The sequence below is a fragment of the Gallinula chloropus genome (genome assembly GCF_964237585.1).
Source record: "Gallinula chloropus genome assembly, chromosome: 3".
NCBI classification, from domain to species: domain Eukaryota; kingdom Metazoa; phylum Chordata; class Aves; order Gruiformes; family Rallidae; genus Gallinula; species Gallinula chloropus.
The window spans coordinates 7266934-7531512 of NC_140087.1; the positions used below are offsets into that span (position 1 = coordinate 7266934).

Sequence of the window (264579 nt, forward strand, 5' to 3'; positions counted from 1 at the left end):
AAAACAAACCCAGTTTGACAGGTGTTGGGTTTGTTGCTTGTTGGCTGTTTGAGTTTTTTTCCCCTATTCCTGATTAATCACCATGGCTTGAACCCAAAACCAGTTTCAGCCTTTCTACCTGTTTCTAACACAAGTAGCAAGTCGGAGAGGCTCAGCTCACATGCTACCTCAACTTCAAGCATGAAAGAACCGCTACTGAAAATGCAGCTGGGAAAGGTGGGTTTAGCACAGTACTTTTAAATGCTCCTCTGCCTTCTCTTGTGCACGTTATGCTTCAAGTAGTTTTACCTCTTCTACCCTCCCAGTAAGAACTACAGTGATGCCCTATCTTCAGTTATCACAGGAAAGGAGATGAATCACCACAACTGTAACATACACCGTTTACAGCTGCTGGTATGACAGCAGGTAAAATACAGGTGGAGAAGGAGACCCGTTCCTCTTAAACAGGCGTTTCTGCAATCCTTTCCATCCCCCAGGTGAAAAAGAAGCTTAAGAAATTCTCCTTAAATAAAAGCTATGTACAAATTGCACACATTGCAAACGGAGCACTGAGATCAGTTACAGAAAATAAGATGTACAGTCTTCTCTGATAACATCTCTCTTGCTATAAACAGTGATAAACAGCATATGCTTTCTTCAGATGTCAGAACCCAGCAAGACTGCAATATTATGTACACAGGGCTTGTTTGCCTTCTGCCTCCCGCAGCAGAGTCCCTCCAAACTCTGTTTGCGCTTCAGAAAGCTGTGCAGCGACTTTCCCGCGCGCACCGCGTCTCTCCTGCTCGGCAGATCACAAGAGAGCTGTCATTGCTGTCTGGCTTATGGGTTTCAGGCAGTCCCTGGGCGTTGAGTAACCCTCGCTCCCGAGGGCGTTGGGCTGAGGCTTCTGGTAGTCCGTGCTGTAGCTCACGGAGGTCAGAACACCGTTCGCTTTGGGCTTGTCATAGTTTATGACACTCTGGGGTGTCTGATAGTCCCCGTTCCTGGCATCGGCCTTACATGAGCTAGAGAAGCTGCCGGAAGCAAGGGAGTGTTTCTGAGTTGAGAGGACGGGTACGTTGTAGCCATTTTCAGAGGGGAAATTGTTTTCTCTTGCTACGTGCCGCTCTATGATGGGGGTGGCGTATTCGGGCTCTTGGCTGGTCAGGGGCAGAGCGTATTCGTGCCGGTTAGCTCTGTGCGGGCAGTGGTAGTGATTTTCGAACTCCAAACTTCCCCTTCTTCCCTCATTTTCGGTGTCCATGGGTCGAAAAGTAGATCCTTTCCGTGTTACCGTCCCGGTCCCGATCATGAGGGGCTGCTGATAATCTAAAAGGAAGCACCAACTGCTCAATAAGGCACGAATGGATTATTTTATGTATTCAATACTTACACGTTGGTAAGTACCTTATGGGGAAAAAGGACTCTGTTATTGTATCAAACATGCAGTTATCAGGGATGTAAGGAAAACTTTCCCCAACCTGGTCCTGTAACCCCCTTCAGCAAGCAAGCATCAGAGAATATGGCAGAAGCTCTTCCATGGAGGAGCTCCAATCTGCCACCCCTTTCCCTACTGCCTCCCTCCCTTCTTCTCCCCCCCCGCCCAAAGAAATGAACATATTTTCTGGAGTGCACTCAAAAGACCTAAAAAAAACCCCAAAAAAACCCACCAAAAAAAAAAAAAAAAAGAGACAAGTCAACAAAATATTAGCAAGAAACTGGACAAGGGACACTGCATGAAGATCCACAAATGAGGAGGTCTCCAAAACAAGCGTTCTGCTTTTGGAATAATTACAACTCCCAGAGAATTCCTACTGTGCCTGACCAAGTGCTGGCTGTATTTAAACAGCATCTCGCAGAAGCTGACTGACAAGGAGGATGAAGTTAGGCAGAATGGCAGCCAAGAGAGTCAAGGGAAGTGTGAAATGCGCTAAGCCAGCTCAGCACTGCTGCAGGCGCGCAAGGGGGGACGAGCTGTGGGAGGAGAAGCGGGACCAGGGCTGCCAGAGGAACTGGGCAATCACTCCAGTTCTGGGGATAGAGAATAGGCGGGGATAGAGCTGGGTATCAGCAGATGTCCTGAGCAGGAGCAAGAGAGATGGAGGTAACGCAGCCTCAAGCAGCGCGTCTTTGCACCCCTAGTCAGGGAGGCAGCCAGGCTGCCGCGTAAGGAGGAGATCCGGACCCAAAGGGGTTTTCAAGGAATCCAGTAACACCATCATGAGAGAATTCGGTGTTCTAACGTTCTCGCTTCAGTGCTGGTGACAATCTCTTCCGGATGCATATGGTGGCCTGAACAGCTCTAGTAAATGACACTGCTAGAGCAGCGTGTTTTGACGCAGGCGTGAAGAAGTTAGCTCGGTTTCTGTTCTGGCACCGTGGTTCATCTGACATGAGCGTCGGATTGGATCCCATATGTCCTGTGAATCCTTTTGGCAGTTCCTGGCTACGTCCCAAACTTCAGCATGTAGGATGGAAGATGTTATGATATTTCACTAAGTAAGCGGTGCCGCTCTCCGCGGCGTCACTGCCGCCATCCCCAGCGTTCTCCCTTGCTCAGGACGAAGCATCTCGACTCGCTCCTGGCTGCCTTTGGGAAGCGGGAAGTAGCCAGGGATTTGGAAGGGGGGAGGGTGGTGGGGATTTTCATGTGGCGTGTTAACTTCTACGCACATCGCCTGCCCGCTGCGACTGAATCATTAAGGGGCACATTTCTGGGCTGGTTTGTTATTTACAAGGGGACTGCAGGTGAAACACTAAAGCTGAGGAGCTGCCTGGCCAGACTGAGGGTCTGAGACTTCCCACACACACATGGCAGGAGGGGAGGACAGAGAGAGCAGAGGCTCCTCAGAGATGGCTGGGCGAGGCAGGTCACCCTGGTTTGTGAGCACCCTTCATTCGCTCCCTTTCCTTCATGAAATAAAGCTGCTTTAGAGATCTCCATGTGTGTATACTGAAAGTTTCTGTGAAGGGCTGGAACCATCTTTGAAAGTTATCCAGGGTAGCACCATATGGAATTACAGTAACCATCCATTTGGTTTTTAGATTTATTTCTCTGCCAAACTCACTGGAGAAATTCTAAGGAATTTCTATGGTCTGGAGGCTGAAAACAGCAAGCCAATCTTTCTGGAAGACTGCTGCTCACTGATCCCATGAAATGGCTGGTCTCACTTGCCTCTCCACACAGACTAAACTAAGCGAGGATAAGATGTGCTAAGAGGATGAATTCAAAACCCCCATCCCTTTGGGATGCAAATAGCGCTGGTGTGGAGATTTGCTCTATCCAAACAGTGACCTGGAGCCAAGGTAGCACAGGAGAGAAGCTCTGTGGTTGGGTTTTTTTTTCCTTCTCTCATCTAACCACTTCCACTTCAGGGAGCCTCATCTCCAAAATAGTTCAGGCACCAGGAAAGCTGCATAGGGATCTCAGCACAACTTCCAGCAGGGCATGAAATCCCACTGCAAACCAACCAAGTCATTTTTCTATTGGCTTAGCAGCAAGGGGCATTATATTTTGCTCTCATTTCCAGAGACATTTGTCTTTAAATAGAAACACAAATATTAGTCAGCAGAGCCAAACTATCCTATCTGCTCCTGGGCCCCCAGCTCACTTGAGAGCTGGAGTGTGTAGTGCTCTGCAGTGCCCAGGACCTGCTCTGCAGGGGGAAGCAGTTTGTTACCTGCCATGTCGCTGGTGACCAGGTCTAGTTTCTGTGGCGTCTCCTTCTCGTTGTTGTAGCTGATGGTAAATTCAGTTGACTGATGTCTGGTGAAGGGCTGCTTGATTTGCTTCCAACAACCTGTGATGAATAAAAATAGAAGGCTGATCAGCAAGTTAAATGATTATAATCAGGAGGCTTATCGACAGGTTTCATTTTTGGTGTACTCATTGCAGTCAGTATATATCACAGTGGTTAAAAACCAAGAGCAAAGCAGGCATTTTGTAGATAAAGCCCCCTAAATTTGGAGGGTGGGAGGGAAAAAGTAAACCATCAGCTGGGATTTCCAAGTGAAAAATGAAACTTTACAGGGGATTTTCTTGTGGCAAGAAAGGCTCAAACTCTGCAGGTACCTGCACTGATGCCTTCACAAAGCCCATCACTAAAACACCAGCTTTGAGACAGCTGCATGTTTTGCCACTGCTGACGTGGCAAAAAGCAATGCTTGCCATTTCTTCTTTTTTCAGCAGACCAGCATGGCTTCCACTACCTTCATATCTGAGCACATGTCAATTAATTCATTCCCACAGTATCCCCCTGAGACAGAAAGGAGAAAATCCACCGTGTCAAGCAGTTGCCTGGAGCCTGTGGCAGGAGGTCTGTGGAGAGGGAGGCTCGGCTCCCAGCTTTCTAAATCCCAAGCCTGGTTCACAAGGGCTTAGGAGCCTGATGTGTGGAGCGCACGTGCTACAAATGAAGTGACTGGGTAAGAGGCTATCTCCAGTTTCTTGGGATTTGTCCTCATTAGCAAGTGAGAAGGGATTGTGATACGACCTTGAAAAATCATATTAGCAAATATGATGTTAAGTACAAATTAATTTTCTAATGAGGGCGAGCTGCTGTGGGTAACAGCGTTCCTCTCACTGACGTCAGCACCTGCTGAGGGATGAAATTTTGGAGCTGAACGACTGCAAGGCACTTGTCAAGAGATATGGATTGCTTAGTGCTTCTTCCTATTTTTTATGGAAAGCCGAGATTTGGAAGGATATTATTCTACAGAGATGGCTAAGCCCCAACTTCCAAGCTGGTGGGAGCTCTAGAAAGCATTATTGAGCAAGACAGATTGTCACTTCACTGGGGTTTTGCAGGCATCTCCTGAAGCACAGTCCTGAAACCGATCCCCTATTCAGATTTTACACATCAAGCACAATTCAGTATTGTTAGGCTTTATGAATACAGTCCTAAACAGGGAATGCAGTGAGATGGAAATTTTGAAGCCATAAAATATTATTAGCCCTTGCTCTATTGGAGAAAGGCAGTCCCCTCTGCTGGGGGGTGGGGGCAAGAAAGAAAAAAGAGGAAAGCAGCAATTTTCTGCAAAATAGGTATTTTGGAGGAGGGAAGAGAAGGGAGGGCACCTGGGAGCACTCTTACATGCTAATTTATGCGCTTTGTATAATAGATCTTTTGCTAATTGCCTTTCTGTCATAGAAACCAAATTATATTGTTTCTCAGGGCACAGTGCTAGGATGACACAAGTGGGACTATCGTTTGCTGTTTCCCTTGTACAAAGTAGTGAATTTGAACAAGGAATTATGGATGCTGTTTCGTAAGTATTTCATACTCAGCTGTATAAAACCCCCTCCCCCTGGCTCAATGGACAGGGCAGGACAATGCACCTGACTCTCCACTTACCTGATTTCTGAGCACTGGATAATCCATAAGAAAGTCCTTTAGCTTCTCGCCTGCAAGGAGAGCAAAGTATTTATAAACATCTGCACTCACAGCATTTCAGCTTTATGCCTTAGCTCCAGCAGAAAGAACCTTTGTGTTTAGCAGGTGGGACAATGCTTCACTTTGAGTTCCCCAGGGCCCAGTGCTGCTAGAACATAAGGCATGAAATGCAGGGTTTCATCTTTTGGTTCTTCCCCATCTACATGCAAGTCGTGAGCTCTGGTGTTCAAATTGCTAACGTCTGTCACTCATTGGTTTGATGTTTCTGTATGTGTTACTCCAGGGTATGTTTTGGGCCTGTTCTTCTGAATTTTTTTGGCTAGTTTATGGATTTACTGGGAAGCCAGGGCAGAGCTGGGTACCGTAAGTGATGAAGCAACATCACCAGGGCATTTGCTTATGTTTCCAAACCCCCATCTGGTGACAGAAGCATTTCCCAGCTATACAGGCAAGTGTGGGTTCACATGGATGGAAAACTAGCCGGAACCATGGTTAGCCATGCTTCTTCCAGTCCTCTGATGTGTGAAATAAAGCAGCTTAGCTTTCGCTGCACGCCAGCGTATGGCTGCACCTCCTTAGAGCCGGGGTCTGCTTTCAGCCCACCAAGTTAAGTGCTCTAACTTAAGGGATTGGGAAGCAGAAACCCAACAGGAAGGAAATAAAATAAAAATGATCCATAGATACCTCAAATCTTCCTCCCTTTGCTGAATTATTCCTTAGCTTTGGTGTGGAAACTATTCTGTCTTTGATTGGTTCAACACCATAGTATTTGTAGGTATATGTAAGGCTGAAGAGAACAGCTGATTGCACTGGGCCCTAAATCGGGGTGTGTACTTCTGACCTGCTTTACCTTTGTAGGGGGGGGGGGGGATGTACACTAAAGAGATACAGCTTGCAGAGGCATGACATGAGTTCTACTTGGAAAGAAGGCTGCCCAAGAGGATTGATCTCCAGCTCCCAGGAAAGAGAGCGTGCACGTGGGCGTGCTAGCAAAGGCAGCCACAAATGCCTCTGTGACACCAGCCGGTATCTTACTTGCGTAAGGCTGCGTAGATACAGATTCCAGAGAACAGGAGCAGACACAGCACGATGAGGGCGGGGACAATGATCACCGTAAGCTTTAAGCCTGCATGAGAGGAGGGGGAAAAGAGAACAAGAAGTTAACAAAGCAAAGGACTCTGGAGCCGTTAATTTTTACTACAGAGAACACAGCAAAAGGTAGAAGATCTTACAGAAACACTCCTTGCAAGGGGGCAGGAATCTATAAAAATTACAAACCCAGACGAGCAGTGCTCTGGAGTATGTGCACCTATGTGGAGCAGTGTTGAGACGAGGGAGATACGTACACTTTCTCAAGGCTGACACCTAGTATCTATTCACATGCTCACAAAGAACAGTTCTTTCTTACCACAGGCCAGGTAACTTGTAAAGAGCTGCTTGCAGCAGCCGTGCTGTCAGTTGTTCAGGAAACTGCCACATGAGCAGTGGGTTTACGGGCTGAGGTGCCTGGCTCACCTGGAATTGGTTGCAGTCAAAACGGCTCAAAAATTTCCAGGAGTGGAGAGGAGGAAAAACCCGTTTAGCCCCTGGCAAATTCTAGCACAACCCGGGTTAGAGCAGGGATTTGAAAATTACCAGCAGGGTGGCTCCTGTGTGAGGAGTGAGCCACTCACTGTTCTTACAGACACCAACCAGGCTGTGAGAATAAGGTAGTATATGCGTGTCCATGGGGTATTTCCAATTCAGCAGATGAAACCTCAGTAGATTTCGTTCTCAGTGAGCATGGATACAATTTACCCAGACCCCTGCGCAGATGAACTGAGCTTGCTTTTGGCAAAAGCAATGCAGTTTCAGAGGAGCTTTTTTTCTTACAACCTTTTTTTTTTCTTTTCCTTTTACAGAGGCATGCCTACAACTGTCAGCTACCTAATGGGCAGCAGTGTTTGGTGTCCTGGTAACTCCTGCCTGGCTATGGGTCCACCAAACAGGCAGCATAAGCAACAAATTTTGTTTGCTTGCTTTTTAAGACCTAAGAAATTTGCCTCACAGTGTTACAGGGTGAAGACTGTATATTCAGGGAGAAATATGAGAATTAAGGTATCCTGAGACCCCCCATGAACAAAAGCATTATTTAAAAAAAAGTGTTTAATTACCCAAGCATGCCCTACTGTATGTTATTTTGACCTGAAGATGTGCTCTGGGAGGAGGAGTCATGTTTGCACAGAGAGAAGAACTATAAAATACAGGAAGAGGGTGAGGAAGAGCCCCTCCAAAAAAAATTGCAGATTTGCTCAGCATAGCCCCTTGTGCTGTATATGGTCAGTGTAGTGAGCAAGTGCTCAGTATAGTCTCTTGAGCCACCTACCAAAGCATGGCAAATAAACCGATGTGACAGGGAAACCAAAACCTGATGTTGCACACATCAAGGAAACTTAAAGCTTTCCATCTCTTTCTGAGCCTCAAGACAAAAATCACTCCTGCTCCTCCCTCTTCTCTCTGTCATTGACCTTTAGTAAAGGCTGGAGGGAAAATTAAAGTTCTCATTTGTCAGAAAGTCTAAAGTACGCTCAGGCTGGGCTGAAGACATGATGGTCCCACAGGAAATGCAGTGCTAGGTAGCGTTACCCAAGTTAGTTTCTTCTGACGGGATAGGCTCCGTAACGGTCCTGTCTTCTTTCCCAAGGGAGGTTTCTGTGCTCTGACTTGGCTTCTGCCACATGGAGTGTGTGAATGAACTATTAGCTGTGAAAGAGAAGAGGGCGTCAGTGACACTGTGGTAGCACAGGGGGCTTTGGAGGCACCGTGCCAGGGGAGCACTGCTTACCCCATACCTTGCATTACTCGGCAACCCATCAGCTCGAGCTTCAGTGCTATTCTTTGGTTCCAAGTTTGAGGTATAATTCGCACATAACGAGCCACTATGGGAGGGATGAAGTTATTTCGTACCACGTCACCAGGGTTGGAGTTGCCCTGGAATACCTGCAACGAAACATTAAGCACGTTGTCCGCTCTGGTTTAAAAGTCTCTCTCTTCCAAATGTTCCTGACATCCAGCTTCAAAGGTTTTCATTATCCTAAAACTAACATATTGATAATCTGTGATCCAGCCACAAGATTTTTAGAACTGAGATTTCTGGAAGGGAATAATCTTTTTAGTTCTGACAGATAATCACATTTTCTGTTAGCTCAGAGAAGAAAGATTATCGCTCCCTCAATTCTGTGTAATTTCTAGTTAATGTATGCTGGCATAATGCTATCATTTTTTATTTAGTAGCACTGCAGCACCCTTACTTGGGCAACAGGGGATAAAAATGTAAAAGGAGAAAAACTGAAGCATTTCTAGACATTTCAGTAAAATGGTTTTCTGTATCAAGCTTGAAGAGTGACTATTAACTGGTCGGTTGTGTGTCCTTTCCCTGCACTCACAGAGTATTTCCCAGAATCTGCTCAGCCCATGTGCAGAATGGTAGTCCTTGCAAAATTAGTTCTTGGAGATGCTGCAGGACAACCTAGGAATATCTAAAAGCCTGAGGAGATAGGAAAGTCAACTCAGCGTATCTTAGATAAAATGCCAGGCCACATGAGATGGGTTTTGTTGTGCACCTTAGCTGAAAGATCATGTATAGTATTTTCATAAGACTATTTGTATATAGCAAACCATTGTGGAAAACTGCAAAGCTTCAGATTTTAAATAGCCAACCTTCACAGGTCGGCCACTGCTACCTTTGTCACTTTTTGGACCAACACACCCTCAGTTTAACATATAAAAACTATTAAACTGGTTAACCTCATGCTGGGAAATTTCTTGCCCTACAAGTTAAAAAAACCCAGAGCTACTAGGAAACCTCTCTACAGCTTTGCCAGGTTTTTGAAAACTGCTGTCAGGACTAAGGACTGGGTAGAGCTTTATACTGAGGCAAGCCAAGCTCCCTCAGAAGGGAGGAGTGACTGCTGTGAGGGCAGGGAGGGGGGCTTTGGGGGGCTTTCTCTTTGTTTGAAAGGATACATGAGGTTTTCAGGGGGGAAACATTATCAGGCAAACCTGTGCAGCACATCCTTTGTCTGCAGGAACTAGTTGTGCTGCTTTTACCTGTTTGTTGCTAAAGTCGCTGTCAGTGAAAACAGTTGGTGAAAGCTGTTGTGTTATTTTGGTGTGAGAGCAGGTTGACAGGTTATTGACAGGCTATTGACAGGTTATTTTGGTGTAAGAGCATTTGTTTTACACTCAGAGCATTTAGTTTACATCAGTTCCTAACAGAAGGGAGGCTGTGCCCACAGGCTGGTGTCAGAAGGGTCCCATCAGTGAGGGTCAGGGAGGGGTGCAGTTCTGGGGAGGGAGGGAAGAGGGATGTGTCCCTGGGAGGGTGGTGTGTGTGTGTTGGCCATCCCAGTGCATCTGATGCTGGATCTCAGCTTTGTTGGTGCCATATTGACCAACATTTCTGCCCCAGCATTCCTAGCACAGGCAAGCGCTGAGCTCACTCGCCCCAAGCAGCCCGTTGTACAGCTGTAACTACACCATGTATTGTTTTAAAAGAAAGCTTCACACATACACATGCCTCCCCACACGTGTCTCACAACTTCAGCAAGCCCTGGGTAGCTTCCTTGTTTCAACAAGCTCTCTACCTACTCCACGGCTGTAAATTACACCGGTGAAGACAACCCAAGCCTAGACAAGTCTGAAGCTCCTCATCTGTCTTGACAATGGAAGCCTGTCCTTCGATGTCAACACAGTGTGCACATTACTGCTTCATGTTCTCCTACTCCCCCCCCACTTTCCCTTACCTTTTCTTCATTGCTCAGAATGCCTTTGTAAGTTCTCCATTTCGAGTTGTTGTTTTTGTAGTTCAGTGTAAATGTCTTTACGTAGAAGTTGGAATTCGGCATCCCGGATCCGGATCCGGTGGTCTTAATCCCTTTCAACAAAATGCAAAATAGGTTTTCCTTTGTTAGGTGCCTCTTTTAAAGGGAGTGTTTACAAATGCAGAATACAAATACAGAAGCCTACACAATTTGGAGAACTTTGCCTTTGATGTCTTAATTTGTTTTCCAAACTGTGTTGGAATTGAGTTTGGAAGTTGGATGAAGAATGGAAACGAATTCAAAATTGTCAAATTTTAACAGAGCCCAAATTAATGGCACCAAAAGCAGTAATTGCTTCTTGATATTATGGTCCACACCAGCAGTCTTTACATCTTTAGCAACTCTAATTTACATTTTTACAACTAAACCAGGAGTTGGAAAACAGGAATTTCTTTCACCTGGGACATTATTTCAAAGGCTGTGACTTTAATGTTTCATACTGATTCCAGAACTGCATCATTAATAGATCCTAAGAAATCATTTATCATCTGTCCAGCCTCTACTGGTCCCTGTGTAAGCACATTTACAAATTAGGCACGCATGATGGTTTGTTTTCAAACCTAGATCCCTAAAGGAAGACCAGTCTTGTAAATAGCCCTGACTTTTTAAAATAGGAAAATAATATTCCTCAATGCAGAACATTTTATTATATTTCATGAAAGAAATTCTGCATCAGTGCATTGTTAGCTTTTCAGCTGCTTGCAGTTTCTCCTCCAGCTGAAACCCCAGCTTCTGTTAACCAGACAGAAACGTACCTGTTATTCTCTTCTTCTCTCCCAGGTCTATCTCCAGCCATTCACGATTGCTGCTGTGGTTAGAGGCCCAAGCCAATCCTGGGACTTGAAGCCAAGCTTTATCAGGAGACCACTGGAACAGTTGCCCAAATTCATTGGTCTCCTCCCAGTAGGAAGATGCAGTAACCTGGCTCTTGGAGAGGAATCCCTCTTCCAGACTGAGAGATTTGTTGCAGCCTAGGAGTCCCCACACAGACAGACAGGAGTTATTTTGCATTTTCACAGCGTATTTTTATATTAGGCTAGCAACATATGAAGACCACCCACAACAGCAAAGTCAGATGTTGCTTAATCTAGTGCTAGCCTGATGCTATCCATTAGCTGTGGTGTTTGCCAGTCAATTTGCAGTGGGTGATCCAGCACCAGAGGGCTGCAGTCCTTCTCCTTTACCAACAGAAATCCCACGTGTATGACACCTTCTGACTACAGCTGCTAATTTTGGCGTTTGGTTTGTTGAGGGTTTTTTTTTAATCTCTGCAGTTTTGTCTCATTCCTGTGAAGACTCCTTATGTTTTTAAATTTTCCTTCTCAAACATAATATTTATGTTTTGAGGCTGGCATTAACTAATTTTGCTGTACAAAACATTTCTCAGATGAAGGCACTGTGCTGAAAGGAACACTTTACGGTAAATATACTTCATGATTCTCACCTGCAATTAGGGCTAGGGTAGTTATTCATTAGAGAAACTCCTTGATACCGCTGCCAAGAGGTGATATCATGAAGATAATGGCTGCAGGTAAGTATTACAAACTCCACCAAAGAACCCACAAAAATTTCTGCACATCAAGGTTCTTCAGAGCAAACAGGGCCAGTGGAATAAGGTTTCAATGAAGTTAAAAATAATTCCCTGGCATTTTCAAAGGCCTATACATGCTCTACGGTTCTCAGTGGAATAGTGAATGATTTTATCTCAGATGACTGAAATATAATCCAAAAGAACGAGCGTGAACGTTCCCCCCCCCCCCCCCCCCCCCACACACACACACTTTGGTATGTTTGATGCAAATGAGCAGCTTGACAGATTAAAGACGCTTTTTTGCATCTCAGAGAGTCATAAACAAAACCTCGTTCCAGACCAGCGCCACGTAAATATATTTTCATTCCTTCTCTGTTTTCGTTCCCTTCTTGAGGAACGAAGATGGAATTTATAGGTGGCTGAAGAAAAACTGCTTTCATTTGCCGCCGCCTAAAGTACATAAAAATGGGGTTATCTGATTGCCATTTGTCATACGCTGGCACCAGAAGTGTAATGGCAGAATACTAGCTCTGTTCCTTGTCTACATGCATGTGACCTATTCCTATTCCCTGGGTTTTTTCCTGGCTCTCTTCACATCTCTTCAACATTTTATTCAACTTGCCAATTTATATTTTTTTTTAAAAACAAAAATCTCTGTCCTAAAATCCCTTTTCCTAGACACAGCCTGACATTCTCTTCGTTGCTTTTCAAAACTTTCGCAGAAAAACACTTAAATAAAAAGGTGAAATTTGAATAGCTAAAAATAAAGCCGTTAGTCTTACCGTTTGAAGTAAATATAAACCGCTTATCTGACAGCGAACCACTGCAAGGGAAGAAAAAGGTAATTCAGCCTTTCAGGAGGTGGTCACAGGAACGCCGAGGTACAGTGTCAGAATCCCTGTTTATCTGGCAAAATATCTCTGGGCAGATAGGCACTTACTGTGCTGGCTGGTTGCCAATCCTGGTAAGAGCACACTTGGGCATCTTTCACTTTTTTTGAGCATTTATGCTGCTTCAAAGCGACTCCATATCCCCCCATCAGCCTGGTACTCTTGCTGTGTGCTTCTGCTTTTCTCCTCTGCACAGACCCTGCAGGAAAACTTTCCCCTCCTGCTCCTCAGCCCAGTGACATGAGAGAGTTGGAAGAGCCAGGAATGGGAAAGCTGATGGAGCCCGGGCCTAGCAGCGGTACACTGCTCCAGCACCCAGCTTGGGTCTCTCCTCACCTACAGTAGCTTAAATTAAAGCAGCTTCTTAGACTGAAATCAGTCTAAGTCTACATCTAGGAAGTACCATGAGAGTTATACTGGGCTAAACCACATCAGCTCTGGCCCTACCTCCTTGGACTACAGACGCATCACCGCCAGACTGAAGAAGAACTTCAGTTCCTTGTTTTAATCTCAGTGGGAACTGCTCCTGTTGTAACCACAACCAATAGTTCCCATCAGGACTGGTTCTTTTTGCTCCATTGACAAGGACCAATGTATGGCTCCCCTTTTTTCCCTCCTCCTGGCGTGGCCTGCTTTGCTCCAGGCGAAAAAGCCTTTTATTGAGCCACTCCACACTAGACTGCAGAACAAGATAACATCACCACTGCAAGGGAAAGCTGTGCTTTCCTTGGTGTCCCATGAAGTCCCTTTCCAATTTCCAATGAGATGCCCCTGAGGTGTTTTGTTTGGGATTTTGTTTCCAAAAGTGACGACTGTGACTGGATGCCTGATAAAAAGAAAAGCCTGGGGTTGGGCGTGAAATTAGTTTGGATTTCTTGAAAGTCTGACCCCTTCATCGTCGCTCCGATGAGCTGCATGCATCACTTGCCCCTTTTGAAAAGCCTTGGCCAGCGTGACTGAGCAGTAAAACAACTTCTGCACTTAAGCATTGAGACAGGTCCCTTTCAGGCTGCCCTTTGTTGTTGGCCAGGAAAATTTCCCCGGAGGTACCGTCTGTGGGCTAGCGGCGGTGGGCACGGCTATATGTTTTGAGAGCACTGCAATCTGGGAATAGGAAAGTGGTCCCCTGTCAAGGTCAATAAAAACGCTGCCTCTTTTTGTCACTGAGGGAAAACTAATGACTAGAGGCAAACGAAGCCCTTTGGAGATGACTGAGAGCACTTGGGAGGGAGCTGATTTATTTGGGCATGTAGGCGGTTGAGTAGCTAGAAGGAGAAATTCAAGCCCTCCCTCCCACATCTTTCCCCCAGGCAATCCTCAGGGGCAATCAGATGTGCTCTGCTCGCTTCAAACCAGTTCGACATTACAGCCAAAACCATTTTTGCTTTCTTAGCAAATGCAAAGCAATCTATTTCAAGAGAGAGGAAAATAAACACCTATGGCGATCAGCGAAACCTACCCAAAACAAAAATCACAACACTTTGTAATAATAATAAAAAAAGAAGTCATCCCAGATCCCTTTCAAATAGAGGGCTGCAATTTTAACAAAGAAAGGGAGGAGGTTAGCATTTCTAAGGTCTATAAAGCCATGAAATCAAGCTGAAATATTTCTGCTATAATTCTGCAAGTCACCGAAGAGGACAAACTAATTCAGTAAGTGGTAATTCATCAGTTTCCTAATGTGACAGGTGGCATTTGTCACACAAATTTCACTTTGTCCTTTAAGGGATGGTATCACCCCATACTCCTCATTTTCCTGACAACCTTCAGGATCCTGCCTCGCCAGCAGTACTGGTGGCAGAACTGCATGGGAGACCTTCTCTGGTAGCTCTGCAAAACAAGGGTGCTGTTTCCCATGACTCCATAATGGATTTCTGTTAGAATCAGATACTTTTCTTCTTTTTTTCCCCCCCCTCTTCCCAGAGTCAGTCTCAAGCAAGCTTTTAATAAGCAGTGGAGGTTAACCCCGAACCTCATCTTTCACAGCCCACAAGCACACAGTCTCCTGCATTTTCTGAGATAAATGATTTTGCCTGCGTGGACTTACAGCCACAGGCCAGCTCACGTGACAAAGTTAAACCCCCGTAATCGTGTGCTGGGATATCAGGGCTGCCCAATAAATCCAGCCACTTGCTCCTCATTCTAGCCTGTGTGGGTATAATATAGCGGGGTCAGCGCATGGATCATGAGAACTGAAAACCTCACAGATGATGGAGCTTAACGAGCACCCTGAAAAATGGAGTCAGGGAGGCCAAGGTCAGCTCTTGCGTGCTGGTGAGCGAGCGAGCCCGAACTCCGCTGTCACATTACAGCACAGATATTTACCAGCTCGATGCACTCCAGCAGCGACTTTAGATGAGGTCAGTTTCAGCTCAAGTCACTAAACAATTTAAATCTTTAATACCAAAAATCCACTACAAATGAGATTTTAAAAACTTGAGCAAGCTTTTATTTAAGAGTGTCTAAAGAGCTCTTAAGGCACTGCTGTCCAAGCACCGATTTTTTCCTGTCGGCACTGGCTGCTCCTCAGGAGTTTCTTGTGCAGTATAGGTATCCTGAGGAGAGGGGAGCCATGCAGCTTTGCAAATGCATCTTATGAAAGCATTTTTCAAGCATGAAATGCACTGGTTCGTTTTCTTAGTAAATAGGCCCAGTGTTTCTGAGAGCACTTTTTCATGCTTTGAAATGAAAGGATTTCCCTGCATCCTCCAGTTTCCCTCTCCTGGGATAATGGGCTCACAACAGCAGTTCATCTGCTCCCAGGACTGTCCCAGCTGCCAGGAGCAGCAGAAGCATCCTGGGAAGCGCCGTGCTCTCACTCACGTTCTTTCTCACAGCCTGTGCCATCTAGTTTGCCAGCATCCAACTCTGCATGAGCCCATTTAGCTCCCTGTAGAAAGCTATCTCCTGGGGCAATGTGTTCCCTTTGAGATGTGCTTCTGTCTGATGCCTGTGAAGGAGAGCTAAGGGGGCTGCACTACTCCTTAGGGTGCTTTCTCAGAGGCCTTGCACTAAATGGGCTAAATCCAAGCCCTGGAGGCTGGCTTCAGCCTGCAAGCCCACACTTCAGCTCTCCTGCAAGTGAATGGGAGTGTTCCCACTTGTAATAGAGACAAGTTTGCATCTCTGGGAGAACTTCTATTACTCACGTGAAATGTATAGGCTACTCTGTGCACAGCAACATTAAAAAGATGCTTGGCATTTAAGGTGATGGGTTAATTACAGATGCAGCTTCCCTCCAGCACATGTACAAGTGTTGTCTTACATGCATCATTCATTGCCCACTAACTCTTGTACTGTGAAAAAATTACAAATGGGAATCCCAGCTGCCTTTCACTGTAACAAGTTATGCACTGCTGCCTGAGTTACTCCTTCTGGGATCCTCCAGGATCACAAACATCCCAACATATGTAAACGTCTCTGTAACATCTCTAGATAAGGCACAAAATATTTAATTTAGAGTTTCTGTAAGCTGCCATGTGTGATGGAAAGAACCCATGCTGTTTGTTTTATGGAAAGGCTTGGTGCCTGCATTGAGATCTCAGTCCTCCTTTGCCTGAGACAAGTTTATGTTAATTTTCTTTGGCAATTAACTTTCAAGAGAAGTAGAAAATATTTAGGTTCTACATGCCTTCAGCTAGTGGTCTATAAGCTACTCAGCCTTGTATACCCCAGTGCCATTATATACAAAGAATTGCAACCTGTGCTGAAGTTTAAGCACAGCAGCAGACTAAATGAATGTTTTGGGGTTGGTTTTTTGGGGTTTTTTTTATGAAAGAAACTGTGATTGCAAAATTGTTGTGAGGGTGTGGAGAAATAATGGGGAAAACAGGAAAAAAGTGTATTAAAAAAAAGATGTATTTCCTTAGCTCTCATAAGCTATGGAACTGAGGATATTTCCCTTCCAACAAAAACAACAACAACAAAAAAGCCTCATGTAAAATCCAGATAACGTCTGAAAATTAAAAAATATAAACTAAGAGGAATGACAGAGGCAGTTGCTGGAAGGGCTTACTGTGCTGGATGGAGATTAGAGGATTTATTTCTACTTCAACAACAGTACAATTAAAAGTCAGAAGATAAGTGGTAAATATAACACCCTTGCTATAAATATTCTAAAAGAGAAAAACTCCAAACATGTCAGAAGCACAATGTTTAAGAAGTTGCTCATTAAATCCCCTATGGCTCAGCAGCACTTTTTATTTATTCATTCTTCCTAAATTTTTTTTTGTTTAAACTTTAACATGAATTTAGCATGATTTATTAGCACATCGATTAAAGGTGTTTGTTGCAGAACATTGTACTTTCATGTATCTGCTAACAAAGCAATTTGGAAGGAATAGAAGGGAAAAAAATAAGGAAATACCACCCTATGTAGTATAAAGGGTTCTGAAACTTGAAACATTTTCCTACATCCAATGCTAACATTTTAATATTGCCCAATTTTAATAACAATTTTAATAATTTTAATAACAGACCCAAAGCCCCAAACCCTTTTTCCCTACAACTAACATCTTTCCCTCCCCAAAAGAGTATCCCCACCTGCTTCTGCTGACCTGGGCAGTGCACCATGCCCCAGGGGGGCTTCCCCACCAGCAGTACTCACTCATGGGAAGCGATGCCATTGGCGACGACACCCTCGTAGCGGCTGATGCCCTTCTGCTGGGTGACGCTGATCTGCCCGCCCAGCTCGTCCGCGATAACGCCCGCGTGTATCGCCGACTTGCACAGCAGCGAGGTCTGAAAGGCAGAAGCCAAAGCTCAGAGGATCAATCTGACAAACTGTTAATGCTTTCGCTTCCCAGCCAGCAGCACACAAGTGTTACAGCTCAGAAAATCCTGCAAAGGCTTAAGGGGAATCAGAGGCAGGGAGGGTGGGGAGAAAGAACAGTAATCTTTGGGGAAAAAAAATATACATCTCTTTCCAAAAGTTACTAAGGGTTTTTTACTTCTTTTTTTTTTAATGAATGAAAAAGCAGATAATCCACTTCTGAGAAGGAGTTGTAAGAGTTTAACCTAGTAAATGTTGTGGCACTTCTCAGCAAAACTGAGTCAAAGGGGAGGCAACTCTTCTTCGCCAAGAGAAAACGGTAGTTCCTCGATGGCCATGCCTGAAGGCAGACCTGTGTATTCCTGCACCTTGGGATTGGAGTCATGGCATACATTAGGAAATCTGTCCATGCATTTCCCTGATGCTGATGGGTTTTAAGTGTAGCTGGTATCTCAGTGTCACTGGGCTAGGGCAGGGCAGAGAAGGGCTGGCAGAAAGGTTCAAAGGAGATATTCCTTTGAATGTCTCCAGGAGCTGCTGGCAGAGATTGGTCACATTCACAGCCTGAGCTAGGCTACTGGAACAGCTGGGGTGCTGGCTGTCCCCCCCGGGGAGGGCTGGAGATACACAAGCATCAGGGCTCCAGGGGAGCCCTGTAGGTTCTTCCCATTAGAAAAGCTGAATCCCCCCCTAGCCATGGAGGGAAAATTTCTTTCAGAAATTCCTCAGGGAAGATAAGATCTGCATTAGGTCATTCCATTTGCTGCTTTTCTTGCCTAGTCACCCGAATGAAGGGAGGGCAGGCATAACTCCAGCTAATGAGAATGTAACCTGGCAGTTGTTTCTTCAGCTCTGCCACTTTCCAGGCTGGAGCAGCATGCAAGTGCTCCAATAACTGGATGGACAGGTTAAACATGAGCACTGACTTTTTGGAAACTCAGAAACTGCTACAAAATGATCAAAGGGCTGGAGCACCTCTCCTGTGAAGATAGGCTGAGAGAGTTGGGCTTGTTCAGCCTGGAGAAGGCTCCAGGAGGACCTTACAGAGGCCTTCCAGCACCTGAAAGGGGCCTATAAGAAACCTGGGGAAGAACTGTTCACAAGGGCATGTAACAGTAGGACAAGGGATAACGGTTTTAAAATAGAAAAGGGGAGATTTAGGTTGGATATTAGGAAAAAGTTCTTCAATATGAGGGTGGTGGATCACTGGAACAGGTTACCCAGAGACATGGTGAAATTTCCATCCCTGGAGATACTCAAGGTCAGGCTTGATGGGGCTCTGAGCCACCTGATCCAGTGAAGATGTCCCTGCTTACTACAGGGGGGTTGGATTAGATGACCTCTAAAGGTCCCTTCCAACATTACACATTCTATGCTTCTGTGGTTTGTGGTAGGGTGGGATTTTACTTTAGTGGTGTGATTAAACTTACACCGAGAGAGAAGTAAAGATTTCACAGGCATGTTGGGAGGAGAGTCCAGGGTGAGGGACACAGAGCAGGCAGAGCACTGTGTGATACGAACTGTGGATAAAAGCAACCACTCAGGTGACTTCTTTGCTTTAAAGAACCAGCAAAGCAGCTGGTTCTTTGGTTGGTAGCTATCAGTGGGATGTGATTAGGTAGTATGTAGTATTTGTTTCATATCAGGACAGATTGCTGGGATATTGCAGGCATAATCTTAAAGAAAACCCATATATTGCTGAAATATATTTTTTCATCTGCAAGAGAGAACTTTAGAAAAGAAATGTACATAGACCCCGAACAAGGAAAAGCTGAAGTCACAGGAACAGCCAGTATGTGGATGAGCACTGCCTCCAGAGAGGGACAAAGCCCACACAGGGATTTTCCCAGAAAGCCAGAGACCACAAAGTCAGTCGGTAGACTTGCTAATCAGTGGACTTTGTTCTCACACAATTGATTGGTCTGTTTGAAAAGTGTCTCTCTGCTTACATACCGATAACACACTCATGTACTGACAATAAAAGGTATATATGACACAGCTGGGAAGAACCCCTGATGAAAGTCAAGCAGCAAATGTTGAAACCAAATTGTGCTCTGCTTCTTTCTTCTGTCTTTATAAATTTCCCCTCATTACCCTGTGTACTTACATCTCTGTATCCTTCTCCAATATTCCCAGAAATGTCACCAGCTATGTCTCTGCAGCCAGCAGGACAGTATCTGCTGTAGTGAGAGGAGAAGAAGGCTTGTTTAAAACATGAACCGTAGTGACACTACACAGAAACAAACTTGTACAAAAAAAACCTTCTCAAACCCATAAATATTTTAGCACCAAGTTCTGGCTGATGGCCTAGGAAGTAAATAAACAGGCCCTTGGGTTCATGAGTGGACTGTGCCCAGCAGCACACAAAGGACCAGAAATGCAGTTTTGGAAGGGCATTTCCATTTAATTCCCTTGTTCTAGAAATGCTCCCACACGAGTTTTCAGCACAGCCCAGATAAGAATCCTCACTTGCACATCCAGACAGCAGCCAGAAGAGCACAATTTATTACCATTTCAAATCCTATCACAAGGTTCAAGGAACCAAGAAATTATAGCTTGTCCTCAGATAATCTTGTATCAGCTAGGGCACGATCTGCTCTCAGAAGCAGCACTGGAATTTGAGGCTACTTTGAATTTCAAAGTGGAAACTTTTTACATACACCATGTATATGTATTCCCAAATGTAACTCTATTCCCTCGCCTTTCCGGGCTGCAGATTTCTATTCTGCACTAGTGTTTCTCACAGCTGGGTCTTAGACTAGTACACCAGCTCAAAAAATGTCACTTCCTCAGAAAACCCAGACCATACCTGCCTTATACAAATGATGTTTTCTAACAATTGGACTTGAGGACAGCTGCAGCAAAGCAAAACACAACACAGAGAGCTGCAAACCCTTCTTACCTGTATTCAGCCTTTGTGTAGTGGTTTGCTCGTTCCAAACATGTTATTAGATCTGTGAAAAGTTTACAAAGGTCACAAAAAGTTTACAAATGCCAATCTCCATTGCAGGATGTAGAAATATACAGACAAGTATTTGGCTACGTGTTAAACTAGTTTTAAAGGTTTCTCTGTGTAATACTTAAACAATTGTATTAGATAAATAGAAAGCAACAGCTGTGGTTTTCCCTGATTCTTTTCATCTCCCTCTTCTTCAGGAGATAGGACAAGGGGAAATGGCATGAAGCTGTGCCAGGGCAGGGTTAGATTGGACATTAGAAAAAAAATTGTTTACTGAAAGAGTTGTCAGGGCCCTGAACAGGCTGCCCAGGGAGGGGGTTGAGTCACCTTCCCCAGATGTGTTCAAAAAAAGGGTTGATGAGGTACTTAGGGATATGGTTTAGCATAGGATGGGAATGGTTGGACTTCATGATCTTCAAAGGTCTCTTCCAACCTTGTGATTCTGTGATTCTATGATTCTACTCTTGTATTTTACACCTTCCCCAGAATATTAAATGTAGGATTCAAACCTTAATCTCGCCTTCCATTCATGCTATCACTGTGTGGTAGATGCTGGAGCCCAGAATAGAGTGGAGCTTGAAGGAGAAAGTACTAATTTTCTCTTTCACTGGGCCCATATTGTGAATCACCCAGGTAGGATTTCAGCAGCTATTATACCTGGTGAATATCACAGTGCTTCTTTGCACACATGCTATTAAAAATATCATGGTTCGTGCTAATCCAGAAATCTTCAGGACCAAACATTTGGGCTGAAGTCTGTGTGTAGAGAAGATACTGAAACAGGGGGGCTATGCCACTAACCCTTTAGTAACAGTGCTTTGGGATTTCACCTTACCTGGATGATCACTACTGGCATAGGACAACAGAAAGCCTCGTCCCGACACGTGGGATCCACTCTCAAAGTGAATAGTCGCTTCGTTGCTGTCCAGAATGATTTCTTTGGGGACGGGCATCGCGTTACCGCAGTACGGCCCTGCAGAGAGGACAGAGCAGATCTCAAAAGGTCAGGTGGCATAATCAGACTGGTCTATTCACGTGATTAGTAAAAGTTTCCTAACACAGTCATTCTCCTTCAGTAGCAATCCAAATGTTGAGAAAAGGGTTTTGGCTTCAGTCCTTTATGGGTACAAGCTCCAAAGCTGCCCTGTCAAGGAGTGGCCAGGATCCAGTTGTCTCTCCATGGTAGCAATTCCAGTATCCAGCTCTCTCATCACACAAGCCCTAAGAGAATGATTAATGCCCTTCAGCCTTTGAAGTACAGCATGCTTACAACCAGCAGTAACTCATTAGAGAAAAGAACAGAACATTCGAAGGCAATCCAAGGGATCTACACAGGGTCCCCTAGATAAACTCTCCAGACACCTACAGCTCACGCTGCTGTAGCACAGCAGCTATTCAGGAGAGATTAAGATCACAAACAGGGTACTTGGTTTTCAAGGACCTGTGTGCCCCAAGCCAAATAATTATAGTACAAGGCAGTACCACTTTAATCACAAAATATCTTAATTCATTGTCCTTTTAAACACACCATTGAAGTATACAGTTCAAATCTCTAGAGTTGTGAACAAAGATGAGAGGGACAGAAAGGGGAAGATTAAGGGAGTGGGACGGGGAGACAAGAGCCTCGTGCTGATATTGAATTAGATAGGGGGTTTATAGCTACCAACTGCAGTATCTTGGAATGGGCTTTGGGACACTCTTTGGGACACTCCTTCCTTGTGACAGCAGGCGTGCCCGAGACTCTTAATCATCACATTTGCTTCTTCAGATGTCAATTCCCAAGGGGAGCTTTCTTTTGAGCTTGACAGTCTTTGCTCTTGCCTTCTGTCACCACTCTTGGGTGCATACACTAGTCCCTGGCTGCCCCCAGGCACAGAGGTTACAGAAAATCCAAAGCAGTTTGGGTACACTTCTGTGAATTTAGGAGGATGCTTACACTATAAACTGCTAAGAAGAGGTTTTTGTAAAATGACAAACAGGTTTGGTGGTTGGATTTTTTTTCTCTCAAGAGAAAAAACAAACAAGAACTTTTACAAGCCCTCAGCCCATCTGTTCTAGTGAATGACAAGCTTTTGGATCCTAAAGCAAGTCCTTGGGAGGAAAAAGCATCACTGATTTTTCTTAGACAACCTAATTTTCTTGGTGGCGGCTACTTCAGGGTGACTTGAAACTGACTTCTGCAATACAAGAAATTACAATCATGGCACAAATTTGATGAGTGGTACCCTTCCTAACAGGCTCCTAAGAGCCCCTGCATTTTGTTTGATACTCTTGGGGGAGGGGGGGCGGAAAGGGGGGGAATCTTTCCCAAGCACTTCACTGGCCTCATAGCAACTATAAGATCAGCCTGTAGATCAGCTGATGGGAGCCAGTGGTGACCAGGTGGCAGCAGGATGAGATGAACAAAAGGAGGAACTCTTGCTTTTTGGTTTATAAAAATCATAGGGCAAAGCAAGGCAGGAGGAGAAAAAAAGTGACGAGTGTGACATTTCCCTGGAGTACTCATGTGTTGAAAATGACTCACGACTTAGTCAGAGAAAACAAAGTCTATAAAAAGGGTTAAACAAATTGCTTAGGAAATGAACTTATCAAAAAGACAGCATCTGACACTGTGTCATACCAGACAACTGCACGAGTGATTTATTTGAGAAGGTCTTTTGTGTCAGATTGCAGTGGGAGAAGTAAAGTGCTAACTTAGATTTATTCTTCCCCCCCCGCCCCCCCAGAGAGAAAGGGGAAAAAAAGACAGGGAGGCATCGCATTCCTTCAAAATAAAACACCTGAGAAAGCTTCAGTCCTTTTCTTCTCTCAAGGACTGTCTCTACATATTTTCTCACAAGTGCTCCTTGGCTTTCTCCCTCGCAGCGATCGGCTGCGACCAATCCACGCTGTAGGTACGACTCCGACGGCTGATTCACTCAACCACACACCGGCTGGATCAGGGCTATGTGCCTCCTCCAAGCAGCAAGTCTAGGGATGTTCCAGGTAGTCACACAAACAAATCACACGTGTCACAAGCAAAAACAAGGTGAGGAGTGGAGAGGAGAGAGCTAACAGCTCACTGCCATGCTATCTAATACAGAAATGGACACTGGGAGGTAGGGTTTAGGAAAAGGTATGAGCATTATCTCATCCCTCTATAAATGTTCTTAGAGAAACCCATCAGATACAGATTTGGATTAGAGGGTCTTTTCTACCTGAAAGAACTAGAGACCCGTGTGGTCTGTTTTTAGGAAAAGGTGCTATTCTGCTCTTTCCAGTGCTCATTGTGTAAAATGACTAGTGCAAACACCTTTCTGATTTGATTTACCCAATAGCATTATTTTAGGGTTAGCAGCACCTCTTTCCGTTTTTTGCCAAGTTTTTAACCTTAAATTCCACCCCCCCCAATCAATTTATTTTGCGTTGATGGTCTTCCAAGAAATACCCCAGGGGGAAAACTAGTAGTGCTTAGAAAATAAATCCTGATTCAGGGTCAGGGCATTTCTTTGGGTTCAGTTTTGACCAACAAGAGAATTTTATCGTTTCACTTGCAAATTTTCTTAAGAAAATTCTCTTTGGTTTTAAGCACATGTACTCTTCCCTATGCACTTCCATACAGCAGTCCTCTGTTTACTTTAGTGTCACAAAGCCAGAAGGGAACAAGTCTCCCAGGCTCCCTGCATTTCAGCTTGTGGTATGCCTAAATTAGATACACTTTAAAAGTAACACCCAGTAGGATTTGCTCTCCACTGGCTTACCTGTGAGATTTTATAGACATTGGATTAAAACCAGTCAGCATCTGTAGACATTAGACTTCATCTGAAAACTATATTTACTAGTCAACATTTTCCACTTGCAATTGAGGTGACAAAAAACCTACTTTATCATCTACTTTTAAAACTCAAGACATGCTCCTTAAGTTCTCTGTCTACTCCCCCTAGGATTTACTGATTTCCCCAGGCTGCCTATATGAGTACTGCACAATCATAATGGAGAGGAGGGATGATGGAGAAAGCCTTGGTTTGTGTCTGGTATGGAGATGAGAAACTTGTTTATAGGGCCCTGTTAACTTTTACTGCAGCATTTGGACTTGACTCTGGATAAATATTTAATTCCTAAACTTGAGCCTCAGCCAAAAGTTTTTTAAGATCCCTTTTGAAAACTGCCAGATCCCGTTATCAGTTTTTCATCTTCTAATGCTAGTTGTGAGGTGGGTTGTTTTACATATTTGGCTTGAAAAACAAGTCATGAACGTCGATCTCTCACTCCCTGGTTCCTGTTAAAGTGACTCGGCTGGAGCTCTGCTGGGGTAAGTAGGCAGGATTATTTGGTTTGTTTACTAAGAACAAAGAAAAGAGTTTGATTTAATAAACAGTTGTGTTACGTGTCATGAAAATGGGTAGGTGCTCTCCATGTTTCAGTATAACTACATCTAGATGCCAGGGACTTTTCTTCTTTCTGTGTCTCATTACCAAACTGACCCAACTGTGGCTTCATCTGTTTGCTCCAGATTCTTTATATATATATATAAAATGTATTTTTAAATTCTGCAGGAGAGCTATTACTGGCCTAGGGATTTTGACTGTACCTAATTTAATATTCTCTATAATTAAATTCACATTTAATGCCTTTCATTCAGAACTCCTGGTCTGATTTAAGTGGCTTAAATGAAATACTTTTATTTTGGAATCACCGTCTCCAAGAAGCATTAACATCCTGCACGATACATGGCAAATTGTCTCGTGGATATCCTTTGGCTGGCTCATCTGGGGACTGAAAATATTATTTTATGTGTTGTTTGTTTTTTAAATGTTAGTGGTAGTCTACTGCCTTTGTCTTTTTCATAATAGTGTTGTTTTGCAAATCTGATGATCTTTACAGCATTGTCTGGTTTTACGATGTCTAGTTTACTTCTCCTGTCAATGAGGTTCTGGCATATTTCCTGAAATGGCTTTGTTGAATTATGTTCTTTTATTTTTTTCCTACTTCCCTTAAGCAGCACTGTGCCTAGAAGACACTTCTCTCAGACCAACTGGCAATGCCTCGTGCCATTTGTTTCTGTACTTTTTGGTACTTTCTGCCTCTTCTGTAAGGCTTTTGCTGCCTTTTAAAAGCAGTTCTTTCCCTCTTTAGCTATTGCATGTCTGGTTCATTCTGCTCATTCTGCTTTCAAATTACTCAGTTCAGTTTGAAGTCTTGAGTCTGATATTTGCAGAGGTCTTTAAGAAACTCAGTTTAGATATCAACTGAAAACATCCCCTCCGCAACAGGGAATCTTCTCCCCTTTTTCTGCCTTTACTGGCAGAGTAAGGCACAGCTGGTGAACAAAGCATAGCAATGATCCCATGGTTCTGCCTCTCCAGAACTGTAGTTTTCTAGAGAGTTTGTTTGGGAAAACAACATTTTGAATGGCAATACTTATGCTCAGTAGCCTTTTTTCAAAAAAAAACCCAAAACACCACCAGAAAACAAAAATCACCAAACCAATTTGCAAGTACCTCAGTAGCTGGGGAAGGACAGGGGATGTGATGAACATGGATTATGCTTGCTTCACTGCAGAGCTAAAAACTCAGCCAGAGCCCAAGTCTTTCACGAGCAGCTCTCAAAAGCAGCAAGGATCTGTTGTATGAAAACATCTGCATTCTTGAAATTCATCCTCATCCCACGTTCACAGAAACGCTCCACTTTCATAAGCAAAATGTGAAGCAGGAGAGGAGAGCGGAGGAGAGGGAGAGGAGAGAGGAGACCTCTTCTTTGCTCCAGCCCTACCATGCCCATGTGCAGGGATGCCCAGCATCACCCTGTAAGGACACGCTGGGAGATGGAAGGTGCTGCTCTAATGCCCTTCTTTGCAGGACATGGGGAAGGTGATTGTCTAATACTCAGCAGATACGAGTTGACAGGGTAGTCACATGTGTTAGTTAGGATGAGACAGCTGGTTATTCTACACTTAACTCTGTGCAACACCCTCTGACCTCAGGCTGAGTGGTAAGCACTTCACGTTTTAGGAAGAACAAATGGAACTTTCAGTTAGTGTTTCCAAAGGGCTGCCAAAGAGTGTGATAAAGGAAAGAAAAAGGCATCCAAGTGGAGTCAGGCTGGAGAAGTTATCACAATTTGAAAAGGGAGGGTCTATGCCACCTGCACGGGCTGTAGGTCTGTCTGCTTGACCTCAGGTGAGATTCCCCTGCTTCTAGTGTGTCTGTGGTTTTGGCCAAACCCAAAGACAGAAGCACAGCAACAGTTAGGAACTGTTAGTAAAGAGCTGTAACTGTTCAACAAAAACCACAGAAAAATACACAATACACTTTAGGCAGCTGAGAACAGAAAAAAAAAGAAAGCCTTCATTTGATAAAATATAAGCAGACATTCCTTGTCAGCTTTCCAAAGCTGAAACCTCAGGATACTGCAACCACTCAGGCGAAACCCAACTGTTAGAAGAATTCTGACTGCTAAGAAACAGCTCAACCTGCTCTACAGTGAGAACTTGCCTGGGCATTTCACTGGATTTCCTGAAATACCAGAAACAATACTGTAATAACAAGTTTCCTTTGAGGGGTGAAAAAGAATCCTGGACACACCCTTTATTCAAGCAAGATACTTATTAACAACACACGGTAAGGAAAGACTGGTTTGATGAATCCCCTCAAGTCATGATGACAAGGTAGGAGGCATCCTAAGGTGCTCTGCTCTCCTGCACACCCGCGCACACGTACATGTGCGCTCACACACACACACGCACACTCTCTGCAGCCATCAATAAATGCTCACGCATCAAGGAGGGCCACAAGGATGATTAGAGGGCTGGAGCACCTGCCCTACAAAGAGAGGCTGAGGGAACTGGGTTTGTTCAGCCTGGAGAAGAGAAGGCTGCGGGGGGACCTCATTGCAGCCTTCCAGTCCCTGAAGGGAGCTTATAAGCAGGAGGGGATTCAACTTTTTAAAAGAGCAGATAATGGCAGGACAAGGGGGAATGGACTAAAGCTAAAGGAGGGAAGGTTTAGATTAGGTATTAGGGGGAAGTTTTTTACAGAAAGAGTGGTGAGGTGCTGGAACAGGCTGCCCAGAGAAGTAGTAGATTCCCCGTCCCTGGAGGTGTTCAAGGCCAGGTTGGATGGGGCCCTGGGCAACCTTGTGTAGATCCAGGCCTGGAGGTTGGTGTCCCTGCCTGTGGCAGGGGGGTTGGAGCTTTATGATCCTTGGGGTCCCTTCCAACCCAGGCCATTCTATGATTCTATGATTCTGTGATCAATAAAAGCTCAATTTGTCTAACGACCCTGGGCAACTTGGTGCAGGGAGGAGAAAGCATTTTTGGCAGTTTCTCTATTTCATTGTAGTTACTGGCTGTGAATTATGCAAGAACAAGTTAACTGCACTAACTCTCCAAATTATTACTAGTCACTCAGCAGATCTGACATCCACCCCAGAGGAACGCATCAACCTCCTACTGACTGCAAGTGAATGGAGAAGTAAGTAGGCACTTATCTCTTCTTCAATCTATCTCTCCAGTCAAGGCTGATGATCATCTCACAAAATTAAAGGGAAAAATACTAAGCCATTAGTTGGGGAAGGAGGGGGGTAGAAAGCAAGATAGGAAAAAAAAAAAGGTCAAAAGAGGTACAGAAATCTGATAAAGGCATGAAAAGAAGATGACTGAAAGCAACTCCTGTTGAACTTTTAAAACAGTTGCCTTACACTGTCATAGGCACTGCAAGTTGTTCTGGAGAACTACAGGGACCACATGGTTAATCTTGTTTTCACATATCCCTTTAACTAATTAAAAAATCAGAAGCTCTTATTCAGAGCTCAGTATTTTTAATATACTCAGATAATGCAATTAACTCAAGAAGCAAGGAGAAAAGCATTTCAGTAAAGATTGCACCTTGTCTACACTGATATCATGCTTCATATTAAAGCTTATCCTAGATTCCTTTTAGGGGGACATCCCCCCCCCCCCATATTTTCCTCCAGTGCAAAGCAATGCCTTTTAAAACAGCACATGATCTTCTATTTATTTCTCCTGGAGAAAACACATGCAAAGCTGTGCAAATATTTAAAGGTTTGTCAAACAAAGGTGACTCAGTTTCACCCAAACTGGTGTTAGACTCCTTTTGTAGACTGATGATTAACATTTTCACATTGATGTCTGGATACAAAGTTAACAGTTTGAAAGAACAGTTGCTACAGGTTCTTTCCTCCAGTGAGCACTGAAGAAAATAGTGTGCAGAGTAATAACCCAGACACACCGTGTTCATCCACTTTATGTCTCTGGTTGTAATCATTAAGATTAATTACCATCTTTTGATGGCAATATTGGAGAAGTCCAAATTAAATGGTCCGTCAAAGCTGAGAAGTATTGAAGGTGAGAAGAACTCTAATGTTACACTGGTGTCCCAATTGAGCAGAGAGCCTTTAGTAGATGGGCATACACAACACCACATGCTTTTCTAGGAAGGAAATAGATTCATGGTACAACTCTATTGGTCTACAAAGTTTGAGGAATGCCCTGAACTTAAATAAAACGTATGTGTAAATGATCTAATCTGTAGCCACTGGCTTACAAAAGCTAACAAAAATCAATTAATCCATTTCTTTTGTACATAACAGCTCCCCCTTAGTGCATGGAACATAAACACCACAGACACGAGTTGAGTTACTCTTTGCTGTATCGCATGAATTCCAGCAGAAAGTTCTAATGATGAATGAATCACAGTTAAATGTAAAGACAACACGTGGGAGAAATCTGAAAGGGAAACAATACTTTGTCATCTGAAGACCTGTTTACTACACTAATGTTATATTTATGCACATAACCTAGTGTTTTGCCCCTGACCAGTTAGTTCCCTGAGCTTCAGATACACTCCTCCACAGATGTTTGCATGCATACTGACATTCACGCTGTTGTTTTTTGTAGAGTTGGAGAGATCAGCATGGTATTTAAAACATATTTCCCTTTGGACCTTATTGTCTTTTAATTGCAAACCTCTTAAATGAAGAGGAAAGGCTGCTTGGCTAATTTGAAACATGAGTAATATTCACACTGCCAGCTTTCATGCTTAGCTGCTTATATTTTTCTTGTTAAACCCAGGTCAAATACAGAAAACATGCAAAGATTAGTTTTTAATCACTCAGATGTTTTCAATACCTGTAAAATCTTTTCAACTCTCTGTCATCCTAGGAAAGAATTTTGATAGCAAAGGTCAGTACCTTCTTGGCCAAAGGAAGATGTTGACCTGCCTGCAGATGCTCATGAAGAGGGGAGGGTTGTGAAGAAGAGATCTGGGCTCAGAACAGCTACCTAAGAGGATACTTAACAGACTGGATGGGCATAGTAATGTTGACTCACAGCCCTTCTCCTTGTGTAAATGCACATTAAAACCCAGAGCTATAGCAAAAATACTGAAACAACTGACTTAGAGAAGCTCTAATCTCACCTATGAATTCCTGTGTCTTTGAAAACACAAACAATATCATGAATGTATGCCTACAGCAGTATTTCTACACTGTTGTTGTGCAAAGATTTACCTGAATGTAGAGCTTAGACTCTGTAGGGTTGCCAGTGGGAAAGCCTACAGCAAGCTGTAGACCACAAAAGCCATTAGAGGTGGCAGGTATGCCTAAGCCATAAAACCTGTTTAATCAGATATGAACAAAATCTGCTAATTGTGCAGTTCGTTACTGAGAATGCAAATAATAGTCCCCATCCAGCAGACGTTACCAATCAGGTCTGAGAATGGGCGTGGGAATACTTTAAAGAAATTCATTTCATGGATTTGATTGCATAACACACGAGCATTCTGTGTTTACAGGCTGAGTAAGCGCAGGACTGAACTGTGTGAAGATGTCTTCAGGCTGATGTGTAAGGAGACAGAATTTCAATCGACATCCAAGCTTTATTTTTCACTTCAGAAAACAATATATTGATTTAACCTTGTTTCCTAGAAAAGCCTTTGATCGGAAATGTCAAGATAGCATCAATAAAAATTATTCAAAGGTAAGATAACACAATACTAAACATCTATCTCTTCCTGCCAAGTACAGACTGCTTCAGGTGAACACAAGCCATAACTTACAGTTCTGAAATGACTTAAAACAACATAAAAAATCCCAGCACACACAAACAGAAATGATCTTTGTGCCTCAGATCAACCTCTACGCAAGGCTTAGACATCAACACGTCACTGCCCACTCCTGGTGAAAGCTGTTTCAAAATGTACCTCCTGCCTGAGAACAATAATTATCTTTACCTTCATTTGTGAGCAAGGCTTTAATACCTTACTTGATCTTACTTTACCTGATGAGTGATAGGCCTATCATGCTCATGAATGAAAGGCTTCATCCTTCCTTATGAGTCCTCAACCTAGGACAACCATGCACTTCACTGAGCCAAGCAATGAGCTGGCTGACCTGGAAAACCAGCACAGGCTCTGTGTGGCTCAACTCCCATTGGATCTATCCTGCTTGTTAAGTCCAGTACAGCACATTCAGCCTCAGCTACAGCCCACTCCCAGATAGCAAAATTGCATGATCTGTATGAATTCATGAGTTTACTCCTGCACTGTGGAACTTCTTGCAGCCCTAAATTTAAACTGGACTTCTGAAAAAGGGAGCTGAACATCAGTTTGACCCTTCTAGAAAGAGCAGATCAAAAGTTTCAGCAGCAACTGGTTGGGAAACTGAAGAAGGCCTTGGGTTCTCCCTGGGGAGCATCCTGTTGTCATGATTGTTTTAAGTGCACAGCTATAGCATATTACTCACTTATCTTCCCGTGCAATCTTACAGGAGTGCAGCATGAGTGCACCCATTTAATATCTGCAAGAATTAAAGCCTAAACACGAGCAAAGGTTTCATCAGTGACTAATAGCTAGCAATAATAAAGGTTATCTCCTCCCTGAGTCCTGAACTGCCCAGGAAATAAAGACATGCAGGATCACTGACTCCAAGATCTGGTTCGTGAGTTAGCTATTCCTCTACCCAAGACGGGACAGGGCTGATATAGATCCACATACTTGCTGTACCAAAGCTGTGACAGCACAGCTCTACCAGTGTAAGGGCAAGGCCCTTGGGGTCGATGTTCCAGAGCCAGCCACAAGCCCCTGCTGCCCTGTCAGACCCTTCACAGTGCAGCATGGCAGCACCCCCAGCCTTGGCAGGGGGGGGGGTGTGAGGGGCAATGGCCTCCCACACTGAGCACAGCACACTTTAATTTGAAAAGAAGGAAAGGACACAGGCTAACATTTCTCACATTCTCACACTTTTACCAGCTGATGGCACGGACCACTGGCTTTATCTTGTACATACCATGTAATGTTGAAGAGCTCTGGATGGTAAGGTAGCTGGATTCGCATTTGTGTGATTCGATATCCAGGTCTCCAATTTTTAAGATCAGACGTTTTCCCGGAGGCACTTGGATTTTTTTTTCACAAAGAGTGTAGTTTGGGTATGTCCCAGGATAGTTTCTGGATGCCAGGGTCCCACTGTCTTGATACATCACCGAGTGCCCACATCCATCCCCTGCAGTAGGAGAAGAAATGAGGAAGATAAACAAAACTTATTCGTTAATAAAATCATGTAAGAAAATACTGGCCACATAATCACGTCTCGTGTGCTTCTACTCCACCTCAGTTATGCTGTTGTTGGAACATAGGTAACTAAAATAAATACCAACATATTTCTCTTGTGAAACAGTAGCAAGGATGGTTGGAAACACTCATGAACTAAGATGTATTTGACAGTTGTGTACAAACAGTGTCTCAGTTTTACAGCCAAACACTACTGAAACCCTGAGGATGAGATTCCACATGTAAAAGGTAAGATTCTTCCTTTTAAAAAGCTTTCTGCCAATTATCATTCCACATTTTCTTTCCACAGGAAGAGCCTTCAGAGAGAGAGTAGCAGAATCATATACGAAAGCACAGACATGGTTTAATTACTTACTACCACAGACCTGACTCCTGGTGCTTTCCTGTTGGTTTTCTTGTGCCATGTGCACAATACAAAAAGCAGAGGGGATGAGGCAAAGACAAGAGGGGTTTCCAAAGTGGGATGCACAGGCTACTTCACGGTGGCATGCCCTGAGATGTAAGTGCTGCCGCCACCTCCTTGCTCACAGGCTGAGCATAGGCACCCGCCAAGTGCTTTTTCTTTGTGGTGCTGCCTAGAAGTCAGCCCTGCTTTGGAGCCTTTCCTTGATGGAAAGACATCTGAGGAGCAGCTGCAGCAGAACATATGACAACAGGAAAAGGCACATGGAAATACGTGGGGGGTGTGGGGACTGACATGGAAAACAGGAAGCATCCATGGGGGGAAGGATGCAGGTATCAGATAAGAGACCTTGACTACTAGAGGAAGCAATTTTTAGTGAACTGCTTAAAAGTATACTAGTGAACTAAAGTTTACCTATTAAAGTTTAAACCATTTCATTCTTTTGAATCTTCCAAATATTGGAAGCTATTGCAATAGTGGACTTAGTGTCACATGTAGGTGTTTATAACAGGCAGTCCTTGGTTTCAAGTCAAGTAAGGCATAGGCACTCTTTACATAGAAGTCTTGTATACTGCTACCATTTATCACTGCAAAACTGAAGCAAGCCCTAGAAGTGCTCATAAAATAAAGAATCCTGCAGAGCTGGGAATTCACAATGTTCATTTTAACTACCCAAAATTTTACTTTTGGGGATATTTTGGTTAATTACTTTCTGAATTTCCTTCTACAATCACTGAGAGGGAAAACCTTCAGATTTCATAAGAAAAACTTAAAGGTGAACAACTAGAAATAAAAGTGTTGATAAAGAAACGTGCCATACCTGAGGCTGTAGGGAAAGTGGCATGCTGTGCAAAGATAAACTCCAAGCTATCAAACTTTGACTCGCTACTATATAATTACACTGCCATTTCATTCAACTCACTCAACTGCTTTTTCACAAGCAACAGCGTTTATTTTGAAGCTTTATCATTATTACTAGCTTTGTTGCCTGCTATTTAATTTTGTTGCAGGTGCATGCTTAGAATAGAGGTGAATAGGAGACACAGACCCAAAAATCATATCACCATAAAACATACTAAAGATGGTTTTTCAGCTCTTCTTGTTCACATGCTTTAAAAAACATCTGTTGTTCCAGTTAGTTATCCAAGCTCTATTGATTTCAGAATGCATAGGAGTACACCCAAGATGAAAGGCAAACTGGCCTCCTGAGCAAATCATCTTTTTAATGGAAACTTTCTGCAGCAGGGATAAAAATATAGGGAGCAATAAAGTACATGAGCTGTCAATTTTCTGAACCCAGAGAGGGGTCCACAGAGGTCAAGGCAGCATAAAAACAGATCACTTCCATCAGGACACAGCACAACCTTGCTGCTTGTGTAGCTACCTACTTTTATAGTAAAAAAACCTGTCTGCAGCCTTCAATTTAAATTGTGTGTTTCCAACCTTAAGCATTTACTTTATCTAGGCTAGATGAAAATTAAGTAACTACAATCTGCAGCTTGGTTTACAACTCATCCTTATTGAGAAAGAAAAGGGAAAACAAAGGGAAAAGGTTAAACAACCACAATAAAACATCATGGGGATGAATTCCTTCAAATGAAGAGCCTAGTGTTCACCTCACCTTTTGGCCTGTGTCACCTCAGTACAATCCCAAGGATGTTTTTGTGGTACAAAACTCTCCTCAAAAAGCTGAAAAGACATCACTGTCATGGTAAGACCCAGACAACTGTCGACGCTGCGGGATGATACACCAAGAGCAGAGGAACAAGATGCTAGTGAGGCCCCTCTGCCTGTTGCCTTGGATGTGCTGCAGAACACCCAAAGTTTTGCAGACATGAGCCAGGAGGTCCTGAGGTAAAAGGAACCAACAGGGAAACACTGGTGAAATACCTCCAAGGAATTCCAGCCACTCCAGCTTCAGCAAGGCCCAGCTGAAATGCCTCTAAGTAAACCCACATAGCATGGGGAATAAACAAGAGGAGTTGGAGACATGCACATGCCTGCAGGGCTGTGATATTACTGGCATGACAGACAATGGATGGTTCCTATGACTGGGTTAGAAGGATACAGGGTCTAGGAAGGACAGGCAGAGGAGATAAAGAGGGGGTGTCACCTTCTATGTCAGTGACCAGCTGGAGTGGATGGACAGTAGGATTGAATGCACCTTCAGGTTTGCTGTCAACACCAAGCTGTGTGGTATGATTCACACACAGGAGGAAATGGACCTTGACAGTCTGGAGAGGTTGGCCTACATAAACCTCATGAAAGTCAACAAGGCCAAGTACAAAGTCCTTCACATGGGTCAGGGCAATCCCATGCACAACTACAGGCTAGGTGGAGAATGGACTGAGAGCAGCCCTAAGGAGGAGGACTTGGAGGTATTGGTGGATGTAAAGCTCAACATGACCTGGCAATGTGTTTGCAGCTCAAAATGCAACCCAGAATATGGTGGGCTTCAACAGAAGTATGACCAGCAGGTCAAGGGAGGTGATTTTGCCCCTCTATTCCAGTGAGATCTCATCTAGAGTCCTGCATCCAGCTCTGGGGTCCTGTGCTGGTTTTGGCTGGGATAGTTAATTTTCTTCATAGTAGCCAGAAGGGTCTATGGTCTAGATTTATGTTGAAAACTGTGTTGACAATATACATATGCTTAGTGGTTACACAGAGCCAAGGCATTTTCTATTTCTCATACCACCCCACCAGCAAGTAGATAGGGGGTATACAAAGAGCTGGGAGGGGACACAGCCAGGACAACTGAACCTAGCTGACCACAAGGATATTCCACACCATACAACACCATGTTCAGCATACAAAGCTGCAGAAAGAAGGAAGGGAGGGGAAACATTCAATATGAGTGATATGTCCTAGGGAGCCTGCTTTGGCAGGGGGTTGGACCCGATGATCTCTTGAGGTCCCTCCCAATCCCTACAATTCTATGATTCTATGATGGCATTTGTCTTCCCATGTAACCGTTAAATGCAGGAGTGAGCCCTGCTTTCCTGGGGATGACTGAACACCTGCCTGCCCATGTGGAGTACTGATTGAATTCTTGGTTTTACCTATTAAATGGTCTTTATATCAATCCAGAAGTTTTCTCACTTTCACTTTTCTAATTCTCTTTCCCATCCCACCAGGGAAGGAGAGAGCAAGCTGCTGTGTGGTTCTTAGCTGCTGGCTGGAGCAAAGACACAACAGGTCCCCAAAATAAGAAGGATGTGGACCTGTTGGACAGACTCCAGAGGAGGGCCACAAAGATGTTGAGAGGGCTGGAGCATCTCTCCTATGAGAGAGTTGGGCTTGTTCAGTCTGGAGAAGAGAAGGCTCTGGTGAGACCTTGTAGCAGCCTTACAGTACCTAAAGGGGCTACAGGAAAGCTAAAGAAGGGGTGTGTGTCAGAAAGTACAGTGATAGGATGAGGGCTACAGTCTTAAGCTGAAGGAGGGTAGATCTAGATGAGATATTGGAAAGAAATTCTAGACCATGAGGATGGTGAAGCCCTAGCACAGGCTGCCCAAAGAAACTGTGGCTGCCCCCTCCCTGGCAGTGTTCAAGGCCAGGTTGGATGGGGTTTTGGGCCAGCTGGTCTAGTGGAGGGTGACTCTGCCCGTGGCAGAAGCTTTGGAATAAGGTGATGTTCAAGGTTCCTTCCAATGCAAACCATTCTATGGTTCTATTCTATATAGGTGTTTACCAGAAACCTCAGCTTGGCATCTTCTTCCACTGTTGAGGTTAGGTGAGGTTTGAAAAATCTGCCTTTGAATCAGCATTGAAACCTATTAGCACCAGGACACCTTTTGAGCTAAGAAAGCATAGATGCTCTTTCATGACTTCACTGGTGGAATATGGTCATTCAAACACTCCAACTGATGAGGGGCAAGCACAGCGTCATCCTGCCTCAAAGGCAAAGGTCATCACAAAAGCTTGTTCATCACTAGAGCTGAAGCAATGTCCAAAAAGTCAGACTGAGTCCTAGTAACTATTGCTTCTTACAGAGAAGCCTGGCTGGAGCTCTAAGTTTTGAAATTCTCAGCAAGATTACCCAAGCAAAGAAAAATCTTATACTGAAACCTGCTGGCATACATATGTACCCTAGGGTCTGAAGGTATAAAGGAAAGGCAAAGTAAAACTCAGGACCTAATAATTCATTCAGAGAGAAATTTAATGATTAAATATAGTAAAAAAATTACAAATATAACCCCACTATATAACAAAGGCTCAGAAGTGGAGGTATATTCTAAGGAATTCAGAGTGCGTGCCTGTTAACATTTTCAAGTTAAAAACATACAAACAATGCTACCATTGGTTTTGTCCTTATCATTATTTTGCACATGAAATTTTGATTTCCAGTAGAAATGTATTGGCCAAACCTCAAATACATTAAGCTTAAAGCACAGCTGCTTCTCTTTATGAAAACTGGAATTTAAATACCTGATATCACACTCTTTTCTATAGGCACAGTGCTTCTGGCTGCCAGCACGTGTATTCGACCCCTCAGTTCAATGCTGGACTTCTTGCTAACACTACACTTCCACTCAGCATTGCTTCTGAGAACTGCTTTCTATCACCCCATTTGGCAAGAAGCTGATAGTGCCTTGCCTCTGGCATCCAGGTTTCATCACTTCTCACTGGACGGGAGTAAAGCAAAAGGTCTGAGCACAAGGTATTAAGCAGCCAGAAAGTCTAAACATGCTTAGACTTAATAAAATCTCTCTACTCAGCACCAGGAGTTACTAGAAGCACGTCAAACATGCTTTGTAAACCCAGTTCCCATGGGCATTTGAATCAAGATCAAGATCGTGGTCTCTGAATCACAGGTGCCCGCCTGTTGGCCTGTGCTCAGGTTGTACCAAAGATCGCAGAGCACAGGAATTAAGGCTCCCTACCACAGCTAAAAATAGTCTCCTGTGGCAGACGATGGAAATAACTCCCCAAGAAGTGAGAACCAGGACCAGCACCTTCTGCCACAGCAGCAGGCCACAACTCGCACCTTGCCCTCTCTCACACAGTGCTCACTGAGAACACCACATATGTGTGAAACCAAACCTGGGACCCCTCTGGAGGACACCAGTGCATGTCCCTCTGGAGAGGGCAAGAGGGGGTACCATTTCCCATCCTCAGACATGTGGGTGACAGAGGTGAAAGAGTATCTATCTCCAGTCAGCCGCATCTAGGCTGGGTCACACACATGGGCTATGGAAGGCCCCCCTCCAGGATCTAACCCACGTAGAAAGGATGCAGGTGATGAAATTGATGTCCTTGAAAAAGCTGCAGCCCCACATTGTGAGCTGCCCTGGACACAGCCCTTGACAGATACTGTGGTTTCAGCAAAACAGAGAGTCAGATACCTCTGCAAACAATTCTGGTTCTTTGAAGTACCCTCCTGCCACCCCAAAACCCCCTGGCTGGGCTGACTCCCACCTCTTCCCAAAGCCAGTGCATGAGCTGAGTCCATGCCTCACCACCCATGCTTTTCCACCCCTTGTTCACAGGCACAACTGGATGTGCACAGCACCTTCATCTAAGCACCCAGCATAGCACCCTCTGACTTTGGGAAGAGGCTACGTTTTTTCAAAGAACTGCTATAAAAAGTTTCCATGTGCTGCACCTTTCACTAAACATGCTTATGCCGCCAACTATAAACCAGTTACACCACGTGATATCAAAGTGTGTTTTCAGGAGCATCGCTACAATATCCTGGCAGCAAACAGCTGCCTTCTTCATCCTTCTGGTTCACCCTCAACTAAACAATTAATAACAGACTTGGACTCACTCCAGAGCTAAATATGTGTTATACCTGGGCGAACACAGCCAGCGGCTCCCTGTCCTCTCCCACCCACCGCACGAGGCCCGCTGGAGACCAACACTCCCCTCTCAGCCTCTCTGGCTAAGGACTCCCACTACTTGCCATGCCTCAGCTGCCAATCTGTTCCCACCTGGATGAAGACCTGCCCAGTAACCCTGTTTCCCTCTCTGCTTCCTCTTTCTGTGCCTTTCGATGCCCACCTTCACGGTGATGCTTGGGACAAGGTGTGCTCCCCCCACACACCCCAACCCAGAGGTCAGAGAGCAATGGCAGCGGGGAGCTGCCTGTCTGTACTTTTTCCTTCCCACTCCTCTTTCCCTTGAGAAAACAGAAAACTGAGGTTTTAGGCATACATTTTGGATTCGGCCAAAAATCAGTGTTTTCTGAAGAGCCACACCTGCCAACAGACACAGCCAAAGCAAAACAAACACCCTTGAGTTGAGGGTACGGCTTTGCAAACTCGTTGACAAGATTGCCCATGAGGGGAGAAGAGATTTGTCTCATCTTCCACACTGCTTTCCCTGAAGAAATAATTCCAGCTTATTAAAAGATACGGTAATAACTGAGTCAAGGAGTTCTGTGCCTGTGTTTGAAAGAAGATATGGGCTATGCATAAGAACAGATAAGTATCTAAAAAAGAATTCAACTCTTTCCAGTCAAACCAGCACCCTCCCTGTTCATGTGGGATAGGAGAAAAGACCAAAGGAAAAACAAGGATTTTTGCCAGATGCCATCCAAATCCACTGACATGGTCTGGCCACACTTGTTTTCATACAGCTTCTCTGACCTTCATCACCCATACATGCTGCAAACATTTGCTGCTTTCTGAGGTGGTGGAGTAAAACCCAGAGTTAAGCACTTCATCTCTAACCTCTCCACTGACAAATCTGGGTCAAGAGCATCAGTTCCTTACTGAACCATTAAAATGGACCTAATCAGGACCTAAACTGGTCACTTCTCCAGAGCACGATGAAGATGTCAGACCTCCGTGCCGGCAACGAGCTCAAGCAGGTAACAAAAATGAAGGGCAACATCACACCTGAAGCATCAGTGGGCAGGCAAGTGCCCCCAGTCCTCCACCTGCCTCCCCCACAGCACCAGGACTCAGAGTCACAGGAATCATGGGGGGTGACCATGCATTCAGGGATTTCACAAAACATGCACTTTCAGGGGCTGATGGCATTTACACCAGCAGAGCAGCTGGCTGAGCCTTGTGTGTAAAGCAGTATATAAATCCACAGCAGGTTGTTTGGGTTTGGTTGGGGTTGGGGTTTTTTTTCCACAGAAATCCAGCTTTACATTCTTCACGATGTTTTGTGAACACTGCAAAGACTATTTCCAAATAATGAAAGAAACCACTGAAAATTAAGGCAAGTCTAAATTCATCTGGAAAAACAGTGACTGCAATCTTCCATGGCCTTTAAATTATTGTTAATATCTTTTCAAGGGAAGAAGTCCCCTACTTAGCAGTATGCCCTACTACAAAAGGAAAAATAAATTATTTGAGTAAACTTTTTCTTTGAGTTGCATTTTATTTTGACTCCATTAGGTTCCCAGGAAACATTTTAACCCCTGTGCTGCAGCAGTTCTCAGGACACACGTTTTACTGCCCTGGCTAACCAAGCTGCGGCTGGGAGGAGGGCTGAGAGCAGGAAAGGAAGGTAGAGCAGCAGAAGAAACAAAGGGACATTGTGGAGTGCTGATTTCGTTGCCCAAATTATTTACTTACCAACTTCAAAGGGATGCAAAAGGAGGTCAAACAAACCACAGCGTGCTTTTCCCCTCCTCTTCACAGACATTATTTAGTGTAATGTCCCTCTTAAAGTAGGAATGAGAAAGCAACAAATGATCTCCAATTGGTTCTGGTGGTTCCATAAATCACGCGTTCCCACCCCGCACCCAGCTGAGATTGCCCCTCAGCTGTTTGGGCTGCAGCCCGAGGGGGAGGAGGGGGCTGGCTTTCCTCTGGCTGTCCCCCTGCAGCCAGCCCCGGGGGATGCTCTGCCTCAAACACTTGAGATGTTATTTCGGTAGCCGGCTGGATTGCCAGTGTCAAGTATAGAAGAAGTTTCCTGACAACCATTCTATGTGCCTTATCCAGCAAAGTAGCTTATAACTGCACTATCATTTTCCAAAGTTAAAGAGTTTTTTAAGTACTGCCAGCACAGCCATAAACCAGGGAAATCTTTCCAGCTGTGCTGACCCTACATGGGAGTGATATTGCTGGATCATCACAAACAACCTGGGCAGCTTTTATTACCCCAGAAACCTCTCATCTTTGCAGAAGTTTGCAAAGACAAAAACCTATGAAGACCCAAGATGGTATTTATTTAGCTGCTAAAACATCAAAAGAAAACAGAAACCTCCCCACTGAAGGCAGAGCTGGACAAGGAATACAGCAAACCCTACTTAAAATAGTGCAAACACGAACCAGAAACTCACACATTGACACTCTTCCAGCTTCACTATATCTGTAAAGACTTGATTAATGTTGCTGCTTTATCAAATAGCTTTCTGGAGAGGAACCATCTCATCTGCATGTACATCCTAGGCACTTGTGTCCAGATGAAGCCTAACACCACCTGGCTACATTTATGCATGAGACCACAGACACAGGCTGATTCAGATTAGATTCAGATTACCGTAGAAATCTCAGTGCCAAAAGGAGAGAATGGCAGCTACAGCCTGGTAGTCCTTTTCTTATGCATTATTCATGAGGACACAGGATTAAGGAGCCGCTGTGTTCTGTAAAGAACAAGATCCTGCCACACGTAAGGGACAAAGTTTACACAAAAATGTAAATAGCATCATACGGTTTTCTTGCTTTGCTTCTATTAAATATGCAAATAGTAGAAAACTAGGTTTGCCTTTGCTTTTCAGGATCACTATCTTGTTCCATCACAATCTGTGAAAGACAGACAGTACCAGAGTACATGTCAAAAATAAGTATGCTTTAGTCACTGCTTCCAGGACTTCAGCAGTATACCCAAATGTAGTCCTCCAGAGAAGCCAGTTTCAGTACTGGAATTTGCTTTTCAGCACTCTAAATACAGCACTCTCGAGCTTGTGGGTGTGAGAAAACTTCTATGCCTTTTTAACTGCTGCAACAAAAGAGATTTGTAGGATTAAATTTATTTATTTATTCCCCACATAACTGCATTTAATATTTGTCAATGCTTTTCTTTTATGGAGGCGGCGTAGATCTGTGATTGACCATCTCTGTACTTTATTAGCCTGGATGTTTTTGGAAACAGAAACAAGAATAAAACTACACATTTATGCAGATTTCAGAGGAATCTTAAGCATGGGGTATTTTTGCAAAAAGGAAAGTTAATTTGTTATTTTCTAACAAATAGCTGCCTACTTGAAGATGCACATCCACATTACACACCTCAAGCACAGAGGTACAGAGAAGTTTGTTGCCAAAGTGCTTGCAACTGCACGCTCAGAAGGAACCCTGAAGAACCCTAGATAAATGGGAAGCCATGCATGCTCCTCCACCAGCCACCCACACAGAGTAACTCGGGACCCTGGCAAAGCCTCAGTGCCACGAAGACTGTGGGGAACAAGTAACCCACAGCCAGGAGTTTCTTCCCCGTTCATCTGCCCGCAGCATCCCACGGATATGGCAGGGCCAGAGCAGGAGATGGAGCGCCATCCCATACGGAGCTCCCCTGGGCTGGGGGGGACATCGTACCATTAAGCCACAGCCTTTGAATCTGCTGATTCGGAGCAAATATGCAGTCGGATTTTTATTAAGGACTTTCCAGGCAAAGTAGGAAATGCTAATCTTAACTGAGAGACATATCATATATATGCAAATTGTTTGCTCTACTTTCTCCATCTGTTTTTTTCCCAGGTTTCTCTCTTCGCTGTGCTTTACTGGAGATTAGCTTACAGTATATAGCACCGAATTTGGACTATGTGGGAAACATATGCTACAAGCTCAGGGCCAGACTCGAATATTGGGTTGCACAGGAATAGGAATATTCACAGCAGTGCGAAGGACTGACAAACCCACAGGGACAGGAAATTCAGAGACACCAGGGTAAGGAGAGGCTGAAGCAGAGCTGTTCCACTTCCAGCAGCAGGTGGGAAGGCAAGATTTCAAAACAGCTTTAATTTGGGTAAGAGGAAATGGCTGAACATGATAGAATGAAACCAGCATCCTCCTTTTTTAAATATGTAATTCCCTTGTTACGTGATACAAGCCAGGCAAGACTGACAGTTATCGATGATTAAGAGGGGGGGGGGTGGATGTCTTTTTTTTTCTTGAAATCAAACCTGTCCCAGCTTACTTGAAAAATCACACATTCAGCTCTTTTGCCTCTACGCCTAGATGGAACATGTGATTTGTTAGCAAGAAAGGACAAGAGAAAGGACGCTACTTTTCTCAAAGAAAATTATGCAAACCTCCCCCCCCCCCCTTTATCCCCAAGGTATAAATTAACAAATATCTCAAGAGAAAATTAATTGGTTTGTGGTGGAAACAATAATTGCTATTTATTAGGAAGATGCAATTTTCTGTTTAGCCTTGAGACTCAGCCTAACTTCTAGAAAACTAGCCACTTCCTTAGTGGTTACTGCGATCTAACAAGTGGTTCCTTACAACCGCAGTAGAAATGGAAGCAAAAACTACCTACAGTCAAAAAGCTACACCAGGCTTCTGACCTGGAGCAGTGAAGAGAAGAAATGCTTTTTCCCCCCCCCAGTATTCTCACATGATCAGTCTGCCAGATACTCAAAGTGTTAACCAGAAGAGCATTTCAGAGCCTCTGTATACCAGGACATTTTGCGATCTCTCTGGTTCATTGAGGCCACCTATAGTTGCTGTGAAATATATTTAAAAATTAAGGAAAAAAAAGGAGGGGGGAGGAGGCAGATTATTAGTTAAGTACCGTTGCATTTGTTGTGGCGCTGCATATGATCCACAGGGTCATTTCTGTGTCTTGTGACATGTTAATATGAGCGTGCATAAAAAGTATTTTCAAATGGATATGGAAAATAGTACAGAAGAGAATGTTTTATGCTACCCTGTGTACACCACTTATACTGAAACACTGTAATTTCATTTTATTTGGAGTAGTATCAAGCACTTGTGTTCTCAAGGTTTGAAACAGGCTATAGCAGAAAGATCTGAACAGTTTTTCACTCATCTCAGGAGTGAATACCTCAGCGTAACTGTGTGATTTATTTCGATACAGTATTGCTTTCCACCACAGGCTGGATCTAATCTAATAGAAAACATAACAGATTTTAGCACTTTCTGAAAATCAGCACCTCAGATAGCTGTTTTAAGGACCACAGGTTTACCTATGTTTCTTCTGTCTCTGATGAACTACTAATAGATCAGCAAGTATGTTTGACAGCATTAACAAGCACTCATTGCAAGTGGCACAGCACCTCACATTACAGCTTATCTATTGAAATTCTGTTTTAAAACCCTCAGCTCTGTGCCTTCCAGGCATCTCAACTTCAATTTCCCTGTGCCATGCTGACACATGAAACATGGGATAACACAACCCTCTTGGCTTTGAGAGCAAGCTGAGGCAACAGGGAGGGCGGCAGCTTTGGTGTTGGCCGTGGGCCTTGTTGTCAAAGCCTCCCAGTAGAGGGGGACACGCAGGATCCTTGAATTTATTTTGCAGGTTAAACTCTATTTGTTCATACCTGGAGGACAAAACGGATTTCTTCTGTTAGGAGTTCATTTTACAAATGAAACGTGGCTGACTATTAAGCCAAAACAACCTACCAACACAAAACTGCTGCGGCACCAGAGCAGAGGCCTCTCATCTCCATTCTGCACGGTTACCGCAGCTGCAACAACAAGGCCCCAGCACGTACCAAAGCCATTCTGTGTGGATGGGTGAAGAAACCCACCTACGTTTCCAGTGTTTTGAGGCCTCTCCCTGCTACACCATGAAGAAAAGTTTTGTTTGATTTCTGACGGGACACACAGGCCTTTGTACAGCATGAGGGATTGCATCCAGAACTCCCCCATGTGTTTTTGTAATTGGAAATAAAACAAATAAACAAAATTTTTATTCAGTAGACACGAACATCTGGAAGATGACATCAACATGACTTCAACTTTAATGTCAAAGTGTTAGACTGAAATCCAATACTGTTGAACAATTTGTAGTGGAAGCGCCAGCAACTTGAACATCACAGATTAAAACTGTGATGGAAACAAGGTTTCTGCAGCAGCTGAGGGAAGGAACAACGTTTTAGAGCTTTACCAAATGCCTGATGAACATTACTGTAATCACAGTAGCAAAAAAAGCCTAAACGTGTAATACTAAACATTAAAATGAAGATCTTAGTCTTGCAGGAAGCCCTGGATCAGTGTTTCTAGCCTTGCCCTGCTCTGCCTTCCCCGTTTTCCTGTCCCTCTTCATGATGCTTCCAAATAGCTTTACTGAAGCTTTTTGAAGATGGGCAAAGAGATCATGGACTGACTGCACACACTCGTCCTTCCCTCTGCCTTGCAGAGGAGCAGCACAGAGCTGCCGGGAGGCAGTGGTCCCGTCCCATCAGGGAAGCTGAAATAATGAGTAAGAATGCACTGGTGCTGGGAATCCTGCTCAGGGAGGAAGACAAAGTCCCACCACCACCAAACTAAATCTTCACATCTTGGAAGGAAACTTCTGAGAGGCAGAACCTGTCAAAAGAGACGACAGGGAGAAATGGAACGAAAGACCAAAGTGTTTCCTCCCTGTAACACTCTCAGCTCCCAGGCTTAATTATACAGGATCAACAGTCCTAACCATAACTACTGGCAACCTCTCTATGAGCAAGCATCCAGCCAACCTCAAAAATGTGGCTTTAGCACTCACATAATTTTTTACAGACAAAATTCAGTTTAATTAGATTGTCCATAATTTATTCTGAAAGCAAAAATTAAGATATCTGTATACCCTTAAAACTAGTCAAACCACTATCCTTTTTTATTTAAACATCACTAGTAGATTGTCCCAGTTTGAAGTTGCCTACTCCCAGTTGTAAAGCTAATTAAACCTTTTGGGGAAGTTGTGTGCTCATTCTTATGCATTGCTATTAACATTTTTTATTGCAGATAGCTGGGATCCAATGCTGTTCCACTGAATCCAGTCAGAAGGATTTTATTTTGATTTTGTCTGGCTTGTTTTATTCTTAGCAGATGGTGCAAACCCATGTGTTGATGAGTACATGCCACAGGAGAGTATCTGATAAGATACAGCCGGCCCTAAACTACAGCGATGTCTATGCTGAGGACTTCAGTGCCTGCCACCACCCAGGACCACGCTTCTTGGCATGGTGTGTTAGCTCAGACTGGCTTTCAAGCCTATACAGTTTCTGGTACCTAACATGGCTTCAAGAAGGTGCCTTAGGCATCTCTATATCATGGCATAAGCACCCTCAAAGTCAGTGTTTTTCAAAGTCATTTTTACTGTGCCACACACATAGCTCAAGTGGACTGAAAGTGCCACAGTTTTGATAAATATAAATTAATGTATTTTTACATATGCAAATCAGCAAGTAATTTGTGTAAAACATGATTCAGTGGCCATGCACGTTATGTGGGTGTGCAGCTAAGAACTTTCCGGAGGCATCTTTTTCTCCCTTCTTTGTCGGGCAGACTCCCAGCGGCCTCCCTGTCCCTGGTTTTGTTTGAAATACGTCCCCTGATAACCTAAAGAGAAGTATGTGTAAAGGGCTTGGAGCTATTTATAGCCAAGTCTGTGCAACCGAAAACATTGCAGTTTCCATGCAGAGGGTACACGCATCGCTTATGAACTGCAACCGGAAAACTGTTGCCTCCCTCTTTAGAGATTCTAGTCAGCATTCACCAGGCAAGATAGAGGGAGCCAAGGAAGGAAGCAGACATAAGGACAAAATGCAAACAAACTGAAAATTTACCAATCACTTATATTCAGAAACCGGAGAGGGGGGAGGGGGAAATGAGAAAGACTCATCTCTATCCGCACTTCAAACTGCTGGAAATGGGCAAAGTGCATTAGAACAATCCCACCAATATTCCCTAGGGGTTTTGTAGAAGCCCCCAAGAACAGGCATTGTCTCTCACAATTACTGCATACACCGCTGTCACATTAAACAACAGTCTTGCCTCAAAGTGTTTAAAAGTCTACTGACCATCAATTCTTCCAACCCACCATTGGGAAGAATTGCCAACAGACACAGGAACGCTGCAAGAAGAGTTCACGTTCAGGTGCTGACCTGCAAATCCCACATGAACTTGTCTTCCATTGCCATTCTTTGTTTGAAGTGAAAATAAATGAGCTGCAGCAAAAGCAGCACCTTAAATCTTGTTCTTAATAGAGTAAAAATCACCATTCCTCTTAAGCCTTCCTATAAGCAACCAATGCTCAGGGCAGTTTTAAGTAAGGCTGGCCAGAAACATTAAGTAGAGGACAACTCAAAACTCTGAGATGAAAGATTCAGCTTCAGCTCTGATTTCTGCTGCCCACAGTTACACAGTTCAAGTTCTTGCTCAATTAGACCAGAAGAAAAGACCTTTGCTCTTCACCATTCTCTGTAACCCCTTTGGGTTTGCCTCCCTTCTGTATTCAAACTGCTGTAAGGAGCTACCTACTGGTGCAGTCATGGCTGCGTGAGGCTGGCATGTGGGGAACAAGTTATATTTTGCAGTGGTCAGGCAAAGAGCTGGCAACTGAAACCACAAGAGAAGTTAAGATCAGTGTACAACAGAATAAAAAAGGGAAGAGAAAGCCTTGTATTATAAATCCCAAAGCTATTTATTACTCATACGCAGTCATAGATGTGATATTTGTTCCCAGGTGAGACCTACTAAGCTCATAAATATGTTTTAATTAAAATCAGTTCCCTAAGCGCTCAGTCTTTCCTATCATCATTCTACGAACAACAAAATTTCACGTTTCACAGATGCCTTCAGACAGCACACACATTTAGCTTATTCTCAACAGTGGAAAAAGAGTCAACACCTGGGCTCGGCACAGTCATCCTCAGATACAAGACATGTGATGAAGTAACCAAGCCACACTGGAAAAAAGGCCTTGACTGAATTTTGAACTTTAGCAAGAGAACAGAAGCTGTAACAGCAGCTTCATCGTATTTCTGCAGCATACCCCAGGAAAAACTGGAGGAAGGTGAGCTGGTGATGCATGGGGAAGGAAAGAAAGAAAGAAAGAAGAGCAGGTTGCACAGCACATGAATAGCCAGGAAAATGTACCATTTTATTTTTTAAAATGAGTATTTTTAAATCAATATATTTCTTTGAACCAGCTGGTGGGAGACACCAGTGGTGACAAGATAGAGAATTAACTGAAACTGGAGCCTGGATCACTCCGGCACTTCCCGTGCTCCACTACAACTTTCAAACCAAGGCAAGAAACTCTTGTAACAGGAAGTTGGTACCCACTTACCCTTATCTCCTTCCTTGCTGGTGCAACTTTAGAACACTTAGCCCCTAATTTATAGGGTAATGTCGATAAACAAACAAACAGAATAACTGCCCCCTGAAGAGAAAGGAAAGACAGGGGTCAGAATCCCTTCTGCTCTCCAGCCACCGAACAGACTCTCCTGTAAGTTTCAATTTGGTCCAGAAAGAACCAGGCTAAATATTTCTTGTGTTTCCATGCTGTTTGATAGTAGAAACATTTCTAACGTGAATGCAACATAAGCAATTTTATCAATTCATTTGGGTATGCAGACAAGGAGTAGGATTAATACATACACACTGCTCAGTGCAACTCTGTGTACCAACCCCCCCCCCACCGAAATCCCAGCAAACTGACTATTTCCAATTGACTCTCCAAATTGCTTTCTTCTTAATGCCAACATGTGCGAGACAAATGTCAGTGAAAGAGGAAACAAACAAACAAAAAATCCCAAACACTGATGAAAAGAGGGGACCGAGGGAGGGTTTTTTTTTTTCCTTTGCTACATATGTGTTTCCTGGAGCATATCAAGTCAGAGTCTCAAAACAGGGAAACATATTGGGGGCAGAACAGCAAAGCTGGCATGAAGCTGGCAAGTGGAAAAGCAACAAAACCCTTTACCAAGATCTCCCTTCTGTGGGGATCCACATTAGAAATTTCTGGTAATAGGGAGCTATGGGGAACAAAAAAAAAAAAACCCAAACCAACAGGTATAAGTTAGCCAAAGCACTTTGTACCACTGCCGGCACGCAACGCTACCGTAACTGCACCGGCTTCCCAAGCTTCCAGCCAAGTTGGGACATTAGTATGGGGACTATTAGTTTATCTGAATGTGTTGTCAAGGTCATGATGACGCTTAATGTCCGGCGTTAACTATTTTACCAGTCTGAACTCTTCCTAAAGGGAGCGCATCAGGCCACACAATGCCCCCAGCCAAAAGGTTCCAACTTCTCGCTGGGAGTGAGCTGCGCTGGTAATTCACACAGGAAGCCCAACCGGCATCAAGACACAGGTTAAAGAGAAGGGCACCTGGGCCCCCATTTTAGCAAGCTGCAGTACCACTAAAGGGCTTGCGAGATCCCCTGGAGATCCCCACAGAACTTTGTCCCGGCACCAGCAAGGGCACTCCTCTCCCGGCGAGGCGAGCAGCCCTGCCTGTGCCCAGCTGCGGGACAGTGGCCGCCGGCCCCGGCCGGAGCAGGGGGAGCGCTGCTCGTGGCCGAGCGCCGGCCGCCGCGCCCGGGGCTCCCGCCCGGGCTGACAAGGCGCAGCCGGAGCCGGGCCCCCGGTGGCAGCGGGAACCGCCGGAGCCACTCCCGGCCTCCTGCCTGCAACTTGCCGGAGACTTTTCCTCACTTATTTGACTTTTTTTTTTTAAAAAAAAAAGCCCTAATTAACGAAGATTAAGGAAGCCGTAGTATACATTTACCGTAAGGCCGGTTACCACGTTAATCTCGCAGCTACTCAGACACGGGGATAAACCCGGCGAGGATTAACCAGGACAACTATATACAGCCCCGAGAGCAGCTCAGGCTGCGCTACCGCGGAGCGGCGAGGCGCGGACGGCGGAGACACTTCCCCACACACACACAACACACCCCCCACCCCGTACCGCCCGTCCCCAGCTCGGGGTGGACACCATCCCCCCCCTCCAGGGACCGTACATGCGGCACCCCCTCCCCGCCCGCCTTCCCGGACTCACCCAGCTTCTCCGCCCGCAGCCAGAGCGGGGCCGAGGCTCCGAGCAGCAGCGAGAGCAGTAACGAGGGGGCGGCCGGCGCCCCTCCAGCCGGGCCCATGGCTCCGGCTCTCGGCGGGGCGGCCAAGGCACAACTTCCCCACTTCCCTCCTGCTCCTTTCTCTTCCTCTCCTCTTCTTCCTCCTCCTCCTCCTCGCCGGGGCGGCTCGGATGCCAGCCCGCCCTGCCTCTGAGAGGGGCGGCCGCCCCGCGACATCCTTGCCCCCGCAGGTGTTTCTGCGGAGGCGGAGAAGGGGCCGTGCGGGGCTGCCTCTGGCCCAGCCGATAGCCGGCTGCAGCGCTGCCGCCTCCCGCCTCCCCAGCCCGGGGCTGGGGGTGGAGAAAGGAAGCGGGAGAAAGGGAAGCGCCACTATTCCCATTGGGCTGCAGCGCGGGGTATCTCCTCCTCCTGCCGTGGACCGAGGGGCCGGCTCGGCGCCCCGCCGCCCCCTCCTCTTCCCCCCTCCCCTCCCCTCCGCTCCCCTGGTGCTGCTTCTCCCACCCGCCGCGGCTCTGGGGGTGCTGCACGGGGGCTGAGGGGCTCCTCCACGGTTGGGGGGGCTTCCCTTTGCCCTGCGGGCGGGGAGGGTTACCCCAAACCCGCGCAGCCCCTGGGGAGCATCGCCTGCGAGCCCCCGAAGTTGTCAGGCCACATATATGCATAAATATTTACACACGCCTATATACATACGTGTTTTAAAGCAAACAGGATTATTTTGCCGTTTGCAGGCTAATTCCCAGGCGGCGCTGCCGCTGCCACGGGAAGGGGCGCGGTGGGTGATCGGGGGCCCTCCGGGGTGCCTGCGTGGGGGGCGGACACGAGTGGGGCCGGTGGGTTTTCAAGGGGGCAAACGGGAGTGTCCGGCCCCTGGAGCAGAGCTGGGTTCGTGCTGGGGCTTCCCACCCCAAGTAACCTGCTCCTGGGATGATACCTGCGTCTGTTCGCTATGTATGAGGTTTTGTGCACTGAAGTTCTATGCTGATTAATTATGGATTTATTTTTTTTTTTAGAGGATGCTGTGGGCAGCTCTCTGTGGGAGCTCTGGAGAAGACCTGTGGCACAGGTTGGGACACAGGTGCAGGGGAAGGAAATGGCTGTGGTGCCAGCAGCCGCAGGAGGCTCACACATTAAACAGACCACAGTGGTTGGCCTTTTAAAAGCGTGCTGGAGAATCCAATGTAGCCTCTCTGGCTCTGTACAGCCTTTTTGGGGATGGGTTGCTATGAGGTGGGTAGGTTTACACTGCTGGCAGGTCAGAAATTACTGCCCTGCTGTGCTAAACTGAAGTACTTAATTAACTTGTGTGTCCGAGAGACAACTGCTAATTGTTAGGCTTTATACTATTTTAGAAAAAGTCAAGTTTAGCAAACTTTTATTCTAGTTAAGCACTTGTTTTGTAAATATCAGTGTCTGCTTCTTGACTTTTCAGACACCATATGTGATCAGACATGACCAAACATGTACCTGCTACATTGCATTCTTGGTATAAGTATTTGACAGGGGGTTTTAGTAGTTGAGACGTAACCCTTCTTTGCAAAGGAGAGCTTGAAATCTAGACTAAAATGTTAGCCATGGTGTAAGGCAAAGAGTTCATTACCACAGCAGTTCAGCAGTCAGACTAACCCTTGCTGGAGCTCATCAGTGAACACCAGCATCCTTCTGGATGGCGGAGGTTGTGGTGGGTCACTCGTTTCAATAATCAGAAGGCTGAGAGGCTTTAAAAGAGGAGCATATCCTCTTTAAAAGGACAAAGGGGCGAGAAAGTCAAACTCTGACACGGCCTCAAGACTGGATTTAAAAAGAATGCAGAATTGGTAAAAACGTGGTCGGAGACCGTAGGTTTGTCCAATGCCAAATATCGGTTCAAAACCTACAAATGAGACTCGGCAGAAATGAAGACGTGAGGAAGATAAATAGGACAACACTGATGTTGCAAAACGTGTATCACTCGTGAAAGGGTGGTAGTTACTGAAAAACAAGGTAGCAGCATAATGGCATACATTGTTTTGCATCGGTGTCAGAGTACAATCCAAACCCGTCAGTCACACCTGGGTTGTTTCTGGGAATTACGCTGTGTTCTATCAGCTGAGTTCTAGAAGATACCCTTTAATCACAGCTGTATTTGTTAAGGGTCATGAGAAATACTGGTAGAAAACCCCTGCTAGTCGATCCCAAGTAACTTCATGGGGGCAGTGCTGTAATAGATTCAATCTGGGGATCTTGGGCAAGCTACTATGCAAACACCTCTGCCATGGTGCTTGCAGATAACTGTTCCTAGTGCTGAGGTCTCAGCAGAACTTGGGTAGCTGGGAGCTATTTGTACAGGCAAGTTAGCGGCCTTGGGAAACCAAAATGGCCTGCTGCACACCTTCTGGAGGCATAAGGAGGAGGAAGATGGGTTGGCAGACACCGGAAAAGGAAGCTCTTTCCTTCTCGGTGTTGGAGGCTTGGCAGTGCCCTCTGGGACAGATAGCTAGAGAATCATTTCCTCACAGTTATTTTTTATTCCAATGATACCTAGTGCAATGATAAGTCACACCCTTGAGACTAGGGCTGTAAAGTATCTGGGAGTGGCATTTGTTTTCCTTTTGTGATTGGGGAAGGAGTTAACTGCACAGGAAGGTTGTCTTTTCAATCTTCTCACCACCCTGGGCTCTGCTGAGCGAGCTGCTTGTCCAAGGCCACGTGTTTCCTGTTGTAAATGTCTGTAAAGCTCACGTGAAAACCTGATCTCTTGCAGAAGGTGTTGGAAGCACAGGTTTCCTATTGACTTCAGTAGGATAATGAATAACGCAAACAGTGAAGTAGCTTCTCTATTATTTATTTTGCTATTAAATTCACATTACTTTATCCTGCCTTCTCCCCAACGCTTTTCAATATGCTGTAGGCAAGGAACTTTACTGTCAGCTTCCAAGATTAAATAACCATCAAGATGAATGAAGTATTCTATAGCTCTCAAAGCTGTTTTTCAAGGACTTGTGTAACCCCTGTCACATGCTTACATTGGTTTGTGTGTACTTTTCCAAATTTCCCATTGTAAGGCGGGAGAATTAAAACCAGCTTTTAAATAAATACAGTTTTAAAGGAGAGGGCTTTGAGTCAAGGCAAAAGATTATTTCAGAAAGAAGCCATACATCAAGCCTGATGAATAACTTGTGGGGATGTTGCACAATGGGAGCTTTGCAACATGAAAACTCTCTACCAGGCCACTTCTGACAGCTTAGTGCAGCTGACTTTGGTCACTTACTCTGACTTAATTTGGAAGAGATAGGATTCACCCAAGGAAGGTTATTTATCAGCATCAGCATGTGCCCCTGCTTTACAGTCAGTTTTCCAAGCATACCAGTTAGGAATATTTTATGTGTTTAATTCTAATGGTATTAACTGAATTAGACATAACTCATCTGGTGTTCATTATATGAATACTTCTACTGTGCAGCCACCTGCAAATGAGAAATGGTGGTTTTTTTCCATGGATATCTGACCTCAGGATCAACAGTGAGATGGGACTTTGAGACAAAATCAGGTCAAAACACTTTAGAAGATGGTCTGTCAGTATGGTGGGGACAGACCCAGGTTTCATTTATACACTTCTATAGTCTATAGCTTCATGGATTTACCTTCTCACCACTACTTGTTTTATACAGTTACATACATGTATATAACACTCTGAAAGAACTTCTTCTAAGCAACACTTGTCTAATGAGTCCTTGCAAGCGTTATGTGATGTTAAGCTGGTAGTTTGTCTGAGGGAAGGGGCAGAGGAGGCAAAACACACTGAAGAGTTCACCTAAATTTATCTTGCAAGCTTGAGACTGTATACATACTTTCATTCAAAAACATCTTGTTTAGTACATTTGTTCTAGAAGAAAAGAAAAAAAAAAAAGGAAGCCCAAATCTAATTACAAAGAGGTGTTTTAAGTTTCATCTTACTGGAGCAGCCTTGCTTTTGTGTGGCTAACAGGAAAGTTCCTGTTCTTCAGAGTTGTATGCACTTTCTTTGCTGACTGTGTAGAAGTGGGAGGAATCACACAATGAAGTGGAGAGGACCCAAGGTCACAGATCACAAAGCACAAGAACAATTTTAGACGTTGAGAGGTATGTTAATCTCATCATTTAGCAGAAGGATAGCTTGCAGATCAAGAGGTCTTTGAACAGTCTTTATAAGTGGGCCAGGTTTTGCATTTTTGTTGGTGCAAAGCAAATAGTATAATGGATTTACAGGATAAAGCTGAGAGCAAACCACTCTGGTTGCTGATCTCTGGGCATCCAGGTACTGCATTCTACCAGAAGTGTATGTGGTCGTTGTATAAAAGAAAATCAGAAAATGAAACATACAAAGTAACTGCCTGAGATGTGTCCAGATTCAACATTTGTATATGGTATGTGAGAAGCCCTCCTTGTTAAAAATGGCCAGGCCTCAGCAAAGTCAGTGCTGTTTCAAGGCTGTGGCATGGCTTAGAAAGTCTAGCTAGCTCCTGGAGACACACCTGAATTATTCTGTATATTTAGAGTGTTTAATGGACCCATACTGTGCTGGGTTTGTATCATTGGAAGGCCAAGGCAGTGTCCACGAGGAAGCAAAGACATTTCAGCCTGTACAACACCACTCTGTATTAAGGTCTGCATGCCATTAAACCATCTGGTTGATGGGCTGAGCCCTGGGACTCCTCTGGGCTTCTGGGTTCAGCTCACTGCTGCTGCAAAAAAGGTCAACTCTGTTTGTAGCAGACTGTGGGACTGGGCTGTCCTTGTCAGAGCCAGCCTTGGTTCTGGCAAGGCTCACTTTAGCCACCTCCATGCTTGCTCCCTTTCTGGCTGTGAAATCACACAGGAGTGAAGGAGCTGGTAAAACAACATTTCCACCTTTTGAGTAGTTCTGAGTTACTCAGACCAAATGCTTCATCACTTTAAGGTAAAACATGAGGCAAAAATCAAACAGAAAAAAACCCCAAAACTTCAGACAAGAGAAACAGTTCAACTTGCACTGGCACAGGTTGCTGCCCACACCCAGGTGGATGAGTTGGAACTGTAACACTGGCATTATGCAATCACACTGGTAGCAACACCCCCCACCCCCCAGAAGGGAAAGACCATAAATACTCTTAGGCCTTAAGAACATGGAAGAAGAAATTGTGGGCCATAAATTTGGGTAATAATCTCTGGGAAAGATAAATCAAACTGCAGCAGGCTCCAAGACTTTTATTTTCAGCAGCAGAGAGCGACAGGTCTTCTCTGTGCAGAGCAGCAGCAGGGCCCTCACCAGCCTGGCAGGGGATGTGGTGGGATAATTGGATGCTAAAGAGGATGCAAAGCCTCCTTCAACTACAACAGCAGCAGTTGGGTGTAACTCTAATGAGAGACATATAGGGGATGAATGTGCACTTTTCATCACTTTAATTACTGTAACCTATCCAATCATGTCACCTATTATGATGTAATTATGAGATCAAGCTGAAGACTAATCATTTGTCCCACTGCCACATATTTTGCAGTTTCTCGCAGCTGCTTGGTAGTCTTAGGTCATAATTTGCCTTACTTTCAAGTGAACTGAAATAAAGTTGCTAATCATCTGGATTTTGAAGACAATCAACCAGACATGCCATGCTGCCATCTTAAATTCTGTCAAGAAATATGGGGCAGAATGTTCCTTTTCATTTAAACATATTGTTTTAGGGTTGTCTTGAAAAATATTGTGATCTAAAGATTCATGACACTCTTTGTCAAAACAGAGCCTACTATTTTGTAACTGACTACTTGGCAGCATCCTCGATCAATTTGTCAGTGACAAAGCTCTCATTGCTTTTTATAGGTGTTTTACAGAATTTTCCTGCTTCTGTAAGATATTAGCTCTCATGCCTTTTAAAGATAACAACTTCCCCCCCCCCCCCTTAATGCATAGTTAGCAATTTTTAACTTATAGCATTTTTTTAAAGTTATTTTTTCAGCAAGTGTTCACAGCTGAATATGTATGGCCTGTAATTTTTTTTTTCTTGATAAACAAGTAGTCTTAATCATTTACTCATGTTTATGAGGCTGCATCCAAGTAGGAGCTAAGAAATTACTTGTGCAAAATATGAAGCAATCCCGTGGTCACTTCCAGGAATAACCAATTACGCTGGAATCACATGCCTTTTTAACAAAGACAGCAATCACTCTAGTTGCAGTCTCCCCCCAAAAAAACCAACCCAAAACACAAAAAACAACCAAACCAGTGTGGAGTAACGGGAAGTGATTGCAAGTATGCAGAGTTTACCCGTTTCTAATTCAGTGAGTGTGGCACTTACTCCCGTGTATATTAGAGGGGGCTGTTTATGTACTATTTAATTGATCTCTGTACCCCTGGCTAAACGAGTAAGCTTAGAGAGCTGAAAGCAAATACAAATGTGAGCTGAGCCACTGTTTGATTTAACAGAAATCACACAGTTTACACCAGATCTAACCCTTCTGCCTCATTTCAAGTGTTCATGCCACACTGCAGTTCTCTTGCAGGGTGCGATACGAATTGGGCCAGAAAGCCTCAGGGATTGAAGGGTAAGTCCAGAGACAGCCTTCTTTCCCTTCAGTTGATTTCTTTGAAGAGAGAGGGATGGGAATCATGCTTATTAATTTAGTAATTAGCGATGTAGGGGACTGTGCTCCCTCCCCATGCTCTTTTTGGGCTCTGTAGAAGCCTGGACTCCTCAGGAGCTTCGTAGAAGAAGTAAGGTCAGTTATGCATAGTGGAAGCATGGGCCATAAATCTGCAATAATCATTATGTGCAGAGAAAAAGCTTCTTGTGCAACTTCTCCACATAGCACTGGGGCATTACACCAATGAATTACAAGGTCAAATTCTTGCAATTCATAACTGTCACAGCTGTGGATTACAAATGTATATATAGTTTGAGGGTTCACTGTCAATTGCTTTTAAGGTCAGGCTGCTTATTAAATGTAAAAAACTGATCAGATGTCATCTGTCTCTATAAAGATCTTTGTGCCTTTTTTTTTAATAACTGGGGGGAGGGGAAAGGGCTTGAGAGTGAATATTTTCTCATGTTTAATTACAGTACTCACTGTATTATTGTGCCTATGGATGTAATAAAAAAATTCAGAGCCTACCATAAGTTCCATGTCAAAGATAAGTGGATAACAGGGTAAAATGCAGCAGGTTTGCAAACACTCAAATCAGTTTTAAACATTCATTCCTCAAAACATAATAATTGATCAGTAGTTGAAAATTTTTATCACTCTAAGTGAGGTTAACGCAGACAGTATAATTTCTTAAAAATTCCTTCCCAAAATAAGAACTTTTGACTCCTTCTGTCAAGTTCCTTTCATTAAAGACACTGTATTCTTAGTTATGCTCAACATGCACACTCAGGGTTGTTCTTGGACCCAGGGTTCACAAATGGTCCTAAAAGCCTTTATCAAAATGTTATAGATAGATAGATAGATAGATAGATAGATAGATAGATAGATAGATAGATAGATAGATGAGAACTAGGTAGGTCTGCCTCCTAGACTTAAATTCACCTATATTTTAATTGTTTCCCCTATATCCAGTATGGCATTAGTCTACCAAAATCAGATGTGATTCACCCTGTCTCTCAAGCATGATGGTGGTTTTGGTTCAGGGTGGCTACATGGATTCAGCCCAGAAATTTACTTCCTGGTAGCTGCACACCTGGGCAGGCCAGGGCCAGGCTTTCACCAGCTGAGCAGCTCTTGCTACCTGAGCATGTGGAGTTCCTGCTTTCAAGGCTCTGCAGTAGATGTATTTTCTTACTTGTTTCATACCCATTTTTCTACATCAGTTTAAAAGGTTCAAATGAACCCAACTGGCTTAGTCTGAAGACATTCCTCCCAGTGGCAGAACAGTGCTGAGCAGCTGGGAACAAGAAAACCTTCAGCTGACATGACTGACCCTGGCATAAGAATACCTGTGTGGCCAAAGTCCCTGCAACAGTACCCACTAGCCAGCCACAGTTCTGGTACCCAGCTTCACAGAGGTGCCATGGGGCAGCTCAACTTGGTGCAGCACAAAAGCATGCAGGTTGCACACCCAGAATCCCAAGTAGTGAGCGTGCTGCTGGTGTGGCCAGCCACAGCTAAGGCTGTGCTGATGGCTGCTCAAACCACTGCAAAACCAACTCTGGTAATAATTACCTGGGACAGTCCTGCAGTGGAAACACATACCTCTTGTCTATAGAGAGGACCCAAGTCCCTGCAGCTTCTTTCTCACACATCATCCTGATTATCCAGGAATTATGAGGTCTCATCTACCTTTTCAGGGTTTTTTTTAGGCTCAGACTTCTGCTGTCCACATTTGACTACTGTATTTATGCTTTTTTAGCTATTTGACCTACTGTTTCAAAGAAGATGAGTATGCTATATTAATCAATCATCAGCATTCATGTTAGCCCTATTGAACTGTCTTCTGACTGACTTTGTAACTTTTCCCTAGAAGGGAGAGGAATCAAATGGATCTTGATTCATTCTTATGACATTACCCAGTCCCACTCCCACCAATAGCTTTCTTAACTAGGGATCTAGAGAGTTCATGAGACTATGGACCACATCACTGGCAAGGTCATGAGTGGCTGCTCAGTTTGCCAGCTCAATCTCTTCTAAACAAGCAGGAGCAGGGAGTCTGTCTGCTCTCCAGCCTCAGTTACAGATCACAGCCAGAACACATCCCACATTGGTTTCATCTGGTTGCAGAGGTTATGGCAGACCATGATCCTTCACTTACTTCCTCACCTCTTAAAACCAGTACTTTTTCCTCATGTTCCTTGTTCTGTGTTAGTGCCCCAGGGATTGTTGTTGTTGTTTTAATCTGTGGAATTAGGTGAATGTAATAAAACAGCAAACACTGAAACAAGATACAGCAAACTGCCATGGTAGAGACGCCACAGTGAGAAAACAATGATAACATTTACAGACAGATGTTCTACCAAGTGAAGGCTAGCTTGTACACAAGAGAAAAGAGCTCTTCTGTTTTACTGGTCTTGGAGAGATACACAGATAGATGAATTCTCATATGGACTGTCTTTATCTAAAAACTACGTGCAAAGTGGTAGTAAGCTATTTTGGTTGGCATACAGGCATTAATGTGTATGTGCCCAGGCTCTCTTTCTGGACCTGGAAACTCTTCTAAAGGCAGCATTACTACTTAGCAGTTCTGCTTGGGCAGAGTCTTTGCCTTCAGTTTAAGTCTTGGGCCTAATCTAAAGCCCCTTGAAGTAACCAGCAAGAGCCTGTGCTGATAGCAGCACAGAGTGCTCCTTGGGGCCCTTATTTTCCAGGTTCTGATGGATCTTGCTGTAGCATTTCAAGATATTGCTGTATCCATAGCTCTCTGCTCAACTTGTGCAGCTTGTAGAGCAGCAGAAGAGGGTGTGTACTCACACCTCAGCTTTTCAGCATCCCACCAATACACTGGACTGTGAACAGGAATGTCTGCAGAGGTTGAAGGATATGGTCTCTTGTGCAGCCTCTGCCCTGCATTACTGCTAAAGGGCACATTAGGCCTTTTCACAGGGTAGGCTTTCTCTGGTGTGTGATTTAGTCCACATCTCAAACATTGCTGGAAAAGAAAAAGAATGTGGAAGCATCTTTTTGAAAACAGTTATTACAGTATTAGTTGTTTTAAAACAAGTAATTCTGTTACATCTGCTTTGATCTAGACATTTTCTCTTTCTAGTATATGCCTTTCTTTTTTGAGCTCCACCGACTCCTTTCAGCATTAGAGGGGTGTGTGTGTGCTTGTGCTGCTGCATATAAGTAATACTGAAAAAATAACATACTTCTCATAGGCCAATTTATATCATTAATCTTGGGACCATAAACATATGAACCAGTATGACATCTCTTGTTTAATGTTCTCCCTCTCTTACCCTGCTTTACCTTGAGGTAGTACTTGTCATTACAGCTTAAGCATGTAATTGTTTTGCAAATCTTTTGGGAGTCCAGATGTGCTCACAATTAAAGGCCAACTCTTATTATTTGTATTATCATAATGCAGAGAGAGGTCACTGCTCTATTGTGCAAGATCACATTAGAACACATCCAGAGCAGCAGACCCTTTCCCCAGGCTTCTCTCTATTAAGGGACAATAATGTAGCCTCAGACCCAAATTTAGTTAACAATGGCAGCTATTAAGAGTTCAACCAGCCAGGACAGAGTCCCTTGGCCTTACTTCCCCTCTTGCAGGTGCTCACCTGAAGTTATGTAGAGTCAATTCAACTTGCTGAGCCAGCAGAACATTTCCTTGGCAACAGGGTGAATGGCTTTCTGTCCTGTCGGGGACCTGAATTAGCTCAGTAGAGAATCAAAACCACACCAGAGCTGGTGCAAGGGGGAATGACCACACCGGTATGGGAGCAGGCAGGAGGAACTGAGGTCTGGAGACATGGTGTGAGGGAAAGTGAGTGCAAAATGTCAGAGCTGCTCTCTTTCACAGAGCAGAAAATCCTCCCTTCCATTAGTGCTCAGGTGTAGCTCTGCATGTCTGCCCCTTCCTTGCTCTGGCTTCTGCCTGACTTCTCAGCCAAGAAAACTTCCTCAGGAAAGAAACTTCCCTCAGCTGCCAGGAAGTTTCCTCAGCCACAGAAAAGGAAAAGCTGGTTCAACACCCAAACAACCACTTTGCTGTAGGTCTGACAGCATGTCAGTGCCAGGGGTGAGGCGGGGGTGGGGGTGGGGGCAGTGCTCACAGTGGGGTCTGAGGAGGTTCAGCCCCAGCCAAGCACCCACAGATGGGATCAGGGCAGGTCACTGGGACAGCCCTGGGAAGGGGAATAACAGCAGCAGTGCTCGGGACAGAACATGCACACAGAGATAGCACAGAGCACACACTGGCCCAACAGCCGGCTGGACCTTTCAGCACACTCAGCCTGTCCTGCTTGACCCCTTGTTGGGGGTGTGACACCCTCGGGCAGCTCAGCTCTCCTGTGTTGGCTCCTTGGGAATATTAACTTTGGCCACACACAACCCAGCACAGGGCAGATGCCACTTAGGCTGTTTTAAAACATCATAATTAATTTAAAATCAATACACCTAAATGCAGGTAACTGCTGTTGCAGTCAATGTTGCAGTCAGACTTGGTTCAGTGGCCTAAACAGAGGCACCTTCTGCCTTTTAAGATACTTGTATGATCCCACTGCCTCCCAGCTGCTGGCCCAGGAGGTCTCCATTGCCCTGAGGTCTTCATGGCCCTGGCTGTCCCTGCCCAGCCCAAGGGGCTCACTCCCTGGCCGTGGCCCAGGATCTCATGTCATACCCCCAGGACCATCAGTCCCTACCACGGTGATGCCACTGCAGGGCCAGTCTCCAGGTCCCACAGCCCTGCGCTGCCTGCCTGAGCCGTGGGCCCCTGTCCCAGCTTGCTCTTGGCCAGTCTTCATAATCTAGTGAGGTACCAGATGCTCGGCACTGGGGCTGCCCTGGTGACCCCTGTTGTCCTGCTCATGGCTGAGGGTGGGACAGGCCCTGCTCCTGGCCCCTTCACAGGGAGGCCCTGGCTGTGGTTCCCAGACACTGCCAGCCCTGGGTGAACCTCTGGGAAACCCTAAAACAGCAGGTGCTGTTTAGGCAGCAGGACCAAGACCCAGGCATCCCCAAAGCCAGGGAGTGGGTGCACCATCATGGGCTCAGCACTGGCCACCTCTTGGCAAGGCTTAATCTGAATTTGGGGGCTGTGGAGGTGCACTCAGGCTTTCCTCTCTGCCCAGAGGGGTGACAAGTGCCTCCTGAGGAAAGGCCATGTCTTAAACTATGGTGGTCGTTGGTACTCCAAAAGAGTTTTAAACTCTTAGAGGATAAAGTCTTAAGAGCTGACAGGGCTGCCTGTGGTGTTGGCACATGTTAGCGAGTTGAGACAAAATGTTGGCTTTCCCACAGCACTTACCTTTGCACCTGTCAGTGCAGGTGGAGATGACATGCTGGGTTACCATCCCCAGGATTTCTCATGTGGGAAGTCTCAGCTAACCATGGTCTTCCCAGAGGACATTTCCCTGTCCCTCAAACAACAAGGGGTCAGACCTATCTCCTGCTTTTTGCAATAAGTCTGTGTTTGCTTGTTGGAAGCTCAAAAACATTTTAAAGAACTAGTTTAACTTTATTTTTTTTCTTATATGAGTGGCTCTGCTCTTGCTTACATGGAGAAGGGGAAATACTTATTCCTCTGGACCCATGGCAGAGCCTGTACCCAGGGGCACTGCTCAGCCAAGGACAGGAGGATGGGATTTTTTGGGGGAGATGGACTAAAGCTCAAGACATTTACCTAAAAATTAGTAAGCAGTGCATCTGAACAGCACACCAGCACACACTGTCACAAGCAGGCGATTGAAATGGTCACATCCAGTCCCTGGTAACTCCTGCCCCACATGGTGGACACCGTTGCTTCTCTGGCAGTCACAGAGAAGGCAGTCACAGATGGGCTGCTTTCTGGATTCTTGGGTGAGCAATTTCTTTTTGTGAAACTACTGGGCGATTAGATGTTCAGGTATTTTGGAATACCATGGAAACCAGGAGGTGTTAGAGGTAAAGCCTTTTATGGGAGATGTTTATGCAGGCTGAGCATCCGACTGTTCTGAAGATCTCTACAAAGATCATGTAATCTACACTACTGCTCCTGCTCCTTTTGTCTTTTTCTCATAATCTTGGCTTTATATCTTCTTATACGCTGATCTACATGCTCAGAGCGATAAGTCACTCCCTCTGCAGTATGCAATCTTCTTTCCTTCTGTTCCCCTCTAAAAACCTTTGCAAATCTTTTCCATGCAGCCCTCTTCAGACATGCTGCATCCATTTTCTGCTTACACTGTTGCCCTGGCTGCTAGCTGTGCATGTTCAATCTATTTTTCTTCCCATTTCAGACTGCACGTTTGAGTAGGAACAATCAGAAGGTACCTAATAGATAATACAGTTGAACGGATCACTAAAGGGCTTCTCAAATGCCTTACCAACCTACCCTACTTAAAGTAATGCAAAATGCAGTGCAAGCTTTATGTACTTAACAACGAGGGTTTTATTGTCACTTTGTGCTCTCTGTCTCTCTCTCCTGATGTCATATAGGATGATTACACAGTTTAGTAAGCCCTGATATAGTATTTTTTTTTCTTTTTCTTTTTTTAGATTTGAATTTTTCAGCAGCCTATTTATAGATCCTCATTACCCTTTAGCATTCCTTGTGTTTTCTATCCTGGCCGAGCTTTCACATCTCCCGCTATTGTTAATCTCTGCAGCTCAAACTTCCCAGTCTGAAATCCATCATTGTACATCGTTTAATGAGACATTTCGCCAGTCATCATTACTGCAGATCAATAGAAACAAATCCCTGTCTCCTGACTGGTTTAGCTAAATATCTCACGCATGACTGTCTTTCCAATTTGATCCAGTTTAACAGTCTGCTTCTTCCCCCCCTCCTCTCCCTCCTCCCCAGCCCCACTTCTCTAATCTGCAGAGATAGATATAAATCTTGAGCCAGACTCCAGGGGGGTCTCTCCTCTTCGGCCTTCCCTCTGTTCAGCAAAGCACTCCCTGACCCACTGCCTGCCACTGCCAGGCAAACAGCTGCCTTAGCTGTTGCACTGACAAATAAAAGTGGAGGGAGGCAGGGGCAGTGGTGGGGAAGCTTTTGGCCCTCAGGGTCCTTTTTCCCCCCTCACTTTACTGAGAAATTCAAAAGCTAATGAGGCCCCATTGCTAGAGGGAAAACGAGAATAATCTGTGATGTTTGGAAAAGAGTGAAAATCCTCACCACTAGTGAGTGTTTCACATCAGCATGTCTTTTCAAGGCTACCCCCACAAGACAAAAGGGTTAGAAACTGATCAGTAAAAGCTGCGTTTTTCCTTTTCACAGGCTTGCTGCAGGATTTAGTTTCTCCTTTCTCACCTCTCCCAACTTCCCCACCCACCCCCTGCTGAGATAGGACTCATGAATGATGTCTAACTTCAAGGAACTTTTAGTGCTATGAAACTGGACGCAAGCAGCTCAGATTAGACATAGGTGCCTTTGGGCACCCCCTTCTTGCCTCCTCAGGCACCCCCTTTTCTGCTTTTGAGGTTCTTCCACGTGCTGCTGTGTGCTGTGGTTTTGGGTGCATGGTCAAGCATTTAATTTGATGAGGTTTTACGTGCCTGACCTGCACGTGGGAGCAGATTAATATACGTGGCTGGAGTGGGTATTACCTTGAGCTGCTGGGCTTATGCTTTTGCTGGAGGTTGCTGCTGCTGGAGTAGGGATGATGGTGTGGCTCCTGGACTGGGCCAGAGAGGAGCTGTGCTGAAATTTGACAGCTTTTGCTCTGGAGTATGAAAATAACCTGATGTTGGCATCAGTTTATGTTAATGTGTTGGGCTGTAACTTTTGGCAGCCCAGGAGATGCTTTCCAACTGATCCCTCTGGCTGTTGGCATAAGACTCTGTGTCTATGCACTGGGGTGTAAGGTGGGGGAGGCTGCCAACCTACCTTGAGACAGGCACCTCAGTCTTCTGCTGTACATGTGTGCACAGGAGCCCTAAAACTCTTTGCCTTACATCATTAGTCTGCTTACACAATTACCATTCATGTGTACATGTCCCCAAACATGTGCATGCTCACATGTGGGAAAGATTTGTCTTTAATCATCATGTGTCCAGATCTGGGGCCTGCAATACAAGAAAGATGTAGAACTATTGGAGAGGGTTCAGAGGAGGGTCACAAAGATGATTAGAGGGCTGGAGCACCTCCCCTGTGAGGAGAGGCTGGGGGAGCTGGGCTTGTTCAGCCTGGAGAAGAGAAGGCTGTGGGGGGACCTGATTGCCTGTCAATGCCTGAAGGGGAATCAACTTTTTAAAAGGGTAGACAATGGCAGGACATGGGGAAATGAATTAAAACTAAAGGAAGGAAGGTTTAAATTGGATGTTAGGGGGAACTTCTTTACAGAGACAGTGTTAAGGTGCTAGAACAGGCTGCTTAGAGGTGGTGGATGCCTCGTCCCTTGAGGTGTTCAAGGCCAGGTTGGATGGGGCCCTGGGCAACCTTGTGTAGATTCAGGCCTGGAGGTTGGTGGCCCTGCCTGTGGCAGGGGGTTGGAACTCTGATCCTTGGGGTCCCTTCCAACCCATGCCATTCTATGATTCTATGATTTTATGATTCTATGATAGCTCCAGGTACAAAGATGATGTTAGCTGCCTTGCTGGCAGTACTAATCTGCATTTTTCTCCTCAAGATATAACAGCTGTATTCATTACTACCAGGATTGCTCATTTGCTTGTATATATTTCTATTGCTCTTGAAGGAGTTTAAAAGATGACTTCTCATTTTGTGAGGTGCTTTGATACATAGTGCTGTTCAGGCAGGGAAATCATAGGAGAGGCCACTTTTTTTATGTTCCTCACTGCAGTCCTATTTTTCTCCCCATTCACATTCTTCTCCCTTTTAGATCCTCAAATTTTCTCTTCCTGTGCTGGTTTTTGGGATGAAGGAAATGATATTCTGAAGGTAGATCAGTAAGGTAAAGGACCAAGTTTAGTAATGAGCTCTCACAGAGTTTGGATCCCTACTTCTGTGCCAGGATGCAGCTCGACAGAAGAGATGCCCTTAAGAATGACACATGCCAAACCATTTAGGGATTTCACAAACCCTCCTTCTAAAACTTTGGTTCTAAAGCCCATAAATACTCTCTTCCCGAAGAATCCGTAAAACTTAGGTGAAAAATCCAAAGGTTGGGGTGACTGCCAGTGTTTGTTCAGCCGACGTGTCTGAAGGGGCGTAGACAGGAGGCGGTTCAGCGCTGCTCCCGCTGAAGGTCCTGGTTTGTGGGATGCTGCAGTGACACCTGGTGGAAAACACTGTTGGAAGTCTAAGAAACAGTTCACAGAATCACAGAATCACAAGGTTGGAAGAGACCTTCGAAGATCATCGAGTCCAACCATTCCCATCCTATGCTAAACCATATCCCTAAGTACCTCATGTGCCCTTTTTTTAAACACACCCAGGGAAGGTGACTCAACCCCCTCCCTGGGCAGCCTGTTCCAGCCCCTGACAACTCTTTCAGTAACAAATTGTTTTCTAATATCCAATCTGTCCCTGCCCTGGCACAGCTTCATGCCATTGCCCCTTGTCCTATCTCCTGTCCCCTGGCTGAAGAGACCATCGCCCACCTCTCTACAACCTCCCTTCAGGCAGTTGTAGGTGGTGGTAAGGTAGTTCTGCCTCGTTGTCCTGGTTCTGGCCAGGCCAGAGCTCCTTTCCCCACTGGCGAGCCGAGTTATCCCGGGCTGTTTTCCACCCCACGTGACGTCACACCCCCCCCCCCCTCCTAAAAGGGGCTGGTCGGGAGGGGCGGTTCATGCAGCTACGGGGCTGTCCCAGCGTGGCCGGTGGTTGCAGTGCTCGGTGTTACCGCATCACCGGGCCGGTAAGTGCCCGTGTCATCACGGCGTGTGCGCCCTGCCCCGGGTCTGTGGCTGTTCCCCCTCGCGGTGCTCGTCAGTGCCTGTCCCGACATCCCCACCCGTGTGTCAGGGGGGTGCTCAGCCGCTGCCTGGGGCTCAGCCATGGACTTGTAAAGTGAGTTGTTCTTTTAATAATGTATGTAACGTTATCATTCTGTGAACGATCTGCATAGTAGTAGTGGTCAGACACCGTTTGTGTAAGGGATGCGTGCACTGGGTGTGTATGACTGCAAATTCTCACGAGATCAGCATTGTTAATTACAAATCTTTCCATCTATAAAGAACAACCCCATGCAACACTACAGACCTGGGGGAGGTTGGCTGGAGAGCTGTCAGGAAGAGAAGGACCTGGGGGTGTTGGTTGACTGCAGGCTGAATATGAGCCAGCAGTGTGCCCGGGCAGCCAAGAAGGCCAATGGCATCTTGGCTTGTATCAAAACCAGTGTGGCCAGTAGGTCTGGGGAGGTGATTGTGCCCCTGTACTCGGCATTGGTGAGGCCACACCTTGAGTACTGTGTGCAGTTCTGGGCTCCCCACCATAACAAGGACATTGAGGTCCTCGAGCGAGTGCAGAGAAGGGCAACCAGGCTGGGGAAGGGGCTGGAGGGCAAATCATATGAGGAGCGGCTGAGGGAGCTGGGGATGTTTAGCCTGGAGAAGAGGAGGCTGAGGGGAGACCTTATCACCACCTACAACTACCTGAAAGGAGGTTATAGAGAGGTGGGCGATGGTCTCTTCAGCCAGGTGACAGGAGATAGGACAAGGGGCAATGGCATGAAGCTGTGCCAGGGCAGGGTTAGATTGGATATTAGAAAAAAAATTGTTCCTGAAAGAGTTGTCAGGGCCTGGAACAGGCTGCCCAGGGAGGGGTTTGAGTCACCTTCCTTGGATGTGTTCAAAAAAAGGGTAGATGAGGTACTTAGGGATATGGTTTATCTTAGGATGGGAATGGTTGGACTCGATGATCTTTAAAGGTCTCTTCCAACCTTGTTATTCTGTGATTCTGTGAAAGGGTTAGCTACATGTGACTGATAGTAGCCAAATTTCATTGCCCTAAGAGCCAAATGCCAACATTTTTATGTGGCTGGTGACTTTTTCAAGTTTTCAGATGCACTTTGATAACATTCCTCACCTGTCTCTTCGACTAGGTCCCTCCTTCTCCCCTCCCACCTCTCCTCCCTAAACACCCCAAACAAGACCCAAGACACACCCTAACAATAAATTGCTCCTAAAAACAATGAAAAAACCCACCCCAAAAGTGTTGAATAATTAAGTGCAATTGCTTTTTAAAAAATTTTGCATTTAGGCACATTGGTTTATACATTCCTAATGCTGAATGACCACATAGATCAACTGTTAAGAGTTGTCCCTGGCTGGTTTAGGTCCACATCAGCACTAATAACTAATAACTGATCCAGGATCAGTTAAGGAGTCAGCAAAACCTGGGAGCCATTCCTCATCAGTGTTTCAGTTGTGGTCACCCTCTCCTGGAGTGTGAGCGATTTCTGAAGTGTGGATCTGAGTTATCCTATGACACCTGCTAGGGTATGTGTGTGGGTACATTTAATTTAGTGCTATAGACCTCGAGAAACCAAATCCTGAAGGTCCTAAAACTCCTAAAGATCAACATAAAGCACAAAGTGCTCTCTGCCTCAGGAAGAAACTGCAGCCTACAGCTGCCTGTCACCGGATTCCTCTTCAGTTCTGCTGCTCATGTGAGCTCTGACAAAGCTTCTTCAGCTGAGATGAGCTGGATTAACAAAGAGCTACTATTTAAGCAGTCAGGCTAAACTGGCTTATTTTGGCTGGAGCTAAGGAGTTCCCTCTTGAGCAGCTTTGCTGGTGGGCTGGAGACAGGGCAGCATCCTTCTGGAGTGGAGAAGTGACAAGTAAACAGTAACTCCCCCTCACCTGTATAGCTAAAAGCCCTTAGCTAACTAAGACAAGTCTTACTCTCATCTAGGTGTGCCTTTGAGTAGTGATGAGGAGGCTGAGACAATGCACAAGGAAACCCTCAAATGCTACCCAGAACAAGTGGAAGAAAAGGAAGGAGCCTACTCCACAAAACCTTTCCTTCATCTGGCCACCTTTGAGATGTGCTTGGTGATAATCACTAGCTCTCCTCCACCCACCTTATCCTTTGCTCCTGTCTCATGTTTTTGCTCCTTTCACCTACCACACAAGGGCACAGCACCACAGGGGGCTGTGCTGCAGCCTGAATCAGAGAATACAGCATCAGATTAATGCTAGCCAATTCATTTTTGTTGTTGCTGGGTAAGTGTTAGTCAGGTTCTCAGCCTGGTTTATCACATGACTGCAGGAATGCTTCCTTGGCAAGTGAGTGGGGCTGGGAAGGTGTGGTGGGGAAGCGGGTCCCCTCTCCAAGCAGCAGTGACAGGATGCATCAGCTTAAACTGATCATCAAAATGCTATGCTATTTATAAAATAGAACATTTTATTTAAAATTCATAATACACATGCACATAAATGACATAGCCTTTGTTCATGTATGTGTATATGTGCATAAGCTGGATCAATTTCCTACTACAGTTCACAGAGTGAATCTGTGGAACAACAGTGATGTGCCATGGACCGGGAGCTGGATGTTTCTGAAGCTTGAATTCCCACTGACCTCTTTACTGTGAGTCTCCAACTTCATGCAGGAGTCTTCACTTCTCTTAAAATCAGATACATGATTTATTCATCAGCTTAAAATTCCTTCCATGCTATGGGCACAAACTTAATAGTATAATTGCGCCCACTCATGTAGAGAACCCCTAGAAGGTTGGCTCTGGTTAGTTTGTGTCTACGTTGCATCAGAAGGCAGTCAGAGTTCTGGTTTGAGTGGCATTTTGGTGTGGAAACAGAACACTCAGAAAGAGTCATTAAAATAGAGACTTAATTAACGTTTTTACACTGACTGATACAAACTGTAATGTTCTAGTAAGCTTATTCACCCTCACAAACAGGTTTTCACAATTGTATCCCCTTGAAAATATTTAGAATCAGCTTAATTGTAGGGGAAATGAAGATTAGGCCAGTTTTCTCTCACACTTTCCCTGTTTTCCTGTTGCTTGGAGAACGGGATTAAAAGCATTGCGCTTAGTTTCCTCTTTACGTTAATGATATTTATGTAAGGAGATACGCTGACTCTCATTGGTCAACTCTTTTGTTTCGGTGGTTTAATAAGAAACTATGAAATAGAGGTTGTGCAATTCCAAGACAAGTGCTCCAGGAAGCTGAAAACCTGCTGAAGGGACCGAGTGTAAACAGGGATTTAAGAATATCTAATAAACCGAGATGCTGGGATTTCACACGTCACGTCACCGCCACCTGGACTAAAAGGAGTTCATGTGGCCAAGTCCAGGAAAGAACCAGCCTGACAGATGAGATCGTTCAAGTTATGAGGAACGCTTGCCTGTGGGATCTCCCACTAAACAGACTTGCTGCTTTTTACTGCCTGTGGATTTCTGCAGCGTACTGTACTTTCTCCAAAAACTGTCACGACTTATGTACAAGTAACCCGGTAAGTTTTGGGAAACTGGACTTAATCTTTTGCTAGAGCCGTAAGACTTTCCTCTTGCTTACCAGCTTCTTTTTCAAAGACTTAAGAAGAACGTGTCTGAGCAAAAGCAGAATTGGAGAACTGATGTTTAACACTTGAATTTGTGGAACCTGGTAAGGGAGGAATCCCGTTAAATAGATTGTGTGGGTTTTCGGTTTATGATTTTGTTTTATATGCTTGTGTTCTAGCAGCTGCTCAGGTTACTGTAAATGCTAAACACCCTGGGAGGTGGAGGAGAGAAACCTTTGGTCTTCCAGTTTATTCACTTATCAGTTTCTGTCTTCTCTGTGACCTTTATGATATAAACCTACGAACAGTCTAAATTCACAAGAAGTTGGGAATCTGTGGCTTGTACAGTTATCCTGAACTAGTTTCAGCTTCTTTGTTAACTCATCTAAGCTTTAAATTGGGGATATTTCTGCTTTCTTAGTGTTCCTTTGAGTAGTTGAGTGGAATTTATTATTTTTCCTTCTACTGATGCACGGTAAAGATAAGCAGAACCTCACAAATCCAAATGATGATTCTGCATGAGGCTTTCAGGAGTTACCTCTGTTTCTATTTGCCTAAAATGCTGATGTTGTTTAGAAGACCATGTACCTTTGCTCTGTAAAAGGGACATTTTGTGCCTTGGGGCTGACTAACTGTGGAAACCCACAGCAGAGGACCATGACCTGCTCCATTTTATTTCATACATTTGTCTGACAGTTCCTTTAAAACTATTCCTAACTCTTGCACCAGTGAAAGAGTTAATTGCCTTCCCTGTTGGAAGCCTATCATGCAATGATAACTTTAATGGGGATCCTTTGACTTAAACTTAAATCAATTCAGAATAAGAAATAAGTTGCTATTCCTCTCAGCTTTGAAAGACAGGAAAATCGCACTCATGTTCAGCAACTGTGATGTATAAGGGATTCAGATGAGAAAAATATCATCTTGCAGTCTGAGATCTGTATATCTTATTTTTTGCCTTCAGCCCTACTTACTCTGTTCACATTTGCTTTGTGACACCTTTGATTCTCACTATAGTCACGGTGTGACCAGTCTGCTGAAAATGTCTTCCTGAGAGTTGTTTTGTTAAGGGTGCTCTTACCTGTCTGCAGGACAGAACTTAAGACCTTACATTCAGCTTCTCCAAGGATGTTAGATCAGTCCTCAAATCATTCAAACTTCACAGGTGATGACTAGCTTTATACACTTCAAATGATGTGAAAAAAACAGGCACCTTGGCTGGAGAGCACTTTTGGCAGGAGAGGAAGGGCAGTCACCATATGGCTGCATAAAACCCCATCAAAAGGAGGCCAGACAAAAGGCATTTAGCCTGGAGGGGAAGGTCTTTCCACTCCCAAGAGGTCAAACCCACTTGGCTTTGACATTTATACCCAATGTATTTGTGAAGCATTTGCTATTGACTCGATGAACCAGAGTCAGGTGGCAAGAGCCTGATTCATACCTGAGATAATTTAATTAACACCAACTGATTCTGCCATTGTCCTTGTCAATTCATTTCAAATGAGAAGATGCTGTTTTGTCACCAATAAATTTATTAAAGTGGGGAAATGTTAGTAAAAAAAATCTGTTTAGCAAGAAACTAATTTTTAAATATATTTAAATCAAAGAATTTTGGGGAAACATTTTGCCTCTTTGTCGAAATGTATGTATTTCTCTTATAGGAAGGAGAACCTGGAATTACTAACCTTTGCAATGTTAGTGACATCACTGGAGCGGTGAGTAATGATTTACTTTGTTAATTACTGACGGTTTATGTTCCTGCTACTTGAATAAAATGAGTACAATGATCATATTGTCAAAGACATTACATAAATGTACACAGCTGACTGTCTGGCATAAGTCAGTAGGTTGCGTGCTCAGATTTGGCTCAAATTATTAAAGGTACATCTGCCTTTTTTCTATAAAGAAAATGTGTGAAGTGTGTGGATCTCTGCAGGGAGGCATGTTCACATTTGTGATCTACAGAGTTTGTAATTGCTCAGTTTTGAGAAAATGGGTCAAAACTAGGTTTCTAGACATTAGGAAAAATTTTAGACATTAGGAAAAAATTCTTCACTGGAAGGGTTGTTGGGCAAAGGAACAGGCTGCCCAGAGAGGTGGTTGAGTTGCCAACCCAGGATGTATTTGGAAGATGGGTAGATGAGGTGCTCAGGGACATGGTTTAGTAGAGGACAGGTATGGTTGGACTTGATCTCAGATGCCTTTTCCAACCTAGCAATTCTGTGATTCTCTCTGAAAGACAGATCGTTAAGATTCTTTTATTCAGCTACCTTTGTACAGTTAAAGAACTTATTTTTTATCTCAGTGATTTGATGGGAGAAAACCTAAAATGACAGTTGTTGAACTGTAGGACTTCAAATGGTTTTGTCTATCATGGGGGGCGGATGCTCTTTAGTTTAACGTGAGCTTTCCATACCAGCATCCTTGTGAATACTTTAACTGATGCTTACCTAGTTCAGACTACAAATGCAATTCAAGCTGGCAGTTGTACATGTTCTTGGAAGAGCGATGGAGGATTCAGTCATCAATATTTTCCACAGGGAGTAGTGGGAATCTGCCCCTCAGCACCTGGTATCTAGTGAAGCTGGATCATTTATGATGACCATAAAAGGCTGTGTTGTCTGAGTTGCCTATTTTGATTACCGTGTATCTTTGCTCAGTGTTATCAAGTTATACTTTTTTTATGAGGCTTTGCAATGCTTGCTGTCAGAGTATCTTGCTTCCAAAGTAATTCTCTTCCATCTCCCTTTAAAGAAGAAAATGCCCATTACTTAGTGGATGGGACAGGATCAGTAAGTGAGGTCCATTATCAAGTACAAACCACACAACATTTATTACATCTTTGAGAACTTGTGGTTTCCCTCCATACACAGGAGCGTGTAAAAGTCTTTACTAGAGCTGAACAAGTGGTTGAACATCCACTGATTTGCACAAACCAATCTCAAAGAATGACTTGGTTTTCTCTCCTGCTCTATATTTGATTTTACATTGAGAAGGGCACCGAGTACTTATAATCTTTGGTATATTTAATATTTTTCCCTACAGAGTTTAAGTGCTGTAAATGCCTATTTTATTGCTAAGGATCAAGGCCATGAAGGAGCTAAGTGACTTGGTCATGCAGAATGTTTTAATGCAGCTGGAAATTGAACTATTGCCCTCATCCTTAGTGCTGGAGTATGTCTTCTTTTAAAAAAATGCCCTTTCAAAATCCTTTTTAAAGCCACCATCTGTCTTTACAGTGCATACAGGGGTGTCAGTTTTGGAATGCAACAGTGCAAACCGATTGCCCACTGAAATGTGTGAGTATTGCCTAAGATCTATAGAACTTGTCTCCAGTCCATGAAGTACCTGATCCAATAGCAGATGTGAAAAACAAACCAGAGCACTGTTTCTATGAAAAGATGTAATGTCCATATTTTCTTTTGGTACATTTATAAATTGTATTTTGGGAAGTTAATAATTCTTGCTGTGGGAGTTAGCTGTAATACCCAAAATTAGCATTGGTCTGGGACAACTGCCATGATAATTTTTAAACTGCTCTTTTTCTGGACCTCTTGTACACCTGAAGCTCACTTATCCTTGGAATCATTTTAATGTTGACTTTCTGGTTTTTCAAGTGTGGGTTTTCCTTCTTTCCTTATTTGTCAGTGATAAGGCTTTTGTAGTGTGCTTTCACTGTAAGAAACTTCTAACTAATTGATATTATCTGTTTGAAATACTCTGTGATTATATTTATGCTAATCCCACACTTTATTAATTTTCTTCTTGGCAGAACAAGACATACACCAGAGCATGTGAGGTAAGTTAAAGGCTATCAGAGCAATAAAAAAACCCCCCAATCATTATTTCAGTGATTACTGTGTCTATATAGTGCTAAGAAATACAATGTAGATACACAAACCTATCAATCCAGGTCTAATTGCTTTGTGGTCCCTAAAGTTGAAGAATGAATTAAGTATCTGAATCCTTTCATTCCAGCATTCCATGGTGGCTAAGGACATGTTTGCATTAAAAACTGCTGTGTAAAGTAAAATACTACTTTAAAGAAAGCAGACTAATCACACTAGTATGGAACAGAGGGCAGGCCTATTTAAACTATGTTCTAGGCTTTCACAGGAGTCTTGTGCTATCTAGTTTTTCATTGATGATGAACCAGCCAGAAGGCTTATTAAGGTAGATATGACACCAACTTGACAAGATGTGGAAACAAGGAGTGGAACTGTTGAAACCTCAGCATGAAGGCTGGGCAAACACACTTCAAGCAGGCAGTAGTGGAGTTAGAGGACACAAACCCAGCAGCAAGGTGAAATTTTGATTGAAAGGGATGTTTTTTTTAAAATCTATGAAATTGTGTTCATGAAAAAGGTTTACAAATATGCTAAATGAAGATTTTTGGAGTGTAGGAGCAGTGCAAGTAGTAAGCAACTTAATTTTGTAGAAACACAGTAGTGGTGTGGGGGTTTTTGTTGTGTTTTTGGTTTTTTGCCTGTCTGGCCACACAATATGCCAGTTAAATTAACTAACTCTGTAAGAGCTCTTGTGGGATTATTTTTCCACTGGATCAGCTGGCTGACTTGACTCCCCACATGGTCAGGTGAGCACCAGGTCACTGCCTGCAGAGGATCAGGTCATTGCAGTCTGCAGGGGAAAAGAGGGGAGTAAGAGTGTGACTTTTCCTTTGGCCTTGGCTCAGCTCTGTCCTGTCACTACACCTTGGGACTGAAATCTTTTTATTCCTGTTGGATAGGATACTACTACTTCCCTAGGAACAGGGGAATGTTGCTGAATTCAGTGGGAATACTCACAAGAAAGTGTTGGGGAATCTGGCTCATACCGGGGCAATTCTGACTGGTGGAAAAGATACGACACTTTCTTGTTTTCAGACAGAGCAGGTAGTCAATTTCTCTTAAAATTTTAAGTCTAGGAGCTATGGTAACCTCTCACCTCAAGCAAAAATTGGATTTATGCTTTGGACAAAATCAGAAGAAGAAAAAACACAACAAAACCCAAATGGTCAGAAATGTCTGTGTTAAATGATGCAGAAGGACCTATGACATCTGGGGACACCATCCCCTACAAACTGAACAAATCTTGGTTGTAAATGAAAGCTCCAGTATACAGTTGATTACTGAAGTCTGCTAGTACTTGGATCTTTGATAGTAGTCATGAGAATTCACTTGGAAATACTTTATTTCTCTCAATATGACAACATTGGAAGAAACTTTTTAAGTGCTTGCACTTGGCACTGAATGTCTAGATGGGAATGAATGAATAAAGGGATATACTGCTAAGCAAGTTTCTAAGTCTGTCTCAGCTGCAACTGTGTTTGAAATAACATGCCTTATCAGTTTCTGTAGGGTGCTGGAAGTCAATATCCTAGAATTATATATAATTATACATATATTATATAGGAAGAGCAATTAAAAAAAATTCTCAATTTAACATAATGAATTGCTTCTGAATGATCTAAAGGTTAATTATCTCTTGAAAGTTGACTGCTTGTATGAAGTAAACTTCAAGATTTTATAAGGCCAAATGAACGTGCAGAATAAAATGATCCCAGATGAAATGCCTGTCTAGAAAAGTCCAAACCATTGCTTCTCAAAAGTTTTGGCTTTCCAGGAGATGCAGTTTTACAAGTAATTTTTAAGCTACTGACATCCACCTAGAAAATGTTATTACCTCTTAAGGTGTACATATTAAGCAGGGTAACACTACATGTTCTCTACCTAAAGTGAAAATTAGGAGTCTCCTGTTCTTAGGATGCAAGTGTGGAGAACTCACCGTCCTGGGATATTTGTTATGTTTGCAGCTGCAGACAAGACTGTATCAGGAGTAACTACTATCAAGGAAGTGTGAATTGGATATTGCTGCTCTGACAAATGACTGATTTCAAGTATTTTGAAAATTGACCAGAACTACATTTTTCAGAGTGTCCCTCTTTCATAGGAAAGGCATGAAGCAGGAAAGGGTGAAATCCAACATGTGCATATGTCATTAACAGGTTAAAAAAGATTATTTCCATACTCCATGCTTGTCACTGTCCAACTTTAATGTAGCCCACTATTTGTGCTTTCCACAAAGGAACAGGGTAAGGAGAAAACCCCTAATTCAGTGCCCAGTGAACTGATGGAAAGGGTCTCAGGAAGCTTGTTGGAGTGAGTTTGTGGTACTATTTTTTGGAATGAATGTAGATTGCCACAGGGTTTGTACGTATCTAAAATGTGTCTGCATAATTCTAGGAGGAAGTTTGCCTTTAAACAAAACTAACCAGTGAGTTCTCTACCCTACACAGACAATTTCCTGTAAATTTGGCTGTAGCTGTGCAGAGGATGCATATAGAACTGAAGTACAGAGTAAGTCTGAATAGTCCCGTGTCTGATTCACAAACTGGGAAATTCAGTTTTAAGATTATAGTCTTGTTCTGCTCTCTGGTTTTCTTTGAAAAAATAGGGATGTCTGGAGTGTTTTTCTTAATCAGAAAATTACCACTCCTCTTTTCTTTTTTTCTTTCTTTGAACAAATACAATGAAGTTAAGTCTGTCTTGCTGTAAGATTCTTTTTCCCTCCCTTTCATGGAAATGAGACATTTTTTAATCCAATCTCAACTGTTTAAGATGATACTTTGTCAAGACCTGTCTGCTATCTTCAAATCAGTGCCAAAAGCTTCTGCAACTTACATGGGAACAACTGGGCAAACACAGTGCTACTGAAACAGGCTTCTTGAAAGTCTCTTCATAAATGCCCCATACCTTCTCTAGGCTTCTATTCTGCAAAATTTTACTAAGTACCTGTAACTAAAAGTGTATTTACCCAAGTGCAGAGTTGTGGTCATATGTGCTCACTTTGGTCTTGGCCCAGTTCAGGCTTATTTATCAAACTGTTTAAAATGTCATGTGATTTATCCAGCAACGCTTCCAATATACTCTTTTCTGTGGTTTTATTGGCTTCACAGCTTTCAGGTGTGTGGGGTAGTAGCCTTTTACCTTTAAACCTCAGAGATTGCCATGAAAGGTTTTTTTTCTTACTATTCTCTTTTATTTTCCCCTCAGACTACTTGAACAAGCCTACAGCACCATTTGCATCTACCATTGGAACCTTCAGTGTCACGTTAGGGTGGAAGCCAGCTAACATCTCTGGAGTGAAATATATTATCCAATGGAAGTTCGATCAGATCCCTGGAGACTGGAGGTACACAGAGGTAAAGAAGGACAATTGCTTTTACTTCGCAAAGAAATACGTTCTTGGTTTAATTTATAATCCAATCTTGTTTCACTGGAGAAAAAGAGGGTAATTTATTAATAGAGTGCAGTCACATCAAAAACCACAGGAGGAAAGAAAGTAACAACTAGATATTGAAACAGAAGTGGCTGTAATTTACTGCTGAATTAAATGATTTCTTTATCTTTTTATAGCAGTCGGCTAAAATTGGTAAAATATTTTGGGATTCTTTGTGAACTTGCAGGTCACTAGTTGGGCTTGTCATTTCTGCTCTTTGCTTTATTTTAGAAAAGCATTGGGTAATATGTTAGGCACACAAAAGAGGTTTGCAAAATCATGAGAAGCTGAGGAGTGGAAAATTATTCTCTTTTCTCTGTCTTAGGAACTAGGGACCTTGATGGAAACTAGCAGGTTGAAAATCAGCAAACGAAGGTATTTTCTTGCAGGGTGTGTAGTGTAAATGTTCAGCTGCTTCCTGGCATGTATGTAAACTACTAAACACTTAAAACTACTAAACACTTAAACTACTAAACACTTAAACTTCTAAATATTTACTAAACTAGGTTAAAAAAGTGACTGGACAAGCTAAAGAGAGAAAAAATTTGGTTGTACTAAAAAACCTGACACTGTTCCATGTCAAGCCGTGCTTATAAAACAAGATGGATTAGTTAAAAGAAATATCACTGTAGGTTTTAGGGTTTCAAAAACATTTCCCTAGAGATATTTTTTGTTCTTGCCAAAGACACAATACTTGGCTAGGTAGACCTTTGTTCTGACTCCATACAGTTATTCTCACATGAGGTTGTTTTGCGTCAGCTGTACGCTCATTATCTTGCCATCGTGTCTATTGAATCAATTTACAGAGCATGACAAGTTGGTGCCACAAATCAAAGGTAAGATAATTTGCTAAGCAGGAAGTTCTTATGAATTAATCATTGGTGAAATAATGGGAAACAATTACTTCGGACTGTAAATATTTTAGGGTAACTAGGAGCCTTTGGATCTTAAACCTGTGGTGTATTTATCACTAGTTTAAAATCTATTTCCTGTAATACATCATTATTTCAGGTGGTTTCGCCTTATTCTTAAAATTTATTATTATATTGTATCCCTCCTTCCATCTATCCACTCATTGTTTAGATATGGTAGTGTGCTCTGAAGGAAAGAAAAGAGAAAAAGCTCTGAAGGGACAGAAAATCAAAGACTGCTGAAAATAACTCCTAGAATTTCCTCTTATTTAAACTTAGGATGCTGCACTTCTGTATCCTGAAATATATATGTTGTATGAGACCTCTTTCATCCTGATAACACACTACATAGTAACTGCAGATGGAGGATGTTAAAAAAAAGATTGTGTCTGTGCATTTATCTAGGTAGTGTCTGAAAATTCATATACAGTCCAAGATCTTCAAGCCTTCACAGAGTATGTGTTTCGAGTGGACTGGATCATTACATCTCAACTGCAGCTCTGTTCTCCATCAAGTCCGAGTTACCGGACCCGTGCTTTTGGAGGTAAAGAATCCCACTATTAATTGCATCTTTCAGGACCATAGCAGGAACATTTAGGTTTCCTTGTTGTTTCTTTCACAGAAAACATCAATGCTTAATCTTCAGAATGATGTGCATGTTGTCTGCTGAGTAGCTGCTGAAGGCTGAACTGAAACACTACAGGCTCTTTTTATTTGAACTAGAAGGTTTAGGGCTGCTTCCTGCTTTTAGTTTTAAAACGTACAGAAAAGTCCACAGTTTAAAGTGTGAGTGCACATTGGATACTTCTGTGCATAATTATGGCTGTTAACTTTTTGACTGAATTACATATTTTTCTGGACACTGGAAAAAAGTTAACCATTGCTGAAATTTTATGCTGTCCCTAATTGTATTTAGTAATATAATGAATTAACAGGTATGAAACTTAAAAAGGTACCTAGAAAAAGAAAAACAATTAATGTCTTAAATGCCACCCCAGAGCCAGTTATTTCTGTTTCTTGCAGCTCCTGTGACAGCTCCTGTCATTAAAGATATTCAGAGTTCAAGTCCAAACACTGTTGAAGTTACTTGGTCTCCACCACTTTTCCCCAGTGGATTGATTGTTGGATATAACTTGCTCCTGGCCTGTGAGAATCACAAACTGTCAAGAGCCTCAACAGGCCATAGCTTTCAGTTCTACTCCACCTTGCCAAACACCACTTACAGGTACGAAAAGAGAAGATAACTGACATGGCCAAGTGTCCTGTAGCACTTCTTGCCTAGATAGTGCAGGGTATGACTAAGTACCACTTCTGCACAATAATGCTGTTTACTTAAGCTCTTGCCAAAAGCAAGGATACCTTCCTTGAGATAACACAGTTATTCCTGATGAGTTGGCTGCTTGTGTGGAAGTCAGATGGGGAGGAAGGAAAAGCAATTTGATATAAGGCCAGCAGGCTACATTTTCTTAGCTGTCTCTTTTTTTCTTTAAGCTTGTGTGGCATGTTTTCAGTATATTCAGGGAAATGATAAAGCAGTCTTCTCTAGTCTTTTAAGCATCTAGAAAAATTCCTTCTTTTTTAAATTAAACATGAAGGCCTGCATTCTTTTGGCCCTGGCAAATACAGATCTCCCTTTGAAATGAAAGCGAGTTGTTCTTAGTCTGAAACCCCATTTTAAATTTCAATTTCGAAGATCCTGTTGTTGTCCCACCTTTGGGAAATTCATGTTCTGGGTGGGTTTATTTTTATTATAAATTTTCCCAGAGCGTTATATATTTAAACGGGCATTTTCCAAAAGTCAACTCTGCCCTACTTAATTAAATATATCTCAGGCAATCTTTCAAAAGCAACCTGCAAACCAAAACCTGTCTCTTTGGTTTACCATAGGTTCAGTATTGTGGCGGTTAATGAGTTTGGTGTTGGACCCCCTGCCGAAGCCAACATCACAACCCCAGAAGCCAAAGGTACAAGAGTAGCTGAGTCCTTATCACTGTCTGCTCCTGGGAACAAAGTCACGTTCGCTGGGCTGCTGTGTACCTGGTAGAAGAGAATAATATTTAGACTGTAAATAGTGTGTAACAAGGAGTTGTGCACTGAGGAGTCGATAGCATATCTGTAGCTGTAGACTTTAATGGGCTATGCAGCATGGTAATAAGCTGAGGTGCTGCTGGTGGGCCCAAACAAATTTGGCCTGAGTTGTGTGTGCTACAATCCAGGCTTCAGTCCAAAGTGTTGACTGAGAGGACATAATTTCATTTTTTAGATGAGATGGTAATAGCTGACAAAGAAAGATATTTATTCTAATAATATTAATTACTCTTTTGTCTGAACAGCCTCAGTTTTCTCATGCAAAATATGTGAAATCATATAAATTTTATTGTTCTTTTATGGTTGTATTTTTTTATATTAACTACTTAATAATGAAAGTAGTGATACACTATAATTATCACCAAAAGAACTGCAAAAAATATTGATAGCCAGAGAAAAGTACATGTTGAGATAGAGCACAAGTGAGAATAAAATCAATGTTGCCAAAAGGTATCCTTTAGTAAAGAAAACAAAAAACACTCTGCCCCTCCTGAAGAAATCCAGTTGTCAAACACCTGGAAACTTCAACTTTAGCAAACACTTTATGTCTGTCTCTGAAATCACCAGTCTTCTGCTATTGGTTGGAGAAATTGAGCTTATAGCTTCTCTTGTGCCTATTAAAAGATGATGGGGTTTTGTTTGTTTGGTTTTGTTTTTTCCTCTTCCCTTCCCTGTAATAGCTCAGTCATGCTGATATATCCTTACCTGGAGCCTCTCAGAGGTTTACTCTAGGGTTGAATGACCCTGGGCCATAAACATTCGTGCCCTTTGTGAAATGTGTTCATTAAGTCAAGCTAATTTACCAACCAGTTAATTTAAGGTAGAAACCAAACAAAAAATCCTACCCGCTAAAGCCCCACCTTCTGGGGGTGTGGAACCATCCCCCCTCCCCTTACTAATCACCCCATAAAGCTTCAGTAGGTTCCCATGAATGCCCTTGGCACACTCTTTCTCCCTGTGCTAACATGAGCAGGAGCAACCCTCCCTCATGTGTCCCATTCAGAAGTGGTGTTACTGCATCAGGCACTGGGCTGTTCAGACAGAGAAGGGTCAGGAAAAGAATCTTATCTGGACTGCAAGAAAAGTCCCTGGAAAAGAGATAAGGAAGTGATATTATTAGCTACTTGCAATCTGGTCTGGAAAGATCATTAATGAAATGACTTGTGTGTCATGTGAGAAATGCATACAGCTCGGTCTGTGCAGATTATCTGTGAATGAATTAAGGTAGCATTTGATCACAGTCTTATGATACCCCTATGAGGAAATGATAGCTGACAGCAGACAGCTGTTCAAACTAGAGAGAAGGGAGAAAGAAAGGGAAAGATTGGAAACTGAAATCAGCCAAATTCAGCCTCAAAATAATGCACCACTTTTTAAAATGAGAGTGGCTACCTTGTGAATCAGTATAGCAGGGGATGGGCAGGATTTTCAGGGATCTGAGATTCACAAGCAGGACTAGCTGTCCTTCCCAGATGGAAGGTATGGATTTGCTGCAAAGGTTTTGATGTAACTTATCTGGGTCTGTATAAGCATAAAGTCAGCATATGTGACCAGAGCACTCATTCTTGACTTTAAAATCTGTGAGTTTATTTAAAAATTACCCACCATATCTTAAATTAAATGAACTTTGAAGGATATGAAAATGGTATAATGTTATCTTTACCTGTGAAAACGACTTGAAAAAAATCACTGGTCAGCATGATGAAATACATGAGATAAACACATTTGCTTTGCTCTTCCCCACTGCAATGGAACAATATTCTAGTTTGACTGAATAGACCCAGGTGGGTTAAATATTGCACTTCTGTTGGATCTTGGAGCAGCAGGAATGTCTTAGAGCCTTCGTTTCCTTAGAAGTCTCCTGGGCCTCATTTGCTCCAGCTTGCTTTCCCTCACTAGGGACTCACTACTGTTACAGGAAACGGTGGTGTGAAATTCATGTGGCACGTTCTCACCCCAGGCAAGCATCCAGAAGGCATTGTAATGAATAACTGCCCACTTTTAACCTTCAGAGAATTTAAGTTTTAGTCAGTCATTGCTACTGTAAAAATATATATGTACACTTACATATGTGCCTGCATGTGAACAGGCATGGATATTAATGATGTATCTGAGTTAGAAACTTTCTTCTCTGTGCTCCAGTCATCTATCTTAATTCTGCATTTCTCCCTTTATTAGTTAAGGAAAAAGAAACATGGCTCTTCCTGTCCAGAAACCAGTCTTTAAGGAAGAGAGACACCAAACATGTCCTCGAAGCAGCCCAGTGTCTGCAAAATGGTATTATACACCATAACATTACAGGTAAAGTCAGATCGTGCCCTCTCCTTTTCTCTCCAGTACACCTGAGACTTCTGTATTCACCAAGGACAGAATACACCTCACTGAGCCTAGGACAGTATCTTCCCTCCCTTTACAGGCAATGGGGACAAATAAGAACTTTCAGGACACTATTTGACTATTGGAAATGACAGGTGTTGGGACAAGATTAATTGTTCTTTCCAATACAACCTTTTCATCACTAAATTTAGGCGGCTACTTGACAGCTGGATTTTACAAAGTAGGTATCTAAACTGAGTAAGATGAAGCCAAAGCAGATGTTTACCTATGGTTAATGACTATTTTTCTCAACATGAGTATGGGGAGGTGAAGTAGTTCAAACTTAAACAATACAAAGTATTGACAAATACTGGCTGAAGAGTATGCTGATGTGTTAGCTAGTCTGGGGCACAGAGCTCTGTAGTGAGGCATTCACTAGCCTAAGTCCTCAGACTTAGGAAGGGTGCTTTGTGAGGGGGTGAAAATTGCTCCTGTTTGCCCTGGAGAGAGGCAATCGGTGTCAGTTGGTTTGCATGTTAGGTATCCTCTTTTTGTCTCATTACCTTTCTGAAGGGCAATTGTCTATAATAATGTCACATAAGAAAAGGAAAAGTTTCCTTATTATCTGACAGAAAGCTAGAAATGCAGAAACCAGTTAACTTTCCTCCAGTGATGGTGGGTTGCAGATCGAAAAATACTTCAAGGCAAGTCGAAAAAGTAACTGAAACTTATTTCTTGTATTATCTGTGTGCACATATCTTTCTATTTTTAGGAATTTCTGTGAATGTTTATCAGCAAGTTGTCTATTTTTCTGAGGGGAATTCCATCTGGGTGAAAGGAGCTGCGAATATGTCCAGTGTATCTGACATAACACTCTTTTATGCTGGCCAAGGGAATATTACATCCATCTCAGTAGACTGGCTTTACCAGAGGATATACTTTGTCATGGATGGAAAGGTAGTGCTCTAGGGCTTAATTAATTTCTTATTTCTTTTGAACCATTACTATGATTTATTTTACATGATAAAATCTGATTTATATAGAGATATGCATGCACAAAATATAATTATAGAAAGAATATTTATACTTCAATAATATTAAAATTCCAGAGATTTAAAAAAGGAAGAAAGGCTTAAATATCAGGGCGTATTTAAAACAAACAAGCTGTATGGAACTCTGGATTCTTGTCTCATTTTTCTCCTTAGGACATAACAAGCTTTGGTTTTAACTGTTTCATTTTTGAGATTGACTTCACGCCCACCTCATACCCAATATAAGCAATTTTTTTCTGTTACTTGGTTCTCTATCAAGCCTGTTCAGTTCCTATTCTGCCACAGGAAGGTGGTCAGATATCTAGTTAGTGATTATAGCACCCTTCACAATTGGCAAAAGATGTTCACAAGGGAAAGTGTTTCATACTAGTGATGACAGCTCCAATTACAACTGCTTCAACTTGAAGTAAAAATGTAGATGGCAACTCTGTACTTCATTCCCTGCTTATACAACATCAGTAACACTAATGGTCAAAACTTTGCATGTACCTTTGTAATCCTCTAATGCACAAAGCACTAGAAAGTTGCCCTAAATGATTACTGGGGAACTTTTATTATTTATTTGCAAGCCTCTTGCCATGTTTTATTTTTTGGCTTCCTGCTCAGGGAGAAGAGAGCAGGAAAAGCAGTAGTGAGCAAAAGATACAGATGAGCTGTAGCTGAGCACATTGATAGCAGGGATTTCTGAATCCTCTGCATGCTAGAGGAGTCCCAAGGTATTGCTCCCAGGATAAGAAAAGTGTTTCCTTCCCTCTTTTCCCTTCCCTCCCAGATAATTTTCAAAGCACAGTTTGCCTATACCCCCCCAAAGCGGGCTTTTCTCTCCAGCTCTGAGGTAGGAAGAGAAGGATGACTGGCAGCTCTTTCACAGGAAGCTGTCATGGATGCACTTGTACTTGCTACACTGAGCAAGTGTTATACTCGGGTGACTGACAACTCAGGAACCTGGAAGAACCTAGGACTGTGAGAGAGGTGTTTCATTGTCTGATTCCCCTGAAGGAATCCGGGGTCAGCTTGTTTGCTCATTAGCCAATGCCCTCTAAATGCATCACCAGTTTTTCTTCTCATTCCCCAGATACATGTCTGTCATTTAGAGAACTGCACAGCAGCTGAAGACATCACTCCTCTTTATGTGACATCCCCTAGAAAGGTTGTAGCCGATCCCTACAACGGGTAAGCGTCCTCCTTTGGGTACTTGGTGTCAAAGGTGCTATAAGGCTCCTCTCTCATTTTCTTCGCTTCATTAGTCATCTAGGTTCCTGTTTCAAACTCTTTCCTTACCAAAACAAGTGCAACTTGCAACAAATAATGAGCTACAAAACCATTGGAACAAGAGTGATGACATGGAGTGTTGTTTTCTGCATTTTCTTCCCTAGGGTATTAGCAGAGGAGATAAAATATTTCCAAAGCAGAAATTTGGTTTTCAGACATTCATTGTTTCTATGAATAGGAAGCTCTTTGCATTTTAAATGTCCATGCTTAACACTTGAGGTATTATGAAAGAATATTCTCCAGTAATCTGCCAGCCAGATCCCCAGAAGGTAAAAAGTGATGTGCTTAATTCTCCCAGGATGTATATTAATAGCACCGAAAGCATCTTCCTACTGTCTCCCTAAAGACAGGCACATCTCTGAGCCGTTGAAATATTTGTGACTCATCTACAGAGTTCTTGCACTGTAGTTATTTGGGTCTATTTTGCTTCATGGCCAGCTATATTTTCTGTCTCCTGGAGGATGGCATATACAGAGCAGACCTTCCACTCTTCCCTGGCACTGCCTCCACTGCTTCACCAGTAGTGAAATCCAGCTCTCTGAGAGACTTCACGATCAACTTCCCATCTAAGAGACTTGTTTTCTTCAACAAGACAGAAAAGGCCTTTGTGTCAGGTTTTCTTGATGGCTCAGAGTTTCTCACACTGCGATCACACGTGCCATTTAATGACATGGAGAGCTTTGTTTATGAGGATAACACGTTTACTGTCACAGATGGCCAAGCAGTTTTCCGTGAGGAGGTCTCTCCGGTCGGGAGTTCTAGCTTCAATGAGTGTGTTGTGGATTGCAGTTTGGCATATCCAGAGTCCTTTGGCTTTGGAAACTTGCTTTTCTATGGGGCATCAACTCAGCCTTTTCCTTTACCAACTTCTCCTCGATTTGTCTTGGCACTATTTGGATTGGACCAAGCAGTGATCAGCTGGACACCCCCCGAACAAGCTATTGGAACCAGTAAGTGTGGTTGCTTCATCCTGAAAGTCCAGTCCTTTTCTTTCTAGAGAAATAACTTCCTGGTTTCTCTTTTCCTGATGCTGGGCATTGGTGACTTGAATAGTTGATCCTGCTGCAAGATGTGGAATTAAGTCAGGTTGAAAAATTGAACCCAAGATTTGCCAGTAAAATAGCTAATTTGTCTGAGTAAATTAATACAAGTTTATATTGGTAATTCATTTGTCATCTGCAAGGAATTTTAAGCAAGACTCAATTTTGAGTATGATATAGAGTAGCAGTAAAATTGGCTGCTGATCTCACAGAGAGATATAGTGGCTTTTTGATCAGTGACTGTGGCCTCATCTCTAGCCTCTATGTATGTGTCTTTGAACAACAGAAAATTACCTGGTTGGGGAAATTTTTGGTTCTTTCACCTTCATTCTTTCTGGGGGATTGAACTGCTATTCTTGGCTGGTTCCAGACCCAGAAAGTATGAAGTTTTAGTTTCTGTCTTTCCTAATTCCCTTGATACTGGCAATTTTTAAATGGGTCTCCACCACAGAGTTTTCTCAAAAAATGTGTATCTTCTGTTACAGCCATATACTCCCTAATGATTGTTTGCATCTCACAGGTCTATCTGCTTGGCAGAACTGGACCTATGATGTCAAAGTGTCATCTCAGCATCCATCTGAGGAGGAATGGGTTGTCTCAAACGTTAGTGACACTAGGTTTACAATGAAAGAGCTGGCCAGCTTCACAGCATATGAAGTGTCAGTCAGAGCTGTGTCTCCTGCTGGTGAAGGACCATGGTCAGAGTCATTTAGAGGCACAACTTTAGAAGAAGGTGAGAATTGCTTTACAACCTAGGAAAAAAGGAAAACAAGTTATTCATACAGCTTTTCACTTGGTGATGCCCAGGCATTGGGTCTTTGGACTGCAAAATGAGTGGCACAAAAAGGATTGTCTTAGAAACATTAAAGAATGCAGAATAAGGAAATTTGCTTGTAGTTAAAGTAGGAAGATTCTCAACTTCAGTGATGGTATTATATATTATGCATTTATTTTTACTACTTATACACATTTTTCTAATGCAAATACACTATCAAACACATTACTTGCTCCACTATCAAATAAAAAGGTTTGAGAGGTGTTATTCCTTTCCTGTGCCCTGTACATCACTTTCTGTGGTGTTTGAGCGGTGCCTTTGGTGTTAATGACAGTTTATGTGAAAGTGCAGGCTCACTGAAAGCTGAAGTTCCTTGGTTTGAGCATAGATAGTGGGGGAAATGGATGTGTGCACAAGGTCTGAGATTGACCTACATTTGAGGGGGAAATAGGTTTCAGTTTAAGGTACTGCACTAGCACTTGAGATTAGGGGTGACATTTGCTTGATTTCAGTGTAAGGCCAGGTCCAAACCTATGGTAGTTTTTAGGCATCTAATAGCCTTCCAAATTGCCTTATTATTCTGGATCTCAATGTGCCCTGAATCTCTGAGTTTCTCAGGTTATGGTATTTTCCCACCTCTCTTCTTTGCCAACTATTCCTTAGAGCAAGGGCAGTTTTAACTGTGCTTCTGTAACTTCCTGGAAACAGGAACTGCTGCTATTGAAATACAAATATTATACATCAACTGGTTGTTCATGTCCACTACTGCAGTTTCATTTCTTTATCAGCTGAAGAAGAACCATATGTGTTGGCAGTGGGAACTGAAGGGCTCTGGAAGCAGCGGCTGGATAGCTATGGGCCAGGAGAGCTCCTCTATCCTAATATAAGAAATATTTCAGGTAAATACTAAATAAGTTGCATGCTGTGGCTACAGACTTATTGGAATTTATTAGCTCTCCATACATTTCATCAACTGAAGGAGAAGAGCTTTATTGCAGCAGTCTAGACTTGAATGCAGTGCAGCCCAGTGAAACAGTTTCACTGAGCCAAGCCTCTGGGGTCATCCTCTTTTTTCTACTTTGTGGATCAAATTAATCCTTAGGCAAACCCTCCTGATGACACCACAATTACAACAGAGCTAAAATCAACTCTCTGAACTAAATAGTTCTGCCTCCCATTATTTATAATAACCTGAGGTATAGATGTGCTATATTTGTACATTATATTCCTACATGGAAATATCTATCTTTGTGTAAACTGAGCTTAACTGTTCATTTGTATTTATTTAGAAAAAAAAACAACCCTTAATTGTCTGGCTACTTTTTGTTCTTTATTTACATGTTTGTGAAATGCTTAATGCCTTCCCTTTTTTTCTTCAAGACCTGGACTGGTATAATGGCACTCTTTATTGGATTAATCCCACGGGGGAAGTTCAGACCTGGCCATTGAACAAAAGAGAGGGTACCTCTGAGAATACTTCTGTGTCCAACATCAGAAATGCAAGGGTGTTGGCCTTCGATTGGTTGGGTCAATGCTTGTACTGGGTTGGCAAAGCAAATACGGTAGGTATAGTTGCACTTAAAAGGAAAAGAACTGTTAAAGTCAATAAGAAAGACTGTTAAATAGTATTTGGGAAGATTGTCCTTACATCTTTCAACTTGAGATGCATTTGGACCTTTGTTACTATAGTGTAGAACAAGGAGACCTTTCTTCCCTTGAGTGATTTTGCAGTTATACAGAAGTTTGGGGTAAAATGTTCACTAATATTGACTAATATGGGATGCTGAACTCCAGGTGCAAAACAGGCAAACAAAACATGCTATCAACAGTTTCGTTGGATTCAACATCGTTAAAAATAAGTGAAGCTGGTGAAAATGGAGGCTGCCAAGTCTCAGTTAAGAAGTAGATAGACTTTATTTTAATCCTTGTATATGCAGCAAATCTGACATTATTTGTTTACACAGAGGTTTTCAAGATTGGCCTCTGTACTGTGATATTTTGCAAATCACTTGCAGATAAAAAAATAATTACAATTGCACTTTGTACACTCTCATATCAGGAACATTGACATGTGAATTATTTAAAAGGTATCTGACTTCAAAATTGCAGTGCTAATTTATGCAGTGCTGTCAAATTATGCCTTTCATTTCTTGTAAGTGCAAAGTCAGAAGCTGTTTTAAAAACTGGAGCTAGAAGGCCAGATTTCACACTGCCTTGCACCCTCATTTACACTTGTGAATAGTGAATATGAAGTGGGTGAGAAACTCTGTCAGACAGAAGGCTGCCAAAACTGGTAAAGCAAAGGGGAAGAGACATTTCAGCTTTTTCTTTTGTTGCTTTCTGGCAAACATTAATAATTTTGCTTTATTCTTCATCCTTGTACTTTGAATGCAAAAGGTCTCAGCTTTGAAAGCCTAAGGCTTGCATAAGCTTCTGCTAAACAGCTGTGGAAAAGTCACTTGTATCTCAATTGATCATGACTGATGGTTTCCGTGTGATGCTAAAAGCAATTCTTTTGTCCCTAGATCTACAGAAAATCACTGCTGGGAGGCCATATGGATGTGGTGGCTCCTGTTGTGTTCCTAGTGAGGGATCTAGTAGTGGATTCTGTAAATGGCTATTTGTACTGGGCCACAACCTACTCGGTAGAGAGCTCAAGACTGAATGGAGAGGAGCATCTTCTGTTACAAGAGCAGCCACAGTTTTCTGGTAAACAGGTGACTATTAAAAAAGAATTAATTGGGGATGTGTTGTAGTGGCTAATCTCATGAATATACTCAGTGTTTATTGCTGTCACTATCACCATGCTATCATCAGAAAAATAACATTCCTCTCTTGCTGTATGATTTTGAGAACATGGTAAGAATTAGATCATTAAAAGGTATCTTTTTAAACTGAAACTCTGGCCTGTAATTCTAAAGTCAAACCCTTGCAACAAGATGTGACACTGAAGATGTGTTTATAATTGTAATGCTGCTCCTTCTCAGATGTGAAAGGTACTTGCTTTTTCCAAATGGCTTCAGTCTAGTGGTCAGTTCTGGCTTTCCCATCAAAATATGGAGCCAGAGCTCCATAGCATCCTGCTGTCTCTGTGATGTTCCCCACCTCACAGGGCTGGTTTTAGGGCTAGACACTTGCCAGCAACACCTGCAGAGATGTTGCTGCAGAGACAGCCTTTGCCTGTGCTGATGAAAGACAGGGACAGGTAATTGGTGCCATTCCTGTGCTTGCCTCCTCCTCTCCCTCCTGCCCCCTTCCTTTCCCTCCTCTCTCCTATCTTCACCTCCTCATGTGGCTGGGACAAAAGTAATGGATGACCAGATTCCCTGGCAAGAAAACCCCTTATTGCCATAATGGGGAACAGAGGTCTGTGGTTCTGCAGACTCAGAGAAGCACACAAGGTTTAGGAATCATTGAACTTTGCCCAGACTGTCCCCTGAGCAAGTCAGGCTGAGGGACAGCCCATCCATTGCAATGATTTTGCTCTACAGAGTCTCTCTCAAATAAAAGCTGAATGCTCCCTGCTTCACATCACAGCCTGTGTGAGGATTTACCCTGTGTCCAAAAGTGAAGTGCTGGAGCGAGGTATAGGTTGACTGCCATGGAGGAGGTTATCTTACATATATTATTGCTGCAGCAGTTTTCTTTAAAACACAACTCTTGCTGAAGAAGTCTGTTAAAATATTTTAGTCTGTTTTGTGCTTCCATTTTACCTGAAGACAGGTTCTTTAGTAAAGATCTTTTCTAATCTGAGAGATCTATGTCTCTTGGTTAGCTTTATACCATTCCCCAGAATATTTCAATTTCCTTTCCCAAAGGAAAAGCCTAGTGTTTCTCTGATAATAATAATAAAAAAAACCCCAAAAATCTAACCAGGCCTGGCTTAGTCTCTGAGAGATAATTAACATTCAGAAAGGCCAGATAATTTCACAGGTCCCTGTTACATTCATGAGGGCTTGGGGATGAAGGGAAAGCTGATTTTGGTGTGGTACCTGCTATACTTTTAAATCTAACTACAGAAGAACTGAAAAACTTGTGTCACATGTAGCAAGAAAGGCCTGTGCTGCAAAGGGTCACTGTATTTTCCACACCTCTCCATGGAAGCTGGCTGGTATGGATTGTCTTCATGGGAAGATATATGCTGTCCAAGCTCAGTGGCACACTTAACACTTATCTCAGATCTTCTAGGTGATGTGTTGCAAAGGATTGACAATTTGCAGTTTATTCTAAGGGGTAAATATCACCTTCCTTGCTCTTCTCTTTCAATTCGCTACCTGTTTCTCTGGAATGCCTCATGCTCACCGTAGATTTCTTGTTCTTGTTTTCAAGAACCTTGGCAGCAATAAGACTGCTTGTCTGCTTCTGTCACTTTTTTTTCTACACCTTTCTCTATGTCAGTGATACCAGCCTTCAACCATCCACTTATTCACACCTCCTACAAACAAACATCTCCTTTCCTGCTTCTGTGCTGTCCCTAATCTCTGCACTGATTTCCTGAACCGAGCCTCCTGCTGTGATGTGTGCAGGAAAATAGCCAAGTAAAAATGATTGAGGAGTGACCAGTTATAGCTGACAGGTGTTTGTTTATTAAAATAAACCCCAAAATGAACCCATCAGGAATAAAAGGACAGTACAGCATTCTTTAATGGTGGAATTATCAATCTGGTCACTATTATCCCATATAAAGATACAAATATATGTTTGCAGTGCTAGTAATACATATATCTTCATTGCAAAATGAAGCTTTTATCCTGAAAATATTGCCTCAATATTAAAACACTGATGTAATAGTTACTTGCTGTTATCCAGCAGAGCATGTTCTCTACCTAACCAGTTCTTACTGGTATTTACAAGCTGTTTTTCTAACAAAGAATCGCTGTTCAGCTGATCACTACAGGACCTTCAGCAGTATATACCTGTATCTCCTTTTTAGCTTGAAATCCCAGGTGGTAAGAATAGAAGAGACTTCTGTGGAGATGGCAGGTTTCCTGAACAAGCATGAAGGCAGAGCATTGAAAATCTAATTTCTTTGGGAGGAACTAGATTCTTTAATGACAATGATTTTATCTTCCAATCAGTTGTTTAGTTTAGCTGGTGTGTATTGGCTTAATTTGATTGATTTGGGCAGCTCCGCTCTGATTTAATCCAGTTTAGGATCTGAAACAGAATTTCCACAGTGTTTAGTAAGCTGCTTACCCTGTACTGGGACAAAAGTAGTTTGTAGGGAAGCAGCAAAGTGTGTTGCATGCAGGAGGAGCCAGCTCCCTCTAGGTGTGACCTCCTAATATTTCTAGTTGAGGGGTATTTCAAGTATTTATGTTGCCTCTTATGATGTGGAGTTACACTGCACAATCACAACTACATGTTGTGTCTGGAGACTAATACCTCTTTTGAAATGGGACAAGTTTGTCTGTTTTTGAAGCATAACAAAAGGGAAGAGTTAAATTATTGCCTAACCCCTGACTGTGAATAATACAAGTATTTCTTTGCCTTTTATTAATGGGGATACAAGGATCAGGAGAAAGAGGATGGGTATGTCTATGGGGCAGTGCAAGAATTGCAGAAAAAAACTAGGGCAAGGAAAGAAGATCCAAGTGTTTAAAAAAGCACAGTAGATTCAGGAAGCTACAATTTGGCGTTGAGGGAGGGAGAATAGGTAAATGGGATAAAATATAACATGCTTGATTAAATATGCACTTGGGCATATACATACTGTAAGATATTTTTAGCAGGAAAACCTACAGGAGCAATCATTCAAACCTTGATTTTCTGACACACAATGTCAACAGAAATATGTCAAGAATGTGATTACATAAGGCCCAACAGACAACTAAGTGATATGGCATTTGCTTTCCTGTCATCATCTTCTGCAGTTTATTAATGAAGAGTTAAAAAAACCAAAAAGGCTGCTCCACTTACATCCATAATGGAAATTTAAGCTCCTAAAAGAATAGCTTCAACTAGTGTTTAGATAAGAAGTTTGAGAGCTGCTGGAAAACATGTTCAGAGAGGCCTCTAGCAACTTGTAAGCTGTGCTAATGACACAACTTCAAATGAACTTGATAACATTTAGCAGACTAATTTGTGAAAGCAAATTCTTTGTTGCTCACAGAACAGATTATTAGATGTCTGATTTCTATTATTTTTGCATATGGTATCGAATCTGTTGTTTACTGCAAAAGGAAGAAAGCTCTATTTTTAATATTAGATCCTATTTAAAATAAACAAAAGATCTTGCACCTAGTTTAGATGAAGTACTGAAGTAATGAACAGGAAGCTTAATTCCTTGTCTGACTTTAATAATAAATGATTTACCAAAATGTAAATAATTATATTTCATATTTAACCAAATACCTAAATAAAAAATTGCATGTATTTTCCATAACTAATGTAACACATTATGCATAAAATCCAAGCTATCCACTATTACCATCCTATCTGAAGTAATTGGATACTCCAGGGATGAACACTGTGGCAGATGCTCATAAAATGCTATCTAGAAAATCATCAGCTGCTATAAATAGGTGTCCACCAAGGACCTGATTATTATCTAGTATTACTTATTATGTTAAAATAAGCGTTCATAGCAATAATGCAATTTTTGCCAATGTGCTCCTCCTGGTGCTGTCTAGACAAACAGCTATACCTAAGGGCTTCTACCTCAGAAGTGAAGACATGTTCAAACTGACATTTGGACTGTTTTTTTTCCCTTAGGTGGCTGGTTTAACTTTGGATCTAACCTATGGTTTTCTTTACTGGCTTGTGCAAGATAGTCTATGTCTCAACCTATACAGAGCTTCTCTTTGCAATGATGGGTGAGTAAATGTGTAACAGAGGTAGGAAAGCCTGCATTTTCTAGTTTTTCTGATACTCCTTAAAAACAAATTTTCTGCAATGCTGGCCACATTAGTTACTAATTTAACAATAAACAAATGAACAGTTAATAGTCACACCTAGCTGCTATCAAACTCGACGCTGACATTATTGTTGACACTGTTTTACAGTGAGAGAAACACAGTATAGATGCTCAACTGAACTGAGGTCATGCTCATCAATTTTTAGACTTAGCTTTAGGAAGTAATCACTGTTTATTATCTACTTTATCTTGGCATTTACAACAGCTGACACTTTTCAAGTGCCTAGAGCTGTGACTTGCGCATCTCGCGTGGAGCTTCGGACTTGAGCTGGCACCACTTTCTCACCTGAGCAATCAGCACTCAGCAAGCTTTCCTCTTGATCATCTTGAGCATGAAATGGCTTCATTATTCCTGAAAGGCAAAATTAAAAAAAAAAAACAAACCATCAAACCAAGCCCATGTTTGTGGGTCAACTCAAATATATACTAAGACCTTGAGAAAAATGATAATTTGTTCTGTAAGTGCCAAGTATGTCATGAGTAGTAGCTCATAAAACTACATTTTTTTCTCCTTTTCTTATGGAGAGTGGCTTATTTTTTCTTTATTTTTTTTCTTAGCATTAGATTAGATGTCTTAAACTTAATTGAATAATATCTGTATTTACATGTGCCCATAATGTTGCAGGCTGGCTTTATGTGGAATCAGTTGATTTTTCTGACTGATTTTATACTTGCTATGACTAATGGTAAACATTCAAAGAATCAAAATATGTTGATTAGTTTTAACTGTAACATGCAGCTCCATTGTGAACCAATTGGCAGCCATAAATCATTGTCCCTGGCATGCCAGAATAGAGAGATTAGAAGTAATCCATCCTAATGGACCTGATGGCGTGTCAAAGCTTTTCCAAATTTGTTTTGGATAGCATGTGTCTAAGCTGAAAGACATTTCTGAGATGGCAAAATGATGCCTCTTACAACATATTTAATCTGTTACCCAGAAGATAAATTTGGACCACAAATGGCTTGTAAGTTTTGACACAGAAGTAACAAGACACATTAAATCACCAGTGATGCCAGTGGAGGGAAATGCTAATAACATTTAATAAATAATGGAAGGTTATGAAGGAAACTAACAGGGTCAAATTTATCTGGGGGCCTGCTCTGATGAAGTGGAATGAATCTCACGCTGTGAAGTAGACTCCACTGTTACAGTGGAATTACTGACAGAAGGTGGGCTGATTTTTCAAATCCCTACATCAGAATATTAAGCCATTTTATAATTGTTTTCTAATGAAATAAAGGGAATGAAGGCTTTGTTTTGCAGGTGCTGCCACAGCGTGCCATCCTGAGAAGTGTTCTGCTGTAGAGGACTTAAAGAAAACTTTTTTTGGAACTGTTTTCCTGCCTCTTACCTGAGTATTAAGAATTTGAATGATGAAAAAGTTATCAGTGTGTCAAAGATTGCATAAATCTTACTGTCTCTACATGTGTGTTTTCAGTTTGCTCATTTCCTACATGTCTTAACAGTTGTGGTAATGCCATCATCACAGAATTTGCAGCATGGAGTACTTCAGAAATATCTGAGAGTGCACTGGAATACTACAGTGGTCGTCTCTTCTGGCTTAATAGTCTTCAGTACATTACAGTGCAGGAAGTCAACCAGAGCCTTAGTGTTCCCTTCTCCCAGCCAGCGACCTTTGCAGCCTTTACCCTTGTTCACACCTCGCTTAAACCTTTGCCAGGTACATTATTTTCTTTATCTAAACCCCTCAGTAAAGGTATTCACTGTCAGGCTGTAATTCTTCATTCTTGGAATTCTTTAGTCATTTGACAAAAGATCAGAACAGCAACTTACTTATAAAAATATACCAGACTGTACCTGGGTAATGGGCGACTATAAAGGCTGATGGGTAAGGCTAAAAAGAATACATGTTGGTGTTGTTCAGTGTTGACAGTTTACAGTTTACACTTTAATGTTTGAAGTCTACCAATTCCTCATATTCTTTAAATTATTATTATTTCTTCCTCTTGTTACGGATAGGAAATTTTTCATCCCCACCAAAAGTGGTTCCAGATTCAGTGCCTAAGTCTTCCTTCAGGATTAAAGGAAATTCTTCAAGTTTTCACATCACTTGGAGCCCCACCACAAATGTGGAATGGGGAACTGTCTTTTACTGTGTGGGATCAGAAGTTCTGCAAGTAAGGATAATCATGTCATGCATTCCTTCCTTATTATCTACGTGCATTACTGCATCTATTTGCCAGTGTATCTATTTTTAAACAGAAATACAGTTTGTTTCTTCTCCAGCATTTACAAAAGCGGTCAAGTAACCAAAGTGAACTGTAAATATAAAGCAAGCTGTCCTGTTTCTCCATCACTGAGGCCAGCATGGCAGGAACATGGGCTTTGCAATAGCTCTGGGCTACTGGGGTGTGAAGTGCGGGTGAGGAGCTTGTGGTGCTCAAAGTGTGAGAAAGCCTTTCACAGTAACTCAGAGACAGAAGTGTCCTCCGAGCTGCCAATGGGACAGCCTTTGCCTGAATGTGAAATCTAGCCTTCCTGTGCACTTAATTTTAGCACATTTGGCAAGCTGTTCTCTAAATTGAAAGGGCAGATTGCTAGCAGATTGCTATGCATTGCTACAGTGCTACAGGAGTTGGTGAAACAAGGAAGAGCAGCTCTGTCTTGAATTAGTTGACCAGCCTGGTGAGGGGGTGTTTGGAAAACTGAAGGGCTTTCTGAGAAGGTGGGGGGTAGGGTTGGGGAGGGGTATATATTGTTTTGCTTTGTTTTATTCTCTTTTATTTCATTCACAGACTTTGGAGAGTGAAGGGTGCCTCTATCCCCATAACCTGACAGTGCCATTCTACCAAGTTGATTGGCTGGAACCATTTGCACTCTTTGATTTTACTGTCACCCCATACACATACTGGGGCAAGGCAGCACCAACATCTGTTTTCCTTCAAGCCCCTGAAGGAGGTACCAGAATTTTAAATCCCATTCCTCACCTGTAGTAGGTACTGGGATCAGGTCTGTGTCAGCAAGTGAACCACTGGAGATGAATAAGCAGCTTTCAGGGCTAGTCTGCTATAGGCAGAGTTGCAAGGACATGTTCTTGAGTATCTTTGGCAGTTATCTACACACATATAAATGCACACAGCTGCAGCAACAGAATTTGGAACAGAAAGTGCATGACAGCATATTCACCACGTGCTTATGACTATAAGCAAGAAAGAGAAATCAAGATACATTACAGTGATCATCAAAGGCTGCATCTTACATATTAACCACTTATGAAATTTTTAATAAAGGTTGCACTTTTTACTTTTAGCTCCAGTGTTTATTTTTGAATGCATGCAGGTCAAAATTAAGTCAGCTAAAATATAGTGCTGAGTGATGGGAGCACTGAGAAAACTTCTGAACTGCAGTAGAATTTGAAGTGGCTGGGAGGTGGATACAGTATGTTCTATAATGTGAGGATTCTTGCAGCTCCGTTGTTACCTACAGGACTTAGCTAAATAGATGTGTTCCAGGCTGAGTGTGGAGTGCATTTGTCTCTGTTCTTATAGTCCTTTTTTTTTTCTGCTAAGCAAGTTAAAATTGGATGCCTGCACACCAGTGAAAACCAGAAAGGAATTACCATGAAGTTTTAGATATTGTTCCCTCATTAATTGCTATCTGTCTGTGTTAAGCACTGGGGATGTAAAGCTCAGCCTAGAAACTGAAAGAGTGAATTATGAAATAGAATTTGTGTTTTAATAGGAGTACTTACTGTGTGTTTTATCTTCTTTTCGTTTAACACAGTTCCTTCAGCCCCTACAAACCCCAGAATATACGTGTCACAACACAACCTATCTAAAAGTGATGAGAAAGTCCTTGTGGAGTTCAGGTGGGACAGACCCGAAAGGCACAACGGAGTATTAACGCAGTTCAGGGTTTACTATCAGTTGGTGAGTCAGAATGGCAGTGCCAACCCTTCCACGGAGTGGAATGCAAGCAACATCAAACCCACCCAGACGGTCTTTTCTCTCATGGATGTGCCTCCTAGCCTCAGAGTGAGGTTTCAGGTATGAAAAACTACAGCCCATCTCTCATGCTAGATGGTAGATGTTATCAGTGCAGCCTGACATGTTTGCTTAGGAGATGATATTTGGCTTGGGGCAAGAAGTCGTGGTTTCTGCTTGTGGAACTGCTGATTCACTGACTCACCTTTGGAGACCTGGATTAATCTTTCTACATGTTGTATTGTTCCCTAACTAAGGTGCAAAACCATGCTGCAGTATTATATAGGTTTGGTAAGGCACAGAAGGAACTTTGCTAGAGGTGTCCCAAAGCCACTGCTACAAGCTGCAAGTTCAACACTGATTTGACTGAGCTGGTGGAGGGTGTCCTGTTAAGACAGACACAGAAAAAAGAATCATAGAATCATTAAGGTTGGAAAAGACCTCCAAGATAATCTAGTCCAACCATCCCCTTACCTCCTATGTTACTTACTAAATCATTTACCTAAATAACTCATCCAGCCTTTCCTTAAACATGCAAGGGATGGTGACTTCACCACCTCCCTGGGCAACCTGTTACAATCCCTAACCACTCTTTCTGAGAAGAAAATTCCCCCAATTTCTAACCTGAACCTCCCTTGGCACAGCTTGCAGCCATTCCCTCTTGTCATATTGCTACTTATCTGTGAGAAGAGGCTGACCCCCAGCTCACCACAACCTCCGTTCAGGTAATTGTAGAGAGCAATAAAGTCTCCTCTGAGCCTCCTCCAGGCTAAACAGTCCCAGTTCTCTCATCCACTCCTCATAAGATTTGTGTTCCAGACCCCTCACCAGCTTCATTGCACTTCTCTGGACGTGTTTCAGGGCCTCAATGTCTTGTAGTGAGGGGCCCAAAACTGAACACAGTATTTGAGGTAGGGCTTCACCAGAGCTGAGTACAGGGGTAAGATCACCTCTCTGGTCCCACTAGCTACACTATTCCTGATACAAGCCAGGATGCTGTTGGCCTTCTTGGCCATGCTGGCTCATGTTCAGGCGAGTGTCAACCAACACCCCAGATCCTTTTCCTCTGTGCTGCTTTTCAGCAACCCTGCCCCGAATCTGTACTGTTGCCTGGGGTTGTTACGACCTCTACCTATCGATTCAACCTGTCCAGGTCTCTCTGCAGGGCCTTCCTACCCTCTGGCAAATCAACACTTCACCTCAGCTTGGTATCATCTGCAAACTTACTGAGGGTGCCCTCAATTCCCTCATCCAAATCATCGGTAAAGATATTAAAGAGGATGGGCCCCAATACCAACCCCTGGGGAACACCACTTGTGACTGATCGCCAGTTGGATTTAATTCCATTCACCACCACTCTCTGGGTCTGGCCATCCAGCCAGTCTTTAGCCCAGCAAAGAGTGTGTGCCTGTCCAAGCCATGGGCTGTCAGCTTCCACTGCTGGAGGAGTGCAAGGACTCACATGGCTTTCATAAAAAGAGACTTCCATGTTAAAAGTTGTCAAGAGCTCATGTTTTCATTCTGATAAAAGGTTTGAAACATACAGAACACATGCTTGAAAGACAAGTCAAAACCATGAGAGCATGTAAAAAACCAGGTACTGAAGGGGGAGAACACCATAGTGATAGCAACACCAACCAACACTAGGAACTGCTTCAGTCTGTGGGAGAAGACAAGATTGTCTGGTGTCCTTTGAGCTCTAATCAATAGATGCAGCATGAATTGTCACTCTCTAGGCCACTGCTTAAAATTCTTTTTGTAGACATGTTCCAATCATGAATGTTGCCTTTGAACTGACCAGCACAGCCTTAGGAGTGGACACACATATATTCCTAGCTCATTCTGCTTTTGTCACCCTAACTTTACATGCTCTTGAACCCAGCAATTTATCTTGCTATTTAACATACGTAACCATCTCCTGTCTCACAGGTGCAAGCCTTCACTTCTGTGGGCCCAGGACCTCTGTCTGATATAGTAGAGAGGAATTCATCAGGTATGGATGACTTAGATGCTATCTCAAGGTTTGTGTGTGAAATCAACAGCACAGGAATTCTGTAATCTGATAAACAGCCTCTGATACTTTGTGTGACATTTGCAAACACTACAGAGGAAATAGTTACAGCTTCAGGCACAAAATGATTAACACATTTCTTATCATTAAATAAAATTTTAGGAATTTCAAGTCTTTCCTCAAAGCTATGCTAAATTAACTTGTCCAAGCAACCCCAGGGTAATATAGGGCAGAGGGTTTTGATCTGTAACCTGCATAGTGCTAGATATCATAGCATGTTTCTGTTTGGTCTGTGGAACCAGGAGAGTTAGGGATCACAGGCTATTTTAGCTGGACTGCTAAAAGTAATTAAGCAAACAAATCAGCTTTTACAAGGCTTAAGTTTGTTAGGCAAGCATCCACAATGCCATTGAAAAAATCAGGAGTTTGCATGTGATGACAAGAAAGCATCTCATTATTTTATATATTTCCTGTGACATACACCCAACTGTAGTTTGTGCAGGGCCATGATTTATTTTTATCTTGTACTTGTTTTCTTTATGAATGACTGCTATTGTCTAGAATGGGTTTTGTAAATTCTGCTGTGCTTTTTTCCTTCCAGATCTTTTCCCTGTCCCAACTCTTTTAACTGTTTCTGCCAACAAGTTGTTTTTTACTGACATAGACAATAATTGCACCATATGGGAACTTTCAGCAAAGACAAATGTAAAGGACATCTGTTATACTGCTAATGATGACAAAGTGTACTATATTGCAGAAGATTCTCTTTTTCTTCTGAATATGCAGAGTGCTTCAAAGTTTCAGGTATTTACTTTGTTCATTCCCTTTCTGAAGAGACTCTAGGAAAATATGTGTCCATTATTGTCATTATTTTGGATCTAATTATCACAGAATCACAGAATTGTAGGGGTTGGAAGGGACCTCCAGAGATCATCAAGTCCAACCCCCCTGCCAAAGCAGGTTCCCTAGGATAGGTTGCACAGGTAGGCATCCAGATGGGTCTTGAATATGTCCAGAGAAGGAGACTCCACAACCACTCTGGGCAGCCTATTCCAGTGCTGAAAAAGCAGCATGATGAATAAAGCACATTTAATGGCAAAATACAGTGGGGAAACCAGAACTGGGAAGACACAATTTTCTTAATGACTGTCAGTTTGTATGAGATGTAATATGAAAGTGATTAGATTGATAATTTTCATTTCTAGCAGTACAAAAAAATATGCTTCATGTAATAATATTTGGACTTAATTTTTTTTTGTCATCAATAGCTGTTAGAATAGGCCAGAGTATGTCATTGGTAAAATGTTTCTATTATTAAGCATATATGATTTTACTGCTAGATACTTCAACAGATATTTAATTTTGAATTCACACTATTGCATAAAAGACATTTATTGTTTGTATAAAATGTCATTTAATTTACTTTGATTTAATTCTAATTTCAAGAATATGGGAGCACCATGGAAGCAACAACTGGTATTTGTGAAACAATAGTTTTTATTTGTATAAAAATATTGAGTCTTTGTTCCACAATATCCCTTTTTATTTCCACTTCTCCTTGCCAAGTAGAGACTATTTCGGAAACAAATCTAATTGCATACTATCTCAGCATCATGGGGAAAACACTGGTCTCAAGCAGTTTTAGTACTGTTTTTATATGTTTTTTCTTCAGTTTTTCGAAGATGAATGTCTTTACAATGCCACAGCCATAACAGTTGACTGGATTGCAAGACGTCTCTTTGTTGCCCTGAAAACACCACAGAATGGAACTCAAATATTTGTTATTGATCTTGAGCTCAAGATAAAATCTCTACAAGCCTTGAATGTACAGTTGGGTAACAGTAATTCAACTGTATCCTCCTTGTTGTCATATCCTTTCTTAAGGTAAGATATATATTACTAATAACCTTTAAAATCATCTTTTAAACAGGATTTTCATGAAATCATCAACTGCCAAGGACCAAAAAGGACTTTTTTTTTCAGTATATGAGGCTTTTGCATTGTGTAAATATCAGAAATTTCTGCATGTAGTTCTACTGTTGTACTGCTAGTTGTGCTTGGACATAGCTAATCTCAAAAAAAATACACCTGCTTTTGAGTAGAGATTTCAAATTCTATTTAGAACTGAGAGGTTCTTAATTTTAAGTGATGCAAATGAAAGTCAGCACCAGATAATTTTTTTTTAATGGTAATTGTTTTGTCTAGAATAGTCAATTACTGTGACCTTCCACTTGAAAATACCCTTTAAACACCTGCAATCGCTCTGCTAGCATGTTGCTGTAGTTACCTTATTTTAAATGTTTGGGAGGTTTGTGACTGCAGTCGTGTACTGGACTGTGTTTGGGGCATATCACTTAGATTGAGGTTTTCCTACTGTAAGCAATGTGCTTTATTTGACAGCCGCTTGTACTGGGTGGAAGAGCTTGATTGTGGCAGCCGCATGTTTTATTACGATATCCAGAATAACACCGTGCACCACGTTTTGGGATACCTCTCAGTAGAGGGACACATGAGGAACTACTGCACCTGTCACGTGGCAGAAGCAGAGCTGGGAAGAGCTATGAGTATAGATGTGTCTGACTCCAAGAATCCTCAGCTGCTCTTTGTCAGAGGAGGAGTTGAAATATGGGCCTCGGATGTGGACGGTTGCCACTGCTGGAGAATCATCAAAATACCAAATTTTCAAGGTCTGAATGCTGTTATTTTTCTAGGTATTTGTGACTCTCAAACAATGTGTTCAGTTCAGCAAATTAGCATATTTCTTTATAAAGTTTCTTTATAAAATTTCTTATATTTCTTTATAAAATTGACTCCTCTATAGGCAAGATGGACAGAATGTGTGTTCTGTGCTTCCAGTCGTGAGCCCTGTTGATACAAACAAGGAGGAAGAGCAGTGTGAGGATATTTACTGATGCAAGCATGTGTTCTAGTAAAATGTAAATCAAATGGAGATGCTACAGCCTCAAATGCTACTTGTCTATAGATTTCACTCATAATACTAAGGCATTATTTTGCTAGGGTTTCATATTAGAGACACCTATTACAGTTTACCTCAATGAAAACACACACCACCATCTTATGTTATTGCTGAAAGTGTCATTGCAGATTTCAATATGTGGGGAGGGTCCTTCATGCAGGTAGAGTCTTGTAAGGCAACTTCTCTGTGTTGCTCTTGTGATGACAACAGTTAGTCTTGGTTTCTCAGTTTTCAGTTTGATTCTGGAATCTAGTTATAGACTACTCTTGCTTTTGTGCTTTATTTCTGGTGTTTGTTAATTGAATTTCAGTCCTCAAAATTATAGATAATAAAAAAGTCTTCAAATCTACACTTGTAAACTGAAATAATAAAGTGTCTCAGATTCATGAGACCTATTGGGAAATCTCAGAAATCTGGTTTCCAGGGGAGGTCTTTGAAGAAATGGTATAACTGGGATACTCACCCTTATTGACCCACTGTGAATACAAGCACCCATCTGCTCTTGTAAAACTGTAAGCTCAGAGTTTATTCTGAAGCTTAACTATACAGTGTTTTTCTACAGGTATGAACATTGGCAGCCTGACAGTAGATAAGAAATTTATATACTGGACCACTGAATCAAAGGAACATACTGAAATTTGGCTAATGAATAAAGAAACCACAGGACACTTTCTGCAGAAGAGAGCAAACCATGAGCTAAAAATCTTAGCCTACAGCTCTGCAGCACAACTGTATCCAGGTAGAAGGAATTTGAGTTGTTTTATAAATGTAATAATTTAAAAACATGAGTTGCAGATCGTCCTATGTGTATTTATGTAAAGTATGTTCTAATGGATTCACCTTCTAGAGGGAAACAATTCACTATGCACACTATTGAAAGGAAGAATATAAGGACTGGCCTTGTGTTGGAGTCACATGGAAAGTCATGATGATGAATATTGCCCATGTTTGCAAGGCATAGGATATTAACACCAAACCCTATTTTCAAAATTAGGTCAAAACCTGGAAAATTGCAAAAGGTGGTGGGCATTAAAGGATGTACAAAGAGAAAACTTGTTCACAAAGTATTGTAGCAAGAGTTTGATAATGATCCCTGTTGTGATACAGATTTCTGGTGTTGTTCACAAGTCTGGTCTTTCAAAGACAAAGAAATAAGAACAGTGCTTATTAAAATGATTTATAAAGAAGTACCTGAGAGGTAATTCCAGATTGCATTATACTAGACCTGGGCTTCACTTAGAACTCCCACTACTTTAAACAAACCAATATAGAATGATAATGAAACAAATAAAAATTACTTTTAATAGAAAGTTAGGATTCATGGTGCCCACAGGGATTGTCTTTTTTAAGTGCAGAGGTTTAGAACAGCTATGAATGTGATGAATATCACATTCTTCAACTTCAGTTTTGCATAAAAACCTGACAAATATACAGGAGAGTATTTCAGCAGGATGGACTATTTTGGAATAAAAGAATTTCACACAGTTTTGTGCAGCCAGTAAGTTACTCCTGCCTGCAGCTACTCTTACCAATGCTCAGGCTATTCTTACCAGCAGTTTGGGCAAGTTTGTTCCCATGAGATCTGCGTGGGCTTGGCATTGGTGCAGGAGCCTGGTTTTGCCCTGGTACAGAATGTACCAATCCATATCCCCAGGGATAGGGTTTCCTGCAAAAGCCCATGCTTAGCTGGTGCAGAAAGAGAAGAACTGAATTTCAGTCCAAAGGGATTATTTCTACTCAGAGATCTTATTTGCATTGACTGCTGCAAGTATATTTGGAGCAATACATATCCTTGGCATTTGCAGGTGAACCAATGCACAGAATTATCCATAGAAGTTTAAGATAAAAGTAAATGAACATGCTAAAGTAAGGGGGAAAAATTACTCTCCTTCTCCCTACTGAAAGCAAAAGTTGTGTATGTAAAAAAGTGATGTTTGCAAAGACCAACTAGTTTGACTGACATGCTTTTTATTGCTTTAGTGATGCGAGCAAGGAGTACTGCTAGAGTTTCCTTTCATTCTAACCTATTTAATTGCCATCCAGAGATGTGATGTCAGTTGATCATTTAACACATCAGAAGTACTCAATGAAAATTATTGTCCTGTCACAGATTCTGTGAGAGAATGATTTCTCTTCAGGGTTAGGAGGAAGGGGACTGAATATGTAGTGAAGGATTTTCTTGTCAAGGTAAACACATTTCTATGGAACTGCCTGACAGAAACTTTAACTCTGGAAATGACTCAATTCTTCATTCCATCTGGGACTTTTCCCATGGGAATTTTACTGCTCTAAGTAACTATAAAATTGACAAAGGTTTAACCTTACACTTTTCTGTTGAACAGACGTTTTTATTCTCCTTCTCTTCTATGCACGAACCTGACTTTGGTAGGAATGGTGGGGTTGCTCATTTAGGGAGAAAAGATCTCAACAATAAGGTCAGTTGTTCTGGCCTAAGGACAAACATTTGGCCTTGTACCACCTTCCCCATGCACATGCCTTAATATTTTCCTTCTTGGCAGTAAGTCCATTTAATTTTTAGTTATTTTTTTTAACACCAGGTGATGAGTTTTCTTTTGTTACTTTTTGTTTGCTGTCAGAGAAGTTTTCTGTTGTTGTCTCCCTATTGGCCCCTTTTCTCCTTCAAAAATTTGTCTCCTCTTTCCCTGTTGTTACTATGATCTTTACGCATGAAAAGCTGTTTAGAAGGAAAGAGAGATAACATTTAATTGCTAGAGAAAGGTACTCTGTTCTGCATATCTGTCTTTCCTGTGACAAGCACGTTTGGGCTCATCAGTGTGTACTGCCCTTGACAGCACAGCAACTATGATCTGGATTTCCAAGGTATTTAGGTACTTAAAGAACATAAATTCTTTAATAAAACTGTATCTCATCAAAGTTAAATGAGACTTTCCTTTGATGAACACTATATTTTGTCCATGTGAGTAACCAAATAAAGTATATTCAGGTGAGATTTTTTTATTCTTGTTATATTTGTGAAAACAGAGCAAATACTTTGTGGTCATGTTTTCTCATAGGAATGGTGGTAGAATCCCATGCAAGTCTGGATTGGTCCAGCAATGTGTTTTTGTTTTTTTATCGTCTTTCCTAGATAAAAGATGCCTGATTCTGTTGCCAGACACTGAGAAACCGACTATCCTTGAGACGACAAACACCAGTTTTACGTTAAGCTTGCCATCTGTCACACCACAGCAGCTATGCCCTGGCATATCACTGCCTATGCTGACTTATCTGGTATTTCTCCGACAAATGACTAACAACAGCAGGAACTCAAGCTACCCCTTGTCTGCTCTACAGAACAAGACATTGGTATGGCTATTTTGGGACAAAAACGCACATGATACCACATGCAAACAGGGATTGTGAGATCACTTCTGGGAATTTTGTAAAGCAGTCTCTAACTTTCTGTCAGGGAGTTTTTCCACTTCTACATCCCAGGCAGTAACTGCCCTTTCTCTGTGGTATTCATTAAACTGTAGATTCCCCAGCTTTCCTTTGTGCAAGTACTCCACTTTTTAACCTGCCTTTGCTAAAATCCTGTTGAGATGGGTCTGCAGTTTCTACTTGTGAGAGCAGTTATGGGTGATAACAGTCTGTTTAAATAACTCTAGAGATAGTCCAGCACCCATATGGCTGACCTTTATGTTGTTTGTGGTAGTTGTGTTGTCTTAGTAATTTTTGTGGTTACTTTTTTGTTTTGCTTTGCCATTACCAATTTAAGTACCAGTTGCTGAACAATGTGCTATTGTAGCCACGCTGATTGCATCTCAGCTTGGTTTTTGGTATGTGTTTTGTGTAGTGATCTATTACCCAAACTATCATTTTAAACACTGAAATGTATTGGAACACAAACCCCATGCTGATTATTTTTCAGCATCCATTTCATTGACAGCTGAGCAGTGTGATATACAACACTCTTTCCTAAGAAGACATTTTTATTGTTTGATTTCAAATTGCAGGAATTTCAGGGTCGTATAGCCATCATAGACAACTTACAGCCATTTTCAAGTTATGGCATACAAGTTGCAGTGAGAAACTACTATTCAGATACGGAGGTGCTGCCGGCGGGAACAGAGACGATTGGCACAACACTGTATGGAGGTTTGTTTCACATTTTATTCTGATTTTGAGCAGAATTCTCATCTCACTCAAAGGAAGGTGTGTGTGGCTTTGGGTTGCAAGTCAGAAAGCAGAAGAATTTTCTGCTTAAAATGTAACCTGTGTAGATCTCCACAAGGTCTTGACTTTGAGACTCAGTGAATCTGTAAGATTCCTAAGACATGTATTCTTTAATGCTTGTGCTCCTTGGCTTCCTGAGGAAAGGTAAGCAATGCTTTATAGTGGCTTAACAGTTGCAGTTTCTGTCTTGGGCCACATTTTTAATAAGTTGTATTTGAATGTATATGTGGTTATGTATGTTTAAGTATGTGTGCTATGTATTCATCCAGCATTAAGGTTTTTCCCCTTGGCTTGACATTGTTCTCCTAATTAGTGTTTCTTAGGAAAATGCAGATTTAATTTATTGTGAACCAGGCTGAATATACAACTCATCATCTTTTACTTCTCTTGGTCTGAGTGCTAATAGCACATTTTCATCTGGTTTCCAGAATTCTGTTGTGCCCTTCTCACCACCTTTCACACTAGAAGAAGAAAGCTAAATATTCGCTCTGTTGTTTAGGGCAGAGAGTGGACTGGTCAGGGACTACCTAAAAATAAATATATACATCAGTAAATTTATCTAAGTGTTGCAGAAGGAAGCTAAGAACCTTCAGTGGAAGTAAATAGGTGAACGAGGTACAAGTGGAGGCAAGAGGCTAAGATGTGATGTGAAGGCAGTTGAATGTAATTGTGTGTGACCTGGTGATGCAATGGAAGAGGACAGGGACAAGAGTTTGTAGCAGAGGAAGAGAGCAGGTAGCTGCAGCCTGAAACAGGACAACAGGCACACATCTCACCTTCTGGAAATGCAGGAAGCATTCACAAATTGACAAGCCAAAGCTACATTTGGGGAAAACCTGCACATAGTGCTGTCCTTAAGAGAAAAGATGCAGGGCAAGTGAAAGGTGTATTTTATTTTAACAGTTTTCTCTTGAGCACAAAGTTGTTTTTGAAAAAAGGAAAGAGAAACTAAAGAAAAAAGAAAAGAAAGTGTGGTCATGACCATTTAAAGTTTAGATAGCTTGTTATTTGAGCTGGTTCTTTTTTATTTGATAGCTCAGGCTGTACTTCTGTAGCATGTCTAGTTTATAAAGCCAGTTTTCACCTCACGTAATGCATATATGAGCTATGATACCTGATGATGTACCTGATGATGACATGGTACCTGATGATGTACCTCAAGAAACGTGTCTAGGTTAACACCTCCTCCACTTCCTGCTTTCCCATTCTGTTGCTATACTCCAAAGTACTGCCCATGTCTTCAGCGCTCACTTAGAAAACTCACTGGTGTAAAACACACTTGTTTTATTTAAGGCACATTTCCCAGAACAAAAAATGGGGACTTCTGTAACCATTCTGCCTGTCTTACACTGTGAGGGATCTGTAACTCCACTCAGCACACACTGATTTTCCAGCTGATCACAGCAAGTTATGGTTTTGCCTGATCAGTGGTATATTTCTAGCTGCATCTTCTCCTCTTGCATTCATCCTCCACCCTTTACCTTTATAGTTCTCCTCTCTACCCTGTTGTGAAGTTTCCATTGCAGAACACTGATCTGGTAATCTCTTAGTTCCCTGACTAAACAGAAACCAGCAATGCTGGGTTTGTTTGTGGGTTCAGACCTCTGTTTGATTCCAAAACTACTGACTGCTCATCTTGTCTTACTTGATGAAACCTGAGGCATGTCTCTGAGAGGCACCATGAGTGCCAGCATGTCTTCAATCTGTCAAAATGGTCCAGAAGCTTTCCTCAAATGCCACCAGGGAAACTTAGATTCATATGCAGTCCTTATTCTTTGAGAATACTTGTAGTCTGAGCTAGATGCCTCATGTGGTTGAAAAGACCATAATTAGGTCAGGAAGATGCTTCTGCTCACTCCCTGCTTCACTATGCCTGTTTGCAGCTGTGGGGCATCTACCACCCCAGTTCCCCTGTAGTTCTTGTCATCTCCCAGAAAGAAAAGTATCATTCAAAGCAGCATGCTGTGCCTTTGCATGTGTTGTCTTGCATCACAACCCAGTCCAACAGAAGCACCTTGCTCAGCACTTCTCATTTTGCATGTGTATGTATGTGTACACGTGCACACTTGCATTTGTCCTCATGAGGATTTGCCTTTACACTGCTCTTCAGATAATTTTCTCACTGCTGGAGTGCTGCTCTGGGACTCACTTAATGAAAACATGTACAACTCTAATGAGTGCTGGCTATTCCCTGCAGTACCCACAGCTCTTGCTTGCTCTTCTGCTGCGTAAGCTCACTTACCCGCGTACTGTGGGGCTGGCAGCAGCTGACATACAGATGTGCAGACTGTGCAGCTATGGGGATATTATGGTGACATGCTTCTAGGACTGTCTACACCACAGCAGTAGTACTAAGGGTTCCCCTTCTCTTTGCATCTGCTTGGCTTCTGGATGCTTCAGAAGGTGCTGAAGCAACTGGAATTGAAATACTCTGAACCACCACTGTGTTTTTCTTACTTGTGCCAATATCTCTTTCCCTTACTGATCAACTGTGCCTAAGGAAACATTTTGTCCAGAATAGCTGGCAACAAGTACATGCCAGGGGCCTGATAACCTTTTTCTCTTGGGAATGCATTCTGTGGTTTCTTTAAAAGCTCATCCATTGAACAAGTAACCCCTCTTTGTGCCACTGTTGCCCACAGGAAAGCACCTGTGAGCTGCCAGGGGGTCTTCTTATGCACATTTTCCTCTTTGTTGGTTTTTTTTGTCCTGGGAGCAATCACATTTTTCCCCTTAAGAAAACCTCAGTTTAAGATGAACCTCTTTTCATTTTTCAAATGTAAGTGGAACAGAGGTGCAAGCACACTGCCAGTCTTCTTTTGGGATCCAGAATAACTATACTTTGGAAGTTCTCTTGCAACCATGTTATTTTTCTCTTAACAGTCAGGTCTTTTAGCATCAAACAAACAGGCTCTCATCCTTTGTGGATCTCTGAATATTGTGAGTATATTCCAAAGGAGTCTATTGCAAACAAATAAGGAAAGCTGGTCTATGAGCAGTAGATTTCAATGCTTTGTATGGGAATTCATATCTGTACTGTAAAATTGGCAGGACACACTGATTGAATAAGATTGACTACTATTGGGATGCAGCAAGAATTCACACTGTTGCTTCTTTGCCTGGTAAACTGAGCCATCCTCCAGCAAAGTACACCCTTTCAGTGGTGAAACATAAAGGTGGCATATGAAATAGGAGACTGGGTTGCTCCACTGAAATGGCATTTTTCAGTCTCAAGTTAAAATGAAACATGAAACTCACTCAGAACGGGCTTCTCTAGTTCAGGCAAACTAAAGTGATGGGATCAAAATAGAGTCCTGGACAAAAAAACCCCAAACAACCCAGCAAACCAACCACCAAAGAAACCCAAACATTTTTTGTACATGTTTGTATTGACATTCAGAGCTTTTCACAATTTGTTGAAAAATATCCAACCAGCTGTAAACAGAATGTATATGTGTCCTGGCACTTACCTTCTCAATTTCATGAATGTAGCTGCTAGTTTACATTGTAATCAGATGCTGCTAGAGCCTCTTGAAGTGTGCCCACTATTTCGCACCTCTGAAGCTGTGTGAATTCCCTCTGCCTTTCCCTCAATTCTGTAATGAAATGAAAGAAGCTTGGGTTAATCTGTACTTTCCAGAAGGCAGTAAAATACAGGGAATGAGAAAGGAAGACAGCTTGGAAAAATTATTGCATCGCTTTTGCCACAGAGTGTCACTCTTACTCCACATAGATTTTAGCTAGTGAAATGAGAAACCTGCCACCTTCTGCACATTTTATTTGAATAGTCTGCAGTCTTGCTACTAGGGCATAAATTAAAGCATAGGTACCCATCATTCTGATATGCTGGGAACATAAATAGTGTAATGACTTGTTAACTTTTTACCTATCTGAACAATTTGACAGGAAAAAATGCAATGCAGAGCTGGGGCATGCCATATACCATCTCAAAGTCTGTGATCTTAAATCTTCAAAGGAAGGGTTGTTTTTTTCCAGAACAATTAGTGAGTAACTGGTTGGCATGGACATAAGGCCAGCAACTGATTTCCTTGCTTACACAGCTCAGCCAGGCCACGTATTTCTGAACAAAATTGTAAAGGATAACAAACAATGCTTGATTTTGGGTTTTCTTTCTTCAGACTTCCCTGTTCAATAAAAGCCTTTTCAATTGGAAGAGTGAATGTGTGCTTTATTTAGTGCATATCCAAGTAAGGATATTAAACTCACATTTGAGACCTTGGTTAGGAAACTAGGAGAAAGCAGGAATTCAGTGATATGACTATAAATGTAGAGGTATAGGACAGCAGATTTTTTGGGGAGTTTTGGGGTATTTTTTTAGGTTGGTGGGGTTTTGGGGGAGGGGGTGGTAGGAAAACCAAGGAGATACTAAAATGCCCCTCAAAATACTTCGAACATTTCTGCAGCTGACTGACTGCAAGAAATGGAGTTTTGCATGTGCAGAGTGTCAGTCCTGTAAATGGATCATATTCATGTGCTTATAACCTTTTTTTCCTTTCCTTGGTGACATTTCTTGGCTTCTCTAGAAAATAAAACCACCACCATCTAGTGAGATCTGTACCTAAAAGAAGAATATTTTTTTCTTCCTTTCTGTTTCAGTACCAGAGGCAGTGGATTCCATCAAGACAGTGGTTTTGTCTGACACCACCATCAACGTAGCTTGGAGTGAACCTCTAAAGCCAAATGGACCACTAGAGTCCATTCGCTACCAGATCTCTGTCAATTTACAGCCTCCTGTCCCAGCAACACCCCTGAGAAAAAGTGAATTTCCAAATGGGACACTTGTCTGGTCTGTCAGTGGGCTCCAATCTGGAACGAACAATTTTTTTAAGGTATAATTTATTTAAGGTACAATTTATTTAAGGTATAATTACAAACAAATTGCTTTCTGCTGCAATCCTGCTGTATTGCCCAGATGCCTGATGCACTATCCTAAGAGAGGGGCAAATGGCAGGGGTCATCTGTACTTACAGGAGGATGCCTGGAACTGTGACCTGCTTGTGAAGGACTAGGTGAAATGCAATAAACAGGGCTGGGAGAGTGAAAATGGGTCGTGCCTAAAAGAGAAATGTTGTTCTCAGGAAAGTAACATATCTGAAATTTTCTTAAAGGTGAAAGCTCTCTATATTATACCAAAAGCAAAGTCAGCCATTTTGCCAGTTGCTGCTTTTCCTTTAATAAGTAACCTTTCATTTAGTAAAAAAAAATATAGTTTTTTCCTTTTCCAATAAACCAAGAGTGTTTGATATATCCATAGAGATACAGGTGATGAATCAAAGTATATTGGGAAATATGCAAGCAAAGTTCACAACAAGAACAGTATATCAATGTTAATACTTTAACAAATGCAGAGGACTAATAATGACTTAAAAATTCAAATAGGGGCCTGGCTATTGGGGTTTCTCTGAAGAAATTTTCTATACACAAGAATAGTGAAAAATAGTTGCAAACCCCCTGATTTCGGATTTCACTGAGATATGATGCTGACAGTGGAATAGAAGAAGTAGTTTCTTCTACTGCCCAGGCAAGTCATAGACAGAGGAAGATCTAGATTTTTCACCTGCCATAGTGAAACAGGAAATTCATAGAAATAGGACATATAATAATAATAATAATAGGCCAGCCCCTGGACAGCTAGCAGAAACAGTGGGACTGGATATCCATCAGCTACTGCAGTTCATGAGGTCTCCCACGACAGCATTACATGAAAACTTTGGTGGCTTGCATAGTTGTTCTGGGCTATGAATGGTGAGAATTGAGGGGTAGATGCATCAGGCCCCTGCCACCCCTGCTGTCAGACTCAGAGAGCATGGTGTTTTGGACAGCCAGGGCAAGGGGAGCACCATCCTGCAGTAACATCAGTGTTACCTGCCTGAGCACATGTGTCAGTGCTGTAGGAACAAGTAGAAAAGGGTAACTTAACAAGGAGACAAAATCAAGAAGGTGGAGTAACCAAAGAAGTTCAAAGTAGCAAGGGCTAAAAAGGCAGTTGGGAAGGCTCTGTTAGTATGCTGAATGAGACAAAAGGTTGCAGCATCTAGTATTTTTTTTGTCTAGGTTTTAGGAACAGGAGACCATCAACTAGATATTTAACAGAGCTATGTGAAGCCAATGGTAGCATAGCAGATCAGGAGAAGGAAAGATTACATAGGTTATACATATTTAAGTCAAGAACATCTGAATACAACTTAATCTACATGGTTAAAAATAATGTATGAATCTTCATGATTAACTTTTGGAAGAGAGCAAGTCCCATAGAACTAGCAAAAAAAGGTCACAGCTTCAAAAAGATTTTAGATCACACTGTATAACTTCAGTGCCTGAAGTGATTTCAAAGACATCCAGTTTTACTAGGACTGCATTAGGGCATATATAGGTATTATTAGGACCATATTAGGACAAACCAGTAAATGCTCAGTATACAAGCACCTGGAGGAATAAAAATGTTCAGTGTGGATTCATAAGAATGAAACATACTGCATCTCCCTGTACAGGTGAAGAGTTAAAAGGAAAACAGTAAATGATGTATCTGGACAGCAGGGTCACCAGAGTGACATTTTCAAAAGCAACCAAGTAAAGATGTTCTCTGCTGAATGCACACTGGGTGCATCACAAATACAGTTAGAGAGTGACTTTCACAGTTCAGTCATGGGCAGGGAGAACCTGGGCTGATACCTGCAGGGGACCTCTCCTGGTCTTAACTTTTGTGCTTTTGTTAAATGGGGAATTGTGTTTTTACCCCAGCCAGCAGCTAAGCACCACACAAGCCACTGCCCCCCCCCCCCCCACAGCTGGATGGGGAAGAGAATCAGAAAAGTGAAAGTGAGAAAACTCATGGGCTGAAATAACACCAGCTTAAAAGGTAAAGCAAAAGTCATGCACACAAGCAAAGCAAGACAAGGGATTCATTCACCAATCCCCACGGGCAGACAGGTGTTCAGCCATCCCTAGGAAAGCAGGACTCCAGCACACGAGGGTTACTTGGAGAGGCATCATTCCAAACAGCTCCCCCTTCCTTCTTCTTCCCCCAGCTTTATAGGCTGAGCATGATGTCATATGGTGTGGGATATTCCTTTGGTCAACTGTCCCCTCCCAACTCCTTGTGTACCTCCAGCTTCCTCACTGGTGGGGTGAGCAGCAGAAAAGGCCTTGGCTCTGTGTAAGCACAGCTCAGCAGTAAGAAAAAGACCTCCACACCAACACTGTTTTCAGCAGAAATCCAGCCCATAACCCCTTACTGCCTGCTAGAAAGGAAATTAATTTTACCTCAACCAAAACCAGCAGAGGAACAAATACCTACAGACATGCCTGTATACCTGTCTGTCTGTATGTAAGTATGCATACTCAAATATAGGTCACATTGGATTGTGGTTTAGTGGAAGGAAATCTATGAAGACACCTCCTCACCTTGTATTTTTGTGATTCTAAAACACTGCCTAGCATGGGTTGTGACATCTGCGTGCCTGTCTAAGGGTGTGTGGCATCTAAGAAAGGTCTAGAAAGAGAAGCATCTTGATAGAAAGACGAAGCAAGAAACTAAGACAAGTCTCTGAAGAAGGGGACTCTCGGCTATGAACTTCCAGACTGAATTGTAATGCTGCAGCTGTGGGACTTAAAATCTTTCTACACCTATATCTATATCACCTGTGTAGTGTCTTGTTTGAAAAGACTCAAGAGTTGTTGTTCTAAGCCACCTTTCCAACTGGTCTGCTACTATGCAGTTTATTTGTTTCTTTACCAGGTTCTTGCTTTTCACCCCAATGAGAACTGGTTTTCTGCAAGTGTCCCTGTTACTGCAAAAACTTTTGAGACTCCACCTGCACCTGTCAACATAGTTCCCAGAAATACCAGTTTCCAGCTAGAATGGAGAGCTCCCCCGTATGTCAATGAAACCAGCTTCTGGTTTGAGCTGTACAAGGTAAAAATACTCCTTATTTTTTTTTCTGATCACAGCAAAGTTGACCCACTCTGTCTTGGTGAGCAGGGCAGGGTGGCAGGATGTATATGAGGAGTCTCAGTGGATAATTTGGGCATGGTGACGTCAGCCTTAGCGGCTGAGAAGGGGCAGGATGGAGGCAGTGTTTGCCAGGAACAAGGGGGAGTGCAGCTGTAGCATTTAATACTCCATAGTGCCAAAGGACATCCTGGATGACCCCACCAGAATTCCTCCCATCTCCTGTTTCAGTAGACTCCCCTCCCTCTTTTCTCACTGCCCTCCCCCAACCTGGCTTGTAGCTACAAATCCCATGTCAGCTCTGCACAAGAAAGAGAAGAAAAGGGTTTTCAGCATTAAATATCAGCTACAAACTGGTGTCTGAATTTAATATGATAGAGGTTAGGAGAAAATGCTAGAGAGGAAAACAGGGATGGTGGTGCAGTCTGTGGAAGTCAGCACTGCAGTGACAGCAGCATGAATGGAAGTTTCAGCTTTTAATATCTGGAGCACTGAACACATGTGCTAAACTGGCTATCCTTGATATTGTTAATCAGATTCATTAGGGCAACACCAACATTTCCCTTCCCTAAAACCAATGTCATAGAACAATTTCACTAAACCTCCTCCTTCCACTTGCATCACGGCAAACTGAGCTCAGGGGCACGTTTACAGTTCCCAGAAATACAAGCTGCACAGAGATAAGCAAGGGGAAGGCTCCTTTTGGCTGTGCAAAGGGGTCACTTAATCTGTTGTCCTTTGTGGCTGCCAAGACTTGTAGGCCTCCTGAAAACAAAGAAAAAGACTAGGTTTTTTTTGTCCTTGGTGTCTAAGAGGACAAAGTGCTGTGACTGAAACAGCACGTGCATAATCTCCCCCTAAGATATGAAAAAGTGGTAGTTAATCCACCCAGCAATAGCAGTTTGACACACTTTAAGCAGAGAAGAAAGTTGACCACGATGATGTTTTATTTTTCTAGTGGCAAATCAAAGGTGACTGGTTTTCTCCTGCAAGCACTACGTGCACCTTGGGTCTTGTTTACACGTGCAATCTCACAGGAACTCTTCCTTCAACCAGCTACTTTGTAAGAGCCACAGTAGTTTACGTTACAGGAGTGAAAAGCACTTCCTCTTCAACAAGCTTTAAAACTACAGGTAAGCGCTTCATGAAGTGCAACAAGATTTTAAAGACTGTTTTCAGGATGTGACTATTCAAACACCAAACCTTGTCAAGTTTGGCAGGCAGTTTTCTTATACTAGGAGCCAATAGTTTGAAAAATAAAGAGCACAATACTGATTCTGCAGAAGTAATAGGGGGAAATAAATGAAGTTCACTTCCATGTGGAGCAGAGGAAAAGAGTGAGGGAGACTAAAATGAGATGCCTATATGTATGTGAACTCCTAAGTTCTGGTGAAAGGCTGGATGTGAATGAAAACGTTAAAATTTGTCCATTGTAAAAAGAAGGCCAAAGATTGGCTGCGGAGGGACCTCATTACAGCCTACCAGTACCTGAAGGGAGCTTATAAACAGGAGGGGATTCAACTTTTTAAAAGGATAGACAATGGCAGGACAAGGGGGAATGGATTAAAACTAAAGGAAGGAAAGTTTAAATTGGATGTTAGGGGGAAGTTTTTTACAGAGAGAGTGGTGAGGTGCTGGAACAGGCTGCCTAGAGGTAGTGGATGCCCCGTCCCTGGAGGTGTTCAAGGCCAGGTTGGATGGGGCCCTTGGCAGCCTTGTGTAGATCCAGGCCTGTTGTTGGTGGCCCTGCCTGTGGCAGAGGGGTTGGAGCTCTATGATCCTTGGGGTCCCTTCCAACCCATGCCATTCTATGATTCTATGATTCTATGATTCATTCTTTGTGAGGATTATTGATGTAGATCCTCCATTCTTTCATGTGCCTAAACTTTCATGTGCACATCTAAATTTTTCTCTGTGCCTGTCAGCTCTTTGTTTTGCTATAAACACATCCTAAGGGTTCTTTTTCTTTCCCAATTTGGCCTAAGCTGGTGTTCCCAGTAAGCCAGGAGTTCCAAAAAGAGCAGAAGACACTAAAAACTCTGTGCAGTGGGAAAAGGCTGATGACAATGGAAGCAACCTGACCTATTACATCTTAGAAAGCAGGTAAGCTATGTGTGCAGGTATTCTGCTGGGTGGGAGCAGCCCAGAACGAATCCAGGTGTACAGAGACTTTCAGTTTGGCTCTGATGCTTTCTTGGGTAAATTAAGTAGTCAACATTTCCATAAATTTCTGGAAAATTTAAAAGAAAATATACACTAACCACATTTCCAGACCAACACTGAATTAGTGGTATATATTTAGGTATATGTTTGTGAATTAAATGAATTGGAGATATTTTAAAATCACAAATTATAAAGCATATAGCATGTATTTTGGGCTAAAATGTATATAGAAGTATCTCACTGTTCAGAGGTCTCATGAAAAGATGTTATAAAGTCACAAGAAAAAATCCTAAGGAATTCCCACTGACAAGGGTGACTAGGAAATTTTTCAAGTGCTCTGAGCTATACATATATGCATCTATAGAGCACTAATTCACACTTATTCCTGCACTGACATTGGAAAGGCTGCACAGACAGGTCAGAGTATATTGCTGTGGGCAGTGGCTTTGAAGCTTCTCATTTTCTGACCATGGTCCTGGAGGGGTCTTGTTTAAGGCAGTTAGTGCAAAGTTTATTTAATGCATTATTTAAAAATCAAAAGGGTCCATCTTCTGAGATATTCCCATGACATTGTTTGAAATGAGGATCGATTGAAGAAAGCAATTTTAAAAATTAAGCTATTATTTCTTTTTCCTGGGTTAACTCTGTGCTTAGGAAAGCTGAGGACTGAGAGCGCTGTGGAGCTGTGCATACTTTACCTATATAAGTTTTCACCCAGACATATTTTCCTGGTGCTGTAAGCTTCCTCCATACAGTTCTGTGAGCATACAGCAGCACTGACCTGCATGCTATGAGACCACAATAATTTTGATATGCCAAGGGCCAGTTTGTGCCTGGCTTGCTACGAATTGGTAAAGCAAGATCAGTGCCTTGACCTCTGTCGGGGCTGTGCATTGACCACTCTGTTCTCCAGGCTCTAGCTTCATATTCATATCTGAAATCATAATGCATCATTGAAGTGGTTGGGTTTTTTAATTAAATTATTTTTCTCCTGCAGTTTGGAATGTGCACATGCTGATGTTTCTGACTGAACTTCTCTTTGAGCCTCATGGTCTTTTTAGACCAGGTAGAAAAATGTTAGGTTGGTTGCATTGCATTCTAGAAAATATTTGCATAGCCTTTTGAAACAACCCCTGTTTTTCATACAGCTCTGGTAGGGATGTGTAGGCACCAAGGATATGAACATACTGTTTTCCTATGTCTTCTGGGTTTAGAAGTGTTTGACCTTTTTCTACATTAAAATATGTTGGGAGAATGATTGACATTCGTAAAGGTCATTTCATGTGAAATATTATGGTCTTGTGTGACATGAAATGATATTTCACATATGGCCTTTCAAGTTTAAATACATGGTCTTCTTTTGGTTGGTGAATAATCAGCTCTGAATTTATTGTGAGCAATCAATCTCAGTCCAATGGGGAAAGGAAGCAATGTAGCCAGCAGTCAGCAGATACTACGGGAAACTGACTAGCTAAAGAATTGTGCCTTCACTGCCAATGACTTGTTTCCTGTTTAGCTTGTGAAACCTGATGCACAAGAGCCACTGAATTACTCTGGGCCCAGCAAAGAAAAACCTCTTAACAGGGCACAAAAATAAATGTGGGTTGGTTTATTGATTATTTTCCCTAAAAGCTAAATAAGATTTTGAAGTCTTGGCTGTGAGGTGTATGCTGAAATAGGTGAAAGAGTGCTGGAACTTCTTATGTCTAAATGATCTAGCATTTCCTTTCCAATGCCAAGCTAAAGATGTGTGATTCCCAGCATTGCTGAAATGGCACAGTAGCCATATCCCTGCAACTGGAGGGATGTTGAGAAGGCCATGGAACTGAGGTGACGAGCAGAGGGGGAAACACTAAGTTGCCCTCACTGTGTTAATGATGTACCTGTGTTATTTTGCTGTGCCCGATGCAGGAAGCAGTCTGAGAAGACCAGCAGAGTGCAGCCTCTGTGGGAGGTGGTTTACAACGGCTCCTGTGCCAGTATTTGCACATGGACGGCCAAGAACTTAGAAGGAACTTTCCAGTTCAGAGCAGCAGCTGCAAACGTGCTGGGACTTGGTGAATACAGTGACACCAGCAAGGATATAATTCTGGGTGAAGGTATGTCCCACTCTGTTAATAGATACTTTTTTAAAAAAATTCACAATAGTCAGACTAATTTATGAAGAGGGACCTATTTTAATAGTGATGTTGCTGCACAGGTAAAGTAATGAGGTTATAATGGTGACATTTATGTGGTGATCCCAACTGCTCTTCCAGGCTGTTTTGCAGGAAACAGTGGGCTTCTGTTGGTTTATACCTGTTTGTCTCTGTGGCATTGCAGTCTGCATTATGATATGGTTCTTGAAATGAAGACAAGCTCCCACACTGGGTAAGGGTGTGAGGATTACTTCTAGTCTCCAGCCAGCATGTCAGACCTATGCTCTGTGGGTGTTTTTGAAAATCCCACCTTGAGTGGTCAAACAGTTCTGCATCTTCTCTTTCCCTACACACAGTAGATCAACACAAAAATGGCCCAGAGGTGGGGCAGAGGGTTAGTCTGACCAAATGTAGGCACCTACATGCAGCCTACAAGAGAGTTTTGTGCAACAGAAGACATGTACCCCAGGCAGCTTCAGGGTTGTATCAGGTTTGCTCAGCTCCATGGGTTCGATATAATTTGTGTACAGTCATTAACCAACTTTCCCCTTCTATTTAACAGATGATATAATCTCCCCAGACACCATCATTGTCACTGCTGCTGTGATTGGAGTTGTTCTGGGCTTGACTGTGATTGTGCTATTTTGCTTTGGTATGTGGCTGAGTTTTTGGCATATCCTTGGGATGTCAGGCCTCAGTAAAAGGCTGTTCAGATGGTGAGAGATGATTGGCCTCCAGATTTAGGGAAATGCTGAACAATCCACAGGGTGGGAGCTGGTAGAAATTTGTATATTCTCATCCTTTGAGGCCCTAGGGTGGGGCTGGTTATGTTTTTGGTATCAAAGACAGGATACTATTCACTCCATTCTTGGGCACGTCTTGCTGTTGTTTTCCTGCAGGGAGAGCACAGGCATGCAGAAGAAACTCTGATGTTCCTGTGTATCCTCATAAAAACTTGTACCTTATAATTCTCAAACTGGGTACTGCATTTGTTCACCCAAAGAGTCCCATTTCTTTCCTCTTCAGCTTTGCTGCTGAAAAAAAGGATGTAGAGATTGCCCTGAGGTGGTCCTGCACTCTCACCCCTCATCCTCTCCCTGTGACACAGCAGAGCCCTTCTGTCTTGGGTCTTGCCACATGCAGAAGTGGATGCTTGGCTGATTTCTCAGCACAAGGAGGAGCTGTCTGTATTTTGTGGGGAAAAAGTGGTGGCCAGATACAAACACCTTGCTTACACGAGCTGCTGCAGGGTCATGTTGAATAGAATAGAGTTAAAAACCTCTGTGGCCTTTCAGCTTGCTCACACACTGGTATGCTCTCAGAGTGAAATATCTGAGGGTCTGCTTTTCTGTTTCAGTATGGCAGCAAAGACAGAAGTCCAGAAAACAAGCCTCCCCTGGGCAGACAGTGTTTATCAAGGAAGATAAAGAACTAGCTCAACTCAGGGGGACAGCTGAGACAGTGGGACTAGCCAACGCCTGTTACGCTGTAAGGTATGTCCTTAATTTCAGGACAAACACATCTAAGAAGGCTTCCCTGGACTCCTTTTTGTTAGTGCACTCATCCCTGACACCTCAAGGTGGGATTGAGGGCTGCACCTGCGCTGCAGGGCATGCGGGCTCTGAAGCACACCCTGTTGGCTCTCTGGCATGCACCCTGGCCTGAATTGCTGCTAGCCCACCCAGCACGCTCACGCTGGCAAGAAATGCAAGCACACAGGGAAGGAAGAAGACCTTTGGTGTTTACCAAAACATCCAGGCTTCCCTTGAGCTCCCCTTAAATGTACCTAAATGGGACAAATAGTACCAGATTCATTAGAGGTGGAGTTTTACTAACATTTCAAACATTCTGAGGTATGAACAAGTGACTAGTACTGCTGTTTTGTAGCACCCTTCCTTCCCGGGCAGAGATCGACTCGTTGCCAGCTTTCCCTCGGGACAAACTGAACTTACACAGGTTGTTAGGAAGCGGAGCATTCGGAGAGGTATATGAAGGGACTGCAGTGGATATCCTGGCAGATGGAAGTGGAAAATCCAAAGTAGCAGTCAAGGTAATTGCAGCTGTGTATTTCTCTGGCAGCGGAATGGGATGGGCAGAGAGACTTGGCTCAGAGGTTTATACCACAGAAACAGGTGTTCACAGATTTGGGTATTTCCTGGCAGTACTTCTTGCAAGCCTCTTAAAGCTGAGCCTCTCTCCTTGTAGTGATTTCTGGAAAACAATGTGTGTTTAAGACTATGTCTATGTCTCATTGCTGTACTTGCTCTATGTGATAATGGTGGTTGTGACCTAAGTGTTGTTATACTTTTGCTTTCTGTTGAACAGACTTTGAAGAAAGGTGCAACAGACCATGAGAAGAGTGAATTCTTGAAGGAGGCACACTTAATGAGGTAGGGACAGCTTTGCCACTGGGCACCCTTCAATGCCACCTTCATGTGAGGTTGGTGGCCTTCAAGAGAAATGAAAGGAAACCTTTCCTCTAAACAAATTACTGAGACATTTTAGGGTTTTTTCCTGTTTCTATTAAAACAATTAAATCATTACTGGTGAATGTTATGAAAATAAAACTATAAAACTGATTAGCCAAATTTAAGATTTACAGACTGCAAGTTCAGTATGCTCATATCATGGATTCATTGGGGTTTAGACCGATGTATTTCACTATCACAGAATCACACACAGAATCACAGAATGTTAGGGATTGGAAAGGACCTCAAAAGATCATCTAGTCCAACCCCTCTGCCAGAGCAGGAGCACCTAGATTAGGTCACACAGGATTGTATCCAGGCGGGTTTTGAATGTTGGCAGAGGAGACTCCAGAACCTCTCTGGGCAGCCTGTTCCAGTGCTCCATCACCCTCACAGTGAAACAGTTTTTCCTTATATTCACATGGAACTTCCTGTGCTCCAGCTTGCACCCGTTGTCCCTTGTACTGTATCATGGGACATCAGTGAGAAGAACCTGGCTCCGTCCTCCTGACACTCACCCTTTACATATTTATAGACATTAATGAGGTCAGCCCTCAGCATCCTCTTCTCCAAACTAAAGAGGCCCAGCTCCCTCAGCCTTTCCTCATAAGGAAGATGTTCCATTCCCTTAATCATCTTGTTGGCCCTGCACTGGACTCCGTCCAGTAGTTCCCTGTCCTCCTTGAACTGAGGGTCCTAGAACTGGACACAGTATTCCAGACACAGTCTCACCAGGGCAGAGTAGGGGAGGAGGAGAACCTCTCTTGACCTACTAACCACACCCCTTCTAGTACATCTTAGGATGCCATTGATATTCTTGGCCACAAGGGCATATTGCTGGCTCATGGTCATGCTGCTGTCTCCCAGTCCCTTTCCCCTGTGCTGCTCTCCAACAGATCTGTCCCCAACCTAGTACCTGAGGTTGTTCTTCCCCAGATGCAAGACTCCACACTTGCCTTGATGCATTTCATTAAATTTCTCCCCACCCAACTCTCCAGCCTGTCCAGATCTCATTGGATGGCAGCACAGCCTTCTGCTGTGTCAGCCACTCCTCCCAATTTTGTGTCATCAGCAAACTTGCTGATAGTGCACTCAGTTCTCTCATCAGGGTTGTTGATGAATATATTGAGTAGTACTGGTCCCAGTACTGACTGATAGACTCTGTCCCATTGACCACAAAACTCTCTGGCTTCTTTTCTTCAACCAGTTCACAATCCACCTCACTACTCGCTCCTCCAGATCACACTTCCTGGGTTTCTTTGCTCCCATAAAACTAAATTAGTTGTTAAAGGCAATAGGGTAACAAAATCCGTTTGTTTTGCCAAAATAAGCATATCAAAACAAGCTGATGCTCTGAAGCTTCAATTTACTGTAGAAAATATATTTTTTTAAATGTCCATATTTACCACTAGAGGCTGCCACATACCTCTTGTATTGAGGTAGCCTTCAAAAAATAATGCGTGTCACTAGTGCAAGAATTGCACACAGGAAAGTCTGTATGGACTCGATGATCTCTGGAGGTCCCTTCCAACCCCTGCAGTTCTGTGAATACAGTTCTGTAAATCTGGTTTTCCATAGTCTCCACAGAAACAAGTGGAAGTTCAGCTGAAGTTTTCAGCTGGTAACATAAAACTGAGAGGGTGGCTCAGCTTTCAGGTGCACTTCTGCATTTCTCTGATCTTTCTCTCATGAGCACAGAATTGGAAGCATCTTTTGAAAAATTAAGGGGCTTATAACCTCTACAGAAAACATAGTGCTATTAAAATTCAAATTTGATTTTTACAGCATTCTCTGTTGTGCTTACATTTATTTTTTTCTTAAATCTTGCATTTTTGCCTAACCTTTTCAACTGTACATTTAATGAGGTAAGAGGCTTGTGAAAACCAAAATGGAACCACATCATTTAAGTGTAAATTAATGACAACAGTTAAGTGTTGTGTGTAAACTTCCTACATTCTATCTCGTCTACCTAGCTGTCACACACCCAGTTAAGGTCTCTTTTCTTTGTAGTATGGAAATTATATGCATTCATAGTTAAAGTCTCTGGAACTCTCCAACTCTGCTTTCCTCTTGCAGCTAATAAACCAAAACCAGAAATCCTGAACAAATATATAATTGGAAATGGTTGCATTTAAATGCAAACGCTGATGTAGACACATATGTACACCAATATAATGAGATATAGAAACAAAGAGAATATAACAGTTTAAATATTACATATTCCCAGTAGTCATTAAGCAATAATAGAAAAGGTATATTTTATGTGCTTTAAATCTTTCATTTTTAAAATGTGAAAAAAGAATGATTTAGTACCCTTGTAGAGGGCTTAATGATTTTTCCTCACATTCATCTGTAAGGTCTCATAAATGAAACCAAGAGCAGAAAGGAAAAAGAAGAGAATGTGATTGTTTACAGGCCCTGCTGTTAGATATTTAAATGCAACTTCTGTTTTGCTTGCCTCTTTGGATGTTCATTAAAACTTAGAATGTAATGTTACACATACTGTCTGAGTTGAGCAAGGACTGCTTGTTTCTTCCATTACTGCTATGCAATTATGGGGAAATTGAGTTGCCTGTGTTTCAAAAAGTCGTTTGATACTGGCTATTGGTGAGTTGTTTGTGTGTAAATATATGCAGCAAATTCTTGGGTGCATCCCATCACTTGGGAAGTAAGGAATGACAGCTCAGTGGAGAAAGGGCTGTGTGAGCTGTAAGGAAAGCGCCAGGTGCTCCTTCCCCTCTTTTTGTTCTTGAGAGTGACAAAGTTTGATTGAGAGGTATGTGCTAGGGGCCGGGGGGTGGGAACTGTCAAATTCAAAATCAAGCTTTTTGCTAGAGTCTTTGCCCACACCTAAGATTATGTGAGTTGAAAGAGGTTAGAAGGAAAATGTCCCTCTCTTTCAATTGTTTGTTTACACTGGGGCATTTGACAGCATTTTGGACACCATCAGTTTCCCCAATAGAGTCAAGTTTCCCTTGACTACTGGCACAAGTCCTTTCACACAGCAGTGTGAAGGGAAAACCATTTTCTAACACAAGAAATGTGATTGTGAAAACACAGGCTCTGACAGAGGCAATAAATACTCTTCATTCTTTGAAAAGTGCTCCATCTGAGAGTGCTGAGTGCTCTGTGGTAATCCCTATCTTTTTGGACACAGGCCGGCAATGGCTAGCATATCTGAAAGTGCTCCTCACATATTATGTTTTCCTGAAAATGTAAGAAACACTTTTCCTCTGAATTGTGAAAATAATTGGTTGCAGCTCGTGCTTTTGTCTTTGTGCTTTTCTCTGAATCAGCAGTTCCACTGTCAATATCACAGGAAAAGTAGTCTATTAAAGTAATATTGAGACCTTTAATGAACAGGAGACAATTCATGTTATTCCTAGATGAGATTGCTGTTTGACTACCTTTATTTGCTTCCTGGAAATATGATGAAGTGTGCTTTTAATACACATGCAAGCATTAGAAAACCTGTCAAAGTACAGTGTCAGCCTGTGCTTTGAAAGGATGTCCCTGAACTCTCCCCATGGCTGAGGAAATCCAGGCATTGTGAATTACTAAATCATGTTGTTGGTAGAGGCAGGATTGTAAAGACCAAACTGCTCATTCATCACTTGCAGCTATATGCACTTTATTAGCTATCAACCAGCTGGATTTCTCATATGTAATCTTACAGTTGTTTCCCTCTCTTTAGTAAATTTGATCACCCCCACATTCTGAAGTTACTTGGTGTGTGCCTGTTAAATGAACCTCAGTACCTTATACTGGAGCTGATGGAAGGAGGGGATCTACTTAGCTATTTACGAGGAGCCAGAAAGCAAAAGGTAAGGTAAATACCATGAGACTTGATTTTTAACCTGTAGCTGCCCACAGTTTCTCAATTATTCCCTTTCTTAAAGGCCATGCTGGTGCTGGGTGTTTGTCTAGCTGCAAGGCTTCTCTCTAATGCCCTGGGAACTCAATGTTGAGTGCTGACTGCCTTCAGAACTGCCGTGAAGATTGGATGTCATTAGACAACTGACCAAAACTGAGTTTTCAGTCATGAGATGACTGTTGAGCTTCCCTCTATGAATACCATGAAAAGTGATCACAGATATTGGTGGTCATGTATCTGGGCTATTAGACCTCATAGGTTTGGTGTGTTTTTTTTAAATTGGATTTGAATAGCAGCAGTATCCTGAATATGATAGGCATAGTTCAGGCATATAGCAAGATACTGCCCCTGTGCCTGTCTCCTTAAATTTTTCAGAAGAGAATTATATATTATAGTGATTAAAAGAGCAGCAAGCAAACCTGATCTGATAGTGTGTGGAAATTTTCAGGGTCCTGTTTCATCCACTGAAGTGAAGAAAAAGTTCTGAAGGTCCCAGGATCTTCTTAGCTTCAAATGAAGGAATAGGATGTGTCCCCCTGCCCTGCAGTGCAGCGTTTGGGCAGTTTACCCTGCAGGCAATTGGCATTTGCCAGATTGACATGCAGAGGTTCTGCACATGTGCTTTGTATGTTTTGGAAAACAATCCTTATGCATTTCAAATGAGGAAACAATAGCATCTTTGCACAGGGTGGTTGTCATTTGGAGTTTGTAAAGCTGGAAGACATAGGTAACTTCTGTCTTTGTTTCTTGTAGCTCCAGAGTCCCCTACTGACACTGACTGACATCTTGGACATATGTTTGGATATTTGCAAAGGCTGTGTCTACTTAGAGAAAATGCATTTCATACACAGGTACAGAACTTATTTCCTGAGTCTACCAAGGTTTACCCACAATATAGGGACTATTTATTTTACATGGGAAAAAATGCCTAGAAAGATGTCACAATATAACAGGAAGGCAAAAGCACGGGAGTGAAAATCAACATTCTGCCTTTTTGCTAAAAATCACCTACAGTTGTCTTACAAAATGGTGAGGTACTCTTAACATCTGAGTCCAGGACCCACTGTAGCCTAGGCAAGAATCACATCCAGTGCAACAAAGTGAAGGGCAACTGGGAAAATCCATTTACTCTCTTCATCTGCCTAATGGGTAGCTACAGAGGACACAGAGCCAGACATTGCTCAGAGGTGCACAGGGAAAAGATGAGAAGGAGCAGGTACAAGTTACAGCAAGGGAAATTAGATAATATCTTTCATAGCATGTAGGATTAGTCACTGGAACAGGCTGTCAAGAGGGACTGTGTCAGTTCCAGTCCTGAAGATATGCAAAACTTAACTGGATGAGGTCCTAAGCCTCTCCAATCTGACCTTGAGGTTCACACTGTTCTGAAGAGACTGTCGACCCAGCTGACCTGAGTTATTCTGCAACACTAACTCCATCCTCTTGTTCCTGCCTTACAAACCAGAGACCTGGCTGCTCGCAACTGCCTTGTGTCTGAGAAGGACTATGAGAGCTCCTCCCGCGTAGTAAAGATTGGGGATTTTGGACTTGCCAGAGATATCTACAGAAATGATTATTACAGGAAAAGAGGAGAAGGCCTACTGCCTGTCAGATGGATGGCTCCTGAAAGCCTCATTGATGGTGTCTTTACAAGTCGCTCTGATATCTGGTAAGTTATAGCAGCCATACAGCTGTGGGAATGATGATATTAAATCCCACAGCAAGAAAATATTGGTTTACAGGTAGAATGATAAGATTGCATGTTACCATCTCTAATAATTATTAGGCCAAGGCAGATTTCCTCCTAAGTGATATTTTAATGAGCTAATGAAAAGTTTGGCACTACGACAGCACCTGCATGGATATATTTCTCAATGCTGTGAGCACTAGCTTTGAATTCTGGCTGAAAAGAACTAGTGTCATTCAAACAACTTTGTGCTAGGTCCACAATGTGTTTTTTGCTTGATTGGACAGTGAATTGACTGCCTGCATGCTCCTACATATTGTTTTCTATTAGGTTAACTGGCATTTCCTTCCTACAGTCAAATACTTTCCCCTTATCTATTCACTCTCTTCTGGTGACTTTATTAATTTGGAAGCCTGAATTTCTCAGCGTCATCAAGGGAAGGTCATAGTACTTTGCTGTGGAGATTTACTTAACATGCTTATTTGGATGAGTTTGTTTATGGTGAGGAGGCAGAGACCCACTGTCAAGAGGCACAAAAATACACAAACCAAACCCCAAGGTTCACACAAGTTTAGATTTGGTAGCCATAGGTACTTACAGAGGACAAAAGTCCACCAGTCTTGGAAAAGTCCTCAGCCCCTGTATCCTATCCATTGGACTGTCACTTACATTTATCTAAGCAAGTAGTTTCAGTTCTCTGTGCCCAACCAACTGAGGTGCTGATTGGTTTGTGAGTGGTACTTAGGAGAACTTGTCTCTCTCCATTTCCACTCCACAGATTTCTAAACACTTAAGTGAAGACATGCTCAGCCAGAGAGTGTTGCCCAGGGAAGCTCAGGGCACTCAACGTTTTCTGAGCTGCATCTCAGTGAGTCTGGGAAAGCTTCAGCTCTACACATTTATTTTAGCTGTTCCAGAGACTTGCTTAAGGATGCATAAATTGTTTCACAAAAAAATTCAAATTTCTTCCTCCTATTTTTTTCTAGCTGGGTCTTATTCTTAGTTTATAAACTTTTTAACTGTTGATAGGGAGATTGTTCATGATGACCAAAGTAATTAATCTATTTTGGTGTTTTTTCTTAGGGCTTTTGGAGTCTTAGTGTGGGAAACCTTGACTTTGGGTCAACAGCCATATCCAGGTTTCTCCAATACAGAAGTTTTACACCACGTACGATCAGGAGGAAGGCTGGAATCTCCAAACAATTGCCCTGATGACCTGTAAGTTAATTCTGTTTAAATGTTGTTGATAATATTTATAAGAAGTAAGGGGCTTATTACCAGCTGGTCATGATTTTGAACATTACTTATGCCCATGCAGAGTTCAAAATCTCTATTTTTTTTCCAGATAAAACAGCTAGAACTTGTAACAACCTGCTACTAATTCATCCAGAAGTGCAGCCTGTGAGTAAGAACTCAAGTGCTGAAGTTGAATGGCAGATATTGACCTTTTAAACAGGATTTGGAAGAAAATACAGAGTCAGTCTTGGGCATGAATCTGGTAGTAATGTGATAACAGGCCAAGAGTGCCTGCTGGTATTGGTCAAATGTTAAGATGGCTTTAGGAAAGAATTTACCAGTCCCTGTACACTGTGTGCCTGCGATAGCAGATATAACTGGCTTTCCCAATGGTAGGTGCAGGAATTAGGCTAATATTAGAACATATGTGGAAACTAAACTGTGCTCTCTTTGCAGATATAAGTCGTAATGAAAGCAGGTAAGAAAATCTGAAGCAGTGCAGGGAAAGGGGAGTCTGCACTTCTGGTTAGTCTTTAGCTGAGCTGAATAAACAAAGCTTTCAGTTTCCAATTGTCTCTGGAGCACAAACTTCAGGTTTAATTGCAATATTCTTGCAATTAAAAGAATAACATGTATACATATAGTAGATCCAACCTGCACCTACCGGAGGTATATAAGACCCAGTGATCACTTAGCATTGTCTAATTTCATGTCTCAATTCCCTTATCATCCACCCTGCAGAAGCAGTCCCAGCAATGCACTTGGCAGCTGGTCCTGCAAATGCAAGAGAGGTTACTTCAAGCACACAGGTCTTACTGCTGGGGCTGAGGGAATGGCTGGAGAATAGTTCTGTGATTGGCAAGCCCAGATCTCTGCGATAGGTCTCATATCAATTACCATGCTCTGAGTTCCAGAGAGGGTGATTATTTATTATTATGCAGATATAGCTGAAACACCGTACTACCAATAATAAAAAGGAAAGAAGCTTTTGGACTGGAGAACTGAAGAGATTAGGGTTTTGTTTTAAGAACAGGGTGAATACTGGAAGTCACAGCACAAATGAGAGCCCAGGCCAACTTCAGTTTCAGGACTTTCTCCAGAAAATGTTTTCCTCAAAAAATTCCTGGCAGCTATCTTGTGAATAATAAAGCATAGGAGGCCATGTATATTCATGTGCTAGTTTGATGTTGAAACTGACACAAAAGCTCATAAATTGCCTTTAAATCTAGTGCCCAGATCTTCAGAAGAATCAAGAAAACTCTGCTTGAAGTAATTTTTAGATCCCAGATCTTAAATTTAGCATAGCAGGTAGGGCTTAAATGCTGTTCTGCCTGTTGCAACTTGTAGGATCAGGGCCTTATAGCAGTAGCTAGTTTTTGAAAGCCAAGGGGCTGAATGAGCCCTTAGACTCTTGGACCATCTTTTATCTCATTTGGTGAACACTCAGCACCTGCATGAAGCTTCTGTCAGTAGCCTAAACAGCTTTTTGCTACTTTGGTAGGTCATTAATGGCCTGCTGGGATTCTTGACATTCCTTGTTCCCTCCCCGTGGTTTTGAACCTGCATCAGGACATCAGCAGTCAGTAATTGTCTCCTCAGCACTTTGGCTTGCTCATTGTCATTTGACAAAACAAACCATCGCTGATAGGAAGAGAGTTCAAAGGCCAAACTACTTCAACTGAGAAGTGTTTAGTAATCTGTGGTAGGTTTACACTGCAAGGGCAAGTAAGGCTGACATAGAAACCTTGGGGTGTAAAAGCACTAAGGAAGTGGGATTGAGGTTTTTTTCAGCAGGGGGGAGAAATTCTCCCCCTCCCTTCCACAAGATGTTACTCTGGGGAGGAACCCTTTGCTTTCCCCCAGAGAAGTGTGGATAGGTAAAGCCTGGTAATGAATTGTAAAAGGGGTTTCTGCATGATATATGAGCTGCTTTTACTGAAATATGGATTAGATGTATGTACAGCACTACTTTTGCAGCTGGAGATTCACCTCTGGCACAGCCACACAGTAGTCAGGCTTACATGTAAGAAAGGGTACACCAAGGTCTGGACTGAACTGAGGTAATTGAACATAGATCCTCAAAGGATGTGGATTACAGACTGGAGAATCTATACAAGCACAGTGCCGCTTCCTGGCTTGAAGCTGTGGCTTTACCAAATGCTTACTCCCATGCACAACTGAATTTCATGAGGAAATTTTAGTTTGGTAATGAAAAGCTTTTGCTGTTTGGATCTGGGAGTGCCCTCCTGGATGGATTTGGAGGGTGGGAGCAAATAAGGGCTTGCTCAGAATCACAGAATTGTAGGGGTTGGAAGGGACCTCGAGAGCTCATCGGGTCCAAGCCCCCTGCCAAAGCAGCTCCCCAGCTCATATTGCACAGGGCGGCATCCAGACGGGGCTGGAATCTCTCCAGAGATGGAGACTCCACCACGTCCCTGAGCAGCCTGTCCCAGGGCTCCCTCACCCTCACTGTGAAAATGTTCTTCCGTGTGTTGGTGCGGAACTTCCTGTGCTCCAACTTGCAGCCATTGCCCCTTGTCCTGTCTCCACAGACCATTGAAAAGGGGCTGGCTAATTCCCCCTGCATTCCATGTTTAAGATAGTTATAGACATTAATTAGATCCCCCCTTAGTCTTCTTTTCTACCGGCTGAACAGTGCCAGCTCACTCAGCCTCTCCTCGTAGGGTAGATGCTCCAGGCCCTTAATCATCTTCGTAGCCCTTCTCTGGACTCTCTCCAGGAGATCCCTGTCCTTTTTATACCAGGGAGCCCAGAACTGGACACAATAGTCCAGGTGGGGCTTCAGATATAAGCGAGGGCTCTAAGAAAATCCCCACATCAATTACATTTTCTGTCTTGTGAATGAAAGTTGGTAATGTCCTGTAGCTTCTGTGCACTAAAGTGCATTTCAAGAATTTTTCACTTTCAGCCTCCTAAATCAGATATTAATTATTAACTCTTTGGTTTTCTAGGCTCTTGAATTCTTATTTGCCTCATATATGCAGCTCTATTGGACACATGGTTACCAGCTGTCCCACCCAGATAAAACACAGTTGTGAAGTGTAGGTGTGTAGGTGTACATCTAAGTGTACAGGCTAGTTCTTAAACCTAACATAAACCTCTAGCAGATGTTGTGTTTGGATCTGTTGTTTTTCACTTGTTCCTGAAAGGCTTTCCCCATGGATTAGGGAGTGCTCTGAGTCTCTTCCTCATACTGAAGCGATGCACTATTTCCTAGCCCATGCCTGGCTCCCAAAATATACAGGAATGTGCTCAAGCTGTCATTCATGTACATCTTGGCATATTAAGCTGACTTTCACCCTCTTGACTGCTCTCATGCTGATGCATTTTTGGGCTAGTGAAAGTTTATGCCACGTGACTTAAAACTTCGGATGTCACAACGTGCCTTGCAAGCTCAGTATCACGCCACAAATAGCTGTCCCTGCAAACCTTGCAGATATATTCTGAGACAGAATGAAAGGTTTTGTAATTAGGAACCTAAAGCCCATCTGAAATAAAAACTTTTTGAACAATGTCAGTTCTATTTGGTATTAATATTTTAAGTCAAGCAGCAAATTATTTAATTTAGGAAATAAGAATATGGAGTATAATTAAAATGAGAAAATTTCAGTTCTGAATGTTTGGACAGCAATGAATATCCCTACTTAATGAATGGCTTTATGGAGTAGATTGTCCAGTAAAAATTAGTTATTTAGAAAGAAAGATATTAGTTATAGGAACAAAAAAATACTCAGAATCCACATTTGTCATGTTCTTGTTTCATAAATGAAAAGAGGGTAGATCTATATTATAAGGAAGAGATTTCTTACAATGAGAGCTATGAGGCCCTGTCACAGGCTGCCCAAGGAAGCTGTGGCTGCCCCCTCCCTGGCAGTGTTCAAGGTCAGGTTGGATGGGGCTTTGGGCAGCCTGGTCTAGTGGAGGGTGTCCCTGCCCATGGTCCTTTCCAACTCAAACCATTCTATGAGTCTATGACTTACATATCATTGCTTGTTTCTCTCTCTCTCTGTTGGCCTATGATTGTCTGTTTCTTGCTTTCTGTTAGAGAAGTGGCTTAGTCAGCTCTTTTACTTCATTCTTTACTACACCTTGCACAAGGGTCTGCTCATGAGAACCCAAGTGATAACCTGATGGAGCACACAGCATCTGAACTCATGTTTTTTCTTGGATATCCTACCAACTAACATAACCAGGAAGAAGATTGTTTGACTTCCAGCATTCAAGGCTGCATTTCAAATTCAATATGGCAGACACTTTTTTCAAAGCAGAAGGAAGATCAGCGTTTCACCCTACTTTGAGTTCTATTCAGTATATTTCTGGTGTCATGTATCTAACACACCTGAAAGTAAGCACATGAAGTGATTCAGTGTGTTAGGATGTCACTGCTACTTTTTAGATTCTTAAAATGGATTATCAAGATTTCTTAAGATCCCTATGAGAAAACAGAATCATTCTGTTCAGGTTTACAACCACACCATACAGGTCAATGAAAAGTGGTTCTGAGACAAGTTTTCTACTCACATTTCTCATCCAATGCCAATATTTTAATGAAAAATAAAATTGTAAAATCAGAAGCCAAGAGAATTCTCCCACCTGTCACCAAGAGTTTTGAAAAATACTCAATTATGGTGAAGGACAGCAGTCTTCTTTTTAAGATGGATAAGCAAGGATCTGAGCAAGCCAATTCATTTCACATAACTCAGTAAGGCCTGGTATCACATAGCAGCAGGTCTGGGAGGCTGTTTGTCAGAGGAGGATTTGAACTTAGGGCTTAGAGGTGAATACTCCACATTCCAGTAGCAGCTTCCTGAACCAGCCTTTCACTGGCTGCTCAAACACTGCTCGCTGGTTTTTAGACTCTAAGACCTCTCTCCACTCCCAACACTTATCATGTCCAGGTGTTGACTGTGTTGTGGTTTTCAGCCTGGCTCCTGCTGGCTTTTGTAGGATTTGTTTTTCTGTGGCATGTTGTCCTGTTCTCCCCTTGAGTAAGCCATATAAATCAGCCCTATCCTTTAGGCAAACAGGAGGGCCCATTTTCCACAGAATGGTACGAGTAGTGTTGTGCAAGGTGGACTAGGGTCCCTGCATCCAGAGGAAACTCATACCTTTTTTGCCTTTAATGGGAAAACTTACTCCTGTTTGTTTTGGTCTGGAGGCAGAAGTCTAAATTAACTCTCTCTGTGCTGGATGGTTTGCCTTGAACTTCCCCTAAATTCGAGGTAGCATGAGTTGAAGGAGGGTTAAACAAGCTGGAAGCATAAGGCCCATTGGATTAATTTCTGGTTTGAGGAATCCTTTTATTTTTTTCTTTTTTCTGAATTGCTTCCTTGTCTGCTTTCTTAGAAAATACTAGTGACTTATTCAATGAGACTAGATATTGATGGCAAATGTACTTTTCAGTTGGTTTGTATTTTCTTTGGTTTTTTGTTGGTTTGGGGTTTTTTTTAACGTTATAGCTGCTCCCAATCTCAAAAATACCCATCTTTGAAAAGTTAAGAGCATTCATAGTATTTCTACCAACTGATGTTTGATTTCCTTCTCCTTCCCTCAGCAGCAGATGATAATCTTTGTACAACATAAAGTTTTCAAAAGTTGAAAATCTAGGCCAAATTTGCTTCCCACATAATTTAAAAGTAAGTGTTGAAATGAACAGTTCTATTATCTTTAATGTTTGCATTTTATTTATTTCTTTTCCAGATGCAATTTAATGACAAGATGCTGGGCTCAAGAACCTCACAACAGGCCTACTTTCTCTCAGGTTCAGGATAAACTGCAAGAGATAAGACACTCTCCACTGTCCTTCATCCACTACCTTGAAGACGAAGAGACAGCAACTGGAGTCATCAACCAGGCTTTTGAAGGTGAGTGGACTAGCACTTGCTGTCCCCATGGCCTCTTCTCCATAAACAACGTGGGATTTGGCAGTTCTTTTCATTGTATTTGTCACTGCCTTAAATTCTCTGTCTGTAAATTTGGAACAGCAAAGATTTACTGCTCTCATAATGAACTTGTAAAGATTCGTTAGGTGCCATTAGGTACAATACATTAGGTAAAGCATATATAAAGTTACCAAGCAAAAAGACTCCTATGAGGTTGTAAATGAGCCTGCCTCACAGGGACATCCAGCTTGCATCTAAATTTTTGATACTTCCTGAGTCTGTTCCACTAAAGTAAACGCTCACATTCCTTGTACAGCTAGGAGAGCTTTAGAAGGCTTCTGGGTGGAAATCTGTTCCAGTTTCAAAAGCATCTACTCCCTTTCCATCAGCTACACATGGTGGTTAAGCACTTACTTTAGGAGTACTGATTCAATAGTTGCCTGAAAGAGAGGCATAAATTAGGTACCTAAGTAATGCAGCTTGAACTGTGACAGGTCCAGCCAGGAGTCACATCATGCCTGTGCTCTGCACTCTGTGAACGAATAAAACTAGGTGATGTTAGGGAAGATACACTTAAGACATGAGACACAACAAAGCCATGTTATATAAAAACATTATCGAGGTTGTGAAGACAGGAATTAAAAAAGAAAAAAAGATCCTAAATTTGAAGTTGTCTCTGCAACTGTGGTTCTAATCATCTAAATACGGAAACATCTGGCAGGGCCAGAACAAGAAGCAAACATGAGAAACATTAAGCATACAAGCAAAACCTTGTATCATTTTATAGATCTCATTGTCTGGTTCACTGTGATTTACAATTGGAGAACCATTGACATGTTCAAAAGCTTGAGGCTGTCTATTCCATATATTAGATTGTCTGCTTATGCCTATGGTTATAGAACTGGCAGTTATTATTGCAAAGATTTTTAAAATTACAGTCACGATGCAGCGCTTATTGTTAAAACTTGAGTTACAAACAATTACTCCTATTGAAACAAACACACAGACAGACAGACAGACAGACAAAACTAAGACCAGAGGACCAAAACTCCCAGTCTGCGCTTCAGGTTTGAGTATCTCTTCAATTCCTTCCAGGCACAGTTCATATTTCAGATTGATACCTATGAGGTCTACACCCCATGTCTTCTCAGCTGTCCCTTTTTCCTACTGGAGCAGTCCTGTAATCAAAAGAGAAGAGACCTGTTAGAATGTGCATATGCTCAGCAGTGAATTGGTTAGAAATCTGGTGTAATCCACATTTTAGGATATAATTTTCCTTCAATATTCTTGGCAGTGCATTGTTGGCAATGGCAGGGGAGTGCTTGCATCCTTGGGGAAGTTGGTTGAAGGTATATTGTACTCCCTCCCAAGTGAACACAGACTGATGTTTATCCTCCTCTCAAAGAGGAAACATAACCTTAAAACCCAGAGTGGACATCCCTCATGTTTAGCTTGGTTTTGGCTGACTGGTTCAGCAGTGTCAGGATCAGAGGCTGTGGGTGGCACTGTGTTGTCCCATTCCCTGTGGGCCACTGCCAGCTGTCCCCAACTGTCTAGTGTGTATACTGACCACACCGGGTTCTTACAGGGTGACTGGGCTCTGGTTGAAGTATCACAGGTCTTCAAGTCTTTGATCACCTCTGTGATCTATGATTCTATGATTCTATGATCTCCTCCTTAGCAGCAGATGCTAAGGGATATTGATTAACATTTGTTATTCTGGAAGGAGGTGACTTAACAGCTGTCTCAAGTACGGGAACCTCACACAGCTCCACACTGTTCCGTTAGGTAGTTTCCAGACTTGGTTTGCTAGGACATCAAATCCTAGTGTATTAATTAGGTCATGGACCAATGACATTTATCTTAGACATTCGGTTTTCCCCTGGAAGCCAAACACACATTACTAATTGGTCTGGTTTCAGGGACAAGAGTTACTCCTATTACATTCATTTTCTCCTGGGTAGGGGTCAGTCCTAACCTTTTGGCTAGGTTGTTTTTAATTTTGTTTTTATTTTTCTTTGGTGATAAAACTTATTTGAGCTCCTGTATCAATTATGAAATTTACAGGTCTGTGCCTGGCACCAGCAGTTAACATAACATGTGGGTTGGTGTGCTGGTCAGGCCATTCTAAAGTGGATATTATGCAAGTGGGTCAGCCTGAAATTCCCCCCATGCTTCCTAGTTTAAATCCATCAAATCCTTCCTCAAGCCTGAGTAAAGACTGGCACTCACAGAACATTTACCCTCCTGTGTTTTGGTGGTATCAGGAAATTCCCATAGCCTTGCTAATTGGCCGCTTCACCAAGTTTATCAGTGTGGGAATAATCTCTGTGGATTGCCCATTTAGGGCTGGGCGGGGTATCCCTAGTGCTAATGCCTTTCCCCACAGATCTGCCCAGGATTGGTTTGTCCAGGGGAGTGGGGATTCTTCTTGAAAAACCCAGCGCTGGGAATTTGAACTCTCCTCTAACCATCCCATCTTTCTGCCATAAATAACGATTTCTTGTAATAGTTCCCCCCATGTTAAAACAGGCTGTTGCTGCTGGTTGGGGTGGCGAGTATTATGATCAATTGCTTGCACAATCTTTTCCTTTAGGCTTTGCACATAGATTTTCAAGGCGTCAGGGAGACCCCCTAATCAGTGGTTTAAGGTGGACTGGGTCTACTGGAGTGGCAAGGGGAATGCCCTGCCTCCAGTGCTCATACATGGCTTGAATACACACAGCCTTTTGCACTGATTCAGCCAGCCCAAGTAATTCAGTGGAAGCAGCAGTTTTTTGCCTAATCCTGTCCCTGGGGTGAGGGATGAGATCAGTGCATCTCAAGAAGATTGTACAACTGATCTATCCCTGACTGCCTTAGGGGCGGCCATCCTATACAACTCAAAGGGGCAATATCCTGAGAGGGCCACACCTTAGTATCCAAACATCCCCTATTCACTCTCAGGAGGTCACACCATAGTTACACAGCTTACGTTACAAAACTCAAAGGGGCAATATCATACACAAACCACACTGGTCACAAAACGGGCAAAGACCCTTTCCTGCCCCTGATCGGGAGACCCAAAAGCTCTCGAAAGGTTCTCCTCCCATACACCACTGATTTTTCACTTTTCAAGTCTCCACAAGCCACCTGCTCAAGCTGGCCCGAACCTAAAACCCCATCCCAATCAGACCGGTCTTCCTCACATTAATCACACTAAAAATTGCTTCCAAATTGCACCATAACCTCCTGCTTACATACAAAACATGCAAACAGCAGTTTACACACACACAAAAAGATCCTTAGATCCATATACAGAGCACCAGAAAACAACAACTGGTTCAAAACTCATTTCACTTACACAGTTTAAATTTTCCATTCGCTTTGTCCATCTCCAGCCGCTCTCCTCATGGAGACACGGACCCGTGGATCAGGACTCAGCACTCACTTTGCAGTCACACTGCGTCCTGTTCACTCAAAACTCTCACTCAAACCACTCATACAACACATGGTACCGGCCACAAAAACTTATGGCATGCACAAAGTGTAACAATGGTTATGTAAATCCCACTGTAGTAAGCAGGGCGATTCAGTGCAGACAGAGCTTTGGCAATGGCTCCCAGAGCCAGCCTGTTTTGCTTGGCACACTCTCTCCCTGAGCCTTACCCTTTTCCCCACCAGCTGTCCTGGTCCCTCTTGTGGCATCCCCCCATTCTTCCCTTTCCATTGGCTCTGCCCAGCTGTTGTTGCCACTGACCTGCTGCTGGATCTGCACTGGGGTGGGAAAGCAAAGCAACAGTTTTCATGCTTCCATTCAAAGTTTTCACACTCCTCCTTAACTTCTCCTCAGGCTCATTTGGTGATTTTCCTATAGGAAATGCCCATCAGGAGACAGTATTGCTTGAATTTTATTCATCTACATATCAGGCTTTCATTTAAATGTGTTTTAAAAGACTAAACACTTGATGAGCTCTTTATAAAGCACATACTTATCTCCCTGTATATTCATAGTTCACCTGTGGGTTACCTCCCTCTTTCCCCAAGTACTCTTTGTAAGCCCATTCAAATCACAGAATCACAGAACAGGTTTGGGTTGGAAGGGACCTTAAAGACCATCTAGTTCCAACCTCCTTGCTGTGGGCAGGGACACTGTAACAAATGTTATGCTGAGTACTTGACTGAAGGCCTAGAGTCCTGGCAGTGTCTTCATGTTGCTGGACAGTCTGATCAGGGACACATGCATGTCAGTTTTCTGTAGCTCTCCAGCCTTAAATTAATTCAGCACTTTTCCTGCCTGTGCTGTAAATCTTGTGTAGCAAAGTTCAGTGATACATGGGCTCAAGAAAGGTGACTGATGAAAGCAAGAATTATAGAATCAACTGGGTTGGAAGAGACCCTTTTGATCATCGACTCCAACCACAGCCTAACCCTGCCTAGTCCATCTCTAGATCATGTCCTTAAGGACTTCATCTACATGCCTTTTAAATACCTCCAGGGATGGTGACTCCACCACCTCTCTGGGCAGCCTATTCCAATTCTTCCTGATATCTACCCTAAATCTCCTCTGGTGCAATTTCAAGCTATTCCTTATCATCCTATCACTTGTCACTAGAGAGAAGAGACCAACCCCAACATCTCTGCAACTACCTTGCAGGTAGCTGTAGAGAGCGATAAGGTCTCCCCTCAGACTCCTTTTGTCAAGACTAAAAAGCTCCAGCTCCCTCAGCCATTCCTCACAGGACTTGTGCTCCAGACCCTTCACCAGCTTCATCACCCTCCTCTGGATGCACTCAAGCATCTCAACATCCTTCCTGTAGTGAGGGGCCCAAAACTGAACACAGTATTCAAGATACAGCCTCATCAGAGCTGAGTTCAGTGGAACAAATCACTTTCCTAGTCCTGCTGGTTACACTCTTCCTGATACAGGCCAGTATGCTGTTGGCCTTCTTGGGCACCTGGACACACCAGCTGCTCATGTTCAGCCAGCTGTTTACTGACACCCTCAGGTCCTGCTTCTCCAGGGAGCTCTCCAGCCAGGGTTCTAGTTGAGCTTCTAGACTGTGTGATCCATTACGACCCTCTCATGCACAGTTTGGGGTTATGGAATATGTCTCAGTGTGTGATTCATAAAACACTGTATAATAAGTAAGCTTTTTTAAAAAATTGCATTCATTTTTAGCTGGGACTAAGTGAAGTACCTCTTATGTTTGTAGTAATAGTAGAAAGATGCCAGCCAAAACAAATAATCCAAAAGACTGTTCCATGATGGATTGTCCTGGACAACATTTTCCAAAAATGTTGTTGGCCTTTGTGTGTAATGAAACTCCTGCCATCAGCCTCCTGCCAAGAAATCCTTGCTCTCACCAGGAGATTTGGTTCCAAAAGAAAGAGCCAAATGTCAAGCAAAGTGAAGTGACAAGCCTCAAAATAACCATGCTACTTTGTAGCCCTACATGGAATCATACATCTTCCAAATTCTGTTTAGCCTTACCTAGTTGTAGGTCACCACACCTTTAGCAGGTCCATATGTGCTATTGGTCCTATTTCACAGGTGGGAAAATGTTAGATTTTCTCAACAGGATGAATGCTGGTGCAGTATGACTCCCAGATTGCAAGTGTGGGGGAACTAATGCAGTGTGTTCGTGGTCTGGACAGCTCACTAACAGGATCGTGTGGGGACAGTAAAAGGGACGTCCACTTTGTTATTGCAAGGGTCACCCTTCTAAAGGGAGGCATCAAGTAGCCATAAATATGCCTGAGCAATACCAGCAGCTCCTGGCACTGCTGTTTTGGAAAGGAGGGAAGCAAACCCAGGGCTGGGAATGGGGTTCACCAACTTAGAGTTTTGCCTCATTGCTCTTAACAGGCTTTCCCAGGACATTGATCACAGGCATTAAATAGCATTCACAACCTTTTTTTTGAGCGAGAGAAGCACTATCCAGCTGGAGGACTACGACACCAGTGGGTTTTGAATCCAATGGAAATTGTTTGAGCAGAGGCCCCACCACCAGAATTCCCATTCTAGGCTGTTCTTTGCCCAGTTTCGAGAAGTACAAAGGAAATGTCCTGAATCAGCATGCTAACAGGATGGCCCTGCATTGCTGTAAAAATAACTAGTCCATCTATTTTCAGACAGAACTTTTTACATTTGCACATACAAGACAGCACTATATTTTTCAGGTCTCTTTAAGGGTGGAAACACCTGTTTGTGTTGGCAAACATCTTTGCCGACATCAGACAACTGGGCATTAAGCAGCTGGAGCAGCTCCTTGCCTTTATGACCCAGGAGGACTATTCTTATCAGGGCTGCTCTCCACAATCCCTTTTGAACCCATAAGGAAAAAAAATGTCTAGTTGCTCAGAAGCTGTGTTGGGCCACCACGCTCCTACCGCTGGAAGTGACTTCTCTGGCAAGAGGACATGCAGGGCAGTTGGAGGGACTAAAGACTAAAAGGAAGCATGTTTGGCCCCCCAAAACATTGTCTTGAAATCCCTAAGCTGGAAATTGTGGGAAGTATGACCCACAGATCACAAGTGTGGGTGAATGGATGCAGAATGTTCACGATCATGAAAAATATGGGAATTAAAAACCAGTTAGAATTTTGCAACGTTTCATTTTTTCACCTTTCTTTCCAAAGGTAGTCACTTAGTGTATGTAATGTTTTCAGCAATTAAGGTACTTGCTAAAAATCTAACATCTTCCTTTTTTCTTTTTTTTCTTTTTTAAAAAAATCTCTTTGCAAAACTTTGCACTGAGAAGATTTAAAATCTGGAATCATCTACTTCACCATTAATTACACGTTGGTCCTCTCTGCTGGCCAAGAAGTACTGCTTTGCCATTCCCCATCATTGGTTTATTTTCCTAAAACCAGCTGCCTTCTAAAAACTATTTTGTACCCCTCCCTGAATGTAAAGTAATCACTTGGACAAACGGAAGCTGCTTTAAAGCAGATGTGGTGATAAGAGACATTTTAAAAACCCTGTATCTGGTCTCCTTTGTATTTTTCTGAAATTCAGTAATCCTCCTCCCCACTTAGCTTAGTGAGTGGCTGACCCAAAGCCAGCAGAGGTCAGAGAAAAGGCTTCTTCCAAAACAGTGAGGGGTTACAACACTGCAGGGAAAGGGGGACTTGGAGGCATGATCATTTCTTATTTGTCCCCTAGACAAGTGCTGTTGATTCCAGAGAGCACACATGAGCCATATGATACTGCAAGGAAAGTCATGCTAATACTTAGCCTTGCTGTGAGGGGAAAAAAATCAGATGGCATGATGTTATAAGAGGTGACATTTGTGTAGTATGGGTGTATAGATAGAAGCAACTAAAACTTAGACACTGCGTTTACGCTGTGTAGGTTGTTTGACAGTAACCAGAGAGGTGTAGAAATGTTCAGGGGTTGTTACTGAGTCAAGGTAGGGATGTGAAATGAGCATGTCCACAAATCAACTCATTCCTCCTTTCCCTTGCCAGTGGCTGTAGAGGCAGCCTAGGCAAGGAGCTTCAGCTGGACATGTAAAGATCTGGGAGACTAAAACTTAGTAAAATGAATCTTCTTTGTGACCCAGAGAATGGGGGTGCTTTCCAATTTAAATAGCCTTGTCAGTTGCAGAAAATGCAGAGCTGGCCTTTTTTTGTGTTCTTATATTATAAATGATAACAAACAAGATAATAAACAGGTTTATACCTGCATTACTCAAGACACCTTCTTGCACACAGGGGATTCAGCCCACGGGTCTCTGAAAAATCTATTTAAGAAAGGCAGTCAGTCAGTCAGTGCTTCGAGCAGTGTAGTGCAGTGGAAATGCACAATGAACAAAATTCTCACTTTTAGCACCTTTGGTGTCTGACAGAGTAGCAAAGCTTGGTGAGTCACCCTCAAACCATGCAAGATCATATGCTTCATTAGACAGGAAACACAGATATATCTCCACTGACATATAATACAGAGTGGAGTATTAAAACGGATATATATTGGTTCTATTTATATTCTTACTGGCAATGTGCAGACACTGAAACACAGCACCTCCAGTTCCAGGTGGCCAGCAGGTATCAGGAAAATACTCCTTTACACAGGAACTACCTCCTAGAGCTGACCAACATAGCTGAGGTGGAAAAGTCAGGGTTCAATAGCCACTTCTTTTGCCCTTGACAAAGGTATGCCATCAAGTGCTTCTTTTGAATGTGTTCACTGCAGGGTACATCTTTCAACCATGCCAGTAAGTCAGCCACGTTTACTGCCATGTATAATTGTGTGGCAGGGACAAAGAGCAGAGTATGCATGAGAAAAGCAAGAGGATATTAATGGGGAAAAGCAATTAATGGGAACCTGCTGCACTTCTAAATACTTTACCATATTGAAGGTGCTAGGCATCATATGGGATTATGTTACCCAGAATTAGTCATGTCTCAGGCTGGCTGCTTAGCTGGTGTAAATCAGCGGCATCCCACTGGTTTCCATGGAGCTTTGTTAATTTGTGCTAGCTGAGGATCTGGCCCTGAAATAGCTGTAACAGAAGATCAGCACCTTGAGACCAGTTTGTTCTGTCTCTACCAATCAGCTTTTCTCATTACATTTGTTTTTTCTTATGATACGTTGTCACCTTCTGAACTTAAACACCATAAAAACATCTGCTTATCAAGACATCACAAAAATTTGCACCCTTCCAGGCAGGACTTCAAAACATGTTGTGAGCCCACACAGCCTACTGTGTAGGCAAGGAGAAAACACTCCGTGATAGCAAGACAGGATATGTGACCCAGCTCGGCACTGGGGCTGCCCTGTGGCAGGAAGCCCTGACTGAGATGCTGAGATTGGGAAGCGGAAAGCACAGATTTTATCAAGTTAGGACCAGTCTCCTCAGAGGAGGCTAAGCAAGCAAACTCCATCCCTCCTGGAGAGGAGCATTGTAATTAATTTACCTGCAGTTTGGCTCCCATGTTGTGCTTTAAGCACATCACTACTAGGAAACGTGTCCAGCAAGAAGGTCAAAGTTACAAGCACTTAGGACCTGAGACAGGTATCTGTACAAACAGGGTGCTGAGCTTTGAAAATGCCAGGTACTCATTGGAAGGAGTCTACTTGAGAGAATAGAGAGCTCAGTGGGAACCTGCAGAGAACTTCTCAGCCTCTACAAAGCCCTGGGGTGCCAGACCTAGGCTGTATCATGCCCTGAAGTAGGTTGTTTAAAGTGAGCATGGGTAACTCTACACTATGGCGCAGTCCACAGTGTGGACAACCCCTCAGGATTTAAGCGTTTGGAGCTGACTGCCCAGCACGGCTTCAAATTCCATGAAGGTGTTCCTTGGACGCCTCCTCTCGGGGTGTTTTGTTGGCTCAGCCAGGCTTGGCTTGTGAAATCTGAGGGGATCACATCACATGGTTTATCCTGCATTTACTCACGTATAACCCAGCATGACTATACATCAATCAACTAATTTTAGCAATGTTAAAACTGAAAAGAAAAGAATGATATCTCACTAATATACTGACCTGTCTCCCCACTCCTGCTTCTATCTTCCTTCAAATTCTCAACATTTTTCAGAAGGGACTTCCACAGATTTCTTAGACTCTTTTGCATTGGCTTATGGCTTCCAACAGTGTTGGTGATGCTTCTAGCCCTCACATTTCTGGGCGAATTTCACAACATATAACAATTTTTTTCCTCAGTTGCTCAATTTCAGTATCTTCCATCTCCATCCATCATATAGCTAAGGGAGCAAAAATTGTTTGCTTGCTTTGCTGACTACCATTAGGGGCAAGCATCATACTACATAACTTGACATCTTTGCATAGATTATTTGGCTTGTACAGCAGAATGGTGCTAAGCTTTCATAGGTGACAAACACTGCACCAAGAGGTGACACAGCAGTAAAGGCAAGGGCACTTGTAGTGAAAAATCTCATTGGGAAAGTAGTGATGTAGTTTGTGTCATGTCATAGAGGAAAGGTTATGGACATTCTATTCTTCCTCCATCTTTGGATAGGATAAGAATATTCTGCAAAAGTAGTCTTTCTTTCTTATTTTGTTCCTAAAGTTCAAAAAGTAAAACCAAGGCAAGGTGGTTTGTTGTTTGGGGTGGGGGTTTTTTTTAGCTTTTTCTCTATAATGAGAAATACAGTGCTGCATAGGCGGGAAAGGGATTATAATATTTTATATATTCTGTAGTTCTTCAGACCTGTTGGGGAAAGAATTAGTAATGTATCTATATATCTGGTAAAAATATCTCGGTGACCTCATACGCACATTTGTGTAAACATCACCTCATCAGTTCCAGATACTTATACAGGAAACAAATCTGAATGCTCCTCTAGTGTTCTATACTTAGGCAGGTCAGCCGGCATATGTCTGGTCTGTAAATACCCAGTTTTACTTGGGTCCTTATTTTAAGGTTTCTCTCTTAAGAGTTTGCTGCCAACACGCCCTCAGCGTTTGCCACCGCGCCTTTTTCCAAAGCAACTTGGCCCTGGGGGTTCCCATTAAAAGCTTTATTAAACAAAAACCAAAACCAAAGAAGAGCTGGGCTGGTTGGCGAAGCCTTAATCAGGATAGAATTACTAAATATTGCCATAATAGTCCTGAACTGACAAAGTGAGGATCAAATTATTTCTCATAGCCATCAGTCACCGTGGTATGTGACCGCAGTTTGCTCCATGCCCCACTCCCCATCTTGCTAACAGGCTTCTAAAATCAAAGTTATCCTTCAGACTTTACCCTGATAATCTCTCCTAACGGACTTCTAGCATGCGGAACAGTCCTCTGACTGTAGCTTGGGGAACGGAGCCACTAGAGTGACATCATAAAACACACGCTGCCCTGCAGTGCGACGGCGCAATGCTTGCGATTCTTTTCAGCAGATAAGCCCCAACGTCACGTGCTTAATTTTCCAGTTGTGAAGTAAAATGAGGAGGGGGTGTGTAATAAAAGAAGGCACGTGTTACAGAAATAAATGAAGAAAGCCACCCACCCCAGCAACAATTACAACTTGAGCCTTTAGTTAATGTTTTTTATACTGTCCGTGGATCCCCTGCGATGGATTTCAGTGCCAGATTAGGGGAAAACTAGAAAGATTTTAGAAATGGAAAAAAAACCCACACTGGATTGCCAAATTCAAGCTTCTAGGGAAACAGAATATTGCCAGTCCTCTAGAGAGACAGTATGTCGTTACCTAGGCGGTAAAAAACTGCCTATGTTATAGGACTCCTTAGCAGTGTTATCAGCAGGGTTACACAAAGGTACAGATTAAAATCACTCTGCCTGTATGTTTGCTGCCATTACTACCAGAAGCAGCAAGTCCTATATCCATAACTGTAGTACTGCCTGCACAGGTATGAATAGTGATGACCAGCCTTCTGAAGGTGAGTTGCTTAAAGCTCTAATCCACACAAGCAATAGCAGAAAATGAATCTGAATCATCAGTCGCTCTTTATGCGGTCACTAGACCGATGTTCTCCAACAGCTGTCTGATTTTGTTTGCTTTCTACTACTATTACACCTGTATCACTGGGCTGTTGTCTTTCCCTTTTTCTTTTTTTTGTGTTTTTCAATGCAGATAGTGAAGTTCCACATGCAGATTCAGACAGTATTCTTTCAGCCACGCTAATGGAAACAAGGAATCAAGAGGGCTTAAATTATTTGGTATTAGTCAAAGAAGGCAGCGAAGATCAAGGAAGCAACAATTCTGATGAGTTTTGTTAGAGTCTGATTCTTGCTGCTTGAAAGAAAGAGGGGAAGAAGAGAAAAAACTCTACCAAAGATGACATAAGCCAAGGAAAATATTCTGCAACTTTTCATACTTACAGAGACATCTTAAAAAAACCCAGCAACTCTCCAAAGCACTACTACTTTGCTACTACTGCTTTGCTACTACTGCTTTTTTAACTACCAGAAGATATCATAAGCTACCGAATGGTGTGCAGCAGTATAAGACAATAATTACACATCTTTTGATTTTCTACATGTTACAGTTCGTGTGTTTCACAGGAGATAAAGGAATAAAACATGCAGTCAGACAGCAAGTGATTTTACTGTGGTGTTGATAAAATTTATGCAATCACATAAGCCTCTGACACGGGCAGTCCTTCCAGAAAAGGAGTACTGGTGTGCTGTTTCAAAGAGGGGACCAACTCCCTCATGGAAAGAAAATTAAGTTGAGATCTAGCTTCACTCTGCACAAACAATATTTTACAAATTGGAACGTAAATTCTTACTGTATTTTTATGAACACCAAGTCAGAAAGCACTTGAAGAAGGGTGGCTGGGCTGTCCACTGCTGGGGATGGTCTATTTCACTATTTAATTTAAACAAATGATTGCTATAATTTTGAATGTGAAGCTGCACAGTGATTGATCTGCGAGTCTAGACAGTCCTGTTGTGTTACATTTCTTTTCCCTTCCCTTTTTAGAATTCATTACCCCCCCCCCCCCCCTTATTTTCTACCAAACTGGGTGCAGTGAGATACTTTTCCTTGATGTGTTTGGAGATCAAGTCAAAGTATACAACAAAATGCTGCATAAATCATTACTGAATAAAAGATGGCAATAAGCTATTCAGAACATTTCATCAGGAACAGTAGTTTGCAAATTGTACAGAGGTGTTCACTGACAGCTGTCAGGAAGCTAGAAACATGCTCTCATTTTATGCAAATATTTCATAATAGGGGACACTGAAAATAAAGAGGCTCTCTGATATCAGAATGTATACGTTTTTAAGATGCAACCACTGAAATCAGGCTTTAAAAGGTTCTTGAATGGAGATCCAACACAGATGAACAAGAAATTTGGATTCTGGATGCTTTACTCAAGCAAAACAGGATTTGAGTGCTTTTGAATTAGGATTCAAATGACAAAGCCCATTTAAACAGTTTATAATGATATATTTATTTTTTCATCCACAAATTGGTGTAAAAGCCAGACTTGCTAATAATGATTGCAGCACTTTGTTGTGCTCAGCAGACCATAAGTGATGGATAAATATATCAATACTGTATAATGTTTCCTTCCTCTTCAAGTGCTGCCTGATTGATTATACAGCCATTCCTTCCGTTTCAATAACTTAAACATGAGTAACATTTACTAACCAGTAGCATGTGCTGTTCAAACACCAGGAAGATCCCACACCTGGATGACTTCACGTGTGTGTGTAATTCCATGTAAGTGGACTGCCCAGTCAGCGAGCTAAAAGCAAAGGTTTTGAAAACCAACAGGACTTTGTAAAATACCTTTTTCCTTAGCAGGAGAAGCTTTCAATCCTGACAAAATTTTGTCCATGCAACACCTTTCACAAGCCTCATGACTGCATCTGGCACGCTATAACCCAGGTCGATTCAGTTTCATGTAGGTGCAGCTTTGAAAAGAATCATGCAAGAGCCTCTCCAACATGTGTGAAGCAGGTTAGTGAGCAAGGTGAGTGTTAATGCCTGACAGCAGTCAGAACTATCACCCCTGAGGTCCTGAAGGAGTCACGGACACCCAAAGAGGCACAGAAAGAACAGAGGGGAAGGCGAGACTTGCTTTGTCCACACTTTGTAAGTGGTGCAAGACAAGACTAATTTTAATGGAGGATTTATCACAGCATGATGCAGCTATTCCAGTGAGTAAAGCTGAATTTGATGTGTGCAAACTTACCTCACATGCACCCAGCCACGATGCTTCTTGCAAAGAGTTTCTTAAACCCTCACATTTCCATTTCACCTTCTCTATCTCATTGATGTCACGCTCTCTTCATTCAAGCTCTTTGTGGTGATCCACATTTTACTCATCAACTTTTATTTACTACCAGAAAACATCTCTCCCCTTCAAGCATCCAGCCCCTAATGACAGTTTTTGTAGCTACTTTTGGAGGCAGTAGGGCTTGCATACACATAAAAGGTGATGACAATGAAAGACCGTTTGAAGACATTATCTCATGGGCAGGGAAATGGGCAATACCTGGCCTGTGTTTGTCTGTAACAGTTGGTATCTCCTCCTGTGGCATATCACGGGAAAGAGTCAAGAGTGCCTCCAGTTCAAATGTCTTGACTTTCAAGGTTACAAGTGTTTAAATAAGTGTAAATGGGTTTAAAGGTGATAATGCTATTTAAATGAAATAGTTGTTTACGAAAGAAAAGAATCCTGATGTATTAGAAAGGTTAAATGTGAGATAAGGGTTCAAGTTGAAGTGGGTGTGCTCACATTTGTGTGCTGTACTGCTGAGAGACTCATCCCCAAGTGTGAAGTCAGTAACATGCATGTTTACCTTCCTCATTTCAGGTGTGCAGTGACAATGAGTCTAGGGTGTGATAACTCTTTAGTAAGCGAACAGAGGAGAAAGTGAGTAGCAAGAGGAATTATTTCTGGATTGCCTTGTAAACAAGAGGAAGCCACTTAAATCCAAGGAGAAACCTTTCTTGGAAAGATTCCCTCTGCAAGAGTGGGAGTAACCAGAAAGTGTATGCATAAATGTATGGGGGGTTCCTGCCAGCATTTCCAAAAGTTTCTTATCAACAGCATCATTCTCAGGCTACTATCAAGCAGATGGCCCCAGTCTTCACCTGCTGCAAATCAGGTTAAATATGTTAAGCTACACTGATGCACAGCAGTGGAGAAACTGCTTCCACGTCTTTATCTTCTCAAGATTTGGCCTGAGGCAGGTAGACCTATGCCCAGGAAGTTCCTGAACAAAAGATGGATAATCTCCCTACGCCTCCTCCTCTCTGTTTTATTACTGAATAAGACATACAGGGTGGAATATCTCTGTTCAGTTTGAGTCATTTGCCTGGTTGTGTCCCCTCACAACCCCTTTTGCAGCCCCAGTCTATTCACTGGGGTTTAGCAGAGTGAGAACCAAAGACCTTGATGCTGTGCAAGCATGTTTCAGCAGTAACCCAAATATTAATGTGTCAGCAGTACTGTTTTGGTCACAAATCTAAACCAGAGCACAAGACAAGCTGTTATGAAGGAAATAAACTCCAACCCAGTACAGCTTCTAAACTGCCAGAGGAGAGGAGACGTTTGCCCCTGGGGATGTGTGGGATCAGGGGATGCCCTAGGTGAGTTTCTGGGTTGGAGATGGTTACTGCCTCAGGCTCTTCCTGTTCCTTGATGCCAGCAAAGACGCTTGGCGAGATCACTGAGCAACAATGGTGATCATGCTTCAGGATCTGATACCACAGACAACCCACTAGTGCCGGGCTCTCAAATGGCAATGACTGAACTCTGAGCCGTGCTTGGAGAGACATGGACATACTATGTGGCTTTACTTGGCTTATTTAATCTCTCAGCTGCAGACTTGACATCCATATGAAGAGATGAAAAATATTTACTGCTACCTATGTATAGTATTTACTACAACATAACACAAATGCTCTGGTGATTAATTAAAGTTTGTAAATTATTTTGTAAATGTGAAGGGCCAGGGCAGATGTTACTTATTTACTAAGGCAGCATTTTCTGTGGCATCAATTGCAGCTCTGCTATCTTCAGTCCCCTTGGTCTACAACAGGCAGTAACACCAGACCATCAGTGCATTTCTCTTTCTCAGGGCTGCTTGCAAGGCCTTCAGAGCCATCACATACTGGTGATCAGATCTATCCAAAACCTGTACACCTCCTGCTTTAGGTTTGGGATTGTGATCAAGATCCTACAAAAGTCCTTTATGACAAAAATATTGAGTGCTTACTGGGTCACAGATAAAGTTATGGAAGTATATGGTGCAGCTGCTTCTGTGAGATATGCCAGGCTTCAGTGGGCTCACTTGCTTGTCCCCATGTGCCACGGAGGGAGTGCTCAGCAATTTGACATGAGCTATGGGAACATGACTGTCAAGAGCTCTGAAGGGAAAACTTCTACAGCTTGAAAAGAGAATTTTTTGAGATATGAAAGGCAAAAGACATGGGGTGTTAAGATGATTTATTTGCCTTCTTTGTATTTAACATTCAGGTCTCATCTTCTTTGGGAGACTTTATTGTAAGCCATTCAATGGTATCATCCTAAGATTCAATGAACTTTAAAAGAACCACAAGAAAGTCAAAAGGTTAGCTACACTGCTAACACAAGTGTTTTCTATCAGTCTTTGTTACCTGCAAAAACTAGTAAGCAGCAGGCACAAGAAAGACAAGAGCTGAGTTCACCACAATCTTGCTTATCTGAGAGGCTCAAGTCAGCACCCAGGGCTGAGACTGAAGTTGTTGTTCCTCAGCTTTCCTGGCACCTTAGATAACCAGGACTAGTAACATCTTCCAGATCCCTCAAAACTTGGTTCCCTCACCACTTATATGGAAGGACACAAAGAACCTCACAACAGGGCCACTGCACCCTTGTTTTCATCAAAGTTTTACCATCTATTTGAATTGACTAATGTCTCCAGTTGTTAAGTTTTTCTTTCTTTGACATCTGCAGCATGCTGCCTATGATGGTTTGGGTCCTCAAGCATACCTTTACTGCCCATAACTGAGTGAAACCCATCCTCTGTGATTCAGGATTAGGACAATGCATTTAATAATAACTGTGAAGGCAAGCTTTCTCCTGGGTTCAAATTTACTTCTTTCTACACAAAGCTGATCTTAATTCAGCTATAACTGACCTGAAAACAGTTCTCACAGAAAAGAATGACTGTAAAATAACCCTGACAGGTCTATCAATGACTAAAATGTTCTAATTCACCTTCATTTCTTTTAATTAATCGTTCAAAGGGGTTTTTTTACACACACACACACACTGGAGTGAGTTGCAGGAGCTTGCATACCAGGTGGATTTTTCAAACGATCATAGCTCTATTTATAATGACACTTGGCACCTCTAACTGACATTATGTTTTAAGTCTAATAAATAACCAGAAACCCACTGCATCAAAGCCAAGTGATGATGCCAAAATATTGTCATTATTGCCAGTGACATGACTGATACAGCAGTATAAAATAACCTTTTTTATAACGTGTTAACTTCTTCAGATGACGTCTTCCATTTGAAGGACGTTCCTCACTGCCTTCCATCTTTTACGGTGAGAACGGAGCTGTAAAATAGCCACTGTCTGGATACCAACCCTTTCTGCAATGCTGTTGACATACCTGGATCTTCTTTTTCCTGCTTTTTAAATGTTTTTTTCCTTTTTTTCCTCTCCTATCTTCCCTGACAGTGCAAGTCACTCAGTGCTCATTGGAGATGAGGCCACTGAAATGCCTTTGCTGTCCTGTGCAGCACAGTAAGCAGCTACAGTTGGCCCCTTCATCCTCCCAACAAGAAACTCAGTCCACTTCCAGCATCGTTGTGTAGAACCAAAATCTCACGACTCTCATTAATGTCCTGATGTATTTCTCTTCATGGATCCAATTTTCACACCTTTCCAGGAGTTCTGATCATGTGCAAGTTCTCAGTAATTTCCAGTCACAAATATATTTAGCTTTCTCTTACAGAGAAACAAGAGAGACAGAACTCTGCAGTTCACAGAGTGAACCTTTTATGAGGATATAATCTCTCACATCTTTGTGTTTCTTCACTGTGACATCACCATGTGCCCAAGGACAGAAACCTACTAACACAGTGCAGCCTTGTGCTCTTCAAGTAGGACCTTGCCAGCTTTGTGCTTTCCTTGGTTTGCTGACATAGTCTTTGTTTTCTTAACAGAGGTATCACACCTTAATATCTGAGTTGCTTAATGAATTCTCCATGAATCTACCAAAGCAAAATTAGTGGCCATGATAAACCAGTCAGTTCCCAAACATGTCCTCTGGCCTACCCCACTCAGAGAAGGCTCTTGGCTTTATAAGCAGCATCACCTGGTTAGACACTGTCATTTCTCTTCATGGATGCAAGCTGAGAAGAGAGTATTCACTAGTTCTACTTGCCAGCATTCAAGGTTGGCATTAAATAATACAGGCATGAAAAGTGAGGGAAAAAATTACACATTTGGAAGTATCTTTAGAGGTCTTAGTACACTTAATCATGTAGTCTTTCAGCACCAAGTTTAGGTGGTTACTAAGGGCCTGGTGAAGCATCATGAGGAAAAGGGTTTGACCTTACTGTAACTCAGATGTCAAGCCTGCATGCAGCAGTCATACTGCCACCAAAACCAAGCTTTCCCACTCCCATCAGGTTTTCCACACCCATTTGCATAGCTTCTAATTTTTTTTAGATTTTTTTCTCTAGGGAATGATTTCTGCAATGCCTACCTGTCCTCATAAAGAAATTCATTTCTAGTGGAAAGTGCTGCTAAAAACTTCTTTGGCATTCTTTGATTCAACTTCATTTTCTATGATGAGTAAAATGCTTGATCTTGATGGAAGTAATGTAAGAAAAGGTGGTGACAAAGTGACCAGAGATGCAAGTGCCCTATTGCTGTCGTGTTTGCACAGTTGTGCTTTGGCTCCAACTCCTGCAGCGTGTTTCTGGGGCACGGGAGGCAAAGAAAGAAATGTGAGCAGTAAGAAGACAGGCTTACATGTGAAAAGGTTGGACTGTAACTAAAACCTTGTGACGGTTATTCTAAGGACTTTGCAAATATAAAAATTACAAATTCTTACCTGATTTACACATTTTAAAAAAATAATTGCAAGAGCATCGAGTTCAGTGGCAAAGCAAAACAAGAAAGTGCCTTGAGAAATGCACTCCCCAAGAGGGTAAAGGAAACTAAATAACAAGTGCCCTCTTAAACACAGGATTCTCATTTTCTTAGCAGGAAAATCTCTCTGCCTTGGCTCCCTGTGCTCTCACTGAAGTGGAGGTCATGGCTAGTGACAACTGGGAGCTGTTCCTGGAGGCTCTCTTGCCTTTTTAGGTTATGAGGGTCTCTGTGTGTTTAGGATAATATGATTGACGGCTCCACTCCGGCCCCAATTAGCACCCTATAATTTATTAGCTTCTGCTTTCAGATTATGCGCTAACTTCACAAATATTTCAACCACGGAAACAGCGGCTATCAAGTGTCTCTTTCCTGATCCAGCTCACTGGGACTGCAGTTAAATACAAGGAGGGAGCTGTGCAGGTCCATCAAGAGAGAATAATCATTTCTGTCTCTGTGCAACCAGGGCCGTTGCAGCCCTTTAGGACTTGGCTTGTGGAAAAAAGGGGTTGTCACACGGCATCGGGGATTAGGGCTCGGTTCCTACCACGGGGGTATGGTGCAGGATTGAGGCCAATGTGCTGGGTCTACTGGAGAGGGTCTGTGTTTTTCTAGTTCTGTTTATCATGGAAATACTGATGCTTCAAGTCCATGCCAACAGCATTGATAGGAAAGTCTGTGCTCCTCCTAACGCCATTCCTTTGCTCCTCGTTGCTGCAGCAGAGAGCCAGAGTATTATTAAGGGCAGGAGGGAAGGGACTGGGTGAGGCAGGAGACTAGAGAGGGGATGAGATGCAGAGTCAGGGTTGGGGCCAGAAGCCAATGAGAGAAGTGAAGAAGTCTGGGGGAGGGGGGTGATGAATGAGAAGGGCACCGTGCAGCCATACCTGGGCCAGGTGGGGCAGGAGGGAATGTGCTTCAGCGGGGAGACTGGTACCCTCAGCCACATCCAAGGTGGTATTACATCTGCTAAAGGGGAAGCCCTCTTGTTTGGTATTTATCCTATGTTGACCATGACATAAATAAGCAACTGACACATCCCTAAAGAAACACTCCTGTCTGCAGTCAGCCTGTCTTTTTACGGGCTGCAGCCAAGCACAGCAAAGGCAGGTGCCCAGGCATGAGAGTGAAGCCCAGGACACGCACCCCTGCACCCCGACACCCTGGCACACTGCAGGGGCTCCTCCAGCACCTCTCCTGCTCCCACAGGACTTTGTGCAGAGAGGGCAGGGGCAGGAGTGGGACATGACACCCCAGTGCCTCCCCACTGCAATTTGTGCTCACAGGTTTGGTGCATATTACTGACAGATTGTGGCTGGCTAAGGAGGCAGGAGAAGGTGCACTGCAAAGGTAACCCCTCCTGTGTGGTTAGGGATGGACATGAACAGGGGAACCCTGCTAGCCTGTCAGTACAGTTGCTTTAGAGAACAGTCTTAACATGCTGGGAAATAAGTTAACAAAACAGTTCCCAAAGTTTTTCTTTTTCTTTTTCTTTCTCTTTTTCTCTCTCTTTTTCTTTTTCTTCCTCTTTATTTTTATTTTCCTTTTTCTTCTTTTTCTTTTTCTTTTCCTTTCTTTTCTCTTTCTCTTTTTCCCTTCCCTTCCCTTCCCTTCCCTTCCCTTCCCTTCCCTTCCCTTCCCTTCCCTTCTCTTCCCTTCCCTTCTTTTTCTTTTAATGATGCACTGTTCCCATTTCCCCATGCAAACTTGCCTAGCCTACAAAGATCAATACCTCACTCCTGCAAATAATGAGAGCACAAGTCTCTCTCCTTCCCCTGCTGGAACTGCTCCCCTGGGTGGCAGGCCAGGGAAGCCAGCCAGGACACCACATTTCCCCAGAGGAGCTGGCTCACCCTTCCATAATCAAAAGGGCATGTTAATTACAAGGCTTGCCCAGAAAAAGATGCAGGAGAACTGCCGGTCAGAGAACCCTGATGCATCTAAAGCCACCAGCAGCATTTTCCTCTCTTCTAGGAAGGGACCAGCGGTTAAGCCCTTGCTAGAGCTTGTCATGAACCTAAATAGGACTTCAAAGGGAAGACGAGAATGGACGGCAGGCCCTCCTGACCCAAGGAGGAGACAGGGCAGATACATTTCCCTGGAGACGGGCAGCACACAGTCCAGGGGAGGCACAGTGGATTACTCAGACTCTCTTTCACCCTCTCTCCTCCCCTCCTCCTCCTCTTCTGTTGGCCTTTATGGAAAACCCACTGGAAAAGGAGGTAGGAAGTAATCAGTGTCACCCTAGAGCTCTCCAGCATTAGCCTGCAAGTGCAGGGGCACGTATACATGTGTCTAGGAGCTCCGTGCTGCCTTCTTACTGTGGCTATGGTAAAGCAAAGCCTTCATCAAAATAACAGGGAGGCTGCAGTCACAAACACTATGCCCTGTCCTCACTTCCATCCTTCCCTTGATGGATCTCACCTTTGAGCTCAAAGGCCATTAAAACAGTATTCCTTGGTGCTTCGCTGGCTCCCAGTTCTTTGCAGAATGGGAAGTGGGTGTCTGCAGTGAGTCTGTCTGCCCAAAGCAGCTCACAAACCACCCTCGCTGGGCAGCAGCGGGTGCTTTTGCTGCGCCCAGCGCTGCCATTCTCTGCACAAACCCATCGGGGGTCTCTGTGTGTTTGTCTGTCCCAGCCGGGCTAGTCTGTCTGTCAGGTGTGTAGGTAGAGAGCGCAAGCCAGTGCTGATCTCTGCACGACGCTTGGAAAGGGGCAGCAGGAGGATCTGCTCCTCAGGCTGCCAGAGCAGGGACTCACAGCCCTGCTCTTTCTGCGTGTGACTGCAGCTAAGACAGGTGTAACACTATAAGAAGGGTTTCTTTTTGCATTTCCACATTTCCTGAGAGCATTCTATGATGCAAAGAGGCATGAAACAGACCTGTGAAGTAGCACGGGGGTTATTTGCACTGTTAGCATGCAAGGAGCTATGGCCTGGTCCTGCAGAGGCTCACTGCCAAGCCCTAAGGGTAGGTGCTGTGAGCAGGCCCCTTGGAGTCGGAGCAATGCAGGCCGCGCAGAGCTCTGCAAGGACTAACCAGTACACTTTCAGACCTCAGTCCACCCAGAGCAGGAACATTTTTAAGAAGCTGCTTGCACACCTAACACCTTGAGCCACAACCTTGAGTTTGGGGCTTGGATGCTTTCACAGCACAACAACACGGCAGCGTACCTGGAGGACAACTGTCGAGACCAATATCCACGTGTTCCTTGTGCAAATGCTGGTGCTTGGAAACATTCACAGTCAAAATGAACTGTAAATCCCAATGAAGTTACTGATCTGTTCATGCTGACACGACTATTTCCAAGAAGATTTGGACTGTATTGCCCATCCCCTCCCCATTATGAATGACAGAGGAGAAGGGGAAAAAAGGAAGAAAGAAAAGAAATTATTGTGGTGAAGCACATGCAATGGTGAAGCCAGATTAATATATTTTAAAAGCCCCACTTTAAAAACAGCCTAAAAAAACCTTACAGGCAAACACTCACAGAACAATCCTGTTATCTCCAAGCCTCTGCAGCAATAAAGCTCAATGCCATTTTTAGTTACTTTTCTCTTGCAAAGTGTTGCTGCCTTCTTTCTTGATAGCCCCTCTCCCACCCCCCAAACATTTTTTTGTTTAACTGGTAATATAAATTCTGAAGTCCCTCCCTTGCCCTTCCCAGCTTGTCTGGGCTCTGGCTAATTGGAGGCTGAGGGGGAAATGCTCAGGGCTATGTCTGGCTGAAGGAATCGTGGCAAGTCACCTCTTATCCTTTGCCAAGGATGCTCTGCACACTTTGCTCCTTGCCAGCTCCTCACAGTATTTACTCACACTGCTTTATCATAGTCTTGCTATTAGGATCCCTATTCTTTCCTAGAAATTGAATTATTCCCAAGCTGAAACCTAGGAGAAGCAAGTTTGGGTTATTCATAACTCCATGTCTGACACGGGGTGAACTTTATGCCGGGTTATGTGAGAGTGTTAGAAGGTAAAACCTCTCATCACAGCACAAAAGTTCATTTTCTAGTACTTCTCATGTCAGAGGAGTAATGTTAGAGCATTCCTTTTACATGAACTGAACTTTTGTCAGCCTTCAAAGACATTACATTAAGAAAAAAACAGAAAAAAACCCCAAACACAGTAGTGTTGGGATAGGATCTTTTGCCTGTTACAAAGTCAGCCTTTAAGCATAAGGGGAAATTGCCATTTGTGCAACGTTTCATCAATTATTCATCACCCTCTAACAGCGTTTTAATTTACCACTGCAACGCTGAATGCCACAATCCCCTCTTCTGTCAGCTTCATGAAGAAACATCTGTTGTCAGGGAGCAGCCCCTTTCCTTTATCCCATCTCACAGACACACGGAACTGCAGCACCGCAGCAGCCTCGCATTTCCTTATCGTTCATATTTCCCAACATATTTTGTACTCACTAAGAAAATATTTTCAACTACTAGGAATTCTATTTATCTTTAATAAAAAGTAATAAAATAACTCACTTCATCCACATGACAGGAATTTTTCCCATTTCATCCCAAAGTTTCTAGATTGCCTCATTTCTCTTATTTAGCTTTAATTCTTCATAAAAGCACACAGGGCAAAAGGAGGAGGTACCTTTAATGCAGCTTTCCTATCGTTAAATAGATATCTCATTCCCCCTTCAAAAAAAAAAAACCCAAAACAAAACAACTATTAAAGTGACAAAAATGACAGCAACAAGTAGACAAAGAGAGATGTTAGAGGCGACTCAGACCTATTGTCCATCACTGCCTTTCCTTCCCACGCTCCCTTTTAAAGGCTGTTGGGTTGAGGGCAAGACATTCTGTGCAGGTCTCCTTCCTCCCCCTGCTTGAAGTGGGGGGTTTATGGTCACCAGAAAATGTTTCTTGTAAAAAAAAACAAACAACCCCAAAACCAAAACAAACCCGAAAAACCGCAGCCAAACAACCGTTACATGTATCCAATGCAAATGTTGTGCCAGACTCTTGAGAAGTGCCACCTTGGTTTTCCTCTTTCTGGGCTTTGAGCAGTTGCGTGAGGAACAGCTGCATCTCCATACGCCAGGGGCAGGTGGCCCTGGCCAGGCGCTTGCCACTCACAGCCACGAAGCTGACAAAAAAAATCTGAGCAGTTCCTTGACAGTCCGAAAATGGTCTTGAGTTGCAGTTTCTTCTCCTTTTTTTACCTTTCGAGAATGTAAAGTAAAAATTCCAGTTCAGAACGGCTACGTAGCTTCCTGACGGCTGCATTCCAGAGGGAATTCTTACTCCCATAAAAAAAATATTCACACCACTAAAAAAAGAAAACCAACCCCAAAAAACAACCATGATTTCCTCTGCTCCCTGTACGAAGGCCAGTGGTTTTACATCACCATCCGTGATGTCATTTGACTCTCTTAGAGTAGTCTGACCGCAGTTCTCGGTGTGGAGTCTGCTTAAATAGAAGTTCAGTGTCTTTGGCTCTCCTCTTGCAACAGAAGGAGTTTCCTCTCTGAAGCAAGGCTAAAGTACCGTCCTTGCAATCCTTTTAAGTCCCGTTGTCTTTCCCCGAGCTGCAGGGCCACGGTGGGGCTTGGAAAAGGGCAAGCAGGACTCTGAGAGTCTGAGTCAGCACATCAGCTCAGAAGGGATCCACCACAGAAGGAGTAACGGCGAGCTGCAAACCAAGATCAGAAGCCGTTACAAACTGACCCGATTTCAGCTCTGAATGCCACCATGTCTAACAGGCAGAGATCTACAGGGGAGAGCCAGGGGAAGAAGAGTGAAGGACAGCTCTAAAACCAGTATAGATCCTTGCTTTTATCCTGAGGCTGCAAACCTGAGAACGGAGAGAAGAAAAAAAAAAAAAAAGGAAGAAGAAAAATAGGTACAGGCATTTAAGGACAGAGAGAGACAAACTGCATTTCTGCCAGCTGAGGTCAGAGAACTGGTCTCCCCAGACCAGGGCTCCCCAGAGCCCTGGGATGCCGTGAAGGGAGAAGAGCCCATGCTAGACTGGAGACAGATACATGTCCCTCCTGCCTGAAGTGAGGCCACCGTATGGAGCCACCTGTGCCAGCGACAACCTAACTTCAGCACAAAGGTCTGTCTCCAGAGTGGGTGTTCGCTGCACCTACAACCACTGACTCAGTAACTGGCACTCTCAGCTATGTGCCACCTTTTCGTCACCGCTGTGGTCACACAGCCTTACTCCCCGGCACCTCCAGGCACAGGGTGCCACCACGATGAGAAAGCCACCACCCTTTCGGCTTGGTAAATGTGATTGTGCTTTCCTCTCAAAATCCAGGAAGGAAAAATAACTAAGGAGAGAAGGTAGTTCATGAGCCTGTGCAGACCCGCTGTGCTGTGGCTGCCCACACTGGTCCCCTCAGGGCAGCTCAGGGAGGGAACCAGTGGTGACCTTTGAGCAGCTCCGTCCTTCTCACTGCTCTCACTACTCAAGGCAACAGCAGAGCCAGGGCCAGGACAAGAAGGATGTTTTGGGGCTGCTGTGTTGCCTTGTTCCACCCTCCCTCTTCCCTTCCTCACTCACCTGTCCTGAAAGCCCCAAGAAGGGCACCCAGGGCAGAGATCAAGTGTCTCCCATGGGGCTTCCACCCCCAGTTTATTCCCCCCACAGCAGCACCCCAGCTGCTCTGACATGTGTGTGTGGGGGTCCTTCCCTACTGCTAGGGATGGATGGAGGGAAGTAGGGGACAGGGGTGCAGCTGAGTCAAGTGACCTTGAGGGACCAAAGGCAGCTCTTACCTGCATCCACATTGAGGCCAAGGCTCTGTGCCATGTCTCCCGCTGCATTAGGGAAGGGTCCTGGTGTCGTCCAGGCTGCAGCGCTGCCTGCCTCAGTCTTGCCCAGTTCACAGGGGGGGCTGACTGGCGTGGACACGGAGGCAGGAGTGAGGCGGTGGGGGCGGACAGATGCTGTGGGAACCAGGAGTGAGCCATAGCGGGGGTCGAAGTGGGGGCCGTAGACCTCGTGCATGGCGGCAGGGCGGGGGTAGGCAGTGCTCTGTGTCCCGATGTAGGGGTGGTGGTGGTGATGGTGGTGGTGGTGGGCATGGTGCCAGGGCTCGGGGCCACCCTGGTGCAGGTGGCCGTGCAGAGACGGGGGTGCGTAGGGGTCGGCGGTGGCGAAGGGCAGCTCGCTGTGGGCAGCAGCTGCCAGGGGGCTGCTTAGGGTGGCTGGGACCGAGGAGGGCTGGTACGTGCTGTTCCAAAAGGATGGTGGGAAGCTGCGTTGGCTCATCGGGAAGGAACCATCTAGGTGAAGGGACGGGGAGAAAGGAAGCATGAGCACACTCAGAAAGCTCTGACTTCCTTTCCCTAGGGCTCTGCCCCTCCCCAGATTCCCCTAAACCAGCCCTTTCATTCCCTTTATCCCCTCCAAAACTGCAAAACATGAGAAATTGCTCCTAGGGAGTGCAGATTCTTCTCCAGCTAAACATCCAGCACACCTAGCCTGAGGCTTATCTGTGAAACTGGAACTATTTGCTCCAGGTTCCTCTTTCTATGTATTTGGGGAAAAGGCCATTGCCTCAGGTGGGGGAAACATCTCTTTTCCTCAGTAAGGGAAACTGAATGAAAGCTGCTATGCACCACAGTGATTTCCAGGGTGGGATTTTTTTCTTGTTTGTTTTTGCAGTCAGCTCCCTGTTTAAGCATTTACGCCCAGCACCTCGGAGGATGCTTGGCCCTACCGGGGAAGTGGCTGCTACCTCAGCGGGCAGGAACAGGGTGAAACGTGACTAAAGGGCCAGCTTGAATTTTCTAAATATCTAGAGGCAATTCCTTACGCCTGTTTCTTGGGTGTGTCCTTAACATATTCTGGAAGCTCTCTGCAGATCTTTGGAAATCGGAAGGGGATAGGACGAGGACCCTGGATTTTCTTTGTCCAGGAAACAACGTGCAAGTTGGAATAGTGATTATTAATAGCACAGGGGCTGTGCATTATTAACTGGGAATGCACACTGTTTCTGACACAAAGGAATACATACTCCTGAGGTATGTTTGCCAGGGAGGTGTGTCAGCTCTTGCACTGTAGCATTACTCAGGAGAAGGGGAAGCGGTTCATGACGAGCAAAGAACTCTCCTCTCCTGGTACCAGCTCCAGTGCTGGATCTCTCTCTCCCATGGGATATTTAAATTACTATTTCATTTTTAGAAACTACTGATGGCAATTTTTTGAGGGGCTGGGAAACCCCTTCTTTTGGCTGAGTGGGTGTCCCCATGAGGGAGGGACCCCAAAACTGCCCCAAAAGAAGTGTCTGCCCTAACTCTCTGGTGGGCAGAGGGTGTGGAAGGTAATTCCTCTCTGACCCAAGTAGCTCCACAGGCCTGTCCAGGGTGAATTGGGCATGGCTACGGAGAGCTGTTCCTCTGCCTTGCCAGCACAGGGCCACCACCATGAGCCGGTCTGAAAGCCCTCATTTTCAGAGATTTAGGGTCCTTGTCTCTGTTCCAGAAGCAAGCAGGGTGGTGACACATGCAGGGTGAGTTACAGGGACACACGCAAACTGGTTTTAGCTGTGGGAAGCTGGTGAGATTTGCTTTTTTTGCTTCGTTCCCACCTTTGATTACCACCGCGCTAAACCTGAAGCTGCCCCGGCTGGGTCAGCGAGGGAGGCGCTTGCCGCAGCCACGGTGAGGGGCTCCCTCCGCGGCTTGTCTGGCTGCAGCCCCCGCCAGGTAAACGTGCTGCGGTGCAAAGGCGATTCGCTTCCCCGCACCGCTCCCCCTGGCATGGGTAGCGGGCCGCACGGCACCGACAGAAGCGGGGAAGGAGGGGAGCGGGGGTCTTTTTCCCTTAAAAGAACCAAGCCTCCCGTCGATAGACGGCTCCCAGGGACTGCCGGCCGTGGAAGAGAGTTCCCGAGGGGGGACACAAGCACCCTCCGCGCCCCGCGCTGCTCACCCCGCCAGGAGCCGGCGTTGCGGGCCGCCTTGGCGCTGCCGAGCGAGAAGCTGCTGGGCTGGCTGAGCGCCCGGCTGAAGTGCTCGTCCACCACGGCGCTGATGTCCCCCTGGAAGTAGGTGAAGAGGACGCAGCGGGAGTTGATGTACTCGGCCTCGGGGGGTCGCTCCTTCTCGGGGCTGCAGTCCTCCTCCTTGATGCTGGCCGCGGGGTGGCTGGAGAAGGAGCTGCTGGCACCGGCGCTGCTGCCGCTCTCCGGGGCTTCTTGCATTTTGGCGTAAAAGGCGAGTTTCTGAAGGGGAGGAAGGAAGGGAAGAATGTAGAGCCTGGCACACCGCGCGGCAAGGTGCGCTGGCCCTCCCTGTGCCAGCCGGGATGCCCCACCGAGCCCGCAATCTTTCCGAGAGGATGTAAAAGTCTGGTCCTCGGGTGCCCGCCGCCCCCTCCCAGCAGCACCCCCACGCCGTAGCTGCGTTTCTGCCCCACCTCGGGGAGGCAGCAAAGGGACTGCAACTAGGGCTGGGGTCTCGCAACTCAGAAATGCCGACCGGGATGGAACAAGACAGCTTCCGTGAGGGGCAGGCGCGCCCGGGCCGGGGGATTACCCGCGTGGGTCCCCAGCACGGAGTCCCGGACAAGAAGGCACTTTCTATGTCGGCTCCTGGGGTCCCCAGGGGCTGAAACGCGTGGGGCAGGCGGCGGCCACGCACCCACGGCGCAGTGCTGATAGCGGGAGGAGGGGAGAAGGCGACAGTCCCTCGGTCCCCGGCACGCAAGGTCTGCCCCAAAGACTGTCCTGTAACCCACAGCGGCGAGGAGGGAGAAGGGAAAAAGAAAACATAACGCATTTGAAATAAAAAGGCTTTTCCTGGCCAGCAGGAAACTGCAGGTATTTCCTACAAGGTGATTCTGGTTTTACTGGATTCCGCTGGCTGGGAAAGGAGCGGGCATTGGGACGTTTTCTGGATGTTTCCCATCTTCTCTTTATCCGCGTTAGCGTGTCCGCAGCTGCTGGGAGTTCCTCAGAAGTGAGCGACGGGCCGCGGAGCTCGGACTTGGCCGCTGCGGACAGAGCCGTGGGGCGGGCGGCGGGAAAAGCACCGAGGGGACGGGACAGAGCCTTGGGCCAAGACACGCGAGATATTTAATAATGTCACCCCTTCGTGACGGCCGCCTTTCCACTTGGCTCCCGGCTCGGCCATTGAGGTAATGATCATCCCCCTAAATAATGTCATGAAGCCATGTGCGATGGGGGTTGGGGTGGGAGGAGAAGGCAAGGTGGGAAAAGACATCATTTGCTATTTGTAACAGGTATTTCGACTCCGCTGCCAGGCGCTGGAGGTGGCACACGGGCCACCGCGCCGGGGGCTGCGCGGAGCCGCGGGGGCTGCGCGGAGCGGGGCTGCTCGCCCCGGTACCGGACCTGCACCGGCGGGGGGTACAACCAGCCCCGGGCCGGGGTACCGCTCTCTCTCTCCATCCCCGTTTTCGTTTTGCTGGGGGATGAAGGAATTAATTTCTGGCAGGAATAAGAGGGAGGAAAAAAAACAATCCCACAACTACCCCCCGTCCCCCCCAGAGCGCGATAGAGAAAGCGGTGTGCAGCAGGTGACGCCCGGGGAAGGCAGCCCCGATCCACGCGGGACAGTGCGTGTCCCGGGACAGGCAGCTTCCCGCGCACGGCGGTCTGTGCGTGACGCCAAACATCTTGGCCACCAACGGGATCCTTTTATCGAAACCCGGGGATCAATCAGTATCCGCGACAGCCCGGACGGAGCCGCCCGCGGCGCGGCCGCCAGACGTGGCTCTCGGCCACGAAATACCCGCAAGTCTCGCAGGCGAACTCCTCCGCCGGCACCCCCGACGGCACTGGCCGGGGTCCCGCCGCCCCGCGGGCTCCGGGAGCTGGGGGCATCCCCGCAGCCCTGCCACACGGCAGCCCTTTTCCCCACGGGGCCGGGGCTTCCTCCCCCCACCTGCCAAACCAGGGAAACCCCGCGGCGACCCGGCACTCTCGCCTCCCCCACTTCCAGAGGGTTAACTCCGGAGCACCCCTGCAAGGCGGCTGGTAAAATTTCTGCCCCGAAGCGGTTCCTGCGGCAGCGGCCGGGATGCCGGCGCGCAAGGGGTGAGCGATGCCCCGGGCAGCCCTCTCTCGCCGTTCCCGGGGGGACCCCTGCAAGCCGCGGGCATCGCTGCCCGGAGCCGCCGCGCTCGGATGGAGCCGGTCCCGGCAAAGGCAAAAAGGAAAAAATAAAAAGAAAAATAAAAAAAAGAATAAGGAAGAAAGAAAAGGGGAAAAATGCCTTAAAAGCCACCTCGGGGTTAAATCGCGTTCTCGCTCCCAAGGCAGCCCGCAGCCCATCGGTCGCCGCCGGGGTACGTACCCTGCCGAGCCCCGCGCCAAGGTGGGATGCGGTTCTGCTCCGCTCACCATCGCAGGCTCCCAGATCTTCCCCCCACACACACCCTTTCCCCTCCCCTTCTCCTTTTCCCTTTTTCCTTTTGGTAATGCCCCAGACGGCCATCCTCCAGAAGACACCCCTCCCACCCCTCTGCCTCTTCACCGCTGTCCCCCGTACGTACCTGGTGATAGGGGCTGTAGGCTGCTGCGAAGTAGGGCTGGGGAGGACCGTAGACTTGGTACATAACATCCAAACAGCTCATGGCTGGCCGCGGCCGGCAATTATTTTTTTTCTCATCAACTAGTGTTCTGCAAAGCGGAGCAGTGCTTCGCAGGAGGGAGGTTCCCGGGGGTTAAGAGGCACCACTCATTGGTGGGAGGAGTGAGGGGGGATGAGACCGCTCTGGGCTGAGATGACACCCCCCCCTCCCTGCCCTTCCTCCCTCCTTTTAGCGCGGCTCCCTTCAGCAAATGTGCCGAAGCCGGAGGGGCTCCGCGGCCGCCGAAGGAGTTTCGGCTCCGGGTCCGGAGGGTGGCAGGCGGGGGGAGGAGCCCCCCGGGACAGACCGGGAGCAGCGGAGCGGGAGGCGCAGGGGCAGCTCCGCAGGGGACCCGCCGGCAGCCGCGGGGCGCGGGGGAGCGGAGGGGCGGCGGCGGGGAGGGGGTGCGTGTGTGTTTGCTCATGGGGGCAGCCCCTCTCCCGCTACATTTCATTTCACCTATTTCATCTCATGTGCTTACCATGCCGCTGCTGCCCCGCCGCCGGTGCCGGGTCCATCCGCGCCCTCCGGTCAGGACACCCCCGCCGAACCCCCCTCCTCGTCAGTCCCCGTTGCCCGCTGCGGACAGGGGATCTGGGTAAGCCCCCCACCCCTCCCCAAATCCCACCGAGTCCGGCGTCCTCCGGAAAATGTCACTGCCAAAGTTAGAGGAACTAGTCTGATGAAGCAAAAGAGGGAAAATCAGTGCTCCCCAGGAGGCAGCTCCCCAGAAATTCGGAGTAGTTACAAATCCCGGGGAGGGCGAGGGGTTTTGCCTTTAGCAGAAGCTACAACAGTGCTGGGGGGAACGGCACGTGAAACGAACAAATAACCATGACGACACCCTGGTTTTGCTCCCTGGGTTTGCTCCTTGGGTTCGCTCCTGCCGGGAGCGACCGCACCAAGGTGCGCGCGTCTCAACCGCAGGTTTGGCCGGCGAGGCGTGGGGACGGAGGGGGGCGGGGGGGGGGCGAGCTCCGGACATCCAGGTCACAGCTGCTGTGGAGACACGTTTTAAGTAATGTTTTCGGCGTTTATCCTAGAGGCAAAACCTACGGGAAGCGCGAGAGAAAGGCTGCGAGTCGGGTTTCCAAGTGCTGATTGTTTACAGAACCACGGCCGGGAAATCGGGCAAGAACAAACGCTGTGAATTGTGAAGACCTGAAAACAGCTAATTGAATTTTAGCAGAAAGTCTTTACATTTAAAGATCGAGATTTGTCTCTATTTTGCCCACCCCCCGTCCATGCCCTGAACTAATTTTTATTCCCAATGCCAGGACTTGTCCCGAATGCCTGTTCTTCACCAAAATCCTATTTCAGTGCCTAATGAGCATAAGTTTCGATTTTTTTCTGCACCAGGTGCAAGGTTTAAACTTCACACTTCAAGCATTTGTGTCTTCTCCCTCTCCTAGTTGGGTGAATTTGTTTTTCGTGCTGTGATGCAGGCTGGGGTGCCGTGGCTGCCAGGTTCAGCCCCAGCACCCCTCCTGTGCTCCTCAGGGCAAACTTGGTGTCGGTGTAAGCGAGCAAAGGGAAGAGCTGCCGGTATTGGGTCTTCAAAACATGAATGTATCTTGTGCTCTTACCATTTTATTTTCTTCTGGGCAGCAAGCAAATAGCCATGCTACAGGGAAGGACTCACTCAGTGGCTGGCATCCAAAATACGGCAGTCTGCTGAGGAAGGCTGCTCTGCTCCTCGCCGGGAGAGACTGAGGGACCTCACTTGGGACAATGGGGTCTCACTTCTCTTCTGTGTCCCTGCTCCTGAGAGGTAAGGAGCTTTCCCACCGTGCAGAGATCTGCGCCTGTTTCAAAGGTAACAGTACACTGGGTGACGTACAAAACCCAAGCCTGTTTCTCAGAAGGTGAGTCTGATTTGAACACCTACTCCAAAGACATAGCAAACTTCCCTGCCGTTCCTGTGAGCTCTTCACTGATGTCTTCGTGCAATAGCAAAGGCAGGTCCTGCCACTTGCTAAGGCTGAGCATCTGCTCCCTGTGAAGGAAACCCAAGGGTCATAGCAAACGGGTGCTGCGATGGTCTAGGTTGTGTCCCCTGGAGAATCTCTCCTTGAGGGCTGAATTTAGGGATTTTTACCTCATGCTCAAATATATGTTAGAGGACTCAGGTCTGAAGTGGCTTGGTTTGAATTTGGTTTCTTTTATAAAGAGCTGTTTGACTGTAAAACTGTCCAATGTAAGACATGAACAAACTTCAGTGCCTTAATACAGAGCAACGCAAACATTCGTGCAAAAGTGCTGGCATTGTTTTGCCTTCTCAGTGCACTCAGTGAAATCAATCCTGGTATAGGAAATTATCCTGGAAACCAAGGGTCGGGAACTATATTCACTGATGATCTCACTGAGTACTTACAATTATATAAAAGTAGTTTTTCTTGGTCCTAAGTAGAGAATTTTAGGTGGGTTGAGTCACCCAAGGAACTACAAAGGCTTGGAAAAAGCCAGCTGAGATATCTCAGGGAGAAAATAATGACAGCAGTGAAGGAAAGCACACTTTAAGGAAGGACATGGGCTTGGAATTGGCCATGTACCACTAAAACACTGGCATGGGCCTACTCCTACCAGTAACATTTCACAGCAGTAATGCAAGAAGAAAATCTTATTGTTAGGAAAAAAGAACCATGGGTTCTGGTGGACAGCGAGACGCAGAAAGGTACAACTTGCTTCGGGAAACACTTAGTCCAAAGTTATTTCTAACTAAGCTGGAACCTTTCACGAAAGAAGAGTTGGGTATTACTGGGAACGGCACCCTGTGCAGGCAAAAAGATAAACAAAACATCAATATCCAGAAAGACTGGGGCAAAAAAGTTAAGGAAACTTGATAGCGCTGTCCACACTTGTTGCTCTCTTTCCCTGGGAACACTACATCCAGGGCCAGCCTGCCAGCACCCAGTGTGCAAAAATTTGGGCAGTGAACATCAAGTTCAATAAAGGGATTAAGCATTTGTTCCCCAAAGGGGTGTCTTGGGGTTTCTTTTTTGATCTACCCACATCTATTTATACTCTCTGCTGTTAATAATACACTTTCTTAGAAGCTTAGAAGCTCAGAGAAACTTTTGTTGTTTCCAGAAAGGCTCTTTCCTGACTGGAAGTTGCCACGAGCGACATGGGGTGTCCAGCTCTTGCTGCAGCCATTTGCTGCTGTGCTTAGCTGCCGTCAGTGTTTCCCACTTCCAGCTTGAGTTGGTCTGGCTTCAGCTTCCAGCTGTTGGTTCATGTAATGCCTTACTTCACTTAGCTAAACAGTCCTTTCATATGTAATATTTTCTCTTATGAAACTTCTTTTCATCCACATAATAATCTTTTCTTTTTCTACCTTTCTGCCAAAATAGTTGCTGCTCTTTAATTTTTCTGCAGCCCTCAGCTAATTTTTGTATCTTTTTCCTTTGCACCCTGTGCAATTTTTCAACATTGTTTTAAAAATATGGACAGGAGGACTTGTTATTCTAGCACCTCTCTTGCTGAAGGTACAAACAAAGTAAAATACCTTCTTAGCAATTGATGTGTAGGGTTGCTGGTGTATTTTTTGCCATGACACAATTTTAAAGACTAGTCATGCTGATGTGTGTTCTGACTGTGATCGCTGCAGTATTTTCAGAGTCACTTTTACAAGTCTGTAAAAGCTATGGACTGTTTGGTGGTGAGGAGCTGATGGCACAGGGATGATCCTGGTGTTTCTTCTGAGCCCTAGGCTTTGGTGATCTCATGTAAAACTATGACATCTGCTCATAATCCCTGTGAGGGTCATTTTTGTCAGGACGTTTCCACCACCTGCCTTCCTAGACGTGCCAGGAGACTTAGCAAAAGAGGCAGGTCTTTCCAAATGCCCTGCTTCCCACCTTACTCACCAGTCTCTTCCTCTCTCTATGTTACCTGGGGAATTTATTGGTGCAATATCAACTGTCAACCTACCAAAGAATGCCTTGCACAGTTCACAGACCAGCTTACATGAATACCCTACAGCTAACACGAGCACAGTGTTCATACACTACACTTCTACCTAGCAGTCAGTATTCACCCTCCTAAGTGCTAAAGATTTTCTCCTGACTCCAGTTTCTTGTAACTTTGTCTGTTTGCTGTGTGCATCGTTCCCGTTGTGCGGTGCCTCCTCTGTGAGATGATAACTTTGGTTTTATCAGGCTCCCTATTTCTGCTCTCTGTTTTATTCTCTAATGCCTCAGTCTGGCTGTAGAATTCAGCACAGACTTAACTTTCAGTCGAATGCCCTTCCTGCTTGTGGGTTTACAGGGGTCAAATTTGGCTGAAATGAATTAAGATCTATAACGCTGTTGTTCTTCCATAACTTGCCAGTCTTTGTTCTCCATCTCCCTAAAAGCTTTTTTTCTCTTTTTTTTTTTTTTTTTTTTTTTTTTTTTTTAGGGCTTGACAACTGTTACCATGGTGTTCCCAGGGACGTTTTTGATGTACAGCCTTCAGGTCTGTGTTGATGAAGAAGACTTTAGGCTCAAGAGCTGCTGGCTTGCTAGTTTTCTTTGGGCATTGAATTAACCAAAATTAAAGATAAAAATCAGCACAGTAAACCAGCACAAGGACACATATCTCTGACGTCCTTGTCTCCTTCACTGTCCCGAGGAACCTGGTTTTATTTTGGTTTTAATTGTCAACATCAGAGACCTTGCACAGCTTATTTTAATATACCTTTTGAGTGCTTTTTGATTTTTTTTCCTTTTCCTTTCCCCCCCTGCCCCCCCCCCATGGCTCGAAGAATTAACCGTTAGCCGCTAATTAATCACACGTACAGATACTATTTGGTGTATGTTTGTATATGTGACAACACGTCTACTCCAGTGACAGGCTCTGCAGCAGCTGGAATGTACGTGGTGATTTTTACTCCATGATGTATTTACAGGGGAGCTGCAGCCCAGCTCGGGGCACAGCATCTGGCGTGTGTCACTCACCCGTCCTACCCAGCCCTTACGGGTCGGAGGCATCACCTGTCTTTCCTCTACTGATCGCGGCAGATGAAGAGATCATTATGCAGGGCTGGAAGGGAAATCTGGAGCTGTCATGAGGGAATATATTAACATGTGTGAGAACACACTGAACTCATTGAATTTAGGGCTTGATTTTGCCATGTGAAAGCGCGTGAAAGTTTCTTCCTGTATCGGCACAGGGATAGGCTTGGGTTTGTTCTCAGACGTAGAGCCAGCAGCTTTTCTGGTGCACTCTGGGATGTGAGCTGAATCACCATACACCTCTTTCCCCTCCTTTGGCACTGAGCCACCGGAAGGTGAATCTGGCATGTTCTGAGATTCATTCACCAAGACGCTCTGCAGATATTTTGGTGTTTGTATATAAGCTATGTAAGACATATTTCCTCAGCTGTGCTCAGGGTAGAGAGGCAATTTCAGTCAAAACGTTGGCTAGCAATCGCCCCCCAATCACAAAAATAAGGTTTTTCCTGTTTCATTTTACTTTTCTGTGGGGTTTTTTTATTGCTATGATGTGAAAGTAGAGACAGGCTGTGCCTGAGCTCTGCTGAAGCTGCTTAAGCACCAGCCCTGTTAGTTGAATGCTTGCACTGAACTCTTGATGCAACTGGGATGCGTAGACCCTCTGCAATATCCAGTCTCATGATGGCACACGGAGGTGGCTTGGAGTGCTCTGCTTCAAAAGGGAAAGCCTTTGCACGTGAGGGCCTTGAGTTCTAGAAAGGGTTTCAGTTTAGAAGCATCTTCCCTTCCGTTTTTGTAGGTAATATTTCAGGCAGAGGGAGGTAGGTGGCAGAGAAAGACTGCAGCTTGACAGCCTGTGCCTTGGTCACAAGGAAACGACGAGACGATGGGGTTTCCAGTCGAGCACGAACGGGTAAGGCACACGCTCTTTTGGCCACACAGACTTTCATATGCAACTGACAATATGACACTGGGGTGAGGGAAAGGAAGGCTGTCATTTTCCTCCATGATTAAGCCTTCCTTGAGTGGAAACTTTTATTGCTCAGAGCGGGCAATATTATATAATACCAGAGGGGTTCACTGGTTCACTTCTGCTTTATTCAGTGTGTACTTGGCTAATCCTCGAGGAAATGTCACTAGAAAATGTTAACAGAGGATATTTTGAGCAAAATAAGTGCAAAATAAAGTCACAAGAAAATTCATAGCAAAATACTGGAGGTGGAGCCATGGTACAGGGAATTGTGTTCTCATCGCCTGGAATTGCCCCAAATAACGTAGCTCCTGGGTTGAGTGGAAATAGATGTGATTTCAAGGGCTGGAAAATATCCTGACTTTCTGAAACTGAACAGAGCCCACATTTAAAATTTTTATGGCCATACTTAGAGAACTTAGTCCTGATGCTTGCAAAAGCCAACCCAATCTTAAGAAATGAAGCTGGAAAAACAAACAAGAAACAGGAAGAGAGGAAGAAAAGAATAAAAGCAGGTGCTGCCACTGCAGGTATGCACTGTGTGAGGGAGGAGTGGACAAAAGAAAAAGGTAATTATCCTTTTTTTTCAAAATGATGCCTATTTATTGTCGCCCTGTCCACTGGAAACCAATGTATACATAACCATATTGTCGCCCAGCTGGAAACTCTGCCTTAATTTCATATGACTACCTGTGTAGATTTATCTCAATTAATAAGGAATGATACGAAAATAGTATGTGGATAAATTATTTGCAATAAATAACAACGCCCCAGTATTGAGGACGTGTAATCTGTGCCCCATGCCCCTGCTTGTACACAAAAACACTAGAATAGGGCGGAAATTATGAAATCCCATGTGATAGGTGCACCTTCAAGGGGAAATCGTGAAGTTGAAGTGCATACCAGGGATCATGTGCAGGGATCTTCCACAAGGCAGCTGTACATTTCAAAGAAGGATCTTTTCTCATGCCGAGGCAGGCACTTTCCTGAATTCAAAGTGGTTTACATGTACATATAAGTCAGGCAGTGAGCTGGCAGAGGAGGCAAGAGCCATCAATTTGGAGGAAGCAAGCCATAATAATGCTTTCTTCCTTCATGAAGGCATTAAAAAACTTCTGGTCTACCGAGTTAAATTGATGGAAATACCATTCTAACAGATCAAGGCTTTGAAATACAGTCCAGTTTATATATCAAGGTAAGGGAAATAATTTTTTAATTCAGAAAAATATCCCAACTGAGGAAAAATTTTAAAATTATTTTTACCTTTCTGTTGAGGTTCTGTAACAACCAAACACACAGGGTGACAAAAACTTGGAGTTACTGCTTCACAAGAAATGAATAGCCAGGACTTCATTTAGGCTCAGAATTTGGCATAGTATTTTGAATAACAGTTTTCAGAAACTGATTTTTAACTCAGACAGTTCACACACCAAATGGGCAGATGTTTTGTTATGGAGGAGACTATGAAAGCTGAAGAGCTGGGCAGAGGCAGGGTGGGATGGGAAGGCAGCTCAAAGCTATATCTGTGTCTCTGACAGTTGAAATAATACAAACATTGCATTAAAAAAACACTGGCTTGTCTGCCATTAAGGCATTATTTTTTGTTATGCTGCCTATTGCTGATCATGGGGATAATTTTACCAGTCTGTGTGACACTGGTCCTGATCTGCTCCTCTACTCCTGACTTGGGAATAGATCAGGATCTGGCTTTACTGGTTTTGCTGTGCAGGGATGCTGCTGCCTCCAGGAGCCCTCCTGCACCACCTTCCTGGGGCAGGCTGGTAGCTGCTTGCAAGGCAGCTGAAGCAGGGGCTGAGGGCGATCTCCAGGGAAATCAGAAGCAGGCAAGAAAAAAGCTGTTGAGGAAAGCCTGCCATCAACTTCACGCTCCAGAGGAAGAATGGGATCCTCAGGAATCCCTTATGGCTCCTTCCTCTCCCACATGCCCTGTGCTGTGTCCCAGCCTCCTGCACAACCGAGGACAGAAGCATGTCTTTCAGTATGCTGTGTCTTTCCAGCCGGCGCGTGCCAAGCCATACTTCAGTCTCTCGCCTTCCAGCACCATGCAAACTCCACAGTCCTTACATTCCTGCAGCATGGGACACCCTCCTGCTGCCCCTTCCCGTATGGAGCACAGCTTGCAGCCATGCTCCAGGGGAATCCACACACAGATCAGGGGGTGCTGTGCTCTTTTCCAGGTGAGGATCTTCTCATGGGGAAGGAAAACTTCCATTACTCAGCCCAACACACCCAGGTGCCCTGCTCCACTAACCTTCAGTGCTGTTACACTACTGGAAGACAGTTGGAGAAGATGTCATATCACCTCTTTGCCTGTATGATGTCTCTGATCCCATAGTCCATACATGGAGAATTATGGGTCTGCTGCTTTTCTGCTTGCAGCCAGGTTGGGGTGTGTGTCCTGCTCTCCAGGAGCTTCAGAGCTTGGTCACTGGTCCTTTTTCATGTTCCTTTTATGCAATGTCAAACATCAGTCACAATGTAGAAATAGAGCGTAGCATTTGTCTGTTCACTGCTCTCCAGTTTGCCCAGCCCTGGGATCCCTCCTGCAGCTCCCTGGAAAATGCACATCCTTCCTTCAGTCCCAGAAGCATCCTAAAAACGACTGCCCCGTGGCAACCTTCTGTATGCTTCTGTTATTTGAGAAAAGCAAGATGACTCTCGCTCCATGAATTGTATCAGTGTTAATCTCCTAAATCAGTGATGTTGTCTCACAGCTTTTACATAGATGAGAGAAAGCTGGCACAAGGGTAAAATGAACTTTCCAAAATGCATTCAGGGCATCCTGAGGCTGCATGTTTTCATCCAAGTAGTTACACATGCTTTAGAACCGTATTTTCTCCTGTATCTGGGCGAGCACATGCTAAAATATTGATTCCACACATACAGGAAACACTAAGTAGAAAAAAATGCTCTATTTTCCTCATTAACTTAGTAAAGAGACAATTATTTCTAAGCAAACAACTCTTTTTCTTCAACTGTGTTCCTCTGTACTCCTTGTTTGTCTTAAATGTAAGTTGGACGCAAGTTTCTTTATCAATACGAAGAGTCAATCCTTTTGCTTTTCAGGTAAAAAAGTAATACACAAAAACATGCATAAAATATATACAGTGTCTTTTACAGTGAAGAACCCAAAATGCTTTGGAAGTTGTAGTTTACATGTCTGCTAGACTGTTCATACCAAGATTATCTATGTATGTATGTATGTATGTATGTATCTATCTATCTATCTATCTATCTATCTATCTATCTATCTATCTATCTATCTATCTATCTATCTATCTATCCATCCATCCATCCATCCATACATACATACATCCTACCTACCTACCAACCTACCTACCTACCTACTTACCTACCTACCTACCTACCCTATTAGCCTATCATACAAGTTTCATACAGTTACCAGTTACCTCAGTAGAGACATCAAATATCTAGAAGTCAAACCTTCAGTTCTATAAGATATGACAGGGACAACTCCTTAACCAAAGATAGGAATGAGCACTTTGGCTTACCAGGGTTGGGCAACCTCAACACTAATATGTAGCAGATTCACAGCTAAGGTTCACCTCTCAAATCTTTCAGAAACCCATAACCTTTCCAGCTTGCTGCTTTCCTTTTTGGAAACACCTGGCCTAAGCCAAAGCCAATGATTTTGTATTTTCGTCCATATATTTTGGTTTTTTTTTAAATTCTCAAGGAGAGCTGGAAATCTCCCTGCCTTAGGAACATTACATCTTTAAAAAGCCTAGCACAGGTTACTAGTTCTCCTTGAGACAGGTTATAGGCTATACAATAAATACTACAACTGGTCACCTTTTAGTTCTGCTGTAGTTGACATTTTCACAGGGCTTTCCCTGATGTCACTTTGTGGTGCTGGTCCCTCTGTTGTGGGGAGGGTGGGGCACTTTCAGAATATGCCCTCTTCTCCTCTAGAGACATCCTTTCCACCCTTTTTGCTCGAGTCAGCTGAAGTGTCAGTCCCTGGAGACCCCAGTGTAGTTCTTTCAGTTTTTGGGGTGCGATGTCTTTTCATTTGTGCCTTCAGCAGGTGCCCCTCACTTCTGTGAGCTTGAAGGGCTGGGATTGGGACATTTTGGATTGGGACATTTTCCTGGAAACTTGTACTCTCAGCCTTGTCAGTATAAGTAGCATTCCTGGTGTGGATGGCCAGCTGGCTGTTACAACCTTCTTTGACACCATGCTATGTAAACCTACTCAGGGCAGGTCTTGTTGATGTGTGAAAAATGCTTCTGACAGCCCAGTCCCACCTGCACTGAGCTTTCCAGCTTCACAGGCTCACTGGCCCACAGTGAGCAACAGTTGGGGAAGCAAGAAAATGGTTTGCTGTTGGTGTGGAAGGGAGAAGAAAACAAATGGGGGAACAGGTTTGGTTTTTCAGAACAGAAGTTTTCAGAAGCACGCTGTTGGCACTGTGCAGCAAGAAGAGCCTACAGAAATGCTTGTTATATAAACACCTCTCTCCAAAAACTGTTTTCTTGATTAATTTATGTGTATTGACTGCTTTCCCTTGTTCAGCTTACATACAATGCATCCACATGTGGCTTTTATGGGTGAACAGGGTTTGTGACTGCTTAGAAAAGTGCACCACTGGTATACCAGCCACATGTGATGTACTGCCAGATAAACATATGAACACAGATGGACAGTTTACCATCAAGAAGACAGTATGTGTATATGTCATTATGTACAGATAGGTGTACACACACACATACATATTCTTTCTCATCCTCTGGCAACCGTAATGAAAGTTTGGAGATGAAAATTGTCAGCAACCACAAGCTTTTCACTCAAACTGCGAGAAGGATGCTTTTCTTAAAAAACCCTATAACCCCAAGTACTCAGCTGAAGAACTGCCTCAATGTAAACCACGTGGCCAGCCCAGTAGATGATGTTTCTCTGAAAGCAGAAGATGCCAGAAGCAGGTCCTTCTTTCTCTCCTGGAGGTCATGGAAAGTGCCTGTTCCCAAAGACCCCCTGCAAGGCAACATTCTCCCCCATCTTGGACTGCAACTGTTCCTGCACCAGGTACCAGAGGGTTATATACAGTGATTGGAGATATTGGCCAAACCTGTGGGGAAAAAAGCCTGACACACTGTTTGTTTCTGTATGTAACAACTGTCCGTTCCTTGGAGGAAAGCTATTTTCTCCTTTTTCTAAAAATCAAATCAAATGTCCATGCCACAAAAAGTGCACTCCCAAACCCACTGCTAGCTGTCTGTGTTATTTCAAAATCCAAGGCAACTGAGGATGGGAATATTTACAGCCATCAATGAATATTCTGGACTTTAAAATGTTTCTAAACCTCCTTGAGAAATTTTTGTTTCTTTTCCCCCAGCCTTTGCTTCCCTCTAGAGCAGGTTGGAAAGTTACAGTTTTTCCCTGGGCCCAATTTTTGAACAAATAGGAAAATATTGAGTGAATAAGGAAATATTTTGGAAAAAATATTCCATCTCCTTTTCACTTCTGGAAAACTCTTTTACTGCCCAACCTCACCTGCACTAGAACATTACATCTGTTAGTGAGTGAAATTCTCGGAAATAAATTCTCAGTGCATATGGCAGAACCTTCATCTAAAAATGAGCTGTTAATTGGGGCAGGCAGAGGGCAGGGCTAGGAAAAAAGGGATTCATTAGGTAAGGGATAATTTAGAATTAATGCAATGGAAGGTCATCAGGTCATAAAAATAGGTTTTAATCGTTCTCTGCTCTTGCCTCGGGTTGAATGTGATATGAACAAGCCCTATGGCTGAAATTAGGGCACCTGAGCAGCTGGGCACTGTGAGGGGTGGCCCTCTGAGAACTGTTCCTCTGGCTAAGCCTGATGGAGAGAATATGTTCGGATTATAACCTCTCACTGTTTTTGGAACCACTCTTGATTTGATCTCAAGTGATTCTCTTGCTGGGACGATCACCAGCTCCAAAGAATAACTACTTTTTTGCAAACTCGCCGTGTCCAAAGGAGGTTTTGTTTGGGTAAAGGATCTGTTCCAATAATCCAGCACGGCATCTACAGATACTTGTGTGTCAACTGGGAACTGTGGAACATGACCCCGTTAGATTTGGGTGTGCAGTGGAGACAGACCTATTGAGGATGAATGAATACACTCTACAGGCCACAATCAGACCTTGTGCTTTTTAAAGAAAAGCATCCTGCTCACACGCTTTAAAAAACCTGAGGGTAAGAGGATTTTTGTTTCATTACTAGTCTGAGGGTTGGACTTCATGATCTTCGAAGTCTTTCCCAACCTTCAAGATTCGATGATAGTTTGGGAGGTTTTGAGAATGAAACACTTTTGACACTTTGCTTTGACACTGGGGAAAAATCTAGAGCAAAAAATTAAACTAGAACTAATTTAATCCTAGATACAACACGGTGATTTATAAACTCCTAGTCTGAGCAGCCTGAACGCAGACACGAAGCAGAAAACAATCCTATAGCCCTGGACTCACCCCCAGCGAGGAGAGTCTTGTCCACTGACTCCCAAAAGGCTATTTTAGAAAGAAATGCTTGAAGCGAGATATAGAAAAAGGGATCTCTGTAAAATGTACTTTTAAAGACCATCTTGTATACATTGGTTTCATGTTATATAATGGCATGTCAGACATGCTCTGCCCCCATCCGAGAGCTGAGCCCTTTTCACTCAGCGCCGTATGGAGCACGCACAGCCCTGGGCTGGTTAACAACTCCATGCTTCACATGGACGACATATTTTGGAAGACACGGAGAGAGACTGGCTTCAAAACAAATATAGAGAAAACAAGAAAGACGTAATGTGTACAAGGGCGTTTCACGCACGTCCAAATTATGCCCCGGCGAAATATTCTTGTGAGAAAAATAGCAGCCTGCAGGGAGAAAGGAAAGTGCAGTTCAGTTGGGGTGGACAAAGAGAGGAGATCTTGGCCGAACAGCGGTTACTTGGCTGTAAAAAAATGGACATGGCAAATGTACTGCATTTGCTAAAGGCTCCATGAAACTCCAGGGAAAAGAGAGCGTTCACGGAGTGGCTCCGCCGACAGCGAGAAAGTTTCATTATTATTAGTCATATGCTGAGGATGTCAAGGAATTTTAAGGCCGCACTCTTTGCATTTTTAGAGGTTATTAATGAAATAGCATAGCAAGGTGAATTACATTAAAATATTTTTCTAACCATTCCAGAAATCTTGGTCCAAGTTGGCATAGGGGGGCTGGCAAGTGGTGAACTTTTGACCGAAGCTCGGATTGCCGGGAGACACATCCTCCTTGTTAGTTTCGGGTGACAGTTCACTGTACTAGAGGGATCCACTTGTGTGTAAAGAGGCGAGTGGGGGAGGACGATTTAGCGCTGCATTTTCACAGGGGCAAGAAATTCCATCCAGCTCAAATGTGTTTTGGCCCACTGCCCGGCTCCTTGTCAAACACATGACCATCACTAGGCTTCCTATTTCTGGCCCGAATCTGGATCCCGGGGATAAGCGAGCCCCATTAGTGGTTAAAATTAGGCAGCCGAGCTGTGACAACACATGCTGACTCTCCAACAGAGGGTAGACATATTTAAAAACAAAAAAAGAGCTAGAGGCACCAAGATTTAATGTCAGCGCCATGTGTAATTCATCAGTTTGGACTCCTATAATTTGGATAGCAGCTGATCTACTTCATGGAGAGGACTTAGCGGGATTTTCTGGCTTCCTTCTGACCAAAGACTTCCTATAATGATTGTTAAAGATAAGATTATGCCATTAGTTTTTTCATGGTAGAAATCCATAGCCCTGGCTTCTCACCCTGTCATGATCTAGTCGTATGATGAACGACTGACTTCTTCTGACCTGAGAAAGACGAACCAGGACATCTGGTTTCCACAGGGCTGTACTTTAATTGGAAAAGTTTATTTCCAACTAAAACAGCAGCAGAGTACTTGGTTAGCAAGTAAAAATTTCAGGTTGCTCAGTAATCAGGAGTTTCCATTTGCCAAAAACAAGTCAGTCAAAATGCTTGTGCATGTATGGATGACTTTCTTGGAAGCCATTACACTTGTTTCTGCTCCTATCACACCTACCTCCATCTGCTTGGCCAGTGACACTATCCATGGCAGCCAGTCCAGCATGGTCCAACACAGCTCTCTGGACTTTGTCATACTTCCCCATAGCTCGAGATGCCTTCCTTGAATCCATTCACGGATGACCATTAGCTGTCCTGCAAATCCCTTCCTAAGCCTTTTCTGCATGTTGAGATATATTAAAAAAAATCAACTAGGGAATGTCAGTCTGGGTGACCAAGCTATTGTAGTGATTGGTGTTGTCTTTAATTATAGAGACCTTAAGAAGAGAACATGCATTTCACAAAGGCATCTCATCACCACCAGGCTCTGTGCTGTCCAGTAATGACAGAACAAAGGAGTTTGATGGCAATGTCCCATAAACTGATCCTTTCTGTTTGGTATTAAGTCCTTGTACTGCACCATGACCCACTGAAGTCAGCCTTTTAAACCTTTTAACAAGTGAATTTAGCATACCTTCCTCCTCTCCTCTCCTCTCCTCTCCTCTCCTCTCCTCTCCTCTCCTCTCCTCTCCTCTCCTCTCCTCTCCTCTCCTCTCCTCTCCTCTCCTCTCCTCTCCTCTCCTCTCCTCTCCTCTCCTCTCCTCTCCTCTCCTCTCCTCTCCTCTCCTCTCCTCTCCTCTCCTCTCCTCTCCTCTCCTCTCCTCTCCTCTCCTCTCCTCTCCTCTCCTCTCCTCTCCTCTCCTCTCCTCTCCTCTCCTCTCCTCTCCTCTCCTCTCCCATTCTTTTAATTTCCTTTTCCTAAGGAATGCTTGCACAATATTGATTTCAAAGTGGATGTGTTAAATTACATGGCCTACACTTCACAGCACAGTCATCCTCACTGCTACCTTCTTTCAGGTTCCTGAAAAGCCCTGGCCTCCTCTGCAACACCAGAAAGGCTCAACAGGAAGTAGAACTGACATCCTTTACTCAGACAAACTCCCCACATTTACAGGATCATCTCTCTTGTTCTCTTGAAGCATTTTTCCTAAGGAAAAAACTGCAAGTGTGTGTAAAAATTTAGGTCTTAACATCCTTTGGATGAGCAGAGAGCTGCATAGTGGTCTCTGCTAGTTGTCCTTATAAGGAGGAGCACACCTGGCTGGAACTGCCTTCCTGGACATGGACACCTTGCACAGCACCCTGGGTTCGTGTGGATTATCTGTCTGCCAGGATGAACTCCTCCTCACACAGCACAGAGGTGGAGAAAGAGTTCTCTGGGATACTGAAGAGATGGGGATGGGAAATAAGATAACTAACTTCTAAGGGAACTAACACCCAAGCTGCTTTAAGATGTGTATGTTAAAAACAAGACTAAAGGTTTACCCTGAGAAAAATGTGGTGGATAGTGCAGGCTGGAGTAGCAAATTCATTGTAGAAAACTCTGCTAAGGAGACAGCCAGAGACACGTTGCTCTGACAGACATTTCCAAGAGATCTTCAGTTATAGCACAAAGCAAGATACTTGAAGTTAATAAGAAATACACTTACTAAACAAGGGAGCGGTAAGAAATGTGCTTGCTGCCCTTTTGCAAATACCTGCCACTATTAACAGTCTGGCATTTTAAATGCTTCCAGTCTAACAAAAGCTTTGAAGCCACAGGAAATTGATACTGGGCTGATTGCTCTTTGTGGGTATGAGCCACACTGCAGAGGCAGAGAAACTCCAGATGGCAACTCAGGTGGGACAGTGTGTGCTACCCTTTGGATGGGAGGATACCGAGACAGATCCACGCCAGACACCTGAGGAGAGTGTTCCCAGCCCTTCCTTGGGCTGAGTGAGCAGCGAGGGAGAGCTGCCCTGGTGCTGGCTGGGAGCTGGCTGCAGGTCAGTCAGTACACAGCAGGTAGAAAACGGCACATGGAGCTGGTTACCTTTTGGGCAGAAACTAACTAAACCCCCACTAGATCTTCAGATCTGGTGCAGCAGCCTCCTCCTTTTTCCTTTCCCTTTTCAGTGCCCTTTGCCCTCAGTTAGCAGGTTCTCAGCTGGCTTTTCTGCTGTGCTCAGGCAACTGCTGCGCCGGACCCACAGTATGTCAGAATTCCCTGTGCCCGCAGGGTGCCAGCAGCTGCCACTCAGGAGAGAAGATCAAGAAAATTCCAGGCAAGGCAGAGCTGACCTGTCCAACTGGCAAGGGGGCTGTCGCTGAGGTGAGCAGGGTTAGAGGATCTGCCGGAGTTAGAGCTGGTTTGTGGTTATACATGCATCCTCATCAGTGAGATGTCAGCTCTTAAGATTCAAATCTCTTGCGTGATATCTTTCAGTCAAGTTGTATGATAAAATTTGATAGCAGAATCTAGAGTTTCAAAAAGTGTGTAAAAATCCATCTTCAGCAGTAACACCTCTAGTTAAAAGATGCAGGGTCCGCATGCTTTAATGTTCTTTTCTTTGAATCTATTAAAATGCACATTATTGCTTCTGTTTCCCTGACCCTGAACATTTGACTCCCTCTACAAGAAAAGTGATATCTTTGCTGATTAACACGAATTCAAATGTTGCCCTTTGAAGCACCACTCAATGGCTTCTGATTTTTTGGAACTGTAAGTTATTACAAGAAGTTATTATACATTCCTCTCTCCTGTAAAGTAGCTTCAGTTCAACATCTTTCTTAGAATCCCCTAGTTCTGCTTTTGATACATAAGCAAACTTTCTACTTAATTTCATCACTGTTGTCATTCTGCTCAATGAAAGAGAAGACAGGGCATTAAAGACTTAGTCTGTACGTGCCCATCTGTGAACACAATCGAGGAGAGATAATGTTCATTTGACTTAAGACTGTGGGAGAACAAGGACAGAGAGAGGTCATGAGCGTCTGGGGGAAGTCAGAAGACTGATTCCTCCTAAAATACTCAAGGATCTACATTACCTATTTGAGTTGAGCTGCTATGTAATTACAAATGTATATTGAGTAGGAAGGCTTTCTGTTATTCTTCTTTTTTATTCAATCCACCCTTATTGCTCTTGGGTCTCACCTTCCCTGCTTGCTAATGCCAGTTGACCTGAGCGGCGTTGGCCCAGGTGCTCTTTCCTGCCAGCTCCGAGTTGCCCACTACTTCCTTCTGACAGAGCGCTTGCTACAGCAAGAGTTTAATGGAGACTGATGCTAGTGTCAGTGAATTAAGTTGTGTGCTGATTGTGGCTTTCTGAAACAGTTTAAAAACGTGTATCAATATAGATGGGCAAACTGTCAGTAGGGAGCTCTTGTGCAGACTTGAAGAGCCTGCGGTCTGAGCTTGGTCACACACCGCTATTCATCTCAGTCTCCACAGTAGTAACAAATGTCATCTATATACAGAAGCTACTCACGTATCTCTTTTGGCTGACATTATTGATGCTTGTTTTTCTGGATACATGTATTGACTAATTGCAACTGCCAATGCTTTAAGGGTTGGATCAAATAATAAAAGCTGATGGTGACTAAGTGATACTCTGAACTCCCAGGGACCTTGGAAATATGGAAGAATTATTTCCTTTGGTTTGATAGAACTTAACTTTCACAGTATATTAGAGTTATTGTGGAGACAATGCTCCAAATATGGGCTTGTTCTCTACATTTGTCCCTGTAAACACACCATTAACAGCACCCTTCCCTGAAAAACAACCCTTCCCTTCACCCTTCCTAACATAGAGAGCTGATGGAATGGACAAGCAAAAAGTAAGAGATTTAATATCACATCTCGCAGTCTGCTGTGAATCATTATCACAGTTCAGTTCCTAAATCTTCTGCAGGCTGGAGCAGCTTGATCCATCCTTCACCTTGCTCAATTGACAAGGACTTGTTCCTAAAAGGTGGTCAATTCAGGCTGACGAGAGGAACTTCCTCAGAAGTGGTCAGAATTGTTGGTGATCCTTTCTACTTCATTTTCCACTCTGCCACCCTGAAAGGTTAATGTCACTTTTCTGGTTCTTGAGCTCTTCTAAAAATCAACTTCAGAGACAAATAGCTAAAAAGTATTTCCAAACTGAAGAAGAAAATGAGCTCAACAGTTTGGCCCTTCAATTCATTTATTTTGGAAAGCAAGAACCAGCCTGTAGGGTGAGAGGTGTGGATTATCTATGAGCATAATGCATGTTTTTTTAAGGAATATTAGAGCAAAGCATCTTTGATTCTAGAGATCAGATAAGGATGAATGAAGAAGCAATATGTTCCAAATGCTGGTGAGCAGGGAGGCTAGTCTGGGGGCAATCAGGTCCTTGTCTATGTTTCGTCTTAGAGGAGACTTTGTTTCTTTACCCCTTTTTCTACCTACCTAGGCCACATTTTACCTAAGCTTTGCCTTTTAATCACATTTCCTCTATTACAGTGGCTGCCCAAGTCCACATTCTGACCATATTTAATTACAATACCATTTCAATAATAGCCTCCATGGTTTTCCTTATTTGTTGTTTGTAAGGAACTAAGTGTGCCTCACAAAGCTATTGTAACCATCACATCATGCAAATTGTGTCTCTGACCCTAAACATCCAGGTGATACAGGCACCTTGTTCAACGTCATGCTTTTCAAGAGCAACTGTAAGTGCTTATCCATTTTCCTGACATGGGCATAATTAATTAGCGCTCACCTGACCTGGTGTAGAACACATTTCATTCACTTGACATTTAATAACTTGTTATCCAACACCTTGCTTGTGTCCTCCTAGGCATCTAGTCTATTCTAAGCATCCTGTATTACTAAGACCTTGTGTATGTCACATTCATATAGCCCTGACTTCTAACATTTTCTCTGCCAGTGCCATGCAACATCCCCATTCTTGCCCCCCTCCTCTCTTGCTTACCCTGCATATGACTTCTGAGTCACTGCACATGACCCTCTTAATTCCAGCCCTTTGCTGCAACACAGTGAATCTGATGAGATGATTGGGAGGCAGTATTTTGTGTAACGCTTGTCTTTTGGCACTCCCCAGGCTACAATGAGTATGAGCCAGTTGTGTGTCAGGTAGACACTGAAAATGCATCCACTGTCACTGCAACGTGACTGTTTGTGCCTCCCCATCACTTCTGATCCACCTGGCTTCTGCATTCAGTGAAAGACAGAGGATCGGATCAATACAGACTTTTTGGTAGCAGAAAAAAGGGATGGTGTGATCTGTCTCTCTCCTAACAAGATGCAGCTAGCAGTAGCTCATCAGCATTGCTTGTACATTTTTAAGCAATAAAGATGGAGAGACTACCCACTTGTTAATCTCTTTCTCATTTTCTCTTGCTGGCACTGGCAGGACTTGTGTTGCTCTTCCAGAAGGATGAGTAGGGCAGGAGAACAGGAGAAAATAGAAGATGTGACTGAGAGCGCCAGCATGTCTTCCCACAGCTGTTTCTGGAGCTCTTGGTCCACTGTGTATGTATGTCCAGACAGCACTCTCCTTCCTGGTCTGCAGTCCAGGGACCACATCTTTTCTTCCCACCTGAACTTGTGAAGTGGCAGGAGGGCACCTTCTCCCCATTTGCAGTGGGTTTGTCTGTTCTTAAGACAGTCAGTCTTGATCCAGCGCTTATCCACCACACATTGGCACTGGGGAGTTACCACCACCATTCAATCTTGGGGTATAGCCTTCACTTCCAATGTGAGGCTCTCCCTGGAAAAATGTCATTTCCTCATCTATCTGCTAAATGAAACAATTAAAATCACAAGTATATTTTTACTTACCTTGCTTTTTCATAAGGCCTCATTCAGGCTCTTCACAGCACCAAGGCTTACTGCCAAGGAGAGGAACTACAGTCCAAGTTTATGCACGTAACTCCAGGATTACTTTAACAACACCTTTGTTTTTCAGGCATTGCCTGTAAGCTGGCAGATGTTATTTAGTTACCCTCCACCAGGCACCTGACTCAGGCTTGCAGCCTGGAAAAAGTAACCTCATGTAGGCTTTGTGGATTGCCTAAGAACCTGATATTCCTAAACTCCCTCTGCAACTGGCCTAGTGAGGTCTCCTGGTGGTGACATATACCTATTGCTATATAAAGAGGGGACACAGAACAAAACCTGAACACGGCCAAGGTCCGTGCTTCTGGGATGTGGAAGAGAAGCTAAGGAATGGTACAGTATCTGTCCTCCCCTGGAGATTACAGGGGAGTCTTCCCTCCCATTCATCATGACATAACTTTCCCGTAGGGATTATAGCATTTGTTGATGAGGAAATGTAATAGTAGGAAATTATCTGATGCATTTTGTTATGTCTAAGTGATATCGAGCAGGTGGAAACATGAACAAAGGCTTCCATCTACAAAAACAAAAGTCCCGTGCTTGTCTCCAATTGACAGCACTTCATTATTTATATCCTGCAAGGACAATGAGTAGAAATGTCATATCTAGGCCAAGACTGAGAAAGCCAAGTCATCCAAATGAGTAAAGGACAGAATACCTGACTAGTTAAAAAGGAGAAGTAGGGGTAATGTGTTAGGGGATGTTTCAAGAGAAATGAGAAAGGAGAGGAAGGGAGGCAAATATATATTCTGTTTAATCTTGCAAAAGGCAAAGATGATGACCCTAAGTGAATTCATGGAGTGTGGAAGGTGCCTGCTTAATTAGTGTAAGACATGAAATTGCACCTATGAGTTAATTAAAGGTTCCTACATGAGGGACTGCAGCATGGCAGCTCCCATAGTCAGCTCGCCACTACCAAGAGTGAATACGGGACTACAGTTATGGTTTTAACCCCTTCTCAGCAATCATTTTGCTTTCAGCCTCTGCTTAAAATTAGGGTAGGGTGCAGAAGGCACAAACAGATATTTCCAGGACCAGAAGTGAATGGGTCTGGGGGCTTGTTTTGTTTGCAGCAGATTCACTAATGATATCGATAGTAGGCTTTGCCACAGAGCAGGGTGTTTATTGTTCATGGCATTGAGCACTGAGATATCAGTGAAGCCTGGACAAGGTAAGGCCACCATTTTGTTAAGCAGATACCCTGGCATACAGGGACCTACACCTTTCCCTGTTTAAACTCATATTGTCATTGCATACCATCTTGCTTTGTAAATCCTAATGATAAAATTCACTCCATTTCTAATCCCTTTGAACATGAAGCAGAAGTGAGGTCTGTTAGAAATGTTGTCACTGAACTACAAGTTCTTCCTGCTCAAAGATTCAGAAGGAATACAGAACGATTCAGGTTAATCTAGAAAATTTATCAGTGACTGCTTTATGATAGCAAGAGCAATATGTCATGGATATTCCTGAAATCCAGCTGGTACGTATGATGCTCAGCCTCTGTTTCCATAAATCCAGAGTTTACTCCTGTTGCAGACTGTCACAAAGTGGTCTTCTCTGACATGTGGATAATGTCACAAAGCTGGGTTTCGGTAGCCTCAGTACTACAACATAGCAAGCTCAGTTATTTCAAGTCCATTTTCCAGACAGATTATATAAATTCTTTTCATACTTTATATTCAGGCATAGTTGTAACCCATCACTACAGAATGAGTATTTTTTCCCAGAGTGAAGCTTCATCTTAGATTAAAACTTTCACTTCATAGATTTTCATTGAATCAGGCTTGAAGATGAGTTTGATTAGGAAAACAAAATTAACCTGCTTGAGCATGTGGAATAGCAGGCTTCTACATAAGAAGTGCCATCACCGACTTGCTGATGAAGTGCTATGATGACAAAAAACCCCTGCCTCACTAAATAGAAAAAGCTCTTTCCTCTTCAGAAGATGGGCTGTCACCTGTCTTCCTGTGGGCTATGTGTCCAGCAGAGTGCATTCTGCGGCTCCGTAGCATCAGTGTCCGGTGCAAAACCATCCTAGGAAAGGCTGACATCAAGCAAGGCTATACCTAGCAGTAAGAAAACAGCCTGTACCTCTCCTTTGGAGTGAGGTACAGGAATGATGAGAATCCCTCACGATTGATGTACTGTACTGTTGACTTCTGTCTCAGAATTCTCATTAATGTCCCCAGGAATGTGCAAGATCTCAGATATTTCTTCCATGTCCACAGTTGAATACTGTCTGTAGATTTTGGGCAGTGCTGTGTTTCCACATGCAGACAAGTGGCTCCACTCCAAATAACACCAGAGCACTGGCTCTTCTGGTTGTCAGTCTAATTCCCCAGTTTTTCAATTTCGCCCAACCCTGGAAATGTTTTCCTACAATATCAGAAGAGAAGAAAATGAAAAACATTTAACCTTGCATCTAATCAACAAAATGTTAGAAGCATTTTAGTCTTTGCAAGCAAATACACCTGCCATGAATTGTTCTTTCCTAGCAGCAAACAGCCTTGGGACATGTGCAACACAGAACTTTCTCCATACAACATTACAATCGTATAGGCTGAAACTACACAAGGAGAAGCTATAGCCCTGCTCCTGCAGAGAACAGGGTATTAGCTTTCTCTCTGCAGCCTCTGACCCTCTGGTGCAGTGTCACATCGCTATTTATTCACCCTATTGAAGTCCATCATGGTTTAAACGCATAAAATCCTCATCATATCTTTACATGAGTGCAAGCATAAACTAAACCCCAGTTTGTCTGGCGCTGCTCACATGAGGAGACCCATGTCCTTTTGCTTCCAATATGCACCCAATATACTACGGGTGTGTGTTTCACTGTGAAAGTGAAACTAGACAGAATGCTGTTTAAAGAATAAAGCGAGGTGACATCACTCCATTCACCTACCAAATTAGAAGTTTACTCATTGCCCCTTCAGGTCTCAGCTGACCCCATTTGGATTTTAACCAGCAAGTAAACAAGCCCTATTAACAACGCTCTTCAACACCACTTCTAGCAAGATGCCAAAATTCTTATAGTTAAACAGTATTTCAGACCATCAGCACCCAGTCACTAATTTAAAAACTGACCTTTTGGATTTGCCATGTGGATGAGCCAGGTAAGTCAAAGGACAAGGAAAAACCTTAGGAAAAAGAAGAAAGACAGCTGCCAAGGGTGCGAGTGGATCAACTTCAGAGTAAGTCTGTGGAACAGAGTGGCATTTGCAAAGGCACTGAAGCTCTCTCATGGCATCAGGCTGGTGGTGGTGACAGAGCCATCTGTCCTGTCTTTTTTGCCCTTTCCTGTCTGCCATTAATTTTCCACAAAGGCTCCAAGCGACAGTCCCCTCATAGTGACCATACTTGGAAACAAGGTGTATGACGGGCAGGGGGGGGGGAGAATGTCAATAATGTCTAAGAGTGCCCACGTTACAGCTTGGGAAAAAATAGCTGAGAGTTTGCAAAGTAGCAAAGAAGACGTGAAAACCGAGAAGATTTGCTGACAGGAGGATTCAGCAGGCATGCACTGCCTCGTTACGTGTGCCTTTGAATTGCAGCGCAGGAGCGGAGGCGTGCTCTCCTTGTGCACGGGCTGCCGACAGTAAACAAGTGAGTATTTCTGGAGCAGCTGCCTGTGTAAGAGGAGAGGAGCCTGTTGCTGTCCTGCAAAGTTACAGTTTTATGGGAGCGTGGATCTTAAGGCTCCTGAAACTCGCTCTTTCCCTGCGCCTTGTCATGCCAGGCCCTCATTCAGCAAACTGTTCCTCAGGGGATGATGTTCTGTGGAGCTGGAACCATAAGGAGTGAGATTGCATGTCATGCTTTGCCTTTTCAAATGAACAGCCACTGACATGACCTCAACCATGGTATACACAGAATTTAATATAGTTTGCTTTATGTCCAGATTGGTGCTATTCTTAGCAGCAGCAGGCAAGTCTAGACATGTTTTACAGAGTTTGATGACACAAATTCCAGTTCAGAGATATTATGCTAAAATTCTGTTCTGCCCCCCATATATTCAGTTACCATGTTCATCATTAGACTGGGCAAACATCTTACAGTATTGCTTCATGCAATGCAATTAAGACTTACCCCATGTGTATCGCCTCACCCTTCCCCCCAGGACAATATGTGCAGTGGAAGGGTTTTGGTTTTATATCTCAAAAGTTTTATGTATGCACCCAGACATGCACCCACACTGCTGCGTGGCCAAGAGCACACAAAATGTGCTGTGAACTTGGGGCAGAAGACTATTTAACTTTGTGTTGGTTGGTGGGTTACCAAGGGAGGTTGCATAGACTGGGTCCTGTGGAAGATCTTGCTCCTGTTATTGTTGAAATTCATACTGAATCCAAGGCTGAGTCCTGGAGTATCTGCCAATAGGCTTACTCCAAACCAATTTTAAGACAGAAATGCCTTATTGACTCTTGAATATCTTGACTGCATGCCTCTTTGCATGTGACTTACCCTTTGGGAGGGTGAAAATGGGGTTTTTAATAAGACTGTGAATGTTTTAGTTCAAAAGTTAGGAGTTTGTTGCTTCCACAACCTCAGCTCTTGATGATAACATTGTAATCATTGCTTGGTTACTGGCATGTTAGGTGTTTTTCATTTTCTCTGTTCACAGAATCAGCATTAGCATTGGCATTGGCATTGGCATTGGCACTGGCACTGGCACTGCTATTGGTATTATCTTTCTGTTGAAGGGCAGGAACCCATGGCCAGGAAGAAGATAAGCAAACTTTCTGCCCTTGAATAAGTGATGAAGATGAAGGTTATGGGGCCACCAGCAAAGGCTTTATTGTTATGGGTTGACCTGTGACCACTGACCATATGTGGCTACAAAGGCTCAGGCGGTGCCTGATGCTTTGAGGCAGTCTGTCCAGCAAAGAAGAGAACTTGTTACAGTTACCCATGTCTTTGGGGACTCCTGGCCTCATCCTTGGGTTGAAATCTACCTCCAGCAAGTCAAATCAGGATGGGGATATCCCATCCTTCCTTCCTCTGGCTTACTGCCTGGAAAAATCCCAGAGCCCAGCTACCTCTCAGTAAAGTGGGGCTGCAAGGGCTGGAAACTCCCCTGGGTGGAAACTGTGTCACAGGCTAGCACACTCTGGGGCTGCCATCAGGTTTCATGTCCACTTGTCATCCAGGGCCAAAGGAGAAGCCTGTGTCGTCTCGCTGGACATGGGGATGAGCTGGGAGTGGAAGAGCTGTGCTGAGAAGTCACTTGTGATTACGTGGGGTCTGCTTCCCCATGAGCCCTCGCTGGTGGCTGGGAATGCTGGTGACCACACAGCCTTGTAGGTCACCTTGGAGGATTATGTTTGCTGCAAAAAATTAAACTGGAGCTGACTTTTATGCCTGTGCTATGGTAGGTTGCCCTTTGAACAGTCTTCCACCTTTTCCAGAACTTAGCAGCAAGGGGTTAGCACAGTGATACTTGATTTTAGGAGAGATAGTCTTCCAGATTATTCATACAGCCTTGCAATGGAAAATTGCATTTTTCTAGCTGATGTAATGAATTTTCAAATCAACAGGTAATTTGCATATACCTATATTAAAGTAATGCATAGGCATATTAAAATAATATACATGCAAACTTTAATTTCAATGTTTTAAATTTTTGTGGTGGAGAGAGAATTACCAATATGCATGAAAAAAAACCCCAACTTAGTAGCTACTAAGATTGAAATGTCCCTTACAGCACAACACAGTAGAGACAAACACCAGAAATGAGAAAATTGGTAGTACACAGAGCATTCAGCTAAGCACAACCTGAAAAGATCTAAAAGTGGCTCAGCTTTGTGTCCACCAAGCACCTTATTGTGTCAGGGACATTTTGATCTACAGCTTGGGTTTGAATTTGGGGATGCAATAATTTAAAAGGTGAACTCCTACAGCTGAAGAGCTGCATAAACATATTTCTATCCACTGTGAGTGCACCCACACACAACTCTTTACATAGATACTAATTCTCATATCAGTATTAGATGATCCTTAACACTGTGTATGTTTTATGGTCTGAATGTTGCCTCAACTTGTTCTGACACGTGCAAAGCAAGGTCCTTACAAGAAAATGGACCAAAAATTAGGGCTACTCATTGTCAGAATTGTCTTCTTGCTGCTGATGCTAGACTGCATCTGCTAGTGCTAGTCCAAACAAGATGTCCAGATGCAGAGAAATGGCCAGGAAGATGCAGGCAGTTTGGGGTTTATATGGTCACATAGACAACCACAGTCGTGTTGATCCTTATATTCCCAACTGTGTTGTTGGCTATTCCTTGCAGTGAGCCATCTTGGTTATCTGAAAGGACCCTCAATATCCTCAAGAGTCCAAATTGTATCGAGTGACTCTCATCACAGACAGAAAATAAATTTTCACAGGAATTCTCTAAAGTGTGCTCTCTGGAGTGAATCAGACTTGGATTTACTCTTCACCAAAACTGCCCACTGAAAGCAAAGTCATGGAGAGTTCACAGAGTTACTGTGGCAGGACTGTTCATGTGACTTTTGTCAAACTGAGGGCTCGGGGCAGTTTTGACCCAAGGACCTTTTGTAAAATTCATTATTTAACCAGTTTCACTCAGCTAGATGTGTTTGAGGGAAGCCTGTTGCTTGACTGTGAGCTGAAGAGCTCCACTTCCTCTAGCAGAATGAGCACAGCAGATTAGCAGAGGGAGATTAAAGCCACCCAGGAGGGTAGAAATCCACAGTTAGAGGGTGAAGGTGCATTTGCATAGAATGAGTGGAAACCTCTGGTCCAGGCCAGCCTTGATCATACCACATTCGGTACCTGAGCTGGCCGTTCAGTTAGATAAAGTGTGAAGTACCTACACAGCTTGAGACACCAATAAATTATGTTATGTAGTGTGGGTAACACAAGCTAGATTATAGCCCAGGAGCTGTCCTGTACGAGGGGAGGGCTGGGTTTGACAAGTGAACTGAAAGATTTAAAGATCCTGGACGGATACAGTGGTGCATGAATAGAAGTTCATGAGGACATTGCTTCATGGTTATGTAATGGAATCGGTAGCTGTCTATAATTGTCCAGCTGGGCTACTTAAATGAACCAAATAACTAATTGAACCTGTCTCATGTTATAAACTTTTTTCATCTGGGCTTTTTTTTTTTTGTAGTGATCCCTGTAATGTCATCATGGCTAATTTTAGCTGCCATTTTCCCCTTGAAGCTATTTACCAACACGCTGCCCTCAGCCTGTTGTAGTAGAGGAAGCTGGGGCTGCAGGATGTCTCTCCAGGCTGAATGCTCCCTTGTCAATGAGATCAAATTATAAGTAGCCACACTAATCTGCCTATCATCAGAAACAGCCAAAGAAAAATGCACAAATGTAAACATAAAAGGGAATTCTCATAATCTGCATACTTGTCATAGTTCACTGTAAATCAGCTTAAATGCCAGCAGGCTTGTTCTTTTTGACATGGTCTGGAGGCTAGCTTTGCTTGTTGACATCTTATCTTCTCACAAGATGCTGTATATTAGTAAAGTTAATTGACTAATCATTTTCATCACTGGGAGTGTAAGTAAGTAATTCCATCTATTTCTACCTAGGCTTCTGTTTACGGTCCGAGGGTGCCAAGCATTCAGACTAAATGAAAATATACCCTCTAGTAACCATGCATGGCATCCTCCATAACAAGCTGCAGAAACTCTCTGAAGCATTGCTGTTATGTTGTGGGGAATCCTGAGAATCTTAGGCTTAACTCCCCATGCCAGCCAGCCTCCTGCAAGGACGGCCAGGCGGAGGCTGGGACAGAGGAAAGATGTATCTGAGCAGGCCCGTGTTAGAGCACCAGCATCTGTCATTTTTAGGGAAAGTGGGCAGGTCTGCAAGTAATGAATTAGTGGTGGCTGGGAATGTGCATGAGATGGTGGGGTAACACATGCTTCAGCTAGATGAGAGGAGCTGGAGGTTATCTAATAGCTGGTGTGTTCCATCTTTTGGCTGTCCCCACGTAAACAGCCATAAAAGTTTTGTTCCTGTGGCCAGTTTTTCCTAATGGTGGGGAATTTGCTGCTTCTTCCTCCTTCCTCATCTTTGCCATCTGGTGAATTAAAGAAAAATTGACTGTGAATTAGACTTTGGCTGTACCTGTGGTTTCAGTGACAAGACTCTCAGGGGGAGAGAGAGTTAGTCCCAAAATTTTGCCTTAATCTGTGTGTAAGATTTTCTAGGTGACACCAGGGCAAGATATCAAGTTGCTAGGTCCCTGCTTATCCCACAGGAATACAGGACCATTCCTTTTTTTTGCAACTGTATCTCAGAATCAGTTAGGGATTGTTTGATATCTCCAGGCTGCCTGTGCTCTGTCCCTCTCTTTGTGCAAATTCTTACTTTGTCTAGGAAAGCATCTCAGGTTTTCTGTGCATACTGTGTGTCTAAAAGATGCAGTCGTGTCACTGTCACTGGTTCCTACTGTGCTGATCATTTTGCATGACTTGCTCCAGAAACCTTTTCCTTCATGCTTCCCCTTTCCAATAAGATACCCTTTCCAAAACCTTTCTGCCATCAAGGGTATCGATTAGTGCTGGAGATTCTTTGCCATTCCAAACCACCTGGTTTGAGACCACCAACCCATTTTCCACACTGGTGACAGCTCCCAAGGCTGGCCTCCTTCATACCCTGGATTTTCAGGTGGAAGTCTTGCAGTGAATTGCTGAGACCAGGACAGTTCATCCCTTGCCAAGACAATGCCAACCTGCCTGTCATCAACAGCTTTGTCCCACTCTCTTGCATTGACCAAACTAAAGTCTTCCTTTTCTACTTGTTAGGTCACAGGAAGCAATGACAGCTAATTGTTTCTGCACAAACCCAACTTTGAATAACAGCTTTTTTGGATTTAAAAAGATGGATTGCAATTGAGAAAAGGACCTAACCACATGCTAAAGTATCCCTGTATTCAGCTGCACTTAAGGAAGGGCTTTCTTGAGTAGGTAGGGACCTAAACACTTAGTTAAATGCTTCTAGGAATGAAAAGTTTAGTACGTACACATTGCAGCTTTGTGCACAGAATGTTAAAAATGTATCTCACCAAATAAAAAGGCCACTTATAGTATAATTTAAAGAAATAATAAGTAGCTCCAATCCATGTTATCTCACATCTATAGCATGCTCCCATTTCCAAAAAGCTCTCATGTTAATACCCCAAATGAAGTTCAGTTGACATCTTTGTGTGTTTAACTTATGGATGCTCTTAGTTTGTGACATCTTTACTACTTCTCATTTTATCTTGCAAAAAATCTTTTACGTGGCTGTATCAAAACACAATCTTGTACACAAGTCGTATTTGCTTCAGCCCAAGCTGTCCTCTGAGGAGCAGGGTTGTGTAAAAGGTGTGGGGGAGGGAGCTAAATGTAACATTTAATGGGAAGCCCATTCAAACCCTCTAGCAACTGGAACTAATGGGGACAGACAGGGTTGTGAAATATGAGCCTGCAAGATCTCCGCTGAGAGATATCCATTCGACTCTGTCCTCCCAGGCCTTGCTTCCCAGAGATGTGTGGTTCTTTTCTTTCAATCAGTTCAGATATTTACAAATAAGAGCAGTGATTTCTTTCTAAAGGTATTTCTTGAAATTTGAGAAATCTCATTTCCCAATCAAGTGTGTCTAGCAGTGCTTTGAGCTGTTGGCTTTCTGAGGTAGCGTGTTGCTGCTTTCTTCTACCTGATGCCATGAATGGGTCTCTGACTGTGATTTGATTCCCACAGAAAACACAACAGCCTTTTATTTTTTTTTTAATGGTTCCTTAATGAAATGAGATTTAATAATAGTAGTTTGTTGCATTAAGGTTGGTAACATTTTACCCTTACACAGTCCGTAGGGATATAGCAGGTGTTAACAGGGTAGCAGTGTGTTGGGCAGAGCTGTCTGTGGAAGGACAGCACAGTTTTTCCTATCTGATGAAAGGGAGGATACTTTAATGAAGGAAAACGTCTGCAGATGAGCATATACCACAGGTTTCTGAGACAAATTCCGAATTGTTTGTGTGTTGGACACTGAGCACCATCTGAACACTTTGAACAGCTGAACATCTATGAACAACTGAACAATGACCATCTGAACACTTTATGTATTGGGAAGATTTAGCAGAGACACTTCTGTATGCCCTTCCTGGTCAGAATTCCAATTTTGAGTTCAGTGTAATCAAGCACCTTTAATAATTGGAAATATAGTTTATTAGTTTGCTAGAACCAGAGTAACTGCATCAAGCTCAGCATGGACATCCACTGCAACAGTGCCAGACTAATTCAGGTTACTGAGGACCACCCTGCGACTCTGAACACAGAGGACACTGAATATGCTGGAAGGGACAGAGTAGCCTTAGAAAGGAGACAGGGCAAAGTGAAATTTTACTTCAGAGTGATGGAGGGACAGGAGAAGGAGTGGGGAATAAAAGACAACATTGATGCAGCCAAGAACAACTGCAGACATTGCTGACTGAAGCCTAGGGAGAAGTGCTGTCTTCTGGGATGCCATGACGATTTAGTCAATTGGATCCTGTACTCGTCTCTGGGTAATGAGGCATTCCAGGCCAACTGCTTTACATGGATCAGATTTATTATCTCCTTGGTCACCCAGCTGGCTGGAAGACTGCTGGCATGGTAGTCTGGACCTAGTTTGGTGTACAGCACCTTTGATATTTATGTTGTAGCCTTCTCCTAATAATATCAGAGCTGGAAATATCCCTGATTGCAAGGATTAGGGGAGAAAAAAAATAAAGTAGGGAAAAAATATGGTAAGCCAGCAAAGGAATTTTCATGATGAAAAGCACTTCCATAAGATTTTTCCCTAGTACCTAAGCTGCTTCAGTGACTACAAGAGCAAGCAGGGAACTGGGTATGCTGGGAAGTTGTAAGTGCAAACTACGAGTGCTGCAGGCTGTGCTGGGGAAGCTGGAGGCATTCATAGCTGTGGTGACAAGGACCACACTTGCAACCTGCACTGGGGTCAAAACCAGTGTTACTGGGTCATTAACAGCAATGATAGCAAGGAAAAATGTTTAAGAACAAGAAAACAAATGTCCTTTAAATCAGAAGTAGTACCATTCTCCTCGCTTCACTGACATGCTTGGCCAGTTAGACAAGGAAGAGAAGCATAAGCATGGGGCTACTGTGTGTAGCAAGCTTTAACCAACATACCCACATTATATCAGAATATAGTTAGAAAATGGCCTACAGCTGTAAAATAATTCAGGCATTCTTCTGCCTGACATAGTCTTTAAACTACATTAATATTTCCACCAAACAACATCTGACGTCTGTGAACATCTGTGCTTGAAAATACTGCGCCCTTCCAGAACTAAAGCCCTTGCCCTTTGAGTAGAGAATGTGTAGTATTGCTAAAAACACAAAGAGGTGGAATCCCTCCTTTCATGCAAAATTTCGTACAATCTTAACGAGGGTGTCAGGATCATAATGAAAGCTTTTATGTGACTGCAACTGTATATGTGGGGCATGGAATTAATTATCAAGAAGTGAAATGTTTGGGTGATGTCAGCCTGGAAATATCTAATCAAGATGTCTGCTGGTAGGTTACCTTCAAACATGTAACCTACTCAACCTGTAACATAATGAGGATAACTGTAAAGCTTAAAGTAGCTTCCCAGCAACTCTGGCTATTGTTTGGAGGTTATTTATGTTTAGCTAGTCTGGTACAAAGCTCCAACATGTGAAACTCTCACCTGCCTGGGTGGTTTGCTGTTGACTCACAACTGATCAACTTTAATAAAACCCAAGCAGTTATTTGTATGCTTCTTTGGTGAATTTGCCCAGAACGTATTTCTGGCTGTTAAAGAAACCAGTCCAAACCAAATTTCACACCCCTGCCACCCCTCTGTCTGGCCATGTGATAAACAAGGACTTACGTGCAGCCCTGACTTCAGTCCTGCTTTGTTTAATGACTCAGCAGGTAAATTACTGAGCTGAGCCTGGAGGGATGCAGTGTGCCCACTTTCCCAAGAGAGATCTGTGAGTACTTTTCCTGCTTATGGATCAGTACTGTGAGAAATACTTAACTGAGTCCTCCCTTTTATGTTTTCCCTAATATGATGTTGTAAAATTTTCCCTGTTTTCAAAATTCTGACTAGTTAGGTTTGCCTTTTTCCAAGTAATTTAGCAACACAAGTCTAGAGAAAGTCAAGGAGACTCGTCCTTCCACCTTACCTAAGGGCACAGGGCTTTGTGCAGGGAAAAATTGCATATCCAGTTGTAAGTGAAATATTGCTATTTAATATTTCTTTTATATTTTTATATTTTTTTTATCCAATATTTGAATTGGTAATACCAGAACAGGTGAATATAAGTAACAGGCAGTTGAATATCATCTAGGGAAGTCATTTATACTTGATAAAAGATTATCATGGAGCCTTGGACTGAGGGGTATTACGTGCAGGGTTTCATCCTACTGCATGTAGACTGTCATCACCACTAAACGTGTCAGAAATCTGGAGAGAGAGATGAGATCTTATCTTTAATATGCCTTGTTTAATTCTGTTCCTCGCCGCAGGGTCACAAACAATTACTAAGAGTTGTTTCAGCTGAGCTATCAAAACCCCCACTAAGAGTCCCTTTTCTGAACGTGACACACACAGAGCAGGCAACTAAAAAAATGGGCAAAGACAGGTTTTATTTTTGGGGCTATTTTTGTGTGTGGTTGGAGTCTTCACTTTGGGTTTTGTTTTTTTTTTTAAAGTATTTCTGTGACAGGTACCATGCAAAGTACCCACTGACTGACCAACAGGCGAATTAAAGATACATTACAGCTGAAACCATCGCAACCTTGTAGTCTTCACTGTTGCTCTGTGGCAGCCTATAATAGCTCTTTGACATGCCTGGGAATGACATTTCTCCAGGGTCAATTTTTTCCTAGTTACTTATCCAGAAATTATAGCCATTAGGCTGGACAATATATTTCTCAGTTATGTTGTAGCGAAGAAAAAACACTTGAAGAGGCTTGCACCAACTTAGGACAACTGCACGGGCACCCTGGCTGTCTCAAACCTCGTCAGTAGCACGCTGATTAAGAAGGGATCTATTGTATTGGAAAGGTGTTTACAGCCAAAATGAATGAAATAGGATATGGATAATTAGGATGGCCATATTACTGGAAAAGAAACAGGGAGCAAGCTCCTAATTCCACGTGAAGCTAATTAGGTGGCCTGTCACTTTGATAAGATGTTTGGGCTCACAGAATCTGCTTTATTGAGGGCATTTCTTCTTTAATTGGCCTGTCAATTACAATTTACCATGAAACGTTGCAAACTGCTAGGAGATTGTTTTCTGTCTGTTTTACAGAATGGGCCCCAGAAACAGGATTTTCTTCTCTCTTTTTAGTAGGGGAGTGGGGTGGGGAAGGCATTAAAATGCACACTAGTTGTTATTCTCCTGGTTTGTTTTCACTGTTTTTGCTATTCACTGTGATGCCTTTGGGACTGAGGTGCTGAAGCTTCCCACAAGTGCAAAGGTTGGAGTTGTGCTCATAAGGCAAGTTGCAATGGAAAAATTAAATATAAGTTGGATTGTGGTACGTGGGACACAATGTTGCTCTCTCCTGGAGTGATAAACTGAGAATGTAAAACCGAACAAGGGAAGCAGCAGAACAGGTGCCTGATAGGTGCCTTACTGGAACAAGCCATTTTTTACATCATTAAGGGTTAGCTGAGAAACTGAAAATTAGCAAGTACTTTTTAGAGAGAGCATGGAAATAATCAAGCGTGAAATAGCGATCTATTGACCTCTGGTAACTTGATGTCTTGATTTAGGCAACTGCTTTACAAGCCTGACAAACAGCTTAATGCCAGCGATGCTGGACTTTTTATGGTAGTTCACTAGTTACTCAGATGAGGATCAGTCATCATGTGACAAAACATTAACATCTGACTCAAAGGCACTCTTGGTCAAAGCAAACCCAAGTATTTTCCATGCTGGTATTATTTGTTTCTGGTTTGCTCGCTGAGAAAAGCAGTTCTGCTAAAGGCAGGGGTGCTGTAGACTCTTGCTGAGGGGTGTATTTTAGCCATTATCTAGTCCCTGCTCTTGTTCTTTGCTTTTGCACCATTCAGGTGGTCTGAAAGCGTTATTTTTAAAGAGATTTCTATAGGGACATCATCCTTTCTCTCTCTCCAATGACAGACTGAGCTGAAGAGAGCAGGAGCCGCAGTAAGTGCTCTTCAGATGTGTGTGGAATGAAATGGGTGCCATAAATCCAAGAATAAGTATACTATGGATGTGGATGTCAATCTAAGTCACTATTGGCCTCTACTAACTCTCCTATTGAAACTATTAGGTTTCTGGCTAAGCCAAATCCTGTTTCTTTCCTCTTAGGAGGTTCAAAGCACATTTTGCAAACCAGCATTTGTATAAAAGCACTCAGCCCCATCTCAGATCAGAATGGAGAGCAGCCTGCTCCAAGATTGTTTCCAAAGTTTGGAATAGGTAGAGAAATAGGTGCTTCCTCTTTAGGTTTCCTCTCCTTTTTTCCTAAGGCCAGGCTGTATTCACACATACTCAGCAGCTGTCCTCTCTAGCAAAATGTTTATACGTTTGTGGCCTTTGCTTCAGTTTCAGACTGGAATAGTTGAGCTGGAAGAGACCTATAATGATCATTTAGTCCAACAGCCATTTTATATTTTTGCTGTGACTCAGATTTGAGGCGAGGTGGCTGCAGCACAGAGCAATGACCGCTCCACGGTCACAGCCACCCAGTGTCTGGTGGCACCGCTGTGCGTGGACATTGAAAGACTGCTGCTCATTCTGATGCTATGTCTAGAGGTATGACTTAAAATTTCATTTGGGTTTGAGAGTTAAAAAAGCTAAATAAAATGATGACTCAAAATGCTACACATTCGTCAACCCCTTGAATAGCTGTTTACACTACTACTTTTACTATAAATTGGTACCTCATGGCTTCTTTGTATAAGACAGTGAGCTAGTCTAGCAGGATGACCTAGTTATTTTTAAAGCTCACTTATGTCAATGCTCTCTGTCCTGTGACCATGTTGGCCACCATTATTTCGGGGTGAGGTCAGTCTTTTTCTTTGCTCGGGCCGCTTGCCAGTTTCTCAACACCTGCCTTGAAAGTGACAGCTCTATGGGTGTCCTCATAAATTACAAATCATGTGCCTCTGCCCTGATGCCTTGGGACAGGCATAAAGTTAGAAACTGTCCTGTAACCCAAGCCCCAGGGCTGCTGCATGGGACAGCTGAGCAGCAGGCAGCGAGCCGCAGCAGCGGGGGGCCAGCTACGCCGCAGACCCTGGGCAGCGCCCAGGCTGGCACGGTGGAAACTCTGCCCGCGCTGGTGCCAGTGGGCATGTGGCTGTGCCCGGTGAGAGCCAGGGCTGGCCCCCAGGTACAGGCCTTTCCCTGTGGGGAAAGGTGAAGAAAAGCTAGCAAGGGGGTGCCGGGGGTTTTGTGCAGCACCTCTACCCTGGCATGTCCAGGGTGAGCCAAGCCAGCAGGGACCGGGGCTCTCCACACTGAATGAGCAATCCTGTGTTCAGCTGTCACTATCCTCTGCCACCTCCCAGCTCCTCGGTCACACCTCTGGCATACAACTGCCCACAGCACTAATTCAGTGACATGTTTTCCTCCTTCCAGTGTGTGCCCCAGGCGTTCAGCCAGTGCACACATGCCGCTGTCCTAAAGACTGCATTTGACAAAACACTTGGGCACTCCCCTTTCCCCCAAACCTAGTTACCCTGCTCTCGCCACCCCTAGCATGCAGGTTTCATCCACCTTCAGGGAAACTGTTAGGAAATTCAGAGAAGCTGCAGCACAAGCTGCAACATCCCCTGCAGTCCTAGTCCTTCCCCTCTGCTCCTTCCCCAGAAGTGTGCTGTTCCTCTCTACTCCAGGATCCATGCCCACAGTGACCAAGGCCTGTGGAGCAGCACCTGCTGTAACACAGAGCCATGGTCCCCTCCCAGCTCCATAACTGCAGGTGCTGGACACAATTGCTAAGGTGGTCCCTGATGGACTGGTTGCTCTGAGCTCCTGGCACGTGCGCTCCCAGTGTGGAAATGCAATACAAGCACTGACAAAAGACTGGTCAGGCATCTTTTTCAACCCCCCTGTACCCTTCCTCCAGAGCAAAATCTCTTGTACAGGATTCTCAGCTGTGTGACTACTCCTTTGTTTTGGGTTTTTTCTAATTATTCATGAGGTATATTTTAACAGAGACTGTTTTCTCTCAGTCTTTTAGCTTATGAGCTACTTTTATGTTCCTTTTGATGTCTTGGTAGGATGTACAATTGATTCTATTGCCCATTTGTCAGTAAGAGAAGGTTGCAGAGGGGCTGCTGATCAGAGCTGCCTGTAAGCACGTACCACCTTGCTTTCTTACTTTTGATTTTAGATTCATGTGAAAATGGGTTGTACTTTCTTACAGCTGTGCTTCTGAATATTATGAATATTGTTTCCCAAGGGAAATACTGATCTGGGAATGCTGAGTAGGCTGAAAACCAAATTTCTTTGCTTTGTGAAATAATGAGGTTATATTCTGTGAGCCACAAATTAGATCCTGAGTTAGCTGAGTGGATGAGTGAGACTCCAAAGATAATTCTCTCCAAGTTTTGTAAAGTCAGCTGCTCCAGTTCCTCCATGCGATTTATTTTCCCAAGCACACTCTATAGTTTGGGGTTTTCACCCTGGATCTGGTATGGATGATATCTTGCCTTCTAAAGGGTGGTATCTTCTTGTCAGAAAAAAACCCCTGCAGCCAACTCCAAGTAAATCTAGGGATTTCCCAACCATATTTTGTTCTCTGCAGTTCCTAAGCACAGCACTGCCACAGTAATGAAAAGGTGTCTTGGCATAAAAACATGCCATAGTGAAGGAGCTATTAATTAGAATGACAAGAGTTAGTGCCTTGGAGTGTCACCACCCAGTGTTTCCTCAATACAGACTGGATACTTCAGTGATAAGGTCCCAGTCCCATTCAGTACTTCCCATTCAGCACTTATTTTTTTAAATAAACTCATAAGCATCTATTGGAGCTGGAGAGCTGGTAGTGCTGCACAGTGTTCTTCAGCAAGTTTGTTGGTATGCATGTTCCTTGAGTCCTTTCAGCTATTCTTCAAGTTCTTTTCCTCTTCTCTCAGCCCTCTTAACAACTGCCAGCACTGGGGACTCAACGCCCCTTTTCAAGCTGCCAGCAGCAACAACAGCAGTAAGAGTATGATCATATATGATTTGAGATCTTCTGCCTAAGAAACTTCTATCAGCCCATTCCTACATTTTGAGGCAGGTTGGACAATACAGACAAAACTGTAGTTTCCTAATGCTTGTTTTCCATGCCACAGGATATACACATACAGTAACCCTTAACAGGCTTTCAGTGGTAGTACCAATGGGTGCAGGAAGGTATCTGAATTTGTAAGAAAATACATCCAAGTGATTTCCTGCTGAAAACAGGGGGAAAGGCTTTTTCTTCCTCTGGTAAGGATTTGAAATTTGCACCTGATGATAACAAAGGATGCACACTCCTGCTTTGGTTTTATGAAAAAAAAAAAAAGAAAGAAAAAAGTGTGCGAAAAAGGCGTGAGAAGTTGAAGCTCACCTTAGAGGCTGACCATCCAAATTGTTCTGCCCAGTTCCAGCCCTCCTTATTATGTTCCTTACTGCTTCAGGGGAAGGCTAAGCGGTGATTGACACCTCTCTGGTCTGAATTTTCTTTGGATGTTAGGGAATTCCATGATTTAACTCTAGGGATGGAAAGGGAGGAGATCCTTAGTTGGAGGGCTATATATGCACACAAGTACACAGGTTTGAAAGGCCAAGTCTTGGAATGCTCTGTTGAACTTTAGGCCACTTATTTTATCTAGCCTTCAGTGATGGTAAAGCTGACATCCAGCTATGGCTTTCAAGAAAAGAACCCAATTTGCTAGTGCTGTTATCTGCTTTTTTATTATTTAAAATGGAGTAGTTGTATTTCAGGGTCCTTGAAATGACCCGTGTCAGCAAAGGGATTGAGAATAAAAGTGAAGTGGGAGGAGAATCTCTGGGGAAGGCTGTTGCACCACTGGCAGAATTGTGGGCCAGCTCCTGCCCCTTGAATGTCCCCCTCCCACTTGTCCCACCCAGCGCAGCACTGGGCGGCACGCCGAGTAGGGAACGTGCCTCCTCTCCTCTGGGCCTGGTGGTGACAGCAGCTCCTGGAGCCTGGCCAGGATGGCTGTGGCCCTGGAGGAGGTGTTCAGAGCTCTGAGAGGTATTTGCTGGCCCAACAGCTGCTCCCAGCTCCCAGGGCAGCTCCAGGGGACAAGGACAGAGCGACTCTCTGGGTGCTAGCGCGTGGTCTCACAGTGGAGAGGAGAAATGATGGGGCTGCAGGAGAGCTCTGTGGGGGCATCCTGGTTATGGCCAGGCCAGAATTAACCTCCCCAAGCAGTCAGCACTGGTGAGACATGGTGAATCTAGGACAAAACAAATGGGAAAGGGCTCTGTGCACACTAGTAGTAAGAATAAGTAAAGACAACTCTTCAACACAGAAAGTGTTTCTTGCCATGTCACAGTTTTGCTTTCTTCTTTTCTTCCCCTGATGGAAACCAATATTGTTAATAAACTTGGGAAAATATCACCTCACACCTTTCAAAATCTTGAGGCAATTATGCCATTTCAAAGGTGATCATCTATTTGCTGTCCATGAGCCACAGTGGCAAATAATTTGAATCCAAGCAAGGTGCCGCTCCAGCAGCAGTAAGTAGCACAGCAAGAACTCCCCTGGCCTTTGGTGAATTAATGTGTTGGGTATATCAGCTAAAGGTCAGACAGAGATTACCTTGGGGAAAATAAGATGGTCTTTCTCACACTGATCTAATAGCACCTACAGCTGTCTTCATCAGATCAGCCATAATGTGGAAATGAGGAACAATCCACTGAAGTAATTTTTTGGAAAATAAATATGTTAGTTGCTGAAGACAGCAGAGATTTTGGAATTTCTGCAGGTAAGATCAAACAATTCAAAGTATGGGGCTCAAAGAGATAGTAAGTGTGCTTTTTTGTCTTTAAACAGAACTCTTGGCCTGAGACAGCATGCTCAGACATCATTGGGAAGTGCGACCTTGAAGATATTAAAAATTATGAAAATGCTGATGGTCTGGGATTACATTTGTCTCAGAAAGGTAGTATTGCTTTGTGGACTTAGAGTATGGCAAGATGTCAGATACTGTCAATTTTATTCTTGCTTTGTGGTGTACCTGTGCCTCTGGAGACCTATTTGTCCTTCAAGAAGTCATTTAACTTTCTGGAGCCTCTGATTCCCTTCCCTGTGTTTCCTCTTCTCATCAAGTTCAACCACCAGTGACCAGGCATGACACGTCTGTCTCAATCTTGGCTCCTCAACCCAGCAGAGTTATGAGGTCGTAAATAAAAGCAATGCCATGTGAAAACCCAGGACCTTTGTGGTGCTGAATTAATGATATATCAGAAAAGTGGCAGTTGGGGGAATTGTGCTGAGTTTGTTGCAGTGAAGTGTGGTTTGTGCTGAAACCTTTCCCAGCTGTTCCCTATTGAATGCAGGATACTGTTATGTTTGAATTTCTGTTGTTAGTAATGTAATTAGTGCTGAGCACAAAACAAATGAAGCCTATCTTTCTTCTGAATGGTTGATAATCCAAGGTCTTGAATGTGGCTACACTTACAAACATGCTTATTTCATTAAGATGAGCAGAAGATGCCTCCTTACAAATAGAGCTACTTTTCAGCTATGACTGCTGTGTCAGGTAAGGTCTTGACTAAAGTTTCTGTCATTCAGGATAATTTCTACCATTTACCCATTCCTCTTCTCATCAGTTTTAGGGTTACTTGACAAGGGACAGGACAATGGCTGCAAGTTGGAGCACAGGAAGTTCTGCACCAACATGGGGAAGAACTTTTACACAGTGAGGGTGACAGAGCACTGGGACAGGCTGCCCAGGGAGGTGGTGGAGTCTCCATCTCTGGAGATATTCCAGACCCGTCTGGATGCCTGTCTGTGCAATATGAGCTGGGGAGCTGCTTTGGCAGGGGGGTTGGACCCGATGATCTCTGGAGGTCCCTTCCAACCCCTACAATTCTGTGATTCTGTGTGATTCTGTGACTTGATTTCTGTGGGACAAGTTGTATGACTACAGTAGCCTGAGAACACAAAAGATCCTTTGTAGGGTTTGGGCTGTAGAACAGCAGCACAGTGGTCTTGCTTCAGCCTGTGAATAGTTTTCAGCATTTCCACATTTAACCAGCAAGGCATCTAAGAAATCAAGACTGACAGTAGTACTAGGAGGTAAACATTTTGTTTAATTGGGTGTTACGTATTTTCTTGGCTACGTCCATCATGGGGAAACTTCTGAACAAAAATTTGCAAAAGAAGGCTTAGGAGTCACCCTCCAGTTTCCTTTTACAATCACGTCTTTTTGTAGAATCACAGAATGTGTAAGGTTGGAAGGGAGCTTTGGAGGTCATCTAGTCCACTCCCCACCCCTGCAGTAAGCAGGGACATCTTCACTAGATCAGGTCGCTCAGAGCCCCATCGAGCCTGACCTTGAATATTTCTAAGAATGGGGCCTCTGCTACCTCTTTGGGTTTGAGGAAAAACAGTGTAAGAAGCATAGCAATGATGCCAGGCCAGTATTATACTTTAAATGCCAATACCTTGAATGGCCACAGATACTAATGTGTTTTACACTGTTCTAGAGCAGAGAAATAAATTATGTTGTAGGAATCATTGCTCAGAAGTGAGGAAAACCTAAGAGCTGGTTTCTGTGACCATGTATATACAGACAGGAGCCTGTGGGAATGGAAGATGTTCATGGCTGTGCCCATGATGTGCTCACGGGTGTCAATTAGCCATGTCTTGTGGTGGCTCTTGGTAAGTGAACACATCTTAGGAGGAAAGAAGGAGGTTCTGCAGCTGTCACAAGGCAGAATAAAGCTTCTGTAGCTTGAGCTTCTTAATCCTGTTTGTAGGGTTTTTAACCCCTGTTGCAAAACACTGCTTCACCACGGTTTTATCTGTGATCCTGTACCAATGTGTTCCTCTGTGGGGAAAGTGAGTGTTTCTGCATAAAACAGAAAGCGAGGGAACACACAAAACATCTGTGAATACAGTCTGGCAATTTATATATCTACATGTGGCAAAAGCTAAGTGGGTGCTCTACACACAAAAGGTGGATTCTCTTCTTTGTAGGAGAGTGAATGACTCTGTTCTGTACCCTGGGGCTACCACTATTATGTCTCCCTTAGCAAACCCTAACACCTTGGTCCATCAAAATGCATATATCCAAACTTTATTTCCTAAATCTTTTTGCATTCAAATATTTAAACTTAAATATTCATTTTTGGCAATTTTCTCTGCGAATGTTATCAGATGTAGTACATCATTTTATGCTGAAAAGAGGTAGATTCATGGCTTCTCGTGGAGCCGGCCAACAGTCCTTCATCTGGCAACAGAAGTGTCAGGCATTCACTCATGTTCCTGAGCAGGGAAGAAGGCTGATTGTAATGTGGCACCTGTTCATGGAAATAATAAAAGATCATTAAGCTTCCCAAAGAGGTGTCACAATGTTTTGTTTGTGGTATTTTAATATATTTGAAGAGATGTGCGACTGTCACTGGGAACAAAGCGTCTCCCAATTGTTGACTTCCCACAAAAAATCTAGGCATTTTCCATTACAATCCAATAAACAGAGCTGAACAATAAAAAGGATTCCAGGATGTGTTTAAAAATATTTTTTGCCTGTTGAATCACTGCACAGGCTTTGCTGTGTTCAAAGAGTTTGGTATTCAGGTCTTGCCTGAAGCTAGTGATAAAAACACCTTTCATCCCTATAAAAGCTGAAGGGCTGCTTTAAGTGCTGTGGAAGCAAGTTCAGCACCTCTTGATGTCAATTTGGTTATATGTAGGTGGATCTGTTTACACTTAATACATACAATACCTTAGTACACTCCAAGGCCAGGAGAATTCAAAAGCAGCACTTGCTGAAAGCTTTCTTTTCTTCAGCTTGTTCCTCTTAGCACTTCACTGGAAAGCACAACAGTAAGTTTTCTATGATAACAATATTTTAATGAGGGCCAATAGCATATATCAAGATGATCCACAGGATACCCAGCACTCCCTGTTCTTGATGTCTTCACTGCAGGAAAAAAATAATGCCTATTTGATTTCACATGCTGTGTTTGACCTGGTTTGTGCAGCGAGGATGTTGGCATATTCGTTCACTCTTTCCACATATACATCACCTATCTGCTTTGCTGAGAATAACAAAACTTTTGGGGGACTTCTTTCCCTGTTTTTGCCCTGCAGTGTTGTTGAAATGCACAGCTTAGGGGTAATAATAAATAAAGGGAAGGACATCTCATTGATTTGCAGGTTTCTGGCTTTAAGTTGTGATAGACCTACCCCGTCAATACCAGTGGATTTGATGTAGACATCTCCAAAAGTGAATATTTCCACATTTGGCTGAGGACAAACAAGAACATGTTTTCTCTTTCCCTGTTACAATAGTTTCCACAATGAGGTCTGGGTGGAGGAGCAAGCTGAAGGATCTACCACAAAGAAAGGATTCATGCTGTGCTTTCAAGACACCAGCTGCACAGGAGCCATCAGGGCTCCATCTAACAGAGCGCACTGATGCAGCTTCTCTCTCCCTTTGGGGAATCAGATTTGCTAAGTACTTAATGTCAGTGGAGTTCTCTTGGTGACCAGGCTGGTATTGCCTTTCCTACGCAGCCTGTTAAAGTGCAGGGACTATTATTCGCCTACTCAATTAACTGCTAAGGAGACAGGGAAAATATGTGCCCAGAGGAGAAAATGAAGCCATCTTTATTTGCTGGCTAATCAAAATCCAGTGGCTTTTGAAGACAGTGTGAAATGATCATTAATTAGGAGGGATACCTAAATTTGGAGTTCAAAGAACCTTGTACAAGCCAAGAAAAAAAGGCCTGGAGGACATAGCTTGTTCCTCTGGGTTGATGAGGCCTTTGTAGGGTTAGCCAGCATGAACCAGCATGCACCTGAACTGAAACACATCTCCAATTCACACAGGTACATGCATCTGCAAACCAGAGATTGAGTGCTATATGGGTAGGGTATGCAGAGGATATGGATCAACCAAGAGCAGTAGGTTAATTTGGCAAAAATAGGGTCCTTAAATGACGGTGGATTAAGACCACTACAGGCCACTCCTCGCTCTCTCATACTCTGAAATCAAAGAAGCCACCAAAACACTGGCTGACAACACGAGCCAAGCTCTTCTCCTGCTCTCCTTGAGACATGTACTCTAGTCTATGAGCAAGTTGAGGAACCACCTAAATGAGGGATCACGGAATCACAGAATCCTCAGATGTGGCCACGGCTGCGCACACACACAAACACAGCCATGTCCATGGAAAGCCTCTGAAGCCATGCTTGTGATGAGGACAATGGGATGGTCCTGGTGAAAGGTAAAGGGATGAGGAAAAGGCAGGGGAAACACTATAGGGGTTGACATGTAGGGCTGGGGAGGCGGGGGGGAAACAAGCCACAGAGCTGCTGCACAAAGCCTTCCGCATGGTTCACAGCGGTGCAGCCAGTGCCCTGCCCTGATGGCTGGCCCACAGCTGAGGCTGCACATGGCAAAGGTACCTGGGTGAAAAGGACCAGGGAAGAGAGGTGGTGTGCCTGTGGTCTGGAGAAAGACTAACTAGGAAGAAGTGGCTACATGGTGACACACAAGCCCCATGCCCTGCACAGCAAAATCTGCCCAGCTGAGTAAATTTTTCCAGTGCTTTCTTGTTAGACTTTGTCCCAGGAGGGACATGGTCAATGGCTTCTACTGACACAGGTCCTGTTTCTCCAGTTCAGTTGTCTGTCCTGACAGAGTCCCTGGCAGGGCATCTCTGTGTCTCACTGGTGACTCAAGCATAGTCGCTGTGGTGAACCAAAGGGGTCGATGTGCTTAGAAATGAATAAATGAATAAAATGAATATATAAGGCAGTAAAAAGAAACCAAAATCAATTTCCAAACTAAGAAAAATCTGCAATCTGCAAATCTCCTAACAGTGAGCACCCTTAACTTGTAACAGACCTTTGCTTTGTTGTCACAAACTCTCCCCAAAAACTCATTACAAAATATCCTGCCAACTGCATGTGAAGGAGTGGATCTGGGATTCATATATTAATCCTTCAGAGGAAGTGTATCAAAAAAATAGTACTTGGAGGTATTATACAGGTGAAAGGGTATTCTGCAAACACATAAATGTAATAAAGCATTACTGCCTGCTTTCTTCACTGCAGTTTTTTCTGGTTGAAATCTGTCTTCAGGCTCAAGTCAGAGTTGGACTGTATTTTTCAAAAGAAGAAATTTTGCCAGCAATGTGCCCATTTATTGAAATAATTATGATGTAACTCAGGCAGCCCTAAGGAAACCTGAAGAAAATAGAAGAGAGTAAAACTTAGAGTAACTTAGAAAGTAAAACATAAGTTTCTCAGAGTCAAGGGGCTGGGGTATTTCTCTTCTGGGAAATAAACACTTTAATATGTGTAGATCTGACCTCAACCACTATCTTAAAGATTAGCCTGAAAGATAGTGCTCTGGAAGGGAACGCAGGGAACTCCATGTGATAATTTCCTGGAATTTCTGGATCGAAATAGATAAGAGCTGCATGTTGACATCTGTAAATTGATGTGACCTTTTGCTTGCAAGCTGATCAGGCTGTGATCAGCAAACAACCATGCTCAGAAGCACTTGACAAAGGATTCAATGCATTAAATTTGGGAAAAAGAAGGAAAAAGAATTATCTGAGAACTTCAGCTCTACATAGATCAAGGTGGTATTTGCAAACTCCCCTAAGAAAGGCTGTTTTCTGGTCAAATTTACCATCTTATTTCTACATGCTAAATCATATTAAAAAGTGTATACAGGTGACAAACTTTCAGGAAAGTAGCATTTGCAGTTCCAAGAGATAGAAGTGTGTGAAAAAAAATAGTCTTGTCTGCACACATTCCATACTTTGCATTTATTCCTTGCAAATGTCTTAATTCATGGATGAAAATCAGAAATTAAGAAATACAGACATGATAAATAACATTTTAAGATGCCATTGTTTTGAAGAACACACAGAGAAAACTCTAACAGACCTTTGAGAATATGTGCTTCCTCTGTATTTATAAAGCTTAGGTATTTCATTGGGTTTTCCTTTGTAGTCAACCTATGGATTATTTTTACAGGGAAGTTTAGGGAGAGCAGCAGAAATCTCGTTAAGCCAAAAAGTAGCATTTTGCCAAGAGTGTTAATAGAGTGAGACACAAGCTTTACTATGTCTTCTTTCTAGCACCATGCTACTGCCCACAACAGTCACAAGTCCTAATGGTAGCTTGTGTTAAGGCAATGAGTTCAGTGTGAATATAGACCAAACACTTGTGGAAGAAACATTAATTAGACCTTTGTATCTATATGGAGACATTTTAAGGTCCCACTGCAGAAGTATTGGGCAAGCATATGTCCAGAAGCTGAAGGCTGAAAGCTCATGCAAAGCAAGTTGAGGTCCACTGTTAGGGGATTAAATCACTTCCTCTCAAATGAGTCCCCAGATTTGTAACTCTGAAGGTACATGTGGACAGCCTTCCCACCAGAGACCATCTACTCACACATGTGGCTGAATTTAATTTATCACAGTAAGTGTATTTCTCTGAGGCGCTAACATCATAGTTTCATGTAATAAATTTAGGTTGGCTAAAAGTTATCTAGCCTAGTCCCCAGCTCAAGAAAGAGCTAACTTCAAAGTTAGATCAGGTTGCTCGGGCTTTATCAAGCCCAGTTTCCAAGGCTGGAGATTCACCAGCTTTTCTGGACATGTGTTTCAGTGCTGCTTGGAACAGATGCTTTCCTCATGTCCAGTCAGCACTTCTACTGCTGCAGCGTGGGACTATTGCCTCTTTCCCCTTCGTTTGTATCTGTGACTCTACCATCTCTGTAATCCCTTGTAGATATCTTGGTAGAAGACTGCTATTAGATTCCCCTTGTTGCTTTGTCTTCTGCAGGCCAGAAAACCCCACCTCCCTGAGTCTTTCTTTTTATATTGGATACTCCACACCCCTAACCATTCTGGAAGTCATTTGCAGGACTTGCTCCAGACTGACCATATCACTTGTATACCATCAGGCAAGTGGAAAACTGGACAGAGATGCCAGGGGCCTGAAAGTATCCTCTCTCTTGGAAGCTGGGCTGCTAGGGCTCAGGACCAGTATCCTGCTGGAAACTGTGGGCACAGACAAATGGACAGCACTGTGGGGGCACCACAGCCAAGGATGACATCCCATTCTGGGGACAGTCTGTCCCCACTGAGGTGCTTAATGCCCAGGGCAGGGGCTGCCCTTGGCTGCCCCTGGCTGCCCTGCTCCTGGCTGGGGTGATGGTTTAGCTCTGACTACCAGGTCCTGCTGTGCCACCCTGGTAGACACCCACACTGCTCCTGGTTCCCGGGGAGCCCCCATACCCTGGAAGCCCTATACAGCTCCACATGTGGCCTCACAAGAGCAGAGGAGAAGGAAATAACTCCTTCCCTAAGCCTGCTGCTTAAATTCCCACTATCTACCATGATCATTGCTAATCCTCTGAGTCACTTCTCCAGCTTCTCCTAAAAGGACACAGCTCAATCCACCCTTACAAAGCATCTCTGGTAAAATGGGTGTCACAGTGGTGTACATTTTCCACCATTTCTATTCAATGACAATAGCAAGGTGTATTTAAGGACACAACTTATTTTATATATCCTGGTTTTAATTACCAAGGTGCTAAAGAGAATGTGTAAAGCACTTGCTAATAACACACACGTTAAAGACCTGCTGGGGCATTTGTTAGAAGAGCGTTTCTTTCTTCTTTAATATGTCAATGTACATAGGGAGGCTGGTTTTCCTGATCCTTTTAAAAAGAAAATATTAGGCTTTGATTCTCTGGTTTCTTTTCATCTTCTTCTATCTTAAAAAGCTTCTGGAAAGGAATAAAAAAAAAAGATAGAATAGCAAAGAAATCACAAAAGGAAGATATCAATAAGAAGCACTACTGACTATTCTCTAAGCAGTTTCCAAGCAACTTTTAATGGAAGGTCAGGCACAAGCAAGATAAAGGGAGGAAAAAACAAGACATTATTTCATACAATAAAGTGACTATGAATGCTGCCAGTTACAGAGGAAATAGATTGGCCAGCCTGAGCACTTATTTATGTTTTTCTGTGAATACAAATGAAAATCCTGTATAAAGGGCGCTATCAAATTTGAGCGGGAGTGTTAATTCCAGCAATAGGCTTGCATTACTCCTCTGAGAGGCTTTCATCACTGAATATGAAATGTTGACTCTGTGGAACTAATAACGGTCCTGTTGGACTCCCTCATGTCTGAAGATCTATAATATGTTTTGTCTCTAATTAATCACGTCTCACATTTGCAGCTCCAAGTAGATTGGGTAGGAGCTACGTGGATAGGGCAACCGAGGCAGAGAGAGGTAGAGTGACTTGACTAATATTGCCTCATCTGCTCACAGACATCCTAAGACAGAGATTGCAACGGTCAGTGGTGTGCCTCCTGTCAAGAAGAGACAACCATACTGTTGGAGAGGGTTCAGAGGAGCCACAAAGATGATCAGAGGGCTGGAGCACCTCCCTTATGAAGAGAGCCTGAGGGAATTGGGCTTGTTCAGCCTGGAGAAGGCTGCAGGGGAACCTCATTGTAGCCTGCCAGTACCTCAAGGGAGCAGAAAAACAGGAGGGGAATCCACTTTTTAAAAGGGTAGACAATGGCAGGACAAGGGGGAATGGATTGAAGCTAAAGGAGGGAAGGTTTAGATTAGATGTTGGGGGAAGTTCTTTACAGAGAGAATGGTAAGGTGCTGGAAGGGGCTGCTCAGATAGGTGGTGAATGTCCCAAACCTGGAGGTGTTCAAGACCAGGTTGGATGGGGCCGTGGGCAACCTTGTCTAGATCATGCCTGGAGGTTGGTGGCCCTGTCTGTGACAAGGGGGTGGGAATCTATGATCCCTGGGTCCTTTTCAACCCAGACCATTCTATGATTCTATGATTCTATTCATGCAGACAGCCCAGGCCACCCAGCACTGCTGGCTCCTTACAACAGCTCCCAGTGGAAAGAGGTAGCGGCTGTATTTGAAGTGCATATGGGTACATGATGTATCATGTCTACATGTGTAGTTATGTTTCGCATCTACTTTTTCAGGCCCCACCTGGAGTATTGTGTCCAGTTCTGGGCTCCCTGGTATAAAAAGGACAGGGATCTCCTGCAGAGAGTCCGGAGAAGGGCTACAAAGATGATTAAGGGCCTGGAGCATTTACCCTATGAGGAAAGGCTGAGTGAGCTGGCACTGTTCAGCCTATAGAAAAGAAGACTAAGGGGGGATCTAATTAATGTTTATAAATATCTTAAATATGGGATGCAGGGGGAAATGGCCAGCCCCTTTTCAGTGCTCTGTGGAGACAGGACAAGGGGCAATGGCTGCAAGTTGGAGCACAGGAAGTTCTGCACCAACATGGGGAAGAACTTTTCCCCAGTGAGGGTGACAGAGCCCTGGGACAGGCTGCCCAGGGAGGTGGCGGAGTCTCCATCTCTGGAGATATTCCAGCCCTGTCTGGACACCGACCTGTGCAATATGAGCTGGGGAGCTGCTTTGGCAGGGGGGTTGGACACGATGATCTCTCGAGGTCCCTTCCAACCCCTATGATTCTATGACTCTGTTTCCATGATTCTATGCTTCTTTGTTCATCCTGTATCTGACATCCTTAGACAGTTGGCAGCTGAAATAGTCCTTATGAACCCAAGTGCCTCCACAGGCAATCTGAATGCATCTCTTCGGCCTCAAAGTCACAAAGCACAAAGCATGTATCTGTGCTTTGTGACCTGTATTGCGGTCAAGGATTGAAGCCCAGTTATTAGCTGCATTGAGAATACTGCCCTAATGGGTAGTGATAGCAAGTGCAAAGCAAAACCTTTCTTCTGTACTTTCAGTCGTGGAGTGAAAAGTTAACCTGACAAGATGACAAAAGCTGGTTTGGTGAGACTTTGCTTCTCGTGGCTGGATCTTCTGACATCTGCACCAGGATGATACAGCCTGTCTCTCCATATGGCACTGACAGTTCTCCCTCCCCATATACACTGTCTTCATGTTAAAGAAAACAGGCAAATGAAAAAAAGAGTCTGAATTTCAATTTTCCACCAGAGAAAATATTTTGGCCAGGATTCCAGATCAGAATCCCGTATGCTCAGGTACCTGAACAAGAGCATCTAGAGCCATTCCGACACTGGGAGGTCCCCAGCCTTGATTCTGAGTTTAATCTGCTGGTCCCATGCAGAAGTCTTTGATACCTCCAGTAGTACATGCCAGATGCACATACCACCTGTATCTAGGCAACTAAAACCTGCCCTTTCCCTCCCAGCGCTGTTAGCTAAAAGTTAACATTGTCAGACTGCAAAGGCTTTTTGCTGTCTGGGAATAAGGTACATACATGCACACACAAGGGAAAAACTGTGGTGAATTGCTACAGCTGAACACGAGCCTTTCCGAAGCCCCTCTCTGCACATACTCTTACGTATGCTGCCCAGAGCTGTGGGGTAATGCTGAGGTCACTCTTCTCACTCTGGGTCCTTGCTGGCCAGGCACAGCTCGTTCATAATCCAGTCCACTGGGATCCTGAAGTGAATTCCCATTATGCCCTACCAATACATGAGAGCTAGTGGCCAGGTAGTCCTGTTTTTAAAGGGTGAGATCTAGGTACAAGTTTACATCTTTGATGCCCTCACTGAATTTTGTCCAGAAAAATTGATAACAGACATTAAATTGAAGGGACGAGATTCTTCAAATGATTCCAGCTACTGAAGTCTTCTCAGTTTTTACTTTCCATTTACAATCTTGTATGTAAGAAGACTTTAGCAGGGACAAGAAGCAATCTCAGAACTCATCCCATAGCATACTGTGTGTTGGTTATAATGTATTTCCCCTGCTCTAAAAATAAAATAAGAGAGGGTGTGAGGATAGTTTCTGATAAAAAAAAAAAAAAAATCTGTTCCCATGTTCTGAAAGCATGTTATGTATGAATAAGACTGTCTTTTAGGATCAAGGGTAGCCAGTGAACCAGGGTACTGATGTCTGACAACATATGCTTATGAAACCAGCAGATATAGTTCAGCAGATCATTATTGGTAAAGTGCATTCAGATGCATCTGAAAAATGCTGTGAAAATCTCAGTACTCTTACAGCCCTTCTGTTAGATGTGATTTTTATTTTTTTTTATTTAAATCACAGCCCTGTCCAAATTGTATGCAAACTACATGCACCCCAAGCTTCTGCCTGCAAAGGAGGGCTCCAGTGAGAGCTAATTACATCCTCACTGAATGTGTTCAAATCAGTCTGAAGCAGAGGGGAGGTTTTTCACAAGAGGTGCTCAGGAGTGGACAGGGCAACAAATTACCAAGGGTGCATCTTACACTGGTGTGACTGTGTCTACAGGAAGCTTTGAAATAAGACCTTAGCCAGTAAGATTTGTTCTACATGTACACTGGTATAGAGACCAGCAGTGGAGTTTCCCTTTATTGCCTTTCCCCATGCACTAGACCAGCTTTGTTGCCTGGATCTGCTTGGCTGAACTCACGGCTGAAGCCAGTGGTGCAGCTGCCAGGTCTAGTTCAGAAGATGGATGTGAGAGGAGATTTCTACCTCAGAGTGGCTTGGTACTGGCTTTATCTGGGCTGTTCTGCTGTCCCCTGCAGAAGTCTGGTGCCCAACTCTGAGCACATAGGCTGAGAGGTGGTCTGGCTGGGCAGCACCAGTCTCACTTGCCTACTGCTGGTGGATGTCTCTTCTAAGACAAAAGGTTAAAAGAACTCCAGGATTTTACTTATGAAGCTCTTGTTTTCTTTGCTTGCTTTTAATTTAGGATTGTGAAAACTTTTTCAGCCACGATGAAACAAAAGCATCTTGAGGCCTGTTCAGTTTAAGAGAGTTTATGGAAGTTATTTATCATGATTCAGTCGTGCACCATATGAGACAGCATAATGCTCATATTTGCTCACTACACTTCTTCCTGACTTTATTTTCTAATTTCTTCTTTACCTGATTTTGGGTTTGGGGAGGATTACTTTGAGAGTTACTTGAGAATTTTCTCTAAGTAATGCTGTGCACAGCAGTCAGCAGCTGGGCACCTTGGTGAAACTCTACGATGTGATTGTTCCACAGAACTACTTGCTCCCTTGTTTCTGAGGCCAATTTAAAGCACTCATCTCAGTCTCCATGAAAAATCTTTTGAGTGTGTTAGAAACTGTCTCAGCTGGAGCAGGGCTTCTCACGAGCCAACAAAGCTAATGGTGCCCAATAAAACTCCTTGCAGCTAAGGAAAAAAGCATGACTGGATGAAGTCTCTGAGTGGAATTAACTACCAGAAGGAATGAGTTTAAGCCCAGTCTAAGTTGCTTTTGGAGCAGCTGAAAGCATTTTAAAAATAATCTTCTTGCAATAACCAAAGACAAGAAATTCCAGCAATAATATCAGGAAATTTGAGGCTTTCAACTAGTCTTCCACAATAGGCTTTTAAGAAAACACTGGTAATGGGACAAGAGGTAAGGAAATATTATAGCTATAAAGACGAAGGACTGCAGGTAGTAGCAAGGAGAAGATTTTTTTTCTGACTGTTGTTTTCAGGGCAGTGACCTCCCAAACAGCAGCATGTGGACATTAGTTATTTTAAATAGGATTCAAAACGTCAATAACTTACAGATCTACTTTTTAATTCCTAACCTGTCTCCTCCTGCCCAAGTTCAGATCTTATCTTCTCCCTCCTAGAGCACTTAAGGGATGTTTAGTCACCACTTCAGGATTTGCCTAGCTAAAACACAACTCTTCATTTCTACTTTCTACACTTTCTTTCCCCAACACTGTAACAGTTTATTTATCATTCCATGGTCAGGACTACTCTCAGCCTCACACTCCTCCCAGATTTTGACAGGGGAGTGGATGCAAAACATTTTACCCCAGGCCTCCTGGGGGCTGCTATGTCCACCCTGACTCCAGTCCCATGCTCTTCCTCCCCCACATGCTGTTTGTGCTTTGGTGCAAACAGGTCAGGCACTTCAGTAAGTCATGCTGCTTCAAGACAAACCTGATGTTTTCAGAAGATTTCATTTTCAGTTGGGTTGAGTCCCTGAAGAACCTCACTGTGAGGTTTCATGTACTGTAGTGTCAATACCTGGGAAGAAACCAGTCTTGACTTCATTCAGGTTAAGGTACTATAAAAGGGTACCTTAACTGGTGTCATTTTTCTGTATAATTTATCCAAAAAGTAGTCTTCCCTGTTATCATACAGTTTTTGTTACTGCAAAATTCTCTTTCCTAGTCCTGATGAAATACCATCCAGTCTCATCAGTGTGGCTGCAAAGACCATTTTCTCACCCTGTTACATACCCTGAACAATCCCTATGCCCCAGGTTTTCTGCTGCATTAACCACTTCAAACTCAAGGCCTTTCTTCCTAGGCTTTTTTATCCTGACTCAACAGCTCCTAATTACACTAAAAATATAAACTTTCTTCTCCATTTGCAGCCTACTGCCAGCTCCCATCATACGCCCAGGTTCAAGACGATCTTGCCCATGTTAGGGAAGTTTCCATACATCCATGATATTATCCTCCCTGAGACTCCTTCTTAAGACTCCTTTAGGCTCCTAACACCCAAGAGGGAATAAACAAACAAACAACCAAACAAAATAATGATGATATATAGCTGATGGGCTCAGCCTTTAGAGTGCTCTATCACACCACGTTGTATTACTGTACCTCTTCTCATGCTCATACCTTTTTCTATACTCACTTTAGGCTGATGCACTATCTAACAGATCAGGATCCCACTCCATATTTTTCACTTGGAGGGAGGAAGGAGATTATTACTCCATTTTTATTTACAACTACATCTTTATGCCAGCAACTACTAGAGGTGCAAGTTGACAAAGTTGCCAATATGCTGATTCACATAGTCCAAAGTTCAAAACAGATGGCTATTTGCATTGGTAAAAAATATCTGAAAAACTCATTCATGTTGCTAGATTCCAATGTAGAAGTACTGTCTGGAGAAATGTCATCAATGTCATTTTTAATAATTGTTTTTAATCACAAACTAAATAGTACAAACTATGGTAGAAAGAGTGGAAAGAAACAGAAAGGAAGATCATAAAAGGAAAGAAGAAAAATGGCAAACAAGGTAGGAAGAGACCAGGAGCTTCATTGTTCCATGGGTGAAGTTACCCAAACAGACAGAGTTTCAATAGGAACTCAAGAGCAGATCTCCAAATGACCCTGATCTGCCACTGGACCCAGATCTTTGAAAATGATTCCATGGTTTTCCTATGGCTTATGGCCTGATTCTCCTAACACTTTTGAATATTTGTCCATTTATGCATGTGTTCCTAAAAAAATTGGAATATTTTTAAAATCTGGGTACAGATTGGTAATCGGAGTGCTTAAAAATATCGAGTAGGACATATCTGTTAGTAAAGAATTGTTGCCATCTGAATTTGCTTGGGAGTTTCTTAAACTAGGACTTGAAAAATTAATGTAAATGGAATTAAACTCAATAAAATGAAGCTTTCAGGAGGACTCTGTGACTTGGCAGGCTTCAATGCAAGGTGAAGAAACCCATTTCTCTGCTCTGATGTTTGTTTTTATGAAGCCATTTTGTATATAATGATGTGATGATATGTTACCCTGGATGTAGCACTAAATATAGCGTGAGAATATGTGTGCTATTTAGAGTGATCACACAAGGGTCTATAGTGGGGGCTGCACTTGCTGTATGTGCAGTACCCTATTTATAACAGATATATAGGATGGATTTACTGTACTAGAAGCGAGCATTTGAACTGAACACTTGTAAGGACATGGTGACTAAAGAAAACAGAATACCGAATGTGTAAAAAACCACAGAATTTATGGAATGGACACAGAATCAGCTCTTTTCTTCTATAGTAAAGCATTTCTATCTTGCTTCATTTTATACCATTTATTAGTAGTCAATAATAAATATTGTCTTTATCTTGCAATTTATGGTGAGTGGTTTTGTTTTCCAGTCAAGTGAGATCAAGTAACCCCACAGTGCATAGGCTGTGTTCATGTGGCAAATTACAGAATTATGGGCTGGGGTCGGTAGGTATCTCTAGGAGCCATGCATTAATGAATCAAGGCCTAGTCTCTCTCTTTCCAGCAGGAGAAGATTTGTTTTTTCCAAAGATTCCTTCTCTCTCCCCTCCTTCAGAGTGCTTGAACACACTTCCTTACAGCTTTGGTAGATTTTCTTGACCCTGAGACTTTAATGTAACCAGATAGAGAAGCCTGAAATCTACTTCCTCACTTACATTGAAAAGAAATTATTTTTGCCTGTTTATTGCACAGACTGCTTCTTTACTGTTCTCCTGCACTCTTCTTTGACATTATCTCCAGTGTTAAAATCCCTAAGGTATAAACTTCCTTCACAAAGAATTCAAGTTTGGCCATAGGCCATTGGTTTTGAACACTGAACTTATTTGAAGAAGACATATGACTTGCAGATTAATCTTGGAGACCGAAAAAGGACGCATTGAGGAATTTCTTTTCCCTGTAGCAGTAAAAGTAAATGATTTGGTTAATTTGTCACAAGTTAAAAAAAAATGTTGGCTTACCTGGGAAGCTAAACCACTACAAAATCATAAAATGAAAGCTGTGCATAACTCCTCTCCCTATGTATGTGTTTGAAAAAAACCCATCACAAGTGTAAATGTGAACACAATTTTAGAAGCTTTTAAAACTCTAATGGGCAAACCTATAGTTATAATGTTTTGAGAGATTGGATGTATATATAGCAATAAAAAAGTTGCTTTCAATTTCATCATTCTTTCAAAGATTATGAGGATTTTCTTGGGTTCCAGGAATAGCAAAGAAAACACAGGGACATGCCATCTGTCTTGTGCAAAGAAATCTCTTTCCAGAGTCTTTTCTAAGGTCGCAAGCTTTCGATCCAACAGTCTTTGATTCCTAAAGGAAGGCTTAAAGGTTAAATTGGTTGATGTCTGCATCTGGATGGAGACATGCCTGTGGCAATCCTGCCCTTTACAGGTCAACCCAAGCTCCATCAGCTGCTGAGTGCAGCAGCTGGTTCTGGGTCTGATCCAGTCATCACAGCAAGGTGAGGAAGATGCCCTTGGTAACACAGAGAACCTCTCTGATTTGCATGGTACCTCTCTCTCCCCAGTGAACTTCATTGTGTAGTCCAAGGTTCACCACACAAGAAGAACACACAAGAAGAACTCAGCATTTAAGCCCCCTGGTGTGAGCTATAGTCTCTTGCTGTGTCTACTCTAAGTCTGACTCTGACATAAGGGACACTGCTTCTTGAGGCTGGTACTGACTTAACTCCAAGCCAGTTTCTTTCCCCCATTTACGTCACACAGATGACATTAACACACATGAAGGATGACTTAGGATGCATTTAGAGATCCCTGTCCTAATAGTTTTGTGCCCTTAAAGAAATCCTTCTGCTAGAATTCAGGAAAACTAAGGAGTTTCCCTGAGTTTCCCTTATCCGTCTCATGAGTTCCTTTTATCAACTCCAGCATGAGAACTCAGATCTGCTGCATCTGCAAGCAGTGACTGATGGAAACCTGCGTGCTCATTAGCACTACTCCAAGTCCAGTAGGGTGTTTTCAGCTGAAGGCTCATGACCTTTGAGCAAAGACACGCAGTAAAATGCAGACCATGGCCTAGTCCTGTGTGATGCGTTCAGTTTGTGGCCTACAGGCTGCACCTCCCCACCCAGCAGAGTGGGAACATTGCACCATCTGTTCCTGCAGAAGAGAGGAGGAACATTTCTTTTCCTTTTCATGACATTGGTCCCTTATAGACCAGTGCCTCATTGTCCTGGTTTCAGCTGAGATAGAAGGTACTGGCACTGTAGGTAACCTAGAGCCAGTATGCTGTGTTGCTCTTACTATTCCAGTTTTTCTGAAGCCAAGACAGTGTTTTCAAGAGGCCCATTCAGAGTTGAACTCAGGTTGTCAAAAGAGGTTTCTAGGGCTGGATTGAACATACTTTTGGAAGCCTGGTCCCAGATGTGCTAAGTAAAGTGTAACCAGGCTCGCAGCACTTCTGAAAGTCCAGCATTCAGTCCTCACAGGAAACCTGAGGCAAAGGCTGGAGTGGGACCCAGGACTCAGTCCCAGATTTCTCTGGCCCAAGATGAACATTCCTGTTTACTCAAAAGAAGCATGCCACATTCAGCTCCAAGTGTAAAGGAAAACTTGCTTAGTGCAGAGTTACCAAGACTGTAGATTGGCAAAGACGCTGGATAAAAATACCAGCTCTTCTCATGAGATTTAATGACTGCCAGTAGCCAAGGTGAAGCCTGTTTGAAACATTTGTAAAGGATTTTATTTAGTCAAGCCAAAGCATTTTCATCAAGAAGATGGATAACTTTTTGAACAAGAGATGGAAACTTATTTTCTAATACAGGCATAGAAGTATACCTGTCCCTCCTACTTGGCCACATACTTGGACTGCCAGAAGACAACATCCCCTTAGTTGTAGGCATAAAAGATTTTGACAATTTTTTTCTGCAGAGGGTCTTTATTTTGGTCTGAGGGGCACTGTGACAGACACATGCAAGGCAAGGCAAGGGATGATAGCTGGGAGCAATACCTGGAGGATGGCACGATGAGCATCCCAACTCTGGACAACCAAATCCAGGCACAAGTGTGGAGAGAGCTGCTCCAAATCTTCACCAGAAATACTCTGAAAAAAACTTCAGAGTTTGTAATGTTTTGCCTGGCTCTGACAGCAGTCTCAGCACTGGAGGAGAGTGTGAAGACAACTGTTGTCATACAGATATTAGGGTAATGGTCTACAACCAGCTCTGTCCTGCTACCAACCGTCACATGGCTGGGGATGACTTGGCTGAGGATGACTTGGCCGTGGCTGTTTGTAGAGGGATTTTCCATTCTCTAGGCCATAGGCACTCCCAAAATTTTCTGCAGAATTAGATTTTGGCTTAATGCGTGTCTGGGCCTCTTGACATGACTGAGCTCTACTACTGTGAAGGGGGGTGATGGTGTGGTGTGGGTTTTTTTTCTTTTTTTTCTTTTTTTTTTGCAGATGATGAGTTGGCCTCTTTGGCCTGTCATCTTTTGCACCACAGAGGAGACCAGGGACATAAGCAATGAATGAAACTCTGAATAGAAAACACTATTGTTTAATTTATTAAAAAAAAATAAAAGCAACAGGGGCTAATTGCATGATTTAACATTTGAAAACTTTGCATTCCTCCTCTGCTTTGGAGAGTAAAAGGGCCTATTATCATTTCCAGGCCAGATGTTTTAGTTTATTGAGCCTGTTTGATCCCTGCACCTGTCTAAGACCAGCAGTTGCTGGATTAGAGTAAGGAGCTGAATTAAAAAATCTGGACAACTGTTACTGAACAAGTGAATGGTGTGAAAATGAGCAGGCTTTTGGTATAAAGGATTTACTGTTTGTGACACAAGGCAGTACACATCATTTACAGTGCAAAATGAGCACGCAGCGCTCATTCTGCATGTCCATGTGCTGGTATATACATTACAAAGTGACAATTACAGGAACTTCCAGTGAGGGAAAGAAAGGAAGGGGGGGAGTGAGGGAAGCAAGGGACACATTACACCATCCATCTGTGAGACAGCCGTTCAGTTACAAGGAATTATACATTATTTCTGGTGGATTATGCTGATTATAAAATGAAGAATTTGGTTCCTGCCCCCACAGCGAACATTACTGTGCATCCTGAAGGAAGCAATGGCTTTTCACTTGCCCTTGTCCTGTGCTGTGGCTGTTTTGCTTGCTCCCTGCTCCCTCAAATATTAGCCACTGGGTAAGTTTTCTTTCCTCCTCTTTTCCCCTTTTCATCCCTTTGTCTACAGTGTGCTGTGCCATGCAACTTCCAGAAGTTGCTTCACATCTCCGTTCTTTTCAATATAGCTGCAAGTACAGCCAGCCCTGCCAGGTCAGAGACCAAGATCCATCTTGCCTGGTAACCTGTCTCTGACAGCTGAGATTAAGTGGATGGCTAGTGTTCATACATCTTTCCAGCTTAAAATCCCTCAAAACAAATATGTCTTGAACACGCTAGAGGACGAACTGCAAGAGATAGCTTGTTGGGAAGCTGTTTGCAAACTGCCATTGCAAGATGTGCTTTTGTTAAAAAAAAGAAAAGGGAGGGAGAAAGAAAAGCAACAGCAGTGAGCCTGCAACTTCCTGAATCATGGTTGCAGTTCAATGGAATACAGAGAATTGTGGTTTGCATTTGCAGTCCATCGACTTGTGCCCATCAAAGTATAAATCTCCCTGGTTCGTGTTATCACTGATTTACTGCTGATAAATAGCAGACCCTAAAGTTCAGGGGTAGACATAAGTCTGAAAGTTATAGTTCAGTCCAGATAAATTATTGCCCTGCTGTGTGTGATCTGGGTCTTGGGTCATTTATTGCACTCCACACAAGAAGAGGGGACTCATCCCCCTCCTCCTCCCACTGCTCCCCTCGCCCCCCTCCCACTCCAGCCTTGCCTATGATAAATCTGCCCTTTCCATTTGGAGTAAGTCAAGCATGTATTTAAATATTCACACAAAATTGTTCTTGCCCCTACAAAGGTCCTGCCTGAAGCTGATGAGAGTAAGGACTGTGGATGCTACTTCTGCTTTATAGGTAGAAGCATAGGAAAATAACATCACGGCATCAAACGACTCAGTCTGTGGTAAGAAGTGAAACCAAACATGGTATGTGACAGCTCAGAGGTTTAACCCCAAGTTCATATGCCTTCCAGCCTTTTCAATAACATTTTCAATGCCTTACTTACCTGTCTGCACTGACTGTATTTGGGCAAGTAAGCTGACCTAAGTGACTTGAGCAAGGTAGAGACTTCATGCAAGGGTAGGCTTGGTGCACATTCATTAGGAGCCCTTTTTATGCCCAGACAGAAGACAGTATGTGAGGCTTTTTTGGTGACTGATATGATAGAGGCAAGACTTGCATTCTCCCAGCACCTCCCTAAACATTGGTGCAAAGGGACTGAATCATTGCAGGGGCAGGTTGCTGAGCGTGGACCCTGATGTGCTGACGGTGCAGTTGTTCTCTGCATTTGGAAGACACTGTGTGTGGAGAAATCTTAGAAATCAATTAGTTCCAGATTTCAAAAGGTATGTTTGTGTGCCCTCTCTCTCACTTCCATATTTTACTGCCATAGGTTCCTTAACTCCATGACTTCCAGTGGACTAGTGCCTGACAACCTGTGAAACCCTGGCTTCTGGTCAATTATGACAATTAGAAGGCAAGAACAGCAGACCCCCAAAAGTCCTGTGTTGATGCAGCTGGACAACTGTGGTTTCGTTCTACTGCTTATCATAATACTTCACACACATGGAGCTAGTAAAATGGCAGGAGCTTAATTTCAGGCACTGGTTCAGCATCTGCATGAGGAATAAGGAATAAACCTGCTGATTATTCATTCAGATTACAGGTAGCACACCCTATTAGTTACTAATGTGCTTATTAATTACTAGGCTTTGATAGGGATATAGCTACTAGTTTTAACTAGAAAATGGACAAAGTACAATTTTTTGGGCATTTGGTTTTGCCTCTGAAGTAATTGCTATTTTGAGGTGTTTAACACACACACTATGTATATGCACGTCGTTTTTCTGTGTATTTAATCCTGTATGTAAAATATTACTTTCTCTTTTCCTGCCTCTGTATTCTAATGTTAAAAAGTATTTTGCCAGACAACTGATTCTGCATTTTATTGTTGTTTTCCATTGGGAAAAAAAGATGTTCTTATTAAACATCTTTTTAAAAGTCCAATTCTTTTTTGGTCGTGATAGAGAAGGTAAAGGAACCATATACCCAAGTGAGATGTGGCTGGCTAAGTTAAGCTTTGGTGTAATTGCCCTAAAACTGGTTATTGTGTGCTAAAGGAATGGAACCACTGAAACTTGGCATTGTCTTATTAACAATAAAAACAAAGAAAGATTAAAATGATGCATTAAGTAAAATTAATTTCTTAGGTGCCCTGCTAATTTAATTTCTGTGATGTCTTCATGCAGCAGCACTCTGGGATGTTGATTTATAATAACTAAGCTGAGAGCTTTTCTCTTTGGTGTCACCAGACTGTATACCCTTACCAGGTGAACAGCAAGCGCTCTGCTGGTCCGGCACTTCCCTAGTCCCCTCTGAGTTCATCCAAACAATTTTTCAGCAATGTTCCCTGCTTCTGAACTCATCCAGGGTGTATTACCAGTATGAAAAATGCTTTCGTGTTTTGACACTAACTTGTAGACATGCCAATGAGTTGGCAAGTCTCTCAGTTACAGGACAGTTTAATTTCTCTGACTCCAGAACAGCTTTGATGATTATCACCTTCAGGCAGTGCAGCTACTCTAAGCCCCCAGAAGCAATGGCACATACATTCCCCTTGCTGGATCAAACCCAGGTGCCCTGTCCCCTCTATGAAAAAGCTTCTGGATACCTGCAAGGTGGGTGGTCTATTGCACGAAGCTGTCTGCTAATTAAAATTTCCTTAATATCAAAATGTGCCATGTTATTTGCATGAGAACGCAAGAGCTGGTCGGCTCCTTGTAACCTAAATCACAGAATCACAGACTTACAGGGGTTGGAAGGGACCTTGAGAGATCATTGGGTCCAACCCCCCTGCCAAAGCAGCTCCCCAGCTCATAGCACAGATGAATGGAAATGGAAATCCAGGACTGGCTTCTGCTGGTCATGGTGGCCCTAAGTGGTGTTTGTTGCTGTAGCAACTGATGCTGCTTACACCCAGTTCCCAGCTAAGCACAAGATACAGGAGGGACAAACTGGTTGCTAGCTGGGATTTTGTGCTTCTGCAGCGAGAGGTGACAAGAACCCAGACACAACAAGGCTCCCAAGGGTCCAGCTTGGGTTGGGCACTGCTTTGAAAAGGGCTACGTGGGTATGGAATTCCCTGTCCTACAGGAGAAGAGGGGTGTTGTGAAACATGTAGTGTCTTTGTCAGTGAGAACTTATTTTAAGCTCTTCATAGAGCTTGTATCAGAGCCCTCTGAGGGGTGGCTGGGTGACACGCTGCCTTTGAAGACACAGTGCTATCACTGGCAAGGCATCAATAGACACAACATTTAACTCACCTGGACTGTCTTGTATGTCACTGAGCCCTGTTTTAAGCACCCAGCCTTAATGACAATCTGCTGCTTTTGTTGGTCCCTGGCTAATCCAGGCAGAGAAGGAAAGGGATCTGAAGAAACACCATTTCCCTTGTATGGGAAGGATTAGATGTGCCCATTTTGACATTCCATTTATTCTTTAAAATTCTTGAGCTGTCTGTAAATAAGAAGAAACAAAAGAAAATGAAAACAAAAACAGACCCAAGGGACTGCATTGTGTGTGCTGAACCTGAGCTATGACTCTGCAAGCAGGAGACCCATTTTGTAACTTCACACTTGCGGTTTAAATTCACACTAATCCTCCCAATGTACTGTTGAGTAAGAAAGAAGTAAATAGATCAATGCCAAAATCCCCCTGTCTATAGGATTACTCAGTGGTAAGGAAGTGACTTGGATCCTTGCTCCAGGGAGTGGGTGGGAAGAGAGAGACCCCTTCCAAGAGAGGAGAGGTACAGATGCAGAACTTGGGGTACCAGGGTGTTGGATGGCAAGATGGTGGTGTTGCCCCAAAGTGGGATCATTTACCTGGTGTGCAGTACTTCAATAGAGAAAGGAAAAAAAATCATTAATCTCCCACCTTTCAAGCTTATTTAACCAACATGCACCAGGGTTGAGTATGTGCATCTTCTTCCTGAGCAGTGGAGAGCTGGCATTTACCACTCCTGTGAATTACCCACATAGCCAAACACAGAAATATTCAGGACCTGGTCACTGTCAGCCTGCCATCATTAATTTATATGCCAAAGTTTTGAGGTATTTCAAGTAAAGTTAGCATGGAAGTGAGTTGAATCCAACACGCACTCAGGATCATGCCTCTCACAGCTCCTCCTGTTTCCCTTTAGGGTTAATTTAGCTGAGTAGTCCCGTGGCACTAGGCTGTGCACACTGCTTTAACTTTCTAAACTGTTCAAATAAATGTTCCCAATTCACCTGTGATCATCCTGCTTGATGAATTTCAGCAGACTGAACTAAACTACATCTTTGATGTAATGGAAATCTGAAGATACTGGAGCAATGTAGTATTGGGACAGATGTAGCCTTGTAGGAAGCATTTGAATCCCACTGCTTCTGGTCTGCAGCATGTCAATGGATTTTTGTGATCTCCTGAAACAGACCATTTTTAAAGGTTTTGAGATGAGTGCAGGATACCTAATGAGAACATGTCTGCTTTGATGTGATGAGGGACAAATTCTCACAGTGGTTTATATGGCATTGGAACCAGCTGAGGAACAAGAGAGCAAGTATGGCACTAGCTTGTGTCTCTCCTTGGCTGCAGAAGTACAAAATCAAGGAGAGACGCAGTGGATGATTTTTACCTAACCTACTATTGACAAGTAGCTTATTTTCTTTGTGGTTTATTAAATAATCTGTGAGTTTAGCAAGAAGAGACTGAAATGCTGATTACCACTATTGCATTAACCTCTTTGAATGCATCTTTATTTTTGGGTGAGAGAATTACTGATTTGCTAGGTTACCCTCTGAAGAAATCACAGCATCAGGCTAACAAAGAGTGCAGCCACCTTTGGGGCTGCTTGCTGGAGCTGAGTTGGGGAATGCTGAGAATAACCCAAATCCACCAGTTGAGTCAATGGCTGCATCCAGGATTGTAAAATCCATGCACAAAAGCACTGCCTCACGTTGGGTAGTATATAATAAGCAGTGTTCACTTCATGCCATATGCATCTTAAGCCTGCAATTAGCTAGATGTTTCAGCATAGTCTGATATTAGGAGAATATATTAACTAGATGGAATTGTCTACCTCACCTAATGGACAGTCAACCCATAAATCCAGTGTTTAAAGTGATTTGACTTTGCTTCAGACAGCTAAAAGCCATCTTTTCACTCATCTTGCATTGATTTGAAATGAAATTCTCAAAGAATCAAAAATAAATTTCTTTTCAAACTAGTTTTTGGTTTGGATCACACACTCTCCAAATAAAATCATCGCTATGAACTGAAAACCTCAAAGATGCTGAAAGAAGCAAAGCATTCTTACTGCACTTTGTGCAACTTGAATTTGTCAAAGGTTTTGATAGTGAAAACCTGTCTTTCTGTGAACATTTGGTCTGTGTTGCAGTCATTTTCCACAGTCCTTGTTGGAGCTGCCTATTTTACCATTTAAAAGCCTTCTGACCCAATGCTCATGCACTCAGCTGAAGCGCGCTGACAGCTGCTTTCTGTGCCGAGAGGATATGTTGGAACTAACCTGCTGTTTTCGGGTTTCCCATGGTGCAGCTGTAACATTAACATGCTTATTTTTTGTAATGGGAGAGAGAAAGCTGAGGCACAAGAACATTCAAGCCCAGGTCTACGAAAAGGACTCAGAAAGAAGAAACAATAAGACATTGAGCCTCACCTCAGCGAGACTAAGGGGTCTGAAGTACCCTCCGCATCTGCACTGTGGCTCTGCTGCTGTTCAGCAAGGATGGTCAGGTTAATGAGGTCAGACAGTGAGAAAATAAGACCTTGCTACCTAGCTTGGTGAGGGAGTCCCTCCACAGGGAGAGCAGAAGGTCCTATGGTCTGGCCCTTGGCCTTGAAGTGCATATCCATTTTTCATCAAGAGTGCTCTTGGTAGGAATCAGAGGGCAGAACATGTCTGTTCTCTTCTACTTTGATCTCAAGTGAATGCACTTACCTGGTTATGGAGTCATTCTCCTGTCTCCATGATCTTGGTCTTTCCAACCCTTTGAGTTGCTGCCTAAGCCCCTCGGGGACAGTGATGGCTGAGTGCACTCCAGCAGAGCCTGCAAGCATGGCACTGAGCAGTTGGACCTTCCCAAGGGCCTCCCACTCCCTGGTTCATTGCACTGTTATTTAGGAAAGCAGGTTGCCAGCTCCCACCCAGGAAGATGCACCTTCTGAGAGGAGATGTAGGGCTATGAAACTCCGGGCTGTGGGAAAACACTTAAACTGAGTAAGGCAGCAGAAATTCAGAGAGAGATTTGCTCATCAGTGTGGCTTGTTCCTGTTCTCAGGCATCAAACTCCCTGGGTCTCAAGGGACACATGAACTCTACACCCAGATCCCAAGGGCTGGGAGTCTGTTGTACAGTGACCTCATGCCACTTCTGTGAGAATGCATAAGAAATCATGTGGCATGTAAAGGACCTAAAATAAGGTCTCCCACAGTCAAAAACTACTTCTCCCATCCTGCTCTGCCTTGGCCTCCAAGGAGGGAGAAACACAGGAACAAACCTGCCCCGTGAGGCAATGGATAATAAGTCTACAAGGGCCTTGAGCAAAATCCCTGCAGGGCATAGCAAGGGTTTAGTGGTCACTGGCAATTTCTCACAACTTCTCAACCGTGGGTAATAGCCTCCCTCCTATCTGTCTGTAACTGATCACAGCCACTCTATAACAACAGCTTACAAACCTTCATCACAAATAAATTGCTCTATGTAATTTTTGTCAACGAAGCTAACTCTTGTTATTGTTGTGAAATGAAGTGAAACAGGTGGGTGCAGATATTCCGTGTAGGATGCTCCCACACAATCACAGAATCATAGGGGTTGGAAGGGACCTCGAGAGATCATCGGGTCCAACCCCCCTGCCAAAGCAGCTCCCCAGCTCATATTGCACAGGGCGGCGTCCAGGCGGGTCTGGAATATCTCCAGAGATGGAGACTCCACCACCTCCCTGGGCAGCCTGTCCCAGGGCTCTGTCACCCTCACTGGGTAAAAGTTCTTCCCCATGTTGGTGCAGAACTTCCTGTGCTCCAACTTGCAGCCATTGCCCCTTGTCCTGTCTCCACAGAGCACTGAAAAGGGGCTGGCTAATTCCCCCTGCATTCCATGCTTAAGATACTTAATTAGATCCCCCTTTAGTCTTCTCTTCTCAAGGCTGAACAGTCCCAGCTCACTCAGCCTCTCCTCATAGGGGAGATGCTCCAGGCCCTTAATCATCTTCATAGCCTTTCTCTGGACTCTCTCCAGGAGATCCCTGTCCTTTTTATACCAGGGAGCCCAGAACTGGACACAATACTCCAGGCTGGGCCTGACCAGGGCAGAGTAGAGGGGGAGGATCGCCTCCTTTGACCTGCTGGCCACAGTCCTCCTGATACATCCCAACTCCTCCTGATACACCCCAACTCCTCCTGATACACCCTAGATGTATTCTGTAACAGAAGATTCGGTGTTGTGACCAAAATACGTATTTTAGAGTAGAAGTAACAACAAACAGCCTCTTTCATAACAGAGCACATGCCATTAACTAAAAAGCAACAGAGAAAGCACTTTTGACTTTCACTTGCTAAATGTAATCTAACGTTTAAGCCAAAGGTCGGATGTCTCTTCCCTTCTAGCAAATGCTGGCTATGGAGGAGAACTAAGGAGCGGAGTTCTCCCTCTGAACAGTGCTTCCATTAGCAGACATACTGCTGTTCCTAAGTGGCTTTGCTGTTGAAGCATATGGCCATTGTGCTTAAGAGTTTTAGATCTTTTAAAACACCAGCAACCCGCAACAAAAAAGAACTTTTAAGCCAACAGTCTTCTTGGACTCAAACATTTTAGACAGCAACTTTCAAAAAAAGTTTGTGGCGTCGCCAAATGACTGAGCCTTGCCTTTTGCACTTTAGGCTGGGAATGAAAAACACTCTTCTTTCCTTCCCCTGGTCCTACACTCACCTTGTAATGATGGATCCACTATTCATTTTCACTTAAAACCAAAGTAGGGAATCTGTTTGTTGATATGTGCTCTATCTATCAGTTTTTCGTAAATGAATGTGTTAGTGTGGCCTCATTTTTTTGAAAACCCAGCAAAATAACCGCCATCTATGTTCCTGCCAGGCCTGGGTGCTGCTTTTTTGGCTTTTTTTGTCTTAGGGGGCTCTCATGCAGTAGAGCTGAATGAGGGGTGCCTGTGCTTCATCCTCTTGATCCACTGCAAAGGTTTGCTACAGCTGCTGAGCCAGCCTTATACTTCCAACTAATCAGAAAGGAAATTAAGCACTAACAGATCAATGGTAATATTTTGCACACCCCTTGCAAATCACAAAATTCTCCTTGGGAAAACAGGCCACTATATGTATCACCTGGAATATGTGTGTGCACCCCTGAAAAATGCCTACCTCTGAAAATTTCTACTAAGACTGTATTTTGTTATCTGATGCACAATTTAATAAGCTCACATGTAGCTTCTATACAAATTGAAGTATTTCCTTTAATTTTCTATTGTTTTAGTTAAGGCTTGCCACTCAAGAGACTGTTTTTGTCAGTGCAACAGGGAATTAAGTCCCCTCCTCCTGAAAAACTCATAATAATTTTTAAAAATTATGTATTATCATCATTATTATTATATTTGTGTTAATATGTATTAAAAGCAATAGCAGATAATGCGAAGTATGAATGCAAAGTTAAGATGTTCTAAAACTGAAAAAAAAGGCAAGTATTTTATTTTGTGGCAAACATCATATGCTGTTCAGGAGAATTAGTGTCTAAATGTGTCCTTTATGCTGTTCACAGAAGCTTCTTCTGTATAATAAGGTGCATATTTATGACAAAAACATTGTAGCAGAAATCAGAGTGATTCTAAGCCAAGGTAAAGGTACTTCTTAGATGCTAAATAAATAGCTGTATTAGAAGATATATCAATATAGTTGTACTTTGATTCAGTCTTTCCTTTGAGAAGAAATCCTATTCATGTTTTAGTGTTTTGATATAGTCAGCCTCATTTGGAGGTATTCAGTGTTTTTTGTATGGGAAACCATCTAACAGGAGCTACTCAGCTCTTTATGAATAGAAACTCAATTTCTTAAGTATAATAGAGCTGTTCATTGGGTCTGTCCTTGTGTTCTATCGCTGAAATTCAAAATATATGTTCATAAACAAAACCTGCTATTATTCAGCTCACATCCAAAAGGATAGAAACCTAAACATTTCTTTATGAAGGTAAAATGAGGTGGCAAATGCATGTAACAAAAAGGAGAGGCTTTTTTTATTTGTAGCATAGTGTAACTAGATCCAACAAACAACGTGGAGCCTAGAATGTAATGGCTCCAAGAAATACACTGCAGACTTTGAGGGCAGCATTCTCTGGAGCATTCTTCGTAGCGTGCAGAGTGTCTGAACAAGGCTGTCAATCTCAGAGCAGCTAAACAGTGGTTCTTCATTCTGAGGAGTGTGGAGGAGACTAGAGAGTGGTTTGTAAATTCGGTCAGTAGCTTTTGAGGTTTTAAGTCAGGGTGATCCTGAGTTGGCTGCTTGCAGAGAGGCTGATCTTGCTCAGCCTTGGGGAGCATCTCACTGGGTTCAGAGAAAAATTATCACTAGAGCAGCAAGAGTTTAACTGTGTACAGTGTAAAGAATCTTTTTCTATAGTTCCCTTGGCTCCAGTGAGGGTGAGCCTAATTGTTAAAACAGGCTTAATTATAAAAACTCTGTGAGCAATAAGATTTCAAAGTCTTTTTCCAAGAAGCTTCAGTGGTTTGGGTTTAGGGACAGAAGCACAATCACAGGGAGCTGGGGGAAATGTCAGGCTGCTTCTTGTCATCCCCTCTCCTCCAGTGCCTGAGTCTCCCTGCATCTGTTCTTCTAAGAAGGAAAGTTAGGAAAAAACCTGAAACCCAAAACACTTAGCCCTGAAAATGGCTCTTCAGTTTTGTTTAATAATTTTTAAATCTTCACTGATGTATGACCACAGCTCTTCCCCTTCCATTGACATGATATTGCCATGATGTGCAAAGCATATGCTTTGAGTTCAATTGCTTGTAGATATGAGATTGACTGGCTCCTTTTGGTGTTTGTCTCAGTCCATTTGTGGAGAGTTATCAATTTGAGCTCAACCAGTTAAGGAAGGTGGATGGAAAACAAAACAAAGATGAGAAACTTTTTTACTTTTGAGAACTTTTGTTGAGCGGCTCCTACTCCAGTCTCTCTGTTTAGCACAAGTGAGGATTTCTGCACTTTGAGGTAGTTGGCAGCATCAGCAAGTTTCTTCTAAGGCACTTGATTGTCATCTCTCCACGGCCTCCATGAACTTTATTTATTTTCATTGCTTCTTAAATGCACAAAGTCTTAGGTACACAAGCTCTAACAAAGAGTTGCAAGGCACATGCTAAAGCAAGCTCGTGGATTTGGACTGACTCCAGTGCAATCTCTTTTCTTCCCCCACTTTCATGACAACAGTCATTAACTGAAAAATCAGTCCTGGATGGGACAGATCCTACTACTTACAGAACCTTGTTCCTCACTTCTTGCTTTTGACCAGGCCCTACTGAAGATGCTATGATTTATGGGCTCCTTGTGTAAGGGCTGCAGCAAGGTGCTTGTTCCCACAGCTCCAGAAGCTGGAAGCAGAGAAGAAGAAGGAAACACAAAGATGTATATGCCTTAATGACATGAGAAGAGTTCTGTCTTCTCTCCCAAGGGAGACCTGCTCAGCCCACAGTACAAAGCTGTTTCAGCAAGTGTGCTTTTGGGGACTAGCCTCCCAGATCCATTTTGAGCAAATGGAAAACAACTGGCACAACTTCATATTATTAGCTCAAGAGCTCATACCACAGGACTGTAACTCACATTCTGCAGAAAACCAAAGGCCAACTCTGCCAGGAGATGTTGATCTCGCACTGTATCCCTGTTCCTCCCCCCCCCCCTCAGCCAAGAGGCTTCAAATAATGATTTTGTCATTGCTGTGGCTCAGTGAGCACAGTTCCCCTTCTCCTCTTGCCATTAGGGTCTTTCATGTCTTATTATCGAGGTCTCTAATCTTCCTGCCCTTTGTTGAGCATTGCAAGCCTTGCTGCAGCTGTTCTGCATGAGTTTAATCTAACTCACTGGGTGGATGTGTGGATGAGACTCTCCAAATGCTTGTGTTCTACTTCGATGTTATCATGAAAACATAGCAGCCTTGACCTTTCACATAACTCGTCCAGCCATGAATGGTGGCAAGCCCTGTCCCCCAGCCACAGAAATTTCATGCCTGTTCATCAGCTGCTGTGATGCAGAGGAGCATTTTATCTCCCTTACTTTTGACATCTTAATTTGGTTACAGGGGTTTCCTAGAAGGTGTTCTTTGTATATTTTCATCCACAGCTTTTGGCTGCTGGCAGGTATTAGACAGCAGAATACAGCCTGGACACTTTCATTTGTAGAATATGAGCTAATTAGCACTTCTAATGGGTTTAATGGGTTGAACCAGAGTCCTACAAAAACAGTGCTTCTTATCTAGCCAGAAATAACTGCAGAGAGAAATTAGTAGATCCCATTCTTCTTTGTAATTGCATGAAATCAGCTGGTGTCTGAGCTGCGGCATTACCTGTGTGAATGCCCTTCTGGGAGCTGTTATACCTCCTGCTTCATTTTCTCTCTGTGTTCATAGATGTTTACACTCACCACCCTGAGAGTACCTACAAGTTGCTGCTTTTACCAGTGAGTAGTTCCCGTTTCGTTTGGGTACTGTTTACCATTCGTAATGAGATCCTAAGAGATGACACAGCTTTGTGATGAAGGGTTACCTTCTTTTTCTTAATCCCTTGTTATGCCGTGGTACATGTATTGGATGGTTTACATATTAGATGTTAATTAAAGGGGACCAGATGGAATCTGTCAGCATCAGGAAGGCTGCGTGTTCCCGTTTCGGAGCCAGCAAAAGCAATCCACTGGTTTGTCAGGAAGGCAGCCTGCTGAATCAAACTGTTGTGTGCCAATGGACAATTGGAATGGCAATTCATTTGCAATTTAGCTGCAATGTGATTGATTGATTGATTGATTGACTGGTGGTAAAGAAATTATAAGGTAGTTAAGAAAAACAGACTTGCTGAGCAGCTGCTGCTTCTATCAGTACATCCTTGATGGCAAAATAGCTTTGGTGCAGAACATGAAGTGTTGTGCAAATCCAGCACTTCTGATTTTATTTGCTACTCTTCTTCTACCTTCCTGCAAACAGATTTATTTCTGTGCAGCAAAAAAGGCCCCCATACCAATTTTTTTTCTACTGCTGGTGCTTCAAATTTTCTGTATATTTCTCACATGCAAACAAACATCTCAATTTTCCAGGCATGCAGAGTAAATTGAAGGGTGGGCTCTGAAGATGATAGTTTACACACAGCTTCTGGTGGGAAGGGAGTAAGTAAGAAAACTCTCCTGCCTATTCCTTTTACAAAAGCTGTAAGAGCTTAGCTACTAGCATTATAAAATGCCCATTAAAGTTGAAGGGGATGTTTAGCCTGGAGAAGAGGAGGCTGAGGGGAGACCTTATCACCACCTACAACTACCTGAAGGGAGGTTGTAGAGAGGTGGGCGACGGTCTCTTCAGCCAGGTGACAGGAGATGGGACAAGGGGAAATGGCATGAAGCTGTGCCAGGGCAGGGTTAGATTGGATATTTGAAAAAAATTTGTTACTGAAAGTTGTCAGGGCCTGGAACAGGCTGCCCAGGGAGGGGCACCTTCCCTGGATGTGTTCAAAAATAGGGTAGATGAGGTACTTAGGGAAATGGTTTTGCATAGGATGGGAATGGTTGGACTTGATGATCTTCAAAGGTCTCTTCCAACCTTGTGATTCTGTGAAGGGATTATGGACAGAAGCAGTAGAATTTGTTTGTTCCTAAACATACACGCAGCAGTAGATGCATCTTCAGTGTAACTACTTAAAACTTTAGATCATAAAATGCGCTGTATTGACAATGTCTGTAGAAGCCTGAAATGTCCTCTTGCAGCACACCCTTCTCTGGTGCTAATGGATTGATTTCAGCATTCAAGGTGTGATCTATGCCACCAGTGTCAATTACTCACCTTCCATGAGCCTACCCAGCTCACAGAGGGATTTTATACCAAATGCCATTTGATGTTGAGTTTGGTGCATGAGTGAGACACAGTAAGGCTGGACCCAACACTAAGCAGGTAAGAAACTGGAGCAGCTTCCAAAGCATGGGTGGGCTGGAGGAGAAGGACCTGTTCTTCTACCACCTGCATGGCCACGGTCCTGAACCAGATGGGCTGAAGTCAGAGAGAGTCTTTCCACTGATTTCATCTCAGAGTGTGGACCCAGAGCTGTTGCTGGGGAGGCGGCACTGGCTAGATGTTTCTCATTGAAATATGTCTCCTTAATTTCTCCAGCAAGAGTTTCACATTAATTTTCATTCGCTGTGCAGATAGATTAGAAAAAAAAAAAAACATGTTTTCCTCCTGAGATTAATGTATAATGACATTTATCCAAAGAATGCTTAAGTATTCACACTTCAGAGAAACTGACCTTTAAGCCACACTTAGTGAAAGTAAGCTAAAATCAGTAGTGCATTCTTGTTACCAAGGACACTTATAATCATCTTCGTAATTGTCCTTGACAATCTTATCATTAAAGATCTTGGCATTAATTAACTATATAATGTCCCTTGCTTGACAAAATCAGCCTTGCTGGCACAATGGGCATTGTATTCCCCAGGCATTCTTTGCAGGGACTGTATCTATAGCAGGGGTCGCTCATGCTACTAATGTTGCCCGGATGACATACAAACATTTGGAGCACTTAATTGTCCGAGAAGTGAGCTGAAAGAAGGCAGTGGTGACGCTGTAAAATATGTTCCAACTCAGTGTTTCTTAAGGGAGCTTTTATGCCGAGATTAGTATCAGTGTTTAATTGACAGCCTCTTCACTTAGTTAATTACTTGGGCTATTGTAGCGGAAAGAGAGAAACGGACAAAGGCATTTGTGATGTGAATCACTACCAATACAGAAACAAATATGTGAGTGCTGTGAAGACTGGCAGGAAAAATACTGAGCCTTATCTTTCCCCTGCTGCGTGATCTTCTTTCAGCACTTTCAAGGGAAAAACATGAATCCCCCACAATAACATCGGTCGTTTGAAGGTGGCCAGGTTCAATGCTTTTACCATTTTCAGATGACTGTTAGGAAAGATTGCAAGTTGAAGGCTGAAAGTTGAATCTGTGTCTCATATATCAAAACACAGCCCGACAGAAATCGTATGTAATTCCACATCACCACACACACAAAGTACATGCAATTAACAATACAGTCCCACTTGGAAGAATCTTTGAAAGAAGTAAGACTTGAAAGACCTTTTATGCTTTCTTGAAGCATAATACCTAGCTGTCTTGGACATCAGAAAGGTGTTGGTTTTGTTTGTCAGGTTTTTGGGTATGTTTGTTTGGGTTTTTTTTGGGTTTTTTTGATGCTTATGCAATGGTGCCATGCAACCACCATTTTCTGCTTTATAAAATAGGCAGGCTAAAATTTTCAATGTGGTCTGTAAATCTCTCACACCTTCATGCACTGGCTCTGGTTATGCCTAAAATAAGAGTGTGCACCAAATGCAAATGTGGCAAATCTTATTGAGGATGTTTTCCAGAAGGTAGAGTCACAGTCTTCTTTGTGTCCCACCCCAACCTTTCAGGTGTTCATGCAATACCCACCTCCAGCTGTGCCACCAGCAGACACTAGCCAAAAGCACACAGCTGCTTGGAGGGAAAAAGTTTCTAAGGTGGTCCTGTGTGGGGCTGAGGCCCCTGGTACTGGAAAGATCAAATTTCTCATTCTGTCCTGTAGTCCTTCAATGGGTGAATTTGGGACATTGCCCATAAACTAAGAGAGCCAACAAACCTATCAGGTTTGACTGCAGTGATCCTGGGACACTGTGTTGACTCCCTACCAATGGCCACAGAAGAAATCTTTGTAACTGCCAGTGAAAAAGATCCCCATACTCCTCTCTGAGCAGAGTTATAGGAGGGAGGACTAGAAATACTCCTTACGTAGCGGGGAGCCCTTTCTGGCTCATTGTTCTCTGGTGTTCTGTAACTTGTTTCTTACCCAAATGTTGTGTGTCACCACAAAAGCCCAGAGGATTTCAGCAGTGATGTGGGAAGGGCTGTGAAACCTCCTCCCTTTGCGAGTGCCACTGTGCCTCCACAATGAGCGATTGGGGTAGGATGAAACCTTTGGAGCACAAACTCTAAAATCACTTCAGACCATCCTCAAAAGATGTGGGATACAGTGCTGGCCCACCAAAACAAAGAAGATTTTAACAAAGCTAGTTAGCGCTAAGTGATCCTCTAAATAATACCAAAAGCAGTGGTCATTAACAGTTTCAACTGAAGACCCTGGCATGAACACCACTCCTGAGAGCAGCAACAGCTCAATCCCATCAAGAACCTTCAATTTCTAAGCACAAAGTGAGTGGTCCCTCTTATTGTGTTATACTGGGTAGCTCTGGGGTGCGGTTTCGCTGTCAAATTATGCTGTGAGCTGCTGATGCATCTTTGTCTCTGGTCCCAGTTACACGTCCTCTCCTCGGCTACCAGAGCCCAGCTCCTGTATGGCCAGGCTGAGCCACCTCTGCTGGCTGCTCTCATTGGAATCCAGCAGTGGAGAGAGGAGAGCAAAGCAGTCAGTGATGTGGCTTGCTGAACCAATACACAGGGCGGGACAGGATGTACAGACAGGTGATCAGGGACAACACAACTTTCCTTCTGAAGGAGAGCCAGCATCTAAACTGGCCTCAGCACATCACAGATCCATGCGTTTGTGGTGCGTGTGATGTGTCTGAATGCAGACAGACCCAGCCAGAAGTTTACACAAGTGTTCAATTAGGACAACTGTGAATTTTGAGCACTTTTTGACTCAATGTGCCTGTCAGACTGCGTTTGTCTGTAGCTGCATTTTCCCCATCAAGCTTAGACACAATTTTTAATATGGAAATGATATGGCTTAAAATTGAAATTATATGGCTATAATTATCTGAAGCAGGGGATGCAGGGGGAATCAGCCAGCCCCTTTTCAGTGGTCTGTGGGGATAGGACAAGGGGCAATGGCTGCAAGTTGGAGCACAGGAAGTTCCACACCAACATGTGGAAGAACTTTTACCCAGTGAGGGTGAGGAAGCCCTGGGACAGGCTGCCCAGGGAGGTGGTGGAGTCTCCTTCTCTGGAGATATTCCAGACCCGTCTGGACGCTGACCTGTGCAATTTGAGCTGGGGAGCTGCTTTGGCAGGGGGGTTGGACCCAATGAGCTCTCAAGGTCCCTTTTGACCCCAACAATTCTATGATTCTATGATTATGAAAACGAACAGAACTTTATGGCATACTGTCTCCCTTGATGATCCCTCCGGAAAGTCGTCATTACCCACCAAGAAACTGGGAGTTTCTGCTGTGCACAGAGAGACAAAACCCCATTACTGCTGTGACTGACTTGGGTGCAGGGATCTGCAGTTATACTTCATGAACCTTTGAAATGCTCATGCCCCAAAAAGCATCAGGACACATGTAGGACACACAGCATTAATTTGTCTTTCCCTCTCTGATGGAAGAATACAGCGATTCCTAAATTCAAGCAACTTTTTCTTATCTGGCTCTGGTTTTATTTTACACCTTCCTTTTTTTTTTTTTTTTCCTAGCAATTTCCTTTCACCCCTTGCAAACCATTTTTTCAGAACAGATTTCAAAAACCATTGCATACTCCCCTGCAAATAATAAAAAAAAAAAGCTTGCAAAATTCTGGATTCTCCAGCACTTCCTTCCAGACTCCCAGGAGAGGGTTTGAGTTGGAAGAGTTTACTTTTCTCTCTCATTCCCATTTTTCACAAGGGCAGTATGAATGCTGGTGAATGTCGTGGGGAAAGCCCACAGCTGAATGGATGGGAAGACTTCAGATGCCAGTGAAATTCAGCAGTAGAGTCAAAAGATTAATCCAAAGCTTCTGCATTTGGATCTGAACAAGGTCCCAAAGGCCAGTGGTGCTTGAACCTTGACTTGCCGTAGGCTGAAATATGTCTTCCAGTTCATTCAGGGGCAGGGCTATATTTCATGATTTTGGATACAGCTCACAAGCTTCCATCACCCTCAGCCCCTGCCAGATATGTAACTGAGGCCAGCTTCCTGTTATTTCAGGTCACTGTCACTTCATCTGCCTTTAGACGCCACGTTTTCATAAGTTTGAGGAATGCTACTTTTGCTATCTCAACAGTTAGGCTTTTGCCCTCACCACGTATTTTGGAAGTCATCATATGTGTCTTAAAATACATCAAACAGATGGGATTTGGTGTGTGGGCTAAACCCAAAGACTGTGTCTCTAAAGATGTGTCTCTAAATGATTGCACCTGACTTCCAGGAGTGAGCATAGCCAATCTAGCATCTTCTTGTGCAGCGAGTTCATTCAGGTGGTTTGTGATATTGTACTACATAACAAAACCATTTTCCCTGCCTTTCCTCCTCCTATTGTAAAAGTTCAAGCACCCAAAACCAAACAAACTATTGTGAAATGACCTGCACCCAGGAAAGAAATAAACCTTGAAAGAATAAGCTGGTTTCTGAGACTAGTGTTCAGGCAAGCAAGGCATGATGAGGTGGTCCAAGTCTTGGCTACTTGTCCCTGTAGATACAACAACTGGTAGAGCAATCATTTCTGTCAAAAAAGCTTGACTTGGTAGCTAACTTCAGGTGGGTCTTGGCTGCCTTGATACCCACCGACACAGGGACATCCTGTGTGAAAATACCTATCGTTCCGTGAGTCAAATTATCCCAGACCTTCTGCTTGTTCTCACTGTTGAGGTACACAAAGCTCTAGAAAGAAAACAACTTGTGACTCACAGAGAAAAGGTGGCAGAATGATTAGTACAGCACATTTGGCTGCTGGCTTCACCAAACAAAAAAAAATCATTCCTTTACTTAGTCCTTCTATAGCAGTAGCTCTCCCCACCTTCTTTAGTTCTTCATTCTCCATCTTGCAGGTCTTCTGCTGTTATTTTCTCTGGCAGCTTACTAGAGCCTTGGAGTAACTGAAACAAATGAGCACAGGGGAAAGACTAGACTGGAAAAAGTAAACTTTATGGAAAAGTGCATCTGTTTGTTAAGTCTCTGGAATAACTTCTGCAGGCAGACTCTGCAGATGGTGTATTTCTAACAGAACCAGTCACCACTCAAAACCAGCCCAGAAACGGTTGGAAGAAGACAGGTAATTTTAAGCAATTTTTCCTTCATCTTGTCTATCCCTGTTTACAGGCCAGTGTCACCTGAGGCAGTTGTGGTGACAGTCACCATTGCATTGCCACCATTTGGATCCCCAAGTGTTTCCCATAGACCGGTTCTGTTAGAGCATGTAATTATGGCTAGCTGGCCATAATTTTTAACAAAACAACACAGGTACATGCTTGGCAGATTTGTTCTGAAGCTGTAAAACCTTGACTTTTCAAAAAATGTGAAGTACAGACTGCTGAATATGATCAAGTCTCCAAAAGCCTACTGGAACTACCACCTTTGTATTCTGAATTACTTACACTGCCATTCCATAAAATGCTGAAGACATTAATTAACATTATTGATCATTACCAGGTGAAACACACACAACATCTTTATTTTGTTCTCAGATTGTGTGTCATAATCTTATTGAGCAGTTTGATGCGAGGCAGCTCTTTGGACACTCACTCCTGCAAGATAAAAAAATGCAAAATAAATTTGGCTAAAATAAGAAATTCCAAAAATCTCCTTGAATTAAAAATCAAAGCAATAATTTATCATTTGTACACTGAAAACCATGGCAGGCACCCACCAGACACTGTATGCTGCCTACATATGGTGTAAGCGCCAACATAAAGTGGCACGTCACAAACCTGAGGCACTGCCAGGGGCAGCAGGAAGGGAGGTGGTAGATAAAAGTGCAGCTTTCATTCAGTCTGCTTCTGATAGATGTTCTTTGCTGCTTGAATGGTACGGCTACCTCTCTACATAGGAGATCTCCTCATGTCCAGCACAGGTACTCAGTCCATACTCAGTGCAGGCAACAGCCAGTACAACTACACGGCCTGCTACACAGGTCGCTTGAAATCCACAGCATCTGGATCACTGTGCTAAACAAGAGGGAGGCTTTTCCAAAGTGCAGAGGACAACAGAGCTTTCAGCTCTGCCTGATGCCTTTAAAAGTCTTCCACAAACGCAGTGTGTTACCGGGAAGGCAGGCCTGCCAGGCTTTGTGCAGTGGCCTGCTCCTTTGCCTTTGCGATAAGCTAAGCAGTTGCAGGCCAGAAGAAGTTGGGATACCATGTAACTATGTCAACATGCTGTTGAGCATGGTCTAATAAGCCCTGCTGAGAGGTAGCATCTGTTGCCTCCGTCTCAGTTTAGCGCTAACAGGGATACATCTGCTGATCTATCTGGCTGGCTCTACCTGAGATGAATGACTGTCAACATTCAATCATTTATGTCTTGAAGGAGGATGTTATCCAGCACAAATCAACATTAATAATTCTTTGCTAAAGCATTAAGTTGTCCCCCTTGTTCCTAAGAAAATAAAAAAAAACCCAGAAAAGTCGTCTTATAGGAAAAATGTTTCCATTCAAGCTGATGCAACACAGATCCCATGGACATCCCCCCTTACCACACAACACTCTCTATAAGGATGAAAAGTGTTCAGGCCTCAAACACAGCAGCTTCAGACAGGGCCAATATAACGTAGTAGAGACGACGGTCTTCTGGAGGCTGAACGTTTACAAAGGATAGCTGTAAGTGAATGTCATCTACTCCAAGGCAAGCTGAAAGCTTGAACATCTGCCAAGGATGAGCAAAGCCAAGGGACATGACTTGGCTCTCCCTTACAGAGTCTTCACAGGGGCCAAAGGAACTTGCTGTACACATATGGCAAAGCATATAAATTAAATGTTTTTTTGACGGTGGACATCAGAAAGCACGGTCAGCATCCTGTCACTTGGCTCTGATCTACCCCTACCTCACAGGCTGTGACAAGCAGCTCAGGGTGAAGGGCACAACTATCTGGATTATGTCTGAATCCACCCACACACACTGCAGGTCATGAGCCCCTTTCGGCATGGTGAGGGGTAAGAACAGAACAAGTCTTCATTTCTCCATCCAGGTTTTTATTCTGCCAACTCCTGACAGCTCACCATGGAAGAAAACACCAAGGCTTTTTTCACTTGTTGCTTTGTTTTCAAAGGAGCCGTTTCCAGTGCAACTGAGAGTGTGTGAGGACAAGAAAAATGAGGTACCGGCGTTGGCCTTTGTGAGAAACTAGTCACCAGCAGCACTGTTTAACATTTCACACCACAAATCTGTTTGAATCGGAGACAAGCCTAAATCCTGTGGAACAGGAGGCATGATCTTCCCGGGATTAGTGAGCACACTCTGTTAATATACGTCCTAAGTTTTTGAATCTGTAGCTTTAATAATATTTATACAAAAAGAAATCTAAATGACGCTGCTAATTTGAAACTAATGGCAGCTCAAAGTACCGTAATTTATCTCTAAATTATAGCTGAGCGTATGATTTACCCTGCCAAAAATACAGAGAGATTTCCCAGATATTTACCACCAATGAGAGTAATGCTTGCAATGCCTGATGGCCGAGCCGGTGTGCAACGCTCCAGGGCCCGCAGCGCTGCGCGGGCTGGGAGACATGAGCTGGAGGCGAGCGAGTTTGGGATCAGGATACAGCTTCTCCCCAGAACTGCGTGGTTCACATTTTCTTGCCCCCCCAAAAAATAGACCGAGCGGAGGAGAAATATGTGAAATTAAAACAATGGTGCTTACCTCTTGGTGTGAGAGGTGAATGAGTGGAAAGGTGAAGCTGTGCAGACTTAATGTAAGTGCCAATAGACAATGGCACATGATACAAAAAAGCAGTGAGCACTGTAATGTAGGTGTACCACAAGCAGAGACAAGTTACATGTGCAAAGAATAAGCCTGGCAGGAAAAGGCAACCTCTGTAACTGCAGGTTTCCAGGCTAACTGGAAGGGGAGGATCCCTACACATACGTGCTTTGGCAGCGGGGGGGTTGGACCCGATGATCTCTTGAGGTCTCTTCCAACCCCTACAGTTCTGTGATTCTGTGAAACTCAGTCACACAGAGATTGAAAGAGAGGCATCCTCCAAGGGGAGAGTCAGCCTGCCACAGGCTGAGCTCACCCTTGGGGACGTGCTTGTCCCTTTCCCGGGACCAAAGGAGCACAGAGGAGACAAAGTCCCAGCTGGGGACTGCAGGTTAGCAGTTTAGCACAGATGCCTCTGAGGGACTTCAGGCAGTCTCTGGCAAAGCAAGAAGCAGATGCTAAACACCCCCAAAATTCATGTACCACGACAAGGCATTCTTCCTCTTCTCCCGAATAGTGCCTGAAAAAATGTGTGTGACTAAACAAAACTGTTATACAGTTGTTGCATTACCACAGTTCAGTGATTAGACAAGCCATGGAGGGGTGCAGAGGAATAAAGCCAACCAATAGTAAGGCTAAAAAAACTTGGTTTAACTCAGTTGAAGAAATGAACAAACTCTGGAGTGACTTCAGCTGAAGGAATTCAGAAATTAAGTTTATTTTTAGTGTGCGAGGCCTTACATAGTGCACTTGGACCTAGATCTGGGGGTGACTGTTGATCCCATCTTGCACTTACAAAAGAGTAAGCTGTGGCAAAGAAATCAGGTTTGAGAATAAATGGCAGCAAGCATATTAGTGTTCAGGAAACACCATTGGATCATGTAATCAACTTTCCTGTTCAAAGTTCACATCTTCCTGTTTAACTTCTTTATTGAACCTTATAACTTCATAGATTGCCCTAAACTCTCAGAAATAATGCTCAGGAAACTCCAGGGTTTTTTTGGACAAGGAACTTGGAAGATCTTGGGGAGAAAAAAAAAAAAAAGAGAGAGAGAGTTGATCATGGAAGCTGAAGGTACCAACTCAGCCATTGCATGTGAAATGGAGGTCTCTAAATCAAGAGACACATGTGACCCTGAGTGGTTGTCTGAAATAGGTCAGATGAATTGCCCTATGGAGGAAGAGAGCAAGTTCGCAGAATCAGTAGGTTGGAAAAGACCTTTGAGATCATTGAGTCCAACCATACCTGCCCTCTACAAAACCATATCCCTAAGCACCTCATCTACCCATCTTTTAAATACATCCAGGTCAGTGACTCAACCACCTCCCTGGGCAGCCTGTTCCAGGCCCAACAACCCTTTTGGTGAAGAATTTTTTCCAAAGGTCTAATCTGAACCTGCCCTGGTGCAGCTTGAGTCCTTTGGGTGAAGAGACCAACACCCAGCTCTCTACAACCTCCTTTCAGGTAAGTGTAGGCAGTGATAAGGTCTCCCCTCAGCCTCCTCTTCTGTAGGCTAAACAACCCCAGTTCCCTCAGCTGCTCCTCATAATGTATGCTCACAAGTCCCTTCACCAGCCTGGTTGCCTTTCTCTGGACACGGTTGAGGACCTCAAAGTCTTTCTTATAGTGAGGAGCCCAGAACTGGACACAATATTTGAGGTGTGACCTCACCAAGGCCGAGTATGACTTCCCTGGACCTGCTGGCCATGCTATTTCTGATACAAGCCAAGATGCCATTGGCCTTTCTGGCCACCTGGGCACACTGCTGATTCATATTCAACCTGTAGTCAACCAACACGCACAGGTCCTTCTCCACCAGGCAGCTTTCTAGCCACTAAGATGCCTACAGAGGCTAAATAATTAAGACTTCTTGATCATGAATAGGGTGAATCATGTGCTGGGCAACTGTAATTTGCAGTATACTATCGTGCATTGAAGGATGAGTACAACACTGAGTATTTTAAATGTCCCTTCGTCGTCCCATCAGAATCAGCTGAAACACATACTGGGCTGCTGTACTTCAAGCCGGTCTCACAATGTGCTTCAGGCTGAGCATAATGAAGCAGAGTTAAGTTTGTTCAGGCAATTTTATTTTTTTAAGTGATAGCATGAAGTCATTGGCTTACATTGGATTTTCCCCAGGACGACTCAGACTGCAGAAGAACTTAAATTGTCTTTTAATGAACTCCATCTTCACTGGTGACCCGTGAAACAGTTGCAATGTACAAAGTGTTATTAACATGCCCGGCAAGAGCTGCTATTTTCACAGGCGGCTCATGAACACACTGTAACAGAAAAGGTCTATTCAAGGGAACGCTTCCTCAAACAATTCAGTTACAAAATACCTCTTTTTTTTTTTCTTCTAGGTTTTGCCCATTGGATGATATAGCTCAGAAAATCACACTGCTTCTTCACCCTTCCCTCCCTTCTCCCCCTACCACTGAAGCATGTCCCCAAATGTCCTATTTCCTTAACAGGTGATAATGTTCTTCTGGAAGTGACAACTAGTCCCAGCTGTTGAAATATTTTGAAGACTGATTGTACTGATGAAGGGTTACTTCATGTGATGAAACTCCGATCAGTAGTCCAAATATAGGATTACTTTTAGCCCCTTTGTTTTGAGAACTGCCTCACTTGCTACCACATGGTCTTAAGCATGTTGAGGGATTTTCCCCGTACAGGCTTCAGTTTGGGAGATCATTTGCAGGACTGACAATTTTGTAAGCTCAAAGCTGCAGTGGATCTGAAGGGGTCAGTGGTAGTGGCTTAAAGAAGTTATGCAAAAATAAAGGCACCTTATGGAAAAATCTGTCTGGAGTAAAGTCTTTATTGCCAGAGAAAAAGGGGAAACCAAAATCCAGTGTTTTCCTCTACCAAGTTTGTTGTGTGATCCTCTGACTTCTCTGACTTATAGCAGCACAGAGAAGAAATCATTTTGGGAGAACCAGAAAACCCTTTGTGTAAGTTGAATTCTCAGGTACACTTACAAATACTGTCACTACTCAAAAAATCTCCACACCCCTCTGGCAGGGGGGTTGGGAATAATATGGTATTTCGAGGTCCCCTCCAACCCCTAATATTCTGTGATTCTGTAATTCTGTCAAGTACCATACATGCCTATCTATCTTGGGGATTTTCTAGTATCTGTTGTGACAGCATGTTGTATACCACATTTCTAATAAAATACTATTGGACACTATAGTGCATGGAAAATCGGTATGGAGGTGGATTCCTAGCCATCCACCCAAAAGAGGGCACCATTTTTTTCATGTATCCTCCCAGTTCTTAATGGGACCTTCAGGCTTTATGGTAAAATAAAATGGTGATACAAGAGCATACTAAGTCCTCTTCTGCCTCTTTGTAGATCTTGTCCACTGAGGCTTCAGCTCTGTAAGATGTTGCTACCCAGAATTGAGCCTTTTCAATGGTCACTGCATTTATTTCTTTATAAATTACAATTATGTAGCACATAATTTTGGCACAGAGAAACATTTATTTAGGAACAACAGCACTTTGCTGACATATTCTGTCTGAAAGAAGGATGCACAAACATCACATCTGTGATGTGAAGATACACATACATAGTAAAAGCTTGTTCATCTGTAACTTAATAGGGCACTAATTATAAATAGTCTAATAGACATTGTTGTATATTAAGGTCTTCATAGGGTCTCTAAGTCACCCTGCTGTGCCATGGGAACTTTTACCTACAGTTTATTAGCTGCTGTATGATAATTGCACACCTAATTTTTAACTTTGGTTCATGCAGGGATGCATAAAGGACTTTCTTAGGATTCATTTCAGGAAAGATGTTAAGGAGGTGAGCATGCTATGAACCTTTAACCATTTTTTAAATAAGAGTTATGGCTAAATGCTTGTTTCCTGTTATCATTCCTTTCTTGATAATAAGTTTCTTCTTTTCATGTGGGAGGAGGAGTGATGCAAAGGACTATGGAAGGAGCATATGTCACTATGGATGTGCATCAAGATAAATTTAACTGAGTTGTCACTTCGGGGCACTGCTGGGTGAAAGCTTGTGTTGCATTTTCCTTGAAGGACTGTAACAACAGTGTGAATCTCATCACACCCATAATTGTAGCAGAGATAATCAGACATTGTAGCAGAGATAATCAGACCACATAGAAATCCAAAGTCCTTAATTCTAGTACCTCCAACAGCACAGGTTTGGGTTTTTTTTCCTTTATGCCTCCTATAAGAAAGTCTCCACTGTTGTGTTTTCAGTTGCAGGGAGGTGGTGGAGTCTCCATCTCTGGAGATATTCAAGACCTGTCTGGATGCCGACCTGTGCAATATGAGCTGGGGAGCTGCTTTGGCAGGGGGGTTGGACCCGATGATCTCTCGAGGTCCCTTCCGACCCCTATGATTCTATGATTCTATGATTGTTCTTCAACTTTATTAAACACATTTTTTAATAGTCAAAATCAAGAACTAGAATGAATAAGGCTTATGTGTACACATCCTTGCTCACCCTCCTCCTACACATTCCAAAAGTGTAAACAGACTTCTTGAAAGTCCATGAAAATGTGCACCAGTTTTCTTCTGCTATTTATCTGTTCTGCTGTTTTGCCTGTGACTGTGCAACTGGAGGATTTCAGCAGGTGACAAGGGGAGAAAAGGGTTTAATGGAGAGGACCTTGCTGAGTGTCACTGACAGGGAGAAGCGGGAGATGTACAGATCTTGGAGAGCTGGGTTAGGAGATGGGCACTACCCAAACAGCGTAATTTGAATGATGAAAAATAGTCCCAGTGATTTCTCAAGGCATTCAAGCATTTCTACTTTAACAAAGGAAACTATCATACAGTATTAGGACAAATGAGCACGCCATTAAGGTTTTACCATAAATGAGAGATGTGTGAAGATACACTTCAGAAACATAGATTTTGGCCTTGAGTCTGTGCAGGCACAAGGAGCACAAGCAAAACAAAAACACAGCTCCAGCTAGGCTTAGTGAGATACTTTTTAAGTTTTGCAGTACATCCCCCAATAACAAATTTATGCCTAAAATGTGTGGCTCTCTGCTATCATGGCCCCTCTGTGAGATAAAGTTCTTAGCTGTTCCATCAAAGCTATATCTATGGTGAACAAAAAAACCCCAACCAAAAACCTCATTAAAAAAAAAGAAACTTCAAGACCAAAACTCATCAGAAAAAGCTTAATTATTAGGCATGAGCCAACATGCCCAGAGAGCAGCTGGCATTGTCATCTCGCTGGATGGTACTCAGCAGGTAGCCATTAACCCTTTGTAGGCTGGTGAGCCTGGAGGGCAACATGGGTACCTGGCCCCCCATCCTGCTGGAGCACAAAAGGACATTAAGGGAGGCACCGCGTGGTGTTCTGCCCTGAGAGCCATGTGGGACGTTTGTCAGAGGGTGAGAGGAGTGTCCTTCTGCAGGGAGAGAGGGATCGAGCAGGGCAGCTGGGAGGTGATAGGGCTCCAAGTGGGGGGAGATGAAAGGAGGAGAAACTGAAAACAAGTATGCACGCCTCCGGGTCTCCAAAGGCTAAAGCTGTTAAACTTTGGAACCACACTAGCTCCAGGAAATAGCTGAAGTTCACATCCTATCCCCACAGTCTGCATTTAGCTGCACATTTACTCTTAAGTTTATTTTTAATTTTATGGCCAGTCCACATGCCACCAACTGGCCTATGCTCCTGGCCCTGCCATATTTCCTTGGGAGATTCAAATAATTTTCTTTTCTTTTCTTTTCTTTTCTTTTCTTTTCTTTTCTTTTCTTTTCTTTTCTTTTCTTTTCTTTTCTTTTCTTTTCTTTTCTTTTCTTTTCTTTTCTTTTCTTCCCTTCCCTTCCCTTCCCTTCCCTTCCCTTCCCTTCCCTTCCCTTCCCTTCCCTTCCCTTCCCTTCCCTTCCCTTCCCTTCCCTTCCCTTCCCTTCCCTTCCCTTCCCTTCCCTTCCCTTCCCTTCCCTTCCCTTCCCTTCCCTTCCCTTCCCTTCCCTTCCCTTCCCTTCCCTTCCCTTCCCTTCCCTTCCCTTCCCTTCCCTTCCCTTCCCTTCCCTTCCCTTCTCTGCTCTTCTTTTCTTTTGCCCTTTCCCCTTTCCTTCCTTTCCCTTCCCTTTTCTCTTCTCAGTTCTTCTGTTCTTTTTTTTCTCTTTTCTTCCTTTTCCTTTTCCGTTTTCCTTTTATTTTTCCTTTCCTTTTCCTTTTCACAATGCTACACCAAACAGAAACTGACTTCCATGTGTCCCAACTTTTCTTAGGTTTTTTTCATAGTAACATTTTACTTTAGGAATATACAAGAGGGCAATGTAAGCAAGATGGTTAGTTAAGGCTATAAATGGTAATTAAATGGGAATCTGCTGCATAATTTAAAAAAAAAATTCTTTGAACTGAGGAAATAAACATTTGAGGGAGTACCCAAGTACCAGCCCTTCCTAAAACCAGGAACCTCCTATGGCACATATGGATCCTGCCCACCTGCAGACAGTGGGGTCAAGCCAGGGGAGGCCAGTGCCCAGGTTTTGTCATCTCACTCCCCCAGGGGCAAAGGAAGAAGGAAAAGGTGGCAGGGGTGTCCAAGTCCCTAACCTCTTGGCATTGCACAGCAGAAGGAGATCAAAGAGCAAAGTGAAGCCCATCAGGCGATGCTCCCTTTGGCTTTCCTGACCAGCTATGGGAATAGAGGAGAAAATCCGACACCCAAGGGAACATCTGTGGCAATGGATTTTCCCCACAGACACTAGAGGAATATGAACACCTACAGTAGCTGTAATGGTGGCAGTTTTGACAATAATATTCATCTTGGCTGAGGTCAGGAACACACTTCTCTCAATGTGGAACATTCACAAGGAGTTAGTCATATAAACCCAGATGGCAAAGCCAGCCACAGCACGGAAGATTTTACTATAGACTGGAGCTGGAGCTATGGTGAGCTCCTAGCACACTGGAAAGGAAATGTCTGTTGAGCATCTCACATCAGTATCCCCATAATGCTCAAAGCCCATTTGACAGTGGTGTGGGTTGATTTTTTTTTAAACCCAGTTTATGCCTAGTTTACTGCAGCATTTTTAAATCGACAAGTCCCATTTCCATCAAAGAGAAAAGCCTGTGATAGTTGGATGTGGTTTCAGGAGCAATTTCTCAAGAAATGTCCTAGTCCAGCTCCTTCAAGGATCCTGTGTTACGTGTATAGGAAACTCTCACACATTCACCTCTGTCGTTAGAGCTAACACCTCTCACCAAAGCCTTGCAAACAGTGCCCTGCTTGTGTGAAATCAGCGGTGACCGTTTCTGCAGGATTTCCTTAAGCACCTAAATACGTGGAAGAGATCTGGCAGATAATGGGAAAAAATGAAGGCTTTACTGGCACAACAACAGTGTTAAAAGGGGGATTAGTATTAGCATGTGCTTTGAATTCAGAGTAATAGAAGTAAAACCAGACGCGTTTTGTTTGGCATCTATTTCATGTCCCAGTGAAACTGGCATACCACCATTTGATCAGGCACGAAGCCATCCCAACAGATGGTCCCCAGCAACAGCAGCCAAGAGACCATGTATGAACATCAAATGTGTTTGAGAAGGGCAGGACTCCAGGCTGCCAATGTCAAAATTGTTTTCCATTCCCAGCTTCCGTGCCGATGGCTAGCAAGGCTACGCAGCCGCTCCCCCAGCCCCGGGACCAACCCAGTGCCGTGAGAAGGGTCTGCCCTGCATCCAGGGCTCTGGAGAGGGGCTACTGTCAGGAGTGTTGCTGGGTCTTCTGTGTCGTCCTCCTTCTGGCCTTTTGGAGGAGGACTTTATCATGTCAACTTAAAAATTCCCCTGGACACACTGTTGGCATTTAAATAAAAAGAAGGGAAGAATGTGGGCTCCATGGTTTTCCCAGGACCTGTGTGAGCATAAGGACACCAAAAGTGATTACAGAATGGGTGTGTCTGGGAGGCAACAAGACGTTTCTTTAAGGATGAAATGAGCACAGATGAGCACGTTTCTGTGCCAGGCACTGCATGGTGCAAGGAGATATTTTTTCCAGTTCCCAATTAGGTGTCTGCTAAGCAAATCTGTTGCTCAGGTTCCTGTGTCGTAGCCTAAGTGGGTTGTGAGCTTGGTTTGCAGGTACAGGCATTTAGTTAATCCAGTGCAGCTCAGAACGAGCCCCAGCTCTTCCCTCTGCCAGTCATCACAACTTTGTGTGCAGGAGTAAAAGTCATTTAGAGTCTGCTGAGCCCTTTGTAGTCACTGAGTACCATCCTGCTGTGATACTTGTGTAGGCACAGCCTCAGCTCCTGGGAAAGTACTGGAGCACTGAGATTGCAGCCACAATCTCTGCTTCTCCATTCCTTTCACCATCCTGCTCCACAACAGTAGGCTGTTGCACTGCCAGGCCAAACGCTCCCTCTGTATCACCTGGCAGAAAAAAGAAGGATGCAACAAGCCTAAAACCTTGAAAGAACAACCATTACACCAGTCTGGCGTAGCCTGGCCTGGGCAGACATGCAGGCACAGAGCAGGACTGGTGGCAGGAGCTGCCTCCGGCCAGCTCCTCAGTCCTATCTCTCCATGATACACTGTGTAAAGGGCAGAGACCCCTGGGGCCACATGGCTGTAAGGGGTGATCCACACACTACATGGCACACAGGAGTCACTGGCTGTGGAGAGGACTTTTCACCACCTCTTTGTCTTCTATGGGTTTTCCACTCTACTGGAGACTTTTGAATTACAGCAACACTCTAAAGTTCCTTTGGAGTTCACAGGGCTAAGGATCAGACTCCCTTTACTCAGGTTCATGGCTTAACTGTCATCCACTGTGTGTCATGGCCTTGTCCATCAAGGAGCTTCCTAGAGCTTAACAAGCCAGACACGTAAGCTTCACAAGCATGCAAATATAGATATATGTATTCCAAATAACTTCTCTCATTGCTAAAGTGCAGCCACCCTGCCATGAATTGTGGCAGTTTTTCAACAATGTGCAGCTGCATTACAAAACCGGGCAGGATAGGAAGTGAAGGATACCTCATTTCAAGGAAACCCAGGAGGAATCTGAGGTTGGCTCCACAGAATTAATCCCACGCGAATTATTTTCCTGACCAGGTTAAATAGTTGGCAAGTGCAAAGGAAAGGAGAACATATTTCATTAATAGTGGGCTTTAATTTGCCTGAATTTGAACCCTTTTGTGTGTACGAACCTTGAAAATGTCTTGTGATTCAACATCAAATGCTTTTGTGCAGTTGTCCTGCCAAGTGAAACGTGTTTGAGCTCCATTGATGTTCCAATACCAACAATTGATACAATCTGGCTAAACCCTAAATTTCCATATGTTACGCTCTTTGAATGTTTCCAATCCTAAATAAAGTGTCAAAAAAGAGATGGATCTACGAATATGTTGGAGAGCAAAAAAAGGGGCTACATACACCAATTTGTATATTCAGTGAATAATGAAAGGTCTTGAATCTGGCTAGGGTGCCAGAGCCAGTGCCAAACTAACTCCAGACAGCTTTCCTAATAGCATCTCCACTCATTAAGCTCTCAGGTGGACCAGCTCTAGAAAATGCTGACAGGGTCAACAGGACAGCACTTCCAGCAAAGTCTTTCAGCACCACCTAATGAATTGCAAGGCTCTTTTTCCTGGCAACACCTGCAGGTCTGTGGGAATTCTTCAATCATGGACTGACCAAGCCTTGAATCTGGAGCAAGAGAGAAGCAAAATACATGGCTTACAAATAATACCATTGTCTGCAGCTTCTGACTGAAAGCTCATCAAGAAACAAGTCAGAAGCACCATGCCTGTAGCGACTTTAGTTTTGCTCACCGCAGGTTGGTTCGACTTAGCAGCAGGCTTGCTGCAGGCACTTTGTGTTCTCTACAGGGTTGATTTTTCCCTTCATTTTGAATCAAATAAGTAAATATTATCGCAAAACTGCACTAGCAGATTTTTAAATCCTCTTTCCCATCCATTTTAAACGAATACTGCAGAGCAGGGCAGAGGGATTTCACAGTTTCATCCTTCTGTTACAAAGTTTTGCAGGTCTGGGGGTGACACATGCAGGCTGCCGTCTGACCCGGGAGCAGCACCGAAGCAATGAGGTCTCTCCAAGTGGTAACTCTGGCCCTTTCTTTTCATTTTTCATTTTCATTTTGTGGGATGTTGCCACGTTTAGGAAAAGGATGCTCTGCCAGGGTCACGCTTAAAGACTCTGGCGATGTGCAGCAGCAGTTTCAGTTTACATCGTTAACTGGGTTCTTTGCAGTTCAGCCCAAATGCTTACTGGGCGCGCACACCTGTTTCCCGTCCCAATTCCTCTGGCAGCGGGCACAGAGGTGCTCTGCCTCCCGGAGCCTTCGGGGATGCTGCTAAGGGGGAGTCTTCCCAGCTTGTCGGGATGGTGCTGCCATCTCCTGATCAAACCCGGGGCTTCCCGGCTGGGTGCGGGCCGAGGCGCAGGTTAGACACCTTTCCCCTCTTTCTGAGAAAGGACAGCGAGCGGCCTGTGACGTCTACTCACGGAGGTACTTGCTCTCCCCCGCCCCCGTCTTGATCTATCTGTCCTCAGTGTTTGGGGTTGGGTTTTTTTGCGGGGGAGACCCGTGAGCAGCGCGGCCCGAGGCTGGGCCGGGAGGACCGGAGGCGCCGGGAAGCTCCAGCTCCGGGCTCTCCCCGGCTGCCCCGGCAGGCGCAGGAGAATCCGGGCTGGGGCTTTGCCCATCCTGAGGACCTGAATTTCAGTTTCAGGGACAGTGTAGCTAGGTTTTTAGGAAGGCCTATAACGGCATGTCCAAATACGACTTGCTTGCCATTTGACCATCTCCGAGGTAAAACTCTGAGGACCGCGGGTCTTTCTTTGCCTGACCTCCTCCCCTCTCCACCTCCGCACCGCGAGTTCCGCCCACCTGGTGGCTGCAGACAGCGCAATAACCGCCCCTTCCTCCCTTTTCCTCCCTTCCTCCCTTTTACTCCCTTTTCTTCCCTTCCCCTCCCTTTCTCCCTTCCTCCCTCCTCCCTTTTCCTCTCTTTTCCTCTCTTTTCCTCTCTTTTCCTCCCTTTTCCTCCCTTTTCCTCCCTTTTCCTCCCTTCCTTCCTTTTCCTCCCTTCCTCCCTTTTCCTCCCTATTCCTCCCTTTTCCTCCCTATTCCTCCCTTCCTCCCCTTTCCTCCCCTTTCCTCCCCTTTCCTCCCTTTTCCTCCCTTTTCCTCCCCTTTCCTCCCTTTTCCTCCCTTTTCCTCCCTTTTCCTCCCTTCCTCCCTTTTTTCCTCCCTTCCTCCCTTTTTTCCTCCCTTCCTCCCTTTTCCTCTCTTCCTCCCTCCCGCGTTGCGCGGAGCACCTGCGTGGCCGCATCCCTTTCTCCCGAGAGGCCGAAGCATCTCCCCTGTGCTCGCCAGGAGGCGCCCCAGGGCCGAGGCGGCATCGCCGGCCCCAGCGGACCATCATTAGCTTCATTTCATTTTAGTTTAGTTTAGTTTAGTTTAGTTTAGTTTGGCTTATTTTATTTCATTTTATTTTATTTTGGTTTGTTTTAATTTTTTTGGTTTATTTTATTTTATTTTGGTTTATTTTATTTAATTTTATTTTGGTTGATTTAATTTTATTTCTGTTTTTCTGACGCCACCCCCTGCCCACACCGGCAGGCGCAGGGGTGCGCGGTGCAGTGACGATTTAAGGGGCACGCTTGCTCGCCTGAAAGGAAGCAGTAAAACTTAACCCGCCCTTCTCTGCGTTTGTAATCACTAAGCACTCCCCTCTCAGATGCTCGGCATCTCTCTTGCACCCAAAACCAGGGTGGCATTTATTCTTTAGCCCCTACCCACCCACCCCCCTCCACCCCCCGGTTATTTGCTCAGGTTTATTCCTCTCAATAAGCGAGCCATTATGGGAAAATCTTTTTAGCAATAAGGCATGAATTTGCTACTCTGCTCCTTCTGATGCAGCAGTAAAGATTTAATGGTAGCATGCCACCTCTCTCTCAGTATGTTTTCTGTCACTAAAGTAATGGCAAGTGGAATAAGAGCCAGGTGGTGGTATCTATAAACTCTGCTAATGGCCCCATCAACATATGTTTAATGAATTCTAAACTATACTTCACATCCTACTGTTGCTAGTACATTTCCTCTGGTACCTCTTCTCAACAAAGAAATTTGGAGAGGAAAGGAAACATTAATAAACCCAAAGTGTTTAATTTAAAACCAGATATAAAGTTTAACGCTGCTCATAAGAAGGCTCATTTGACAAGAGAACGGCTCATTATAGACCTCAATAATTTTGTTGCCAGCATTAGTGAAAGGCTCTGACAAAGCAAAGGCTTTTTAGATACAGTTATGGCCTTTCTGCTGCACTTGGTGTTTGATCATGTCATGCAACAGCATCACTTTCTAATGGATTACAGAAGTCGACCCGTCATGAGACGACCCTGGGTAAATGTTTGTTGGGAGAAAAAAAAGTCAGGCCTACCCCACCAGCCTTCCCATGGCCTAGCTTTCTTGAACCTGCCCGCCTTTATTATGGATGTATTTTGTTTTCTAACACACAGGTATATTTCAGGATGAATTCAGATCCCCTGTTTTCAGGGAGACCTGGAGCAAGCCCTCACTACCCTTTCATCTCCAAACTTCCAGAGGGTGTGCCTTGGCTGGTGACAGTTTGCCTCCTCCTCCTCCTCCTCCTCCTCCTCCTCCTCCTCCTCCTCCTCCTCCTCCTCCTCCTCCCTGCACCTGAGGAGCCACCAGCACAGCAAGGCCCTATCCCCAGCCAGCATCACCATGTGCCTTGAGAGCTCAGCTAACAGTGATGACAGCAGTGACAGTCCTTGTGCTGGCAGTACATATCCAAGGCCTTGCCAATGAACTTAGAGTGGAACCAGCTGTCTTCAGAGCCCAGAGCTCCCACAAAGAATTATTGGAGTAGTCTCCTGTGAGTGTGCGAAGCCAAGACTATGGTCATTAGCACCAAATTCTGCCTGATCTACTCATGAAATCCCTACTGAAATCAACATTTAGTGTGACAGAGGAAGGCAGAATTTGGATGCTATAGTTTCTAGCTGGCTCACCAAGGCTATCCTGAACGTGCATCATGTGGAACAGCTATTGTCAGGCAGCCTGGTTTAATAGTACTATTATACTTGATCATCAGGAGCACTTCCCTCCACAGAGTTGTGTTTCCTGAAAAACATTGGGACTGCCATGTTAGCATGCCTTTCCTGGTGATGTGCTTATCTAGCAATGGCAGCAACCAAAATTCCCAGCTGAACTGATGCATTCATGGCATGCCTCTGATTAGCTGCATCTGCTCCAAGCTGAAATCACTGTCCTTGGCCTATTTTCTCGTACTCTGCTCAGGATAAAGGTCCATATCCCAAAAAGTGGACACTTGGTGTGACATTGGACAAAGAAAGAGTCAGTTTCAAAGGGCAGGAGAGGTGAGGAGCACTTCGGTACCAAAGCCCAGCTGAACTTTAGGTACCAGCCCCTGGTGTTTCACTATGTAAGTGATCTACCCAATGTACACGTGTAGGACTGGCTCCTCACAGAAGCTCCTTAGCTCCCATTGGAGTTCAGAAGGAGGAGAAAGAGGTGCTTTCACTTCACAGCTTTTCCCTCAAGGTATCTTCCTCAGAAAGGAGGGGCCAGGGGCAATTTCTTCTGGTGGAGAAGAATGCTGCTCCCAGAACAGGGTGCTGAGCTCCAGGCCCAGTAGTTCTGGGTGAGAACAGTCATTCAAGAGGTACTGCCTTAAATACAGAATTATCCCAAGACCAGGTACAGCAATTGTGTCCCACGTGCACTACAGGGAGAGGCTGAGATCTGATAGAAACTTGTGGGTCTTGCCCTGGGATAAGGGTTTTTTTTAAAATGCTGTAACCATGCCTTATATCTTTGGCTAGATTTCCTGGTACATGCTTAGGGTACAAAAGGAGGAAAATAAAAGAAATTACTAGAAATTCAGGAGGCATCTGCAATGTGCACTAAAGACCTGTTTGTTATTCTGGATAGTAAAGAACCCGTTTATTACCATGTTTTAGGAAAAAATATTAGTATCTTCTATTCATATAAAGAAATAATTCAAATTGTCTTTGTGTGGCCAGTGCTATGCCAGAGTCATGCTGTGATTTCCAACAGAATGTTAATTTATGGTTTTTTTTCTGTGATTACTGAGGATCAGTTCCATGCTAATGAAATGAAGCACTTCAGCCTGCACTTAGTCTTAATTGAAAGTCAATGAATCTACTTGTAGATGTAAAGTTAATTTAATAAAAGCAGAACTGGAATATGCAGCAATCTGCAGGATCAGGCCCTAGGAATGTTTCCTCTTTCCTCTTAATGATTAAAGAGGGGTTTTCCTTTAGATTCACTCAGGTATCCTGCCCCCCGCCCTCCATCCGCTGCCCTCCCCTCCGGCCCCATTTTAGCCAGTGCATTTCTCTGTCCCAAATGTTGTTAATTAATTATTAAGAACCCCAGGGAAATGGATCGACTACTAAAAACTCTTATGTGACCCAGCAAATATGATCTCAGACTCTGATAAAAAATAGCAAAGGAGTAAGACAGTAGTGAGAACTAGTCCATGTTGTGGTGTCACTGTTGGAGCACGTTCTCCCTCTTGCTATAGGTTCTGATTTTGCCTAGGGGTCAGTGAGTGTCGGTGATGAGGTGTTGAAGATGATCTCCTGCTTGTCTACTTTTGCTTTTACTTTCATGAGTCTGTATCTCTTGCCACCAGCTTGCCAGACCCTGCTTTTGCCCACCCTGTTTGGCAGAAGAGTGCTGCCTCACACTGCTTTGCACCTAGTGTGGACAGTAGGTACCCTGGGCTCTGTCACGATGGGAGCAGATGGCACCAGATCTCAGTGTGCTGCTGACAGAGCAGAGCCAGACTTCTGACTCTTCTGGCTCCATGTTCGAGTGGATGCTTAAAAGGGACCTAAGCCAACAGAGGGAGGGTTTGTCCCTATTAAAGAATCCAGGTCCATACATGGTCAGTAAAGGTCAAGATGGAGGCTGTTGGCTGCAAGAGCACAGATTGGTGAGGCATTCCTACCACGTGCTGGATGGAATTGCCACTTTCCCTGCGTGTGAAAGACCAATTTTGTGCTGTTTGAAATCACCCCCAAAAATTTTTCTTTCCCTGTGCCTTCCCATGGCCTGTTATTTTTTTCTGAAAAATCCACAGCCTAAACCAAAACATGGCTTATTTCACTAAGTTTGATTTTCATTTTACATATAAATAACATTACCTGCTTGGCCCTTTTACCTCGGAATTAATTCCTCACAAGGTGGTGATACCTGTCTCAGTTGTACGCTTGCCATTTTGGACTTCACAGCCAACCCCACCGAGCCTCAGCTTGCCGTATAGTATTGCAGTTTGTTTGTGGCTCTCTCCACAGCCACCCATTGATACTGAAGCAGAGATGGTTAACAAATACAAGCTGGGAAAATCAGTTGATCTTCCGTTTGCTGAAGGCCTGATGGAGAGCTGTACCTGCAGTAGCTAATGCAAAGTTCTGGTTAAATATTGTCCTACCATTTGCACTATACCGTCTGTTGTTTTTACACTAAAGGCTTAGCAGAGGTTGGAGGCAGTATTGACTTTGTAATTAAACTATTTTAACTTCAGGATTTTGTAATCACCGTACTTAAACCATCTGTTATGGTACATGGGGCGATTTCCCCACCCCCCGCTCCACCCCTCCTCTCTGGGAACAAAACACCATCATGTGTTTAATTGCAAAGCCCCTCTTATGGTGGAGGTAGAAAGGGAAAATGAGGATAATTTCCTTTTTTCTAAGACAACGGGCAAAAGCTGACAGGGCTTTTGCTCCTTGTGAGGGGAGGTGCACATAGGATTTCCACTCCCAGCTCCTCCTTGTCCCCTGGTCCCCAGGGTAAAGCAGAAGGCTTCTTAGTGGAGATGTCCCATTTGTTCACTGGCTGCTCAGCCCTTGCTGGGGACTTCCCTCTGGGAGAAGTAAGGAAAGGTGTGGAGGCTGAGCTCTACCAGGATAGAACCCCACGAGTGGGCTTACTCATGTGGGGAACCACATAGAGCTTTATGCCTGGGCAAAGCAAACAGACCTGCAGATTTTGTGAAGCTATTTGTGCCTAATGACCTACCTGTGTACCTCTCTTGCTGACCACAACATCCAACACCTTGGATCTGAAGTTCTCAAAGCTGCTTGAACAGTAGCACTGCTGCCTGTATAATCTTAGACAAATCCCTCAGGATTTGCCTAGTCCTGCAAGTTGCACAAAGTCAGCATGGAGAAAGCCTTAGCAAACCCTCCCAGGGGAATAATGATCTGGCATTCCCAGCAAAGGGAGCACTAGCACTTGCCAACATCAAATTCTGGGTTTTCATCAATGCAAAAAGGGTGGTCTTAGCTGAGACAGTGATGATAGTAATACTGATAGGTATTAAAACTGGGGCTGTCATTCTCTGCATCAGTAAAACAAATTAATAGCATCTTGTCCTTCCTCCCATTTGTGTGGGATTCGTTTCTCTTGTTTCACTGTGTTGGTTTGGTCTGTAGTTTCCACAGATCCAAATGCACACTGAATGTGCACTGACATGAATGAGAGGGTTTCCTGTTCTACATGTACTAAAACTGATCAGAAGTCTGGATTCTTAATTCCTGGTTTTACTGCTCTCAACGTAAATCACTAGCTCATATGTCTTTGTGCACACCATAGTTAAAAACATCCTTTAATTTTGCCCCATCTTGTCTTGGTTTTGTGTGTTCACTTACATTTTTTTTCTGGCAGTCAGCTTGGCAGAGCTCTTTCAACCTGAGCACAAGAGAAATACGCTCACATCTTGTCATGTAAACTTGAAGCACTGGGGAAAGAAGAGAGAGATACAAGTGGCTTGTATCTTCCCAGTTGCATTGAGCAGAAATCACTTTTTTTCTCTGGTTCTAGTTTGCCAAAAAAAAAAATAACAAACCAATGAGAATTTTCTGTCAGGACTGATACGAGTGCTAAATCAGACAGCAAATGCTCTACATATCTAAGCATTGGCTCCAATCCTGCCTGTCACACACATTGTTTAGAGCTATGCTTTGATCTCAGTCCAAGTTTGTTTGGCGTTGTGGCTTCTGAAGCTCTTTCAGGGGACAGCCGATAAAGCAGTGCTTGGGAGAGGCAGCTCTGTGCTGCACAAAGCCCGCCAGGACTGCTGAGGCTGCATTGGTGCATGTAGGTTGAGGCCTGGCTGCCCTGTGGTGCATCTTACACGCCCTGCCCTGCCGAACCTGACTCAGGACAAGGACTTCTCCAAAGCTTACTGCGGGCTGAGAGAAAACTGGTCAATGTGACGCGATTGTCGGTGGGTGAGAAACTCCGGTTAATTCAATCCGGCCTGACAGCAACAACTGCTGTGCCCAGAGATGACAGGTTTCCCTCATTTCTGTCCCCCTGGTAAGGAAATGGCATGTTTCTATGTATTTCTTTTTCTAAGCAATGACCCTCAAAATCACAGAATCACAAGGTTGGAAGAGACCTTTGAAGATCATCGAGTCCAACCATTCCCATCCTGTGCTAAACCAGATCCCTAAGTACCTCATCTACCCTTTTTTTAAACACATCCAGGGAAGGTGACTCAACCGCCTCCCTGGGCAGCCTGTTCCAGGACCTGACAACTCTAATATCCACTCTAACCCTGCCCTGGCACAGCTTCATGCCATTTCCCCTTGTCCCATCTCCTGTCACCTGGCTGAAGAGACCATCGCCCACCTCTCTACAACCTCCCTTCAGGCAGTTGTAGATGGTGATAAGGTCTCTCCTCAGCCTCCTCTTCTCCAGAAAAGCGCTGCAGTTGTGAAAGAGGGTGTCATTCTACCTGGTGCTGCCGTAGGCCAGTGACACGAAGCAAGAGCAGTCCCCCTACACCCAGCCACCCCCACTCTGTGAATTCTGTTTGCCTCTGCGTGGCTCTTCAGCACTCACCCGCCTGGCAAAGCTGTTTCATTAGTGCCAGTCAGCAGGAACCGCTGAGTGCGCAACGCTTCAGAGGAGCTGTTTGCTTACTTGAGAAATGACATGCAGATGTGGAAGCTTTGCCTTACCTTCAGTTGCAAAAGGGCAGAGGCTAGTGTTTTCAAGCTGGACTCGCAGCATCATGGGCTTTTCTTACATGTTTTCATGCACTGTTCTGCTCAGCATTGCAAAGGTGAAAGCAGGTAAGTAGAGCTATAGGAGTAAGTCTTCTGTAAATTATTTGCCTGGGTATTTTTAGAAGGTATATTCTATTTCTTACAGGATTAAGGATTAGATCCTCATGTGTATCAAAAGCTGCCTGCACACATCAGTGGTAATAAAACTAAACTCCAAACTCCATTTTCAAAAACGCTCAGGCACTTGTTAGCTTATCCTGCTGGTCACCTTGCAGCTTAGTCTCCAGAACACATAATGCACAGCCAGATGTTGGTTACACACACCTTCCCCACTGCACACTCCATGGACATCATCCAGTTTCAGCTGGAAGGCTGTGTGATGCCCAGTTCAATCTGCTCTTCTAAGTGACCAGTACTTCTTGGACAGTGGTGTTGACTCTCATTGATTGTATTGCTGCAGGACAGCTGCTGGCCTGGCACTGGAGCTCACAGAGTAGCCCAGGCAAGTGGGTGAGCATCTTTCCCTGTCCTCACAGACTGCACTGAGACTTTCCAGGGACAACAGCCATGAAGGGACTTAAAGCCTGTCATGTACTAACTGCATAACTGCCCCATGTACTGTTGCCAACCAGACTTCTCAACCTCAAGTGAGACATCTAGAATCTCCACAGGATGCATTGAGAGGCTCACGTTTCATGTGGAAATCATGTGAGCAACAACTCCAAGCATCTGTCTGAGCAACAAGTGCCAAACAAAAGGATTTGCTCAGCAAAGCACCCCTCAAGGACCACCCACCTGCCAAATTCTTTTTTGCCTGGAGGTAGATGAGAGAGGGACACAGTCCCAGGCCTAAATAGTTCGTTTTTCCTTGTGTCACAGTTGTTCAGGGATCAGGGGCATATAACTTCTCAGAGATAGATCATGTCTTGATTGCTGACATAAACCTTCCCAGCTCCTTGAAGAGAGCAGGACACCTGTGAGGTGACTCTGGAAGACTGTGAAGGGCTGGGAAGGGAAATCTGTTTCATAGAGATGATGTAGAGTAGGTGTGGATCCTGGAGTGGACAAACTTTGATTGATGCTATTTTCCTGCAGCGGGGACTGCTTGGCTCAAGGGTGAAGCCAGGTTGTACTCTAGCAGTTACGTGGGATGGACTGTATATTCAGGAGATAAAGACCACATCACAAAGCAGAGGAGCAGGCCAAGGTGACCATATAGATATGTCTTTTGTTTCTCCTGATGGCTTCATGTAAACTTTGGAGCAGGATGAGAGATCTGATTTTCTTCCAAATGAGCAAACACCATGATCAGCTGGAATAACTGAGATCAAACTTAATCTATGGCTTGGTTCATATTTATTTATTTAAGGAAAGTGTTACATCCCCAGTACAATGGACTGAATTCATTTTGGCCTCATCCTCAATATTTTACTCTTTAAACAATTAATTTCACTAGAATTTTTTTACACTTTCTTCAATTATAATTAATTTCACCTTTCCAATTTAGAACTTAATAGTGTAAATAATTTTTTATATTTTTTTAAAATTCTTTAAAAGTTATCTATGCTAACAAGTAGAGAATGATGAATATTTTTGCAGTTTCAGAAATGGGACTGGAGGAGAACTGTTACACCTAGAGTAATTTATCAGCTCTTTTTCAGGAGTCAGAAGCTGGAAAACTGCTGCCTGGGCATCACCCATGTGGTGTCTCAATTTACAGTGCTTACCAAGAACTGCAAGCTGGGGTCTGTCAGAACTCATAGCCTCTGTGAGTGTTGGAGGAGGAGAGATCCAGTAGACAGATCAGCCAGCGGATGGCACACCTAGTTCTGAAAACACACGTAGAGTCAATGTAAAGATGCTGTTCAAGGATGCTGTATATCTGGGTTAGCTTTTGAAAGCTGGTCATACTTCAAAGATGAAGCTTGGTAAAGACCATATTGGAGAGAAAGGAAGGGCTTTTTATTTTTCACCCCTGTATTATACACAGTTGGTATTTCTTGCCATAGTAGAGATTTTCTAAACCATCCAGTCACAATTAATTAAATTGCCTGTGAATCTTGGTGCGAAACAGGTGACTCATCAACAAAGTCAGCTTCTGCACAAAACTGAACAATAGGAGAAAACTAAATATGACAAGAATGAGAAAGGCATATAATATCAAACTCCAAACGTACGATTTCACTGTATGCCTCCTTTTACTGTAGCAACCAGGGCACAAGGGCAGGACGAACATGTGGCCCTTTATTTGCTCAAGGATAATAATCAACTAAGCCAAAAGGAAGGGAAGTAGATTTTCCTAGTTCAGCCACCAATATAATCTTTGACGTGTTTCCAATTGTGTAACCATTGCCCCACGCAGCATTGTGACATGAAGCCATTGTTAAAGGAGGGGGAAAGTGTACAAATAACAGAGCCCAAAATGTAGAGAAATGGTATTTGGTGTCACTAATTACATACTTTGTCCTTTCAAATTATGTGATGGGCATGATATTCCACCCCTCTCCGTTTCAGATCCCAGCCCTGCTTGTCTCCTGTTCTGCCTGCTCATGCCTCTGTCAGCAGGCTCAGGTCCTGGTGAAAAGTGATTCTTGTGAGCCTTGTAATTGCTTCGATTGTCTGGTGACAGTGGAAGCAGCATAGTTTGTGGTAGGTTCTCCTGCTTTCCTGATCTTTCTCCATCCCAGCAATGTTGATTCCTTGAGGTCTGACCATTAGCAATGATGCAGCAACTCTCTGGAGGCTATAGATACCTACAGTCCTTCATCATTCTCATCTTAGGCTGTGCAGGATGCATCACATCCAGCAGACAGGTTTCAGTTAATGACTACTTGATCTGCACTGATGCCAGCTCACACCATTAGTGACCTAGTCCTAGCCTTTTATTCCAGTTTTTGCCTGAAGCTAATGACTATGTCAGTGACTCTTTTGACTTTCAGTAATGAACACAGATCCTTGCAGGTCTTAAAGCCGTAATTAGTTCAGATTCATTGCTTCATGTTGGCCTGAACTCCAAGCATGACTTTAAATTCCCCAGCCTCAGAAGTATGACTGACAATGTGGTCATTACCTAAAACCTCAAATTAGTCTTAGTTTCTTCTAGACCTGGCTTTAACCTAAATGGCTCAACTTCTTTCATTTCCAAATAGAAATTTCAAATCAGCTTTATGTCTACTAATAAGACTAGACCTTGAAGGAATCATGACCTAGTCTGGCAGTAGGTTTTGTATAAGCTCAACAACCCCTGCTAAATGCAGGAACAATCCCCTTTCACTAGCAGGTAGCCTCAGCAATCTTAAGGTTAGCTTGATGGCACCTTTTATTTTAGCACAGTAGTATTGTGTGCTGTGGATCTCCTGACCTGTAGGAGTACACGTTTGTCCAAAGGTATGACATCAATGGCCTTTATAGTTACTCCTGTGTTTCTACAGATTCTGGTAATTCTCTGCCTGATCTTTGATTCTGTTCCTAAGATATTTAGTTCCTTCAATGTCAAATATCTACTCTTCCAAGAGTGATAGCATCTCTACAGTTTATCTTTAAGTACTCTCAGAGCAGGGTGGGTCTGTAGTTCTTCTCTGGACCACTTGCTCTGTAAGCCTGAAGTCCACTCACTTATGATTCCACACTGAGGGAAAAAAGCACTGCACTGTGTCATGTAAAGCATCTGTTGCCATTCCAGCATATCTGTCATTTTCTAATAGTCTATTTTATGAGGTTCTGCTCATCCTGTTGCACTGCAGGTGCCCTTCTTCTCTGGGATCACGAACCACAGAGTCTTCTCTGAGACCCATGTACTTGACAGAAATAGTTGTGAGGATGCTGATCCGACTAGCAAGGTGCATTTGGATTGTGGGACAACAGTATGCTACACAGGCTTGCTTTTTACAAGTAATTTCCCTGAGTTTTCACTACACTTTTAAAGATAAAGGCCAACTTCTTTTCGTCTGGAGCAAAATTCCTACGGTCCTAATTTGCTTCAGAACAGAAGGACTGCACTTCTTTTCCAGCACGAATTCTGCAGATTTCCCTGTTGTTTGCTAAACAGGGGACAATGGCAAAAGAATAGGTTCTTCTCCAATATTGGTAATTCTTGGCTGATATAATTTGTATTAGAATCAGTTTTGCTTTAGCAGATTTGACCCATTCATCCACCTTTCTTTTGCCTTTTCTAGCCCTTTGCCTTTTCAGAAGTTCAGATTCGCTGGTATTGACAAATAGATCAAAAGGATTTCATCTTTCATCTTTCTCAGAAAAGCTGCTTTTCTTTTCTCTTTTCTTTTTTTTTTTTCCTTAGGCAATATTCCTTTGACATTGATGGTACTCAGTATGTACGTTTTTTATCATAGATTTTCTGGCATTTACATATTAAAACCGACGCATTATTGAGTCCACAAAAATGCAACTGAACTGAGTAATGCAAGACCACCAAGTGCTGACTGCATTGATTCTTCACATTATTTACTGT

The 264579-nt window shown here is 43.6% G+C and overlaps 2 protein-coding genes across 2 annotated transcripts; one reads left to right on the top strand and one right to left on the bottom strand.

Moving 5' to 3' along the window:
• Positions 1-790: 790 nt before the first annotated feature.
• On the bottom strand, positions 791-163606 carry LOC311189926 (discoidin, CUB and LCCL domain-containing protein 1-like; the record flags this gene model as incomplete). The annotated part of the gene is made up of 16 exons (XM_084261734.1): positions 791-1308; positions 3660-3779; positions 5334-5383; positions 6408-6498; positions 7998-8114; positions 8204-8351; positions 10157-10287; positions 10990-11205; positions 12548-12588; positions 17262-17395; positions 19534-19606; positions 20329-20380; positions 21221-21358; positions 31669-31881; positions 160940-161231; positions 163526-163606. 16 exons carry the CDS (start codon positions 163604-163606, stop codon positions 791-793), a joined length of 2415 nt encoding a protein of 804 aa, XP_084117860.1.
• On the top strand, positions 69142-145210 carry ROS1 (ROS proto-oncogene 1, receptor tyrosine kinase; the record flags this gene model as incomplete). Its single annotated transcript, XM_084261673.1, has 44 exons — positions 69142-69264; positions 70974-71027; positions 72552-72611; positions 73085-73111; positions 75608-75668; positions 76365-76513; positions 77907-78045; positions 78525-78726; positions 79389-79465; positions 81768-81890; positions 82678-82862; positions 84033-84130; positions 84668-85179; positions 85790-86002; positions 86833-86943; positions 87425-87606; positions 88570-88761; positions 92759-92859; positions 94431-94645; positions 94945-95102; positions 95721-95883; positions 96709-96971; positions 98838-98901; positions 99521-99723; positions 100592-100803; positions 101320-101606; positions 102459-102635; positions 105006-105223; positions 105874-106015; positions 110711-110943; positions 113853-114029; positions 115024-115198; positions 116051-116168; positions 118140-118327; positions 118929-119018; positions 119724-119859; positions 120254-120416; positions 120692-120756; positions 124529-124658; positions 125462-125559; positions 126174-126377; positions 127479-127613; positions 133353-133516; positions 145065-145210. 44 exons carry the CDS (start codon positions 69142-69144, stop codon positions 145208-145210), a joined length of 6933 nt encoding a protein of 2310 aa, XP_084117799.1.
• Positions 163607-264579: the final 100973 nt, after the last annotated feature.